The sequence below is a fragment of the Marmota flaviventris genome, chromosome 8, assembly GCF_047511675.1.
Source record: "Marmota flaviventris isolate mMarFla1 chromosome 8, mMarFla1.hap1, whole genome shotgun sequence".
Taxonomy (NCBI): domain Eukaryota; kingdom Metazoa; phylum Chordata; class Mammalia; order Rodentia; family Sciuridae; genus Marmota; species Marmota flaviventris.
Window position 1 is genome coordinate 105,651,947 of NC_092505.1, and position 288,358 is coordinate 105,940,304.

The 288,358-nt window shown below is 35.7% G+C and overlaps 5 protein-coding genes across 9 annotated transcripts; 2 read left to right on the plus strand and 3 right to left on the minus strand.

Moving 5' to 3' along the window:
• The first annotated feature begins 23,634 nt into the window (after positions 1–23,634).
• Trim59 (tripartite motif containing 59) lies at positions 23,635–39,024 on the plus strand. 4 transcript variants are annotated; one of them, XM_027933648.2, is made up of 3 exons: positions 23,635–23,792; positions 24,882–24,955; positions 35,937–39,024. In XM_027933648.2, the coding sequence occupies exon 3, from the start codon at positions 35,940–35,942 to the stop codon at positions 37,149–37,151; it is 1,212 nt and encodes a 403-aa protein (XP_027789449.1). In that variant the 5' UTR covers positions 23,635–23,792; positions 24,882–24,955; positions 35,937–35,939; the 3' UTR covers positions 37,152–39,024. The 4 variants fall into 4 exon arrangements, with proteins under 4 accessions (XP_027789449.1, XP_027789448.1, XP_027789450.1 ...); XM_027933647.2 differs by having other exon boundaries at positions 23,635–23,751; XM_027933649.2 differs by lacking the exon at positions 24,882–24,955.
• Positions 39,025–39,247: 223 nt separating this feature from the next.
• On the minus strand, positions 39,248–72,566 carry Smc4 (structural maintenance of chromosomes 4). Its single transcript, XM_027933651.2, has 24 exons — positions 72,468–72,566; positions 71,316–71,456; positions 70,324–70,502; positions 69,707–69,898; positions 67,871–68,047; positions 61,598–61,762; positions 59,707–59,834; positions 58,774–58,914; positions 57,933–58,083; positions 56,095–56,259; positions 54,415–54,648; positions 52,399–52,584; positions 51,895–52,056; positions 50,615–50,840; positions 50,438–50,517; positions 49,213–49,365; positions 48,207–48,333; positions 44,015–44,204; positions 42,656–42,800; positions 42,259–42,432; positions 41,477–41,659; positions 41,118–41,350; positions 40,495–40,678; positions 39,248–40,063 (listed from the first exon to the last, which is right to left on the minus strand). The coding sequence occupies exons 2-24, from the start codon at positions 71,449–71,451 to the stop codon at positions 39,911–39,913; spliced, it is 3,864 nt and encodes a 1,287-aa protein (XP_027789452.1). The 5' UTR covers positions 71,452–71,456; positions 72,468–72,566; the 3' UTR covers positions 39,248–39,910.
• Positions 72,567–72,979: 413 nt separating this feature from the next.
• Positions 72,980–215,143, plus strand: Ift80 (intraflagellar transport 80). 2 transcript variants are annotated; one of them, XM_071615516.1, is made up of 21 exons: positions 72,980–73,099; positions 76,246–76,291; positions 85,011–85,093; positions 87,214–87,436; positions 96,348–96,458; positions 104,398–104,466; positions 122,937–123,046; positions 127,202–127,291; positions 130,904–131,041; positions 142,772–142,951; positions 154,311–154,429; positions 157,131–157,205; positions 161,053–161,216; positions 168,473–168,537; positions 171,686–171,821; positions 172,212–172,359; positions 173,809–173,980; positions 174,980–175,069; positions 175,170–175,342; positions 195,745–195,868; positions 211,528–215,143. In XM_071615516.1, the coding sequence occupies exons 3-21, from the start codon at positions 85,058–85,060 to the stop codon at positions 211,636–211,638; spliced, it is 2,334 nt and encodes a 777-aa protein (XP_071471617.1). In that variant the 5' UTR covers positions 72,980–73,099; positions 76,246–76,291; positions 85,011–85,057; the 3' UTR covers positions 211,639–215,143. The 2 variants fall into 2 exon arrangements, with proteins under 2 accessions (XP_071471617.1, XP_027789819.2); XM_027934018.2 differs by lacking the exon at positions 76,246–76,291.
• Positions 215,144–238,713: 23,570 nt separating this feature from the next.
• On the minus strand, positions 238,714–239,452 carry C8H3orf80 (chromosome 8 C3orf80 homolog). Its single transcript, XM_027934064.1, has one exon. The coding sequence runs from the start codon at positions 239,450–239,452 to the stop codon at positions 238,718–238,720; it is 735 nt and encodes a 244-aa protein (XP_027789865.1). The 3' UTR covers positions 238,714–238,717.
• Positions 239,453–284,022: 44,570 nt separating this feature from the next.
• On the minus strand, positions 284,023–284,706 carry LOC139706791 (ferritin heavy chain-like). Its single transcript, XM_071615842.1, has one exon. The coding sequence runs from the start codon at positions 284,704–284,706 to the stop codon at positions 284,155–284,157; it is 552 nt and encodes a 183-aa protein (XP_071471943.1). The 3' UTR covers positions 284,023–284,154.
• Between the last annotated feature and the right edge of the window lie 3,652 nt (positions 284,707–288,358).

The following is a 288,358-nucleotide window of genomic DNA, read 5'->3' on the forward strand; positions in this document are numbered from 1 at the left end:
AATATTACATAAACATAGGAGCACTTTACCACTGAGCTATATCCCCAGTGCTTTTTATTTTTTATTTTGGAACTGAGTCTCACTAAGTTGCTGAGGGTCTAAGATGATAAGACTGGCTTCAAACTTAACTATCCTCCTGCCTCAGACTTCTGAGTCTGTGGGATTATAGGTATGCACCACTGTACCTGGCAACTTGAGAGGGCTGACTCCAATTCTCAAATAAATTCTGTTGTGGGCAACATGCTATTGTATAACATCACATGCTACCAAGAAATCTTTCATGGAAGGAAGAGGTCATTAATGTGACAGACTATATTGTTGTCTTATTTTAATTGTCACAGCCAACCCAACCTTCAGCAAGCACCACTCTGATCAGTTTGAAGTCATCAACATCAAGCCAAGACACTCAGCCAGCAAAAAGATTATGACTCATTGAAGGCTCAGATGATCATTAACATTTTTAGCAATGAAGTTTTTAAAATTAGGATCTGTACTTTTGAGATACAATGATATTGTACACTTAAGAGACTACAGTTGAGTGCAAACATAACTTTTATATGCACTGGGATACCAAAATCTTTGTGTGGCTTGAGTTATTGAAATATTTGCTTGTTCCAGGCCATATTGCAATGGTCTGGAACCCAACTCACCATGTCTTCAAGATATACTTACAATGTGCTGGGAATATGACTTTGTGGTAGAGTCCTTGCCTTGCATGTATGAAGCCCTGGGTTCAATCCCCAGCACCATCAGAAGGGGGGGGGGAAGATATGCCTGCACTTTGTAACAAAGGAATTTCTTGAAAGGAAAGCAAGAAGTCCACCAAAAAAACATAAATCATAAACACACAAATATAGATAAGAACTTTTCTTATTAATTGAAAAGATGAATCTAACTACCATTCATCTTCCCAAATAGTATAAGAGATCCCCTTTTACCACTTGCATGGACTCACTTTACAGCATTTCTTCTTCATATTCTTTTCTCCCTCCATACCATTTATTACTCCTCTATTCTTTTTGACCAGGACTGCCCCTAAAATTTGTCAGGCATGGAATTAAAGAACAAATTTGAGTCAGTATTACATATGTCTAAATATTTTAATGTTACCAATTACTCTAAATTTTTAAAAAAGAAGATGTGCTCTATTTTCTTGCCTTAACAAATATATCTTTGTAATAACCTGGAAGGCTGAGTTCTAATTATTCCTTCATGCCAGCATGTAATAGTAGAGGAAGAACCAACCCTTGGCCTTCATTAGTTAGCTGTTTTGTTTTGTTTTTCTTTAACTGGGGTTTTACTATATTGCTGCCCAGGCTGGTCTCAAACTCCTGGGATCAAATGATCCTTCCACCTTGACCTCACAAGTAGCTGAGGCTACAGACATGCACTACAGTACCCATCTCCACTCTGCTGCTTGTCTAACTTCTGCTCAGTCCTTCACCTGGCTCTGGATACCTCAGAAAAAGTCCTGTGCAGGTCCTGGATGTAGACTCAGGGTATTTGGCCAGAATATGGGAGTCCCAGTACACAAAACAGGCATTTTCTCAGAGATTTATTATTCTTGAGCTGGGGTATGAATACAGAAAGGCCAGAGTTGGCCTGTAAGCCTAGTTCCTAGGTGGGGGACTATTTCTGATCCAGATCTGACTCCGTTTTATTTTCCTGAAGTCTTCTTTGTTTTTTAAAGTTCACATTGACCTCACTTTTGCCTTTCATAAAGTTCTCAGAGCATTCACCATTGATGTCACTTATTTAAGCATCTTTTTGTATGTGTGCTGGAGATTGAACCCAGGACCTCAAATATATTAGCCATGCACGCTACCATTAGGCTGCATCTCCAGACACATTTGAGCATTCTAATATTACATTTACTATATTATTACTTAGATATTTTCTGACTCCAAAGGAATAGAAGACTGGGATCATAGCTTATAAATGTCAAATATCTGGGTTATCACAATTAATATTTCATAAATACTGGATAAATTGGATGTCATTGAAATCCTATAATAGCATATTAAATTGACATTAGTAACTTTCTTTGTTCTCAAAAAATGCCTCATTTGATATTTTCAAAATTACCATATATATATTTTGCCATAATTACAGAATTATATCTTTTGATTATGCAAAATAACAAACATGCCTGGGGAGGTAGCTCAGTGGTAGAGAACTTGCCTATTATATACAGGGTCTTGGTTTCAATCCAGTACCCTAAAACGACAAATACAAAACCACACATACATAAACAATTACCTCAAAAAATTCTGTAAAAACCTCTTTTAATGGGTAGAACTAGCATTGTGATAAATGTTATATATCTAAAGTATAGTTCCAAATTTAGTATATGAAAAATCTTAAGTGAATACACTATCGAATATTGCCTTCAACATAGGAGAGAAGGATATATCCAATATAGAATAAAAGCATTTCAACACATCACATAATTTATAAAATAATCATTAATCAAGCCACAAATGCTTCCTAAGCACCTTCTAATTACTGAGTGCTGTGTTCAGTAGTAAATAAAGTTAAGACAAAGTTACTCCTCTCACAGAGTTTATACTAGAGCTAATTATAACAGAGGACTATAGAAACATTTATCTTTAGCCGTTATATTTGTAACTCCAAATACAGGCCAATTATCAGTCCATGCAAGTCTGAGAAAGAACTGGACAGAGTCAGCATAGTCCTTCTTTCTGTAACACATTTTCCATAAATATCAAGGGGATAATTAAGAACAGTAGCATTGCCTCAGAGCTACCTGCTCGTTTCTCTTCAGGTTCCACCTTCTTATATGCCTGTCAACACACCTGCAGCTCTTATTTTTCTAAAAACTATTTAGATTATTCAATCAAGTACTGTGTTGTCTTGAGTTTGATTTTGAAACTCTAATTAGAGTTCTTTAACTTTACTCCCTAGTAGTTTGCCTGAAGGCTGTTTAGGGACTACCAAGGACAAAATCATCTCCCAGCTACTCTAAATTGTCTCATTGTTCTATTTTTCTCCTAAATCTTTTGAGTAGAAACGAAAGGAAATGGGAAGGGGAAAGAGGATGGACATACAACTTTGTTCAAACTCTAGGAAAGCACCACCTCTCAAGCTGCCACATCAATTTAGTGATGTAGCACAGAAAGAGGCCCTCTTGTTTAGCTTGCTTGATCCACCCTCCGTTCCCTCGCAGTTCAGTCTGAATTATAGCATCATATCTGCCCTGAGGCCTAGTGAGGCAGAGCAAGGTAACTTACACTCTCCCCAAGTTCACAGTGGAGACAAAGACAGGAAGACTGGAAGTGATGCCAGAGACTCAGGAGTCTGCAGGCAGCAGGAGCCAGAGGACAATCAGGGAGCACCAAGGGGTAGCATTGCCCAGGGTGAGAGCACCCAATCTTTACTTTTTGTTTATGTATAAACTAGTGACTGAGAGGTTTTTGAGCAAATCACCAGATCTATTAGATCAGCTAGAGATTAAAATACTGTACATTTTTCTCAACATCAAATGCTTTAATTTTTTTAACCCTGCAGAAGTATCTATTTCAAGGTCCCTCAGATTATTGGTTTACTTAAATCCCTTGAAGCTATAGGCCCTCTGCTCCTACAAGTTATCTGCAGCTCCTTGCCATGTGGGTCCCTCCACAGGCAATTCACAGTATGGATGCTTGCTTCTTCAAAGCCAGCAGAGCTAGAACAAGACTGCTGGCAAGATGGAATCTCATAAACATAAATTACAGGAGTGACATCCCATTATCTTTGCTATGCACTCTACCTGTATCTACAAGCCAGATACAGTTCTCACCCACACTCAGGGGAGGAGTTTATACAAGTGCCTCAACATTGGAAGGTGGAGAATATAAGGGTCAATTTTTTAAATTGTTTTCAGAGATAATTTCTTTTATTCCTTGTGGATTTCTCAATAATCAATTTTTAACTGTGGATTAAGAATTGTGGTTGCCTTAAATCCTTTGTGAAATGAGATGGGATGTCAATATAAATAGAAAGAACAAAATAATTTGCTCTTCATGTACGGAAACACCTAAGACCATGCATTCAAAATAATGTGTACTGGGAGTTTTTCTCAGTCATCTTCATGCTTTTTATGACTCACTGCCCTTGACCATAGGCGTATTTCTGAAGAAAAGTTTAGAGGTGCTGTGGCTATGAAAACAAAATCATCTCTGTGTAATAAACATCAAGTAAATATCAAAGACCAGTCTTGGTCTTTTAGCAGCAGCAAAGATTGGGATGGTTTATAAAAAATTAAGCCAGCAACTGTTTGTTAGGAAAATTAAAATCTATGTGTAAATGTTTATCTAACTTACAGTTTCTTCAATATCCTTGAATAGTGTGTAGATAGGAATAATAGGGTTATTCATTTGATTTTCCCAGCAAATAATGCTAAATATAATGACACCCTAATCAACCATGGGTTTGATTTCATAAGCAAGCAAATCATTGCTTCTACATAAGATGTACTTTCATGTAATGGAATATGAAGAATAACCCATAACCTATTAAATAAGTAAATGTGCTACCATAAAATAACTAGTGTGCCTATCAAGTTTTTCTTTTTTTAAATTTTTTTTAGTTGTAGATAAACACAATACCTTTATTATTATGTGGTACTGAGAATTGAACCCAGTGCCTCACATGTGAGAGGCAAGTGCTCCACCACTGAGCTATAACCCCAGCCCCTCTAATTTTTCTTAATGTTATTCTTATAATGTGTCATACTGTTCTACATTCATAGTTGAGCTGTAATATGCAGAGAGAACTGTAAAGGATCATGAAAGTTAGATGGATCTATCTATTTCTTCTACTATGTATTTGTTTAAAGTATTAGATTTTAATCATAACTAATGAATGATAGTCTATGAGACATTAAACAATTTGTAATATCTTTGAAATAAAAGTAATTTTTAGAAAAAAAATTAATTTAAAATCAAACAAAAATGTTCTCATTTTTAAAAATTCCTTCTATAGCCAGGTACGGTGGTATACACCTGTAATCCCAGCAGCTCAGGAGGCTGAGGCAGGAGGAATCATAAGCCCAAAGCCAGCCTCAGCAAAAGTGAGATGCTAAGCAACTCAATAAGACACTTTCTCTAAATAAAATACAAAATAGAGCTGTGGATGTGGCTCAATAGTCAAGTGCCCCTGAGTTCAAATTCCTGGTACCCACTCAACCACATTCTTCTATATTTGGGCATACAGCGACACATACCTGTAATTCCAGCTACTCAGGAGGCCAACGAAGGAGGATGGCAAGTTCTTGGTCAGGTTGGGCAACTGAGCGAGACCCTGTTTCAAAATAAAAATTAAAAATGGAATGGGAATATAGCTCAGTGCTAGAGCAGTTGCTTGACAAACATGAGGCCCTGGGTTCAATCCCTAGTACCACATGCACACACAAAAATTTCTTGTTTATTGAAAGTCAGTCTCATTTAAAATGGATCATTTAGGAGCTGGGTATGTGACTTGGTGGTAGAGTATTTGCATAACATGGGCAAAGTTGCCAGCACCATAATCAAAGGAAAACAAAAACTAAATCACAAAATTTTTTCCCAAGGGCCAAGTAGATTAGAAGAAATTCAAGGTTGCCTGAACGCTATATACAGAAGTAGATGTCACCTCCCTCTAGGTAGTGTCAAAATATGATGATATGTTCCAGTAGTCTGAGTTGGAAAGGTTCTTTCTATAAGAGTGAGTCTTCTGTTGTCCCAAGGGAAAAAATAATGGATAAATGAGGGAGGCTGTTTATAAGTAAAGATTCTGTGTACTCCATGGGAGGAAAGAAGGGATTCTGTATCAAGTTTAACTCATTGGCGATTAAAATGATGATTTTGGATTGTACATGCAGTGACGATCAAGGGACACAAATCTGAGTTATTTTGTAAAAACAGATAACTATACGCTATCTCAAGGAGGCGGTAGCTATGCAGTCCCCATGAAAGGCAGTTACTCAGGAAAGTAATCAGGCTGTTCTGTGCTCTCCCAGCTTTTCATTGTTTCCTTTCTTTTTATCAAATTCTGTAGCAGGAAGTTATTAATCCTAATTTGTGTGTGTGTGTGTGTGTGTATGTGTGTTACTGGAGATTGAACCCTGGTGTTTTCTACTACTGAGCTACATTCCCAGCCCTTTTTTGGATTTTTAAATCTGAGACAGATCTGGGTAAATTATCCAGACTGGCCTCAAACTCGCAGTCCTCCTGCCTCAGCCTTAGAGTAACTGGAATTACAGGCATTCATCACTACACCTGGATCCTAATTGATTCTGAGACTACTTTTTAAAAGTTGTACTTGCCTTCCTAGTTTCTGTAGTTCTTGCCATACCTATGGGAAAACACATTTAGATTTCCAAATAATTTGAAAGCAAATATCTGAAATGTAACCAATTTGGAAAGTGATAGGTTTTTCCCCTAGACTCAAGGAACTCATATTCTTATTTATCTAATCTACCTTTAGTCATTTTTTATACTTGCACTTAGTAGGTGTTGAATACATGAAATAATAAAAACAATTAATATGCTTCCTAATAAATATACATATTCTTATTTTACCATGGGGTAATCACTTAACAGCTTCAATATCAACTATGCAGTTGAAATTCTTTAAAAAATTGTTTAAAGTATCACTAAACAATTATTATTTCAATTATTTTCAAATGAAATTATAATAATTGGGTTCTCATCCAAAAAAGGGAGGAGGAGGAGGAAGCAAAAAAGAAATTCAGGGCAATGTTTTACTGGTTACAATAAGAGTTACAATACTGTTTTATTGGGCCTGTCTTTGTTGCAATGAACAGTTTCATTGGGACTTAATCATAGGCTCCAGGGAGATTTCACCAGTGGGAAGACGATAAAGGAGAGGTAAAGGCTTCTTAGCAATTCCAATTTCCCAACACAGGTTCAGGTGGTCACAGAGGACTCAGACCTCTTCAGAGTTCTTGTCCCCGCCCACCCCCCTTTTCCTTTGAAACAGAAAATTGTATTTGCCTGTGGATGACATGCAAAAACTGAAGCTCACCTTGAGTACAAAGAGCGATTTCAAGACTCATTGGTCTTTACAATGTCACCTGTACCTTAAATCCTACACCAAGGTTTGTCACAGAATTTTGACTATTCAAATAGGTAGTTTGATGTGGAATAAGAAGTACCTGAGACCTAAAAAGACTCTCTAAATCACCTATCTCTACCTTAAGATTGGCTTGCACATAAACCAATGGATTTTTAAACTGCAAAATCTTCCCTTCCCAGCTCTCCAAAATCTCAGAGCCTACCCCCTATTTAAAAGTGGGTAATACAATTACTATTTCAATTACTTACCCTCAAACAAAATTATAATAATAAAAATAATTGGGGCATACTCCCCTCTAAAAAAAACAACGGGGTGGTGGGGAGAGAGAAACAAAAATAAGTTCAGGGCAATGTTTTACTGGGACCCCAAGGTAGGAAAGCACCCTTGTCTAATCATCAGACAGCCATTGCAACCTTTGTGTCTGACTGGAATTTGATGTCATCTTTCAAGGCTGGTCCCCCATTATTATGGACAGTTACTATTATCCACTGAGTGATGATGTACCACAGACCCAGAGGGGTACAAGATTGAAGCAATCCTTTGAGACAGGATACTGCCTTCGTCGGTGCTAGACTTAGTCAAGGAGTACCATCACTTGGGGTTAACTGTTAGGGTACTATCCTAGTGAGTCCTTGACAGGTCATTCCCTAGCTTAGAAGTCAGTATCCTGGCCAGTTTCAGCATTCACTCCTTGTGTACTAAAACCACTATCCCTATTCCCTCTTGGGTTGCTCAACTTTTTCTTTTCAACCCTTAAAACCAAGAGGACTGATGACCCCTCTTCCTGGAAAATAGAGATCTGGTCTCATCCTCCTTCAAGCAGCCACCCTCAAGGAGGCAGTACTCAGCTCTCAAGACAAACCTGGCATCCCTTGCTATCAAGCCAGAAGAAAAGTCCTTTTGTCTCTAGGGGCACATGCAGAAAAAATGATAAGTTGCTGAAATGGAAACTTTGCTCTCTCTTTTATTTTTTCTCTATCACTCTTCATTCTCACCTCCCACCCCTGACAATGGACATGTTTCCAAATTTCTCAGGCCATCAAATTCCTAACACCTAAAAAGGTAAAGATCTATGAAACAAAAATCACCATGAATAGGATATGATGGCACACATCTATAATTCCAGTTACTATGGAGGCTGAGGCAAGAAGATCACAAGTTTAAGAACAACCTAGGCAACTTAGGGAAACCCTGTCTCAAAAATAAAATAGAAACGTCTGGGGATGTAGCTTAGTAGTAAAGCACTTTGCCCACCATGCATGAGGAGGAGGAGGAGAAAAAACAAAAATAATCATGATTCTATAAATTTAGATTACATACAAAAGGAACTATATGTATGTGCACGTGTGTATTAATATATGTATATGGTTACTAAAGTGATTTTTTCCTTCAAACTAAAGAACAAGTACATAGCTGGACACAGAGGCCCACACCTGTGATTCTAGCTACTAAGGATGCCGAGGCAGTAGGACTACAAGTTAAGGGCCAGTCTGGGCAATTTAGTCAGATCCTATTTCAAAACAAAAATAAAAAGGGTTGGTAGAATACAGTGATAGAACACTCCTGAATTTAATCTTCAGCAGGGGCAAAGGGTGGGGATACATACATGGAAAAAAGAATACTGAAATCTTTGCTTTGTCTATAAAAGATACAACAATTAATAGTTCAGTCCTTGATAGCTAACATTATTACGATCAGTTGCTATTAGCAAGGCCTTTGAACTGTAAAATTTTTACCTGGCAAGAACCCTAATGGGAACAATCACTTCATTTTGAGGCTTTGTTTCAATTTTAAACACACCAATAGAACTTCAGGATAAAAGGTTTTTTAACAGTGACTAAGTTTCTTAAGTTCTTTTCCATGGGAAGATTGACATTTCTCTTTATTCTTAGGTTGGATCATTTATTAGCATCGTTTTCATTTAGAGTCACTATGCAATATAAAGTGTAGCATTAATGTACCCCATTTTCCTCATGATGACTAAAGCTTTTTGTTTGGTGACTATGGTCTGGGAAGATCAGTACAATCTTGAAAGGACTGATTGAAGAGCCTGCCTCTCAGTCCTTGGGTTACCTACCTCTCTACTTCTTTCCCTTGGATCTTATTTCATAGTCAGCTTTGAAACAGTGTTATCTATTCTTTTCTGGATTCAAATGAATGATGTGGAGGAGGGAATCAAGGGAAAGAAGGAGGAAGAGGAAAGGCACAGGACAGGAATTCTCCCTCCTCCACAGTTACAAGCTTTACCCCCTCAGACCAAGTGCAGGGGAGGGAAGGAATTCAGGATTTGCTGCTTTCCCCAAATGTAGAACTTTAAAATGTATTATTAAAAAGATAGTATTTACAGTTAGTTACTTTTCTATTTCTGCTGATTTAAATATATATTTGCAAAGGTGAAGAATTGTATAACTTTGCAGAACTTCTGAGAGCCACAGAGCCTGGAAGGGAATTCAGAGATGGATGCTCTCTTTTGGTGAGAAGAGGCAGAGGCCCAGAGAGGGGTATCCAGAGTATTTTAACAGATTAATGGCAGAGCAAAGGATCCAAGTTTATTCCCCTTGGTTTACTGCTCTATTGCAAAAGCTGACTTATTCAAACACTCATTCTTCAAAAAACATTTGAGTCTTCACTATGAGCCAGGCATAATTCTGGACACAATCCCTGTCCCAAGTAAATCATAATTTGTGTTAAGACAGTAGTGAGTACAGCCTCGGAGTAGATACAGATGCTGTGGGAGGGATGAGGATGTCTAGAGGTAAGAGCTCACAGGCCTCTGTATGTAATAATGGCAAGTCATTTTGGTGTGATTGGAACATGGGGAAGGGAATGTGAGGAGAGGGCAAGAGGGAGTGAAGTGGGGTCAGATCTTGAATAGGCATAGAAAGGTTTAAGCAGAACAGAGGGCTGGTAATTCTGTGCTTTAGAAAGATCAGTCTGGGGTTGTAGATGTAGCTCAGGGTACATACAAGGACCTAGGTTCAGTCCCCAACATTAGAAGAAAAAAAAAGATCATTCTGGCTGTGGAATGGTTTGGCTTTGTGCCAAGATAGCCTCTGTGGCAGTAAACAGAACCTAGGGGTAGCTTCCTCTAGCCTTGAGTGTTTATCCCAGTGTGCTATTCAAAATGTCATTTCATGTGTGTGCTATTCTTATCAGCAGCCTTGCCCAGGGACCCTTCCTGGATCCTGACTGGTTGGATTTGGCTGCCTACTCAAATAGAAATAGACAAGAGGTAGAAAATGGAAAAATGAACTTCATGCAGTTTGACCAAACCCAGGAGAAGTAGCTAGATTGCTTCTCTTTGCCTGTCCCAAGCAACATTTATAATTTATACAAACAAAAGCCAGGTAACAAACACGTAGATCTAATTAGCCAGCCTGTGTTAGGCCTAAATGGACAATTTCTGCTCCCATCTTCTTTGGCATTTGTCAGAATAGGGTGGTCATGGCCTTTCAGCTTCTTTTCTCAGCAGTAGGAAGCCATTCCCAATTTCAGATGGAGGAGGGCCTGAATTCAGTCTATTTCACTATAATGAGAAACAGACTAGAAAGCACTGCCTTGGAGGAGAGAAAACCATTGGCTGAGACTCTGGTTAGATAGGAAATCCAGGTGGGAATTATATTGACCTGAATCAAGAGATCAAGACCTGATTCTGGACATTATAATTTACTGATTGTAGGTAGTGAAGGGAAAGTAGAAGAGACCCTTGGTCTTGGGCAACTGGAAGGGTAATGGTGCTGTTTACTAAGATGAGGAACATAAGGGAAGAGCTAGTTTATAGGGAGAAACTACAAGTTAGGACATGCTATTGATAAATTACCTGGAAGACATCTATGAAACCATATTCAGTGTGCAGGTCAGCATGTGACTCTGGAGCAGAGAAGGAGGTCTGAGATACATCAAATGTATATAGTGAAGGGAAAATGGGGCCTGGGAGAGGAGCATCAACATGTAGGTTTGGGCATAGAAAAGGCATTCCAGGCTGGTCCTGGTGTTGTGCATCTGTGATCTCAGCTACTTGGGAGGCTCAGGCAGGAAGCTGTCTTGAGCCAGCCTGGGCAACATAGCAACTTCCCATTTCTCTCTTTGTGTGCGTTTGTGTGTGTGCATGGATGCTGGCAATTGAACCCAAGGCCTCTTGCATGCTGAATACATGCTCTATTACTGAGTTACTCACTCCCCACTTTTTAAAAACAAAATGGAGTTCCAAAGGAGAAAATGAAGCCAGAAAGGAAGGGGGAAGATCAAAAGAGGTGGGGTTCTGGAAGCCAAAATGAGAAGCTTTCTAGAAGATTGAAGTGGTTAAGGGAGTAAAATGCTGTAAGGCCTGTTGGGGGTGGGACTGTAAATGACCACTAATCCCAGAGTTTCTGATTCAATAGATCTGAGGTAGGGCAGAGAGTCTGCATTTCTGACACACGTGGGTGTGCTGATGGTGCAAGTTTAGAGACCACATTTTGAGAACTACTGGCTTATAAAAAGGAAGATATTGCTTGAATAACTGAGGGAAGGAATTGGGAGTTGGGGAAATGGGGATCCAGGAGGAAAGGAGGAAAGAAGAAGGAGGCAAGAGGCTTGTGGGATACTGGACACTGTGTGATGCAATCTTCCAACTTTGGTAAAGAGTTGAAACACAACATGCTTGCAGTGAAGAGATTTCTTGTGTAAGTTGAAAATAGGATTGAACACTGCTTTCTGAGATGACATGAGGGTGAAATATACATTATGCATGGGGCCAGTAGAACTTAAAACTAACTCCATAAAGTTTTCATAAATTGTTGTTTTTTTTTTGGTTTTGTTTTGTTTTGGTACTAGGGATTGAACCTAGGGGTGCTTAACCGCCAAACCATATCCCCAGTCCTTTTTATATTTTATATTGAGACACTGTCTCACCAAGTTGCTTAGGAATTTACTAAATTGCTGAGGCTGACCTCAAATTTGTGATCCTCCTTCCTCAGCCTCCCAAGCCACAGGGATTCTAGGTGTACACCACCATGCCCGGCAAGTTTCATAAATCTTGGAGAAGCACTTGAAAATTTCTGCAGGTGGTAGAAATTGAGGGTGGGGAGTGGTTTAAAGGAATTGTACTCTAAAACTCAAGGAACGAAATTTAAATAAATTATGGAGATATATATATATATATATATATATATATATATATATATATATATATATAAAAAACCTATATCTACATGTACATCTGCTATGGTTTGGATCTAAAATGTCTTCCCAAAAGCTCATGTTGGATGCATGGTCTCTGATGCAGTAAGGTTCAGAAGTTGGGCTTTTACACAATGATTGGATCATCAGTGGATTAATATCAGTTGGAAGAAGTAGGTCACTGGAAAGATGCCTTGGAAAGGTGTATCTTTTCATTCCCCCCATCCTGCATCTCTGCTTCCTGGCTGCTGTGAACTGAGCAGCTTTCTTCCATCACACCCTTCCACCATGATGTTTTGCTTCACCTTGGAGCTGACCAACTACGGACTGAGACCTGTGAAACCTTGAGTGAAAATAAACTTTTCTTCCTCTAAGTTGTTCTTTTAGGTATTTTGGTGACAAAAATGAAAAGCTAATATCACACCTATCTGTAAAATTCATGAGTTCACAATGTTTCTTCTAATTCCAAACCATCACCTACAGAGTTCATCTCCCTCTCCTTATTAATAAATGAATTAAATTTGAGATGAGGTCTCTTATGTTGCTCAGGCTGGTCTTAAACTCCCAGGCTCAAGCAATCCTCTTGCCTCAGCCTCCCAAATGATGGGACTACATTCATGTCCCTGGCTCCCTTCTTTTTCTGACAATGACAAACATGGTTTTCATTATTCATAATATATTTACAAATTTGCTCCATCCTAGAATACACAGAAAATGGTTTCAGGACTGTTAACTCACAGCTATAAAAATAATAAGGAAAATCATTATGATATGTGATAAAACATTTTTGACTAATAATTGTATGATATTTGTTTATAATTATTGAATTATAATTCATAGTATCAATATTATTTACTAAAGTTACTTAGTTTAGTTCTTTTCTTCCTTCCCCCTTTTAGTATGGATATGTTATTCCTTTTTACTTTTGTGTTTCATTTTGGGTTTTACTCACATCTTATTTATTAATTCATTCATTTATTTGTCTTTTGAGTATAGAGAATACTAACCTAGTTCTAAAGGTCAAAACTATATTGAAAGTTATATTTAGAGAAATGTTGCTCTCCCCAATTTTCCCACCCTCCCATGCTTCTCCCACTTTCCCCTTTATTTCCAATAGATAACCAATCAATTATTAGTTTTCAGATTATACTTCCTGTGTTTCATTTTGGACAGATGAGAAAATACATCTACACACTTATATTTTCTTTCTAGAAGATAGTATGTTATAGATATTCTTTTGTATTTTGTTTTTTTTTCACTTAATAGCATTTTAGTCTGCTTTCTATTACTATAACAAATACATGAGAGATCCACTGTATAATTATGTATACCATAATTTAACTATTTTTCTATGTATAGGCATTTAGATTATTTCTAATATTTTGCAAATACAAACAGTGTTGCAGCAAATAATTTTATGCAAATGTATTTTTATATTGTTGAAAGCATGTCTTTGGGGTAAATTCCCAGAAGGATTACTGGATCAAAATGTAAGTGTATAGATAGTTTTATTAAATATTGCCATATTCTGCTCCAAAAGGTTTACATTCCCAACAGCAATGCATGAGACTGCCTATTTATTTCCCTAGAGCCTCATCACAGAAATGTGTTAGTATATAATGTATATATACGAGACAGAAATTTATTTATTATTTATGTATTTATTTATTCATTTAATACCAGGGATTGAATCCAGGGGTGCTCAATCACTGAGCCACATCCCCAGCCTTTTTTTATGTTTTATTTTGAGACAGAGTCCTGCTAAGTTGCTGAGGCTGACTTTGAAACAGGATTTTATTGCCCTAGCTGACCAATTCTTGGACTCAAGTGATCCTTCTGCTTTATCCTTCCTAGTAGCTGGAGAGATGTCATGAGTCTTAATTTATAATTTTCATCAACATTAGAGGTGAGAAATGATAATATTTTAATTTGCATTTCTCTAAGTACAGTGAGTTAGAAGTATCTTTTTGTTTAAGGTCCATTTTATATCATTCTTGGTGAATTTTTATGTTTCCCCCATTTTTATATCCAGTTTATGGTACTTTTTCCCTGAAATTTTGTTGTTGTTGTACTGGATATTTAACCCAGGAAGCTTCACTACTGAGCTACATTTCCAGCCCTTTTTTATTTTATTAATAAGTCTTGCTATATTGGGTAAGTGGTCCTCGAATTTGCGATCCTACTGTTTCAGGCTCCTGAGTAGCTGGGATTACAGGTGTGTGCGACTATAGCAGATTTTGTCCCTCAATTTTAAGAGTTTTTTATATTTTAGGAATATTAACCCTTTGTTTCTGATACATGTTAAAAATATATTCTTCCAATTTTTCAGTTGTTTCTTGTCTATGATTATTAGCAGAATATTAAAAAAATTTTATATATATATATATATATATATATATATATATATATATATTTTAGTTGTTGATGAAACTTTATTTTATTCATTATTTATATGTGGTGCTGGGAATCGAACCCGGTGCCTCCCACATGCTAGGAAAGCGCTCTACCACAGAGCTACAACCCCAGCCCTAGCAGAACATTCTTTAGCTGAATAGTTTTAAATGCTAGAAAGCCTCCTGGTTTTATGACATTCAGACTTTTGTCCTATTGGAAATGTCATCAAATCATTGCCAATAGCCTTGCCACTAATTTGGCGCTAAATACTTTCATCAACCCTACAAGTCAATTAAGTATACTTTATGAGCAAGAATTCAGAAGATGTGAATGAATGTGAAGCTTTCAATTCCTTAATAATAATAAGTAGGGGCCAGAACAACTAAATTACAACCAAGTGAAATCGCCCGATACATGGGACTTTTATGATTTTGACTGTATGTGATTTTTACTGGAAAGGAAAGATTACCTGTAAAATATACAAAATGGGAAGCTCATTTTTGGTTATTATTAAGTATGGTGGAGATAAAAACAGTGTCTCTTCAGTCGACATCAAAATCATTATTAGAGAAGGAATTATCATTTGTTTTAGAAAAAACAGTTTGATCCTGTGAGAATGGGAGTCAGGAGCTAACATAATAAGAAATGGAAGAGAAATCTGGTGAAATGAAGGGAGGCAATGGCAGCCGATGGTGAATAGTGGCAGTCTGCTAAAGTCATCACAAGATGGGGCCCATCTCTGCCAACATTGTCTCACTATAACAAACATCTTTTTGTTTAAGTGTAATAGATCTCCAATTGTTCATCAACAGGTGGTTGAAATTGTGATTTGTTTTCAACACAGTGTAACTGATAATTTGAACAAGAACATATTACTTACATAGGAAGTTTAATTGTTCTTCAATAATCCCTTTAAAATTTACTCAGCGGGGAAAGTTCTTCTCCTGACTCTGGATAGAAGCACCAGGAGACCCATGCTGCTTGATAATCCAAAGTCCTGAGGCCCCTTTAAATTGCAAAGTATAGTCTCATTTCAGAAATTAGTGCCACTGTCAAAGCTTGACTCTTCATTTGAAGCTATAGTTACTCCCACTTCCTCATATAAGGCCAGCTCCAGAGGGGTAGCTGGCTCCTGGGGAATGTATGGAGTTGGCTTCTTCTTTCCAAATTACCTCCTTTCCATCTTCCTCTACCTGCAACTAACTGCTGTTTCTTTTCTGCTCTTTCTCATCCTTCCTGCATTGGAGCAGAGAGAAGGAGAAGGGAGTGGGAGAGTTCTTATTTGATCTACACTGTGGAAGCTCAGTTCATATTCTCTAGAAGACCTGGGTGATGTTTAAAGCTGACTTTTTTTTCTTATTGGTCACTTCTGTGTTTATTTGAGACTCTGGAATTCTTTCATGGGTGCTTTGCAATGTACCACTGGGGATTTCTCACTTGCAGTTTGCTTGACCTAGTGGATATGCTTCCCTCAGGCTCATTGTGTATCTTTCTGCAGCACCTAGGAGTGCTATGATACTTTTTGTATTTTGTTCCTCTAGTTGGCATATTTGGACAGGACTGTAGGCAACACATCTGCTCATCTGATCCTTGGGAACACTCAGGCTTCTTCAGCATCTACCAACTCTGGGAATGCAGCAAGGACTCTCCTTCATAGTGGCCATCAGGGTAGTCAGCTATCTCTAACCTCTTACATTTCCTAAGATTTAGTAAATGCCAGTCTATTCAATCTCTCCAATGCAGGATAGACTTTACTGAGCCCTTCTCACTAGGCTTGAAGTGAGGGGCAGTCACTGGGGGAGAGGTAAGACTGAAAGCATCCCCCTCCAACCCTTTCCAAGAGAATCCTTATAAATCCTCTCTCCAATTCTTGCACAAGAATTCTTGAGGTCAAGAATTTAGGATTTCCCTCATCATTCTCAAATCTCTATGTTCTGTTTCCCAAAGTGGTTTGCTTCACTGTTTACTTTGACATTTGATATCTTATATCTTGAAGTTGCAGCTAATACATAAGCCTTCTGAGAAAAAAATTATTTGGCATGGAAAGAAGAGAATTGGTAAGATGTAAATTCAATTTCTTAGCAACTGGCTTCAAAGAGTTATGATTTTGTGACTTTCATCACTATGTGAAATGTTATGATTAGGATGTGAGGTGTTTCCTAGAGAGTCAAGTGTTGAGGGCTTGGTTCCCAGTGCAGCAAAGTTCAGCGGTGGGGCTTTGAGGAAGTGATTGGATCATAGAGTTGTTACTTTATCAGTGGATTTACCTATTGATAGCTGAAGGGACTACTGAAGGTGGTGGTGGAGTTTGTGGGAGGTAGGACCTGGGTTAGGGATTGGTTCCTTTGTGGGCGTGCCCCTGGGGATTATATTTTTTCCCTGATTCTTTCTCTCTCATTAACTTTGCTTTCCAGCTGGCATGAACTAAACTTTTCTCAACCAAGCCCTTCCACCATGACATTCTGCCTCTCCTCAGGTCCAAAACAATGGTGCCAGCTAACCGTGCACTCTAAAAACTTAAGCCAAAATAAACTTTTTCTCTTTTAAGTTGTTTATGTCAGGCATTTTGCTTACAACAAAGAAAAGCTGATTAACACATGAAACAGCCTATCGGTTAAAAACATGTTTTGTGGGCCTGAGATCTGAGAGAAATTTGTCATAGTCATACTGGTAATTATTTTTACCATGATCCTTCAACAGATGAAAATAGTATGAGATGAAAAATATTCTTAACAACATGATGTATATTATGATAGCTTTGAAGGAGTTAAATATGTACCATTCAAAGACGTGCCAAATTGGTATATTTTTACTGAGGAAAAACTGAATAAACCCTCTAGCTTCACTCATTCTTAATTGACTTGTAAATCTCTAATTTTGGAGATCACACAGCCAGGAAATACAGTATTAGTCTGCCTCTAGCTTTGCTGTAGATAACACCTCTGACATGTGGGTTATGATGATAACGGTTGCCTAGGTTACTTCTCAGAGACTTGAAGACTACTTTTACTAAAAACACTGACTTTACTTGAGCCTGCAGATATCTGATGGTTGACTGCAATGGGGTGAAAAGGCTTGGCTTCTTTGCCTTCATCATAGTGGTTCTGTCTCCTTTGCTGCTTTAACATTTTAGTCAGCTCAGCTCTGCCTATAGACACAGTGATCATTCAGGAAATATTTTGTCTGGAACTCTTAAGACTGAGTTACCTTGACCTAGCCTCTCTTCTATTCCTTCAAGACTAAAGACATACCTACCAGCCATCATGACCAGAAATACTAGGCCATGAAAGGAATGAAAAGAGGTGGCACTTGAATTTCTGGAAGATCTCCACCAATTCCAAGAAAATACATGAATATTCCCCTCTTTATGAGTCTCTCTCCCTCTCCCTCATTATTCCTATCCTATATGTGTGTGACTCCTCAATTCTTTTGGAATTGAGAAGCTGATTTGTGAGCATTGGTCTCCACTTCTCTGTTTTTGACCACCAAAAGAGCCTTTCTCCCCAACAGTCATCTTTTGGGCATTGGTTTTTCCATAAGATGAATTTTTGAATCTGGGTTTGGTAATCTAGGGATTATTTTAAGTTGAAATTGCTTGAGAAATTGTAATGTCAGAAAGGGTCATTTAACCTGTCTTTTCCTACATGCAGCAAGCTATATTCTTTTGGGAGGGATGTCCTTCATATATCAAGACCAGAAAATAGCTTCGATCACCAGAGACTGGTAATGGGGCTGCAGTGAATCTGAATAAACAAACTTTTTGACATAATCTTTGTCTTCCAATAGCTTCTAAATTATTACCCTCAGTAAATCCCTAGAAATTACCACCCTAGTTCAGATACCCATTTATCCTGTCATTCCTTCACAAATGTATTGTTCTTTGTCTAAAAAGTATAAAACATCATGCTTTCAAAAGTTCTTCACTTTACTCACCCATGAAGATCCCCATGTACATCTAAGATTAAAAAAAAATTATGTTTGTCTTTTGTTAATCAGCTCTTGCATTAATTGTGTTCCTATATTCAGTCAAAGAGCCGCACAGAACTGAGAGGAAGTGCGGGGAAACTCTCCCCTACGGTGTGAAATGGCTATTGGTGAGAACAGAAAGTTTTAGTGTGGCTTGAATCTGCTGTAAACTTGCTGTTTACCTTGAACAAAGTACTTTTCCTTGGGGATAAGTTCATTTTGCTAAAAAGGAGGAGATGATTTCTGGGATTCATTCTCCATTAAGTCTACAAGACTAAGCTCTCAACACTGTATAAGTGACAATTCCAACCCACAGGAATCTTATTAGGACAATGTAGTGTGTTAAATATAGTTCTCCAAAAGCTATGTCAACATCTTAACTCTCAGAACCTGTGAATGTGACCTTATTTTGAAAAACAGTCTTTTGCAGATATAATTAAGGATCTTGAATTGAGATCATTCTGGATTGTACAGGTAGTCCCTAATTTCAATGATAAGTGTTCTTATGGGAGACAGAAAAGAAGACAGAGGGAGGAGAAGTCCATGAAGAGGAAGAGGCAGAGAGCAGGAAAAGGCCAGGACAGATTCTCCTGCCTTCAGAGGGAACACAGTTTTCCCCACACTTTTACCTCCATAACTAGAAGAGAAAACCATTTCTACTATTTTAGGACACCATGTTTTGGGGAACTTGTTACAGTAACCCTAGGAAACTCATGTAGAAGGTGAAGAAGAAAATAAAAGCAGTGAAAGGCTCCTGCTTTGGAATGAGAGAAACACATTGAGTAGTGAGAGAAACACATTGAGTAGCCTTGAGACTTTGATAACATTTAGTTCCTTCCTTTGTAAAAATAAGAATAAAATAAAAAAGAGACCACTTTTTTTTTGTATTTCATTTAAAATTTTTAAAAATAGTGACTATATTATAAGGTGTTTGTGAAGAATAAGGAAGATAATGAATGATTTAGAACAGTGCCTGGTTCATAGTAAGTTAGTCATTGTAATTGACACCATTACACATATGAGAAGGCAATCCCTTCCTTCTTTTAATGCTTTTTCTAAAACTTAACATGTTTACGCACACATTGCTAGGATCATCTAAAAATGAGACTGGGTACAAGTCCAACCAAACCATGTGCTCTGTCTCCAAATCTGCGTAATTTTTTATTAAAAAGGCAACTATTTGTATTTCCTTATTTGTATGTTAGTTCATTTAGATTGTTGTAGAAATAGACAATGCAAAGCACCGAAGATAGCAGGAAACAGTTTTATTTGGCTGCAGCCAGGTTCAGAGGGCACAGCTTTTGCTGTAATTAATCAATCCCCTGAACCCCAGATCACGGAGTTTCAGAGTTTTATACCCAGCATGTAAGGGGAGGGGCTCAGAAGTTCACAGTTTGCAGAAGTTCACATAAAAGCAGCTTTTTCTTTCACCGTTCTGGGCAAGTTAACCCTTCAAGGACAGCATATGAGGAGAGAGCTTTTTCTCCCCTTTCTTTCCTCCCCCAGCCAGCTGTTACCACGGAGCCCAATTGGCAACTACTTTTATCTTAGAAATGTAGATATCTCTGTGAAGCTCCAGCTCAAGGCCAGAGGCCTTGTTTACACATTTCTACAAACTACTATACTGGATAAATGTTTGTGAAAAACTAGTATGGGGGTGTCCAGCACCTGGAGTGCTGATTTCTTCCAGGCTAGCAGCCAAGTAAAATAGAGCAACAAGAAAATAGGAAATTTATCTACATTGAACTCTTTTTTTGCAGAGACTATTTTGCTTATAGTCTTAAAAATCAATTATGGTGAAGATTTCTGGAGAAGCTTAGTTAAGATTTTTTTGTGAAGGAGGGGATGCCACTAAAAGATAAGGTAAGTATAAAACCTGTGGTGTTCTTGACCTCTTTAATGCTGTGTATTCACCAGGCAAATAACAAATATTGTTTTGATGAAATGGATTAGAGAAACACATAATACTGTATCAAAATGAAAATTCTATGACTGATTTATAAGAAAAAGTTCTTAAAATTCAAAATGTGTGGATAATTAAATGCTTGCATAACAATTATAAACAGAATGTCCTGGAAAATTGGGTAAGTGCCTATATTATTTCCTTCTTCTTCATCACATCATCAATATTTTGAAGGGCTGGGGATTTAACCCAGGGCCTCAAACATGTTAAGCAAAAGCTCTATCAGTGAGTGAGCTACATCCGCAGCCCCTCAAAATTATTTTTAGTGGTAGACAGAAAATGAAAGGGAAATTAGAAGGTAAACTGTAACTGAACAAAAACATCCTTGTAATCTTCCAATTTTTATTCAAAGATACTGCTGAAAAAGGGCTTTGTGGAAACAAATTTTATGTAATGCTTTAGAGTTTAAAATTATGTAGCTTATATATATTTAAGTACTAATATGAGTACTAATATGGGCTCAAACTCAGTTTAAGGTGACACCAACATTGTTGACAGGGTTTTCTCCTCTGAAAATGACATTTTTTCTAGACAGACTCCAAGATCCTTCCCAAGTCCAAATGTCTCAATTTATGTTCTCCATTGCATCACACAGCTGAGTGTTTTTTCCCAAGGAAAAATGACCTTTTATGAACTGTTAAGATTTATTAAAAGGGCAACTCAAGTGTTTAAGGTTCACTGTCACTACAGTCATGATGCCAGTTGATGCTATGTTTTCTTTGAAGTCATAGAAATGAACCACAGGAGCCTTCTAACTTTGGAAATCACATGTTGTCTTTATTATAATTCTGCTGAGATCACTGCGATGGGAGATTACAGAGGGATATTTAGTCTGTAGCTATTAAAACCCCAAATCATAAAGTGTTTTGGCTCACCTGCAGGGCACTTCTCTGTTACTGAGATCTTCTATTTTAGTGATTAAGACAGAAAATATCTAAGTAGGGAGACAAACCTGAGAACCAAAAAGTTACCATAAAATTTACTTTTTCTTGCTCCCTTGATGTACCTGCTAATAATTGCAAATGTTGTATCTTCTTCCATTATTCTATCAAAAGGAGATTCATATATAGGGAGTATATAGGTAGACCCAAAGCAGCTGAATTTTTTCACCTCCCCCCCCCTTTTTTTGGGGGGGCGCGGGGTGGGGTGCTGAGTATTCAGCATGTGATTTTTATGTTTGTGAATTTTAAGCATTTACTCCTGCATTTGAGTTTTTATTCTTTTGTCCCACCTTTCCAAACCAATAGTACCTCTGTAGGTAGAATGCAAGAATTGCAGTCTACAAATCCGTCATGGTGTCTGTCACTAATGAGGCTGCTGCTGTTTCTGTAGGCTCCTGTAGTTCTCTACCATCTCCTCTCTTCCCCCATGTGGGATTACAGAAATCTTTGGCACAGTTGGGAACCTCCTGGGCCTGTAAACAAGACTCCCTAGAGGAACAGAGTAGTCCCTCCTTTGTGATGTCTTTAACTTCCTCCTATCAGGACCTCAGTAATCTGTTTTGGGACTATCATACTTTTTTTTTCTACTTCTTCCAGCATTAACTGCTTCTTCCCTCGAAAGTTATTTTTCTAATCTGCTCAGGCTTTTTTGTAAAACAAAATCCAGAGAGTAAGGAGAGCTAATTCTGCTTTCTTGTCACATGCATTAAAATTTTTGCAGTAGGGAAGCCTAGGGGACAACAGGTTGAGAAAATTAGATCTAAAAACATTAATGCTCAGCTATATTAATTTAATCCTAGAGGCAACTACCGTTATGGGAGGGAATAATTTCATAAAAGTATAGAGCATTTATTGCCATGCAAAGATACTTTTTTTTTTTTTTTTACCAGAAGCTAAAAAGCTATTAGGAAACTACAAAGTTTAAGTAACAAAAGTACAATAAAATTGAAATACACACACACACACAACCACACACATATAAATGCGCCAGCATGAAACGGTGGGTATCCCTAGAATCCACATTTCATAAACAACCTTTTAGGAAGATATGTCACAGCTGAATTGGTGAAGACACCTGAGATTGACTAAGGTCTCATTAATATTGTCTTGATTTCTGCTTTATATTCTCGTTGATATTTTTCTGTAATCTACTGGTTAAAAGCCTAATACCTGAATGTATTGGCAATACCAAATACACTAAGTCCATAGTTTTATCACAGCAGTAGATAAAAGAATTTTAGGCCAGGGAAGCTGTATTAGGAGGGTCTTGAGTTAACAGTTGAGAAACTATTCAAGAAAAAAAGGGGAAAGGCCTTTTGGCCTTTGCTTTCTAATCCTATGAGGAATTGGGTGCAGATGAACAAACTGTTAACTAAAAGCTGGTAATTCTTTTGCAACCGTCATCTCTAGGAAATTTCACAAAATGATAAAAAAAAAGGGGGGGGGGAAGAAGGGCGGGCGAGAGGACTTCCTAATGAGTCCTAAGGTTCCTACTAAATCTTTCACTTCTCTGAGTACAAGAGAGCTCTAAAGCCCCTTCTATGCTCAGTTACCCCGTGGGTCTAGGTCTCCAAAACGTGGAGGCAAAGGGCAACTCAGCTCAAAGGACGATGCACGTGTGCCCTCGGGGCTGTGGAGACTTCGGGGACCACGGAACTCCTGAGGTAACTATGGCAGTGCTTTAAAATCCTAGCATCACACCGTGGCAGCGTGCCTCCATGTAATAAACATTCCCACAAAGATCCCTCAAGAAACCATCAGCCGTCCTAGCGTAGCTCAGGCCCGCCCGACCCCGCCTCTCCCGCAGCCCTCAGCGCCAAGACGCTTCCTCAGGCGGGACCCCAGCCCGCGAAGCGCACCACACCCACCCAAGCGCCCCACAGCAGAGGAACTGCTCTCTCTCCCAGCACCTCTCCGAGTTTGGCCGCTTGCGCCTTTTGCGCAGGCGTAGAAAGCTGGGCGTCCGCCTCAGGCCGCGCCCTGTTGCTCACGCCCCACCTCTGCTGGCGCCAGCGGCCGTTTACTTTCGAACAGCGGCCCCGCGCTTTTTCCCATTGGCAGATGTTGCGCAGTTGAACGTTGCTTGGAGACTGCGTCTGCGCAGTCAGGCTCTGCAAGGCCCCGCCTCTTTGGGGCACCTGAAGTCCTGTGGGGCGGAGGAGGACTGGGACGCCTGGCACCTCTCATCTGGCGGTGCTGTGGTGTTCTGTGTCCTCGTGGTGGACTTACTTCGTCGCCCACCTCCTCGCGGTGAGTCTGAGGACTTTCTTTTCCGATCTGAGAAGGCGGCTGTAAGTCCCTTTTCTTTTGCTGTAACGCAGGCTGCTGTACTGGTGTATTTGGCGGGGAAGGTGGGGGCTTGATGATGGAGAGGGTGGGTGGGCTTGGGTGCTGCATCCATTCCCTTGTTTGCCACATGTGTTTGGGGAACAACTTCCCTTTCTCCAGTCTGGAACTGCATTGCTCTGAAGGAGAAGGTGCTCTGTTGGGGGTGATGGTGAGCTTAGCGGGACTATGCCGACAGGGTCAACCTTGGCGGAGCCTGGGGCGGGAGATCGCGGATGTGGAGGTGGCATGTTAGCTGGGAGCCTGAGGAGGTTTGTTAGAAACCTTCGAGAAGGGGAAGGAAGAGTGCTGCCATTTTGAGCCCCTTCTTTGTGTGAAGTTTTCACAGAGTTAACAGGGGAAGTTGTTAGTATGCCCATTTTGCAGATTTGAAACTTCACTTTTGAGAGTATTAGTTAAAACAGACCCAGAGTCCCACAACTTTTCTGTACCAGAACTGTGAGATTTGAATAACCTAAATCAATAGAGATTTGAGTGAGTGGTCAAGTCTTTTATGGATGCTACTTGTCTTCCTGTTAATTTTAAGCAATCTAAAATGACTGAATATTTTGTTCGTCGTCACCATGTTAGTTAAAGCGTCGAAAGCTCGTGAGATATTTGATGCCATTAAAAGAGTTCCTTTGTATGCCCGGCGCAGTGACCCACCCCTGTAATCCCAGCGGCTCAGAAAGCTGAGGCAGGAGGAGCACAGTTTCCAAGCCAGCCTCAGCAGTTTAGTGAGAGACCCTGTCTCAAAAAGGTCTGGGGATGGGGCTCAGTGATTTAAGTGCCTGGGCTCAATCCTCAGTACAAAAAAAAAAAAAAAAGTTCCTTTGTGTCAAAATTGGGTTTTCAAGATGCAATCGATAGCTCCACTTGCAGTCCAACAACTGTTGGCATTTGTCACTACTTTTCTAAAAACACAATGAGGTCTAAGTTCTGAAAGGTACACATCGAAGACAGTGAATTAGCAGTCATTCCCGTGACATCGTATTTAATATATTTTTTTGAGAAACTAAATCTGAATACTAAAGATAAAATTATTTTAATTTTAGAACAACAAAGAATCTGGAAAAGTTGGAGAAGATAAAGTATATCCAGTATCCGAAACAGGAGATCAATAAAGGAGGTAAACTCAGAGCTTAAGTGAATATAAAAGAGATTTTTATGATTTCATAGTGTATGATTTAAACTGTAAGGTGAAATTTAAAAGTCTCTTGAAAAAAGGTATACGTTGGTGGTGTATAAAATTATAACATTATAGAAGGAGCATAAAGTGAAAAGTAAATAATGCCATCATCTGACTTTAAAGGTAGTCATTGTTGACGCTTTCATACCATTCCAGAAATTTTACAAGGATGTGTACATCTCAACACACACACACACACACACAAATTGAATTATTTCATCCATGCAGATATGCAAATTAAATTTTTTGTTATTTGGATAAATTTTTATTATGCATTTACATATTGATCTCAATCATTTTTGGTGAGTCATAACTAGCTGTCCTTTGAAGGAAGGTATCATAATTTAATCAAGCAAGATGCAAATTTGACTTTAGGTAATGCTAATATTGACCTTTGAGTAAATATTTTGCTGAGTGTTTTTCACTATTTTCACTTTGAAAAGTATTAAAAAAGCAATTAAAACCTTAACTTTTCATTAATGCTTTCTTATTTTTGGGAAAAAACAGGTTGATATAATAAAAGAAAAAAGTACACAATGGGTAAAGAATTAAAATCATATCTGATCATAGAATTTTTTTCTTTTTAAGTTTGAGAGTTATGGTGATGCTTTATTATTTTTGTGTATATTTATACATGGCAAAGTAATTTCTAAAAATTTTCTCTTATGCTGGTCAGGTATACCTATCATTCCTAGCTATTCTGGAGGTTGAGGCAGGAGGTTGAAAGTTAAAAGTTACTGGGAAATTTAGAGGAGATCCTGACTCAAAATAAAATTTAAAAAGGCTGAAGATGTAGCTAAGTGGTAGAGCTCTTTCATGCATGAGGCTATGGATTCAATCCCCAGTGCCACATATACAAAAATCATGTATGTATGTAGGTGATAACAGTGGTAGCTTTTCTTAAGGAAGTCTTGAATTGCGTGAAATGCAGTTTTTATCAGGGCCACAAAGATGTGAGCCTCAGTCTGGGTGATGGCACCACTTGAATTTTCCTAGACTTACAGGTTTCTTACCAGAAGTCCTGTGATAAGTCATCTAACTCTGTAATATAGTAAATATCATTTCTTTTCAAATATTACAAAATCTAATAAATGTTTTATAACCATTCTCATGTTTGGAGATGAAAGACAGTAAAGGTTTATGAATTTGAAACCTAAAAAGTTGTTTACAGAGGAGAATGAGTATAGTATTTTTGCTGTTGTGTAATTCTCCTTCTATTATCATCATATCTGTTATCTTATATGCTGGTTAGATACTATGGAGGCACAAGTCAGCCCTTTCTGGTCAAAGACTTCATAAAAAGTTTGGAAGTTCAAACATGTTTTTGACATTTAAACACAAGAAATTTGTGAAATAATTTGTAAGTAGATAATTCAGCTTCATTTTTCTGAGATTTAAAAAATATTCATATTTCTTGGTGCTTTCAAAAAAAGTGGGAAACTTGAACTAAGTAGTTAAGCTTTTAGTACTCACTGGAGGAAAATATGTGTCTTTGATTTTACGTTTTTTTTTTTTTTTTTCTTTTTGTATCAGGGATTGAACCCAGAGGCACTTAACCACTGAGTCACATCTCCAGCCCTTTTTTATATTTTATTTAGAGACAAGAGTTTTGCCGAGTTCATCAGGGCCTCACTCAGTTGCTGAGGCTGGCTTGGAACTCAGGATCCTTCTCCCTCAGCCTCCCAGACTGCTGGGCTTATGGGCGCGTACCACTGCACCCAGCAACTTTTTTGTGTGTGTTTTAAAAGCATGAAATAATATAAACTGATTTTGAGATTATTTTGGCAGAGGAAAGACTTGATAATAATCATGACAGTTAAAAACTTTTTTTAGGTTTTTTATTGTATTAAAATACATAACATGGGGCTGGGGTTGTGGCTCAGTGGTAGAGCACTTGCCTAGCTTGTGTGAGGCTCTGGGTTCGAGCCTTAGCACCACATAAAAATAAACAAAAAATAAAGGTATTATGTCCGTCTACAACTAAAAACTAAAAAACTAAAAAAATAAAGGTATTGTGTCCAACTACAACTGAAAAAATATTTAAAAAAAATAAAATACATAACATGATTTTAATATTTTTTTAAAAATTCAGTTTCTTTTTTAAAAATTTTTTTTTTAGTTGTACATAATACCTTTATTTATTTTTTTGTGGTGCTGAGGAGTGAACCCAGGGCTTCACACATGCTAATCAAGCGCTCTACTGCTGCTGAGGCACAACCCCAGCCCTAACATTTAAACTATTCATTTTAAGAAATGTACAGTTCAGTCGCATTATATACATTCTCATTTTTTTTTTTTTTGGTAACTATTTCCAGAATGTTTTCATCTTCCTAGACTGAAGTTCTGCACTCATTAACCAATAACTACAGTCTCCCCTCTCTCAGGTCCTGACAACTGCCATTCTACTTCCTTTCTCTGGATTGCTTACTTTTTTTCAGATCTAATGTGAAAAATGGATTTTTTCTTCCATTGACATAATTGAATGAATTGTATTAGTAGATTTTCTGCTACTGAATTAACTATTTAGTACTGGTAGAGTGGTAGAATATTATGTGTGTACACACAAGTGAGTGCACGCACATGCTGGGGATTGAATCTAGGGCCTCCCTCATGCTAATCATGTTTACCACTGAACTACTCTTTTAGCCGAGTCACGATACAATATTTTTTTATACTCCTGAATTGTTTTTGTTAATATTGTGTGTAGGATTTTACATCAGTTTCCTTTTTTTTTTTTTGGTTCCAGGGGTTGAACCTAGGAGTGCTTAGCCACTGAGCCACATCTCTACCCTTTTTTAAAAATTTTTTATTTTTGAGACAGGGTCTTGCTGAGTTGCTGAGGCTGGCTTTTAACTTGTGATCCTCTCTGATTCCGCCTCCTGAACTTCTGGGATTACAGGTGTAGGGTGTCCTGCTGGCTTAGTTTCCATTTTTGAAATTGGCCTATTTTTAGTTTATATTCTGTTAGATTTTGGAATCCTGTTATACTGTCTTCAAAACAATTTGCAAACTTCTTATATTTACTTTCTGTTACAGTTGAGCAAGAAATTGTTTCTTTAACATTTGACAGAATTCAAGAGACTCTTCCCTCCTTCCACCCCTCAGTAGATACCCTATGAGCCCTGGTCCTGGTCCCAGAGTATTTTGGAATCCAGCAGGTATTTCTTGCACATATTAGGCAAGAGCTTGACCAGTGAGCTACATCCCCATCCCCATTCCTTTTTTTTTTTTTTTAAAGAGAGAGTGATAGAGACAGAGAGAGAGAGAGAATTTTAATATTTATTTTTTATTTTTCGGCAGACACAACATCTTTGTTTTGTATGTGGTGCTGAGGATCGAACCCGGGCCGCACGCATGCCAGGCGAGCGTGCTACCGCTTGAGCCACATCCCCAGCCCCCCCCTTTTTTTTTTAATAAAAATTTGAGAAGGTTGTTGCTCAGGCTGGCCTTGAACTTGGGATCCTCCTACCTTACTCTCTTGTGTGGCTGACATTACAGGATTGTGTTATTACCTAGCTTTAAAACAGCAAGTATTAAAACATAGTTTCTATGGATCAGAAATCTAGGAGTGGCTTAGCTGGTGCCTTATGTCCGCTGCCACTTAATGAGTTTGAAGTGAAGCTGTTGGAGTCATAGACTTTACTGGGCCTGAAGTATTGCTTTCAAGCTCACTTATGTGGAAGCTTGCAGTCTTAGTTCCTTGTGGGGTATTATACTTAAGGGCTTAGTTCCTCATCATACCAAGTGTGCCTTGGTCTGCTTATAACATTGGTAGCTTGTTTCCCTCAGTGAGAGTGCTTCAAGAGAGGTAAAGAGACAGAAGCTGTGGTCTTTTATTACTTACAGGTGATAATAGTACCCTCACTTCTGTGTATTTTTTGTGTTAAAAGGGAGTCACTTGGTTCAGTCCACACTCAAGGGGAGGAGATTAGAAAAGAACCCAGGAAGTAGAGGTTGTTGGAGGCCATTTTAGAGGCTGACTGCCTATCACGGATAGCTAAGGCTTGTTTATTTATTAAAATAAACAAACCAGCTTAAGAGGGTAAGGTTTGCACTCTAACAATTTATTTTTGGTACTGAAGATTGAACCAGGGTGCTCAACCACTGAGCCACATCCCCAGGGCACCCCCCTTTTTAATATTTATATATTAAAAAGTTGTAGGTGGACACCATATTTTTATTTATTTTTATGTGGTGCTGAGGTTTGAACCCAGTGCCTCACCCATGTGAGGAAAGGGCTCTACTACTGAGCCCTAGCCCCAGCCCTTTTAATATTTTGAAACAGGGTCTAGCTAAGTTGCTTGGGGCCTCAGCAGGCTGCCTTTGAACTTGAAATCCTTTTGTCTTGCTGTGATTACAGGCGTTCATTACTGTGCCTGGCTTTACTCTTGTAAGTTTGTGTTTTCTTTCTTTTTTTCTTGTTGATATTGGGAATGAACCCAGGACCTCATTCATGCTAGCACTCTTGCCACTGAGCTACATCCCACTACAATTTTAATTTTTCTAGTACCTTTATTATTTTATTCAGGTTGTTTTTTGAGAAATGGGGTCTGGCTGTGTTGCCCAGGCTGGTATTGAACTTGTGGGCTCAAGTGATTCTCCTGCCTCAGCTTACAAGGTAGCTAGGAGTATAAACATTTACTGTTGTACTTGACTCAAACTGTTTTTTAGCAGAATCTTCATTTTTATATTCCTTCTTTTTTTCTTTGATTAATGAAAGTATATGGCTTCAGTTTTGTCTGTAGAATTTTTTTTTCACTCATTATATATATTCTGGTTATCTACTGTGTAACAAAATTCTGAAGGTTTGGCTAGTTGTATGTCCAAGAAGTTTTTTTCACTAACATATCTGACATCTCATTGCTTTTCACCTGGCCTCTCTTCAGCAGAGTATCCTAGATTTCTATTCTTTTTTTTTTTTTTAATTTATTTTTAAGTTTTAGATGGACACAATATCTTTATTTTACATTTATGTGGTGCTGAGGATTGAACCTAGTCCCTTGTGCATGCTAGGTTGAGCACTCTACCACTGAGCCACAACACCAGCCCTAGCCTAGATTTCTTATATAGCAACTGGTTGCCAGAATTCTTCCTCTTTTTTTTTCTTAATTGACAGTTCTGGGGATTGAGCCCAGGTCCTTGAGCATGCTAAGCAAGCACACTGTACCACCGGGCAACACACCCAGCCCAGTCAGACATCTTAAGGGCTATACCTAGAACTCAAAACATTGCTTCAACCGTATCCTATTGGTCAGAGCCATCCCTTATTTTCCTAGGGGGAGAATAGATTTCATCTCTTGACTGGAGAGTAGCAAAAAGGGCACATCATAGAAAGCATATATGAGAGATAATTGTGGCCATTCTTTTTTTGAAAATTAGGATCATCCAAAAAAATTAGGATCATCCAGAGGAGAATCTTGAGACCATTATAGTTTTGTTTTGCTTTTTTCATCCTGCCTTTCTGCCTGTGTGCTTGTAGGGTTGTCTATGTATCTTTAACATTTTATACATTTTTTAAAAAATTTAGGGGTTTAGCAAAATTGCCCAGTCTGGCCACCAGCTTGCAGTCCCACTTCAGCCTCTAGTAGTTTGGGATTCAGGCTAGAGTCACCACAGCTGGCTAACATATTTTTATTTGCATGTTAATGATTAAAAGTGAAACCACTGTGTAATAATAAAAATAGCAGACCCTTGCCCACACTTTCCCTACTCATGATTTCTACTGTCCAGAAATAAAATCATCTCTTTTAACTGTTTCTTTTGGTATTTACTTCTGTATTTTCAAATAATATGCTTTTACTATTTTTTTCCCCCAAGTATGTAATGGCTTTCTTATAAGGGAAGATTAATAATTAGTTTTTGCTGGGCACAGTGGCCCATTCCTGTAATCCCAGGGATTTAGGAGGCTGAGACAGGAGAGTTTGAGGCCAGCCTGGACAACCTAGTGAGACCTTGTCTCAAAATAAAAAATCAAGGGGGTGGGATTGTGGCTCAGTGATAGCTCACCTGTTATGTGTGAAGCACTGGGTTCGATCTCAGCACCACATAAATATAAAATAAAGATAATGTGTCACCTCAAACTAAATAATAAAAAAATAAATAAAAAAAAAGTCAAAAAAGAGATGGGAATGTAGCTCAGTGGTAGAAAGTCCCTGGGTTTCAATGCCCAGAAACCTGACCCTACCCCCTCCAAAAAAAACCCCACATTTTTTTGTTGCTCTGGTAAAATCAGTTTTATGATATATGTGTGTGTGTGTACACATGTAATGTAATATGACTATGTTAATAAAACAGCTAGGATATATAATATTATTCTCTTTTTATATCTATTCCTTTTTCCTAAATTTAGTTTTTTTTTTTATGACCTCTCAGTATGTTCAAGTACATGAAAAATGTTGTCAGTTCCTTTATTTACCTAAAGACACCCCTGTATGTCTTTTTTAGACACACTGTTCTTTAGGACTGTACTGTTGTTCTGGACTTTGTTTCCTTGTTATCCTGATGAGAATTATTTTCTTTTCTCCTGCAGTAGCTTCATTAAGAATGATTGGCAGGGTCTCATTTGTGAGAGGTTTCATGTCTAGTTACCTTTATATCAAAATGTATTTTAGGTTCCATTAAGGAAGGCTTTTTGTCCCCTGAGAATATCGAAAGCATTGCTTCATTGTTTTCTAGTTTCCAGTGTCATTATTGATGTTTTCACTTTCTAAAACTTAGTAAATTTAAGAGGTTCATATAAAGTTGTCATCCCCTCCACCCCACTGCAGGTTGCATAAAGTTTTATTTTTTTGGTGCATAAAGTTTTATTTTTTTGTTAAAAGCAGCTTTATTGGGTTGTAAGAGGCACAACAAACTGCATCCATCTCAACTGTATAATTTTTTTTTTTAGCTATTAGGTTATTATCTCTTTTTTAAATTTATTTTTTATTCTAATTTGTTATATATGTCAGCAGAATGCCTTACAATTCATATTATACATATAGAGCACAATTTTTCGTATCTCTGATTGTATACAAAGTATCATCACACCATTTGTGTCTTCATACTACTTAGGGTAATGAGGTCTATCTCATTCCACCGGCTTTCCTACCCCCATGCCCTTTCCCTTCCCCTCCCACCCCTTTGCCCTATCCAGTTCATCTAATCCTCCCATGCTCCCCCTCCCAACCCCACTGTGAATCATCCTCTTATATCAGAGAAAACATTTGGCATTTTTTTGGGGGGGATTGGCTAACTTCACTTAGCATTATATTCTCCAACTCCATCCATTTACCTGCCAATGCCATGATTTTAGTCTCTTTTATTGCTGAGTAATATTCCATTGTGTATATATGCCACATTTTCTTTATCTATTCATCTACTGAAGAGCATCTAGGTTGGTTCCATAGTTTAGCTATTGTGAATTGTGCTGCTATAAACATTGATTTGGCTGTGTCCCTGTAGTATGCTGTTTTTAAGTCCTTTGGGTATAGACCAAGGAGTGGGATAGCTGGGTCAAATGGTGATTCTATTCCCAGTTTTCCAAGAAATCTCCATACTGCTTTCCATATTGGCTGCACCAATTTGCAGTCCCACCAGCAATGTATGATTGTGCCTTTTAATCCACATCCTCGCCAACACTATGTTGAGATGTAATGTAGTTTTGATTTGCATTTCTCTAGTTGCTAGAGTTGTTGAACATTTTTTTTCATATATTTGTTGATTGATTTTATATCATCTTCTGAGAAGTATCTGTTCAGTTCCTTGGCCCATTTATTGATTGGGTTATTTGTTTTTTTGGTGTTTAGCTTTTTGAGTTCTTTATATACCTTAGAGATTAGTGCTCTATCTGATGTGTGAGTGGTAAAAATTTGCTCCTAAGATGTGGGCTTTCTATTCACCTCACTGATTGTTTCTTTTGCTGAGAAGCTTTTTTTGTTTGAATCCATCCCATTTATTGATTCTTGATTTTAATTCTTGTGCTATTAGAGTCTTATTAAGAAAGTTGGGGCCTAATCCCACACGATGGAGATTTGGGCCTACTTTTTCTTTTATTGGACACAAGGTCTCTGGTTTAATTCCTAGGTCCTTGATCCACTTTGAGTTGAGTTTTGTGCATGGTGAGAAATAGTGTTTAATTTCATTTTGTTGCATATGGATTTCCTGTTTCCCCAGCACCATTTGTTGAAGAGATTATCTTTTCTCCAGTGTATGTTTTAGACACCTCTGTCTAATATAAGATAACTGTAATTATGTGGGTTAGTCTCTGTGTCCTCTATTCTGTACCATTGGTCTACAGTGTCATACTGATTTCTGGAAAAATAGTGCCCAAGTGTGATAGCAACCTGTAATCCTGTAGTTCTTAGGCAGTAACCAGTCAGAAAGTTCCTGGCCTTATTAAAAAAAAAATTTTTTTGGCATGTCCCTTTTACGTTGTGATTTCTATCTAATTTGATACCCACAGTTTTTAAGAAATCTGCAAGAGGGTAGTCAGAATAAAATTTGATTTCACTGATATTTAAATTTAATCTGTAAGTTTCTGGTTAAATTTTAATAAAAATTCTACATACTGTAGCAGTAACTTTGAGACCATGATTTTTTATTCTATTATGTTCCATTTTATATAAGCACTGGAGATGGCTTATTATTATTATTTGAATATTCTCATTCTAAAGAAAATCAAGCTTTTGGGTCCCTAAATACATTCTCAGAGAAGTTTTCTCTAGCATTTTGACAAGTATACAAAAAGGGCTTTGGAATGAAATGTTAAGATTTTTTAGGGTTAGTTATGCTAGTTGTACATTAAATAACTCTAATAATATTAAATCTAGGTTGAATGTCTATTTAAATTTTATTCTAGCTGCTCTGTGTATTCCTTCATTGTGCATTATGACATCACTGAAATACTCTTGAGAAATATGTTTGTTTTTCTTGGATGGTGTTTGAATGACTTCAGTGTCTCTGTAGGTGTGAGTAGAGTGGTAAAGGTTTTCCAACATGCATTCACTTGAATTTATCTGCAGTGACTATTATCTTCTATGCTATTGTCCAATTAACTTTAGTTTCCTGGAATGCTTCACAATTCAAATTTAGTCTCTGTATGACACAGCTTGGCTCGTTAGGGATCTGAATTTTGTCAGTCTGAATAGAGTATTTCCTGATGGACTCTCCTGCTAAAGCTTTTCCTAAATAGAAATTTTGCTATTAAAAAAACTTTTAAGATTCAACCAATGGGGAATGAATGTTTAATGTGTTAAGTTGTGTGTGTAGACTGTAGAAATATAGCATAGTTTAGACATAATTCCTATCCTTATTCAATTTTTTTTTTAATTGAATCTAGGAATGCTCAACCGCTGAGCTACATACATCTCTAGACCTTTATTTCTCGAGACAGGGTCTCACCAAGTTGTCAAAACTGGCCTCCTTGTGATCCTACCACCTTACTTAGCCTCGAAAGTTGCTGGGATTGTAGGTCTGGGCTACTGTGCCTGGTACAAAATTCTTATAAATCTCTTATGTGCTAGGAAATAAAAGTGCAATAAGATTAACAGAGTCCTAAACTGGTGCAGAGCCAGCTTCATGCTGAAGGATAGGAGTTTGGTATATAGTAAAGGAAGCTAAACAGCTAAAGTCTACAGAGGTTTTTAATCTTTCTTAAAAGTGTATTTAGTTATTTTTAGATGCTGTTTTCACAGACTTTTAATCTAAAAATCTGGTGTAATACAGGAGGATTTGATATTCAATAGTATGTTACATGAATAGCACTTGGATTTTCTTGTTTTGTGTGTTTTAACAGTGATATAACTTTTTTTTTTTCCATCAAAGGGGTAAGTCAGGCTTCTGTTGTTGAAAATATCAATAGCTTGCGAAGAAGTCGTTACTCGTGTCAGTAAATTTCTGAACTATTACTGGATTTATTTTTCTGTCTCATACACATTTTTTAGTGAAGGAAAGATGATTAATGGTGTCCTTTATCTTCTTTAGCATCTTTACTTTAGTTTTTCACTACTCAGTGCTTCAGAGTCATCAGAATCAACTTTTTCATATTTCGAACTGATTTTTATTTCAAGGTCTATTTAAAATCCTTTTCCAAATATTCAAGTTAAAATTATTGCTTTAGAAAATTACACTGTGGACTGGTTTAATTCCTAGCTCATTGGTAAAGGGCTTTCTTAGCATGTACAAGGCTATGTTCTGTTTTCAGCACTGCAAAAACAGCAGCATTCATCTATAATCCCAGCAATTTGGGAGACTGAGACAGGATTGCAAGTTAGAAGTCAGTCTAGGCAATTTAGTGAGATCCTATCTAAAACAAACAAACAAAAAAGGACTAGGTTGATTCAGTTCCCAGTACAAAAAGAACAAAACATGAATGAGCCAACTGGGGACTATGTTTCCTTTTGAATTAAAGAACTGAGCCAACTCGAAGCATGTTTTTTCCTTTTGAATTAAAAAATATTATATTGCTAACTCTGTGTAACATTATGTAGTAGAAATATTTATTTTTGTTTATTCATTATATACATATCTTTTGACAATGCAAACTTTCTTATTGAAAATGTTAAAAATTCATTTAGCTATAAACTTTGATTTTAGCATAATGAAAAAAAAGTTGCATATAGTAGTTGTAATTAGATTTCAGCAGAATATTTTGAATTTTTCTTAAGTCTTCAGTACATGGTAACAAATTTAAACGACTAATTTGAAGCATTGTATTACGAACTAATTGGAATCATTTTGCTTGGGTTGACTTTTCAATAAACTCTTAAAGATTATCAATTCAATATTAGATTAGGATTTGAATTACTAAGAATGTCATTTTTAAAATTTTTAATAATTGTCCTTTTCAGTGACAAGTATAGTGGAGGTTAATGACTGAAACTTTATATAATAGATGTATTTGTTATATGTAAACTTTAAATATACTTCTTTTTCTTGACAGGAAATGCACAATTTTGAGGATGAGTTAACGTGTCCCATTTGTTACAGTATATTTGAAGATCCTCGTGTACTACCATGCTCTCATACATTTTGTAGAAATTGTTTGGAAAATGTTCTTCAGGCATCTGGTAACTTTTATATATGGAGACCTTTACGAATTCCACTCAAGTGCCCTAATTGCAGAAGTATTATTGAAATTGCTCCAACTGGTATTGAATCATTACCTGTTAATTTTGCATTAAGGGCTATTATTGAAAAGTACCAGCAAGAAGACCATCCAGATATTGTCACCTGCCCTGAACATTATCGGCAGCCATTAAATGTTTATTGTCTACTAGATAAAAAATTAGTTTGTGGTCATTGCCTCACTATAGGTCAACATCATGGTCATCCTATAGATGATCTTCAGAGTGCTTATATGAAAGAAAAGGACACACCTCAAAAACTGCTTAAACAGTTAACTGATACACACTGGACAGATCTTACTCGTCTTATTGAAAAGCTAGAGGAACAAAAATCGCATTCTGAGAAAATGGTCCAAGGTGATAAGGAAGTTGTTCTCCAGTATTTTAAGGAGCTTATGGATACATTGGAACAGAAAAAAAAATTTTTCCTAACAGCTCTCTGTGATGTTGGCAATCTGATTAATCAAGAATATACTCCACAAATTGAAAGAATGAAAGAAATAAGAGAGCAGCAGCTTGAATTAATGACAGTGACAACTTCATTACAAGATGAGTCTCCACTTAAATTTCTTGAAAAAATTGATGATGTCCGCCAACGTGTGCAGATCTTGAAACAAAGACCACTTCCTGAGGTTCAGCCTGTTGAAATTTATCCTCGAGTAAGCAAAATATTAAAAGAAGAGTGGAGCAGAACAGAAATTGGACAAATTAAGAAAGCTCTCATTCCTGAAATGAAAATCTCTTCAAAAAGAATGCCATGTTCCTGGCCTGATAAGGATGAAAAAGAAGTAGAATTTTTTAAAATTTTAAACATTGTTATAGTTACACTAATTTCAGTGATATTAATGTTGATACTCTTTTTCAACCAACACATAATAACCTTCTTAAATGAAATCACTTCAATATGTTTTTCTGAAGTCTCTCTGTCTATTTACCAAAGTTTATCTAACAATCTTAATGATTTAAGAAATATACTGTGTCATACCTTATATTTGCTAAAGGAATTCATGTGGAAAATAGTTTCTTATTGAAAACTTAAATCAGAATTGTAAATAGGCTCATTGTATATAGCAGAAGCTAACCACTGCTAAATGGAGAAATAGGGGTAGCATAAATAGCAACCAAACTTGATTTGCAACAAATATAAATATATAGAAATGTTAAAACTTATGCTTTTGTTGAAGAGATGTCAGACATAATAGTTAAGTCATAATTAGAAAACTACAATAAAATCTAGTAATTGATTTGGAAATTAATTTTTATTGGTTTGAATGAAAGAGGTTGATTTAAAGCTGCTGGGACTATTTAAACATTTTATACTATTGGCTTTGCATCTTTCTCTCTGTATAGTTTTTAGATTAAAAGATGGCAAAATTCTCAAAAAAAAAAAAAAAAATCCTTAAAAGTTTGAAGCCTTTGAATGGATGAATAAGGATGTTAAAAAGATTAAAAGGTTAAGCAGCAAAGTCTTGTGACAAAGGACTGCTTTAAGATCTTTTTGGTCAAACAGAACTAGATAAAGAGTGCCAAAATGTTTAATACCTTTCCAAATAAAGCTTTTGGATAGTCAATGTTAGTGAACAATGACAATTTCTAATATTAAGATTTGTCATTCGGGAGCTGGGTGTGGTGGTATGGGCCTGTAGTCCTAGTTATTTGGGAGGCTGAGTTATAAGAATCTCAAGTTCAAGGTCAGCCTGGGCAATATAGCAAGATCCCCTCCCCCAGCTCGTTTCTCAAATTTTTTTTTAATTTTTTTTAAGAACTGGGGTTATGGCTCAGTAGTGGAGCTCTTGCCTATGTGATCTACAGCACTACCAAAAAATATTTTGTAATGTTTTAGTCAAATCAGTTCTTGGATAAAAACTGTAAAACGTGTTACTAGATAGTCATGCTGATGATATACTTCATTTCCAACAGATTTTGATAGCATTATATTCATCTTAAAAAAATAAAATTTTGTCACATGTTCCCATGGGTAATGCAAATTTATATTGAACTTTTCTCAAGGGAGGAGCCTATTAAGCCAGAACTCAAATTCCCTTAATGGGCTGTAGTTGTGGTGCTTGCTGGAGGACTTTTAGCCCATTACCTGTGAAATCCAGAGCATACAAACTCATTTGCTTTCCAAAAATCGCAGACTGGCTGCTCTTGGATGCCCTTTCTGGGCCTTACTTGGTTCAGAGACTTTCCAGGTCAGTAATGTTCTTAGCCCTACAGATTATGTATAGCTAGGTTATAATGAATGAATGAAACTTTGTTCAGGGAACTAGTTCTAAAGAACTCCTAAGGTCTTATTACCAGCTGAGACTAAGTCAACACAGATGATGGCATTACATTAATATAGGATCACAATTGGTCTACATTCAGCACAATCATTGTGTGGTCAGAACATTGGAAGGGTGTTAATGAGAGGTGAGTTATGTCCAGCTATTAAAGACAATTGTAAGAAACAGCGGTATCTGGTACATAGACTTAAGCACTAAATGTTTGCTTAGAAATCTAAAAAAACAATAAAGGACATTGTAGTTTAATGACCATTAAGATCAAATTCAATTATCCTATGTTTCCAGTGTTAGCTTAACCCATTTTTTTGCACATAAGAAAACACACAAGGTCATATAGGTAGTAACACATGGGAGAACCCATGGATTCTTTTCAGTTTATGCTCAAATTGAATTGGCCAAGACTAATTAATAAATTAGGTGTTCTAAGAATTACTTGTAGCTAGAAATCAAAGTGTATGCCCATTAACAGCAATACAGCAATTTAGGCTTGACATTAATGAGACTACTATGCTTCTTTTGTATTTCACAGGATGAGACTGTACCCCTTTAAGTACATAATCTTGAAATTTTCTTATGTGTAAGTAATTCATTTTAATAAACTCCTTTTGGTATTTTATTTGCATTGACTGGCTTAATGAGGTGGTCAAAATTAGGATGGTAGCTTTGGAATTTTCATATGGGCATTAGGTATTTTGGTCTTAGCTGTTCAATAATTTCATTCATTTCTCTCTCCAATTTTAGTACTTGATTATAGCAGTGCTGATACCAAACCATATCCCAGCCCTTATTAAACTTATTTTTCCCTTATGAAACCTTGATTTCAAGCAATGACAATACTAGAAGTTTCAGATTTTGCTTTATTTAGGTTCATGCTGCCAGTGTTTACATTTTCAATGGCTTTAGTATGATGCAAACTATGTTGGATTTTTAATACCTAATGAATGAGGAGTTAACTAATGAGCATATCTAGAGATTGAAGAGCTAAGGCAAAGACTTGATTCAATACAAAAATTCCTTCTGAAAACTGTTTCCCAGACTATTTCTAGTAGCATAACTTCCTAATAAAATCCTGACAATCTGTTAGGTAACACTCTAAGTTTTAAATGGGCACATCAAGTTTTAGAAATGTACATTTAAAACTCTTCCCTGTAAAAATTCAGAATGACTGGTTTGCAAGAAAATGTTCCTATTTAGGTAATAAAAACAGTGATTGTCAGAATTAGTAAATTGAGTGGAATGCCTTAAGAATTTGAACAAGATTAGCTAGCCTTTCCAATGTAGGCCAAGTAGGGCAAGTCACCTACTCTCTGGCATTTTATTTTCCTCCAGTTTGCACTTAACAAACAAAACACATTCTTACAATTTCCCAATATAGAGAAATATATATATATATTTATTTTATACAATAACAGCATAAAATAAAATAGAAGCTTTTTGTCATACAGTTTAGGAATATTTATACAACTCTAATTCAGTTTGAAGACTCTTCAGCATGAAAAAGTTCAACAAAGTCCTTTTGATGCAATTTCTTTTGGGTTTACTGCAACACTTTTTGTAATATTGTATGTCTTATAAATTCCAATAAGTCGATCTGAAATCTCAAACATGTTATTTCGAAGAGAAATTATTATGAACTGAGCATTTTTTGTTTGTTCCTAAAGAGAAAAACAATAAGGAATATTAAGTAGTAGCAGGTAAATCACATAATAAACAGCTAAACTTTACTTTCAAGTATTTTTTTTTTTTTTTGGCAGTGTAAGTTCAACATTACATAGATTGTTAACATTTAATCAGTGTGAGCTTAAGAGGAAAATATGGGAGCATAACTGTAGAAATCTAATAGAAAAGATCTAGGAGGAGACCTGGGATTCTAGTTATGATTCTACTAATTTGCATCATCAATTTATTCTTCAAAATAAATAAGAAATTATTTGGTTTCCTTTGATACCAGAAGACGGGGAGTTAGAGAATAGGGATAAAAGCTCAGTAATAAGAAAGAATTTAAGGAATTCTATCTATATGTAATGTGTATGGAAACCACAAATCTTCCAGAATTAAAAAAACAACAAAATCCACCATTACTTACATATATATAAAATGCAACAATGGACACATTTTTAAAATCAAGGGCTGCATCAATCTCATCCATGAAATAAAGAGGAGTGGGTTTGTAATGGTGAAGAGCAAATACTAAGGCCAATGAGCTAAGTGTCTTCTCTCCTCCTGAAAGGTTGAAGATCTTCTTCCAACTTTTCTTAGGTGGTCGAACACTGCAATAATTATGAAAATCTTTCAGTTACATTACTTGTAAAGCTGAGGTTAACACTTCATGATTTGTTTTCTATAACTGATTTCTACCATCTTTTTACTTAGAAATCTCATTTGTTTTTTCAAAAATATGAATTTTACCAGTTGGAACATATACTAAACAGCAGTGTCATGTACTGCTTGCTATCCTTTCTCCTTATTCTGTATAATTTCTCAGTCTTTATGTAGATTGAAAAGGCTTGAAAATTAAAAATGTAGGAATCAGAGAAAGATTAAATATCTGCTATTTGCATGTAATTTATGCTGTAAATTGCCATTACATTTAAACAGATAAATATTGACCTTCTAACCAAGATGTGTAGATCCAACCTTCACATTTCTCAAGAAATGTCAATTTGGAGAACATGTAAAATAGGCCACAGGATTCTAAACTTTACAAACCTGAACATGATTCCTTCAGAGAAAGGATCCAAGCTGTCTACAAGCTCCAGTTCAGCATCTCCTCCTAAAGTAAGCATTTGGTAATTTTCCTTTAATTTATTTGTTATTATATAAAAACCTGCCATAAATTCATTAAGCCTTTGTTTTCGAAGATCTTCATAAGCCTGTCTAAAGCTATCTCTTTCAGAAGTAATTTTGTCCAATTCTGCTACCCGTTGCAAATACAATTCTTCCTGTGAAAAGATTGTGAGAAAAATCTATTCAGATATAAATTTGAGATCTGAATTAGCATTAAAGGTCCTAATTTATACTAAGAACTAAAAGAATTTGACTATTACATATAAATAGTCCATCCATACCTTCTTTTTATATTCTGCAATGGCACCGAGGTTTGGTTTCATTTCATGACACTGCGCTTCCATAAGTGCAATCTGATTTGTTATAGAATCTGGATTCTCGATTGCTTTGAGATCCTCTTGGCTCAGAACTGAAACCTCTTCAACAGGATCATCTTCTATAGGATGTAATGATATTTTTGAAATCTGAAAGTTCAATTTATATGAGAAAGAAGAAATGGTTCTATGATTCATTATTAGTTTTTTGTAATATTGGGAATTGAACCCAGGGGAGCTCTACCACTAAGCTATATCCACAATGCTTTTTGTGTAAGTTATGGTCTTATCAAGTTGCCAAGGCTGGCCTTGAAATTGCAATCCTTCTGTTATAGCCTTTTCAGTTGCTGGGATTATGGGCATAGGTCACTATTTTTTTTTTTTTTTTAAATGAACATGAAAAAGTAGTCATGAAAACATGGGATGAGAAAGGAACTGCCCTATACTAACTACTAAACAGATTTCTCTTAATATTACTACTGGTCATTATACCCCTTATAAACCTGAAAACTGATTATATCACAGAATTAAGTCAAAATATATTTCAAAATACTCCAAACCTTTTTTCATGAAAAATTGGTATAAAGTTAACTAATGGCAGCAATCTCACCTTTTTCTTAAAATTGTTTTTTAGTTGTTGATGAACCTTTATTTATTTATATGCAGTCCTGAGAATTCAACCCAGTGCCTCACACATGCTAGGCAAGCACTCTACCACTGAGCTACAACCCCAGCCCCTGCAATCTCACCTCTTTTTGCCAATATTTTATTTTAGAATTATGTTCAGCAATGTGACCATCTATTTGTTCAAGTTTCAACTTAATACTAAGTGCATCTTTTTGAAGAGCATGTTCATTTTCTTGAATAACTTTTAATTCTTGAAGTAGATCACGATGTTCTTTCTGGATCTCTGGTAAGGATTTCTAAAAATCAAGAACTGCTATAAGGTTATGGTCTTCCCAAATAGAATAGATATATATTTTCACATTACAAAGATGGGAGTTAGCAATCTCTCCCAATATCCCTTCCACTTTAAATAAAGCACCTTAATTCACAGAAAAGCTGTAGCTTTCATAAGCTTAGTTATAAAAACTTTTAACCTACTAACTTACTATAAGACACTGAGGTTGTATATCCAATTCTTACCTCTGCAGCATTTGTATTGTTTATGACCTCTGTTGCTTTGTCCTCAAGACTTTTTAGCTCTGCTGTTAAGTCACTAACTTCTTTCTCAGTGTCTTTTATTTCTTTCTCTGTGAGAACAATTGAGTCTTGTGCCTTTTTAAGATTTCTAAAGAACCAAAATGACAAAAAAATGTGGTTAATCTGTTGCTTCCATAAATATACCACTGAGCCACATCCTCAGCCCTACCAAAGAACTTTCAGTGACATTTTTTTTCTCCAATCAGATTTTTAAGTTTATGGTTTACTGAATCATTCTTAGTTCTTATGCATTTATAAGTACCTATGGAATCAATTATTTTACCACACTCAATATATTAATAAAACTTCTTTATATTATATAAACTTCTGTTGTCATCCAATCTTTGACTATCATGTCAAGTTATCTATTAGATCATCAAGCATTTTTGTCAATTATCAGATTTAGAGACTGAAGAATCTCTTAAGCATTCTTTTTTTTGGTACAGGGGATTGAACACAAGGATGCTTTATCACTGAGCTACACTACCAGGCCTTTTTATTTATTATCTTGAGACATGGTCTAACAGAGTTGCTGAGTCTGGCCTTGAATTTGCGATCCTCCTGTCTCTGTCTCCCATGTCATTGGGATTACAGGTATACAGCACAGTACCTGTGTTAAGCATTCATTTGCTCCTAACAATAAACAAGTGGTTTTCCTGTTATCTTTGAAGAAAAGACAGTGGATTAACCAGATTATTCTGATAAAATGAAATAGCTGTTATAATCTCAACATTTTATGTATATAGTATTTTAAGTATTTCAATACTTCAAACTAAAATCCATGAATGGATAAAGATCCATTTTTTGTTAGTTAGGATGATGGAATCCTCCAATTAAAAATTTAGGGACTGGGGTTGGAGTTCCTCAGCAAGAGAATACATGCATAGCAGGTGGGAGGCCCTGGGTTCCATTCCCAGCAACACACACATATTATTACCAAGACAATGTTGCAAAAAGACCCCATTCTTACCTCCTATTTTCTTAAGGCTAAATCTATTTAAGTTACATCTAATTGCCTGAAGTAGATAAACAAAACTTTCATGTCTAATGCCCTTCACAACTATTGGAGTTACACAACTCCAGCCCCTCAAAGCATACCTGTTTACTATAATAATTTTTAAATTGGCTATATGATCAATGTTCATTATAAATTTTCACTTACTGAAGTCCTGCTAGGTAAGAACAAGTCAGATTTAGTAAGTAACAACACAAGAAATACTTAGTGGAATGTTATATTTAAATATAATCCCCTTTCCAATGTGGAGGTAGAGAAAAAGAGATGGGGCAGTATGCATACTGTACCTGTCAGCAGTCTTGATTGCAACTTGGGCTTTAGTAATAGTAGAAGCACATTCATCTAATTGCTTATTTATTTTGTCAAGTTTATCTTGTTGGGCCTGGAGTTTATGGTTATTAATTTCTACAATGAGACTGTGTAACCGTTTAACCTCAGCTTCAACTTTGCCAGCTTTCTCAGCCACATCATCATATTCTAAAATTAAAAAATAAAAGAGTTTAATTCATATTTCTGTGCTAAAGAGCACATTTGTTTTAAGTTTCTTTAATGACCTAACCCTGATGCGTGATAACAAATTTTAAGACATTTAGGAAAAAGTATTTAAAAAGCCAGAACACCATGTCATAACAAATGCACAAGCTTAAATTCTCTGCTTAAGCTGGGAACACAAACATTGATTTCTTTTTTGGAGGGTGGGGTAAGAGGGATTGAACTCAGGGGCACTCAGCCACTACGCCACATCCATAGTCCTATTTTGTATTTTATTTAGATACAGGGTCTCACTGAGTTGCTTAGTGCCTTACATTTGCTGAGGCTGGGTTTGAATTTGTGAACCTTCTGCCTCAGCCTTCTGAGCTGGTGGGATTACAGGTATGTGCCACTGTGCCCATCCCATTTCTTTCTTAAAAAAAAAAAAAAAAATTATCTTTTAGTTGTAATTGGACACAATACCTTTTTTTATTTATTTGTTTTCATGTGGTGCCAAGGATTGAACCCAGGGCCTTGCACGCTAGGCGAGCGCTCTACCACTGAGCCACAACCTCAGCCCCCATTAATTTCTTAATGGCTTTACACTCAGGTTGCAGTTTTCAAAGATCTCTTCAACTTTTTCTTAGGGTACTTCATTGACTACTGGTTTCACATTTTTTAGCTTTTAGACTAATGTATAAACTTGTCTGGTGAAAATATTGTGGTTATTTTCCTTTGCTAACCTAACTTTTTCTTCATGTTATAATAAAATGGAAGGATATAAGATGAAGTGGTACTTGCTCTTATGGTTAAGAAGGGTAAACATTTCCCAGATTCTTGTGTACCTAGGGTTTAGACACTATTTAGGTCCATCCAATCAAAGCTAGTTGTGTAACTTGGAAGGCATAAATTGTGAACTGGACATGTTTCTGTTGGCAAGCAGTCACAGAGAAGTCGGGATTTTTTTTGTAAGGGAGTTAAGAGATTCTGGTGGTCAGTCAATAAACTATGAACACTGCCAGGTAGTTAGTGTGGATTCTGTTCTCCACACTTGAATCTTAATCACTATCCAATACAGGAAAGTTAAAAGTGGCAAAAAGGTGGGAAATTGAAGCTACCAAGAATATTCCTGTTTAGGAAGGCAATCAGAAACACTGAGCTAAGCTGGTTGGACAGAGATCCTCACAAAGCTCCTATAGGTATAGAAAAAAGAAAAAATATTTGCTGAGAGAAAAGGAGAGTCTTAACTATTTCTTTCTTTTGTTTATCCTGTTCGGTAGGTGGTAGAATTTCAAAACTTCTTAACTTTTTCATTTCTTTTTTTCAATGGTGCTGGGAGTCAAATCTAGGCCCTTGAGCAAACTAGACAATGATTCTACCACTAGCTAGGATCCATAGCTCTCATTTCTTTACCGTTATATATTACATTACCAGATATGCTTAAAACTATCTTTTAGCCCATCTCCTAAGTTAATTCCAACATCCATAGTTTTTATATTTCTGAGATCACTATTTGGCTCTTAAAAAAAAAAACAAAACAAAACAACTCCTGTTTTTTTCTTCCTAAGGATATTATAAACATCTTATATATTGCTTACACTGGTATTTGCTTTTTACAGATCTGAGTAACTGCATTTGTGTTGATGGAATTATCTTACAGCGATGACCTTTGTGATTACACTACTATTAGGATGCCTCTGTGCTCAGCTCACTTGTGGGTAGAGCATAAGCTGCTTTGGGGGCCATTACCACCATGACATTGACTGAGGGATGGGTCAAGTATGCAGCCTAGAAAGTTTCCACCCCTAATCAGCCTCCATGAGATTTTTTAGAAGGAATCTCGTTTCCAAGTACCCACCATGTATTTGTTTTTAAATATCTATAGTAGTATGTCCATTAGAAGTAGAAAACTCTAGCCTGTAATTTTGAAGATGCTATTCTGCATTTAACAACTTATCTAAAAAATAAGATGCTTGTAAAATTAAAGGTTTATCTAGCCATTTATTATTTCAAAACATTGACATGATCAAGACTTAGACACTAGTTATGAGTCACCACCTACTGCCTGAATTGCTGCAATAACACACCAATTTCTCTGCTTTCACCTTGTCGCCTCACCCAGAGACAATTTTTTTTCCAACTTAAATTTCTACCAAATTACCTATTGAATCTTAATGTTACGCTTGTTGAAATGGGTCTTCCATATCAGATTAGAGTCTACTGATAATACCTAGCATTTCTATGAGAGGAGATATATAGAGTACCTAATAAAGTTAAATAATCTTTTTCAATTTATGATAACAGATTCCTTCAGCTTTCCTAAGAAAGGGCTGTTATCAACGACATGATAAAAACAGCCACAGAAATAGTTATATATGGGGCGAGGAGTCTGTCAAGTCAGTGTCAGCAAAAATGAATTAAAGAGAAAATAAATTCAATAAGGAAAAAACCCACCAAAAACACCAAACCGTCAGATAATGCCACTTGTCGTAATGGCTTTCTATTTCACTTAGAATCTTTATCATGGCCTATAAAGCCCTTATAGATATAGAGTTCTCCATCCTTGAACACTGTACTATACTCCTCAGGGCTTTTGCATTTTACTCCTCTACATTCTTAGAAGGCTTTTCTCCCAAATTATTTACAAGGTTATACTTACACTTCCTTTGGGTCTTCTGCTCAAACTCTGTACCATTTTAACTGTGAGCTCGTTAGAAAGAGGGATATTTTATATACCACTAAGTCTGTAGCACCTAAATGAAAGGTTGCCAGTAGCAGATACCAAATAAGCAAATGCTTGAATATTAAAAATGCACATAGGGCTGGGGATTTGCAGTTCAGTAGTAGAGCACTTGCATAGTGTTGTGGGGCTCTGGCTTTAATACCTATCACCACAAAAACAACCCAACAAATTAAAAAACAAAGCAAAACAAAACAAAAGAAAAAAACTAATAAATACAAAAAGTATGGGTATAGGTGAATATCTGATGTGCACACTAGACATGCCTGCTTAGAATCTTTCTAGACAAAACTCCCTTATTACTTGGAGCATATAGATAATTGCTCTAATTCCCAAGTTTTTTGTTTGAGATGGGGTTTTGCTATGGTGCCTAGGTTGGTCTTAAACTCCTGAGTTCAAGTAATGCTCCAATGAAGCACTGGAGGTGGATATCATTATGTTTGGCTTCCTTATCAGTTTCTTGGGACAGTCAATATTTGTGTTCCTTGGCTCATGAACCAAAATGTAACAGTGATGCCTATTAAGGCAATAATGAAGGCCCACTGTGTTTTTCTGGAGCCAGTACCCAAGATGCTATAAGCCTAGAAGAGGTCTGTGGCATAAACTACCATTTCCTTTGTTTAGAGCCAACATGGAAACAGAAGCAGGGTTGTACTCAAGTACACAAACAGGGGACTCTAATAAAGGCTACAGAGCCAATTCTGCCTATGAATTTACTTTCTTGCTTAAAGATTCTATTTTGGCAGGATGTTTACATATGCATATAGCACAAGAAGAAAGGCTGTAGTCAGCGGCTTGGGAGGCCAAGGCAAAGGACTGCAAGTTCAAGGCCAGCCTCAGCAATTCAGGGAGACCCAAAGTAACTTGGCAAGCGAGACCCTGTCTTTCTCTCTCAAATAAATATTGTTTTGCTTTGTGTGCATATAATTTATTTCCTGTTTGCTTTTCTTTTGAGTGATTTGATTCCTCCAAATCTATAAATTTATTATCTTGAAGCTTTCTTGTGAAGATTAGGACCAAGGTACATGAATATAAAATTTAAAATATGGGCTCTGGAATCAGATCGTATCACGTATACCACCATATGCTGTAGGACCTTAGGCATATTATATATAAAACACTCAGTGCTGTCAAACGAGGCTATGAAGACTAAATAGTAAAAACCATAAAACAGGCAGTATAGTGCCTTATACATAATTATGTAACTGCAATTTATCCTACAATGCAAACTTAAAAATATTTCAAACAATCGGCCTCTTTAAACAAACCTGTTTTGAAAGCATTGACATTTTCTTCTAGCAATTTCTGCTTTTTTTTGTCAGGGGCTGTAGCAAGTACATTAGCTTGAAGTTCCTTAACTTGGACACTTAAATACTCTTCTTGCTCCGATAAACGCTATAAAAATGTTTAATATTTAAGGTCAACATCTTAGCTCAGTAACAATAACACTGTTTTCAACACTTTGAATTTTTAATAAATGCTACTGAAATCTTTAAGACAAACACTAACAGGAAAAGAGCAGAAAACATGAACAATACAGAAAGTAAAAATTGCCAACAAAAGAAAATGTGTAAGCACATTATAAAGAAAAGTTAAAATGCCACTTTTTATACAGAAGGTAGCAAACTTAAAATATACTTAAGACTAGTTTTCAAAGACTTGGAAAAATAATTATTTGTATATGCTACCTGTAGTGCATGAATAAGAACCCATTTTGAGGGCAATTTGGGATTATACAACAAATGCCTTAAACATTGTACATATATTGTGTAATATACTTTTAATTTTAGGAATTTAAAATAATTGCATGAGTGTGCAGAAAAACTTATCAAAATATGATAAATTAGATGCTCTTGAGCAACTGAAAACAAAGGAAATTTATACTGGCTTGAAAAGAAAAATGTATTAAGGGAAGTAAAGTTACTATGAAATTAAAATACCACATGCAAACATTACATGCACACTAAACATTTTGAAGATCCTTTGGCTCTTTTTCTTTTTTTTTAGGCAGTGCATTTTTAAAATGCACTGCTTTTTAAAAATTGACAAAACATTCCACTTTCAAGAGAATGAAATAAATGGTAATATGTTGGCTAAGGGAATTCTTTTTTCTATTGCATACAAATGGAAAACAGGAATGGCTTTGGTGGGTGCTAATACTCAGGGAAATACCCACTAGTATTCAGGGAAACAAAATTATCCCTTATATTTAAAAATGGTTCTGCCAAAGTGCTGCAGAACTCCAACAGTTTTGCTCTCCCTCATATACAATACCTGGATGCTTGCAGTAAACTTTTCTAAGGTATTCCTCATTTCTCGTTCATTATGCCTTAATCTAACTACTGCTTCTTCAAGTTGTACTTTCTGTTCTTGGATTTCCACAGCTTTTCTAGAATCCCTTTGCAATTGCAACTCCATTTTATTTACCTAAAAAGAAAAGTATGAATAAAGTTCAGCTTTCTCTACAGGTCATTTCAAATTGATAGCAAAGTCAACTTATGAACAAAGAAAGCCCCAATTTCTGATTTTAATGACTAGAACATCAAACAATGCCAACACTGTAAGCTTCGCAGATGGCCAATAAATCGTGTTGTAAACTTGCCACTAGTTCAGAATATGGAGGGTGGGGGGCTGGGAGAGAAACCCAACATTTTGAAAAAGGTAACCAGCATATGAACTTACCATTGAACTATCTATCCCCTTCCCAGCCAAGAACATGTTTTGTTTTTTTTTTTAAAAGAAACCAAAAAGAACCAATCATCAACCTTTTAAATTTTATTACAGACATGAGGCCAGTAACATTGGGTAAAGTTAGGGGAAAAATATGTTTTCAAGAAAGAAGTTTATATACTGTCCTGAGGGTGATAATGGAACTGGATATTTTTATATTCTCATCTACCTTTTGTGGAATAATAAGTACAGGAAAAAAATTCATTCCCCCTTTTTTTAGTGCTAGGGATTAAAGCCAGGGCATGAGCATTACAGGCAAGTGCTGAACTATACCTACAGTTGTCCTGAAAGAAAATGTGTGAACAATAATCATACATCTTAAAAGAGTTATTCAGAAACAGAAAATACTGGATATTACACAATGCAGCAATAATTCTGTGAGTGAACATTAAATATCAACTAGTACATGAACATTTAAGTGAACTACGAAATACCTGTATGATTTAAATATAATAATTGAAAAGATGTATATATTTAGCTTGTATTTTTACTTAAAGCTTTTTTTTTTTTTTTTTTTTTTGGTACTGGGGATGATCTACCACTGAGGTACATAAACTTTCTAATTAACATGTTTCATTCTTAGAACTTTACATTAAAAACTCCCAACGCCATATATAATTGTCAACAGAAAATTCAATCTGTTAACTTAAAATTTGAATACAGTTTTTAAAAACAGCCCAATTGTATAGTGTGTAGGTTTTACCTCAGTAAACCTGTTTAAAAAACAAACCACAAAACAAAGCCTGACTACAATTTTACATATCCTGACCTCCTCTTCAGAGATTTCCATGACCAATGATGAACCCATTCTTCCTTTCCTTACTTTGCTTCCACCACCAGTCATTGTACCTGGAGAACATGGGAGAGAGGCCATTCTTAGATGTCTTACCCATCAACAATAAAATTCAATGGCAGGGGGGGGAAAAAAAAACCAAAAAACTCTTACCTGACTGTTCTATGATTTGCCCCTTTAAAGTTACCACTCTCCATCTTTTATCTTTTTGATATGCTAATCTTGTGGCTTGATCCAAGTTGTCAGCTACCAAGGTATCTCGTAAAGCGAAGTAAAAAGCTTGGCGGATTTCCTCATCTTTTACTTTAACTAAATCAAACAATCGAGGAGTATTTTCAGGAGTTTGAATTTTGTTCATTTTTTTTGCCCATACTGTCATCTGAATGTTAAAAAAAAAAGGGTGGTGGGGGAGGTGGTGAGGCACAATGACACACCACTTCACATCTATTAAGATAAACTGTAATCATAAAGACAATAACAAATGTTGGTAAAGAATGTGAAAAAATTTGAACTCATAGACTGGTAGGAAATAGTATACCCGCTGTGGAAAACAGATGGACAGCTCCTTAAAAAGTTAAACATAGAATTACAATGACAGGTAAATACCTATGAGTGGAATTACTATAAGAGAACTGAAAACACATTCACACAAAATCTTGTATATGAATCTTCACAGCAGCATTATTGCCAATGCAAGATATAACCAGGTAAACCCAGAACCAAAAACTGGAAACAATCCTAGTGTCCATCTATCATCAAATGGAGAAACAAATTTATCCACACAATGGATTATCACTCAGCAACAAAAAGGAATGAAGGATGGGCACATACTACAAAATAGGTGTCTAATGTAGCTATGCACAAAAGACCACATATCATTCCATTTATATAAAATGTCCAGAATAGATAAATCTACAGAGACAAAAACACTGGTTGTTGTGTTTGTGTGTGTGTGTGTATGTGTGTGTGTGTGTGTGAGAGAGAGAGAGAGAGAGAGAGAGAAAGAGAAAAAAGAGAGAGAGAGAGAGAGGGATATTGGGTATGACTGCTAATGCCTAGGGGGCAGAGAATTTTCCGGAATTAGATGTTCATGGATAAACAACCCTGCAAATATAAAATATACTAAAACCCACTCAACTGCATATTTAAATGTAGTGAATTTTACTGTGTGAGTTAATATTATAGTTTTGTTGAGGAAAAGTAGTTATTGATGAAAGTCAGAAAAACAAACTGCCAGTCCCTCCAACACTGAAATGTGTATTGCTTTAGTAGAAGCATTCCAAGATTTTTTCCCCACAACCATGTAAAAATCATCCTCAAAACTTATTGGTGTTTATTAAATAGTGGTAAAAGAAAAACTAGAAAGAGAAAAAAAAAAAAAAAAGTTGGCACGAAAAAAATTAAATTATAAGTAGCTTAATATGAATACCTACCTTATCTAAACCTATAAAAGTTGCAACTCCAATATTTTGTCTTTTAAGGAAGTTTACACATTCTTGGGCTGTATCAATAGAATCAACAACAATGTAATCTAATGCTTGACAACAGGATGAAATAGCAACATCATACTTTTCATCAATGGCTCCTAAGTCCCCCTAATAATTAAGAGGGATAAAAAAATTAGCACACAATTACCATAACCAAAACCTTAAGTGTGTTATTAAACCCAGAATATATCAAATTCTTATTTTAAAAAATAGGATATATTACGTTTGCTTATCACTATTAGTTTTTTTCTTGGTATATATAAAATTATAATTACCTAAAACTATTAAATAAAAAACTATAATAGCAAAATATTTAAAAAATGAGTTGTCACTCCAGCAAAAATGTTATTTTATATACAATGACCCTCTATATAGTTAAGTCAAAATAAGAATATAATTTTCAATGTTTTGTCTAGAAAATATAACCTTTCCCAAACAAATCTACTTTACCAATCGTCCATATATTCCTGGAATCCTTCCAGATTTTTTTTCTTGAATTATTGCATCAAGGACTTTCCCCCTACTTCGATTCATTGCTAAGGAACTCTTTGCTTCTTCAACTTTTTGAAAAAGATCATGAACCAAACTTTTGAAGTTTATTTCTTCTTGTGTAAGTTTTTGAAGTTCTTTTTCTTTCTATAAGTGAAAAGTTAAAAAAAAATCAAACTCTGAAACATTAGATCCTAAATATGTCCAATTATACATAGATTTAATTGTAATGCTTCAATAACAATTAAAGAAAAGACCGAAAATACACACATGAGCCCAAACTAAGCTTTCATATAACATTCAATGGTCTGGCTATGAAAAATATGGATGGGTCTCTATAAAAAGATATACATTATTTGGGTTAATAAAAGGGAAAATAGGTACAATATGGTTCCAGGAACAGTCCACCCCGATGAAGCAGAGCTACAGCTATGAAAATCTGAAAATCCCAGTTTGGCACCCACCGTAATGTCATGTTTAAGTATGTCCTACTTAAGTTTTTCGCTAATCAAAAGCAGATCTCAGAACAGGATCCTAGGTATGTGTGACTGGGCTACTACAATTATGATGTGCTTTGTTTTCTGGTTAAATAAAAGAACAAAACGAAAGAAAACAAAAAAAGTATAAAGGGGAAAAAGATAAGCTGCCAGTAAGAGGAACTACAGACAAATGAAATTCTCAATTTCTCAATCTCCAATTTAGTTATCTTTTCTACCTGGTATTCTCCCCCACTTCTTACCTTTAAATTATTTCTACTAACTGGTAAATACTCAAGTTATAGATATAATTTTTCAAAAAATAAAGTGAATCACCAGGGAAAATAGAATAAACGTTGGATATAATTTAATTTATATTAAAATTCTACATGGTCACAAAAGCCCCTCATGATCAGATTACTACAAATATACTAAAATGAAAAAGAGCCATTTTCTTCTTTTTTAAGATACAGTTTTGCTATGCTGCCCAGGATGGCTTCAACTCTTTTCATGACTAAATCTCCCAAGTAGCTGGAAATACAGACACATAACACCTCACCCAAATAGCATTTTCTATTGTCATCTTGCCTACTGAGGCTTTGGAGATTATAAAGTTTATGAAATTTGTTAGTCATCTTATTCACTCAAGGATTGGGGCCTGTGGCATACTGATGAGCTAAGTGAGGTATCTTCATTAATACATAATATTCTGGAGTTCCAGAAAGAGAACAAACTACATCCATAGATTCAAAAACAGAAAAAAATACATTAAGATAGTCTGCAACCAGGAGTGGTGGCACATGCCTGTAATCCCAGCAGCTTAGGAGGCTCAGACAGGAGGATAGCAAGTTCAAAGCCAGCCTCAGCAACTTAAGATTTTGTCTCAAAATAAAACATAAAAAGGTCTGGGGACATGGCTCAGTGGTTAAGCTCCCTGGTACCAAAAAGTTTATACATTCATTGTTTTTCATTTACTCTTAACATAAGTTGTCTACGCTTGAGATTTAGAGAAACACAAATGTTCTTTTGTTTAAATTATTTGCATGGAATTTTGGTGCTGATTACTTGCTATTTGATGCTTCTGAGGATAAGGTTCTTTTTATTTTGTGATGTTGGGGATCAATCCAAGGGCCCTTGCACATATTAGCCAAGGTCTCTTTGACTGATCTACACCCCAGCCCTAGTTTTCTTTAAAAAAAAAATTTTATTGGTGCATTACACATAATAATGGGATTCTTTATGCCATATTTGTACATGCACATAATTTCCTTAATCTCATTCCCCAGTATCTTCCTTTTTCCAGCCCTCCTCCCCCACCACAGCCCCAGTTTCTTCTTTCGAATATGGGATAATGAAATGCTGACCCCATTCTTTTGAGATTAGACTAAATGAAAAGATATCTATAATCACTTAGCTGCTGAGATTAAAAACAACTATACAAATCTACAAAACTAGTTGACACATAATTTTTAGGCAAAATACAAAAGCAAAGATTTATTACCTCCTTTAATTCTTGTTCCGTTTGAGGAAGTTTTGCCTGTATATCTCCAATTGCAGCTTTCCTTTCTTTGAGAGTCTCAGAAGCTACAATTAGAGCTTCTTTTGCTTTACTTAATTGAGACACTGCAGTATTATGACAACTGAGATAGATATCGAGTTCTGACTGGGCTACATCCATCTTTGAACGTGCTTCATTTACTGATTTGTTGAAACCCATAAGTTCGTTCTCTCGACTCTGTTAAAATATGATTCCATTAATTCTGAAATGTATTTATTTTCAAACCTAAACTGAAATGAAAACCATAAATTTTGAAGTCAATTTAAGAAAGGTGATTTAACAAGCATAGTATATAGAAATAAACAATTCTTATGAATGGAACAGACAAATAATTCATTCCTAGTTGCCAGTGTTCACTGTACATAAAGTCTTCCCAAGTGATCACATAAGAGCATCATGAGGTAGATCTTAGTATACTCATTTTAAGATTAAAACAAAAAAGAATAATTCAAAGAGAAAAACATTGGTCTTAAGTTTAGATTTCACAATCTTTCCAGATTACCAAGTGTAAGAACTACTTGGAAAATTCTCAAGTGAATTTATATTTTATATTATGCTGAAGAATAAAGATATTCAAATCCTGGCTCTGACATTGGATGCAAGGTACACAGAAGTACTCAACATACATTAAATAAGCAAACATACAAATCTACCATTCATTAATATTCCATTATAAAACTTAACTACATTTGCCACTTAATGACACAAGTATTCTACTTATAAAATTCAATTATCATTATTTAGTAAAGTGTGCATTTTACATGCTTAGCATTTTCAAAAGACTGTCTTGAATAAAATCAAAGCTAATTTCACCCTTCTGTTGAGTAGATAACACACATCAATGTGACACCACATGCTCTTATTTTCTTAATGAAATTATAAAATAACTTAAGAGGTAACATTTAATAATTCCTTACATTCTAAGCACTTAATATAAATTTACTCATTTTTAATTTATCCTAAGTAGACGTTTTCTTTCTTATTTTGAGGAAGATGATCTAGAGAACTAACAAAGTGCACAAAGTAGAGATAGTAAGTGACTGAGCTAGGATTTGAACCAAGAATAAAAGTGCTACAGTATTTAACTATTATTCAAGAGCCATAAAAGTGGTGGTACATGCCCATAATCCCAGATACTTGAGAGGCTGACGCAGGAGGATCAGGTAGAAGGATCCCAAGTTCAAGGGCAGCCTTTAGCAAAACCCTGTCTCAATATAAAATAAAAAAAGGGTAGGGGTATAGCTCAGTGGTAGGGCACACCTGGGTTCAAACCCCAGTGCTATTAAAAAAAAAAAAAGTTATTCTGTGTTTTGTAAGGACACAAATTTTATAGGTGGCCAACACTCTAGTTATCAAAGAGATAAGAAAAAACGTTATGATTCAATAGGCTTAAGAGTGGCTATATGCCAAAGTATTGGACAGTACATTTTTAAAAATCATTACAAATCTCAATTCTTTAATTGTAAAATGTGAAAGCAGAAAATAAAAGGGGAAAGAGTACCGACTGAGTAGTTTTAGGAATATGAGATTTTATAATTTAGCTTGTAGTATTACTACAGAAACAATCTTCAAGTTTATTGCCCCCTCACCCACCACCAAAATAAACACTGAGACAAATCTCACTTCTTTTTCTTTCTGAAGTCCTTGTGTTTCCTGTTTAAGGCTATCCATAACTTCCTTTAATTTTTTTTCTTCTTTCTCTTTTTCCTTCTCAAGGGAATTACTTCTAGTTGTTGTCTCAGTTATGATATTTTTACTCTTGGTAGGTACACTTTTAAGTTCTTCAACCTGAAATTAGAAAACGAAGTTATAGAACATATTCCTTTAGGCTGTCTAATACTACTAATATTGACTGATTCAAAAAGCAGTTTTTGGGCGAAGGGCAAGGTTTGGTGGTAGAGCATTGGCTTAGCATGCAGAGGCCGTTGGTTTACACACAAGCATACATATACATGCACAAAAAAACCAAAAAACAAAAAAGCCAACCAAGCAAAAAACAACTCCCACCCCCCTCCGCCCCCCAATAAAACCCAAAACTAAGGAAAATACTTCCTGGGATCTCTAGGACTTTTCTACTTTTTTGTAATTAGATTTGAACTAACTGGCTTTGCCCGGTATTTTACCATTTATTCATTGTAATTTCAGTACTCTTAGTCTAATGGTAAAACCAATTCTATAAATTCCCTATTCATTTATGAAAGAAAAATTTTTGTGGCAGGGCTTTAAGTCTGTTTCCTATCTTTGATTTTAGGCTATAAATTATTCTTTAGCCATAAAAATGCCCTGATCACATGTAGTTTCCTAAACTATCCTTCATTGTAAAATAGAAGTATTTCTACTCTATTCCCTCACTTCAGTCCTAAGATCTTTTGTAACTTTACCCTTCCAGAGTCACCATGCTGAACTAATATTTTATCTTATTAACGTCCTCTGGTAATAGTCACATGTCCACATTTTATGCCTAAAAAAGCTAGTGCTTCTATAATACACTTTGTTTATTCTATCCAATTTTGGGGTTACTCCTAACTCCGTTATATTTGTTTATCTTGTCGAGTACTACAGAAATTCAATATTCCCAAATGATGCCCTCAAATAGTTACATAACCTGTTTTAGCTATATTGAGCATCGAGTACTACAGAAATTCAATATTCCCACAAATGATGCCCTCAAATAGTTACATAACCTGTTTTAGCTATATTGAGCATCGAGTACTACAGAAATTCAATATTCCCACAAATGATGCCCTCAAATAGTTACATAACCTGTTTTAGCTATATTGAGCATCAAGTACTTTATTAATAAAATACATTTGATAAATGATTATGAGGTAAAGCAGAGCCTCCACTGTAATTACTCTGTCACTAAATGAAAGAAAGCTTTTTCAGAGGGTTGGAGTTTAGGTGTCAGAACTATTAATATCTGATAAAGTTATGAACATAGCTTGAAAAATCTTAAATATCAGTTGATTAGAATCTGTCTCTGGCCAGAGTAGTTAGGCTTTTACATATTCTGGTCCAAAGTTCATTTTCTTTTTGTTTGATCTAAAAATAGTTGATTGATCCCTGGGAAATTATGAGCTTTCTCATCAAGGATGTTTCCCTGATCCTGTAAGCTTGATTTTGGTGGTGGTAGGAAGGAGGCACAGGGCGAGGTCAAAATTTTAAAGGTCCTTAACACCAAAATAAAAAATTTCTTTTTAAACCACTGTTTTAGAAAAAAATTATCATTAGCACCAAAATAGAACTGTTGATTTGGGAGATGTTCTCCCAACAGCATTTACTATAATGCAAGCTCCATTTTGATTTCCCTTGGCAGGGGCAAAACATTTCAGAGATAAAACACTGAACATCTGTATTTTTAATTTGTTCTCTTAGGAAACAAGGGGTAATAATTTGTGAAAAGTAAAAAACCAGATATAATATTCAGACATAAAATTTTCATGTTTTTTCCTAATACCTACCTTTTCTTTATCTTTTTGAAGTTGTTTCTCCAGTTTTTTGGCTTTACTGGTGGCATGTTTTAGTTTTTCCCTAGCTTGAACATCTTCCAAATCTAGTTGTGTAAATTTTTCTTTATTCTCCTCAATAAATTTTGTAATTTTATTCAGTTTCCTAGCAAAGCAAATAAATCAGTCATTATTTTGGATATTAATTTACTTTAAGGCTATGTTATGTTGCCTTCCTGGGATACTTCCTCTATAAATATGTCCAAATTTTTATTAGAATCCTAAAATTCTCTCTTCTTCAAGCTGATCTTCCCTCTCAGTTGAAATTAGACCTTAGAATTCTTGTTTATTAGGATTTCTTTGTTTTTCTAAGCTGGAAAGGAAATACTGTTTTCCAGTAACTATTATATGTCTATTTATATAAAAACCATAAAAGTTAAACAAAAATGAAACTTGCATCGGTAAGAAACACTGGTGATAATCGATTATTGGCAGAGTAGGGTCATGATGACATTAAGATAATTCAAATTCTACCTCTGATTTAGATTTGTGGACTTAATAGAATAACCTGTCAGCTCTAATGCTCAATTTTGGTTTTGTTATTGTGTTCTGCCACTAGGGGGTAGCACCCCCACTATTTTAAGACAGAGTTGGGCCCTCAACCTGTAACAACAATGAGGTGGAGATGTGTAAACATATCCCTGCATCCAAGTATAGTTTTTCTTTTTTGAAAAAGGGACCATCTTATTTAATATTAGCAAATACATTATAATGTGTCAACAGTAAGTTTACATGTAGACACATAATAAGATTAACTCAATCTCAATACTTTTAGAACTTTTCAAAAGATTATTACTTCTCTGTATCTTTTACTGCTTTATTCTTAGCTTTCATTTCATTCAATAGTATATTGCTCTTCTCATTAATTTCTTTGGTATCTTCATGAATTTTTTCTTTCTGAGTTTCCATTTCGGCAATTCGTTTCCGCAGATCATAACTAGTGAGAAAGGAAAAAAATTGGAGATCCTAAAATGCCACTTCTAAAACTGTACAACAATTTAATTAAAATAAGCTATTTCGGAAGTATTCTTAACTGCAATTTACAATTATCTCGGGCTACTGAGGAGGAAAAAACCCCCAAGGTCAAGGCTAGAATTCCGAAACAAAATAAGTTCATTGTAAATAAATAAAATTAGATCTGCTATTACATGAATTTAAACAAATATGCCTTTACCCCTTATTTAGCGTTCCATGATTTCAGTTACTTGCAGACAACTATCACCTGAAAGTGGTAAATGGCAAATTACAGAGATAAACAATCTGCTAGTTTTAAATTACATGCTGTTCTGTGAATCTTCCCCTTTTGTGCAGTGTATGCACTACCACCTCCCTGATTAGTCACTTAGCTATCTTGGTTATCAGATTCAACTGTTAAACAGTATTACAGTGCTTATGTTCAAGTAACCCTTATAACTTTGTAATAAGGCCCCAAAACACAAGAATAATAATACAAAGGAGGCACCAGTGCACAAAATGCAGAAGAACACAGTTACTTTTATTATGTGGCATTACTGTAGAGGAAAAAAGAAGACACAACAATAATTAATACTTATGAATCCTCAGGTTACTAAAATGTCACTGTCTATGACCTTATATTTTAATTTATTACTTACAACAATTTTTACAACTTTTTTCACTTTAGTCTTCACATTTTTCTATTACACGAAAAAAGGGGTTTGAGGCTAATGGTTAGAACTTACGTAAAAATTGATGAAATCAAGATACTTACATATAATATTGACAAACATGATTCTTTTTTCTAAATATTTCATTTTCCAAGGTAAGAAATTCAATGGCTATGTTTTTCTCTCCTTCTAAGGCATCCTTTTCCTTTTCCACCATCTTAACTCTGTTTAACTACAGAAATTACAAATTTAAAGACTCAATACACATTTCGTATGTATAATTTGAATTTAAAATATGCCAACATTAGATAAAAACAATCAACAAGTAGCATGTTCATCTTACATGTTAGTATAAAAAAGAAATTCCAAACAAAACCAGTATGGTACTGGCACCAAAACAGGCTAGTAGACCAATGGTACAGAATAGAGGACAGAGACTAACCCACAAAATTACAACTACCTTATATTAGACAAAGGTGCCAAAACCATGCACTGGAGAAAGGATAGCATCTTCAACAAATGGTGCTGGGAAAACTGGAAATCCATATGCAACAAAATGAAATTGAATCCCTATCTCTCACCATGCACAAAAGTTAACTCAAAATGCATCAAGTATCTAGGGATTAAACCAGAGGCTCTGCGTCTAATAGAAGAAAAAGTAGGCCCTAATCTCCATCACGTGGGACTAGGCCCCAAATTCCTCAATAGGATGCCTATAGCACAAGAATTAAAACCAAGAATTAACAAATGGAATGGATTCAAACTAAAAAGTTTTTTCTCAGCAAGAGAAATAACATGTGAGGTGAATAGGGAGCCTACATCCTGGGAACAAATTTTTACCCCTCACACATCAGATAGAGCTCTAATCTCTAGGATACAAAGAACTCAAAAAGCTAAACACAAAAAAACCCAAATAACCCAATCAACAAATGGGCCAAGGACCTGAACAGACACTTCTCAGAAGAGGATATACAATCAATCAACAAATATACAAAAAAAAGTTCATCATCTCTAGCAATCAGAGAAATACAAATCAAAACTACTCTAAGATACTATCTCACTCCAGTAAGAGTGGCAGCCATGATGAAGACAAACAATAAGCACTGGCGAGGATGCAGGGGAAAAAGGTACCCACTGCTGGTGGGACTGCAAATTGGTACAGCCAATTTGGAAAGCAGTATGGAGATTCCTTGGAAGGCTGGAAATGGAACTACCATTTGACCCAGGTATTCCTCTTCTGACTATACCCAAAGGACCTAAAAACGGACACAGCCATATCAATGTTTATAGCAGCACAATTCACAATAGCTAGATTGTGGAGCCAACCTAGATGCCCTTCAACGGATGAATGGATAAACAAAAAGTGGCATATATACACAATGGAATATTACTCAGCACTAAAAAATAATAAGATCATGGCATTTGCAGGGAAATGGATGGCATTAGAGCAGATTCTGCTAAGTTAGCCAATCCCCCCAAAACAAATGCCAAATGTATTCTCTGATATAAGGGGGGTGACTCAAAATGGGGTAGGGAGGAAGAGCAGGGGAAGAAGATTACCTCTATATAGGGAAGAGGGGTGGGAAAGAAAAGGAGGGAGAAGAGGAATTGCATGGATGGTGGAAGGAGACCCTCATCGTTATACAAAACACATGTATGAATGTGTGAGAAAAAAAGAATAGCATTACCTTAGATTAGGTAGAGAGAACTGATGGGAGGGAAGGGGAGGGGTTGGGGGGATAGGAAGGATAGTAGAATGAAACAGACATTATTATTACTGTGTGTATATATGTGACTGTATGACCAATATGATTCTGCAACCTGTACACTCAGAAAAATGAGAAATTATATCCCATCTGATTTAAATGTATGATATGTCAAGATCACCATACTGTCATGTGTAACTAATATATAAAAAAAAGAAATTCCAATCTAAAATAAACATTTCTTTAATTATGAATTATAATAAGACTATTTGACTCAGTGAAGATTTACCTTCTCTCCTCTATGTTCATTTAATATTTCAACTCTCCGACACAAGACTTTAATAGGTTCATTTAGCCGTCCACAACCAATTATATCTTCTAAATATTCAAGCATACCCTCGTCATGTTCAGTCTGTCCTTTTGGTTTCATCATAGCAATTTGTTCAACTTCACCCTTTAAAAAAAGTCATATTTCAAATCATTGTATATGTTTAGCTAAATCAGTCTTCAGTGAGATTTTGGGGTACTCAATTAACAATTAATAGTAATGAAGAACTAAATGAGGCTCATCAAGTGGCTTAGAGAATTTACATCAGGGATAAGAAATGTGTATTCATACTCACATAAATTCTTAAAATATTATAGTGTATACTATATATACATACAAAGCCAAAAGATATTTCCTGATTTAGAATGTCCATTAAACATAAATGAAACAATATTTAAATTTGAAATTTAATGAAGCATATAATCAGCAATTTGATGATAGAGGCAACATTACCAGCTATTAATAAAATGGTGCTTCTGTTCTAAAACAAATAATTTTCAAAAAGACACTTCATAGTACAAGGAACCCTGCCCCAAGGTGGTTATTATAGTTTCTCTTTATATATAGTTTCTCCATAAACTTGATGTTAGGAATTCTTCAACAAGGGTGAAAAATAGGATGCCTAAAACTAAATGTTCTATTTTCTAAAAACAAAAAAACTTAAATAGGAGTTACCTATTTTTTTTTAAACTGGTAAAATTATCTATTTTTCATTGCAATAAAAAATTCAACAGATCATCTCGACTACAGAATACTTATGACATTGGTATATACAAAGGGACAACTTTGTTTACAATCACTAATCTAACTTTGAACTGTAATTAAAATCTTAGATTAGCAACACATTCGTATTTATGAAGTTTAATTACAAGGAGAAAAACAAAAGTTTACAATCAGTAACGATCAAAGCTGACTGCTATTTAGTTTGACGGTTGAGAAAACTTTTGTCTAAACATGTTCAGGTAAAATGCTGTTACTCTATTTCATAGAAGTCTCTTACCAGCTTGTACTTTCTACTATTATGTAATAGAAGAAAAGGTACAAGGAGGCAATTGGGGGAAAAAGTAAAAATCACATTTTAATATCTTTGCAATTCCCATTTCTCATTGTATGATTCAAACTTACAAATCGGTTATAAAATTTGTTAATGACAGTGCATATTTAAACAAAAGTTTCAGCATAAGATTTTAAAAAAGGTGAAACAACTCATTTTAAAATCTCATCACTTTTTGACTTTGATAACCCATTAGCATTATATAATCAAGTATAAAGTGAAACTGTTGCCCAAAAGGCCTATTATTTATTCAGAGCATTCAGTATATCATGTGTGAATCAGTATATAAAATGCAACATGTAGCTACTTTTGTTTACCAGCACCATTTTTTTCTACTTTTAATTATGATTCTTCCCAAATGTTTACAGAACAGTAAAGTTTTAAGCGAGACTTAACCATGAAAGAATGCTCAAAGTTTTAGGATGAATTTTGGTCACCACCAGGTGTTATTCAAAGTTTTTATTTAGGTAGGGTTTATCAATTGGCACTACTGACACTCTGCACTGGAGATTCTTTGACATGGTGATTTCTGCTGGACATTATAAAAATGTTTAATAGCACCTCTGCTCTCTACTTACTAGATGTCAGTAATGTTTGCCTTCTACTAGCTGTAACAAACCAAATATCTCCAGTTGTCCTAGGGGAGGTGGATAGTAAAGAACTACTCCCAGACCACTGATCTAGAGATCATAGTTTTAAATCTTTTTGGCTAAGTGCTTAAAATCCAACTGACAAACAATACCGACACCTGATTTCTAATTAACTTCTTAATTCAAATTAAATTTCTGAAAGGCAATTTTTAAGACAAAGAAAAATTATGCCAAGGGAAATTTGTGTCAATTGGCCATAATGTACCATTTAAAAAAAAATTTTTTTTTTTTAGTTGTAGATGGTTCTTTATTTACCCCCATAATGTATCATTTAAGTTTAGATCTTTCAAATATTCCAAAGCTGGAGTCCATTTTAACATTTTATATATAAAAATATTCCTACTAGCTTTACATGTTTCCTGGCCAAATTATTTCTTGAAGAAATACAGCTATCAAGAAACAGGCTAGTTTTAGGTAAAACTTTTAGGTAAACTGCTTGTTTTGATTACCTGTTCCTTCCTCCCCAAATAAGATGAAGGATATATAGTTGATTTCCTCCCATCTGATAAATTTGTCCACTTAAAAAAAAAGACAAATTCACTTTCTGAATCAAAACAATTCCACCGCATGTCTCATGTAACATTTTGTTTTAGATTATATTATATAGCATTAAAAAAAAATAGTTATCCTATTACTAGCTTAGCACTACCAAACCAATAGGATATGAGCAATCAGGCCTTTACTTGTCTTTTTTATTAGGACTTCTGTGGTTTCCCATAACAACTTAGAATTTTTCTTGTGGCTGTGTTCCTTGATGTTCTCTACCTTGCTACCTTTTACTTTTTAATCCTTTTTCCCATTTGTGATATCTACTGCAAAATCTGTGTCTGGAGGACCACTTATTATTTTTTTAAGAAAACTTTACCTCTCCTGTGTGAAATTATAAAAGTTTTCATTTAATGCAATAAGCTCAATGAATTTCAGAAGTAATTAACCTGAATTAAAAGTTACTTTCATATCAAGATTCCAAATTGAATAGCAGTGGCACAATGACATACAAGGACAACGCAAAACAAAAAACATACCACCCCCCCCCAAAACATAAAACAAACCCACTTTAAGTTATTTAGTCTGGGCAAGGGCAAATAGCTCAGGTAGCGTGCTTGCTTGCCTACCAAGTATGAGGCCCTGGGTTTAATTCCAGAACCACTATACACACACACACACACACAAAAGAGTAAATATAATAAGAGGAAATGATTAGGGAGAAGAGCCTTTATTTTTATGAATATGTTATCCAAATTTTAACAAGCATGAACTATAGGAAATAATGAGGTATAATAAAACATTTTTCTAAGTCCCAAAATGATTAAAGTAAATATGGGTGTTTGTATCAAAATTAAATGGTTTTGGATTACTGCACTTTTATGGGGTAGAGATGGAACCCAGGGCCTCATACATGCCAGACAAGTAGTCTACCGAGCTCTATGTACCTTTCTACCTTTGGCTTTTATTTTTTTTGTCTTAAAAATATTATTTTTTTCCATTATTCACTGCACTATAAATGATTAACTATTCTTTATCTTACTCTAGTACAATTTATTCTAAAATTTGCTTTTTGTAAGCTACCAGAGGCCAAGAAACCAAATCACCCAGGTTAGTATCTAAAATGTATACATGACAGATAATCAACAATTCAGATCTAGGGTAACCCAATCTTCAAAGTAGAAAAGCAAAAAACAAAACAATAACAATACCAAGAAACAAACAACCCCCCAAACCAAACAACAAATACAAAAACAACCTAAAACCCCCCAAAACAGCAACAAAAAACCTTGATTCTTGTTTTAAACTGGGCTAACCTATATTTTGTTTGTAATATAAAGACAATAAGACATATGAAGTTTCAAACTGACAAAATTAAACTTTTGCCAATACTTGTAGTTTAAGGAGTTTACAGAAACATTCCAGAGACAGTAATTGTTACTTTAATTCTAGAATATAACAAAAGCATTCAGGTTTTCATTCTTTTACCCTTGAATGAAGCAAATGCACTAACTAATGGAGCAAAATCAATTCAATCCAGTTAATAGGTCATAGTTACCCATGAAATATTATACAGAGCTAATAGAACCTTATTTGTTTGGACCAAGTTATTACAATGCGACCAAAGCACGCTAATATACAAAAAGGGAAAATGTACGTTTCCCTATGGAAAATACAATCGTCAATCATCATCTAATTCTTTTTGTGGACATGTATAAATATCTCTAAAGACAAGAAAAAGAATTTATCTTTATATTACTTATAGAATATTAGCATAGTGCCTCATTTGGGACATTTCTTAAACAGTTAATGAGATTTTAAATGGATCCAAGTACTAAAAATGCTTCCTTGACAAAACCCACTAAACCTAGCTGGGTGTGGTGAAGCATGCCTGTTAATACCAGAGGCTTGGGAGGCTGAGGCAGGAGGAATTCAAGTTCAATGCCAACCACAACAACTCAGCCAGGCCTTAACCACCTTAACCACCGTCTCAAAAAAGTAAAAAGGGCTGGGGATGTGGCTCAGTACTTAAGTTCCCTGAGTTTAATTCCTAGTACCTCCCCCCATCCCCTACAAAATCCAGTAAACCATTATATAAACACCATACATTTTTATTAAAAAACCTTCATGGAATTCTAAAAAATACTACCACTATTTAAAATGGTCTGTATAGTTTATTCAAAGTGATCATTTATATCTTGGATGGTGATATGTTAGCTTCAATCTCTCATCCTTCCCAGTCATGGGTAGTTTTTTCAAGATAAACGTTAATCAGTGGGTGAGAAGATAATAAAAGTCATAATCTTACTTACCTTCAAATATTTTAAATCCCTAATGTAAAAGTCTTAAGATTTTGATAAGGAACAACAAATAAAAAACAAAAGCAAAACATAAAAAAAAAAGAGAAACTATTGCCACTTTCCTTCAAACTTTTTTCTAAAGTCCCTACCTATAAATTGTGTTAACTCAGAAGGTTTGCCTTGATATTATTTGGGAAGTAGTCAAAACAATTTGATAAAAGCACAGAAAAAGGTTAACAAATGGCTTAGGTATCCATCCCACGTACTTTAGAAGAATATATTTAATATAAAGTAGACATTTTATAGATTCTTATGTACTTCTATGGGAAATCATTAACCTTCTTTATTATGAAATTATATGGAAAAAAGCTGCAGAGAAAAAAATATTCTTAGAAAAACTAAAACGCAGTCCACTTTATTTTGATCAGATCAAGATACCTAAATATAAAAGTCCACAGAATAGTTTTGATTTAAAAACCAAACACCCCAATTCCACATTCCATGAAAATATGTAAATTCCACATTTACGTATATTTAAATATTGTTTTACATATATATGTTGTGTATATATGTTTGTGTGTATATATCTGCAACTAATTTCTCAACATTCATTTATAAATGTTTGGAAGTCACAAAAGTGCTACAAATGTACTTTACCTTGGAATAAAAGATACTAAAAAGCTATTCCAAAATGTTATTGATTGGTCTTGTATACTATGTATATCTAAAAGCAGTATTTTTAAAAGTACCTAAGTACACATAGTATTCCTAATATTAAAATGAAAACATTAAATATTATTATTATTAAATATTAAAATGGAAACAGGTGCTAACATTTTGTGTTTGTCATTGGGAACACTCAGTCGTTCTCCAAAACCATTTAGTATGCAATCAAAATCCCCACTTTAAAACACTTAAGTATATTAATCTCTGCATAAAGAAACAGTTTTTTGCTTTTCTTATTATGCTCTTAGTAATCCTGGATAGGACACAGGAATAAGAAGATGCCCTCAAATCAAATAAGAATTCAAAAACATCTGTCAAAGCTGTAGATTTACACTAGATAAATATATAAAAATAAATGTATTTTTTGAAAGGTAAGAAACAAGAAAGAAAAGAGAATTTTTCTTGCCAGGAATGTTGGTAGAACATTCCTTTACTTAAAAAATACAAATTTTCCAATAAAAATCAACTTAATATCAGGTATTAAATTCTGACATGTCTTTAAAAAAAGAAAACCAACTTACAGATAACTATTAAGGAGATTAAAATAAATTAGAAACTTACGGAGAAATTTGTCAAATACCGATTATGCAGATTTTTATTCACTATATTAGAAAATAAAAGGACAGACTATTAAAAGATAATAAATTTCACTGAAAATGTTCTTAAAAGGAAATACAAACAAATGTAGTTGCTATGTCCTTGTCACACTAAAGCAGCACAATAATATTGGTGTTTAATATATATTTTACTACGCCAATATTTACGTGCTGCTAGAGTGGAACAAGTATGTCAGTCCATGCAAATATAAACTAAACATGTGACGATGAAAATATAGTTTTGAATGAATTTCCTTAAATTTCTAGAGCAGCAAATAATGATTCGCATCTTGACTGTAGTGTGTAAACCATGATGTGCTGCTACAGTACTTTAAGGCCTCAAATACACAGGATTTATCCTATAATAGAACTCCCCCAGCTTTACTAGAAAACAAACACTGTTAAGTCTTTAATAAATTTACCTGTAAGATTAAAAACCTATTATGGTCCAAGTCAATTCCATGGCTTCGAAGAAGGTTTCCAACATCTTTAAATGTTTTTTTCTTCCCACTTATGTGGTAGACAGAAGTATTATCTCTGTAGGCCGTTCTGGATACATAGAAGTTACTGTTAGGAATGACTTCATAATCATCCCCTTCCTGTTTTGAGGAAAAACAAAACAAGACAACAGCTATTAGTATTAAGTCACAGGTCAGCTTCAAATTTTACTCCTTTCATACTAAAATTAATTCTATGAATTACTTGCACACAAACTAGCAATAGTTCTCAAAAATAACTTCACTTGGGAGAGAATAGAGACTTTTCTAAGTTGTTTGATTCCTCTCTCAAAGATTCTAAAAAACCCAAAATCAAATCAAGCAAAAAAAAAAACTCCAGCTCAAAAACAAGTGAAAAAACATATTTGGAAAGAGTGGCGCCCCACCATATTCAAACCAAATCATGCTATTGACTGACTGTAATTCTAGTCCACTTTTTTTTTAAACAAACAACAACAAAAAGCTATAAGAAATAATTCAAGGAAAAAGACAGGTAGTAACAGGATGATACTTTATTGGGGGTGGATTAAAGAACGTGACATTAATTGAAAGTAAAAAGAACTGTAAAAAATTTACAATTAAATCTCCCGGATTTAAAAAAATTTAAGTTTCAATTCTCCATTAGTATTAAAACTCATTTATTCTTTTTTTTTTTTTTTAACTGTTTTTCTTTTTTTTATTAGTTGCTCAAGACAATACAATGATCTTGACATATCATACATTTGATTCAAATAGGGTATGAATTCTCATTTTTCCACGTGTACAGATTGCAGGATCACATTGGTTATACAGCCACGTGTATACATACAGCAATCCTAGTGTCAGTTGTATTCTGCTGCCCTCCCTATCCCCCCTCCCCTCCCCTAAAACTCATTTATTCTTAAAAGTTGTCATATTGAAGCTATGATTTTTCAACTTTAGGTGAATCAAATGTAATAAGCAATGAATAAAATATGATGGGCAATCTACTTTTTAATTAAAATTGTACAATAAACTGTATTAAGAAGCAAAATTAAAATATATGCTTGTTTGTAATTAAATCACTTTATATTAAAAAAACAAAAACCAACAACAGCTAAGTCAGCTTCCTGTTTCATTATGTAATTAGAATCCTTTATTTTTAGGTTCCATTTAGTAATTTTTGAACCATGAATTTCCTGAAGTTAATCATTAAATAGATGAGAGGGAAAAAAACCCCACAATACCAAAACAACTATGTGAATAACCTAAATAGACACTTTACCTATGATCATCTGTATTTCTAAAAAGCAAACATGTTAGCTTGACCTTCTTCAATTTCAAAAGGACTTAATCACTGTAGTTCAAATTGAGAAAAAGTTCTCTTAGGACCACAAATTTAATGTGCACTGAAATAATGGAGATAGGATCAATCAACTGTTATTTTCAAGTGTAGATAATTTATTTTAAAGCAATAAAATACAACTTTAAAAAACAGAAAATTTGTAATAACAATGCCTATTTTGCACCCAGGATCCTAAAACTGCTCAATGTTTTATTCCAAAAAGGTAAAGATTATGATGAGCTATTCATAATTCATTTCTGTGGCTAAAAATTTTAGTTTATATTTAATGACACCACCACTTTCCAAAAAGAAAAAATGGTTATGCAGAAAATGACATCAATCTCTACGCTTTAATTACATAAACATTTTTAAAAAAGCTGATTTAAGCCAACAATGTAGAGTCAATAAGTCCTTTGTTTTCCTTGCTTGTACTTAAAATAGAAAAAAAAAACCCTTACCTTATCAATTATCTTCTGAAAATGAACTTCTACAGTACAACTTTGAATATCCTTGTGTTCATCAGAATTATGTATTAGTACCGACAGTTTTTTAGACCTTATTTTTTGTGCTCGATAGCCAAACACAAAAAGCATAGAATCAATAACATTGGATTTGCCACTGCCATTCGGCCCAATAATACAGGAAAAACGCTGCATTAAAAACAAAAAACCAGATTTTTTTTTTCAAAGTTTAAAAGATCACACCAGTACTACTGATTAAATTTAAACTGCCTGCTTTTTAAATCCACACTAAAAACTACAAGGACTTTTCTTTATTAGAAGATATACAACTCGAGTTCTCTATCATAAGCTTCAACATCTTAAATAAAAATGTTATAATTCTATTTCACTTTTCACAAAACTCATTCTAATAAAAGGAAAATACTTCCCTTTAAAAAACATGGATTTCCTTTGAGGAGATCTTTATAGTAAAGAGGCACAAAAGATAATACAGAAAAGCTAATTTCATTTGTTAAAATCAAAGGAAACAACACACCGTGTATGAGAGAGAGAATAGTTAGAAAACTGAAACATCCTATATTCCTTTACAATAGTTACTTGAAGTGGGCAAATACCTTATGGAAAGGTCCCAGAATTTTTTCCCCAGCATAAGACTTGAAGTTCTGGTTTACAATATGAGTTATCATAAGCCTAGGAGCTCCAGCTTCATTGGTCATTGCTGGAGGTGGGGGTGGAGGAATACTGTTCAAAATCTCTTCCAAACTTCTGTTATCAAGTTCCTCACCTGGAGTCTCTGAGTCAATCAAAGGCAAGAAAGGAGGAAAAAACGCCTACGTTAATACTATTAGTTCGGAGGACTACTGCCGGCTAATATTTAAAATCCTTTAGCTTGGTTTAATTAAAAAACAACAAACTCTTGGAAGAAATGCCACCAGTCCTAAAATTCTATAGAACTACAGTATACTTCTTAGAAGTCAAAACACATCATAAAACAAATCTGGGAAAACCACAAAAACTGACTCCCGGTTTCTCTGAACAGAAGCTGAAACTCTAAGGCTCTAGACTTAACTCCCCGTTTCTTTGAACACCTGAAAAACTCACTAGCTTCAGCGCCAGTGTCAAATGGGTTTCATAAATCACCCAAATACCGGACTCAAAAAGTTACAATAGGTTCAAGAAAGTCATCGTCTTCCCTTTAAAGACAATCTAAGACCACGGAGGTGAGGTTAGGGTCATGCAACTTTTAATCATGTTCAGTCATATTGATTCTGCCTGGGGGAAAAAAAAAATAAACCTTACTAACTCTTGGCTGACCATGCCGATTTCAGCGGAAATATAAATTCCAAAATGCCACAAAGAGAAATTCACAACTGAATCTGTTTGCTTACCCCCACCCCCTCCAGCACCGTTACGCGGAAATTGCACGGGAGCCCTGAATCGCGGAAAGGCTTTCTAGAGCTACTCTAAGGGAGTGAACGGGTCTTCAGATCTCAACCCCAGCCTTTTGCCCGTGTGCCACAACCACAGCTTGTTTCGGGTTGGGCAATGACATGCTCTGGCGCCCAGGCGCGCGCTCCTACCGAGTCGCGGCGGGTCACTAGCTCACCTGCGGGTTCAGCTTGGTTCTCGGTCCGGCAGGTCGGAGGCTCAGGTTCCGCGTCGCTGCCGGTGCCGTCCGGGGACGGCGGCGGCCCTTCCTCTTTACGGCGGGCGGTGGAAGGCTGGTTGCCTTTACGGGGCATGATCGCTGGGGTCGGGGAAGAGCCGGAGCAAGTCAGCTCTCAAAACCCATCCTGATTACTACCCACCCCATCCGTTTCCGAGAGAGTCGCACTTTAAAATCCGGCTCAGAGGCGACGAATCCTCAAGAAGAGGGCGACAAGAAAGCCCCGAACGCCAAGAAGGCATGTAGGTGGGAAACCCTAGACGTGCCTGGAAATCAACGATCTAGCAAACTGCTAAGGTTCTTTTTATTTTTTAAGGGCTTCCACCCGTCCACTCCCAATGTAAGAATATACTCAAGCCTATTTCTAAACGAAGCGTCTCCAGTAGCGGACATTTGTTGACATTCCCACGCTATTCGGACTAGGGATGCAAGCGCACCGACTTTTTAGAGGAGTTCCTGTGAGCTTCAGGTTTGAATGGCCATCAACCCTTTCCAGAGTAAAGACCCCGCCCGCTTTCCTCTCCCCGCCATTTAGCTCTTGGCGTCTAGAGCGCCCGGGTGATTCTAGGTCTCTTCCCCAGTACCACCGGGAAGTATGGCCGAAGCTGGCAACGACCAACAGCCACTTCCAAATTGGACGCCGGCAGGGCTTGGTCGGGGACAATAATTTTGCGGTAACTGGGGTTTGTCTCTCTGGGGTCCGGGTTGGAGTCCCGTTAGGCTGTAGTAAGTCCAGTAACCAGTAAAGGGTCAGACCCGGTAACTAGTCCTTTGGGAAACGCGAGGTGGGGGTCAGAGGAGACGCCGGTCTGTGAGACCAGGATTTCTGAGAAGAGATTCGAGAGACTTAGAGCCACCCTAAAAGACGCTGTACGCAGCTCAGAGAAGTGGCGCCAGGGAGAAGCGCGCGAGAGCCCCAGCCACAGGGAGCGGCCGGAGGGGGGGGAGGGGTGACAGTGAGAGAATCTCCCAGTAGCAGCCTCCTCACCCCGTACTTCGCTGCTCTAGTTCAAGGCCTCTAACTTCCAGGCGCTGGTGGACAGGGCAGAAAGTAGGAGTGTGACAACCGTATCAGGAAAAGAAGTACGTTACCTGCGGGACAGTCCACTCAACCAGGGCTGGAAACGGCTATAAAGGCCCACTCCCCTCTGCTCCTACCGCTGCTTCGGCTCCAGGTCCTTCACTCGAAAATGGCGCCTAAAATACAAACTCGAACGGAAATTCGTTACAAATGCGCGCAATGATTTCTGGGATCCACTAATTTAAAAAAAAAGTGCGGCGATTATCACCGCCATCTTTTGCCCCTTCACGCGCATGCGCGAATTCGTGAAGCGACCCAACTCCCGGGAAAGGTTTTTCGGTGGAAAGGAAAAATGAGGAAATGTGTTCCCTGTGGTTTATACCAGGAACACTGTTATTGAAACTATAGCATTTGAAAACACAACCTGGCGAATTTTAAAGAAGAGAAAAAAATATAGAGAAGGCCCCTCCCGCAGTTAGAGGCCACACTCGGTAGTCCAATAAGGCCCCTTAACGAGAGGGCGGGCTCACTTAGGGGTGGGGTCTCGGGCCCGCTCGGATGACGCGCCTCTGGGAAGTATCGCGTGAAGAGGGAGAAAACCTAGAGCTTAGAAGTCGCTATGGTGACGGAAAGGTTGGGAATCTTCTCTATTACTGACCCCACAGCTGTAGGAGCAGTAACCGCTGCTTTCTTGGATTTTGAGGTAAATGTCCTCACCTTCTGACGTTTTTAAGAAAGGGTTTGGAAGTCGTAGTCGTCCCAGGAACCTGCCTTCCCTCGCCTTGAGGGTGTGTGGTTCGTTGTGCATCTGTTATTTTGTCTCCCGGGGGGCAGGGGCTGTGGGGCTCTCTGCTGGGCTTTTTTGGATATCAAAAAGGAATCCTTGAGTTTGAAGAGAGTAGAGGGAAGGCAACTATAAGAGATGACCTGGACTAGTGAATGAATGGTCGTGTAGTCCACATGTGAATAGCAAAATAATGGTTTTCGAGTTATTTAGTAAAGGTGAGTTTCGGACTTTTAAAAATCATTTGTTTGAAGAGCTCATAATGGAAGAAACGGTTTGCGGTGGTCATCTTCATCATATCTTGATGAGGGAATTACCAATCATCAGATATTTCTTAAGTAACTTTTGTATACATTGCATTGTGCAAGGCATAATCAGGATCATTAAACAAGTATGACAATTCCTGTTCCCAGAGGACTTGGTTTTGTTGGTGGCTTCCCCGCGCCCCGCATCCTCGGCGCGCCCCCCCCCCCCCCCCCCCCCCAGCCCAAGCTACTAGGGATGGAGCCTAGGGACGCTTAACTACTGAGCTACAATCCCAGCCCCATGATTTTTTTTTTTTTTTTTTTTTGAGATAGTTCTCATCAAGTTGCTTAGGTCCCCTTTAAGTTGAGAAGGCTGGTCTTCAACTTGGGATCCTTCTGCCTCACTCAGCCTCCCGAGTTGCTGGAATTAACAGGCCTGTGGCACTGCAGTCTGGCTGTTAGTGGCTCTTTAACTCTGTGGATGTGCTAGTGATCGGTTTTTAGAGTTCATAATTTCCCCTCAAATTGTGTACAAAACTCTCTGTACGCATTTTTCTGGAGAGTTAGTTTTTCCTACAATTTTCATCAGATTCTTAAACTTGATCCTAAATCTCCTGCAGTGTTAAAGAACCACTAGTTGATTTGATTCCCGTCAGTAAGCTTTTTATTCAACAACTCTTAGGTTGAGTTGCTAGCATCCTTAAACAAAACAAAACAAAACAAAACTGTTGCATACTTAGAACCTAGCATGTTAAAGCAGCAAAAATCTTTATGAATGAATTTACTTTGTTGATCTTAATATATTATGGTTCTTGCACTGAGAAGCATAAAGTTAGATTCAGTTAATTATCGGAAAAGAGCGGAGAGGAAGGACACTACCCCCAAGTGTAAGAATTTTAGTGGGTTTGGGAGACTGGGGTCTCTGAATAAACATTGACAGTAATTATTATTATTATTGACAGTCATAATAATAATAATTATTATTATTACTGTTACTATTACTACTACTACTACTACTACTACTACTACTACTACTAGGGATTGAAATCAGGGGCACTAGACCACTGAGCCATATCCCTAGCCCTATTTTGTATTTATTTAGAGAAAGAATCTCACTGAATTGCTTAGCGCTTTGCTTTTGCTGAGATTGGCTTTGTACTGGAAATCCTCCTGCCTCAGCCTCCTGAGCCACTGGGATTATAGGCATGCACCACGGTGCCCAGTATTGACTCAGTACTATATCTTTAAGTGCACATTTTTGTTATCATTATAATAATAAATATTTTGTCTACCTTCTAAAAAGGTTGCAGAGATTGTGAAATTAGATTTATGAGTAAATGTTTAAATAGATTGTAACTAAGTATTTCAATAGATTAGATACTAATAAATCAAAATATGAATTTATGTATATAGTATATAAATAGAGAATACTGTTCCAAATTAATAAGTTGGATAGAGACAATGAAGATAGAAATGTATATTCCTCATGATAATATAAGCCCTTTGGCCTGGGGGTGTAGCTTGGTAGAGTGCTTGCCTAGCAAGCTTGAGGCTCTCTGGGTCCAATCCCCAGTTTAAAAGAAAAAGCCTCCTAGTATGTTAATCTTACTGAAACTCTCATCTAATTTATCACAAAAAGCCCCAATTGAAGCAAAATTTAAAAATCATGGGAGCTAGGAAGTAGAATAGTTTTTTGTTTTTTTTTCTGGAAATAGTGTTAAAAAAATTTTTTTTTTTGTTATTTTTGGAAATAGCAGTTTGAAGGATGGGTTTTTGTTTTGTATTGAACCCAGAGGTGTTTTAGCACTGAGCTGCATCCCCAGCCTTTTATTTTTTATCTTGAGTCAGAGTCTCACTGGGCCTCCCTAAATTGCTGAGGCTTACTTGGAATTTGGGATCCTCCTGCCTCAGCCTCCTAAGCTGCTGGTATTACAGGCCTGTCAGGGCCTGGCAAAGGATGGGTATGTTTTTATTTCCAGAGGGTAGAATTTGGAATTACAGTTGGCAGCAGCAGTAGAAAATATACCTCAGGAGGGCTGGGGTTGTGCCTCAGTGGTAGAGTACTTGCCTAGGACAGGTGTGGCCTGGGGTTCTATCCTCAGCACCACATAAAAACAAATAATCAACAACAAATAAAGTTTAAATTCTTAAAAAAAAAAAAAGAAAAGAAAATACACCTCAGGAGAGAAAATGGGGTAGTGTTTTAAGAATAATTGGAATACTAAGAATAAGTCACATTTTTAAGGTTATAAGTAGAAAGAGGCTAGCAAGGATGTTGAGGAAGTATCTATTTTTAGAATATGTGAAGAAGAAATGTTGGGTAATGTCTAAGATAGGACCCTCCCTAGATTATAATTGACAAAAAACCCAATCCAAATTGTTTTGAGAAAAAAAAAATTGTCTCCCATAATTAGAAAGTTAGGTGATAACCTTAGCAGTTGCTAGATGTACCTTAGTGGTAGAGTGCTTGATTGTTCTGGACTCAATCTCTAGGATGAGGGGGAAAAAGTAACCTGACTGTAAGTAACTATCAGATTCAGGGTTCAAACAAAACACCATATATATATGTATGTGTATATATATATGTTTAAATAGATTGTAACTAAGTATTTCAATAGATTAGATACTAATAAATCAAAATATGAATTTATGTATATAGTATATAAATAGAGAATACTGTTCCAAATTAATAAGTTGGATAGAGACAGTGAAGATAGAAATGTATATATATATATATATATGTGTGTATATATATATATATATATATATATATATATTTTTTTTTTTTTTTTTTTTACTTGCTTTACTTGCCATTTTCAGTTTCCACATGCTGCCTTTGGTACCTCCATGATCTCCCCTTGCTGTGGTAAGATATCTACAGTAGTAACTCCAGCCTCAAATTCTCTAAAATGAAAGGGGGTGGGGCTAAAGTGAAATGTAAACAGGACTTCTCTTCCCATCATTTATTTGAATAAAAGTCTTGGGCTAATTGTTGGATAATCTCTGTTGCAGAAGGAATGCTCTAATTGGCTTAACTCTTGGCCTCATGCTAGCATGACTCAAAGGATATAGAATGAGGAAGTGCTGGGCGAATCCCAGTGGCTCAGGAGGCTGAGGCAGGAGGATCCCGAGTTCCAAGCAAGTCTCAGCAATGGCGAGGCACTACCCAACTCAGTGAGACTCTGTCTCTAAATAAAATATAAAAATAGAGCTGGGGATGTGGCTCAGTGGTTGGGTGCCCCTGAGTTCAATGCCCCGTTTAAAAAAATAATAATAATAATGAGGAAGTGGTTGTTCCATAAATAAATTATTATTTTTTAATTGAAAATAGGAAATACATGCTGGGTAACAAAAATAATTTTGCAAATACAGAATAATTAGTAACCACTTATTATGTGTCAGGCACTCTACTAGATAGTTTGCATACTTTATCTCTTTTTAACCATCATAACTACTTGTAGGTATTAGACTCATTTTACATAAGGAAGAAAAGAAAATGTAATATCCAGAAGATAAGTGAGAGTTACAAATAGAATGGTGATCTTATGGAAAAAAGTGGGGTTGGGGTTGTGGCTCAATGGTAGAGTGCTTGCCTGGCAGGTGTGAGGCACTGGTTTGAGCTCAGCACCACATGAAAATAAATAAAACAAGTTATTGTGTCTATCTACAACTAAAAATATTTTTTTAAAAGTTTATTATTAGTTTTTTTTGAATGCAGAAACGCATAAAACACAATTGGGTTATAGTCTTACCACTCACAAAAACCAACATGAATATATAAATGGATAGGTAAATAAAATACTATGAACATGGTTAAAAACTTCAAACACATGGAAACATAAAAGAGTATTAAAAAGCTTCCCTTCTTGGGAATAGGTGGATAGCTAAAGCTTCCCATCTCATTCCAGTGTTCTACCACAAAAGTCTGCTTTTTTTTCTTTTTTTAAAATAGGGTCTTGCTAAGGTGTTCAGGATGTCGTCAGTCTCTGGAGTACCTGAAATTACAGAATGCCCCACAGTGCCCAGTTTAGGTGTCCATTATTAAGTGTCTTACATATCTTTCCAGAACAGTGTTTTAGTATTCAACAGCTTAAGTATTTATCACTTCTTATTTACACAAAAGGGATTGAAATAATGTTGTATACCTTGCTTTTGTCATTTAACATAGACATCTTTCTATATCAACAAATATAACTCATTTAAAAAAATTTTTTTTTGTAGTTGTAAATGGACAGGATACCTTTATTTGTTTATCTTTATGTGGTGCTTAATTGAACTCAGTGTCTCACACATGCTAGGCAAGTGCTCTGCCACTGAGCTACAGCTCCAACCCTATAACTCATTTTAAAAAAAAAAGTGTTATTAGTTATTGATGGACCTTTATTTATTTATTTGTTATTATATGTGGTGCTGAGAATCAAACCCAGTGCCTCATGCGTGCTAGGCAAGCGCTCTTCCATTGATCCACAACCCCAGCCCCCTATAACTCATTTTTAAGATAATTGTGTTGCTTTCTAGTATATTAATTCAATTTGATTATTTTATGCTAATTGTTTCAAAAGACAATTAAAAGTGACAACATGTTTTTATTTTGTGAATCACATGTTTTATTTGTTAGAATTTATTAGTTATCTACAAAAGAATTCTAAAAATAACATTGTAGAATTAATCATAGCTAGAATTGCAAGGAAGCTTATATACTACAACTTACACATACACTTTAGCAAATGTATACAGGAATTGGGGTGGGGTAAAGGTTGGAAGTGTTTACTAGTTGAATTAGTCTGCTATTCATAAGCCTTTTTTCTTTGATTGTAAGGTCTCTGAGCATGTGCCTAGCTGTAGGGAGTCTTCCCCTCTCTCTCTGCCATATAAGAGATCTTAGTCTGCAAGGGGTTCAATAATGAGACCAATCTGAGTAAAAAAAAAAAAAAAATCTGCCTTTCTCATTTTTCTCTTGGAGAAGAGACACAACAGCCTGTCCAGAGCTATTAAGTTAGGGAACCTTTGATAAAAACTGCACTTTTTAAGCCAGCTATCTCTAATAATATCAGTACTCTAGGGTTAGCTAATAGGCAAAAAACCCAATTAGAATTTGCTATAAATATGTTTATAATCAAGCTCTTGCATTTCTTATCTGTCCTTCACATTTGTGTTGAGGTTTTTCAGCCATTTCTTATCTCTAGGTACATTCTTGTTGACAAGTCATGCCTTCCCTGTTTCCTGCCTAAAAACTTTTCTCATTAATGCTTTTATCTCTTAGTTTTATTTTTTAGATTGAATTCTTTTCTTCTTTAACACCATCTTAATCATTTAAAATTGTGTAGTTCATTGGTATTAAGTACTTTGTTTTGCTACCATCACCTTCATCCTGCAGAACTGATGAAACTCTACCCCTTAAACAGTAACTCCCCATTGCCTCCACTCTACTGGCAGTGATATCATTCTACTTTTTATTTTTATGAATTTGACTACTCTAGGTATTTCATACATGAAGTGGAACCATATTAGTATTTGTCCTTTTGGCTTATTTCAATTCACATAATGCTTTGGCCTAATTCTTAACATTAATTCTTAATTCTATTTTATTGGTTCTAACTCTCTTCTACATTAAATACACGTAGGTATACAATCTATGATGAACATTTAAATTTTTAGTTTTTGATAGTACAGGCTGCGTATCCGTTATCCAAAATGCTCGGGACCAAAAGTACTCAAGATTTTGGATTTTTTTTTCACAATTTGGAGTATGTGTATACACATAATGAGTTATTTTGTATGCAGGACTCAAGTCTAAGCATAAAATTAATTAGTTTCAGCACCCTATACACATAGCCTAAAGATAATTTTAGACAATACTTTTAGTTGCATCTGCATTCTGTGACTCATCACATAAATTTTTTACTTTGGTGTTATGTTGATGCTCAAAAAATTTTGGATTTTGGAGCATTTGGGATATGAGATTTTCAGATTAGGGATGCTTAATTTGTACTATTCAGAATTTTGTAATGAATAAATTTGTGTATATTCTGGGTGTTCATTTATATGTATATGGTAAATTCCTATGGCAAAGTGTTATTTACAGAGTAGATTTCTCCTTCAAGTCTTTATTTTCTAATTCAACATATATAGCATAGTTATACTGAAGAGCCCAAGTTATCTTCCTTTGTCCTAACTGTAAGTAAGAAAGGGTAAAGAGGAAATGGCTTTTTTTTTTTTTTTCCAGTCCCAGGGATTAAACCCAGGGGCGTTTAAGCTGTGAGCCATATCCCCAGCCCTTTTTATTTTTTATTTTGAGATGTGTCTTGCTAAGTTGCTGAGGTTGGTCTTGAACTTGCAATCATCCTACTTCAGCCTCTGGAGTCACTGGAATTACAGGCATGCACCACTGTGCACAGCAGGAAATTTCTTTTTATAATGGGAAAAAGGACTCACAAGATAGGGAATTCCCCAAGTATACAAAAGGCAGCAGCTCAATTGGTAGAGTGCTTGCTTTGCATGCACAAGGCCCTGGGTTCAATCCCTAGCACCACACACACACACACACACACACACACACACACACACAAAAGGCAGCACCGATTTACCTGTTCTTTAATAATATATAAAAAATATTTGTTTCTCTGTATGCTAGTTTTGGGTTCTGGGTATTTTTCATGCTGTTTTAATTTTCATTAATTATAATTGAGGCTGGGCATTGTTTCATGTTTTTTATTGCCCCTTACCATCTGTATTTATGTTTCTGTGAACTGTCACCTTGTAAGTTTTTAAAAATAGAAGTACCCCATTATCAGTGCCCTGATCAAATTACTTTGAAGGAGACCATGCTTTCTATTTATTCTGTATTTCTATAGTATTGCCAATCTATACCCGTCTACTAGTTCTTTGTCCTTTGCCTCTAAACATACTGAGGTCTAACCTAATTTAAAAGTCTTTCATAGCTGCTATTCTGTTTCTTTAACTTCTAAACTTATCTACCCTTATAAACACATAAACATATATGTATAAAATGTGTATATGCTCACATACATATTCTATCTACCTGCCTATCCTCCATTTGCCCTAAACTTGTATCTCTTTACCATCTAAATCCTTTTGGAACTCAGAGAGTATCATTAGCCAAATCAGTGTCTTTAGTGTTTACTCTGAACAATTACTTTAGCTTCATGGTTGGTTTCTAGTGTGTTTGTCAGCTTTCCATGAAGGTGACAAAATACTTGAGAGAATTAACTTTTGGAGGTAAAGTTTGTTTTGGCTTATGGTTTTAGTTTGTTGCTTTTAAGCCTAGTTCAAGGTAGAACATTATGGAGGGGAGTACATGGTGTAGCAGGTTTGCTCACCTCTTGGCAGCCAGGAGGCAACGAGAAAGAGGAAAGGGTAGAGTCTCAAGGTCATGCTACTAAAGACTTAACCTCATTCCATAGAGCCCACCTCCTAAATATTCCACGAAAACCCAATAGTGCCACATGTTGGAAACTAAGCTTTCAACACGTGGGCCTTTGGGGGACACTCAGGATCCAAACTGTAACACCTAAGGAAACTGTTTTTTGTGAAGTCATCTCAAGTAGAGGTGTTTTGCCTCATAGACTCCCATGTATCAGAAGATCTTTTTCTCATTATTGTATCTAGTCAGTTGATTTTCTTCCTCTTTTCTAAGATTTGATGGTTCCTTTGAAATAAGTCCTACCAGATTGAAACATTTATCTTGCTTTTTTTTCAGTCATCTGCAAAATCTTTGCTATTTCTACTCCTTCAGTGAATATTTTAGCACCCAAGTAACTGTCTTTACCTTCACCATTATTCTTATTACGTTCAATGCCTTAAATATCCACAAATCAACCCAACCTGTTCCTGCCTTTAGTAATAATCTACCTTGTCATTACCAATGTCTGTACTCTCTTCAAAATATATTTTAAGCATCTTATTATCTGAATCTCTCTACTTTTTTTTTTTGAAACAGGGTCTCTATTGCACAGGTTGGTTTCAAACTGCTGTGCTGAAGTGATTGTACTGCCTCAGCCTCCTGAGTAGCTGGAACTACAGGTCACGCTATCGTGCTTGGCTTTTCCACTTGTCTTTTTATTATTTATTTATTCTTTTAGTTTGTTGCTTTATGTATACACTTCCTCTAGAATCTCAATCCTGACTGACAGTTCTTCACATTTTTAGTAGGATTTCCATGCTATTGACTCTATCACCCTTTTATATTTTTCTGGAAGTTTCATCTTATCCCATGGTTTTTGATGTGATCTTTGTGCTTAGAATCATCAAACTGATAACTAATTTGCTATTTCCAACTCCAACCTTTCTCTTGATTCTAGACTTGTATATCCATTTTCTCTTCGACTTCTCCGTTGGGATACCTAAAAGTAGAATGAACTTAAAATATCCAAAACAAAATTTTAAAATCACCATTCCCAACCTGTTTCTATTATCTTTTTCAAGTAAATGGCAACTCCATTTACCTGTTAAAATGTTAGAGTCATTTTTTACTACTTTTTCCCTTTAACCTAATTTATCAGCAGATCCTGTGGAATTTTGCTTTAAAATATATTCAGAATAGGACCGCTTCATTTTACTTGTAATACTGCTTTCCTTGTCCTGGTCCAAGCCACTTTCAGCTTTCTTCTGGATTATTGAAATCCAGTTATTCTCCCTCCTTTAGTCCTTTTTATCTTCTCTTCTGATAGTCTATTTTTTGCATACTATTCTGGCTTTTGTTTTTTTTGTGTACTAGGGATTGAGCCCAGGGGCCATCTATTACTGAGCTACATTTCCAGCCCCCCACCCCTTTTTTTAAATTTTGAGAAAGAATCTCACCAAGTTGCCCAGATTGGCCTCAAATTTGCAATCCTCTTTTTTTAGCCTCTGAAATAGTGGGTTTTACAGCATGCAACACTGTGCCTGACTTGTGTTATTCTGTAATGACCTTTATATAATCACATAACTCCTTTGTTCATAACCCCTCTACTGGATTCTTAAATTCATTCAGAAGGAAAATTGAAGATTTTATTGTGACCTTCCAAGACCCTATATGATCTGTGTCCCTGTTTCCTTCTTAATTTCCTGCTAGTATCTTTATTTACTGTGTTTTAGCCATTCTGGCCTTTGTGTTCTGAGTTAGCCTTAATAGCATTGCTGGGGTGTTTTTAGAAGAATTTGAAGTGGTTAAATGTAGGAGCAGAAAGATCACTTCTGGGCCTAATGCAGTAATTAAGACAGGGAAAGATTGTGGCTTTGAACTATAGTTGAGGTGCTGAGAAGATTTGGAGTGTATTTTGGTGGTTGGATGGACTATCAGATTTTGGTAGGCATATTTTTCATGTCAAGCCTCATAAATGTTGACCTACATGGGGCTGAAGACAACTTTTAAATGATTTTTAGTATCAAAGGCCTAGTTGCTGTTCCTGATGTAAAGTTATAAAGTTATATATGCCTTGGAATTTTTCTATTATCTGCCCCACCCCACCACTCCAGTACTATTTCTTATTTAGACCCTAGGTGACCAATATCTTTGGGCAGATAGAAATACCTCAATACAGCATTTAGGCTGTTCCTTGAATTGGCTGTGCTATACTATTACTTTTTCCTTATTCTTCTATTCAATCCAGTATCAAAACACACATGTTATTCACACAAATGATCTGCGCTAAATGGAATGTATGGGGAAGATATTTCTAAACAAGGGAGAATCTTCCCAGTCTTAGGAAGTAACCTTCCTTTTTCTCTAATTTCTTGGAACCATGTTTCTGAATGGTTGGTTAGTCCTTTCTTATAAAGACCATACTGCCTTTACTGTGTAAAAGGTATTATGATTTCTTCTGGAGAGAAATTATGACAGAATCAGAAGTTTGAGGTTTCCTGATGTAAAATCATCATGCCTTTGTCAGATCTTCTGATAGTAACATTATATTCATGTTTTACATATCTTTCCTTGTCTAACATTTTATTATTTCCAGAAGCAACAATTTTTTCCTCTGTTTTTTAAAAAAATTTTGTAATCTGAATAAATTTGAATTATTATGAAGAAGCAGGTCTGTAGAAAATATTATCATTCTTTGGAGCTCTGATGGAAGTGGAAAAGGAATTTTGAGGAAGGTGGATACCTCCTGAGGACCAAAAAATGAATCTGGGAAGTATGCCTGGTATTGATTATATTCTAGCTTTAGTTGTGCCACCATACTTTCATACTTTTGAAGTTCAAGAAAATCATCCAGAGAAAATTGTGAGAGAGAGAAGTGAAAAAGAGTGCTTTGGCATATAGCTGTATTTATACCTTGCTGATATAAAAAAGCCTTCCTGGATTAAGGAGAATGAGAAATTATCTAAAGGAGGCCTATGGAATTCAATATTATTTATAGTAAGCACCTTCTTTGATGGAGTTATCAGTTAGTTTTGAAATTGTTAAGGAGATTTTTTTTTCTTCCTTTTAATGGAGCTTTAATTTGATTTTTTTTTTCTATTTAGGTTGTGATGTTACTAAGAAAGAATTCTGCAAATGTAAATTGTGCTCAGATAATTTAGCATTTTTTTTTTCACTTATGATCTTTTGATGATAATGGTTATTTGGGGAGTGTTAATTTTCTTTTTTCCAAGTTTTCCTTTGGCAATTAAGTTATGATTTTTTTACACAACTTTCTTTCTTTCTTTTTCTTTTCTTTTTTTTTAAAATAGGATCTCTCTATGTTGCCCAGTCTAGCCTCAAACTCCTGGGCTGAAGAGATAATCCTGTGTCAGCCTCCTAAGTAGCTGGGACTATAGGTGTGTTCCACCACACTCAGTTCATATAACTTTTTTTTTTTTTTTTTTTCTTTTTTGGTGGTGGCACTGGGCATTGATCCAGGGCACTCTACCACTGAGTTACTCTTTAGCCCTTTTTATTTTTTGAGATGCGGTTTTGCTAAGTTCCCCAGGCTGGCCTCAATCTTGTGATCCTCTTGCTTCAGTTTCCCAAGCCTCTGGGAATACAGGTGTGCATGACTGCATCCAGCCTTACATAGCTTTTACAAGCAATTTATTACCTCTTTCTTAAGCAATTCACTTGATTTTCCACATTGCCACTATGGTAGCTGTAACTCTTGGGCAGTGTATCTTCTCATAACAGATTGAGCTTCAGATTAAGGCACTAGGTTGATAACGTTGTATTATTTCCATGTGTAGGATTAAGGCCCTTAAAAATGTAGGTTAGCCTTCCATCAGACCTTAAAAATTTAATTCATATTCATTAGAGGGATCAAATGATTGATAAGTTCCCAGTTTGAAGAATCTTTTGATTTGGCCTCAGGACAGCCTTTGGAATTTCTTTACCCAACAGATTTATTTAGTGGTATTCTGGATTAGCAGATGTCTCTCTGGCAAGTTACAGAGAACCCTGTGGTTCAGCCCTAGGGTTTATATCATCTCATGGCAGGATTGTCATACCCACTGGTTTTTTTCTTCGTTATCCATGTATTTGATGCCAGAAGAATTATAGGTACTGTGATGCTCCTTGGGATTCAAAGATAGTTGGTTTTTGTTGTTGTTGTTTTTGTGCACATAGGTTTGTTTTTAATGCTGACATTTTTTTTCTCCTTTTATTTTTACAGTGAATACAGTCCAAGTGATATTTTAAAAATTTGCTGGAGCTGGAAACATGAGACTGAAGATATCTCTTTTAAAAGAACCAAAGCATATCCTTTTAATACTTATAAACTTTATTATAATCATCTTATAGAATTATTAGGTTTTCTTCTATTTTGCATTTAGGTAGGGAATGGACTTATTTTTTATTCCTTTAATGCTAGTTTAGGTAAATTGCTTTCAAAATATTTGAGATTATATATTATGGGTACTTCTCCAAAGCAAACTATTTGCTCTAAATCTTACTTTCAAATTCTTATTGACGTTTTTCTTACTCAAGTATTGTACTGGCGTACTTGAAAAGTAGTTTTTGTTTACTCTAGTAGGTTATTAAAGAGAAGCTTTTTAAAAATTTTTAATTTCTTTTGGTACTGGGGATTCAACTCAGGGGCATTTAACCACTGAGCCACCTCCCCAGCCCATTTGATTTTTTTTTTTGAGACAGGGTCTCTATAAGTTGCTTAGGGCCTTGTTGAGTTGCTGAGGCTGGCCTTGAACTTGTGATCTTCCTGCCTCAGCTGCCTGAGTTGCATGCCTTACAAATGTGATGTGTACTACCATGCCCAGTGAATCATTTTTTTAAACCAAATAATTTCTAATGTGTTCATTGGATTTTGCTCAGTTTCTTTGCATTCTTGATAAAGTAGAGGACAAGCTGGAGAAATCTGAGCATTGAGACCTTAATTATTTCAAAAGGAAAGGTGGCAATTATTAATATTTTCTCAAATGAATGACCTTGTATTTTGTCAGCAAGTCCCCAGTTCAAATGTAAAGAAGAAATAACATTGGATATAAATGACAAACTAAAATATACTCTTTTCTAGGTGCACATTTCTACTAGGGTAAGCAGCTTGTCTTGAAGGAGGATGTGAGAGCAACTTTAGCATCTCAACATATGTAGAAATCTTATAATAATCAGAGACTGAAAAAATGGATTAAATAATTTTAGGGAGTCCCTTCAATCCAGGGATCTGGGAGTCTGAGGCAGGAAGATTGCAAGTTTGAGGCTAACCTCAGCAACTTAGCAAGACCCTCCATGTCAAATAAAAAATAAAAAGGGCTGGGAATGTACCTCAGTTTTAAAGTGCACCTGAGTTGAATCCCCAGTACCAAAAAATAAAAATTAAAAAAAAGAATTTTAGGAGTAATATTTTATTCATCTTGTAAATATAGTAAATTGCATTTGAATTAGTTCTTGTCAAATGGAATGTAGCTCAATGGTAGAGCGCTTGCCTACCATGCATGAGGCTCTAAATTTGATCCCTAACAGTGCAAAAAGAAAAAATATTTTCGTATTGTCAATTAAAAATAAATAACTAAAATGAAAATGAAAAAAAAAATGTTTGGGATAGTTTTAGTTTTTGTTGTTAAGCTATGGGCTTTTCCCTAGGTGAATTGTTATACTGTGTGATTTAAGGGAATATTTTACTTATGTTTTAGTCTTATTTTAGTACTTGATTTTTTTGTTTTACTTAACCAAAGTAATATGTACTTTCAAATAATTGGTACACATATGGCTATTCATATATGTCTACACATGTATATGTATAGAGTATATGCACACTTTACACGTATATGGTAGTTTCCTTTCTTCCTATCTAGTCCTAAACAATTTAGTGTAGATCATTTCCTACCTTTTAATCTATTAAATTTCTTTTGGATATCTTTTGGCCTTGTTTAAAGAATTATTTTGTAATACAAGTTATAAATGTTCATGTAGTCAAATCAGTTTATCCTCTCTTTGGCATCTGGCAGTCTTCCTTCTTTTCATTCCTAAGACTATTTTGATAAGATTTTAAATTTCCTTAACATGGAAGAATATCAAAGTCATAAAATAAAAAAAGGCCGAGTGTGGTGGCACATGCCTATAATCCCTAGTGGCTGGGGAGGCTGAGGCAGTAGGATCACAAGTTCAAAGCCAGCCTCAGCAACTTAGCAAGTTCTTGTCTCAAAATAAAAAATAAAAACGGCTGGGATATAGTTCAGTGGCTAAGTACCCCTGAGTTCAGTCCCTGGTACCAAAAACAAACAAAAACCAAAATATTTAGAAGCTTGAAAACTTTAACCATTTTATATTTTACTTCCTTCTCATAATCTGCATCTGTGAATTATTAAGACTTTAAGATTTGTGTGCTTCTGTGTGTTTTATGCCTCCTTAATATGATATCACATCAAGAATTAGTAAGTTGTGTGGGCTGGACTACTGCTGAAGAATTATATTCATGTAGTGATGATCACCAGATAGTGAAATGGAACTTGTTAACCAGTGAAACAAGTCAAATTGTAAAGCTTCCTGATGATATTTACCCTATAGATCTTCACTGGTTTCCAAAAAGTTTAGGCATAAAGAAACAGACACAAGCAGAAAGCTTTGTTCTCACAAGTTCTGATGGTAAGTTTTAAATAAGTATTTTGTGTCTTGTATTATATATGTTTTCAATTGTTTTACATAACTGGCATTTGTGAATCTGCATGCCTTCTTCACACATTTATTTTCTGTATAGTCATTTGGTTTGGGTCACAGAATTATTATTATGGAAGACAGTGAATTAAAGTGCCATATATTGTATTGAATATGGGCCCTTGGCTTTATTTTCACTGTGCTCTGATGAGCTGAATTTAGCTGTTTTCATAATTTTGGTTTGTAATTTCTTCATATTTAAATTAATAACATAACCACACCGAAAAAGATATGGATGTACATACTCAGTTTATTAAATCTATACTTTAATTTCTAGCATGTTCATTTCCATTTGCAGAGTTGGATATTTATTTAACTTGACTATAGTTTTATTATTAGTGAATAGAAAGCATGATTTTTCTGCTTTTATTATTTTATTATTGCTTTTTAATTTAGTTTTTTTTTTTTTCAGAAATGCTTGAACTATTTTTGTATTACATTTACCTACTAAGTCAGTTAGCGGGTACTCCAACAGAACTTATCTGACTAACATGCATAAATGGAGTTTTCTGGTTTACCTAAATCTAGGGGTAGATATTCAAGCATAGCTGTAGCAGACTTCTGTTCTTACCATCTCTTGCATCGTTTCTACTCATGTGGTGAGCAGCCTAAGGTTCATCATCCTGGAAAATAAATGTCTGTAGAAAGAGTGCTTCTTCCATAATACCTTTTGTAGGCAAGTTTTTGAGAGGGTCCTACGTGAGCTTGGTTCATGTGAATCACTTTAATCAAGGGAATAGGACACTAATTGAGAATGTCAAGCCTCAAGCAACTACATGGAAAAGAAAAGAGAAGGAAAGGAGAGGAGGGAAAGGGAAGGAATCTTATGGCTAACACTAGTGTCAGGTTGCACTTCATTAGCAGAAAGTCTTTACTGTTTTAAACTTTTTTTGGAAACTTGATTAAATGAGATACATATGTGAAAGCACTTGGTAACCACAGCTAGAAAGGGAAGTGATGTTATGGCTAACACTAGTGTCAGATTGCATTTCATTAGCAGAAAGTCTTTTCTTTTTTAAATTTATTTTTCTGAAACTTGATTAAATGAGATGCATATGTGAAACCACTTGGTAACCACAGCTAGAATTTAATTTTGCCTCAGATGGATGATAAAGTGAAAGGTTCACTTAAAACAAAATTTTCTATTTTGATATTATTTTGCATTTACAGAAAAGTTGTGAAAATTATACAAATATTTTCTGCATATTCTTTAATACAAATTCACTAGTTTATCATTTTGTCCCATATTCTTTACTTTCGTCTCTTTCTTCTTTCTGTACACATGTGTACTGCACACATTTTTTTTCTCTGAAAGATTTGAGAGTAATTTGCAGACCTGCCTTGTTAGCCATAATGTATTAATGCATTTCCTAAGAATGAAGATTTTCTATTATGTCACTATAATACATTGATCAAAATCAGGAAATTTAACATTGATGCAATACCATTATCGCATCTATAGTTTATATTCAAATTTTAACGTTTGTCCTGACAATACCTTTTGTAGAATTTTGTTTTTTCTATTACAGAATAGCACACTGCTTTTGTTATGTCTCTTTAGGTTCTTTTACTCTGGAATAACTTCTCAGTCTTTCTTGTGTGATCTTGATAATTTTGAAAAATACAAACCTATTATTTTATAGAATGTTCTTCAACTTGTGTTTATTTGATGCTTTCGTATGATTAGATTCAATTCAATTTCCACATTTTTATCAGAAATACTCAGGGTAACAGATTAGGAGATTCATGATGTTGGTTTGACCTATTATTAATGATGTTAGCTTTACTTGATAGGTTGTGTTTACTAAGTTAATCTAAAGTTACTATTTTTCCCATCTAATAAATAATTTGTGAAAGAATATTTTGAGACTTTAAAGTGTTCTCCTTCCTTAGATTTCCTCCTACTCTTTTAGCATCTGTTGATGTTTCTTGGCTAAATCATTTATTAATAAGGTGGTTGCCAAATGGTGGTTTTTCTGTCTTCATAATTTCTTCCATATTGAATAGTTGATAATTTATAATTTGTTCCAAGGAAGAGGTTTCATCCCATGCCCATTTATTTGGTTTTTTTTTTTTTTTTTTTTTATATCAGATTAGGCTTTTAAAGATTCTTATTTTATTTCATGAATATTCTGTTACTATCATTTATTTTTTAGGTGGGCACAATACCTTTATTTTATAAACTTAAATTTTTTTTTAGTTGTAGATGAACACAATGCCTTTATTTTATTTTATTTTTTAAATTTTTATGTGGTGCCAGGGATCGAACCCAGTGCCACACGCATGCTAGGCAAGCACTCTACCACTGAGCCACAACCATGGCCCCCTTTATTTTTATGTGGTGCTAAGGATCAAACCCAGTGCCTCACAAGCGCTCTACCACTGAGCCCTAGCCCCAGCCCCCTATTACTATCATTTTAAATCTTGATGTTAAAATTGTACCAGATTTGGCCACTGGGAGCCCCATCAATGTCCTCATTATTTGAAAATTTCCTTGCTGTCAAAAACTGTTGTAGGCTTACCTAGTCCTCTCCTGGTTCTAGCCCCCCAATCAGCCATTTTCCAAGGAGACCTGTTCTGTTTTTGGTGGTTAAGGATATTTAAAAGCCAGGATATCAGTGCTGTGTTCATTCCAGTGGGGTGTGACCCTTTCAGTGGTCAGAGCTAAGAAATAGGAGTTCATATATATATATTTAAAAATACATAGCTATAATATGAATTGTAATGCAATCTGCTGTCATATGTAACAAATTAGAATAAAAAAAAGAATGCTAAAAAATTCATAGCTATAGCTATTTAGGTCTTTCTTTTTATGTTATCTAAACCATGAATTGATGATGATGTCATCAGTTCTTTTTTTTTTTTTCTTAAAGAGAGAGAGAGAGAGAGAGAGAGAGAGAGAGAGAGAGAGAATTTTAATATTTATTTTTTAGTTTTCGGCGGATACAACATCCTTGTTTTTTTGTATGGGGTGCTGGGGATCGAACCCGGGCGGCACGCATGCCAGGCGAGCGCGCTACCGCTTGAGCCACATCCCAGCCCTGATGTCATCAGTTCTAACTCAATACCACAGTTTTAATTTTGGTCTTTTTTCTATATTTGAGAACAGTGAAGAAATCTGGTTCCATTATTATCAGTATCTTTATACATTTCTTAGTTCTATAATACACATTAGTTCCAAAATTGATAACACATACTACTGCAAAAATTAAGGTTCAGTATCTGTTTACTAGTGTTTTTATCTTTGTTTTTGATTGAGGATATAGAGTCAAAGTTCTGTGTTCTGGAGTTACTTGCCTTGTCCTCCTGCTTAAGTGTGTAATGTTATTCATTTGAAATACAGTTATATTTATTTTTGTTTTCCATTTAAGAGCTCCTCCTCCCCATCCTTATTGATTTGAGTATTTTTTTATATATGTAAATAATTATGAAGCAAACTCAAAACTATTTTATATAAAGAATAGCCAGAATAACCTTAACCCACACAATTCCATTCACCCACGTAATCAATCTCTTTGGTTCTGGTTTGTCCTTCTTGTATTTCTTTTGGCAAAAATAGATGTATATGTTCTCATATCAACTTTTTAAAATACATTATCATATATTTTCTTTACATTTTTCTTTTTAAACTCAGTAGTATATAAGGCTTAACTTTTATCTGGTGAATTTGGACAGTAAAAATAGTCTTGATAATTTCTGTTGTCTGTTTTCCTGAAGTATTCATCTTACTTAATCACTATAAATTAATAATTCCTTAGATATCTACTTCCCATTGGATTTTTTCTGATTGTGGGAAAAAGTCTAATGTAAAAAAATATAATTTAAAAGATAAATTTATAACAATAGTAAAGAAAAATATGTTATGACTCTGAGAAGTCATAGTATTTATTTTTATTTTTAGGTTTCCTATATAAAGTAAGAAAGTATACCATAACTAGTTGTAGAGAGAAGAGAGAACCAAAGTAGGGTATTTTCTTCCCAGAATAGCTGGGATCTTTTGAAAAAAGATGATGGATCAAAGAAAAGAAGTGGAAGAATAAGATAGAAAACAGCATCCAAAAAAAAGGGGAAGTGCTCAGGGAGGAAGGTAAATGCACTGAGAGGTGATGAAGGGGTTTCCTGCCAAATAAACATATGAGGTCATTTTATTTATCAATGTTATGTTCATTTTTAACCCAGGACTTTATTAATACATTGTGGTAAAAAACATAAATATGAAATCTACAGTACAGTATTATTGATTATAAACCCATGGTTGTACTCCCAGCTCTGAAACTTGTTCATCTTATGTGATGTTAACCCCAATGCTTAAAAAAAAAATTCCTTTGAGATTTACTTCATTGCTCAAGAATTTCTTTATTCTGTTTTCCTCCAGCTTTCTCTTCTTGGTTTTTCTCCCCTAAGACTGGCAGAAAAGGAAGTTTCAGTTTTTAAATTTGTTCATCACTCTTTCCAGTGTTCCCATTTTCTGATCCTTTCCTCTTTTGTATTTGTGATACCATTAATTATTAACAGCCACTTCCCTAATATATTTAAATAATTCCTAATATTAGCACTTGTCAGAAAATCATATTAGGTATTTTAGGGTAAGAAATAAAAAATCCTGAGATTTGTGGCAGGTCTTGAATAATTTTTCTCTTCAACATTCCCTCCTTTTAAAATATTTTTAGAAGAGATAAGTGTTAAAATTTTGTTTTGAGGGGCTGGGGTTATAAGAGTTATAAGAGTGCTTGCCTGGCACGTGTGAGGCACTGGGTTTGATCCTCAGCACCACATAAAAATAAATAAATAAAATGAATGTATTAAAGGTATTGTGTCTATTGCCCCCCCACCAAAAAAATCAATTGACCATAAATGTATGTTCATTTTTTAAAAAATTTAGCTGCATGGAGTTGGGTACATCTGTAATCCCAGTGGCTCAGGAGGCTGAGGCAGGAGGATTTTGAGTTCAAAGCCAGCCTCAGCAACATAAAGAAGCCCTAAGCAACTCAGTGAGGCCCTGTTTCTAAATAAAATATAAAAAGGGCTGGGGATATGGCTCAGTGGTTAAGTACCTCTGGGTTCAATCCCTGGTACCAAAAATATATATATATAAATGTTTTGAAAGAATCAAATTATTTAAATTAAATTAAATTATTTAAAACAGGAGCTGCTTTGTGAAGGAATTCTGGTATAAAATCTTTTATTGGGGTGATATAAAAATCTTTTGTAAAGCCATTAAACATTCCTTAAATTATCTTTCATGAATGTTGGTATTTTTTACATTGTATTTTATTAGTTATTATGCCCATTTAAAAATTCCACTTTAAATGTAATTTTTATTTTTATATTTTTTGTATCAGAAATGAGCTATTAGAATTTCTGTGGCTGGGTATGTTGGAACACACCAGTAATTCCAACTACATGGGAGGCTGAAATAAGAGGTTCCCCAAGTTCAAGGATAGCCTGGATAACTTAGCGAGACCTACTCTTAAAGTAAAGAATATAAATAAAGGGTTAGGGATATAGCTCAGTAATAGAGCATCCCTGGATTCAATCCCAAGTACCACAAAGAAAAAAAAAAAGAAAGAAAGATAAAAAAGAAGTAAAACAAACATTAGACAAAAGAAAAAAAAAAAAAAGAAGTAAAACAAACATTAAAGAAAAAAAAAAAAAAAACTCTTTGTGGCTTTTTATTGCCATCTGCCAAAACATTTTTGCTACTAAGCAGTCTGCAAAAGCACTCATCTGTTACTTTTTTCGTAGCCTTTGTGTTACTTTTTTCGTAGCCTTCTTGTTCCGAGTCTTGTTCTCATGGACATTTTTTAAGCATTTGTAGTCTTTAAAAATGTGTTTCATGTATTTTTAATCTACTTCCTGTTCTTTTTATCATTCATAATTAATTTGGGTTACTACAAAAAGTTAGGATTAAATTTATTTTATTTAATGCGATAAGTTTATTCATAAGAGTTTAAATACCTATCTTTTAAATCCCAAACATTCATTGTTTACATAATAAATGAATCAGTGAATCTTCCTGGTTGTATTCACTGACCAACCCCAACACCTAACATGTAGATAGAAATAAATTAATTAATCTCTAGTTTTAGTCCTGCATTTTTTTTTTTTCTTTCTTTTTGTCCTGGGGATCAAACGAGGGCTTCACACAGGTGCTCTACCACTGAGCTACATCCCCAGTTCTGTTTTCCATTTTTTCAGAAAGGTCACAAGAAAGCTGGGAAAGTTGTAGAGAAGAGCCCAAATAGTTAAATGGATAAATATGGATTTTTTACATATTTGATTTATGTAATTCTGCATTTATGCTTTATACTCTGGGTATGGTATTTAAGTAGCTTGTGACAATCAGGTGAAAATTCATTGTGTGCTAAATCTATGCAAAAAAAAAAAAATCCCCAAACCAACAACCTCAGTTGTCCCAGTATGTATTTTCTTTAAGGTTATGGGTAGCATGGTAATGTTAGCACTTGTCAGAAAGTCAGAATTAGATGTTTTAAGGTAAGAAATATCAGTGATGTAAATACATAAAAATTTTAAAAATTAGAATAGGTTGAAAGATAAGTTTTGGACTCTACCTTTCTGGTCAAGAGTTATTTGGTTAATTTCTTTGATGAGTTCATACATTATCTGCAACAGTTATTTATTTTGTGGATATTATGTGCTAGACATTGTGCTAACATTTAATGAAACGCCTGAATAAAGTAATGTAATGTCTGATTAGCTTTCTGCTTACTATATGTCATCTTTTGCCTCTTTTGAGACTTTTTCCCCTTGTATTTTGTTTGTAAAGTAATATATGAAAACACATGTACACAAATTAATTTTAAGTTGATTCAATAAAGAATTAGTACAGTTGAATTCAAAGTAATCTTGTTATGTTAGAAAAATGACACAACAGTAAATATAAAGTTAAAAGGAAGTGGGAGAAGTAGATGTTGCTAGTGGATTGTTAGATGTAAAAGGACAATAGTACTTTTACAAATAAAAATCTAAGATATGGCCCTGGTCCTGAAAGGAATCAAAACTTAATAAAACATACTTTAACAGGGTATTAAGTAAAAATTCTTGAGACCAAGAGATCTCTGGAGTAAAAGGATTTATTGAGCCATGAAAGATGCTTGCCAGAAAGAAAGAACTAGTCCTGGGATAAATTCTGTTAGCCACCACCTAGATGGCAGGTAGAAAAATGTCTGTTGTATCTAAAGACCAGAGTACTTTATAATGAAAGTTTGGAGAGGGAAGATTCAAGTTATTTACACAACCCTACATTGGCTATTTAGTATAGGGGCAGGATTACCCAAATCAGTGAAGACTTTGAGATAGGTAGGTAATCTACCAGGGATGTGGTAGCATATAACAGGTCAGGATATAGCATATAACACATCAGATATTTTAAAAGCTTTCAAAATATATCCAAGATTACAAGATGGTCTTTTGTTCTTTTATTGGCCTGTAGTTTATTGCTGATTAGCCTCCTTCTGTCTCTCTTCCTTCTTTCTCTCTCTTGCCTTTTGTAATTAAATTTAGGACGCTCAGAATTTTTTCATTGTCATTAGCTATAAATAAAGTATCCTTTGTGTAGAAAGGGAGAATAACTTTTTTTTGGTGAAAATGATTAGGTGGGACTAGGTATTGAATGTCTAAAGCTATCTTAAACATCTGCCGTGTGTGTGTGTGTGTGTGTGTGCGCGTGCGTGCGTGCCAGGACTTTGTGCATTCTGGGCAAGCACTCTACTACTGAGATATATTCCCAGTTCTTAAATATATTTTAATGAATTGTTAAGTCAGAATCTTGAAAAGGTGTATGTTAAAAGTGATTTTATACAGAATAAATCCTTAGTCAAAATTTAATTAGGCAGCTACATTATTCTTTTAGGATATATATATATATATACACACACATATGTACATTTATGTATTCTATGGAAAAGTTTGTAGATTCAATGTACTTTTTTGTTTTATTACTATCTCTCTATATATTACTAGGTTTAATGATTATTCAAAAATTATATTGATACTTTTTCTTCCTGTACCACTTATTTTCGCATATTTGATTTTTCTCCTTGACATCTGATATAGTTTTACTTATGTCTCTTGAAGTTTTTTTTAACTTTTTGCCTATAAATGTACAAACTTGGAGGAGAGCATCTAAGTACTTGGCCTATTTTTTGTCCTGGTACCTGATAACAGTAGAAAATCATATAAGGCAAGTATTTTAAAACCTGGGATTATTTATATAACTATTTTTTTCTTTGTACTTTTTCATCTGTTCCATAGCTTAAAAAAATCAAGAATGTAAAATTCTGCTTAAATATAAGGGTTTCTTGACATTTCTCTTGGCACACCTTAACTGTAGCAGAATTTCATTGTTTTTCTGAACCATTATGTACACGTCTGTTATACCGCTTGTTTCTAGGTTTTGTAACTCTATTTTTATGCCTGTTTTTCTTTAATTTTTTTTTTTTAGTTATACATGGACACAATATCCTTATTTTGTTTGTTTGCTTATTTATTTATTTATTAGAGAGAGAGAGGGAGAGAGAGTTGTTTAATATTTATTTTTTAGTTTTCGGTGGACACAACATCTTTATTTTATTTTTATGTGTGCTGAGGATGGAAGCCAGGGTCTCACACATGGGAGGTGAACGCTCTACCCCTGGGCCACAACCCCAGCCCTGTGCCTGTTTTTCAATAGATTTGTTTTCCTTGAGATTAAGAATAATTACATTGTTTCCTTTTGTGCCTAGAAGGCCTAGTACTAAGCTAATTATTCTAGTAGTACATGCTCAACAGATGTTTGTGTACTGAATAATTAATAAAACATTTCTCAAATACAATTTTTTAGGTAAATTTCATTTGATTTCTAAGTTAGGAAGAGTCGAGAAAAGTGTCGAAGCTCACTGTGGAGCAGTACTTGCAGGAAGATGGAATTATGAAGGTACAGCACTAGTTACAGGTACGTTATTTGCAAAAATAATTTTTTAAAAATTGGTCCTGGGAATTGAATCTAGGGCTGCCTTGTGTATGCAGTGCTCTACCACTGAGCAAAATCCCTTAACCCCAAAGTGACATTTTAAATGAAATATTTAAAATTTCCAAAGAGACAGAAAGAGATACTTTCATTTAGCAATAAAATTTTTCACTGTGTGATAGCAAATGCTTGGCACAGAATCTAGATTGCTATATAAATGTTATAATTCAAAACATGTTGTTAGTTTTCTTTTTTTTCCTAATTTACTTTGTTTCTTTTGTTATATGAATTTAAGTTGTATAACAGTATGTTTAGCAATACATACAAAGAAAACAATTAGTGTTGTAGGTAAGTAATTTAACATATGCAACAGAAAGTATGTTATGTATTCACAATGGTGAATACATAAACAAAAATGAGATATTGTAATTTTCAGCAAAATAGATGGAACTGGATGATGCAACACTAAGTGATGAAAGACACAAAAAGAAAAATATCACATGTTGTCTATTATATATGTCAGATAAAATAAAATTTATGTGAAAATAGAATACTGGGTCTGGCTGAGAAGGCTTCTGGGGCATCAAGGGTGAAAGAAGAAACGGGGCACAGTGTCACACACCTGTAATCCCAGTGGCTCGGGAGGCTGAAACAGGAGGATTGCATGTTCAAAGCTAGCCTTGAACATCGAGGTGTTAAGCAACTCATTAAAACCCTGTCTCTAAATAAAATACAAAATAGGGCTGGGGATGTGATTCAGTGTTCTAGTGCCCCTGAGTTCAATCCTCGGTACCAAAAAAGAATGGAAGAAGAGTGGTTGGACATTATTAGTACATGTGTATGCATACATGGAAATATCACACCAAATCTTATTAATATGTATAGGAGATATGTGTTAATAAAATCCATTGTGTTGCATAATTATTCATTCTGCAATAAGAGCACTTAAAATTATACTTTTTGGAATTTCTAGTACATGATGCAGTATTATTAATTGTTGTCTTCTAGTAACCACTGTTCTCTATACATTCACCTTTTTTTTCCCAGATTCTACATATAGAGTATGTAATATATTTCTTTCTGTGTCTGGATCATTTCACTTACCACGAAGTCCTCTAACTTCATCCATGTTATTTTAAATGGCAGAATGTTCTTTTGTTATTAGAGTTTGAACCTAGGGTTGCTTTGCCAGTGAGATGTATCTCCAGTCATTTTTATGTTTTACTTTTAAGATAGCATCTTGCTAAATTGCTGAGGCTGACCTTGAACTTTTGCCATTACTTCCACCTGTAGCATCCTTCTTATAAAAGCTGAATGATGAGCCAGGTATGGTGGCACATGGTGGAGTCAGAAGGATTACAAATTTGAAGCCAGTCTCATATATGTATGCATTTTTATATATTTGACAGGAAAGCCGAGAATAATCATCTATCCCACACTTGGATGTTAAACATCTTTGTACCTCTTCTTCATTTATCCTCCCTAGACACAGTTGCTATATTAGAATGTCATTTTATTACGTTTCTCCTTAGGAAACTTGACAGGGTGATATGTCCCTACTCACTGCAATATCTTTTCCTCATCCTGCATTTAAGTCATGCATGAGACTGATACCAGGTACCCACAGGTGCTTTGTCCTAGTGTACTCTCCTGCTACAGAGCAGTTTGAATTTTGGGGCCGGAGGCTCTTGTAGGAGCAGCTGGATACCCTTGGAACTGATTGCAATTTCTCTAAGGACATTTGGAATGGGCACTCTGGCATTTTCAAAATGAACTTCCTAAGTTCTCATAAAAGTAAGCAGGCCTCCTTCCTCCTCCAGAAGGACTAGATGGAATCCATAGTCAATTGACCTTGAGATGAAGGATAGCCAAGATGTGCTGCTAGGGTCAAGGTGATAGACTCTTCCAAGCTGATCTGCTCCAGCCACTTCTACTTGGCTGGAAAGGCCCAGGCAACAATGGGAGTTGGTGATGACAAAGGCATCTTCAGTGAAGAACATTTCCATGGATCTCACAAATAGATTGATATCATTAAGTTCACCTTTGCTAGGTTGTTCTCGAATCTGCCCAGGAAGAGCTCTTTGGCCCAAGCTTGGCTGTCTGGCCTGCAGCAGGCCTCTCACCTTGGAGTCTATGTGAGCCAAACATCTTTATACAGTCTGTAGTGGATGCAGAACTCCTCATCTTGTTGGTTTTCTTTTCTTTTAGAGACAGTTCTGTCAAAGAATCCTTTATTATTTTTTTTAAAGTTTTTGTTCTTTTTAGTTATATATAAACATAGAGTACTTTTTAGTTATATACAAGCATAGAGTACATTTTATTCTAATTAGGATCCCAGTCTTGTGGTTGTACATGATGTAGAAATTCACTGTGGTGTATTCATATATATACATAGGAAAGTTATGTCAGAATCATTTCCTATTCCTTTCTCCTCTGCCTTCTTTTCATTTCTCTTTGTCTAATCCAGTGAACGTCTATTCTTCCCCTCTCCTCCACTTTGTTGTGTTAGCCTCCACATATTAGAACATTCAACCTTTTTTGGGGGGGGGGGGCGGGGGATTGGCTTATTTCACTTAGCATCATACTCTCCAAATCCATTTATTTTCCAGTAAATGTCATAAAGTCATTCTTTTTTATGGCTGAGTAATAGTCTATTGTGTTTATATATCACATTTTATTCATCCATTCATCTGTTGAAGGGCATCTAGGTTGGTTTTATAGCTTAGCTATTGTGAATTGAGCTGCTATAAACATTGTTGTGGCTGTGTCACTGTAGTATAGCTGATTTTAAGTCTGTTGGGTATAAACTGAGGAGTGGGTCAAATGGTGGTTCTATTCCAAGTTTTCTGAGGATTCTCCATACTGCTTTCCAGAGTGATTGCACCAATTTTATAGTCCCACCAGCAATGTATGAGTGTACCCTTTCCCCCACATCCTTGGCAACATTTACTTGTATTCTTTTTTTTTTTTTTTGGTAGTGCTGGGGATTGAACCCAGGGCCTTGTGCATATGAGGCAAGCACTCTATGAACTGAGCTATACCCTTTGTCTTGTTACTTGTATTCTTGATTGTTGCCATTCTGACTGGAGTGAAGTGGAATCTAAGTGTAGTTTTAATTTGCATTTCTCTAATTGCTAAAGATGTTGAACATTTTTTTGACCATATTTCTTTTGTGAAGTGTCTATTCAGTTCTTTTGTCCATTTATTGAGTTATTTGTTTTTTTTTTTTAGTTCAAAGAAAGCTTTTAGAGTAGTCAAATTTGAGATAAATAAAAGTTGTAATTCTTTAAAATTTCAAAATTCAAAATATTCTGACTGACTTTTATCTTCCTTTTATCTCTTCCTTATCTTCTTTATGAGAGTATTCTCATCTCTCATCTTCACAAAATTATCTACTGCTGCATAATTTATGATTTTTTTTTTTTTTTTTTGATACTAGGGATTGAATCCAGGGTGTTTAAACACTGAGCCACATTCCCAATCCTTTTTTATATTTTATTTTGAGAAAGGGTCTTGCTAAGTTGCTTAGGGCCTCACTGACTTGCTAAGGTTTGGCTTTGAACTCACCATCCTCCTGACAGCCTCCTGAGTCTCTGGGATTACAATTCATGACTTTTAATAATAAATGTGTAGTATTTGACAGTTTCTGTGGGTCAGAGAGCAGTTTAGGTGGATGACTCTATGGCTCAGTGTCTCTCATGAGGTTTCACTCAAGTTGTTGGGTGAGACTACAGTCATACCAAGGCTTGACTAGGGCTGAAATATCCATTTCCAAGGTGACTTACATACCTGCCTCAATAGGTGAGGGAAGAGGCCTTAGTTCCTCTCTGGCTTTGGCAGGAGACTAATTTCCTTGCCAAATAAGCATCTCCATAGGGCTGTTTGAGTATTTTTATAACATGGCAGCTGCTTGTCCTAGTGATCCAAAAAAGGAACAGGATAGAATCCACAATATTTCTTTGTGACTTACTCTTAGAAATCATACTCTATCATTGCCATCATATTCTAGTTCATTAGAAGCAAATTGCTAAGTACAGCCCACACTGAAGGAGAGAGAATTAAGCTCTAACTTTTGAAGGGGATGGGATAACAGAGAATTTGTGGATGTGTTTTAAAACTACCGTAGCTATCACCTGGCTTTTGGTCAGAGGGCTTTCTTGGTGAATTGTCCCTTCTGTAGTCTGTATTTTAAAAAATAATAATTTTATTGATGTATAATAAAAACCATGTTACCAGATCCATTGTGACATATTTATATATGCATATAATTTGGTCAATTTTATTTCCTTCTTCTTTCCCTTACCTTCCTCTTTTTCCTCCCCTGCTTTTGTCTACGCTGCTAGTCTCCCTTGTATTTTCATGAGATCCTTTTTCTTCCTTTTTTCTCTCTAGCTTCCACATGTGAGAGAAAATATAGGACCCTTGACTTTCTGAGTTTGGTTTATTGCACTTAACATGATGATCTCCAGCTCTGTCCATTTTCCTGCAAATGACTTCATTCTTTTTTTAAATTACTGAATAAATCTCCATTGTATATATATGTATACCACATTTTCTTTATCCATTCATCTGTTGATGGATGTTTAATCTTGTTCACACTGGGCTATTATGAATTGCCCAGCAATAAACATAGATATATATGTATCAGTAATAGATGCTGACTTTATTTCTTTTGGATAAATACTGAGGACTGGTATAGCTAGGTCATATGAAAGTTTCATTTCTGACATTTGAGGAAACTCCATGCTGATTTGCATAGTGGTTATATTACGGAAAGCTTGGTCCTTGTCTCTGATGCCAATCCAATAATGAGGACACAGTTTTGAGAAAAAAAAAAAAGGTTTATTGCTTTGCTAATGAAGGAGAAACACAACAGACACCTGTCCCAAAAGCTGTGATTCTGCGGGAAAGGAGTTTGTAAAGAGGTGATTCAAAGGCTACATTCCATGTGTTCTTTGTTGGAATTGTAATCACTTGTTAATTTGGGACATAGTCATTTCTGAGATCTTCTGGTACCAGTCCCAAAGTCTGGATTACTTTGTTCTTATGGTGGATGTGTACTCAAGGGCAGATAACTCTGCTTAGGATGGGGAAGAAAGGTAACCCTGTTTCCCCTGAGATTAGGGAGGGGGAGAGATTAGGGAGGAGCAGGGAGTGAGGAAGAGAAAGAAACATGTCCATTTCAAAAATAAATTGCATTGGCAGAGCAGCCAAGGCTATATTCAAAGCATAAAGTGTACCACTGTTACAGTAATTTACAATTCCATCAACAGTTAAAAGAATTCATATTTCCCATCTCTCCAGCATTTATTGATGTTCATTTTCTTTTTTTGAGGGGGTGGATACTGGAGATTGGTGGGGCACTCAACTACTGAGCCACAACCCCCACCCTATTTTGTATTATTTTTTTAAAAATATATGTATCTTTAGTTGTAAATGGACCCACTGTCTTTATTTTTATGTAGTGCTGAGGATGGAACCCAGGGCCTCACACGTGCTAAGCAAACATTCTACTACTGAGCCAGAACCCCAGCCCCCTATTTTGTATTTTATTTAGAGATGGGGTCTCACTGAGTTGCTTAGCACCTTGCTTTTTGCTGAGGTTGCCTTTAAACTCTTTTAATCCTCTTGCTCAGCCTCATGAGCCCCTGGGAATACAGGTGTGTGCCACCACACTGGCTTTTTGTATTCTTGATGGTTGGATTGCCATTTTAACTGGAAATGAAATCTCAGTGTAGTTTTGATTTGCATTTCCCTGATGACAACATTTTTTCATATATTGAACATTTTTTAATTTATTGGCCATCTGTACCTTTGAAAAATATCTGTTTAGTTCATTTGCCCACTTATTGATTGTGTTGTTTTTGTTGGTATGTTTTTTGAGTTCTTTATATATTTTGGATATTAATCCTTTTGTCAGAGGAGTAGCTGGCAAAGATCTCCCATTATGTCTTTATACACTGTTGTTTCCTTTGTTGTGTAGAAGCTCTTTAATTTAATGCCACCCCATTTATTAATTTTTGTATTGTTTCCTGAACTTTAGTAGTCCTATTGAGGAAGATTGGGACTGTGCCTATATGTTAGAGTGTTTATCCTACATTTTCTTTTAGCAGTTGCACAATTTCTGGTCTAATTCATAGTTCTCTAATCCATTTTGCATTGACTTTTGAGCAGGTTGAGAGATAGGGATCTAGTTTCATTTTTCTACATGTGGATATCCAGTTTTCCCATGATTGTCTGTTAAAAAGATTGTGTTCTCCAACATATGTTTATTGTTTCTTTGTCAGGGATGAGATGACTGTATCTGTTTGGGTTTGTGTCTGTCTTCTATTTTACTGGTCTACTTGTTTTTCATGCTGTTTTAGGTACTGTAGCTCTGTAATATATTTGAAATAGGGTATTATGATTGTTCCTTTTTTTTTTTTTTTTTTGCTATTCTGGGTCTTTTGTTCTTCCATAAGAAGTTTAGAAATTTTTTTCTAGATCTTTGAAGAATGTCATTAGTATTTGATTGCTTTTAGTAATATAGCCATTTTAACAATATTAATTCTACCTATTGATGACCATGGAAAGTCTTTTCATCCTCTAGTGTCTTTTTAATTTCTTTTTTTATATTTTATGTTTTTATATTTTCATTGTAGAGGTCTTTCATATCTTTGGTTAGATTTATTTCCAGGTTTTTTGTTTGTTTTGTTTTTAGGCTATTGTAAATAGAATTGTTTTCCTGATTTCTTTCTCTGTGGATTTGTATACTGATTTAGTATCTTTCTACTTTGCCAAATTTGTTTGTCAGCTCTAGAAGTCTTCTGGTGGAGCGTTTGAAATCTTCTAAAATATAGGATCATGTCATCTACAAAAAGTGATATTTTGATTTCTTTCCTTCCTATTTGTTTTCCTTTTATTTCCTTCTCTTGCTAAATTACTCTAAAATTTCATTAGTGGTCTCACATGTATCTTAAACTACTTTTTCAATGGCTTCTTTTCATGTTATAAATGTGGTTAGATGTCACTTACTTTAAAAATTAAGAAGGACAATAAATTCCAGGCTGGGGCTATAGCTCAGTTGTAGAATGCTTATCTAGCACTGCCTAAAATAAAATAAGTACAAAAATCCCTAACATACCTTGCTACCACGTCTTCTTTCTTTCCTTTTTAGCTAAGCTATTCAACAGAATAGTCCATCATTTCATTTCATTCAGTCTCCAACTCACTGGAATTTGGTTGCAGTAGTTTTTACTACACTAACAGTATTTCTCTTGTTGTTTTTGTTGGTGTGTGTGTGTGTGTGTGTGTGTGTGTGTGTGTTTGGTACTGGGGATTGAACCCAGGGGTACTTCAGCTCTGAGTTACAACCCCCAGCCCTTTTTATTTTATTTTGTGACAGGCTCTCACCAGGTTGCTCAAACCAGTCTTAAATTTGTAATCTTCCTGTTTCAGCCAAACCAAATTGCTAGGATTATAGGCCTGTACCACTGCACCTGGCTTTCTCTTAGAATTCTAAAATGGTGATTACTTTGACAATGGAAGCAGTATATGAATAACAATAAGGCTTCTAAATTGAAGGAAAAAAAATACAATTTTAGTCATGGCAGTTAGGATATTTTGACAAAATTGTTTTAAAGTAACTTTTCCATTAATTTTTACATTTCTAAAGCATTCTAACATTTAGAGTAAGTTATATCCAAATTTTAAATATGCATTATATCAATACTGTTGACTTTATATGCAAATTTAATAGTTTAATTTTAGTCATGGCAGTTAGGATATTTTGACAAAATTGTTTTAAAGTATTTTTTCCATTAATTTTTACATTTCTAAAGCTTTCTTTCTATCATTTAGAGTAAGTTATATCCAAATTTTAAATATGCATTATATCAATACTGTTGACTTTATATGCAAATTTAATAGTTTACTTTATTTTCAGTTGGAGAAGATGGACAAATTAAAATTTGGTCAAAGACTGGGATGCTTAGATCAACTTTAGCTCAGCAAGGTATGTTTTATAATTAATAATTTTATTTTTGAAAGTTATAAAATATAAATGCCTTAATGTTTTCCTTTAGAATCAATTCAGTATAGTGGTTGAGGCTGACTTTGGTTAAATTCAAAACCTAGACTCTCTTCTTTCTATTTATACTTTTTCCCCTTATTTTCTATGATACCTGGTGGACATGGTAACCATATTGTTCAAGCCAAGAAATACATGAAATACTCATGGGATTTTTCCTTATGTTAGTGAATCTATATAAAGGCAATTATAGGCTAAATATTCTTGTAAAGTAATTCTGAAGCTTTTGGTACATTTTCTGTACTGATTAGGGGTGGGTGTCTAGTTGAGTCAATCACAGTCATAGAAGACATTAAAAGTATCACTTGGGATTGGGGTTGTAGCTCAGTGGCAGAATGCTTGTCTAGCATGGGTGAGGCACTGGCTTCAATCCTCAGCACTATATAAAAATAAACCAATAAGATAAAGGCATTCTGTCTGTCTACAACTACAAAAAGCAAAAACAAAAAACAAGAATCACCTTACTTAAAATGTCCCAATAAATTCATATTATTAGCACCCTTTCTAAATTATGTTGTACATATAATTTCTATCCTAGTAGAGGGGAACAGACATTCTGATGACCTGAAACTTGGTAAACCTCACTATTTTTAAAGGAGCATCTCCGTGTTTCTTATTAATGGAAAGGAGAGGCAGTAAGTCGATCCAGTGGTCATTTCTGTTGGAATTTAGAGCACATGTGACTTTCTTTCTGTGTAACAAATTGATGTTTCTAATTAGGTTTTTTAAAAAAATTTTGTTTTCTTTTAATATTTTTATAGTTGTCAATAGACCTTTATTTTATTTATTTGTATGTGGTGCTGAGAATCGAACCCAGGGCCTCACATGTGGTATGCAAGCGCTCTATCATGAGTCACAACCCCAGCCCCTAATTAGATTTTATGTAGGATGGTAAAGCAGTTTTATTGGTAACCTGAGAGCAGATGTGAGCTGATCTTCAAAGACAGATTGCCAAAACACTTGTAGCTTGTTCTTCAGAATTATATGATGAGGTTATAGTATGAAGCATCAATAAATTACTTCCAAAAATTTCCAGATTTCATCTTAAAAATCATGTTTACTCTTAGGATAATGTTAAAATGAGATTTCTTTAGGTATCCATTAACTAAATGTTAATAACAAAGTAACTAGAAGTACTAAATAGTATTTCTCTTCTGAGATTGCATCTTTGCTACAAATAATCTCCAGGTAGAATATTATCCATGGGTAAAAAATGTAGAGTTCTTAGAAGTAGTCATGAGTGAATTTCAGTTTTAAAAAATCAGTTTATTATTACTTTAGTAATGAAGTGATAAAATGTACCTTTAGAGGGCTAGGGTTGTAGCTCAGTGGTAGAGCACTTGCCTAGCATGTGTGAGTCACTGGGTTCGATTCTCAGCACCACAAATGAATGAATAAATAAATAAAGGATCATCAACAACTAAAAAAAAATTTAAAAAATCTACCTTTAGGAAATTAATCTTTCTTTAATCTTCTAGTGGGCATGACAATTTGATTTCTTCTTTACTGAATTTTTTTTTCAGTGCTGGGGATTGGATTCAGGACTTTGTCCATTGCTAGGTACATGCTCTACCCCTGAGCTGCAGCCTCAGCCACTATAGATTTTTCTGCTAAAGCTAATTATATAAATTATGTGGCATTCTTACTTTGTGATGAGTGATTTATGAGCAATGGACAGAATTCTTCTAGAAATCAGCCCCCTTACAAGGACTGCAGGAAATTTCAGTAGTGTCAGCTGTTGCTGTCACTGAGACATCCTTTTTTCCTTCCCACCGGTGCTCCACTTTCTTCTCTCCCACAGTGGTGATTGAAGCCAGGGTGCTTTAGCGCTGAGTTATACCCCCAGCTCATTTTACTTTTTATTTGGAGACATGGTCTGGCCTTGACCTTGTTCTCCTGCCTCAGCCTCTTTAGTTGCTGGGATTATGGGCATGTATCCAGTTTCCTTCCTTCCTTTCTTTCGTCTCATCACTTTTGTTGCCTACAAATGATCTCTGGAGAAATTTTGAAAGATTATCCCAGTTTCCACCATCAAAGATTTGAATTCTTTCCCAAGATTCTTTCCCTTCATAATCAGAAAAAGTCTCTGATTATTTTTATTATTATTACTCTTTTTGTGGTGCTTGGGATTGAACTCAGGGCCTTATATGCATGGTAGGCAGGCACTTTGATCATGAGCTCATTCCCAGCCACAGTCTTTAAAAAAAAATTTTTTTTTAATAAACTTCCTCGGTAAGTTTTGAGGATGATTATAAATCTGAACTACTGAGAGCAAGATGCTAAAAGCTTAAGTCAAAAGGCAAAGCAGGTGGGTATGAGGAACTCCTGCCTCTATTGAGGAGAGAAACTGTAAATTTTGATATAAAAATGAAATAATAGAAACTAAAATTATTGTATATATTGAAATCTATAAATAGTGCTGAAAGCATCCTTGTGGTTTTGTTTCCATGTTTATGGTAATTATGCTTTTTTTCTGATGAATAAAAAGGAGCCCCCCCTAATGCTCCTTTTCTTTCCTTTTGTTTTTGCCTCTTCCTCATTTGATACCTTTGGATCTACCACTTTAGACTTTCCAAAGTCCAAAATAGAATAATTTCTTTAATGTAAAAATTGTTAGTCATAGAAGTCAGGATAATAGTACTATTTGTTCAGTACTATAGTTTACCTGGACACGTAATGGATCTGGAAACCAGCTACTTATTTTACTTATTTACTAAAAACTACTTATTTTACTCTTAGGGGAAAATGTGTTCAGAGTTTTCAAACTTAGTCGGAGACACATGTTCATAAATTAGGGACTTTCTATAATATTGGAGGTTACAAACAGGGACCTGTGGGATGAATCTATTTTACTGGGCATGGTGGAGACCCAATATTAAAGAGAGGACATTTTACATACATATTTAAATTTCCTGTTTTTTTGTTTTTTGTTTTGGTACCAGGATTGAATTCAGGAGCACTCAATCAATTGAGCCACAGTCTTAGTCCTTTTTATTTTTTATTTTAAGACAGGATCTCACTAAGTTGCTTAGGGCCTTGCTAAATTGCTGAGGCTGACTTTGAATTTGTGATCTTCCTGCTTCAGCTTCCTAAGCGGCTGGGATTATAGGTGTGCACTGCTGCACCTGGCTAGATTTCCTGTTTCTTTTGAAAAATGGGCAGTAATATTGGGCTTGCTATCTGACATAAGTACAGTCAGAGTTTAGTAGCAGTTGCTTCAGTTTTATATTTTTAAGGTTTTCTACTTATTTTTCTATACTCCTACCTACTTCATTCATTTGCATTACATGATAGAACACAACATAAATATCTGAATGCTTTGAATTTGCAACTCCGATTTTCAATAACATTGATTTAAAATTTTATTTTTAGTGTATAGCATTGTATTTTTGTCTTAATTTGTTTAATAGATAACACATAAACATTGTTTTGGTTTTTTTTTTGTGTGTGTGTCAGGGTCTTGCTGTGTTGGCTAGGCTGGGCTGAAGTTTCCCATCCTCTCACTTCAGTCTTCTGAGTAGCTGGGATTATGTGCTTAGTTCTTGTAGTGTTATTTTATATCCTTTTTGTCCTTTTAAATATTACCCATGTCTCTCATATTGCCCCTGTCTTCTAGATATCCAGATCATATTTCTATAGGCAACTAGTGTTACCAGTTGGTTTGTTTGTTTTAGGTACTATTTAGAATTGAACCCAATGCCTCATACATGCTAGGCAAACACTCTACCACTGAGCTTTTCCTTGCCCACCAGTTTTTTGTGTAGCAAATATGCATTTATATATTTTTCTTTTATAAACAACTGGTTGCATACTATTATGGTATACTTGTTTTTTGTCTTTTTTTTTTTTTTTTGCCGGAATCATGACCTATCTTGGAGATAGTTTCATTTCATCATACATAAAAATCTCTCTCAAATTATTTTCTAAAGCAGATGTACCATTTTACATATCCAACCACAATAATTGAAGGTTCCAGTTTCTCCATATCCTTGTCAACGCCTGCTATCATGTTTCTTCTTTCTTTTCTCTTTTTTTTTTTTGAGGGGGGAGTACCAGGGATGGAACTCAGGGGCACTTGACCATTGAGCCACATCCCCAGCCCTATTTTGTATTTTTATTTAGAGACAGGGTCTCACTGAGTTGCTTAGCACCTTGTTTTTGCTGAGGCTGGCTTTGAACTCATGATCCTCTTGTCTCAGCCTCCCAAGCTTCTGGGATTATAGGCGTGGTGCTGGGCCTCTGTTTTTTTTTGTGTGTGTGTGTATGTATGATTGATAAAAGGGCCTCATGTATGCTAAGCATGTACTCTACCAATTTATCTTTTCAATTATAATCTAGTGGGTGTGGATTTATGAAAATCAATGTAGTTTTGATTTGCATTTCCCTGATGACTAGTGAGATTGAGCATCTTTTCATTTGCTTATTAGCCTTTTTGTATATTTTTTTTGGGGGGGGGGGGAATACCCAGTCAAACCCTTTCCCATTTGAAAAATTGGGTTTCTTAGCCAAGCACAGTGTTGCATACCTGTAATCCTTGCTGCTAGAAAGATGGAGATGAGTGAATCACTTGAATCCAGGAGTTCATGAACAGTTTGGACAATATACTAAAACACTATGTCTTAAAAAAATCATTATTATTGTATCATGTAATAAATAGTATTTTCCCTCAAATTCCAAAGAGCTATAATTTTTTTAGCATTAAATGACTTTGAAAGAGTTCATCTTTTTTGTCCTATTTTTAATCTTACTGTTCTCACTTAAGGTTTATATTAGTTATGATTTAAATAAAATAAAATTAGATTGACTTTCCTATTTTAGTTAACATGGTATTTCAACAGTAATTTGATTTATATTAATTATGATATTAGTAAGAAAAATTGAATTAGATTATTTTCCTATTTTAGTTAACCTGTTGGTATTTCTCTAGTAATCTGATGTCTTTTTTTGCATTAATATTATAGAGCTGTGCATTTAATTTTTGAGTTTTTAATCATTGCTTGCCACCTGTACTTTTCTTAATAAGGTAGGCTTTTTTCATTTCAACTCTGGAAAAATCATTAGAGAAGTAGTTGTAACATCACTAATCCAGAAGGAAAAATCCCTAATTGATTATTTATTTACTTATTTGCATTGCTGGGATCAAACCCAGGGCCTACCTTGGCTCTCTATCACTGAGCTATATCCCCAGTTCCCTGATTATTTATAAAGTCTTCCATAGAAACTGCAGATTTGGAGTGATTGTGAATCTGAGCTACCGAGAGTTACAGGTAGATGTTAAAGGCTCAAGTAGGAAGGTAAGGCGGGTGAAGTAAGGGACTCTTTTCTAGTGAATAGAGAAGCTGCATTTTTTTGGTTGTTGTTTTTAACATTTTGCACGGCATTTTGTGTGTGTGTGTGTGTGTGTGTGTGTGTGTGTGCGCCATTATAGTCTTTGTGTTGTTTTTTAAAAAGTTGATTTATTGGTGCATTTAATATTCAGAATAGTGGGTTTCATTGGGATATATTTGTACATGCATACAACATAATTTGGTCAAAATTAATCCCTATTTTCACCTTTTACTCTCCCCTCCTCCCTTTTCTTCTTCCTCTTCTTCTGCCCTATTGTTTCTCCTACTTTCATTATATCCCTTTTTTTCTTTCTTTCCTGCTGTCTTCCACATATGAGAAAAAACTTTTGATACAGAAATACAAAATAACAAATTATTGTGAAACTTGGAATTCCATAAACATTGTTGAAAGATACTAATGATTTTTGTCTTCATGTCTATGTTAATTATGCTTCTTTCTTGATGAATAGAAATTAATTCCTGCCTTCATTTTTTGATTATTGGGGCTGGACGTTCACCTAGAAAACAGTCATAGTAATAACCTTGTTCTTTAATACAGAAAGCTTATTAATCCCATTTTTTGGGGGAAAATTTGACTTATAAAAATATTATTACTGGTATGTATGAAACGTTATTGCTTTTTATTAGAGAAAAAATAAATACATAGGTTAAGAATAATTGCAATTAGACCAGTGTGTTACACTCTATATTTTAATTATGAATTAAAATTGGGATAAAGCAGTACTATAAACCAATAAGACATTTCCTCCTATTTTCAAATGAAGGAATGGGATAATGAAACAAGGAACCTATGAATAATAAATCTAATAAAGCGATGAAATATAAATAACTATAACATAAGGTAGAGCATGCTCATTGCTATGTATTGCCATTGGAGAACAGGGAGGCAGATATAATGCTTTGTATGGAGAGAAGGTCCTTGAAAGGTTTTCTAGCAAATATTGCAGCATCTTTTTCTACTGGACTCTGAAGGATGAAGAAATGGGTTTGTTGGTATTGGAATAGAATTATGAAGGAAGGTAGAGTGACTAGAAGCATAGAGACAGAAGAGCAAGAGGCACAGAAGTTAGGTAAATGGGAGTAGATCTTTAGGGCTAGGGTGTAGGCTATCTGAGGATAATACTAGAGTGTAGTACTGTCAGAGGGGCCAGGATTCCAACAGCCGTAGGGTTTTGGAGTTTATTCTGTAAGTATACAAAACCTTAAAAAAAAGTAAGTAGGAGACAGTGACTTAGGAATATTACCTCAGCAGTTATGTGTAGGGTAAATAAGAGGACGTGGAATATTAAATGGAGGTGGCTAGTAAGGATGTTTCTGAAAGGTCCTGTGCTAGTGCTATTTAAAGTTTGAAGGTAATGGCAATAATAATTGAAAAAATGAACAGTTCTGAGGGGCTGAAAGGGATTAATATCTTGTAAGCAGTAAAGAGTTAAGAAAGAGGGAAAAAATTAGGGAATATGTGTGGAGGGATGTAAGTTTTTTTTTTGGTACTGGGTATTGAACTCAGGGACACTTGATCACTGAGCCACATTCCTAGCCCTATTTTGTATTTCATTTAGAGATAGGGTCTCACTGAGTTGCTTCGCGCCTCACTTTTGCTGAGGCTGGCTTTAAACTTGCGATCCTCCTGTCTCAGCCTCCTGAGCCAATGGGACTACAGGCTTGCGCTGCTGTGCCTGGCCAAGGGATAATAGTTTTTGAATATTGTAGGATTTGAAATTCTAGTATGGAGATGCCTTTGGACAAGTGGAAATGTGTTATTAGCTCAAAAGTGAAGGCTAAAATATTAACTTGGAAGTCAGTTATGCAAAGGTGAAGGAAGAAAAATGATGCTATAGAGGAAATTGAGACTCCTAAGGGAGAGATGACTGAGGATAGAAACTAAATAAATAAATGCTTTTATTTAAGCTTTTTCTTATACTGACCCAGTGACATACATAACCAAAAAGTTGCTGTTTTTGAAATAACTCCCATTTGATATGGTTAGTATGTGTTCCGTGATATAGAAGGAAAGCAAAATAATTCTTGGCTTTTAAATTCTTAATGAGTTTGCAAAAAAAACTGAGTACCTGCTAACATGAAGAAGAGCACAATAAACTCTAATGGTTGCTTATTGCATTTTGAAGTCATTTCTAGTAGTAGCAGTAAACAGTACATATTTAGTGCTAGACTTTATTCTAAGTACTATACTCAAATTCACTCATTCTAGACCTACATTACATTCAAGGCAAAGATAGCTAATGCTTCATTATAATAATGAACAGTTTGTTTCAAATACTTTCTTAAAAACATACAAAAACAACTGTTAGGGGATACTTTTATAGTGTGAATGTGAAAAACATGTTTGACCAGGTACTTCCTTAAAACAACTGAAATACATTTTTGTCTCCTCTTCTGTGGTTTAAAATGCCTTCAACAGGTTGAAAGAATTTAGATAATTTGTTTTACAGAGAGATAAGGGCCTGACATTTAACACAACCCCAGGTGCATGTGGTTTCTTAAAAAATGTCAAAAAGGTCACATGGTTTTAGTGTACAAAGTCAGAAAAACAAGATATTTTTGAGTGTCTCAACTGAAATGAAGCATAAATAAAAATTCCCATTATAAAAAGTAAGAAATTATTTAACTATTATAAAATTATTTTCTTGATTTTTGCCCATTTTTGTTAATAATGAAGGCAATAACATCTTGTTAAATAATTTGCTAAACTCTTTGTTTTAAAGTAATTCAATCTGGAGCCTTAATTTATTATTTCCATACTGATTTTGCATTGTGAAATATAGCACTAGGAATAATTCATGCTTTAATAGGTATGGTTGTACCAGTATTTAAAATGTTATGGATTTGTTCCAACTTCTAATGGAATTTCATAATAGAAATTGTTCTTTTCTTTGTGAAGCTAATTAATCACTTTGAATACTGATCTTCATTAGAACTAACCAAATTGAAATTTATATAACTATGTTCATCTCCTTTTTACATATATAGTAGTAGATATAGTAATTTACATATATAGTAATATACTTAATTTCACACTTAATATTTTATTTAAATGTAAGAAATGAATATAATGAAGACATCTCTTAGTTCTTGATATTGTATGCTTTTTGAAGTTTTAGTGGTTAGAGTTGAATTAATTTACTGCTGCTTATACAGAACTTCATATTTGTTTCTATTGCTTTTATTTTGATGGAAGGAATGTGGTTATAACAAATGAATGTGTTATAACATAGGAATTATTTTACTTTTCCTCTATAAGCTATTTTGGTTTTATATCATAAATTATACTTGTTACTTTAAAATTATTGTTTAACAATTATTATTTAAGCAGGAAATAAATTTTCTCCTTGTTCCAACAGGGCAGATAAGTATTCTGAAGAAAGGTTTATAAACAAGGAAATGGTGACCCAGCTGATTTAATGGGGCTACAAATAAATGTTAAGGTTGGGAGGATGAAAGCATCCCTAGCTCCTCATCCTGTACCCCAGCTGTGCCTTTTACCATAACTGTGGGCCTAAAGTTACATCCTGTATAACTTAATGGGAGTTGTATTTACTGAATTATTTCCTTGAGGGTAGATGTTTGTCATAGTTTAGTATACACCCTCAGGAAAGTATAATTTTACTTAATGAATTCAATGAAGATTTGATAGCCTGTAAACTAAAATATATTAATTTATTGTTTTGCACAAAAGCTATATCTATAATAATGGAAGTAAAGAAGGAACCTAGAATTCTACCATCTTGATAAGTATCTTCCCATCCTAATCCCTTCTAGTCTTTACCAAGAATCACATTTGAAACATCTGAAATTTTGCCTTACATTTTCTGGATTTTTTTTTTTTTTTAAAATAAGTTGAATTCCTTATTTGGAGATTTACTTTGAAGCTCAGGTCAGCTCCTGGCTACTCCTGAAGAATATTCGCAGAGAATGTACTTACCAAGTATAGGTCAGGCCTCAAATAGCTATAGTTAGGCTTTCTTACCAAGAATTCCAGCAGACTATGTTTTTAGTACATAGCCAAGGTCATAAACACCCTGATTCAGGATATATTCCCAAGGTCATAAACATTTGCTAGTGAGCATGAGCTCACTTATGTAACATGTTGGCAGTGTGCTTTCTTTGTTTGGCCTGCATATAAAAAAGGCCTATGGAAGGATTAGGGGGTGGGGCTAGAAGTTGAGAGCTGCTGCTACTTCTGAATAAAGCCTTTTCTACTATCCCAACCTTGCCTCACATCTTCTTTTATCTGTTGGGGTCCTGAATTTGTTTCCCAGGGTCTTAGCCTCAGCCAGAGTATGGAAGTTGGAGGAGTACCTTCTGAGGCTGGGAAGAGTTTCTATGGGTTCCTTTGAAATACAACAATCTTATAGGTAGGAAGGGTAGGTTGCATCAGGGGGGCACAATTTCTATTCATTAGACTACTGCTGAATGTAGTCTAGAGAATTCTATTGCCTATTATACTATAAGGCAATATATATCATTGACTAACATAAACCCTTTGTAACTTTAAGTTCAAATTGTGGAAGCCATGCTTCAGGGTTTGTTTTGTTTTGTTTTATAGTGGGTCTAAACTTGACCGCTGGTACTTGCTCACAAATGAATTATATCCTGATCAAAAAGAAAATGGCACAAAAGAAATAAGATAACACTTTGACAAAAGAAGAATATGTGTCTTATTGAAATTTATTCCACGTTGATTATAGCTGGGTGAGGCAAGTGAAATACAGAATATTTATTATCATATAACAAATGCTTTCAATAGGTATGTATTCATATCTGTTATATAGATATGTGTACAGGTATGTATTCATATCTGTTTAAAGAAAAACTAGACTCACATGAAGCATAATCTTTTGGAAGGTAATTAAGAATGTAATCAAGTTAAGAAATACTATTCTTAAATGTAATTGAGTTAAAAAATATAATCTTTAAATTACTACCAAAAATTAAAACAATATCAAATTTAATATATGGTAGGTAAATCAAACTTACGCTTTTCCCCTGGAAATGAGTCAACTTTATCTTGATTATAGCATATATGACCCTTTCTTAGCCTCGCTTTCAGACTAAAGCCATACATGAGAGATAACAAAACTTTTTCTAGTCTGATATTTAATTTGCCATTTAAGATCTTATAGGTAGGAAGGGTAGGTTGCATCAGGGGGGGACAATTTCTATTCATTAGACTACTGCTGAATCAGTAGTCTAGAGAATTCTTTTTTTTTTAAAAAATTTTTTATTGTTGGCTGTTCAAAACATTACATAGTTCTTGATATATCATATTTCACACTTTGATTCAAGTGGGTTATGAGCTCCCATTTTTACCCCATATACAGATTGCAGAATCACATCAGTTACACATCCATTGATTTACATATTGCCATACTAGTGTCTGTTGTGTTCTGCTGCCTTTCCTATCCTCTACTATCCCCCCTCCCCTCCCCTCTTCTCTCTCTGCCCCCTCTACTGTCATTCATTTGTCCCCCTTGTATTATTTTTCCCTTTCCCCTCACTTCCTCTTGTATGTACTTTTGTATAACCCTGAGGGTCTCCTTCCATTTCCATGCAATTTCCCTTCTCTCTCTCTTTCCCTCCCACCTCTCATCGCTGTTTAATGTTAATCTTCTTCTCATGCTCTTCGACCCTACTCTGTTCTTAGTTACTCTCCTTATATCAAAGAAGACATTTGGCATTTGTTTTTTAGGGATTGGCTGGCTTCACTTAGCATAATCTGCTCTAATGCCATCCATTTCCCTGTAAATTCTATGATTTTGTCATTTTTTAATGCAGAGTAATACTCCATTGTGTATAAATGCCACATTTTTTTTATCCATTCATCTATTGAAGGGCATCTAGGTTGGTTCCACAGTCTTGCTATTGTGAATTGTGCTGCTATGAACATCGATGTAGCAGTGTCCCTGTAGCATGCTCTTTTTAGGTCTTTAGGGAATAGACCGAGAAAGGGAATAGCTGGGTCAAATGGTGGCTCCATTCCCAGGTTTCCAAGAAATCTCCATACTGCTTTCCAAATTGGCTGCACCAATTTGCAGTCCCACCAGCAATGTACAAGTGTACCCTTTTCCCCACATCCTCGCCAGCACTTGTTGTTGTTTGACTTCATAATGGCTGCCAATCTAACTGGAGTGAGATGGTATCTTAGGGTGGTTTTGATTTGTATTTCTCTGACTGCTAGAGATGGTGAGCATTTTTTCATGTACTTGTTGATTGATTGTATGTCCTCCTCTGAGAAGTGTCTGTTCAGGTCCTTGGCCCATTTGTTGATTGGGTTGTTTGTTCTCTTATTGTCTAATTTTTTGAGTTCTTTGTATACTCTGGATATTAGGGCTCTATCTGAAGTGTGAGGAGTAAAGATTTGTTCCCAGGATGTAGGCTCTCTATTTACCTCTCTTATTGTTTCTTTTGCTGAGAAAAAACTTTTTAGTTTGAGTAAGTCCCATTTGTTGATTCTAGTTATTAACTTTTGTGCTATGGGTGTCCTATTGACGAATTTGGAGCCCGACCCCACAGTATGTAGATCGTAGCCAACTTTTTCTTCTATCAGACGGCGTGTCTCTGATTTGATATCAAGCTCCTTGATCCATTTTGAATTCACTTTTGTGCATGGCGAGAGAAAGGGATTCAGTTTCATTTTGTTGCATATGGATTTCCAGTTTTCCCAGCACCATTTGTTGAAGATGCTATCCTTCCTCCATTGCATGCTTTTAGCCCCTTTATCAAATATAAGGTAGTTGTAGTTTTGTGGATTGGTTTCTGTGTCCTCTATTCTGTACCATTGGTCCACCCGCCTGTTTTGGTACCAGTACCATGCTGTTTTTGTTACTATTGCTCTGTAGTATAGTTTGAAGTCTGGTATCGCTATACCGCCTGATTCACACTTCCTGCTTAGAGTTGTTTTTGCTATTCTGGGTCTTTTATTTTTCCATATGAATTTCATGATTGCTTTCTCTATTTCTACAAGAAATGCCGTTGGGATTTTGATTGGCATTGCATTAAACCTATAGAGAACTTTTGGTAATATCGCCATTTTGATGATGTTAGTTCTGCCTATCCATGAACAGGGTATATTTTTCCATCTTCTAAGATCTTCTTCTATTTCTCTCTTTAGGGTTCTGTAGTTTTCATTGTATAAGTCTTTCACCTCTTTTGTTAGGTTGATTCCCAAGTATTTTATTTTTTTTGAAGATATTGTGAATGGAGTGGTTGTCCTCATTTCCATTTCAGAGGATTTGTTGCTGATATACAGGAATGCCTTTGATTTATGCGTGTTGATTTTATATCCTGCCACTTTGCTGAATTCATTTATTAGCTCTAATAGTTTCTTTGTAGAGCCTTTTGGGTCTGCTAGGTATAGAATCATGTCATCTGCAAATAGTGATAATTTAAGTTCTTCTTTTCCTATTTTGATGCCTTTAATTTCTTTCGTCTGTCTAATTGCTCTGGCCAGTGTTTCGAGAACTATGTTGAACAGAAGTGGTGAGAGAGGGCATTCCTGTCTTGTTCCAGATTTTAGAGGGAATGCCTTCAATTTTTCTCCATTCAGAATGATGCTAGCCTGAGGCTTAGCATAGATTGCTTTTACAATATTGAGGTATGTTCCTGTTATCCCTAGTTTTTCTAGAGTTTTGAACATAAAGGGATGCTGTACTTTGTCGAATGCTTTTTCCGCATCTATCGAGATGATCATGTGGTTCTTATTTTTAAGTCTATTGATGTGGTGAATAACATTTATTGATTTCCGTATATTGAACCAGCCTTGCATCCCAGGGATGAATCCTACTTGATCATGGTGCACAATTTTTTTGAGATGTTTTTGTATCTGATTCGCCAGAATTTTATTGAGGATTTTTGCATCTAGGTTCATTAGAGATATTGGTCTGTAGTTTTCTTTCTTTGAAGTGTCTTTGTCTGGTTTAGGTATCAGGGTGATGTTGGCCTCGTAGAATGAATTTGGAAGTTCTCCCTCTTTTTCTATTTCCTGAAGTAGCTTGAAAAGTATTGGTATTAGTTCGTCTTTAAAGGTTTTGTAAAACTCTGCTTTATACCCATCCGGTCCTGGGCTTTTCTTAGTTGGTAGTCTTTTGATGGTTTCTTCTATTTCCTCAATTGATATTGGTCTGTTTAGGTTGTCTATATCCTCCTGACTCAATCTGGGCAGATCATATGACTTAAGAAATTTATCGATGCCTTCACTATCTTCCAATTTATTGGAGTATAAGGATTCAAAATAATTTTTGATTATCTTCTGTATATCTGAAGTGTCTGTTGTGATATTGCCTTTTTCATCCCGTATGCTAGTAATTTGAGTTCTCTCTCCTTCTGTTCGCTAGCATGGCTAAGGGTCTGTCGATTTTGTTTATTTTTTCAAAGAACCAACTTTTAGTTTTGTCAATTTTTTCAATTGTTTCTTTTGTTTCGATTTCATTAATTTCAGCTCTGATTTTAATTATTTCTTGCCTTCTACTTCTTTTGCTGTTGTTTTGCTCTTCTTTTTCTAGGATTTTGAGATAAAGTATGAGATCATTTATTTGTTGGTTTTTTCTTTTTTTAAGGAATGAACTCCAAGCAGTGAATTTTCCTCTTAGAACTGCTTTCAATGTGTCCCATAGATTCCGATATGTTGTGTCAGTGTTTTCATTAATCTCTAAGAATTTTTTAATTTCCTCCTTGATGTCTTCTATAACCCATTGATCATTCAGTAACCTATTGTTCATTCTCCAAGTGATGTATTCTTTTTCCTTCCTTCTTTTATCGTTGATTTTCAGTTCCATTCCATTATGATCAGATAGGATGCATGGTATTATCTCTACTCCTTTGTGTTGTCTTAAGAGTTTCCCTGTGACATAATATATGATCTGTTTTTGAGAAGGATCCATGTGCTGCTGAGAAAAAAGTGTAACTGCTTGATGTTGGGTGGTATATTCTATATATGTCCATTAAGTCTAGGTTATTAATTGTGTTATTGAGTTCTATAGTTTCCTTATTCAACTTTTGTTTGGAAGATCTGTCCAGTGGCGAGAGAGGTGTGTTGAAGTCTCCCATGATTATTGTATGGTGGTCTATTAGACTCTTGAACTTGAGAAGAGTTTGTTTGATGAACATAGCTGTACCATTGTTTGGGGCATATATATTTATGATTGTTATGTCTTGTTGGTGTATGGTTCCCTTAAGCAGTATGTAGTGTCCCTCTTTATCCCTTTTGATTAACTTGGGCTTGAAATCTATTTTATTTGATATGAGTATGGACACTCCTGCTTGTTTCCGAAGTCCATATGAGTGATATGATTTTTCCCAACCTTTCACCTTCAGCCTATGTATGTCTTTTCCTATCAAATGCGTCTCCTGTAGGCAGCATATTCTTGGGTCTTGTTTTGTGATCCATTCTACTAGCCTGTGTCTCTTGATTGGTGAGTTTAAGCCATTAACATTTAGGGTTATTATTGAGATATGGGTTGTTCTTCCAGCCATATTTGTTTATTTCTGTTACTAAACATGGTTTGTTTTCCTCTTTGATTATTTTTCCCTCCTTTACTGTCCTACCTCCCACTGTTGGTTTTCATTGTTATTTTCCATTTCCTCTTCCTGTAATGTTTTGCCAAGGATGTTTAGAAGAGATGGTTTTCTAGCTGCAAATTCTTTTAACTTTTGTTTATCGTGGAAGGTTTTAATTTCATCTTCCATCCTGAAGCTTAATTTCGCTGGAAACACAATTCTTGGTTGGAACCCATTTTCTTTCAGTGTTTGAAATATGTTATTCCAGGATCTTCTAGCTTTCAGAGTCTGTGTTGAAAGATCAGCTGTTATCCTGATTGGCTTACCCCTAAATGTGATCTGCTTCCTTTCTCTTGTAGCTTTTAAAATTCTCTCCTTATTCTGTATGTTGGGCATCTTCATTATAATGTGTCTAGGTGTGGGTCTCTTATGATTTTGCACATTCGGCGTCCTGTAGGCTTCTAGGATTTGGGATTCTGTCTCATTCTTCAAGTCTGGGAAGTTTTCTCGTATTATTTCATTGAATAGATTGCTCATTCCTTTGGTTTGAAACTCTGTCCCTTCCTGTATCCCAATGACTCTTAAATTTGGTCTCTTGATGTTATCCCATATTTCTTGGATGTTCTGCTCATGGTTTCTTAACAGTCTTGCTGAGCTGTCTATGTTCTTTTCAAGTTGAAATACTTTATCTTCATTGTCTGATGTTCTATCTTCTAAGTGTTCTACTCCACTGGTAGTATTCTCAATTGAGTTTTTAAGTTGGTTTATTGCTTCATGCATTTCTAGGATTTCTGTTTGTTTGTTTTTTATAACCTCTATCTCCCTGTATAGTTATCTTTTGCTTCTTGGATTTGTTTATGTAATTCATTGTTGAAGTGATCTTTCATTGTCTGATTTTGCTGTCTGATGTCTTCCTTGAGACTCCAGATCATCTGAAGCATGCATATCCTGAATTCTTTATCTGACATTCCATCTGCTGCAGCTATTACCTCTTCTAACGTTGAGTTGACCTGCATTGCTTGTGGTCCTTTCTTTCCTTGTCTCTTCATACTGTTCGCGTTCCTTTCTACTTGGTGAAACTGTTGTGCTATTAAATTTTCCCCCTATATATTTATATTGGTCTTGTATAGTTGCAAAGTCTCCCTCGCAGGCGCGGGTGGCAGCTCTGCCCCTCCTCCAATTGGGGCAATGTGCCTACCACGCCGGCAGGCCACTGGGCCTGCTCTGCCGGTCGGTAGCATGTCCGCCTACCTTGCAGGCGCGGGCGGCGGCTCTGTCCCTCTGCGGGCCGCTAGGCTTGTTCTGTCGGTGGTCACAGTTCTGCCTACTTTGCAGGCGCAGGCAGCGGCACTGCCCCTCTGCAGGCCTCTGGGGCTGTTCTGCCAGTGGGTCGCAGGTCCGCCTACCTTGCAGGCGCGGGGGGCGCGGCGGCTCTACCCTTCCTCAGGCCACTGGGCCTGTTCTGTCTGTCGGTTGCAGGTCTGGCCTGTTCTGATGGTGGTCACAGTTACGTCTACCTTGCAGGCGCGGGGGGAGGGGGCGGCTCTGCCTCTCAGCAGGCCGCTGCTCCTCTTCTGCCGGTGGGTTGCAGGCCCGCCTACCTTGCAGGAGTGATTGGAAGCTCTGTCCCGCCGCGGGCCACTGGGCCTTTTCTGTCGGTGGTCACAGTTCCGCCTACCTGGCAGGCGCGGGGGGTGGGGGGCGGCTCTGCCTCTCAGCAGGCCGGTGCTCCTCTTCTTCCGGTGGGTTGCAGACCCACCTACCTTGCAGGAGTGATTGGAAGCTCTGTCCCGCCGCGGGCCACTGGGCCTTTTCTGTCAGTGGTCACAGTTCCGCCTACCTGGCAGGCGCGGGGGGCGGGGGGCGGCTCTGCCCCTCAGCAGGCCGCTGGGCCTGCTCTGTGGGTGGTCACAGTTCCCTCTACCTTGCCGGTGCAGGGGGAGGGGGCGGCTCTGCCTCTCAGCAGGCCGCTGCTCCTCTTCTGCCGGTGGGTCACAGTCCCGCCTACCTTGCAGGAGTGATTGGAAGCTCTGTCCCGCCGCGGGTCACTGGGCCTTTTCTGTTGGTGGTCAAGTAGTCTAGAGAATTCTATTGCCTATTATAGTATAAGGAATGGGAATTGACTCAGGTTTGAGAATTTTTAGTCTATAAGGTAAGTAAACCAATACATTTTTACATGGACAATTTATTCACCTATGCTTAAATAAGTTTAAACATTAGTGGCTGTTGATGGGAAATGATAAATCATGACTTTTCTAATATGTGTTGATACCTTTAAAAATGAAGTATATTTTATATATTTTGATAGTGTACTATCTGAAATTTCTGAGAACTCCATATTTTCTCAGCAAGATCCAAATTAGTTAAAATATAGTATGTTGGATGAATGAATAAAGAAAATGTCATGGAGTTTTATTCAGCCATAGGAAAAATGTCATTTGCAGGAAAATGGATGAACTAGAGACCATTATGTTGAACTAAATAAATCAAACTCAGAAGGTTAATGGTTGTATGTTTTCTCTCATATGTGGAAGCTAGAGAGGAAAAAGGAAAAGAAAGGAAGAGGGGGAGGATTTCATGAAAATCAAAAGGTGATCAATAGAGAAAAGAGAAGTGGGAAGTGAGGAGGTAGGAGAAAGTGCTAAGGAATGATATTGGCCAAATTATAATGTTATATTATGTATCATGTGCATGTATGAATATGTAACAACATATTCCATCAGTATGTACAACTATAATGTACTAATAAAAAGGTTGGAAAAGAAAAATTTCTAGTATGTCATTTATAAACAATAGAGTTTTATTCAGCCATAAGGAAGAATGAAAATTTTCTGATTGGATGGAAATGGAGAACTTCATGCTAAGTGAAATAGGCCAAACTCAGAAAGTCAAGTGTTGAATATTTTCTCCTATGTAGAAGATAGAAAGAAAAAAATAAAATAAAAAAAAAAAGTGGATCTTACAAAATTAGAAGATCAAAAGAGTAGAGGAAGGGCTCCAGAGGGGAGGAAAGAGGGGAGAAAATGGGGAAGTGCTGAAGAAAGAAATCTTCCAAATTATCCTATATCCTTGCATGAATATACCTTAACAAATACTGCTTATACAAATAATTATAATGTACTAATTAAAGTAGTGATAAGAATAATGGAAGAGACTTTGAATAGAATATTATAAGTGGATGGAGGGGAGGGAAAAAGGAAGTAAAAGGAGCTGGGGGATGAAATTGATCAAATTATATGCATATGAATATGGCATAATGAATCTCACTATTATTTAAAATTATAGTATACCAATAAAAATGGATTTAAAAAAACAAAAAACAACATGTCAGTGGCTTACAGTAGATTTTTAATGGTCAGTATTAACTCAGTCTGTATTTTAATATCAGGCTATTTTCTAGTTTGAAAGGACCATTAAGTAGGAAAAGATGAAATAACATACCAGATTGCTTTATTGATTCTCTTAATAGTCTCCCTTTTTATAAGGCATAATAGTGAAAGTTTTTCAGTCATTTTTGTTTCTTCTTTTTTATAGGAACACCAGTGTATTCAGTAGCATGGGGCCCTGATTCAGAAAAGGTTCTTTATACAGCAGGCAAACAGCTGGTCATTAAACCTCTTCAACCAAATGCTAAAATTTTACAGGTAACTTCTTAGGCATTTTAAAATGAATATCAGGATCTGCCTATCTGCTAAGGTAGAGGGTGCTTTCTTCTGGGTGGTCTTTTTAGTCTAAAGGATTTAAATGTGTGGTCTTATCAGTCTTAATAATAGAACAGGAATATCTGTTTATGTTTCTTGCAAAGTTCATTTCCCCCTTATTCCAACTTACATTATAATACCAGTATATCATAAAAATGTTTTGAGCTATTGAATTGTTGTAAGATTTGGCACTACTGGGTTATGTTTAAGTTTAACAGTCAACCTCAAATGTATAGATTTGACTCAAAATAAAACAAAATCATGAAACTTTAAGAGCTTGCTTAGACTTTGTGTTTTATCTTCATCATCTGTTAAAATACTTGAACTGTTTCCTAGAGCCTAGCATTCTTAGTATTTTCAGAGTGGAGGAGTTGTCAGTATAATACTTAGAACAAATAATGTATATATAACTTTTCAAATAACATAGAAAACAATTATCTTAAGGATAAGTGTTTAGCTCACATTTTCTTTTGTACTGTTCAGAAAGAAGAGTTTAGTTAGGAGCTGAATCTTCAAGGAGAAGAGGGAAGGTTGTTCTAAGCCCAGGAAGCAGAAAATATTCAGAAATATGAGATAAAGGGGCAAGTACAGAACCACACAAAAGCAAGCAAAAAAAAAAGGGGGGGGGCACTGAGACAGGTCAAGTTCAGACAAATGAATGGAAAACTTACAAGCCTTTATCAAGATTTTGTTATTTGATTCCAGTGTTAAAAGGCAGAATGAAGCTGGGCATGGTGGCACATACCTGTAATCCCAGTGCTTGGGGAGGTTGATGAAGGAGGATTGCAAGTTCAAACTCTTTGTCTCAAAAATAAAAAGTAAAAAGGGCTGGGGATGTGACTCTGATTCAGTGGTTAAGTGCCTCAGAATTCAATCCCTCAAAAAAGAAAAGAGAATGATTTTCTTCATATGTTGATAATGACACATCATAATTTAGTAATAAGAACATAAGCTTTCTATTCAGTCACCTGAGTTCACATCTTCCCTTACCCTAGGTAAGTTATGAAATATCCTTGGGCATCAGCTTTTTGTTATCTTAGTTGGTGATGCCAATACCTATTTATTTGGATTATTGTGAGGATTAAATGAGTTAAATTATAAAGTGCATAGGACAGTGCCTGGCATGTAGTAAGTATTCAATATAGAGTAATTATAGCTAGACAAAATGGCATATGCCTGTAATCCCAGCTGCTCAGGAATCTGATGCAGGAGAATAGCAACTTCAAGGCCAGCCAGGGCAATGTAGCAAGACCCTCAAAATAAAGTTCAAAAAAAGGGCCCAGCATGTAACTAAGTTGTAAGGGCGTGTCTAGAATGTGTAAGGGCCTGTGTTCAATTTCAGTACTGCCAAAAAAAGAGAGTAGTTTTAATATATGTTATTATGTTATTTATGAGTTAATATACCTTCTCTACCTTTTAATCAACTAGGGAGGTCAGAAAAAAATGATGTAGAATGACTAGTTCCTGGGCAAGGAATTTGGTGATGGAGATTGACAGATTATAGTGGGTATAAAAGTGTTTTAAGAAGCATTAGATTCAATAGTTAAGATAGATTTCAGGGAGTAAGGAGAGAAAATAAATTTTTCTTATAGTCAACAGCATTTACATTTTTACTGCATGTAGAGCACTCTAAGAACTGTGGGAAAAAACACGCAATAGAAGATATAAGTCCTTATGCAACTAAGGTAAGGAATTTGAGCAAAGAGAAGAAGCTGAGAGAAAAGAGGACTAGTCAAAGTCCTTTCATACCAATTACTTACACTCTGAAAATCTGCTATGAAATTATACAGTAAAAACAAACAAGTTGAATCTTTCAGTTTATACCTTAAACTTTTAGTTTCTGGTTATGTGAATTTAGATAATTGCAGTTAGGCTATATAAATGAAACTGCTTATGTCTAGAATTGCTTCTTTCACAATTGATCGGTTTGAATGTAGTTTAGGGATTTGGTAGAACCTTTGAGCTAGAAGGTGGTGGAGAGAAGGAAAAGTATTCATTATCAAAATTCAGCTATAGTAAAAAAGGAGTTAAAATATAAGTAGCAAGTTAATGCAAATTCCTTTTGGGAAACTAAACCTGCAGCAATTTCCTTGAGGATAAACACATTTGAATTTAGATTGTACATAAAAGGAAATGCTTTATTAATTCTTGTTTGTGGAATGCTGTTTAAAAGACCTTCTAGACACATCTAGAACTTGTTTACTTTTAAATATTTATTTTCTAGTTGTAGGTGAACACAATAAATACCTTTATTTTACTTTTATGTGGTGATTATGATGTAACACAGTGCCTCGCACATGCATGATGCTCCGGGTTCAATCCCTAATATTACACACACAGATAAAAAATATTTGTCCTAAATTTATTTAGAAAGAAAGGAAAAAAGAGAGAGAAAGAAATGGAGTATAGTTCCTAGCTTTAAGGTGTTTGTTGTTCAAAGGGATTTAATAAAATGCCTAATAAGCTGAGAAATCATTGAAAGTTTTCTATGAATTATATGTAATATATAAATGTCTATGTAACATATAAGCTAGTACCTGAAATTTTATAAAGAAAATTTAATTCATATTTTGTTCATAGTTTTTTTACCTTTTTTAAAGAGATATTCACTTACCCTCAAATTTATCCATTCAAGTATTCAGTAAAGTAGTTGTTCATGAATTCTGAATGTGTAAAAATTTATTTTGTAACTTTGAAAAGAATCTCTTGAGATCATCTATGTGTGTGTATATCTGTATGTCTCTGTAATGTTTTCATTTATTTCAGGATATTGGATTGATTCTCACAGTTAATTGTGAGAACTATTGCATTAAAACATGCATTACCAAAACATTTGTTTTTAAAAATGTGTAATTTTGCAATTCTGAATAAAGCAAGCTATAAATTATTGCTTATCTTTGAGATTGTTTGATCGTAATTTAATATTTTCTTCTGTTTTTATTAATGACAAAAATTGTAAAGGATATAAAGAGAAACCCCTTAAAATCTAATATGAAGTTAAATGGCTCAGACATTTGAAATATACCCTGAAATCTTCAAGGAAAGTTAATTGTTTTTACTTATATTATTCTGCCTACGTTAGCACTTAATGACACGTGTAATAATAACTAAATCGGGACATGAATTACATTTAAGACCAAGGTTTCCATGTTTACTTTCTAGTTTGCCAATTTCTGGGTGACTTATACATATCCATGTATATGTATTCTATGTATATTCTCTCTCTCTCTCTCTCTATATATATATATATGTATGTATGTATGTATATATATATATATATTTATATATGTGTACACACAATATTTTTATGTGTGAAAGACTTTTTTAATTATATGGTAAATGCAACAGAAGATTCTAAGTAGTCTAATTGTGAACCAAAGTCGAAGGTAAAGAGAAAGAAACTTATGGGAATATACAGAAGAGAATGAAGAGGGTACTAAAGAAGATGTTTATGAAAAAGAAAAACAACAAGAAGAACAAAAAAAAATGGAGAGAGAGAGAGAAAGAAACTAGTCTGTGATTATTGCTCAGTAGTAGAAGATGCTTTGAGAGAACTTGGGTTCCCAAAACAGGAATAAAAAAAAAAAAAGAAAAAGGGAATTAGTAAACAATCATAAAGGCAGTTTCAATAGTGGGATCAAATATACAAAGAAGATAGCAAGATTTAGATACTCCTGATATTTTGGAGTATATATTTTTATTCCAGTGTTAACACACAAATATAAAAAGTTCAGCAGCAAGTGATTTTCCATCTTGAGTCTAGGCAACTGAGCAAATTCATGGGATGAAAGCCATAAAGTCGATGTCATGGTGCTAGGTGCTTTCACTGATATAAGTTAGAAATCAAACAGTAAGATAAGAATTCTGGAAGAGATGGTAAAAGAATCATGAGAAAGAGGAAAAGAGCTGGGTATGACAGTGTGTCCCTATAGTTCCAGCTACATAGGGGACTCAGGCAGGAGGATCACTTGAGCCCAGGAGTTCAAAGCTAGCATAGGTAATATAGTGAGAAAAAGAAAAAAGGTAAAGTTTCTTTTCTCATAAAAATAGACATCACTTTTAAAGTTATAATTAATATCTTATTTTTTGCCCCCATAGTGGAAAGCTCATGATGGCATTATTTTAAAAGTTGATTGGAACTCAGTCAATGATCTTATTTTATCTGCTGGTGAAGATTGTAAATATAAGGTATGTAATGTTTAGGCTTGTCATCTGCCTGAGAATCAAATTTAGGCAAAAAGTATTTAGCGTTTAAGAATATTATTTTATTCTTTTACATAAGGTATTACTTGTTTTAAAAAATATTTTGGGGCTGGGGTTGTAGCTCAGTGGTAGAGCGGTGGTCTAGCACTTGCGAGGCCCTGGGTTCGATCCTCAGCACCACATAAAAAAAATAAATAAAATAAAGATGTTGTGTCCAGTTATGAATAAAAATTAAATATTAAAAAAATTAAAATATATATTTTTTGGTTGTTCATAGACCTTTATTTTATTTACTTATTTATATTTGGTGCTGAGAATTGAACCCAGTGCCTCACACATGCTATGCAAGCACTCTACCACTGAGCTTCAACTCCAGCCCCACATTAGGTATTACTTTTAACTCTAACAATTTAGCAAATTATTTTCTAATTTTAAAAGGTATTTTAAAGTTCTACTGTAATAACTGTCTCATTGGCTTATAGAATTTGATTTAATAAGTGGCAACATCAATATAACCCCTATTTTTATTTTAGTTTAAATCAGCTCATTTAAATTTTTGGAAACAAACCCTGTTGGTTTACTGAACATTAATCAGTTTCAGAACAAAATTATTTATGGGGAAGAATAAGACTTATTTTCCCCTTATTTGTGGTACTGAGGATTAAATCCAGGTCAAGGAAGCACTCTACTACTGATGTGTATCCCCAAAATAAGATTAAAGTAACTTACAGGAACTTTAATTGAAATAAATTCTTTTAGAGAAATTTTATAAACTCAAACAAAATACTAGACATCTCAAAATGTTACTATTAAATTTAAAGAACTTAAAATGTGGAGGTTTTTTTTTTTTAACATATTGAAAACATTTTTTTATTTTGACATACAGACATGGAGTGGAACTTATTCTAATTAGGATTCCATTCTTGCAGTTGTACATGTTCTGGAGTTTTATTGGTCATGTATTCATATATGAACATAGGATAGCTATGTCTAATTCATTCTACTGTCTTTACTGTTTTTATCCTTCCTCCCTTCCTATCATTTCCTTTGTGTAATCCAGTGAACTTCTATTCTTCTCTCCCCATCCTTATTATATGTTAGCATCCACATATCAGAGAGAACATTCAGGCTTTGGTTTGTAGGGATTGGCTTATTTCACTTAGCATGATAGTCTCCAGTTCCATCCATTTGTCAGCAAATGCCATAATTTCATTCTTTATGGCTGAATAATATTCCATTGTGTATATATACCACATTTTTAAATCCATTCATTTGTTGAAGGGCACCTTGGTTGGTTCCATAGCTTAGCTATTGTGATTTGAGTTGCTACAAACATTGATGTGGCTGCATCACTGTAGTATGCTCATTTTAAGTCCTTGGGTATAAACCAAGGAGAGGAATAACTGGGTCAAATGGTGGTTCCATTCCAAGTTTTCTAAGGAATCTCCATACTGCTTTCCAGAGTAGTTGCACCAATTTGCAGTCCCACCAGCAATGTATGAGTGTACCTTTCCCACATATCCTTGTCAGCACTTATTGTTGCTTGTATTCTTGATAATTGCCATTCTAAGTGGAGTGAAATGGAATCTCAGTGTATTTTTTTCTTTTTTTTGGTACCGTGTATTGAACTCAGGGGTACTTGACCACTAAGCCATATTCCCAGTCCTATTTTGTATTTTATTTAGAGACAGGGTCTTATTGAGTTGCTTAGCGCCTCTTTTTTGCTGAGGCTGGCTTTGAATTCATGATCCTCCTTCTCAGCCTCCCTAGCCTCTGGGATTATAGGGGTGCGCCACCGTGCCTGGCTAAGTGTAGTTTTAATTTGTGTTTCTCTAATTGCTAGAGATGGTGAACATTTTTTCATATTTTTTTTGACCATTTGTATTTCTTCTTCTGTGAAGTGTCTGGGCAGTTCCTTAGCCCATCTGTTGATTGGGTTATTTGGTTTTTTTTTGGTGTTAAGTTTTTGGAGTTCTTTATATATCCTGGAAATTAATGCAAAAATGGTCTCCCATTCTGTAGGTTCTCTCTTTATGTTCTTGATTGTTTCCTTTGCTGTGAAGAAGCTTTTTAGTTTGATACCATCCCATTTATTGATTTTTAAAAAATTTGTTCTAATTAGCTATACATGTCAGTAGAATGCATTTTGACACATCATACATAAATGGAATATAACTTTTCTTTCTACTAGTTGTGCATGATGGGGAATCACACCATTTGTGTAATCATATATGCACTAGGGTAATAATATCTGATTCATTCTACTATCTTTTCTACCCCCGTATCGCCTTCCCTCCCTTCACCCCCCTGTCTAACCTAAAATAATTCTATTCTTCCCTAGCTCCTACTCCCTTATTATGAATTAGCATCTGCATATCAGAGAAAACATTAGGCCTTTGGGTTTTGTGGGATTGGCTTATTTGGCTTAGCATGATATTCTCTAGCTTCATCCATTTACCTGCAAATGCCATAATTTCATTTTTTTTATGACTAATATTCCATTGTGTATGTATACCACATTTTATTTATCCATTCATCTGTTGAAGGGCATCTTGGTTTGTTCCATAGTTTGGCTATTGTGAATTGAGCTGCCATAAACATTTATGTGGCTGTCTCACTGTAGCATGCTGATTTTAAGTTCTTTGGGTATAAACCAAGGAGTGGGGTAACAGGGTTAAATGTCTAAGGAATCTAAATACTGCTTCCCATCATGGTTGCACCAATTTGCAGTCCTACCAGCAATATGTGTGAATGTACTTTTCCCCTACATCCTCACCAACATTTATTATTGCTTATATTCTTGATAATTGCCATTCTGACTGGAGTGAGATGGAATCTCAATGTAGTTTTGATTTTTACATTTCTCTAATTGCTAGAGATGTTGAACATTTTTCCTATATTTGTTGATTGATTGTAATACTATTTCTGTGAAGTGTCTATTCAGTTCCTTAGCCCATTTATTGATTGTATTATTATTATTTTTTTCTGTGTGTTGTTTCTTGAGTTCTTTATATATCCTGGAGATTAATGCTCTATGTGAGGTGTAGGTGGCAAAGATGTTCTCCCATTCTGTAGGCTGTCTGCTCACATTATTGTTTCCTTTGTGAAGAAGCTTTCTAGTTGGATTCCATCCCATTTATTGACTCTTGATTTTACTTCTTTTGCTTTAGGAGTCTTACTGAGGAAGTCAGTTCCTAAGCCGACATGATGGAGAGTTGGGCCTGCTTTTTCTTCTAGTAGGCACAGGATCTCTGGTCTAATGCCTAAGTCCTTGAATTGAGTTTTATGCAGGGTGAGAGATAGGGGTTCAATTTTATTTTAGTATATATATGGATTAGAATGGGTAGGTTTAATGTTTAATCCAAAGTTTAGTAAAATCTGAAAATTATAATAATGTTTTAAAATATTTTCAATGTATTTTGGTTTCAAGGAATACAGCTTTTTCCCCTCTCTATTGTATAGTAGTAAAGACATTTAATTACTAATATTATAAGGTGGTCATTTCTTAAACTTTATGTGCTACCTTATTAGAAGACAAACTTGTTTATAGCAATGTTGTGATTATTATAAGACTTTAAAAATTTTTTGCTTTTATAGGTGTGGGATAGTTATGGCCGCCTCCTATACAGTTCACAACCCCATGAGCATCCTATTACCTCAGTTGCCTGGGCTCCAGATGGAGAATTATTTGCTGTTGGATCGTTTCATACTTTACGCTTGTGTGATAAAACTGGGGTAAGTTATAGTTGTGAGGAATTACACATGTGCTGTCATAAATGTGGTCATGCACACACACCTGGTTCTCAGTCCTTAAAAAAAAAAAAAAAAAAAAAAAAAATTCAGTGAATGCCCTTTCTTCCTTCCTTCTTTCTGCAGTGCTGGAGATTGAATCCAGACCCTCCCTCACATCAGGCAAACACTCTTTAACATTAACATCCCTTAATGAATGCATTTGACTGTAAATTTCTGATTTGTCTTAATATACTGATTCAATCAATTCTAGATTTATGAAACCAAACTGTAAGTTTAAAGAATGGATATGTTCTCTATACTCATTGACTTTCTGGAAATGTTTGTTTTGAGCATGATTGTGAAAGATGGTGAAATATTAAAATTTTTGCCCATTCAATATGGAAAATAGTTTTAAATGTTTTTGTTATTGGTATGTTTCATATAAAATGTTAGTCATATTTTTGCATAAAATTAATAGTAAATTTAAAAACTGGTCATTTTGAAACCAAAGGACATATTTCTTTTTGTTAAGAATTTATATTTGAGTCAGGTATAGTGGCACATGCCTGTAATCCCAGTGATTTAGGAGGTCAGCCTAGGCAGTGAGACTCTGTCTCAAAATAAAAAATAAAAAGGACTGTGGATATAACTCAATGGTAGAAAGCCCTGGGTTTAATCCCTAATATCTCAAAAAAATAAAAAAAAGTTAACTTTTGAAAGTATGGGAGAATTTTTCCTCTTGATACTATACATTTCTTCTCATTGAAATCTAGGCAAACAACCAGCTTAACAATATTTATCTATTGTTCTTGAAGAATGCCCCCAAACAGTGGCAGTTTGTGGTAAAAATAGTTTGGACTTGTTGATCAACTTTTCATCAGTATAAAAAATACTTGAGATAATCATGAAGAGAAAAGATTTATCTTGGCTTGTAGTTGTGGAGGTTCCAGTCCAGGATTAATTGGCTCCATGTCTAAAAGAGCCTATGATATAGCAGCAGGAGTGTGTGGTAGAGTAATCCACTCACCTCATCATCCAAGAAGCAAAAGAGAAAGGACTGGCTGGAGTCTCACAGTCCCCTGCTGGGGATATGGTCCCAGTGACCAGAAGACCTCCCTAAGGACCTACCACAAGGCCCTACCTTCTAAAGGTTCCACTATCTCCCTATTAAAGGAACATCTAAGATCCAAACTATAGCAATAGGGCTTTTCCATACTATTTCTAAATATAAGCAAATCACATTATTGTTCCATGGCTCATTTTCTTCAAATGCAAAACAAGGTAGTTAGAACTTTTAGAGCTTTTTAAACGATGTATCAGTTTTCTGGTTACTTGTTTTTCATCACATAAAATTTTAGCCCTCTGCCTGGCTTTGGAAGCTCTCTGAAACCTGGTACCATTAAATCCATTCAGTCTTTTCCTCTCCAACTCTCTAATTTGTACGTGTGCTCAAATCAGGTTGAATACTGGCTCATGAATCTTGCCTGTCCCTAACATCCTCACTCTTTTTATGGCATATTCTCTCCTCTGTTTTATACTAAGTGGAATTCTTTCTGTTCTTTAAGACTTATCTCATGTTTGACTTTCTCATGCCTTCTATAGTCAATCTAAAGTTTATTTTCCTAACTTTCTCTCACCTTAGGTCTCTTTATTTTTCCCTTAGCTATAATATCCGGATGTTAAATAATCTTATTACTTAAGGATATTTTTTGTTTTGTTTTTGGACTTAAGGACCTGTACCTCAGGTTTTTTATTAATGATGCTGTTATAGAATTATGTGGTCTCATTTTCACAATGTATTTTGCACTTACGTTGTCCAATTTAGTTTTACATATATTATTTTTGACTCCCTAGTTTATAAGATTTTATAGTTTAAAGATTCCTTATTATCTATACAATATAGTCAATATTAAATTATTTGTTAATAACTGAATTTAAATATGATAATTTTAATTTGCCTGTTGATTAAAAATATTTTTAAATTTTTTTTAAGTTGCTGATAGACCTTTATTTTATTTATTTATATGTGGGGCTGAGAATCGAACTTAGTGCCTCATACATGCCTGGCAAGTGCGCTACTGCTGAGGCCCAGCCCCAGCCCTGATTAAAAATATTTAAGGTTTTAGAAACTTGAGGGATTAAGTTAATCTGAATAACAATTAAAAATTAACCTCATTAAGCACAATACCTTTTCTTATAATGTTAATAATTCTAGAAAAATAAACTGAATGAACTGTGTTATAATAATTTTTAATACTTGAGACTTAACATTTTAAATATATGTTTTTTTATTCAATAAGCATTAAATTCATACTATGAATCAGCCAGTGTCCTAGAAAATTGGGTTTAAAATATTAAATAAAATGTAAAGATTTGTCCTCAAGTTGTTTCTCACCCTGCACAAAAAAAGCCAACCCAGATTGGATTAAAGACCTATGATTTACACTAGAACCTTTGTAACCATTAAAATGTAGGATCAACACTTCACCATATAAATGCTGATAACAGTTTCCTCAATAGGACTCCTGAACCTCAGGAAACAATACCAAGAATTAGTAAATGGGATGGCATCAAATAAGAAAGATTCTGCACAGTAACAGAAACAGTTAATAGTATAAAGAGAGAACCTACAGAATGGGAGAAAATCTTTGCTAGCTATTTGTTTTAGTTAGCATTTTCACTGCTATGACAAAAAGACCTGGCAAGAATAATTAGAAGAGGAAACGTTTATTTGGGGACTCACGGTTTCAGAGGTCTCTGTCCATAGATGACTGACTCCATTACACTGGACCCGAGGTGAGGCAGAACATTGGGGCAGAAGGATGTGGTCAAGGAAAACAGTTCGTTACATGGCACCAGGAAACAGAGAAAGAGAGCTTTTCTCACCAAGAACAAAATATAAACCCCAAAGGCATGCCCATGAGCCATCTCTTCAGTTATACTGTATCTGTCTACAGTTACCACCAAATTAATCCCTATCAGCGGATTAACACATTGACTCTCATAACCCAGTCATTTCACTCAGAACTTTCTTGCATTGCCTCACATATGAGCTTTTGGGGACACCTCATATCTAAACCATAACATTATTCGGACAGAGGATATCCAGAGTATATAAAGAAATCAAAAAACTTAGCACTGAAAAAACAAATAACCCAATTGATAAATGGGCAAATGAAATAAACAGATACTTCACAAGCAAAGAAATACAAATGCCTTCTTTTTATTTCAGTAGATAAAAGTGTATAAACAAAAATAAATAAAAGGAACATCATGAATGCTATAAAAATTAAACTGGGAAAGTAAGACAACATAATTTTTAGGTATAATCAAGGATTATAAAAACAACTGTACAAAATAAATATACACTTCTGGGTGGTTAGCATAATAAATTATAGTACAGTGAATTATTTGTAGAATAAAAATTAGAGCCATAGTACCATACTTTTTTCTTAGGTTCCATAATAAATTTTGTTTTTATCTTTGATTTTTAAGAAATGCATTATTCAAATATGTAAGACACAGAAGTTCAAATTAACATAGTTATATATAAGTAAATATCCAGAACATATTAATGAGTTTTATTATGTTAATAGAATTCAAGAGAAAAGATCTGAATATATAATTACCTTTGGTGTCTTCTTTTTTTTTTTCTTTCTTTTTTTATTTATTCCTTACATAGATGACAATAGTATAGTGCATTACATTCATAATTATCCATTAACAGCACAATTTTTTATAACTCTCTATATAAAGTATGTTCACGCCGAATTATGCCATTTTACATGAGCTCTCTTTTTTTGCATACAATTCTTTTTTTTTTTTAATTTATTTTTTTTATTGGTTGTTCAAAACATTATAAAGCTCTTGATATCATATTTCATACATTAGATTCAAGTTGGTTATGAACTCCCAATTTTACCCCAAATACAGATTGCAGAATCACATCGGTTACACATCCACATTTTTACATAATCCCCTATTAGTAACTGTTGTATTCTGCTACCTTTCCTATCCTCTACTATCCCCCCTCCCTCCCCTCCCATCTTCTCTCTCTACCCCATCCACTGTAATTCTTAATAAATTGACATTGTTGCTTTTATTTATCAGCAGGTGGTGCTATTGCTTGTGTAATGGAAAACTTCTTGATTCTCATTTTCTCTTTGAATATCCATTCATTATAAAAAAAAAGACTTACCTCTGTTTATTCATTTATCCATTCAATTAAAATAATTACAATAATTCATCATCTACAGTAACTGGTCTTACTGCCATATGTAATTTTTCATTGTCAAGTAACATAATTTAAGGCACTCTGTAATTTGCTAATTACATATGAGATAGAATATTCTTCTTAAAAATCAGTTAGTGGGGCTAGGGTTTTGGCTTAGTGGTAGAGCACTTGCCTAGCACATGTGAGGCACTGGGTTTGATCCTTAGTACCACATAAATCTAACTAAAGTAAAGTTATTGTGTCTATCACTAAAAAAAAAAATAAATAAATAAATAAATCAATTAGTATCCTTCAAAGAAAGGCATCTGTTTTCTCTTTGACTTAAACTTAACTTTTAAACATGTAATTTTATGAATTATTGAACTTGGCCAAAGATTGTGCCTTTGAGAATCCTTTCAATGTAAGGAATATAATTACACAGGGTAGTAAAGAGAAGAATATGGGGCTGGGATGTGGCTTAAGTGGTAGTGCGCTTGCCTAGCATGCATGAGGCACTGGGTTTGATTCTCAGCACCACATAGAAACAAAATAAAGATCTTGTGTTCACCTAAAAAAAATAAGTAAAAAATTAAAAAAAGAGAATAATGTGGTTGACATGGAGGAGTCAGTTATTATGGTCATTGTTTTTCATTTAAATATTTATTTCCCTTTTGGGAAATACTTGCATGCATAAATAATTTAAGAAAATACAGAAGAAAAAAAACCTGATCTCTTTCCTTAAAGGGATGTATCATTTGTTGATACTTTATAGAAATCGTCTCAATTTTTGTTCTTTATATTGTGCATATTCAGTATGGTTGCTTTTTTATTTTTAAATTAAATTAAACTTTATTATTTTGTTTTAATTTTTAATTTTATTTTAATGTAGGAATAGCATTGGCATGTTTGTAGAACTCTGGAGTCAACTCCAGTGGTGAATTTACAAAGTGGAAGTCTTCTTCTGGACCTTTAATTCCTCATTGTGTTAGTCAGCTCTTCATTGCTGTGGCCAAAATATCTGATGCAAACAACTTGGAGGAGCATAGATTTAATTTTGGCTCACAGTTTCAGAGGTTTCAGTTCATCCTTAGCTGGCTCCATTGCTTTGGGCCTGAGGTGAGACAATATTATATTGAAAGGGCATGGCAGAGAAAAGCTGCTCTGAGAGCTCATGGCAGTTGGAAAGCTGAGGGAGAGAGGGAGAGAGGGAGGGAAGGAGGGAGAGACAGAGAGGAAGGGGCCAGGCACATGATATAGTCCTCAGGGGCATGCCCCTAGTGACCTAGTATGCTCCATCTGCTTACAGTTTCCACTTCCTCCCAGTTGTACATTCAAATTATTAATCCATCAAATGGTTTAATCCATCAGTGAGGTTAGAGCCAGTCGCTTCTCAAAAGCGCCACTTCTGGACATTGCTGTCTTAGGGACATTCCAGAAGGGACATACATAAGCTTTTGGGGGACATTCTAGATCCAAACCATAATATTTACCTACAATAAATTGTTAGGGCTCAATGATCTCTTCTTTCAACTCTGCAATTCTGATGCCTTTTTCAGAGACACTGAGAATACTTTTTCTTTTATAAGTATTAGTTTTTTGTTTGTATCTTTGCTTTTTAATATAAGAGGCAACACTGTATATGGTCTGCCAGAAATGGGAAAAACTCAAGTAGTGTTGGAGAAATGTGGCTGATCTTATGACTTCAGACTTTACATTTTATTGTAGTTTGATACAAATAGAAGCAAAAATGGGAACTGGTTATAAGGCACAGGAAAAGATTCTAGATGTCATGGAAAGAATATAACTAATAGGCCCTAGGAACCAAAAAGTAGAGTGCTTATCTTTTGCCTTTTTGTGTATCTACATATCCAGGTCCTTTTTTTTTCTTTCCTTTGGGCTGACCTTTTTTCTCCTTTCAGTTTACTTGCTGAAAACTGACATCATAAGTACCTCTCCTCTATTGGAGAGAGCATACTGAGTCAAAAATCTTGGTTCCAATTTTAAATATCTCCAGGGAAGGGATCACTGGCACATCAGATTTGTTTAGGCATGTTATAGTAGGTTCTATAAACATGATTATGAAGACTTAAATAGGACTCATTGGTGAGGGCCAGGTCTTACTAAATGAAGGAAGAGACAGGAAGGAGCCAAACCAATAGGTTGCTATTGTTCAATCATTTTAGTCTAATTTACCCAAAATTTTTAGTTTAATCCTCAGAGATTTTCTTTTACATGAATACATTTCTGACTTTATAATGAAGATATGAGAAAGTTAAAATTACATTTTCATATTTCTATAAAACCAACTTTGCTAAAAACATAAAATATAAACCATAAAGTAAAGGAACTGTTGCCTTTATGGTATGAGTCCATCTTGCCCAGAATTGAGAAACGTAATTAATAATATAAAGTTAGATTTCTGTTACAAAATTCATTTTTATTCTGTTTAAAATCAACACCTAACATGTAATGGGTATTCTGGAAATGTTACAGAATTTTTGTACAGAGAAAATATATTGTTCTAGTTTTTAAAGAGTTATAATAGCCTAACATTTAGACTATTTATTAATGGAATTAATATACTTAGTAAATTTCGTGGTTGTTTTTGAGAAGATTAGTTTAAATATTTCTAAATTTCTTGACTTTTAATTCATTCTTATGTATTTTTTTATTTTAAAGGTCAGGTTTTGTTTAAATGGTGGTTGAGCTTTTGGAAAGAAGGCTTGCTTTAGGAACACAGGCTTGCGTGTTCATTTATTCAGCACATATGTGATTCATTGGCTATTTAGAGAATAACTTCTATATCTGTTTTCAATAGTACCTCACCCTCTACTTAGAGTACTAAAATGTAAACAGGTGATTAAATAACAGTTGTTTAATAGTAAGGGTTATAATTGTTATGAAAAAACAGAGAAGAAATAGAATAATGATAAATGTTCAGATGTCTTTGTGCTTAGTTTTTATGGAATAAGTTGGTTAAGTAAACTTCTATATGGTTAGTTAAGTTAAAAATAAACAACCTTTTTTTTTTTTTAAATGACCAGAAATTCTTTCTTTTTTTTTTAAACCAGCATACACAAATTTGAATTTGCTTTTTTATGATACTGGTACCTAAAAATCTGAGTCTGTCTGTTTAAAAGCCGAGAATTTTACTTTTTATAAATGTTTTCTTTCTTTCTTCCTTTTTTTGCTGGTACTAGGGATTGAACCCAGGAGTGCTTAACCACTGAGCTATAGCTCCAAAACCCCTTTTTATTTTTTTATTTTGAGGCAGAGTCTCATTAAGTTGTCTAGTCTATTGTTGAACTTGTGATTCTCCTGTCTTATGTTCTATATAGTGTGCATGCGGAAATCATGCAAAAGCTCCTGCAGCGTGTACACATGGGAAAATCCACTTATGATTTCTTATACATAGTGTGTTGTTTTTCCTCTGTCCACCATTTGGGGGACAAATGGTACAGCTTTTTCTTCTAATATTTTGCTTATATTTTTTTCCTACTCATAGATAACTCATAAACCCAACTCCAATATTCACATTCTGATAAGTTGTTGCCAGGAATACCAATAATGTAAAAAGTTTTAAATCCCTTATTGTGTTTTAGTAAAATACATAATTTCCTTTAATTTTCCTTTCTTTAGTTAAGTTAGCATTCCCTTCTTCACCCTTCACCCCTTTAGAGTTCTGTAGACTTTTTTGTAGATCATGAGGCAATTTCTAATTATTTGCTTTATCATCTGTTAGGGACTATTGATCTGACAATTTAAAATTGTTCCTTGAGGACTCTTTACCAGTATTCTGAGATGTTCATATATTGCTCTCAGAAGGTGTCTGTAATCTAATTTTTCTTATTGTTAGGAAATATTCATAAAAAAACAATGACTTTCTTTTTCTTTATATAATCTCAATGCTTTTATATAATTCACAGGGTAGAATATTAAATGTGTATTTTATTTGATGTCATAACTCATATTGGTTCTTTTTTTCCTTTTTGAAAGAAACTTGTTTAATAACTTCAAAATGTTTTATTTTGGATATCCTTGTTTATCTAGTACCACATTACCAAGACCCAGCTCTTATAGGGTGACAGCATGGTTAAATTATTATTTAGTTTCTTTTTCATAGTGATAGAAAACTTTGAAAACCCAAACCATAAACCTCAAACTACTCTTAAAAAGTGGTAAAATTATTGTTTCATGTGTTTATGCCCTCATCTGAATTTGAGTCTTTAGGTAAAAATGAATAAACTTTAAAAATCTCAAGTTGATTGCTTTATTTTTCCTAATATAATTTTATGGTATGCCAAATAATGGGCTCCCAAAGATACCTATATTCTAATCCCTAGAAATTGTAAATATGTATCTTAAATAGCAAAAGGAATTTTGCAGATGTGATTAAGGGCATGGACCTTTAGGTGGTAAAACTTATCTGGATTACATGAGTCCTTAAAAGCACACCTTTATTAGCTAGGTTAGAGGATGGAGAAGGAGGAGAGATCAAAGTAAGAGCAGCTCAATTTGCTGTTACTGGTCTAAAGATGGAGGAAGGGAACCACAAACCAGGGAATGCAGGTGGCCTTTAGAAGGTACAAATGGTCAGTAAGGGAATAGGGACCTCAGGTTCTACATACAGCTGCAACAAAGTGAATTCTGCCAACAATCCACATGATCAAGGAAATGGACCCTGTCCAGAGCCTCCAGAAAGGAAGCCAGCCCTACCAACACCTTAATTTTAGCTCTTGTAGAACTATAAGACAATAAATATGTGCTCTTTTATGCCTCTAGGTCTGTGGTAATTTCTTACAGCAAATAATAGTACACTAATACTTTGTAACTGCAGTTCATGACCAACCTAAACAATGAGTTATGTGAGTAGAAGGATTTCACCACTTTCTCACTGTGAACAAATTTCTCTCATTAGCTATTCTTTTGATTTAAGAAATTATAATTTCCTAAAATATAATAGTATCTTGGGAGTAATTTATTATATTGTTCTTTCAGAATAAGTAAGTTGGTAAATTGGTAAGTAATTTGGTTATCTGAGAGTAGATTTTAGATGAAAGAGTAAAAAAGGAAACATAGTTTATGGTTAATCTGGGGAGGTGTCCCTTTCTGGGGAGAATTTTGACTAGCTATAGACTACTAAGGTAGTGGCTATTTGGGGAGATGCCATTGATATTTGCCTACATTCAAAATCCAACTGGTCTGCCTCACAGTTTTTCAAGACTAACCTTCCTTTGTACAAAAATATATTTCTGAGTCTTTCAAAACAGCAATTGATTTATCAGGTGTTGCTTAGTGTCTCAATTTTGCTGAGGCTGGCTTTGATTCTCCTGTCTCAGCCTCTTTTGATCATCTTACTTTTGCTGTAAGCCTTGTGAACCTGATAATGTAACTCCCAAGTTCCCACACTAAGCTCTCTTCAGATTAACTAATCTCACTCTGTCTCAGAAAATCAGCTAGGTAATATCCTGGACCCCATTAAAAGCTTCTTCCTCTTTCTCTCTCTTCTTACCTGCTGGTTGAGCACCTGAGTCCTAAATGGTACCCTACCTTTGGTACTGGGAGGTGAGTTTCTTTCTTCTCTCATGGATCTATGAATAATTAACCTTATCTTCCCACATTCCCTCCAAGTGTTCCTCCCTGTGCCAAACCTGACTATGCCAAACTTTATTTACATCCTTACTTAAATCACAACAGCATACAACATCACTTCTGAAGTTTTCTTGTCAAAAAATTGAACCTGAATTTGGTCAAAACTCTTAAATCTAAGTATCAATTTATATGAAATAAAACTGACAGAAGAACATGTTAAATAACACCACGAGAATACAAATGGTAAAATCCAGATGTGAAAAACTTTTTAGAACAAATGATCAAGTTCCTGCAACAGCAAAAATCTGCAAGGCAAGAAATAATGTGGAAAATAGGACTTAGATGAAAACATATCTAAGAGATTTTTTTAAGCCAATCGCAGTGATTGTACCTTATTTACATTTTGATTTAAACAAACTGAAAAAACATAATTTAAAGTAAATACTTTAAAAATATGAATCTATGGTTTTAAAATACAAGTTAAGATCTCTTCCATCTACGCTGTAGGAATTGACTAAATTGAAAATGAAAGATTTGTGTAAGCCGGCTTCAAAACCTTAAGTGGTATCAATACATCAAGTCTTATTTATCTCTGTCAACCACTTTTAATATTCATATAAAATAGTTGTGTGGTAGTATTTCACAATTCTTGTTTGTCAGAAATATTATGGGTTAATTTATTTTTATTGCCAGAAGCAGATTATTTTTGTCTTTGAAATTCTCAGTCTTTACTTATTTTCTAAAAAGATATGTTGAAATGTATATGTTCTTTTAAAAATATATATATTTGTAATTCCAGAAAAGGAAATTTCTAATATTTCGTACTGCTGATGAATCAAAGCTTATAATTTATTCATTACCCCCTTAAGGTAATGTTTAAGCAGTTAGGGGTTCAAAAAGAGTGAAAAAGATGAAAAAAAAATGTAGTGAGTGGTAAAAGTCATTCACTATTTTATTTTATGTATGAATTTTTTATTAGAAATTTAAAGTTTTGTATTACAGTAGTATAAAATAGTGACTTTTTTCTGTTTTTTTTTCATTTCTCTCATATTTGTTTTTGGAGGGAGCCTATAGCTAATAATGAATGTTTCCTCCCTGCTTTCCTTTGGTACGGGGATAGAAGCACACTACCACCGAGCCACACCCCCAACTCCTAATAATGCATATTTCTGCAAAAATAATAATGTAAAACAAAACAAAAAACCCCAAAGCATCAATAATAGAATTCAAGACTTAAATTTGACTCTACGTTATAAGGAAAGAAAACATGCATATAAGTTTAGTCAAACAAATTTATCATCCTTTTTGCAAATATGTATGTTGCATCTGAAAAAAGCCTCTAGTACCATCTACCAAATAGTTTTTTTTCCTTGCTGTCTTCTTGTATACATATGCAAAAATCTCTTTTGTCTTAGTTGATGCTTATTGATCTCTAGATTAGTTCTGAGAGGATAGATGTACTTCAACTTTCATGATTTAGAATGTGTATCAAAGATATTTTAGTGACATTTTGTGTTTAGTTTCAGTTTTTGCTGACATTCTTGAAATACTGTAATCAGAAATTTTTAGATGTAGAGACTATAGAGAACGTTAAGATATCTTACTTTGTTTTGTCCTACAGAATCTTTGCGTTTACCCTTTCAGTATTATTACTTGAAAGTAATCATGTGAATGGAAATGGTATGTTTTTACAGTTCTTGAGAGATTTCATGTAATGTTTTATCATGTTTTTCTACTGAATACTTTAAAAATATATGTGTATCTTCTGTTCAGTATACTAGAATTTTATTAAGAAAACATTTCTAATAATTCCAGATAAAGATACATTCTTTTAAAAAATTATCTTAATATGTTACCGTGATCAGTTTTAAATTTTTACAAACATTTTTGTTTTGTTCAGTCAATTTTTCTTTCTTTTTTCCCTTCAGTGGTCTTATGCTTTAGAAAAACCCAATACTGGCAGCATATTTAATATTGCATGGTCAATTGATGGCACTCAGATTGCTGGAGCCTGCGGAAATGGACATGTTGTTTTTGCACATGTAGTGGAGCAACGTTGGGAGTGGAAAAATTTTCAAATAACATTAACTAAAAGACGGACTATGCAGGTATGATTATGATCATAGGATGATTGAGCCTGCTTCTTTTCACATTAGTTCACTATATATAATATAGAATTATCTTTGTTATATTTACTCAAAATTTATGAAAATTCAGGCACATTTGAACCATTTTAACTATGCCATTAGTTAGTCACCTTTTCATGATGATAAGAACCTTTCATTGAAAGAGAATCGAAACGGCTGTAGTTACTGTGGTTATAGATTTAGGACAGGTTTGTGGATTTGAACCGTTTATGGAATATGTGAATTTAATTAAGGAAGAAAGTTGGAAGAAGCTCTGACACATAGGAATAAGTTAAATTTAACTACTAGAACTGACTCTAAGGCAGGCCTAACTTGCTAGTTACCAACAGGAATAAATTATTTTATGTATTTATAATAGGTACTAGGGATTGAACTGAGAGGAACTTTACCACTGGGCTATATCCCTAGTCTTTTTTTTTTTTTTTTTTTAGCTTTTGAGATGGTATCTTTCTAAGTTGCTGAGGCTGATCTCAAACCTGGGGTCCTCTTGCCTTAGTTTCCTGAGTTGCTGGGATTACTGGCTATTCTTATTCATAATTGAATGAATTTAATTAACCTGATTTTAAAAAATTGCCTTTTAAGAATTACCTAAGGCAACTCAAAATTGGAAAATGGTGGGAAGTTCTTATTGGGAATTAGGAAGTGTGGGGCAGAAAAAAAAATCTTTCCTCATCATTCTTGGTTTCTGGCTGAGGCCCCTATGACAAAGAACATGTTAACAAGAAAAAAGAATTCAAATTTATGTAATATACATTTTACATGATATGGGATCCTTCATAAGGAAAATAAGTCCAGAAAAAAAACAGTTAAATTGATATGCTTTCATTATTAGGTTTGATGAAGAATAGATAGGTGTAAAGGAATAATATGATAGAGCAAAAGTAGTATACCTAATTGGGAATAAATGGGAAAGCTTAGCAAGGCCTGTTTGTTCAGATTCTTCTCTGAGTCTCTCTGTTTTTAGAGACAAGGGTATTCCTTTCCTCTGGAACATGAAGGTCTTATAACCTGCTTTAGAGAAGTGTCAGAGTGACCTTCTCCTCTTTCTGTTTTCTCAGATTCCTTCAGCTTGAGATATTCAATGTGCTATGGTGCCTTGTTTTGGGATTAGTATTTAATTTTAATTGAAATTCTTTATAAGATTGATACTGAGAGTTTGGAATGTGTCAATGGGTGATAGGGTGAAATGTTTATAGGTCAGAGAACATTAGTAGATTATCTACTCTGTTGTGAGCTTCTTACAGTAAGACATATGTACTATATTTCTCTCAGTTTTGTCTTTGTCTAGGGGCTCCACTAGCCCAGGCTTGCATATAAAAAGTGTTCAACAAATATATTATAATTAGTTGAAAAAAGGTGTTGGGAAGAGGCCAAAGACAATTTGCCAGTGCAAATCTTCTGCCAAAGAAAGGGAGATTCTTCTTCCTATTATCTATATCATATACGTTTATCTTCAGTATTTATAATTCATATTGTAATTGCTATAAAAATTTGAAAGCATGTAGTTTGTAATTTCATGATCAGTTCTGTTCAAATATTTTATTTTCCCCAATCTCTAGATTTTTAAAATTTGGATATGTTCACAAGATTAATAATAATTAGGTTAATTATAATTTTTCTATGGTCTGTTTACTTATTTTAAATTTAAAAATTTTTTATTTGAAGAATTTAAACCACACACAGAGTAGTGGTACAAATCTCTATATATTCATTACCCAGCTTCAGTAGTCAATCACATCCATATCAACACTCATTTCTTCATTTATTTTCAAGTAAATTCAGACATCATATTTCATCTGAAAAGTTCAATTATACAGCTAATATATAAGGACTTTTTAACATAACCAAAATAGCATTTTCATACTTTAAAAATAATTCCTGGAACTAAGGATGTACCTCAGTTGGTAGAGTGCTTGCCTCACATGCACAAGGCCCTAGGTTTGATCCCCAGCACCACACACACGCACATACACACACTCACACAAAATTCCTAATATTATCAAATATCCATGAAATATTCATATTTTCAGTTGTCTCTTACCTGTTGCAGTTTTGTTCTTATTATTGTTTTGTTCCAGTACCAGGTTCAAAATCCAGGGTTTTGCACATTTTACATCAGCCCCTGCAAGATATATGGTTTAATATGCTCCTCAGTCTTTCACTTTTTCTACAAATAATTGGATCTAGATGATGATGTAAATTTATATTTCAGTTATTTAACTTGAGAATCAAAACATTATATGTTGTAGTGGATCTGTGACAAAGAATACATTGTGAATTCTAATTAACTGATTTAGAATGTAATTATTCTATTTATACAGTACATGGGAACTATCTAATATAGTATTACTCAAAATAAGGACTAGTCTTAATTACAAAAATGCCCTAAGATGAATATATCTATAAAGAGGAGTTTTCTTTCAAAACAAAAAGGAATCATCCTAGTAATAGAGGATTTTTATCTGAGGTAAGATGAATCATGAAGTTTTTAAATGGCTTATTTAATTCAAATTATCTTTGCACCTAATATTTGTAAATAATTTTTCAAAGTTTTATAATCAGAAACTTTATTTTAAAAGGGAAATTTATGCTTTCAGTGGTTTTTAAACATTTGGTTGCATTTTAACTAAATTGGATCTACACAGTGTTTTTACACAGAACATTTTCCTTTACTCATTCAATAGAGGTTTATTGAGTGATACCTACTTGCCAGGCATTAAGCTAACCAATAGGGAATATAGTCATGAATAGAACAAATTTTGTCCCTATTCTCATGGACCTCCTAGGTTGATATTTTGAAAATCTTTTTTTCCCCCCATAAATTCAACTCAAATTAACCTAATGTGAGAAGGGAAGGAAAAATATTACTGGCTTATGCAAAGTCAAGTCACAGGCTGACTTGAGGCATTGGTTCAGGTTTAAATTAGGTGTAAATAACTTTATCACTTCGTCTCTCCTTTTCTCTGTAATTGGCTTCATTTTCAGAAAGGCTTTCTCCATTTTGTGACTTTGGTAGCTCTAGGTGTACATTCTATTAACTGCCAGTCCAGCAGAAAGTACTTCTCTTCTTAGTAATTCCATCTGAAGTCTCAGCGTTTTAGTCTCATGTGCTAAGTCTGGGTTTAATGTATTTGATTAAGGGAGACGGGGAAGATGAGTCAACTCATCTGAGCTACTTATTTATTCACTGAAATTAGTGGAATTGTTCCTCAAAGGACAATCAAGGCATATTTATCAGAAAAGATATGATTTGATTTAGGGCAGACAAAATAGATATCCACTTATTTCTTTCCTTTGATTGTTTAGCAGCCATACTGTATTATTTATTTATTGTTACCTGTGGCTTGAAACAGCAACATTTATTATCTCTCTGTTTTTGTTAGTCAAGAATCCAGGCTTGCTTTAGCTAGCTTCTCTGGCTCAAAAGTCTCTTAAGGCTGCAATAACGGTGGTAGGCAGGGCTAAAGGCTCAAAGAGGGAAAATTTGCTTTCAAGCTCATTGACACTATTGGCAGGATTCAGTTCAGCAGTGTCTTTTGGACCAAGGGTTTCAGATTTCTCTTAGTTCCTTATATGTGTTCTTCCCATAGAGTATTTTGCAACTTCGTAGTTTACTTTATCAGAGCAAGTAAGTGTGAAGAGCCAGACAGCAAACATTAAGACGTTAAGTCATAATTTTTATAAGGTCATATTTGCCATATTCTTTTCAATACAAGCAAACTCTTAGGTCCACCTCATACCCAAGTGAAGAGATTTACACAGGATACAATTATCACAAGGTGAAGATTGTTGGGAGCCATGTTACCACATACACATACCTTCATCCATATAATTCAGAAATATATTACTTACCTAATGCAACTATTACACATATGATTTTAAAACAAACTCATATCACCTCCTAAAACGAAGATAATATAGACTCATCCAGTTATTGCATCCAGCATCAACTCTTTGGTCTGGAAAACTGTAAGTATATTTTAACTTTTCTCCTCCCTCCTCCTTCTCCTCATATTCTCATTTTACAATGATTAAACAGTTCAGAAAAGAAAAAGGAAAACAACACACAGTGATGACCAAGCCCCTAACTCAAAACCAGCTTGATGGGAATATCCTGAAAACTTTTTATTAGCAATAGAGTTAGTTGCTTGGTCAATTTGGTCAGTGTGCCTTCCTGGGAAGATCTCCTTGGACATTTTGGAGTACACTCTTTTTTAGGGGCTGTACTTTTTAGTAGCCTACTTTCTTTTGTTGTGAGGTGGGGGTCCCTGGATTTCCATAGGGACTGAACAATCACAGCTTTTCACTTGTAGGGTGTAAAGTTTTACAGTATTCTCAGAAGCTTAGTAGGATTTTGGTTGACCTGTGTTTTATTAATTCAGAAACCAGAGATCTTGTTGAGTCTTTTTTGTTATTGTTCTTTTTAGATATACATTACAGTAGAGTGTATTTTGACATATTATACATACATGGAGTATAACTTCTCATTCTTGTGGTTGTACATGATATAGAGTTACACTAGTTGTGTATTCACATATGAACATAGGAAAGTTATATCCAATTTATTCTACTTTCTGTACTATTCCCATTCCCACTTCCCTTCATTACCCTTTGTCTAATTCATTGAACTTCTATTCTTTCCTCACCCAATTGTATGTTAACATCTGAATATCACAGAGAACATTCAGCCTTTGGTTTTTTGGGGATTGGCTTATTTCACTTAACATGATAGTCTCCAGATCCTTTACCAGCAAATGACATAATTCATTCTTCTTTATGACTGAGTAACATCCATTGTGTATATATACCACATTTTCTTTATCCACTTATTTATTGAAGGACACCTAGGTTAGTTCCGTTAGCTTAGCTATTGTGAATTGAGCTGTTATAAAATTGATGTGGCTGTGTCACTATAGTATGCTGATTTTAAGATCTTTGGGTATATATGGAGGAGTGGATAACTGGATCAAATGATGGTTCCATTCCAAGTTTTCTGAATAATCTCCATACTATTTTCCAGAGTGGTTGCACCAATTTGCAGCCACACAAGCAATGTATGAGTGTATCTTTCTCCCCACATCCTCGCCATCATGTTGAGTTTTGATTGTTAAATGTAGACCTCAACCTGGGAGTTGCTGTTTCCCAATAATAGGATTCATTGCCCTTCCTCTCTCCCTGGAGCTCAGCTTTTGTGGATACCATATTCTGGAATAAGAAGGTTTCTTAATCTGCTCCTTAGCTCCAGGATGCATTCTAGTAGATAATTCTTTCCAAAAGACTTAGTTGATGACTTTGTTAGGATGAAGTGACTAAAGGGGAAACGGTGCTGAGAGAGAGAATGAGGTGTTTCTAGTATCTCAGGCCTACCTTTGTTTCTTTGTTGTCATTCTGACTTTAGCATGGGGTATAGATTTGGCTTTGTAAAACAAAAAAATTTTGTAGTTGTAGATGGACAGTATGCCTTTATTTTATTTGTGTATTTTTATGTGGTGCTGGGGATCTAACCCAGTACCTTACACATGCAAGGCAAGAGCTTTGCCACTGAGCTACAGCCCCAGCCCTAGATTTGGCTTTTAATAGTTGCCAAAGTTCAAGATTATCTGACTCTTAATCACTTTATGTCTTGTAAAGGTAAGTACTAATAATAGTGATTTTAGGATTAAATGAGATAATGTATATAAAACAAAAATAAGTGATAGCTATTGCTCTCATTATAGCTAGGTATAGAATTAAGTGAGTGTTTAGGAAATGTAAAACAAAATTTTTGGAACTGGTCAATCTGAGGGTTCTATGAATAAGTATCAGGTAATATATGAGTATGAGGATATTAATCCTAGGGCTGACCAGAATTAAAAAGAATAATGGGTACATTTTAAAATTTAGCACAGACATATTTAATGTGAGAGTCATCAGAGTTTTACAACTATAACAGCATTTACCAGCATGTCTTTAGTTGTAAGACTCTGGTGAATCTCACATCTCACTAGAATGTTTTATTAAAGTTTGGTTCTGTTGTACCAAATACACACAAAAAAGTCATTCTCCCTAGAAAAACTTCAGGCAAATATGAATTCTATGGAATCTGTAATTTGAGGTCTGTACAATTGGAATTTAAATATCATATTTTCTTAAAGGTGTATTAAGTCAGCTTGCAGAATCAGAATGTGTAATAGTAAGCAGAACAAATGACCTGGTTTTCTTAATAAATAAATTGTAAATTTAAATAAGAGGCATGTATTTGAAGGAGGAATTGTTTCAGAATTAAACAGACTTAAGAAACAAATTAACTAAATGCAGTGTGGTACTTTGTTTTCTTTCTTTTTTTAATTAATTAATTATTTTTTATTTATATATAACAGCGGAATGCATTGCAATTCTTATTATATAGAGATAGCTCAATTTTTCATATCTCTGGTTGTATACATAGTATACTCACACCAATTTGTGTCTTTATACCTGTACTTCGGATAATAATGATCATCACATTCAACCATCATTAATTACCCCTTGTCCCTCCCTTTCCCTCCCACCCCACTGCCCTATGTAGCGTTCATCTATTCCTCCCATGCTCTCTCTTCCTGTTGGCACTTTGTTTTCTATACAAATAGACCGACTATATATTTGGAAAAGAACTGGAGAAATGTGATCTCCTACTATAGAAAGACATCAGGAGACAACTGAATATATTGTATTGGATTAGAGAAACTAGCATATAATTTAGCTTTAAAACTTTTACATCATGTTTCTAGGAGAAGATGCTATTTTGGAAATTTAAAAATGTCTTAGGGAGCTCAGTCAGACTTCTGGTGAAGATAGTGTCATAAGTTCACTGAAATCATGTTCATGTTATTGTTCTAATTAAAAGTCACCTTAGTACTGGGACCAGTGCTTCTCCTACAGCCTTCTCAAGAATGCTTTGTTTTATATGCCACATAACTGGGTCTAGAAGTAGGATAGGTATCTTATTCCACAGCACTGATTCTAAACCATTAAAATCTCCTATTCTTTAAAACATTTCATCTCCTTAGAAACATTTCTTATCAGAGTAGTTTTCTCTTTGCAGTCATTTCCCCCTACTTGTAGAAGAAGTAAACAAAGATATTAGTCTTTTTCTTCTTGACTGGCATCTTTTTTAAAGACTTTAAAAAATATCTGAAAGATAAGAACTATTCTCATTTAAATATAACTGTAGTGACCCTGCACATTTTCCCAATGGTTTCCTAATATCTTTCCATAATAGCAGATCACATTTCTTCAGTTATTTTTGAAATATATTTTTATAGTTGTTCTATTTACATCAGAAACAGTCCCACATTGCATTTAGTTAATATGTCTCTGAGGTCATTTTTATATATAAATATTAATATATGAAATTTATAATTTATTAAACCAGGTCATTTGTTCTTTTGAACGTATTGTATTCTACATTTACTTGATTGTATCTTAATGATATATTTATATATAACATGTTCATTTAGTCCTCTATATTTCCTATGGACTGGTTGTTAGATTTAGTGCCTTGTTAAGATTTTAGAGTCTTAAGAAATTTAAAGAATAGTTTGTACATGATACTGTTCATTTCCTATTACATCACATCGGCAGGCACATATGTTTGCTTGTCTTTATTCTAGTAATGTTTTGATCAGTGTGTTCAGGTATTATAAGTCTGATTCATCTGTCGTATAGTTTCCTATTAGGCATCTTACCTAATGTTTTTAGCAGCCATTGATGACTGTTGCCTAGATTAATCTAATAATTTCTTTTGCGTTTATCATCTAGAATTCTTATACCTCATCAACCATTTGATTTCTATGAAGTGAGAAAAGCTGAATTATTTTCCTTTATTTACCAGCTTTCCAATCATGGGTTGTTTTCCTAGCACGCCAAATTAGTTTCTTTTCCTTTTTTCTTTCTTCCCTTTCTTGTTCCTCCTCCTCCTCCTCCTCCTCCTCTTCTTCTTCTTCTTTTTTTTTTTTTAGTACTGGAACCCAGAGGCACTCTACCACTGAGTTACACCTCTAGCCCATTTTATTTTATTTTTTTTAGTTGTGTAACAATAATTTATTTCCCCCTTTTTACTGGTGCATTATAATTATGCATAACAGTAGGATTTGTTATAATATATTCATACATGATCAAAATAAAAAGTATAATTTGATCAGTTTCATTCCCTAGTACGTCCCCTTTTCTTTGCCTCCCTCCTACTGATCCCCTCTTCTATTCTACTGTTCTTCTGTTTTTCTTTTTTCTTTAATTTGTTCTAATTAGTTCTACATGACAGTAGAATGTATTTTGACACATTGTACACATAATGGGGTACAACTTCTCATTCCTCTGGCTGTACATGGTGCAGAGTCATACCAGCAATGTAATCATACATGTAATGTATATAGGGTAATAATGTCTGTCTCATTCTACCATTCTTCCCATCCCCATAGTCCCACCCCTCCTCTCACTCCCCTCTGCACAATCCAGATACTCCATGCCTAATAGAGAAAAAAGTAGGCCCAAATCTTCATCATGTCGGATTAGGCTCGACTTCCTTAGCAAGACTCCTAAAACACAAGAAATAAAATCAAGAATTAATAAATGAGATGGACTGAAACTTAAAAACTTCTTCTCAGCAAAAGAAATAATCAATGAGGTGAAGTGAGAGCCTACATTTTGGGACCAAATTTTTGCCACATATACATCATATAGAGCACTAATCTCCAGGATATATAAAGAACTCCAAAAACTTAACACCAAAAAAACAAACAACCCAATCAATAAACTGACACTTCTCAGGGGCAACAGTATTTCCTCTGCTTGAATCCCGAGTTAGGGAGTGAGAAGGAATGCAGCCTCTCTCCAGTCTGTTATCTTGGATCTGACCCCCTTTTTATTTTTTATTTTGAGACAAAATCTCACTAAATTGCCCAAACAGGCTTGGAACTTTTGATGTTCTTGCCTGAGCCACCTGAGTTTCTGAGATTGCCGGCATGCACTGTGACTGGTTCCAGTGAATTTATTTTGCGTTTTTATCATTGTAACTTGGAGATGTCAACAGTTTTGGTATATTTCAGCCATTGCAGTTGTAATTGTTTTTAATGATGAAATTGTTCTATCTTTGGCCAGTTGGCTCCTATGTTCTTTTGACATTATTTCAGTAGTGTCCTTGCTTTCTGGTGTGACAGTATATTCTAGGCTTATTTTGTGCATTTCCTATCAGACTTAAAATCAGCCATTTTTCCAGGAAGCACTATCTTCTGTTAGAGGGAAATGTTACCTTTTTAAAAAAATATTTATATTTTAGATTTAGTTGGACACAATATCTTTATTTTATTTTTATGTGGTGCTGAGGATCCAACACAGTGCCTCATGCACGCCAGTTGAGCGCGCTACTACTTGAGCCATATCTCCAGCCCCATTGTTACCTTTTTTTAAAAAAAAAGTACAATTTATTGAAGAATGGAAGAGGGAACCCCATAGCAGGTTTTTCCCCAGGGAAATGTTTTTATAGAATGTAGTTGGGTGCTGTATGGGCTCATTTGTACTGATTTGATCAATACTTTTAGACAAAATGTTTTTGTTTCTGATAGATAAAAATATATCATGAATATGTACTAAGGTTCGTAATTTGTGTTTAAAGTTAAGAAGTTTTACTCTTCGTTTGTTCTTGGCAATTGTTTTCTCTTACAAGAAAATTTTTGTTCCTAAACACATTAATGGTGCTGTGTATGTTCTAAAATATAGTTTTGAAATAAAAAATGTAGATTATTCTAATAATTTGTTATTGAATACTATTTAGTGTTTCTTGTTTTTTTTTTTTCAAATATAGGCAAATCCATGTAACTTCATGTCCTTCCCTGTCTTAGATAAAACATATCATACTATATATATTGTTCTGCATCTTACATTTTTACTTTATGTCCTATAGATCACTCCATATAACTGCCTCATTGCATTGTACTGCTATATATTATTTGTGAATGTGCTATAGTTTATTCAACCTGTTGATAAACATTTGGGCATTTGCAGCCATTTGATATTGCAAATAGAGCTATAGTAAATAGCCTATATGTATGTTATTTCATAGTTTTGTTTATCTTTGTGATAGGATTCTAGAGTATAAGCTTTATTTTGCTTTCTCTTGTCATGGTGATGGCATGTTGATGGGGATGGGAGTTGGGGAACAGATCATTAAAAAATGAAATATACTTGTCTTAGTCTGCTCAGGCTGCTATAATAAAACCACATTAGGGGTAGCTTATAAACAACAAAAACATTTTTCACAGTTCTAGAGGCTGGAAAGTCCAAGATCAAGGTGCATGCAAATTTGATGTCTAAAGAGGGCCCACTTTCTGACTTATAAATAGTGCCTTCTTGTCCTCACTTGGGAGTGGCAAGGTAGTTCTGTGGACCTCTTTTATAAGGGCATGAAGTAATTTGAAGAAGTACTTATAGGAAGTTTTACTTTATCTTCCTATCTATCTTTTCATATCATTTCATTGCTTATTAATACCTGATACATTATTTTTAGAAAAAAATAACATTTTGAGGAGAATTGTAGGTACAATTACATTATTTTTCTCTTTCTTTTTTTAAACCTCTTATTATACTGTCTTACCCATTCTGATATTGACCAGATAACTTGGTAAGTTTAAATCACTCAACATTTTTATTGATTTGTTGCGGTTGGTCCATTACCTTCAAGATTTTAGGCAATATTACCAAATGTTAAAATCCTTACAAACTAGCATGTTATAACAGTCTTAATTATAATAAGCAAATCTTCTTGTTAATTGGTCCTTAGCCTTCTTATATATTATCTCTGTGTTTTTGCATCCTCCACTCTGTGCATCTTGGTTTCTTTACTAATAACTCCTACTCCACTTTTGATTTTTAAAGCAATTTTATCTCCTGTTGTAAAACCTAATTTAAAAGTAAAATCTAAACTAAAAAGAGATATTCTTATTGTTTTTGGCAGAAATCATGTAGTCTTTTTTCAACTTATCTGTGCCATCTTCATTTAACTATATCTCAGTGTTGGAACATTTTTCACTTTTATTACTCCATTGCTATAGCAATCAGTGAGGCTTGCAGGTTAAAATTTTTTGTCTTTTCTATTTACTTTTAAGAGAGTATCTATATTTGTACTTTGTTGATTTTTATACTCACGTGTTTAATATCTTATTCCTAGTTGAAATCTTCTTTTTATGAGATTAGGTAATCAAGAGTGCATTGAATTTTTTGTGTGTTTCAAAATCTTGCTAACATTCAATTGAAATTTTGATGTGTTGTAATGTTGCTTGTTGGTATTTCATTTTTTCTTGTTTAGGTTCGCAATGTTCTTAACGATGCAGTGGATTTGCTGGAATTCCGTGATAGAGTCATTAAAGCATCTTTGAACTATGCACACTTAGTTGTTTCAACGTCTCTTCAATGTTATGTGTTCTCGTAAGCATCTTGCATTTCTTAAAAATTCAGTTATGTCTGTGATGATAAATTTTTTTTTAGTTTTTTTTGTAGGTGGACACAATATCTTTATTTATTTATTTATTTTAATTTTTATGTGGTGCTGAGAATTGAACCCAGTGCCTCAAGCATGCTAGGCGAGCGCATTACCACTTGAGCCACATCCCCAGCCCCTATGATGATAAATTTATTTTCAAATCATTATTGTTTGGCTTAAACTTAATTTTTCTCAAAACCTCACCTGTCCTGAGCTTATCTCAAACCAGGAAGTGAGAAAAAGTGAGCAATGAATGAACAGTGAAAATATATCTAATAAAGTATGTACATCAAATGTTAATGATCACTTTTATAATAGGAAATACCTTCTCTGAGATAGTGTTCACTCTTAGTTTCAAGGAATTTATTGTATATATGTTTTTCAAAACTTAGAGCTTAGAAGCACCTGATAAATGATGGGAAAAGGAACCATCCATTTACTATAAGAGGGGACAGCTAGCATCCTGATAACAGATTTATTTAGTAAGGATACAATATCATAGCCCAGGGTAATCATGGATGTTTGTATTGATGGCCCAGAATTGTCCAAAAATGATGGATTAAAGGAAATCTATTCAGTATATTCTGTATTGGAAGGCAGGGAATGATTCAATAAACATTTCCAGGAAACTTGCATGAAAAACTTAAAAGGACATACTGTTAAACATACAACTGGTTTTCTGGAAATAAACAAACCTGATTTGCAGTTTTGATGATTTCCATGATGTAAAAATATTTCCACCAGGACCAATTTTAAGCTACAATGTGATTTCATGGAGAGCAAAGTTGAAAGGAGATGAAGAATAGCAAACCATTATATTTGTAGTATTGCTGCCATACAGATAAAACATAAATAATTTCAGGTGCAAAGATAATAGTAAAAGATAATAAAATAACCTAGAAGTGATATTTTGAATATTTATTACCTTTGTTTTTAATATAATTTACTTGATAGTAAGTCTATAAAATTTCATTTTACATCCCAGTTTTATTTAATTTTTTTTCTGATTTAAAAAATTCTTGAAAATTTAGCAACTGGTCCAATCTGACTATACTTTACCTCCAATTGAGTCCTCAACTATCCAGAAAACTTGTGTAACCACTATGATACTTTCAAGGGTTGTGAATACTTAAGGATTTAAGAAAACATTTTAAAAAACATTGTGCTTGTATTTATAATAGAGATCTTTTTGAGTTTCTTTGTTGTTTGAAGAAAACATGGTGTGATTATAGTTTAATTATTGACTATAAAATTGAGGATAGAGAATATATGTCTTTCTCATCAGAACCCAGCATGTGGTATAGGTACTTATAAATATTTTGAATGAATGAATGAATTGAAACATGTATAGTATTTTCTTGGAATCCTAAAGCCCAGTAATACACAAAACAAAGGTATTAATTTAATTGACAACTGCTGTATTTTTTAGAAATCCTTACTTTCTCTGTGTAAATCTGCTGCTAATCAGAATCTGCAACTCAGGAAAACAGCCAAGTCTGGAATAATGAAATAGGAGAAACAGGAGAGTGAATAAAGAAATAATCAGTTCACTTTTATATGAATTTTTCTTCTTAAATGATAGGAAGAACAATAATAATTCGGGAAAAGTAAAAAAAATACAAAATTAAAACTTGAAATATGGGAAAAGGATTATAGAACATGGGAAAAATCTTATAATCACTTAATACAGTTATTTAAATGATTTTTATTGGGTTGAGAAAAATAGAGATCTTTTTAGTTTGAGTTTCTTTGTTGTTTGAAGACAACTAGGGCTCTCCATTGCCCTAAAAAAGGTATTTATTCTACTAGTTACAACAGACAGAGCATAACATTTGAATCTGTAGGATTCCTTTCATTAGGTCTTACTCACATTAGAGAGTTTGCTTTTAAAAATACCAAAATTTGGGCTGGAGATATGATAGAGTAATAGAGCACTTGCATAGTCAGTGCAAGGGCCTGGGTTGGATACCTAGCATCATTTTCTTACCTTCCCCAAAGCAAAGTAAAATACAGCTCCTATTTATTTATTCTTTGTCATTTCAATTTTCTTATATTACCTAATATGTGGCAAAACATATAGGTAATATGTTTAACCTTGTCTCCTGTCTGGTTGTCAACATATTATTGTTATAAAATATTTATTAAAATGAAATACCAGGGAGCAATAGTAGAAATGAGGAGGTCTCGGGACCTATCATCACCAAAAAGTTTCATTAAATTAAAAAAACCTACTCATATTTTAGGTAATAATAGGTATAATTTATTGAGAAATTTTTATCTTTTATGTTTAATGTTAGTATTATTCCCATTTCATGAAAGCTAAAGGACACAGTGATTAAGTAGCTTATTCTTAGTATTCTTTAATTCATGTATTGTAGTACCTGCAGTAGGTATTTGTTGAGTGTCTGCTGTGTGTTAGTTGCAGGGGAGAGAGAGTCTCCTTTCTAGTTGGGGATACAGTCTAGTTGCAGGTACAGAACGAATAATTTCAGAGCAATATTCTACATACCTTAATAGAAGTACAAATAAAGTTACTGTGAAACTAAAATCACTATTTAAAATGAGTACCTGTATACTTAAAAGAGTATTTTAAATGTTAATTTAGTATTTTAAATGTTAATAATGTTCCTTTTATCTGTCTTTTAGTACAAAGAACTGGAATACACCACTTATATTTGATCTTAAAGAAGGAACTGTTAGTTTAATTCTACAGGCAGAAAGGTAATTTGTTTATTATGTTTACCTATTGGATTTAGGGTTAAAATATTTCACGTAGGGGCAAAGCAGTCTTTAAAGCATCCTACTTATATAACAATATACTACTTATTTGGAATAGATTTGTTTATATTATAGGTTTAAAAATTAGAAGCAATAAATATGCTTTTTAGATAAGAAGTCCTGAAACTTTTTAGTCTCAACATTTTTTTTTTACATTTTTAAAAAAATAATTGAGGGTTATATGTAGGTTATATTTCAGCATTTTCTGTATTAAAAATTAAAACTGAACAAGAAGGAGAGAGGAAGGATGGGAAAGGGGAAAACATGGAATGAATTTAACAAAATCATGTTACATGAACATATAAATATACCAAAGGGAATTTCACCTTTGTGTATATATAGAAAGTACCAATCAAAAGTAAATAAATAAAGGAACAAAAGAAAGATTAGTAGAATAGAGGAAGTGGGAACAAGGGGAGGGTGAAGGGGAGGAAAAGTGGAAGGAATGGGGATTAAAATCAAATTCCTTGGATATATGAGTGTTGTCAAAATGAACCTGACTACTGTGTGTAACTATAATGCTTTAATAAAAAAAGGAAAAATAATTAAAACTGACAAGTTTTAAAAGTATTGATTTATTTTAAATGTTGAGTTCATTATAACTGAACATTGGAGTAATGATATGAGAGAATGGGAGTGAATCAGGCAAATAATTATGAAATAGTTTGAACCTCATGGTTTCTCTATTTTCTATTCTCCCTCTCTCTCTCTTCTCTCTCTCTCTCTCTCTCTCTCTCTCTCTCTCTCTCTCTCTCTCTCTCTCTCTCTCGTACTGGTGATTGAACCCAGGGGCACTTGACAACTGAGCTACATCCCCAGCCCTATTTTGTATTTTATTTAGAGACAGGGTCTCACTGAGTTGCTTAGTGCCTTGCCATTGCTGAGGCTGGCTTTGAACTCAACAATCCTCTGGTCTTAGCCTCCTGAGCTGCTGGGATTACAGGCATGTGCCACTATGCCTGCTTCCTTTCTCTTTTCTTTCTTTGTTTTTCTTTTCCTTTCTTTCTTCTCCATTTCTTTCCTTCTTCTTCTCTTTTGTTCTTTTCTCTTTTTTAAAAAAGATGGACACAATATCTTTATCTTATTTGTTTTTATGTGGTACTGAGGATCAATCCCAGTACCTCATGTGTGTGAGGCAAGGGCTCTACCACTAAGCTATAACCCCAGCCCCTATTCTTTTCTCTTTTACTCTTTCTTTTCCTTCTTCCTTTCCTTTCCTTTCTTTTCTCTCTCTGTCTTTCCCTCCCTTCCCCTCTTGCTGAAGATTGAACCCAGGGATTTGCTCATGCTAAGCACACACTCTGCCTCTGAAGTACACCCCAGGCATAACTTTGTTTTAAAATATTGGTTGAAATTCATTGATTTCATAACCCACTGCTGGGCTGTGACCTGAAGTTTGAAAAATAATATTCTCTACAAAGACACTGAACTGTGTAAAAGACTAAGGAACTTGAGACCAGTTAACTAGAGTAAATTAGGAATAGATATTACTCCAGGAACCTGCAGTTTTCTGTGAAAACTATCAGTCTGTCGTGTACAGTGATATCCTACTAAAACAAAAAATAGACTTAGGAAAGCTACTCAATAAAACCTGGAATAAAATATGGAAATATAATTGACATTTACCTAAAATACTTTTACAGTGAAACAATGCACTTTATTCCTTATCCTTTTATTCATCACCTAGGCAGCTCTTAATAGTGTTTCTTATCAGGTTTTCTAGCCCACAGCTTTTTATAAATAGAAAACTAGAAGAAAGTGCTGATGAGCTGTTAAAGGCTGGCACAATGACAGGAAGAAAAGTGACTGCCTGGCAAGGGAATATAGAGAAAACTAAAATTACAGAACTGTGCAGCTGAGAGTATAATTATTCTGAGCAACAACAGATTCTCATGAGTATCAAAGCTATCATTTTGTTACTGAAGAATATAGTCATCATACTGATGATATTGAGTGATGAAGAAAATGTTATGTTAAATTTTACATCTGTTTAATGAAATTGAAATGTATGATTCATTTATTAATTATAAATTTTTAAAACAAGTCATTTTTGCCATTTAAAAGTTAAGATGTCAGCATCTAAAAACAATATTTCTGAAATGATTTTTACTTCAAGAGTTTCAAATAAATTTATTTATTACACATTGTTTATAAGTATATTTATTAGATGTTTTCTTTATAAAAGCATATATTAATGGTATAAATAATTAAGTAAAGAATATTTTAGTTACCCCCTACCATTGGTCTTATTTATGCCGTTAGAGATGTTAGCCCATAGAAACAGGGTATTTACTTAAAAGTTAAAAGCTAGTGTTCTATTTAGAAAAGAAAAAATTTTAAATATATATTCTAAAAATTTTAGAATATATACACAAAGAATATATACTAATATAATGTGTCACTTTGTCAAGATCAACAAACATTGTTTTCATACACTAATGGGTATGGACATATACTGATATGTAAAGAAAAATGCTTCAATTAAATGTTACCTGTCATTCCTTAGGTATTAATTTAGTTGAAGTGTGTACATAATAATTAGTAATTCCTGAATAATTAGAATAATTAGTAATTCCTGAATCAATAAATAGTTCTGAATCAAGGATATTGAGACCCTGAACATTTTTTTTTACAATAATGTTGTCAACACAAAGTAAAAGCCTCACCAATTTAGTTGTATGTGTACAAATCAATATTACCTTTCAAAAGGAAGTTTAACAGTTACATTTTAATTTTGAAACAATTTATGTATATTTTTAGTTGTTGGTAGACCTATATTTTATTCATTTATTTATCTGTGGTGCCGAGAGTCAAACCCAGTGCCTCATATATGCGGGGCAAGCACTCTGCCACAGAGCCACAATCCTGGCCCACATATTAAATTTTTAAAAGTATATATCCTTTGATCCAGTAATTATGCTTCTAGAAGCTATATACGAATTAAGTAGAATAGATATACAGAGATGTATACACACTATAGACACTCGCTAAAACAGTTAATTTAATTTGAAATTAATATCCATCACAAAAAGTGAGTTAAGAAGTAATTATGAAAATGTATCCATATTTTTTTTGCCATAGTTATCTCTGTAAAGGTAAGTCACAAGAAGTCTTTTGTTTTCTCTTTATTGTTTTAATTATTTCTTACAATGTTTATCCTTTTTCAAAGGAAAAATGTAGCAGCCATAAAATAGTTATATAAGCCAATAAAATATTGCACAGAGCCCTATGCCTTAATATTAACTGTCAACATAGCAAATGAATCTGAAACCCTATTGTAAAAAATGTGTAAGGTTTATATGTGAATATATATTAATGATTGGCATATGATTTTAAAGTCAGAGAAGCATCTTTACTTTGTATTGTTGTTATTATTATTTAGATTTTATTATTTGGATTTTATTATTTAGATTTAGATTTTTGCAAAGGAGATATATATATATATATATATATATATATATATATATATATATATACACACACACACATATACACACATATATATATATATATATATTTTTTTTTTTGATACTGGGAATTTAACTCAGGACTCTTAACCACTGAACTGTATCCCCAGCCCCCAGTGTTTTCACTTTTGAGATAGGTTCTCACTAAGTTGCTTAGGGCCTTGCTAAGTTGCTAAGACTGACTTTAAATTTGTAATCCTCCTGCCTCAGCTTCCTGAGCTGCTGGGATTACATGTCTGGGCTAGGATAAATTATTCTTTAATATAAAATGAAAATATAGTATCTTCCTCTCTGAGAACATATTTTTATTCTTTATTTTTTAGACATTTTCTTCTTGTAGATGGTGGTGGTATCTATGTATATTCCTATGAAGGGCGCTTCATTTCTTCTCCAAAATTTCCTGGAATGAGAACAGATATTCTTAATGCACAGACTGTGTCTCTGAGTAATGATACTATAGCAATAAAAGACAAAGCTGATGAAAAAAGTAAGTACATCTTATAATTTTCCACAGCCAGTTTCCATGAAATTTGTTAATGCTATAAAATTTTCATAAATTAACTTGCATTTTCTTATCTATTAATATGTTAACTTTATGTGACAGTCATAAACTTCGTGATTTGTTCTAAATTTGAATTACATAAGAACTAAAGTTGTTATATCATACCCAATTGATAGAACACATACATATTGTTATAACAACCAAGATTGGTGGTAAGAAATAAATCTTTATTCAATGGCTATTGGTAGAGTTTTAATTAAAGATTGTGATCTTAAAATGTGTATTAATTTTTTAATATTACTGTTTTCTTCATTTGGTAACAGAGTGAATATTGTACTTCATTATACCATTTGTTGTTTTTACATGTTTTAAAATTAAGTTAATGAAGTCAGGCACAGTGGCCCACAACTGTGATCACAATTGGGAGGCTGAGACAGGAGGATAGCAAGTTCAAGGGCAGCCTCACCATTTAGCAAGACCCTGTCTCAAAAAAAAAAAAAAAAAAAAAAAGTATGGAGAAGGGGACTTTTACTATATCACTCAATGGTTAATCACCCCTGGGTTTAATCCCTGGCATCAAAAAATAAAAAATCTAAGTTAATAAAGTGGAAGAAAGATATGAATAAAATTTCTATTAAAACCTAGGCCAGTTTAAGTGATTTGGAATTTCATAGTACAATGAAACCATTTTATTTAATTTTTTAAATTGATTTTATTATTTTTTTTATTATTAGTTGTTCAAAACATTACAAAGCTCTTGACATATCATATTTCATACATTTGATTCAAGCAGATTATGAACTCCCATTTTTACCCCGTATACATATTGCAGATTCACATCATTTCCACATCCACTTTTTTACATACTGCCATACTAGTGTCTGTTGTATTCTGCTGCCCTTCCTATCCTCTACTATCCCCCCCTCCCATCTTCTCTCTCTACCCCATCTACTGTAATTCATTTCTCTCTCTTGTTTTTTTCCCCTTTCCCCTCACTTCCTCTTATATGTAATTTTGTATAACAATGAGGGTCTCCTTCCTTTACCATGCAATTTCCCTTCTCTCTCTCTTTCCCTCCCCCCTCTCAACCCTGTTTAATGGTGATCTTCTTCTCATGTTCTTCCTCCCTATTCTATTCTTAGTTGCTCTCCTTATATCAAAGATGACATTTGGCATTTGTGAAACCATTTTATTAAGGTATCACTGTATTAAAGATTCAATTATCTGGCAGATGTTATAGAATTCTTACTGTGGGCCAAATACTTTTTTTTTGAAGATATAAAAAGGAACAGATAGTTTATTATATGTTTGTTTATTTTCTACACTATCTATCTACACATGCTGTGAAGCAAACTAATGTAAAGTGAGGGATTGGGACATTCTGGAAATGAGGAAGGGGAATGACTATAGGAAAGATTCTGAGATGAGAATGCTTGGCATGTTAAAAGGAATTACCAGAAGGCCATGTAATTGGGTGACCATGAAAGAGTAGCAAGAGATGAGGACAGAGAGAGAGAGGCAAGAACCAGATCACATAGAGACTGGACTATGGTAAGGATATAAGCATACAGGAAACTGGGGAAGTAAGCCTTTTTATCTTATAGGCTTTTGCCCTAGTTAAGTGAGATGGAAGACAAAAAACAGGGAGGAAGTTTTGGAGGGGTTTGTAAATCAGTAGTTCTGTTTTTGTCATGATATGTTTAAATGCTTCATAGACATCAAGCAGAGATGGAAGTAAACCAATAAATGCAGAAAAAGCATTTGACAAAAATAGAGAAACCTTTAATGTTCAAAATACTAGAAAAACTAGGGGTAGTAGGAACATACTTCAACATTGTAAAAGCTATCTATGCTAAACCCAAGGCCAACATCATTCTAATGGAAAAAAATTGAAAACATTCCCTCTAAAAACTGGAACAAGACAAGAATGCCTTCTTTTACCACTTTTATTCAACACAGTCCTGGAAACTCTAGCCAGAGCAATCAGACAGATAAAAGAAATTAAAGAGATACAAAAAGGAAAAGAAGAACTCAAACTATCCCTATTTGCCAATGACATGATTCTATATCTAGAAGACCCAAAAAATTCTACCAGAAAACTTCTGGAACTCACAAATGAATTTAGCAAAGTAGCAGAAAATAAAGCTAACATTCCTATACATCATTTGCATTCCTGTACATCAGTGATGAATCTACTAAAAGAGAAATTAGGAAAATTACCCCATTCATAATAGCCTAAAAAAGAAAATAAAATATTTGGGAATCTAATAAAAGAGGTGAGAGACCTCTACAATAAAAACTATAAAACACTAAAGAAAGAAATTGAAGAAGATCTTAGAAGCTAGAAAGTTCTCTCATGCTCTTAGATAGGCAGAATTAACATTCTTGAAATGGCCTTACTGCCAAAAGCGCTATACAGATTTAATGTATTAAAATTCCAATGACGTTCTTCATAGAAATAGAAAAAGCAATCATAAAATTCATTTGGAAAAGTAAGAGGCCCAAAATAGCCAAAGCAAGAAAGGTTAAACAGGAGACATCACAATACCAGACCTTAAATTATACTACACAGCTATAATAAGAAAAACAGCATGATATTGGCACCAAAACTGACACATAGACCAATGGTGCAGAATAGATGACACAGAGACAAACCGACATAAATATAGTCAGGTCTTTCTAGACAAATGCACCATAAGCATACATTGGAGAAAAGATAGCTTCTTCAACTAATATTGCTAGGAACACAGGAAATCCATATGTAGCAAAATGAAATTAAACCCCTATCTCTAACCCTGCACAAAAATTAACTCAAGTGGATCAAAGACTTAGGAACTAGAACACAGACCCTGGGCCTAATAGAAGAAAAAGTAGGCCCAATTCTCCAACATGTTGACTTAGGAACTGACTTCCTTAACAAGACTCCTAAAGTGCAAGAAGTAAAATTAAGATTTAACAAATGGGATGGAATCAAAACTAAAAAGCCTTTTTACAGCAAAGGCAACAATCAACAACCTGAACAGAGAACCTACAGAATGGGAGCAAATCTTTACCACATGTACCTCAGATGGAGCATTAATCTCCAAGTTATGTAAAGAACAAAAAACTCAACACCAATAAAACAAATAATACAATCAATAAATGGACTAAGGAACTGAACAGACACTTCACAGAAGAAGAAATACAATTGATCAACAAACATATGGAAAAATGTTCATTATCTCTAGCAATTAGAATACAAATACAATCTCACCCTGGTCAGAATGGCAATTATCAAGAACACAAGCAACAATAAATGTTGATGAGGATGTGGAGAAGAAGGCATACTTATACATTGCTGGTGGGACTGCAAATTGGTGCCACCATCATTGAAAGTGGTATGGAGATTCTTTAGAAAACTTGGAATGGAACCACCATTTGACCCAGGTGTGTCACTCCTTGGTTTATACGCAAAGGTCTTAAAATCAGCATATGATCAGCAGTGATGCAAACACTAAGGTATGGAACCAAACTAGGTGCCCTTCAACAGATGAAAGGATGAAGAAAATGTAGTATATATACACAATGGAATGTTACTAAGCCATAGAAAAGAATGAAATTATGTCATTTTCCAGTAAATGGATGGATCTAGTACTATCATGCTATGTGAAATAAACCAATCCCAAAAGACCAAAGGCAGGATATCTTCTCTGATACGTGAATGCTAACTCATAATAAGGGGTTAGTTGTAGGGAAGAATAGAAGTACTTTGCATTAGACAAAGGGGAATGAAGGGAAGGGAGGGAGAATGGGAATAGGAAAAATAGTAGAATGAGTTGGACATTACTATCCTATTTGCACATATGATTACACTACCAATGTAATTCCACATCATGTACAAACATAAGAATGAGAAGTTATATTTCATATATGTATAAAATGTCAAAATACATTCTACTATCATGTATAACTAATACGAACAAATAAAAAAAAGAAAGAAATGAAAAGTAAACAACAGGGTAAATAAGTACAGGGCTCAGGAGAGAAGTTGGGTGTAGTGATTTAAATGTAGAAGTTACTGGTATACTCCTAGTGCTTAAAGCCTTGGCACAGAATGAAATCACCTGGGAAAAAGTGTATATAGAGAAAGAAACCAAGTACTGACTGAGCACATTGATATTAAAGACAAGTAAGAGAAAGAGGAGCTAGTGAGATAAGAGGAAAACCAGGAGGGTGAATAATCTCTAAATCCTAGTATACAGCTATTAAATAGCCGTTTCTCTTTTTTAATGCATGTTGTAAAACATTGTCTGTTACTGTTAACACTTTACTAAAAAAATCTAACTTGAGTGTTTAGTTCCGGCCATGGAAGATGAAACTAAGGAGCTAGGAAACTATCCCACTTTTTAATTTTCAGTATTTTCAGGTAGTATCACCTCTCATACTCTAAAATAGAGTAATTCTAGCTATTTAGGCTTTCTTTGAAAGAGGACATTTGGTAGTTGATTTGTTTTTAAACAACTTCATTTCTGGCTAAAAACTTTTAATAAAGTATGTGTATTTCCAACTGAATATAAGCTTGTTTTTTTCTATAATCAATTTACATACAAAACATGTTTTACTACTACTATTTTTTTTTTCAATACTGGTGATCAAACCCAGGGCCTTATACATGCTCGTCAAGCACACTACTGCTTATCTATATCCCAAGTCCTTTGTAATTTAAATTTTATTTTGATGCAGAGTCTAACTAAATTGTTGAAATTGGCCTCCAACTTGCTGTCCTCCTGCATCAGTCACCTGAGTTTCTGGAATTACAGGTGTGCACTATTGCACTTAGCTTGTATTTCATTAGTCTTTATTCTTCTGATAATTCATAAAATTTTAGAGCTAGAGGAATTATGAACATTTCCAGAAATATATATATATTTATATGCCAATAATTATTTATATAAAGTTTGATTGTTAAGCTATTGACTATTAAGCTATAACTATTTTAGTTATGCAGTTAGTTCTATTTTGCTGTAAACAGAAAATCACAAAGACTAAAATAAAATTATTGTAGAACATGAATAAAATGAGAGGGAAGGGCTGGGGTTGTGGCTCAGCAGTAATGTGCTTGCTTAGCACGTGTGAGGCCCTGGGTTCGATTCTCAGCACCACATAAAAATAGGTAAACGAAATAAAAGTATTGTGTCCAACTACAGCTAAAAAATAAATTTAAAAAAAAAGTTGAAAAATTGAGAGGGAAAATATTTTCCTATTTTGGCTAAGTAATATTATGTTTACTATTCTAATAATAGTAAACATAATTGAAGTACCTGGCATCTTTAACGTGTGGAGGGAGCCATCTACATGTGATATCAATGGTTTCTTCTTAATTTGAGAGCTCCTTTATAGTTAGGTTTCTTGGGTCAAGTATAGTACTCTACATTGTAATAAGTGCTCAATAAGTAGATGTTGGTAACTTTGAATGTCTCTTTGAGTGATTAAGTACTAGAATTACTGCTTTTACCTTCCTTCTTTCCCCCATCTACCTTGCAGAGATATGCTTTGATATTAGTGTGGGTAATTATTAGAAAGATGTCTGGGTGTGTGGGAGTGGAAATTAGGGAGCAGTTGTTTATGTCTAGAAGCAACTCTTAGCTCCCAGCTCCTTAGTTGTTCCCTCTGCCAGTTTCTGTTATATGTGAACATTGAAACACAGGTCTAACCTCCCATAGATCAGATCTACTTACAGTTGAGGGAAAAAGTAGATGAGTTCATCTACATATACCTAGCTCTATATAATATGTACAGTTAGAAAAAGGATAGAAGGCTTTTTTAAAACATTATTCATTTGTATAGCTATGAAAATAATTGGCTTTAGCCAAGCCCAAAGTACTTTTTAAAATGGAAGACAATTTTTTTCTAATTTTTCTTTATGTGTTTAATTAAGATCTCTGCTATAGTATTTTTTTCATTTTTCTCAACATAATTGACAATCTTAGAATATAACTAAATATTGTAATGGGATTTTCTCTGTGAATATAGCCAGTAACCAACCTCAAACTTAACATCCTGTGGCGTTCTAGAAGCTAATAATTTATTAAAAATATGGTCTTCTTGAATTAAATATGCTTTATATATATTATTATATGTATCTCAAAACCACTGTCATGTTTGAGAGTAGGAGAAACTTTGGTGAAACAGAAAAGGGAATAGAGGCAGCATTTGTTTCAGGCTTCTTCAGAACATCATAGAAAGGTTGGAATTGGAAATAGAGAACTTGGAAATCAGGAACGGGTCCTTATCCCCAGGTGTTGAAGATTAAACACCCGAGAAACACCCAAGCAAACATAGAAAGCAAGTCTTATTTAAGAAAGAGGCAGGTACAGAGACAGCAGAGAAGGGGGCCCATAGCTGAGAATTTGGGGGAGGGGATGGTCTTGTCTCATTTATAAATCCCAGAATCCCTGTTTTAATCCCAGCTTAAGGAGCAGGAGCACAGGGGTAATCACTTGTGCATTCCCAGAGGTGTTAGCAACCCATGGGGCAGAGAAGGGGAAAGTTAGCTGTTAGCAACCCATTTCCTTTTCTTTGATAGCCAACCCTCATTTTTCTAAGATCATTTATTATCTAGCTGACTACTTGTCTTTTGCCCCTATCTCAGAATGCTATAATCTTCAGTCTTATTCCTATCTCCAGAGGTCAGAAACATAAAAGTTCCATCCTTCAAATCACATGCTTGGTGCTTTTGATTATCAGCCCTGTCCTGAGGTTTTCCAGGTACCCACCAAGATTCTGATTGATATAACAAAGAAAGTCCTGTCACTCAGGAAATTTTAAGGGTTTTTAAAGCTTCCAGCCAGGAACCCACAATGACAGAAAATTAGCAGCACATGTTGCCTGGCATCATAGCACCTGACATATTTTTTCTTTGTGGGATGTGATATTCTATGATGTATGGGTCTAAACCAGAGATAGCAGAATTACAAATTTGAATTTCCATTGTTGAGCCTATAGAGAGGCATTGATGCCTTAGATAAATAACAGTTTTAAATTAATGTATGTTTTAGGAATATTCAGTTCCACTGTTTTCATAAGGAATGTAACCCCATTAATAAAAAGGAATTTGATGCTGTTGTTCTTCTTTGCCAATAGATACTCAGAGTTTCAGAGAGTTAAATAATTTCTCATGAGGATTATGATAATTCTCCCAAAATTTACCAATAAAAATGCTAATATAAAACACCATGTAATGTTATACCTTTTTTTTCAAGTAATCTTCCTTTTTGAGGCATCAACTGGAAAACCACTAGGTGATGGGAAGCTTCTTTCTCATAAGGTAATGGACATTAGCTATTTCTAATGTAAATAACTACTTTTTGTTTACTTTTAAAAATAGTTTCAAGGAGGAGAACAGAAATTAGTCTTATATTTAAAATCAGTGTGCATTCTACATATTTTGCCTAAAAATGTCACAAAGACTAGGCTCAGATAAAATCTGCAATAGGAAGCTATTATGAAAATTAATTGAATAAAAGGATCTGACTTATATGTCTATTTTCCAGGCTTTTTAGTGCTTTTCAACAGCATATTTTATACTGATTAAGCTTTCAGGACCTAGCAATAAATAAAAACTAATTTTTATTTTAAACCTCTTGCAGTTTTTTCATTGATTTATCCTTAAACAGCATTTTCTTTAAGACTATAATTACTCCATAAAGAAGTATAAAAATTTTTTATTGGCTTTTCATTTTTTTAATCTTAAAAAAAAGGAGCTCATTATATTACTGTGTCAAACAAGTGATGTGTTGGGTCTTAAGATGCTTTTAACTCAGTTGTTTTATACTGCTAAAAAACTGTTACTCTAAATTGTATTCTTCTTTCTATAAGTGCTGTTTTTAAATCTGAATAATGGATACATTCATTGATGTGGTTCAGAAATCAAAAAACATGAAAAAGTTTTACTATTATACCTGTTACTCATGAATACAGTTACTCCCTATCAAATAAGTAACCACTGTTATTAATCTCATATATACTTTCATAAATTTTTAGTGTATGTACAAACAAAACTGATATTTGATCTTTTTCCTCCTCTTAACCAAAAATGTAGTGTATAGCTTGGCACCTTGCTATTTTCACACAACACACTATTTCTGGAGATTTTTCTGTATCTATACATACTGTGCTTTCCCAATCCTTTTTCCTTCTACCATATAATGTACATTTTATGGATATATCAGAATTTATTTAACCTGGGCCCAGAGGGTGGACACTTAAGTTCTCTCTAGTCTTTTGCTTTTATAGTACTGCCAAGGTGAGTTACTTTGCTTATACATCATCTTGCTACAGTACTAGTTCTTCTTGCTACAGTTCTAGTATAACTGGCATTAATTCATGAAATGTTTCTGGCCCGAAAGATATGAGCATTTGTAATTTTAATGAGAGTTGTCAAGTTATCTTCCAAAGAGAGTGAATCAGTCTCACTTAGGAATATATGCATTGCCTGTTTCCCTACAACCTCTCCTTTATAAGTCATTTTAAATCAAGATGAAAATTTTTCCTTTTCAGTAGAAATAAGTATCTAAAAAATAAATTTCCCAAATAATAACAACCCAATCTAGAACTCAAATCTTTGTGTTATTAAATGAATATTAATTAGTACAGGGCAAAGTAGAAGGTTCTAATGAACAAAAAATTACTGTCATCTCCCACTACGAAGAATGACTCAGGATGAATAGAATAGAAATAGAGAGAGTAGAACTAGAAGATGGGGAAGTCCTGCTAAATGAAAAGGTAGACTCCTCCCCTTTGTGCATAGGTATTATTATTATTATTGTCCATGTTTAATTTTGATGGGGATTAATGCTTGGGGATTAAACCTAGGGCCTTGCACTTGCTAAATGGTAGGTGCTTTATAACTGAGCTACATCCCCAGTCCTTTTTATTTTTTATTTTGAGAACAGGGTTTCACTAAATTGGGGAGGGTCTTGCTAAGTTGCTGTGGCTGGCCTTTAACTTGCAATTCTCTTATGTCAGTTGCTAGGATTAGAGGTATGTGCCACTACACCTGGCAAAAATCAATTTCTTTAAAAGGTTTCCATTTTGAAAATTTCTAGCTGTATATTTCATGCATGTCTTAATATACATAGAACAAAATTCTTTACTTCCTTAAAATATAAATTGTGGTATTCCAGAAAAGAGCTGCATTTAACAAAAAATGTATTTGAATATGACCTATCAATTTGGATAGACGTATATTTTGTTTTGTTTTAAAAGGTGTTAATTACAGTACACGTAGATACAATGACTTGATGGTATGATCATGATTCTTGTTGAATTCACAGTTCCTAACTTCAGACACAGTAGGCAATAAATAAATAAATAATAAATAAATAAATCCCTGACACTGTGGCATGCACCTGTAGTTCCAGCTACTTGAGAAGCTAACACAGGAAGATTGCTTGAGGCCAGGAATTTAAGACCAGCCTGGGCAACCTAGTCAGACCATGTTCTATGATCCCCCAGAAATCCCTTTTGGATTGAATTGAAATGAATCCATTCTAAACCATTTCTAAGTTATAAGAAAGTTTATCTTACTAGCCAATATGGTAGCTTAATGTAGGATGCCAGAAATACTCTTATTTCTGGAAAAGCAATGGTCTTGGAATCAGGAGGCTGAGTTGTTAAGTTTCAGATCTGTTTGGTACCAAATTTTTCTGAGCAAAATTGCTTAACAAATATGGGTCTGATTTGCAAAATAAGTATTATAATAATACCTATATAAGATTTCCTATTTCACAGGAAATGAATATGAAAAATCTATAAAATCTAAGGCTCTGGAAGAATGAAATATTTCTACATATGTCCAAATTTTATTTTTAACTAATTCTTAAGATATAGGTATTAGCTAGTATACTTAGAATACATTCTTTTTGTGATAGGGGGGACCAGGGATTGAATTCAGGGGCACTTGACCACTGAGCCACATCCTCAGCCCTATTTTGTATTTTATTTAGAGGCAGGGTCTCATTGAGTTGCTCAGTGCCTCGTTTTTGCCGAGGCTGGCTTTGAACTTGTGATCTCCTGTCTCAGCCTCCTGAGCTGCATGCCACCACCGTGCCCAACTTAGAATACATTTTGGTAAGAGGGGCTTGTTCATTGAACTAAACCTCTCATTTGCCCCACCTTTTTCACCTGATCCTTTATGGATAATTCAGCAGGTTTCTCAGTGTACAGCATATCTATATACACTTTATTATGTTTTAAAGTCTATCTTTCCCTTGGATTGTAGGAAAAGAAGCTAAATTTTAGTGTAGCTTTTGAATTATTAATATATTGGCAACTTAAAATTATTTAAAAGGGACATTTTATCATTATAAATACGTGACATTTAATTGATCTTTAAATAAATATTATGATTAAATGATCAAAATGGTCTTGCAACTAAAACTAGTCCAACATTTATATATTTTTTAAAATTTTAGAATGAAATCTTGGAAATTGCTCTGGATCAAAAAGGACTTACCAATGATAGAAAAATTGCATTCATTGATAAAAATAGAGATCTCTATATCACTTCAGTGAAACGATTTGGGAAGGAAGAACAAATTATCAAACTTGGTAAGATTTTAATATGTTTTATATATTTAATTATTTTCTTAGCTCTACTCTATCTGTCATGTACCATTTTCCTTGCTTGAATGAATCTTAAAATGTTTTGGTCTCACATTTCTTAGCTGTTTCACTCCATTTTAATATCAAGTCTTTACTGCACCTAAATTGGCATTGAAAAAAAGACCTACAAATTAAAAATGTAATGGCTTAAAGTAGAAGATTCAAATATGTTCATTAATTTTTATGTGAATTTTGAATGTTTTATCATCATACATTCAGAAAGTAGAGACATCATTACCAAAAGTTAAATGGGATCTTGTTAGCTGATTTTAAAGATGTATTTTTGATACTTATATATCAAAACTAATAGAACATTAATATTCTTGTTAAATTAAGGAACAATGGTGCATACTTTGGCATGGTGTGATACATGCAATATCCTTTGTGGACTTCAAGATACTCGATTCACAGTGTGGTATTACCCCAATACGGTTTATGTGGACAGAGACATTTTGCCTAAAACTTTGTATGAAAGAGATGCAAGGTAACATTTTACTACATAGAAATCTGTGTTGTGGTAAATGAAACTATAATAGACTGTCATATATTCACTCTGATTTCAATTCTACACGGTATCTTATTTTCATCAAATAAATTGATCAGCTAAAACTAGCTTAATGAGGTCTAAGTGATGGAATTGAATTGAATATATAATATGAACTATTTATTTGCCTCTTAATATAATTTTCAAGCTTAGTAGTATTTAATGGTAGCTTCGATAATTTTCTTCAATGTGATTTAGTGATTTTAATACAGGCACTGTTAAGATTTTTCAGTGAAGCACAACTTTGTGATAACTACCCAAAACACAGATTATCATAGACTTCAAGACATTCAGGAATGTATATGTCTTTTAAATTGAATTTTTTGTTTTAGACTAAAAGTAAAAAAAAAAAAAAAGATTATAGGAAAACTCTTGGAGAAAATATAAGTTTGAGAAAAGGCTTCTATGAAAACCATAACTTGGTTTTCAAATCTGTTCTGAGTCTGTTTGTTTTTGCAGTGCTGGGGATCAAACCCAGGGCCTTAGACAGGCTAAGCAAGTGCTCTACCACTGACTACATGCCTAGAATTTGAGTTCATTTTTAATATTTGAGTTGACGGCCATAGGAAAATCAGAGGGATAGCAAAATAAAACCACTTAATTTTTAAATTAATGAAGTTAGTTACTTATTTAAAGTTTACCTTTTTATTATTAGAAAATAACATATAATCTTGGAATTCAGCTTAATTTTTATTAGTTTACCTCTTTTACTTCTAAAAACAAAAGTTTAGTTATTTAATCATTTACATGATTTATCTTAAGATGGAAAAAATATGTGTTAACTTTCTATCACTGTAACAAATATCTGATATAATCAACTTATAAAGAGAAAAGGCTTATTTTGGTTTAGTTTCAGACCATGATTGGTTGGCCCTGTTGCTTTTAGACCTGTGGTGAGGTAACACATCATGGTAGGAGCATATGGTGGAGCAGAACCACCCACTTATGTCTCAAAAGTGAAATAGACATAGAGAAAGGGGCTAGGGTCCCACTGTCCCTTGAGGGGCATTCTCCCAAATGACCTAAAGACCTCCTACTAGGCCCCATCACTTCCTCAGAGCATCACCCTTGGGAGCAAGCCTTTAACCACATGGACCTTGAGGGAACACAAGGTCCAAACTAGCAAAAGGTCACTTTAGATGCTTTTAAGAATAGCTTCAAATACATAAGAACTTTTGTCACTTTAGATTGAAAGTATATATTTCTTCAAATATGTGCATATAGCAAGTTAGATTCAAATATTTATTTGAATACATATATAACTTTGGAGGGAACATTTTAGAGTTTGAAAACTCCCTATGAGTGTCAGGGGTCTACTTCTCAAATTTATTACTATGAAAATTTTGCTCAGAATGTGACCTTAAATTGCCTTTTGTTATTTTTTAACAGTGAATTTAATAAAAATCCTCATATTGTGAGTTTTGTTGGAAATCAGGTAACTATAAGAAGAGCTGATGGCTCCCTGGTACACATCAGCATATCACCATATCCTGCTATTCTCCATGAATATGTAAGCAGTTCAAAATGGGAGGATGCTGTAAGACTTTGTCGCTTTGTTAAGGTACTTTACATTTCAGATACATAGTTATGTATATATTGTAAATGGGTTTACCTTTTTGCATGATGAGTAATGATAAAACTAAGGAGTAAAAATTTTATAAATAGGATCATGTCTTTTGCTTTATAAATGAACATGAGCAATTCAGAGGAATTGCTGTGTGATGTATTCTTTGAAGAAGCTATAATTAGATTAGTAGTTTGTAAATACTAGCATATATAAAAATCTTCTGTGGAACTTTTTATAAAAGTTTCCTAAATTCTACCCCACAGAGATTTTAATTCATTAAGTCTGGGTTGAGGATTAGGCATGTTTTTTAAGTTCTTCTGATGGTTCTTTTGTATAACTAAGATTAAGAATCTCTTCTTTAGATCAGCATTTCTCAAATTATTTGAATTCAGTATTTTCCAAAAATGTTTGATCATAGATCTCTTTTATTGAATATCAGTTAACATCCCTCAGAATACACTTTGTAAAATAACAGATGCTTTTCCTTATAATGAATTGGTAGTAGCTGTTTGTCACTATAGTATTGTTTGAGAACATCACACAATTATGTTCCTCTGCTTCCCTGTAATATATAATTTCTGGTCCCTCATTAAAGAGACGGGAGGGCTTATACCCTTAAATTATTTCAAATTAAAAACAAAACAAAACAAAATAACAACCTTGGGCTGAGTGTAACTCAGTGGTAGAACAGTTGCCTACCATGTGCCAGACCTTGGATCTAGTTCCCAGTATCACAAAAATAAATAAGCAAATAAATAAATCCTTGATAACTAGAAAAGTATTTAGAAAATTTTATTTGAAAATTCTCTGTTATTAATGTATTTTTAACAAAGTAACCACGATGAAATCCTCACATTATTTTTTTAGTTTTTTTCATTGCCATGTTCCATAATTTAATTTTTTAAATTAACTGCTTTAATTATTATTTTACTAGGAGTTTGTTTTAAGACAGTTCAGCCATGTAGTTGAGGTAATTCTTATGTTTTACTTTAGGAGCAAACCATGTGGGCTTGCCTAGCTGCTATGGCACTTGCTAATCGAGACATGACTACTGCAGAAATAGCCTATGCAGCAATTGGTGAGGTAAGTAAATAATGTTTACATATATAATGTGTAATTTTTCTCACCATAATTTGTCATATTTCTATTGTTTTTCACTTCAAATGTTTTTCTTTTGTTTTAGATTGATAAGGTTCAATACATCAATTCAATAAAAGATCTTCCCTCTAAAGAATCAAAAATGGCTCACATACTAATGTTTAGTGGAAACATACAGGAGGCTGAAATAATACTTCTTCAAGCTGGCCTTATTTATCAAGCAATTCAGATCAATATTAATCTCTATAACTGGGAAAGGTAATAAAAATGCTTTTCATTAATTCTAAAATCTGACTGACCTTAATGTATTTTTCCATTTAGCACTTAGTAAATTATATTTTTCTATTGTATTAATAGTTTCCTATCACCACACAGTTTATTCATATTTATATTTGTGAATAGTTTACAATTAAAGATTTATGTATTCTCTGAATTTGTGATTAGTTAAAAGTTGGGGGTGTGAAGAAGAGAGTCTATGATGTCTCCCAAATTTCTGATATTAATACTAAGAAGATGGTGGCACTGCTAGCAGATTTTGTAGCGAAGATAGTGAGTTCACTTTTAGCTAAGTAGAATTTGAAATACTTATGAAGAAACATCTGATAATAGTTTATTGAATGGACCTGAAACTCATGAGAAACTTTTGAACAGGATTTTTAGATTATAAGTCACCAGGAAATGGACAATAGTTGAAGCAAGAAGAAAGGAGTGGTCAGGAGCAACGTTCCATTAGACTTTGGGACAAATTGCTTTCTGAGACAGAGTGGCATGCTAATCTTCTCTGATGTATTAAATCCTTCCACTCATTCTCAGAACGTGTATCCCAGTGAACAAAGATAACTCATATATCTCCCAATCGTAAGGCCTTATATTTATAACTCTTAGGCTGTCTACAAAAATTCTAATCTCTATCTCTGTTTTTCTCTTGAATAGAAGTAATAAAAATGGCAGATGGTTAATTTTGTGATATACTGTAATTGCTTTATTTATGTCCTAATGACCTATACTATTCATTTAATTCAGACATTCTATTTCTGTCCCTTTTTTGTTGGGGGTGGGGGTTAACTAGGGATTGAGCTCAGGGGAACATGGTCACTAAGCCATATTCCCAGCCCTACTTTGTATTTTATTTGGAGACAGGAACTGACTGAGTTAACTTGATTTTGCTGAATCTGGCTTTGAACTTGTGATCCTCCTGCCTCAGCCTCCGGAGCTGCTGGAATTATAGACCTCCGCCACCACACTCAGCTATGTTCTTTATTCACACAAATTGGTTGTCATTGTTTTTAACTGAATAAAGAATCATGAAATATGTTGTTGGTACTGTAAAAATGCAAAGGCCATTGTCCTTGTCTGCAATTTATTCACAATTCATCTATTTAGATGCAGGATCTCTGGTCTAATTCCTAGGTCCTTGATCCACTTTGAGTTGAGTTTTGTACAGGGTGGAGGGAATTAATTAATTAATTAATTAATTTCATTTTGCTGCATATGGATTTCCAGTTTTCCCAGCACCATTTGTTGAAGAGGCTATTTTTTCTCCAATATATGTTTTTGACACCTTTGTCTAGTCTGAGATAACTGTATTTATGTGGGTTAGTCTCTGTGTCCTATATTCTGTACCATTGGTCTACATGTCTATTTTGGTGCCAATACCATGCTGATTTGTTACTATTGCTCTGTAGTATATAGTTCAAGGTCTGGTGTTGTGATGCTGCCTGCTTCACTTTTCTTGCTAAGGATTGCTTTGGCCATTCTGGGTCTCTTATTTTTCCAGATGGATTTTATGATTGCTTTTTCTATTTCTATAAAGAATGTCATTGGGAATTTGATTGGATTTGCATCAAATCTGTATAGTGCTTTTGGTAGTATGATCATTTTGTCAATATTAATTCTGCCTATCCAAGAGATCTTTCTATCTTCTAAGGTCTTGTTTAATTTCTTAAAATAACTGGTTTGAGGAAAGAATATAGCTAAGATTAACCAAAAGAACTTGAAGAATGAAAAAAGAAAGAGATCAGCAGGTACATATCTGTTGAATATGAACATTCAAGTGTCTAGTTTAAGAAGAGGAATCAGCAAAAGAGATCAGGAAGAAACAAAAAGATGAAATTTTTTAAAAAAATTTATGGAAAAATTACAAACACAAAAATAGAATAGTATAGTTAATAGTATAGTAGTATACTAGTATAATAATATTATAGCAATATAATAATATAAGAGTAAAAATAGAGAATAGTATACTAATCTCCATGTACCCATCAGTTCTCTTCAATAATCAACCAATTTGTAGATAATCTCCCTTTTTTTCTCTATTTAATGTGACCTAATCATAATCATCATATAATTTTACCTATAAATATTTTAGTTTATATCTCTAAAAGTTTTTTAATATAGTCCCAGTACCATGATTGTATCTTTTTTTTTAAATTACTTTGTAGTTGTAGATGGATAACATGCCTTTATTTTATTTGTTTATTTTTATGGTGGGCTAAGGATGGAACTCAGTGCCTCATGCATGCTAGGCAAGTACTCTGCCACTGGGCTACAGCCCCAGCTCTCATGATCATATCTTAAAAGGTTCACATTTTTGTATTCAGTGCTCTTATTTCTCTGTTGATCTATAAATATTTTGTTTTATGGTTTGAATCAGGATCCAAAAAAAGATCCACATATTGTGATTAGTTGATGCATTCTTAAGGGTTTTTTTTTGTTTGTTTGTTTTGTTTTTAGCATCGGTTCTTCTATTTCTGTTTATGTTTTCTTGCAATTTCTCCATTGAATGAACTGGCCCTATACAAACCCCATAGTCTGGACATTGTTGATTGCATCTTTATAGTATCATTATATTATTAGCATATTCCTCTATATCCTGAATTAGTTTCTGATTGGTTGTTGAATATAGAAACTTGGTAGGTTTAAATTTTATTTTTCTGGGGGAAGGGCTGGCTAAGGATCTATAATAGGTGGTGGTGTATATGTTTCCATGGTAACTATTTTTCTGATGTTAGTAAGCCATTGATGATCACTGTCTAGATCCATTAATTAGGGGTTATAAAGTTGTGCTATTTCTAATTCTGATATTCTAGAAGTATAGAATTTAAGTATTAGATGATGAATATATTAGATTACTTTTAAGATCCTTGAATTTCTATTATTTGTTTAAATTCTCTAGAAGAGAACAGATTTTATTTATTTATATGTGTTACTCTATATGAGAGGCATAGATGTTTTAAGTTATGCTTTTGTCTTTCCTATTTGGACTTGAAAATTGCTTGCAACCTAACAAGAAGCAGTTCTTTTTTGTTTTTTTAACATGACAGTGATTTTGAAATATTATACATACATAGAATAAGTATAACATGGTCTAATTAGGATCCCACCATTATTGTGGTTGTACTTAATGTGCAGTTGTATGGGTCGTGTATATACGAAGATAGGAAAGATATGTCCAGTTCATCCTTTTGTCTTTCCTGTTGCCATCTTTCTTCCCTTCCCACTTTGTCCAGTCCAATGAACTGCTAATCTTTCTTCCCTTGTTAGCATCTACATATCAAAGAGAACATTCTGCTTTTGATTTTTTGGGATTGGGTTATTTTACATAGCATGATAGCCATTTATTTACCAGCAAATGTTATAATTTCATTCTCTTTTATGGCTGAGTAATATTACATTGAGTATATATACCATGTTTTCTTTATTCATTCTTCTGTTGTAGGGCACTTAAGTTGGTTCCATAATTTAGGTATTGTGAATTGAACTGCTGTAAACATTGATGAGGTTGTATCTCTGTAGTATGCTGATTTAGAATGTATTTTGGGTATAAACCAAGGAGTGGGATAGCTGAGTCAAATGATGGTTCCATTCCAAGTTTTCTGAGGAATCTCCATACTGCTTTCTAGATTCCTTACACCAATTTGCAGTCCCACCATCGATGTATGAGTGATCCTTTTCCCCACATTCTCACCAATATTTATTGTTGCTTGTATTCTTGATAATTGCCATTCTGGCTGGGATGAGATGAAATCTTAGAATAGTTTTGATTTGCATTTTTCTAATTGCTAGAGATGTTGAACATTTTAAAATGTTTGACCATTCATATTTCTTCTTCTGTGAAGTCTTTTTAGGAAGGAAGCCCATTATTGGTGTTGAGTTTTTTGAGTTCTTTACATATCCTGAAGATTAATGCTGTATCTGAGGTACATGTGGTAAAGATTTGCTCCCATTCTGAGGGTTCTCTGTTCTCCTTATTGATTATTTTCTTTGCTGAGAAGAAGCTTTTTAGTTGGGTTCCATCCCATTTATTGATTCTTGATTTTATTTCTTGCGTTTTAAGAGTTGTTAAGAAAGTCAGTTCCTAAGCCAATATGGTGAAGATTTGGTCCTACTTTTCCCTCTATTTTAAAAAAATATTTATTTTTTAGTTGTAGTTGAACACAATACCTTTATTTTACTTATTTTTATGTGATGCTGAGGATTGAACCCAGGTCCTCACACATGCTAAGTGAGCGCGCTACTGCTGAGCCACAACCCCAGCCCCACTTACTTTTTCTTCTATTAGGCACAGGGTCTCTGTTCTCTTAGTTCTCTGCCTAAGTTTTTGATCCACTTTGTGTTTAATTTTGTGGAGGGTGAGAGATGGGGGTTTAATTTCATTTTGCTACTTATGGATTTCAAGTTTTCCTAGCAATGTTTGTTGAAGAGACTATCTTCTCCAATGTATGCTTATGGTACCTTTGTCTAGATTGAGATACTGTGTTTATGTGGTTTTGTCTCTGTGTCATCTATTCTGTTCCATTGGTCTATGTGTCTGTTTTGGTGCCAATACCATGCCATTTTTGTTACTCTGGCTCTGTAGTACAGTTCAAGATCTGGTATTATGATGCCTTCTGCTTCACTCGTCTTGCTAAGGATTGCTTTGTCTGTTCTGGGCCTCTTACTTTTCCAAATGAATTTTATGATTGCTTTTTCTATTTCTATGAAGAATGTCATTGGGATTTTAATAGGAATCACATTAAATCTGTTTGGCGCTTTTGGTAGTATGGCCATTTTAAAATGTCTATTTTGCCTATCTAAAAGCATGAGAGATTTTTCTAGCTTCCAGGATCTTCTTCAATTTCTTTCCTGTAGTTTTCAATGTAGAGGTCTTGCACCTCTTTTATTAGACTGATTCCCAAATATTTTACTTTTTTTTCAGGCTACTGTGAATGAGGTAGTTTTCTTAATTTCTTTTACAGTGGATTCATCACTTATGTATAGAAATGCATTTGATTTATGAGAGTTGATTTTATATCTTGCTACTTTCCTGAATTCATTCACGAATTCTAGAAGTTTTCTGGTAGAATTCTTTGGATCTTCTAAATATAGAATCATGTCATTGGCAAATAGTGATAGTTTGAGTTCTCCTTTTCCTATTTGTATCCAGTTTTTTGAACATGAAGGGGTGCTATATTTTGTCATGCTTTTTCTGCATCTATTGGTTTACTTCCATCTCTGGATGTCTATGAAGCATTTAAATGTATCATGACAAAAACAGAACTCTTGAAAAACTAGAGGTGGTAGAAACATACCTCAACATTGTAAAAGCTATCCATGCTAAACACAAGGCCAAATCATTCTAAATTGAAAACATTCCCTCTAGAAACTGAAATAGACAAGAATGCACTCTTTCACCACTTCTATTCAACGTAGTCCTGGAAACTCTAGCCAGAGCAATTAGATGAAAGAAATTAAAGGCATACAAATAGGAAAAGAAGAATTCAAACTACCACTATTCTCATTTACCTCTAAGTATTTTTTTATTTCATTCCTGATTTCTTCTGCTATCCATTCATTATTCAATAATGTATTATTTAGTCTCCACACGTTGGAGTAGCTTTTGTTTTTTATTTTATCATCGATTTCTTTTTTTTATTATTTTTATTGTTGGTTGTTGAAAACATTACATAGTTCTTGACATATCATATTTCACACTTTGATTCAAGTGGGTTATGAACTCCCATTTTTACCCCGTATACAGATTGCAGAATCACATCGGTTACACATCCACTGATTTACATATTGCCATACTAGTGTCTGTTGTATTCTGTTGCCTTTCCTATCCTCTACTATCCCCCCTTCCCTCCCCTCCCCTCCCCTCTTCTCTCTCTACTCCCTCTACTGTAATTCATTTCTCCCCCTTGTTTTTTTTTTTCCCTTTCCCCTCACTTCCTCTTGTATGTAATTTTGTATAACCCTGAGGGTCTCCTTCTATTTCCATGCAATTTCCCTTTTCTCTCCCTTTCCCTCCCACCTCTCATCCCTGTTTAATGTTAATCTTCTTCTCATGCTCTTCCTCCCTACTCTGTTCTTAGTTACTCTCCTTATATCAAAGAAGACATTTGGCATTTGTTTTTTAGGGATTGGCTAGCTTCACTTAGCATAATCTGCTCTAATGCCATCCATTTCCCTGCAAATTCTAAGATTTTGTCATTTTTTAATGCAGAGTAATACTCCATTGTGTATAAATGCCACATTTTTTTTTTTTTTTATCCATTCGTCTATTGAAGGGCATCTAGGTTGGTTCCACAGTCTTGCTATTGTGAATTGTGCTGCTATGAACATCGATGTAGCAGTGTCCCTGTAGTATGCTCTTTTTAGGTCTTTAGGGAATAGACCGAGAAGGGGAATAGCTGGGTCAAATGGTGGTTCCAGTCCCAGCTTTCTAAGAAATCTCCGTACTGCTTTCCAATTGGCCGCACCAATTTGCAGTCCCACCAGCAATGTACAAGTGTACCCTTTTCCCCACATCCTCGCCAGCATTTGTTGTTGTTTGACTTCATAATGGCTGCCAATCTTACTGGAGTGAGATGGTATCTTAGGGTGGTTTTGATTTGCATTTCTCTGACTGCTAGAGATGGTGAGCATTTTTTCATGTACTTGTTGATTGATTGTATGTCCTCCTCTGAGAAGTGTCTGTTCAGGTCCTTGGCCCATTTGTTGATTGGGTTATTCTCTTACTGTCTAATTTTTTGAGTTCTTTGTATACTCTGGATATTAGGGCTCTATCTGAAGTGTGAGGAGTAAAGATTTGTTCCCAGGATGTAGGCTCCCTATTTACCTCTCTTATTGTTTCTTTTGCTGAGAAAAAACTTTTTAGTTTGAGTAAGTCCCATTTGTTGATTATAGTTATTAACTCTTGTGCTATGGGTGTCCTATTGAGGAATTTGGAGCCCGACCCCACAGTATGTAGATCGGAGCCAACTTTTTCTTCTATCAGATGCTGTGTCTCTGATTTGATATCAAGCTCCTTGATCCATTTTGAGTTAACTTTGGTGCATGGCGAGAGAAAGGGATTCAGTTTCATTTTGTTGCATATGGATTTCCAGTTTTCCCAGCACCATTTGTTGAAGATGCTATCCTTCCTCCATTGCATGCTTTTAGCCCCTTTATCAAATATAAGAATAGTTGTAATTTTGTGGATTGGTTTCTGTGTCCTCTATTCTGTACCATTGTTCCACCCACCTGTTTTGGTACCAGTACCATGCTGTTTTAGTTACTATTGCTCTGTAGTATAGTTTGAAGTCTGATATCGCTATACCGCCTGATTCACACTTCCTGCTTAGAGTTGTTTTTGCTATTCTGGGTCTTTTATTTTTCCATATGAATTTCATGATTGCTTTCTCTATTTCTACAAGAAATGCTGTTGGGATTTTGATTGGCATTGCATTAAACCTATAGAGAACTTTTGGTAATATCGCCATTTTGATGATGTTGGTTCTGCCTATTCATGAACAGGGTATATTTTTCCATCTTCTAAGAAATTCTTCTATTTCTCTCTTTAGGGTTCTGTAGTTTTCATTGTATAAGTCTTTCACCTCTTTTGTTAGGTTGATTCCCAAGTATTTTATTTTATTTTATTTTTTGAGGATATTGTGAATGGAGTGGTTGTCCTCATTTCCCTTTCAGAGGATTTGTCGCTGATATACAGGAATGCCTTTGATTTATGCGTGTTGATTTTATATCCTGCCACTTTGCTGAATTCATTTATTAGCTCTAATAGTTTCTTTGTAGACCCTTTTGGGTCTGCTAGGTATAGAATCATGTCTTCTGCAAATAGTGATAATTTAAGTTCTTCTTTTCCTATTTTGATGCCTTTAATTTCTTTCGTCTGTCTCATTGCTCTGGCCAGTGTTTCGAGAACTATGTTGAACAGAAGTGGTGATAGAGGGCATCCCTGTCTTGTTCCAGATTTTAGAGGGAATGCCTTCAATTTTTCTCCATTCAGAATGATGCTAGCCTGAGGCTTAGCATAGATAGCTTTTACAATATTGAGGTATGTTCCTGTTATCCCTAGTTTTTCTAGAGTTTTGAACATGAAGGGATGCTGTACTTTGTCGAATGCTTTTTCTGCATCTATCGATATGATCATATGGTTCTTATCTTTAAGTCTATTGATGTGGTGAATAACATTTATTGATTTCCGTATATTGAACCATCCTTGCATCCCAGGGATGAATCCTACTTGATCATGGTGCACAATTTTTTTGATATGTTTTTGTATCCGATTTGCCAGAATTTTATTGAGGATTTTTGCATCTAGATTCATTAGAGATATTGGTCTGTAGTTTTCTTTCTTTGAAGTGTCTTTGTCTGGTTTAGGAATCAGGGTGATGTTGGCCTCGTAGAATGAATTTGGAAGTTCTCCCTCTTTCTCTATTTCCTGGAATAGCTTGAAAAGTATTGGTATGAGTTCTTCTTTAAAGGTTTTGTAAAACTCTGCTGTATACCCATCCGGTCCTGGGCTTTTCTTAGTTGGTAGTCTTTTGATGTTTTCTTCTATTTCCTCGATTGATATTGGTCTGTTTAGGTTGTCTATATCCTCCTGACTCAATCTGGGCAGATCATATGACTTAAGAAATTTGATGCCTTCACTATCTTCTATTTTATTGGAGTATAAGGATTCAAAATAATTTCTAATTATCTTCTGTATTTCTCGCGTGTCTCTTTTGATATTGCCTTTTTCATCCCGATTGCTAGTAATTTGAGTTCTCTCTCTTCTTCTCTTCGTTAGCATGGCTAAGGGTCTGTCGATCTTATTTATTTTTTCAAAGAACCAACTTTTAGTTTTGTCAATTTTTTCAGTTGTTTCTTTTGTTTCGATTTCATTAATTTCATCTCTGATTTTAATTATTTCTTGCCTTCTACTTCTTTTGCTGTTGATTTGCTCTTCTTTTTCTAGGATTTTGAGATGAAGTGTGAGATCATTTATTTGTTGGTTTTTTCTTTTTTTAAGGAATGAACTCCAGGCAATGAATTTTCCTCTTAGAACTGCTTTCATTGTGTCTGATAGATTCCTATGTGTTGTGTCTGTGTTTTCATTTATCTCTAAGAATTTGTTAATTTCCTCCTTAATGTCTTCTATAACCCATTGATCATTCAGTAACCTATTGTTCATTCTCCAAGTGATGCATGATTTTTCCTTCCTTCTTTTATCATTGATTTTCAGTTTCATTCCATTATGATCAGATAAGATGCACGGTATTATCTCTACTCCTTTATAATGTCTAAGGGTTACCCTGTGACATAATATATGATCTATTTTTGAGAAGGATCCATGTGCTGCTGAGAAAAAAGTGTAACTGCTTGATGTTGGGTGGTATATTCTATATATGTCAATTAAGTCTAGGTTATTAATTATATTATTGAGTTCTATAGTTTCTTTATTCAACTTTTGTTTGGAAGATCTGTCCAGTGGTGAGAGAGGTGTGTTAAAGTCTCCCATAATTATTGTATGGTGGTCTATTAGACTCTTGAACTTGAGAAGAGTTTGATTGATGAACATAGCTGCACCATTGTTTGGAGCATATATATTTATGATTGTTATGTCTTGTTGGTGTATGGATCCCTTGAGCAGTATGTAGTGTCCCTCTTTATCCCTTTTGATTAACTTTGGCTTGAAATCTATTTTATTTGATATGAGTATAGACACTCCTGCTTGTTTCCAAAGTCCATATGAGTGATATGATTTTTCCCAACCTTTCACCTTCAGTCTGTGTATGTCTTTTCCTATCAAATGTGTCTCCTGTAGGCAGCATATTGTTGGATCTTTTTTTTTTTTTTTGATCCATTCTACTAGCCTGTGTCTCTTAATTGGTGAGTTTAAGCCATTAACATTTAGGGTTTTTATTGAGATATGGATTGTTCTTCCAGCCATATTTGTTTATTTATGTTATTTAACATGGTTTTTTTTTTCCTCTTTGATTATTTTTCCCTTTCCTGTACTACCTTCCACTGTTGGTTTTCATTGTTATTTTCCATTTCCTCTTCCTGTAATGTTTTGCTGAGGATGTTTTGAAGAGATGGTTTTCTAGCTGCAAATTCTTTTAACTTTTGTTTATCGTGAAAGGTTTTAATTTCCTCTTCCATCCTAAAGCTTAATTTCGCTGGATACACAATTCTTGGTTGGAACCCATTTTTTTTCAGCGTTTGAAATATGTTGTTCCAGGATCTTCTAGCTTTCAGAGTCTGTGTTGAAAGATCAGCTGTTATCCTCATTGGTTTACCCCTAAATATAATCTGCTTCCTTTCTCTTGAAGTTTTTAAAATTCTGTCCTTATTCTGTATGTTGGGCATCTTCATTATAATGTGTCTAGGTGTGGATCTCTTATGATTTTGCACATTCGGCGTCCTGTAGTCTTCTAGGATTTGGGATTCTGTCTCGTTCTTCAACTCTGGGAAGTTTTCTCGTATTATTTCGTTGAACAGATTGCTCATTCCTTTGGTTTGGACCTCTATACTTTCCTGTATCCCAATGACTCTTAAGTTTGGTCTCTTTATGTTATCCCAAATTTCTTGGATGTTCTGCTCATGGTTTCTTAACAGTCTCGCTGAGCTGTCTATGTTCTTTTCAAGTTGAAATACTTTATCTTCATTGTCTGATATTCTATCTTCTAAGTGTTCTACTCTGCTGGTAGTATTCTCATTTGAGTTTTTAAGTTGGTTTATTGGTTCCTGCATTTCTAGGATTTCTGTTTGTTTGTTTTTTATAACCTCTATCTCCCTGTATAGTTGATCTTTTGCTTCTTGGATTTGTTTATGTAATTCATTGTCGAAGTGATCTTTCATTGTCTGATTTTGCCATCTAGTGTCTTCCTTCAGACTCCAGATCATCTGAAGCATGTAAATCCTGAATTCTTTATCTGACATTCCATCTGCTGCAGCTATTACCTCTTCTAAGGTTGAGTCGACCTGCATTGCTTGTGGTCCTTTCTTTCCTTGTCTTTTCATACTGCTCACGTTTCTTTCTGCTTGGTGAAACTGTTGTGTTATTGAATTTTCCCCCTATATATTTATATTGCTCTTGTATAGTTGCAAAGTCTCCCTTGCAGGGGCGGCGGCGGGTGTGCTCCTCCTCCAATTGTGGTGATCTGTCTATCTCGCTGGCGGGCCACTGGGCCCCTTCTCCAGGTCGCGTGGTCAGCCTACCTTGCGGGCAACGGCTGGGCCCCTCCTCCAATAGGGATGATCTGTCTACCACACTGGCAGGCCACTGGACCTGTTCTCCAGGTTGCAGGTCTGCCTACCTTGCAGGCGCAGGTGGCGGCTGTGCCCCTCCTCCAATTGGGGTGATCTTTCAACTAGGCCGGCGTGCTGCCGGGCCCCTTCTCTGGGACGCGCGGTCTGCCTACCTTGTGGGTGGCAGCTGGGACCTTCCTCCAATTGGGGTGATGTGTCTACCACGCCAGCGGGCCGCTGGGCCTGTTCTCCTGGTAGGTCGAAGGTCTGCCTACCTTGCAGGTGCGGGCGGCAGCTCTGCCCCTTCTCTAATTGGGGTGATGTGTCTACCACGCTGGCGGGCCCCTGGGCCTGTTCTGCTGGTCGGTGGCAGATCTGCCTACCTTGCAGGCGCGGGCGGCGGCTCTGCTCTGCCCCTCCTCCAATCGGGGTGATGTGTCTACCATGCCGGCAGGCCGCTGGACCTGCTCTACCAGTGAGTCACAGGTCTGCCCACCTTGCAGGCGCGGGAGGCGAGTCTGCTCCGCCCCTCCTCCAATTGGGGCTATGTGTCTACCACGCCGGCGGGCCGCTGGGCCTGCCCCGCCGGTCGGTCGCAGGACTGCCCACCTTGCAGGCGTGGGAGTTGGCTCTGTTCCGCCCCTCCTCCAATTGTGGCGATGTGTCTACCATGCCAGCAGGACGCTGGGCCTGCTCCACCGGTCGGTCTCAGATCTGCCCATCTTGCAGGCGCGTGCAGCGGCTCTGCTCCACACCTCCTCCAATTGTGGCGATGTGTCTACCATGCCAGCAGGCCGCTGGGCCTGCTCCACCGGTCGGTCTCAGGTCTGCCCATCTTGCAGGCGCGTGCGGCGGCTCTGCTCCACACCTCCTCCAATTGGGGCGATGTGTCTACCACACCGGCTGGCCGTTGGGCCTGCTCCGCTGGTCGGTCGCAGGTCTGCCTACCTTGCAGGCGAGGGCGGCGGCTCTGCTCTGCCACTCCTCCAATTGGGGCGATGTGTCTACTACGCCGGCAGGCCGCTGGGCCTGCTCCGCTGGTCGGTCGCAGGTCTGCCTACCTTGCAGGCGCGGGTGGCGGCTCTGCTCCGCCACTCCTCCAATTGGGGTGATGTGTCTACCACGCTGGCGGGCCGCTGGGCCTGCTCTGCCGGTCGGTCTGCCCACCTTGCAGGCGCGTGCGGCGGCTCTGCTTCGCACCTCCTCCAATTGGGGCGATGTGTCTACCATGCCGGCAGGCCGCTGGGCCTGCTCCGCTGGTTGGTCGCAGGTCTGCCTACCTTGCAGGCGCGGGCGGCAGCTCTGCTCCGCACCTCCTCCAATTGGGGCGATGTGTCTACCATCCCGGCGGGCCGCTGGGCCTGCCCCGCTGGTCGGTTGCAGGTCTGCCCACCTGCAGGCGCGGTAGGCGGCTCTGCTCCGCCCGTCCTCCAATTGGGGCGATGTGTCTACCACGCCGGCGGGCCGCTGGGCTGTCATCGATTTCTAATTTCATTCCGTGATGATCTGTTAGAATGCAGGTACTATCTGTATTTCTTTATATTTTTGAGAGTTACTATGTGGTATAAGATGTGGTCTATCTTAGAGAAAGATCTGTGTGCTGCTGAGAAGAGAATGTATTCATTCATGATGGATGAAATATTCTGTATATCTCTGTTAAGTCCAAATTATTAGTTGTAAATAATACAACCGATAGTTGTATAGTTTCTTTGTCTAGTTTTTGTTTGGAAGATCTATTCATTAGTGAGAGAGGTGTGTTAAAGTCATCCAGTATAATTGTGTTATAGTCTATTTGACTCTTGAAGTTTAGAAGGGTTTGTTTGGTATATGTAAATGTTCCTTTCAACTTTAGTCTGTGGATGTCTTTGCCAATGATGTTAGTCTCCTAGAGACAACATATTGTTTGGCCTTGTTTTTAAATCCAATCTGCCAATCTGTGTCTTTTGATAGATGAGTTTAGGCCATTAACATTCAGGGTTATTGTTGAGATACGATTTGTTTTCCCATTCATTTTGGTTTATTTCTGGTTTTAAATTTGACTTAGTTTTTCCTTTGATTGTCTTTTCCTTTAATGTAGTGCCTCATTTTGCTGGGTTTTGGTAATTTTTGTGGTTTATTTTCTTCTTTTTTCATTTCTTCCTTATGGAATATTTTGCTGAGAATATTCTGTAGTGCTGGCTTTCTAGTTGTGAATTCTTTTAGCTTTTGTTTGTCATGGAAGGTTTTTATTTCATCATCAAATCTGAAGCTTAATTTTGCTGGATATAAGATTTTTTTGTTGGCATCCATTTTCTTTCAGAACTTGGTATATGTTATAGGACCTCCTACCTTTGAGGGTCTGGGTTGAGAAATCTCCCGAGATCTGAATTGGTTTCCCCTTATATGTAATCTGATACTTTTCTCTTGTGGCCTTTAAAGTTCTATCCTTATTCTATATGGTAAGGCATTTTCATTATAACATGCCTTGGTCTGGATCTGTTGTAATTTTGTACATTTGGGGTCCTGTAAGCCTCTTGTATTTTATTTTCCATTTCATTCTTCAGGTTTGGGAAATTTTCTGACTTATTTCATTGAAAAGATTGTGCATTCCTTTGGTTTATATCTTTGTGCCTTCCTCTATACAGATAAATCTTAAATTTGGTCTTTTTGTGTTATTGCATAATTCTTGGTAGTTCTGTCATGTTTTCTTACCATCTTCTCTGTGTGGTTAACGTTATTTTCAAGATTATATATTGTGTCTTCATTGCCTGAGGTTCTGTCTTCCAAGTGGTTTAGTCTGTTGGTGATATCTTTCATTGAATTTTTAGTTTGATTTCTTGATTCCTTCAGTTTGAGAATTTCTGCTTGATTTCTTTTTATAATCTCTGTCTCTTTAGTGAAGTGATCTTTCACCTCCTGAAATTTATCTCTGATTTCACTCCTCACATCATCCTTTATGTTGTGGATCAGTGCATTCTGAACTCCTTTTACGTGTTATGAATGGATTCTATTATTGGAGCATCTTGGTTTGTTTGAGGCGCCTTGTTCCCCCTTGTTTTTTTATGTTGTTTGTGTGTCCTCCCATCTAGCAGTGTGGATGTGAGGTAGTACAGTTTTTGCCCTATCAACTTATAGTGTCCCTGAAGGTTTTCAGTACCTCACCTTTAAGGGAAAGATCAATATTAACAGCACCCAATGCAAACAATACATACCTTTAAACCAAATAGCTCCTATTAAGATGTCAGGTACTTCTCCCCCAGGTTGTCCTGAGGGTTGAACACTGGGACCTGTGTGCCTGACTTGGAGAGCTGTTCTGTATCGGATGGATCAAGTCCAGGCACTGAAAGATGCAGGCCAGCCATGTAGCTGTGAGCACTGGGCCTGGTTGGTGGCTAGTGAGGGGTTGGGAGACTGGGGACTGATGAGCCGGAGGGCCCTGCTGGGTGCCTCACTGATGCCGGACCTAGCAGGATCATGGGATTGATGGATGCCAGACTGGAGAGGGAGTTGGGGACTGTGCTAGTGCCATGGCCCAGCAAGTGCCAGCCTAAGCGAGGGCCCCAGGATCCCAGTGGGTGTTGGACCGGTTGGCTGGGTGAACAGACAGCAAGATGCCTTTACACCTTCTTCCAACCTTCTGACCCGCTGTAGCCAGCCCCATATGTCACCATGCGCTTCAGGACTCCAGGATCTGGGAGACCCTGGTTCTCTCCGACTTCTGCACCATCAGGTTACTTGTACACCCAGCAGGAAGACCCCAGGTACAACCAGACCTGCAGGCACCTCAACAGTGAACCTCTAGGCCCTGGCCACTAACCCTAGATGGAGGTGGCTGCGCCTGGAGATGGCAGTGGTGGTGGTGGCAACAAGCCAGACTCTGGCAAGTGTCCTAAATTGGAGGCTGCTGCGTATTGATGGCGGTGGCAGTGGTGTCTCAAGATGGAGTCCTCTCCGTTGGGAGATGGGGCAGCAGGAATGGGCATCCACATTCCAGGTTTTCTAAAGAATCTCCATACTGCTTTCTAGAGTGGTTGCACCAATTTGCAGTCCCACCAGCAATAAGTGAACCTCTTAGCCTGCATCTTTGCCAACATTTATTGTTGCTTATATTCTTGATAATTGTCATTCTGACTGGGGTGAGATGAAATCTCAGTGTAGGTTTGACTTGCATTTCTCTAATTGCTAAAGATGTTGAGCATCTTTTTCTTATTTTTTTGACCATTCACATTTCTTCTTCTGTGAAGTATCTTAGCCCATTCATTGATTGGATTATTTTGGATCTGGGTAGTACATTTTTTACCCTTTTGACTTATAGTGTCCCTGAAGGCTTTCCTTAGCCCATTTATTGATTGGATTATTTGAATTTGTTTTGTTAAGGTTTTTGTATATCCTGGAGATTAATGTTCTGAGTGCAGATGGAAAAGATTTTTACCCATTTTGTAGGCTCTCTGTTCATGTTCTCAATTGTTTCCTTTCCCGTGAAGAGGCTTTTTTATTTTGATACCATTCCATTAATTGATTCTTGATTTTACTTTTTGTGCTTTAGGAGTCTTATTGAGGAAGTTGATTCCTAAGCCTACATGGTGGAAAATTGGGTCTACATTTTCTCCTAGTAGGCATAGGGTATCTGGTCTAATTGCTAAGGTCCTGATCCACTTTGAGTTGGGTTTTGTGCAAGGTGACAGACAGGGGTTTAATTTCATTTTGCTACATATGGATTTCCAGTTTTCCCAGCAATGTTTGTGGAAGAGGCTTTTTTCCAATGTGTGCTTATGGTGCCTTTGTCTAGTGTAAGACAACAGTATTTATGTGGCTTTGTCTCTGTGACTTTTCTATTCTGTACCATTGATCTATGTGTCTGTGTTGGTGTCAATACCATGCCATTTGTTACTCTGGCTCTGTATTATAATTTAAGTTATGATATTGTGATGCCTTCTGCTTCATTCTTCTTGCTAACGATTGCTTTAGCTGTTCTGGGCCTTTTATTTTCAAAATGAATTTCATGACTGCTTTTTCTGTTTCTATGAAGAATGTCATTGGGATTTTAATAGGAATTGCATTAAATCTGTTTAGCATATTTGGTAGTATGGCCATTTTGACAATATTAATTCTGCCTATCCAAGAACATGGAAGATCTTTCCATCCTCTTAGGTCCTCTTCAGTTTCTTTCTTTAGCGAAGAAGCAGTTCTTAAAAGAGTTGTACGTAAGCAATTTGCCTGTTTGAGATCCATTTTAGGTATTTAATGGTAATCTCCTTTCAAAAATTGAAGTTAAGAGAGGTAGAAACTAGAAGCTCCCGGTAACCATATTGATACTTTTTTAAAAACATATTTTTAAGTTGCAGATGGAACAATATCTTTTTTAAAAACAATTATTTATTTTTATGTGGTGCTGAGGATCAAACCGAGGGCCTCATGCATGGGAAGCAAGTGCTCTACCGCTGAGCCACAATTCCAACCCCCATTTTGATACTTTAATAAAAAATAATTTCTGTTCTATCAGTTATGCAAAGTGATTCAATCACGTTATTGAAAAGATCATATTTTGTTGTTGTTGTTGTTGTTTTGTGATGGTGTCTTTTTATGCTTCATAGGCTATTCTTGAATTTATGAGCTCAAGCTATTGATCCTCCCCCTCAGCTTTCCTAGTAGTTGGGACTAGATAGTGCCACCTCACCCAGCATAAAGATCATATTTTAAAGTTCTAACATCTTTTTATATAACTTCCTTCTATTTAAAATACATGGATTTATTCCAATCTAATGCCATATTTGTTTGGTTGCCAAATAACCATTTTTAAAACTAGAGACATACTGTTCCCAAAACCCTTATATAATTTGGAGTAAGTTCTCTCCTAAATGTGGTAAAGAAACATTTTTACTCAGTGTGTACTGTTAGAGGACATTTTAAATAGCACTTATTATTTCAATGTTTACCTTAGCCATTTCTTAGTCAGATAATTAATAGTAATGACAATAAGGATAGATAATACAGATTGGTTTCTTATGTATCCTTACTTAGAACACTTTCAGTTTTGCACAGTCAAGATCTCTTTCCCCACCATGGACAGTAATGTGCCAAAAGGGTGATTCACCAGAGTCTCCACTTACGCTACACCACTGAAATCAGAGCCTTAGGGATAAATAAGGGAATTATGTATGAGAGAGAAAAATTGAGGCATTTATCTTCTACTGTGAATTGCTTTTTGCCTTTCTGTCATTTCTCTGTTCTTGTGCCTTTACATTCCTTTCTGCCTACTCTCTTTTTCTGTGAAAATCAGAGATTAGGAAACTTTATTGATAGCAAATACTGATCTTTGGATTTAGTAATATGTCAATATGTTTCTATAAGAAATGCTATTTGGCATTACCATTTTATTTTACATGACTTATATTCTTATTTTTCATATTAAGTCTTTAACATCCATCAGTTATCAATTTTCAATATATACAGCATTTTTGAAATGCTTCTTAAAATGATTAGCTTGGTTAGTAGTAGGGCAAATAAAAGCATACTAAGAATGAACTAAATTTTCCTACCAAAGAGTCACAAGTTGCAAAAAATTTCACACTGTAATTTCTAAAAGAATTACTTGTTACCTCATGATGTTGTGGTCTTATTTTGTGACTATATTCTTATAGCACTTAGTTTTTTTCTGGTTTCTTATAGCCATGATTTGATTAACTTGTATGTTTTCATAATATTCAGTGTGTTTTAAGGCTAGTAGTTATTTGATACTTTTAGATAAATAATAGAGATGGTTAGGATAAAAGCTAACTTCTGAATTCTATCTCCACAAAATATCTTAGTTACAAAAGTATCTTTGTCTAAAATAACAGATTTAGTGCTGAAGTTGTAGTTCAGTGGTAGAATGCTTGCCTAGCACATGTGAGGCACTGGGTTCAAACCTCAGCACCACATAAAAATAATTAAATAAAATAAAGGTATTGTGTCCATCTATAACTAAAAAAAAAATCTTAAAAAAGATCCATTAAAATAACAGATTTAGCTTTATCTGATTCCAAATCACTCAAATTCCTCATTACTAAGCATTTTTTCCACATTTGGAAAAATAACATTTTTTTTTAGTCAGCTTCAGAGCAGTTGTTGTGTCTGTCCGTGTACATTCCAATATATAGTGAACCAAAGTCATTTCCCAGAATTTTTCAGTAGCACAATGGCTATATACTTGGGTAAGAATTGATTATAGCTCTGTGAATACAGCCTTAAGGAGAGAGTCAAACAAATAGTGAGTGATCTCATAAAATTTGGAGGTCATGAGAATCAGATTCACTCCCAACTGATGGTGCTAAAGTAGCATATTTTGGGTAGTAATAAAGAATATATGGCAAAAAAACCCACTAATATTCTCCTTGATTTCAACTAATGCTGATGAATCTATGAAATTCCATGTTTTTCTTATTTATTCAAAGACCCATGAGAAGAAATTATCTCAATAGAGTAATGACAAACACAGAAAAAGAGTATCTGAAGACTATCTGATAATTTGAATACGTACATAAAGATGCAGATTAAAAAGCTAAAGAATATATAAGTGATTGTTATATCTTATGAATGAGCCTCATTTAAGGGTAATATTTTTTCACATGAAATTTTAATTCAGACTGATCAATTATTTGTGCAGAAATTGCACAAGAAGTATGTGAAGAATGATCATTGCCATGAACTGAAACATTCCAACTCAATGAAGAAAAAAGTAGTGAATTTACTTAAGAAACTTGCGGGGGGGGGGGGGGCGGGAGCTTGGAGAGATAGGAAGAGTAGACTTATATGTCAGGAAACCTGACATACAAAGTAAGTTATTCTTAATGTAGAAACTGATGAATTATCATCTATATACTTCTCCACCCAACTTATAATATATAAAATAATTTCTTTATGGGATAGGTAAATCCCAGCAGATATGTATTATTTATAGAATTTGAGAATTTTGAGGTGTTATTTCTTATCCAGAGCCATCTACTTTTCTGACTTGTAACTGTAATCTATTTTTTTTATTATACATATCTTTGCTGCTTATATACTTGATATTTTTCAGCAGTAATCTTTAAAAAATTCTTGATTAATCAGTGGGCACTACGTCATAGATAGGAGGAAAAAGTTTTGATGTGCTATTGCACAGTAGGATGGTTATAGATTTAACAATGTACCTGAATAGTTTAAAAAGCTAGAGGAAAGGATTTCGAATGCTTTGCCATAAGAAAACGATAAGTGTTTTCTCTGATATGCAGATGTTAATTCACAATAAGGGTGGGCTATGGAAGAACAAAGATACTTTGGATTAGGTAGAGGGGAGTAAAGGGAGAGGAGGGGTATGGGAGTAGGAAGGATAGTAGAATGAATCTGACATTATTATCCTATGCACATATATGACTACCCGACCAGTGTGAGTCTACATCATGTACAACCAGAAGAATGAGAAATTATACTCCATTTATGTATGATGTGTCCAAATGTATTCTACTGTCATGTATAACTAATTAGAACAACTAAAAAAAGAAATGATAAATGTTTGAAGACATAGATAAATCTTAAATCTGATTTAAATATTACATAATGTACACATGTATTGAAACATCATATATCTCATAAGTATATACAATTTTTGTCTGTATTTATCAATTAAATTTTAATTAAATAAGTAAAAAATAACATTTATAATATTTGGCTCTGCTTAATCATTACTGCATATTTAGGAATCATATTAGAAGATAAGAGAACTTAAAAAATAATGTATTTTTTACTGATTGTTATTCATACTTTAAAACAAGTTAAAAATAAGTAGTGTAGGAGATCTTTATTCTGCTGGGTTGTTCCTGACTCAACTAATGTGTATTATGCACAGGGTTGCTGTGGTAGAGACATTGGCCAAAAGCTACATGTGAAAATAAGCCTGGAAGTGAGGATTAATCTGGTTTTATATTTGCAAATTATCATCTATGTATAGATTTTGGGTCTTTGGTATTGTACCATTGTTTTCAGTGGTTCATTTTAGTCTCTTCAGCTATTTGAATAAAATATTACTTTAAAAATAAGTTAATCTCATGAATCAATATTGAGTTACAGAATTTAAATGGCTATTTAATTTTTTCTAAGACTGAATCAACAAAAAACTTTAGGTTGATATAAGCAATTCTGATAATATGTTTTATTTCTCATTATAGAGCCCTGGAGTTGGCTGTAAAATACAAAACACATGTTGATACAGTTCTTGCTTACCGTCAAAAGTTTTTGGAGACCTTTGGTAAACAGGAAACTAATAAACGATACTTGCAATATGGAGAAGGTGTAAGTATTGTACAGTATTAATGATAATGTTATGCCTTGTAAAATTATTTATAAATTTATAAATTATAAAATATTCATTTTAACAAAAATTGAATAATTTTCACTGTCATTTTTAAAAGCATTACTTTTGCCTCATGATGTTGCAGTCTTATTTTGTGACCATATTCTTATATCACTCAATTTTTTTCTGGATTTCTATAGCCATGTTTTGATTAATTCATGTCAATTTGTCTTAAGGTTAGGTGCTATTTGATATTTTTAGATAATAGAAATAGGATAAAAACTAACTTCTGAATTTTATCTTTCACACAGCAGAAGGCACTGGCCAGAAAATGAATGCATACTTTCTCTCTTTGTAGAATCCTAGGAGTTAGGTTCATCTTACAGAAGTGCCTTGCTAGGTAGACTTCATTTGCCTAGGACCAAGGTAGGCTCAATTTTTGCCTCCAAGACTCCTACCAGAATCTCAGATTTTACTACTCCAATTAAGAAAAAAAATTCAATATTTATCAGCCCATAAGAAGAGTCAGAACAAGACAGTTTGCCCTAGTGCTTAGAGCATAACTGACTTTGGCCACTTTCCCAGATGCTACAAGGCTAATACAACAGATCTCATCTCACTAGCCATGTAGATTTATTTTTCCCAAGAGCTGTGATTCTCAGGCAGTCTTGACCTTGTTTCCAGTTCTTTGAACCAGTTTCCTTAGCCTTTTCTTCATTCATTGTTCAAAAAATAAATTTAAGAGTCTCACTCTGGGCTAGGCGTTGTATTAGGGGGTGAATAAGATACAGCCTCTATCTTGCTGTAGCTTGAGGAATATGTGGGAATACCTTGGAGTAGAATATCAGGGGCAGAATTGGAGCCTTTAGAAGAGGAGACAAAATAGATGACACCTATGATTTCTACTAAAGCTAACATTATTTATTGATCATGTAGAGTACTGAATGTTGTGATCTACATTTATGCACTTCAGAGCAATTTTCAGGGTGGTGAAGGCCTTTGGGGCTATTTTTATTGTTTAATAATGAGAAACTTCAATATCTGGATCTAGGAGAGCTATAAGTTGTAGGTTTTGTGATAGAAAAGGGGACATATTTTATGGAAGCTCTCGTTTGTTTTTGTTGTTGTTTTAACTTGGAATCTGCTAAATACTGAAGTGATTCATGGGAATGTGGGCTGTAAGGGTCTTCTCTACTACTAAGACAAATTCAGTGTCCCTGAGACTGTAATTATAAAATATGACAGCAGCTACCAATAATACTTTGCTAAGGAAATCACCAAATCACCTGATCATTTTGTCAATTTAAAAAATATGTCTATGTTGGGACTGGGGTTGTGGCTCAGTTGTAGAGCCTAGCATGTGTGAGGCACTGGGTTCAATTCTCAGCAATACATATAAATAAATAAATAAATAAATAAAGGTCCATTGACAATTAAATATATAAAAAAATATGTCCATCTTAAAACTGAGCACCTAGCCTAGGGATATAGCTTGGTGATAGAATGCTTACGTAACGTGCATGAGATTATGGGTTCAATCCCCAGCAACACATATGTACATGCAAAAATAAAATATAAATAAAAACAACAAAACTGAGCACCCACCTTAAGTTTATTTTATTGTGTAATTTTTAATCAGATTAATGCCTACTCTGCTTTTTCTAATCATCATCATCATCAGTATTTTTGTAATATTTTCACATTAGGTACTTTCAAGAACATAGAAAATATAGTCATTTCTCTCAATAAAATCTTTTACATAGCAGAAAACTTAACATCCTTATCATCTTTTTTGTTATGTATATCTTCAACTGTTGCCAAAATATAATATTTTAATCAATTTAGCAGACATTTCCCAAGTGGGATAACCAGAACAACATGGTTTTCTTAGGTATTTTGTTTTCTTCTCATTCTAAAACTATATAGGTTACTTTGAATCCCTGTGGTATTATGTTCCAGTTTCCTACTTTTCTTCTTCATAAAATGCCATTTGGAAGTTAACTAAAAATTATAAAATATTATTTTCAAATGAAAATTATTTGAGGTTAAAAATTTCTCACTACTAAGCAGGGCACCTGTCTATAGTCCCAGATATCTGGGAGGCTGAGGCAGGATCCCAAGTTCAAAGTTAGCCTCAGCACCTTAGTGAGGCAAACTAGCAATACAGTCTCAAAATAAAACGTACAATGAGCTATTGCTGTGGCTCTGTGCCCCTGGACTCAATTGCTAGTTTAAAAAAAAAAGAAGAAGAAGAAGAAGAGGGCTTGGGGTATAGCTTAGTTTGTAGAGTACTTGCCTCTCATGCACAAGACCCTGGGTTCAATCCCCAACACCGAAAAAAGAAAAAAAGAAATCCCAGTACTGAGATAAAATTTAACTGTAGGAAAATAGCTTTGGGGGATATCTGTACTACTTGCTGATCGTACACTAATCTAGTTATACTCTATCATCTATGTATTTCCCCTTATTTCAAAACTAAGAGTTGAATAGACAAGTTTTATTTAAAAATAATATTGAGAGGGCTAAGATATAGCTCAGTGGCAAAGTATTTGCCTTGCATTTGCAAAGCCTTGGGTTCAATCCCCATTTCCAAAAAAACCAACAAAATAATAATAATAATATCGAGAAGCCAGACATGGTGGTGCACACCTATAATCTCAGCAACTCAGAAGGCTAACACAGGAGGATCATAAGTTAGAGGCTAGTTTCAGCAACTTAATAAGACCCTGTCTCAAAAAAAATAAAAAGGACTGGGGATGTAGCTCAGTTGTAAACTGCCCTTGGGTTCAATCCCCAGTACCACAATTAATAACAACAATAATAATAATTTCTCTTAATTATATTTTATTTTTAAATTATATTTTATTATCATTAACAATAAAATGGAAATATTAATCATATATTACATATAATAGAGCTTAATATATTTATGTTGTATAATATAATATCTATATTATCTGATGTATTATATTTATGTATTTATATTATGATTGTATGATAATGTTAATATTATTTATAATAAAACTATTGTTAACATTATTATTATTGGGAAATTTATTCTAAATATCTGGTGAATTCTGTTGGGCTGACAATGCATGACACATGAATGTTCATGAATAAACGGAATCTACCAGTTATTAGAGAAGAAAATAGATGTTTGATATACATTCATGTTTATGAGCCCTGAAATGTTATTTAGACATTTCTAATTTAAAATATGGAAGTCTGTGATTATACAAGGTGTACTATTTTCCAATAAATCTATTGTTTAGATTCATTGTACTTGGTCTAGAATGAAGTTCAGTAAATATTTACAAAATATGTTGTAAGTCTAGCAAATAAAACCCACTCAAGTAATACATTCACTGTATTTAATACATAACTCCTTGCAAGAAGAAAAGCAGAAGATCCAAGAAATGCTTAAAACATTATATTAGGAAAAAGAAAGTGAAAAATATCAAACTCATGAGCGGAAATTGAGAAAGTATAGAATTTTGAGGACTATCCAAAAGAGTCAACACTGCAGTTTGGAAAAATCACTTTATTTAATTACTACCAATGCTGCCTTCCAGGTTTTAAAGCTTTACAGCAGGAATTGTTAGGGGATTATTCATTTGCTGGCTAATTATTATCTTTTATTCATTTAGTATTTATCAAGTGCTTCCTCCAGATAATTTTTGTTCTCTTTTTGGTGCCTAGGATAATAATAAGTAAACATGATAGAAACTGGCCCTGGTTTCATGAAGTTTATGTAGGTGACAAGTTATATAGTTGTTAATTTCAATTCTTATAATTGTTTTGAAGGAGGCTAATACGGCAAAGGAAAAGCTCTGAAGTGAGAAAGATTAAAAACAACAGAGAGACTGACTTTAGACAGATTGCAAGTTCAGGTCCAATTTGGACCTGTCTCACAATTAAAAGGGCTGGAGATGTAAAAAAAAAAAAAAAAAAAATCCTGATTCCTAAAAATAAATGGAAACTTAAAATTTTCCACAAAATTGTCTTAAGATTTTTGTCATTCATCTAAAGAATGTGGGAATAAGAAGGATCAAATATATGGGGTCTTGAAATAATAGGGAGGAATTCTGAGTGACTGCCCTAGGTTCAGAGTAATTAAAAACTGATTATGACCAGACATTGAAGGGTCTTCATACCATATTAAGGAAATGGACTTTGTGGGCTGGAGATGTGGTGTAATGGTACAGTTTTTCCTAGCATTTGCAAGGACCTGAGTTCTATCCCTAGCACCAAAAACCAACCTAACCACAAAAAAAAAAGGACTTCTTAAAAAGGGCAATGAGAAAAGTTGGAGATTTGTTAATCGAGAAACTGACTTGAAAGATAATTTCAGACATGAAAGATTAGAGATGAGGGTAGTAACTAGGAGACCAATTGGGAACTTACTATAATAGTCCCACCAGGAGATGGAAGGGCAATATTAATGTAAAAAACAATTCAACAGTAAAATTAAGAGAACAGTTGTACTTGGGGGTAGGAAAAGAGATGATGAGGTAAGACAAAGCATTTGAGAATGACTTCAAATTAGTCATTTGATAAAGAATATGTGAGAATATAAAAGTTGTGAAGCTTTGAGTATAAGTAACATGAAAATATATGTTTTTTCTTTTTAAGTTTGAAATGTCTAGAGTATTCAGGTAAGCATCTCTGGTAGCCAATTGGAAATATAAATGTGAACATCAAAAGACATTGTCAAAGGAGAAATCAGAGCCAGACAACCAAATTTCTCATGACCATCTAGGTATACTTGAAGCTGTATGAATTGCTGGGATCTCCTAGGGGAAGTATGAGAAAGCTTTTGTTAGAACCGTGGTGACTATTGACAGTGAAGAGATTGTTAAAGGAAACCAAAATTTGATAACCCCAAATGGACCTCTTTGACCTAATATTTTTTTTGTTGTTGTTGTTAAAGGCCATTAAGAAGCAGCAAATTGAGGAATAGCTCTTATCCTCCCTCCTTTTCATATAAAAATAGGACATGAATTTTCTCTCCTTTTACTAGAGACAACTATCGGCTCAAAGATGGCACCAGAGATCTTGCTCTTTTAGCTTATTCTCATTTTGTTTACCTTCATAATTTCCTGCCTCAGGAAACCTAAAACAGCTTTCCTTTGTCTTGTCACTTCTCTGAAATCTGTTGTTCTTTTTTGGAGATGCTGTATAAGCTACAGTTCTAAGTCACTGTTTTGAGTTGCCTTTCATTGAGGTTTCTCCTGAATGATGTACCCTGCCCACTGTAATAAACTTGCTTGTTTTTCTCTTGTTTGTCTTTTGTTTTAGGGCATTTATAAAGAATAGAAACCAGAATCATCTATAAGAGATTTTTCAAAGATAGTGCTCAACAAGTCCAGAGAATGCTCCTGTGTCAGGGTCTTGTTCTTTCCTATGATAGCTAGCCCTTCCCCAGGTGTGCACATGGGTTCACTCTTCTCCTTTGGGTCTTTTTATTTTTTACTTTTTTGGTACTAGACAGGGTCTCACTAAGTCTTAGATCCTTGTGAAGTTGCTGAGGCTGGTCTCAAACTTTTCATCCTTCTGCCTCAGCCTTCTGAATGGCTGGGATTACTGATGGGTACCACTGTGCCCAGCTTCTTCAGATCTTAAGTTTGACTTTTAAGAGATAGCAGTTTTTAAGATCACTATTTAAATAAAACCAGAAATCCACCAAGTAAATTGATAACAATGCAACCTACCCTACTCCTGGCACTCACTGTATCCCTTCCCTATTTTCAAAACCCTCAGCACTTCTGACCTACTATCGATGTTATTATCTTGTTGTCTGTATCTTCCATTAGTATCTGTCTTTATTACCTCTCTATGAAGATAGTGGTTTTTATCTTTTTGTTCACTGCTGAGGTCTTGTACCTAGGACAATCCTTGGTATACACTCAGTGTTAAATATTTGTTGAATAAGTAACTGAATCATACAGAGAAGGTATTTGGATAAGGACTGAAAATAGCTGATGGTGGCTTTAGTGAAAAGTTTCTGGGGCTGGGGAAGTAGCTCAGTGATAGAGTGCTTGCCTAGCATTCATTAGGCCCTGGATTCCATCCCCAGCAAAACACACACACACACACAAATACGCATGCACTATTTCTGAAATATAGCAGGAACATAGTCATATTTCATTAGTCTTGGGAGAGAATGAGAGTGAAGAATAAGAAGAATGAAGTGGTAACTTGCAGGGGGATGGAATTAGAGACAGGAAGATGAGAAGAAGCCAGTGAAGAGAAGGAAAATGAAAGCATAGTAATACTAGAAGGCAGTGTTCTAGAAAAGTTGAAAAACATATGTGAAGAGGTTAGTCCTGGACAGAAGGGAAAGAGATAAGGATGATACAGGTATAGGTAAGTTTGTGAATATAAAAGAGAAAATTAAGTGAATCCATGCCTGATTCCCATTATATTTTCTCTAAAGAAAGAAGCTGAATTTTTAGCTCAGAGTTAAAAGAGATGCGAGATGGATGGAGAGCCATTAGATATAATTTTGAAATTGCTTCTCTGTAAATAAGAATTGACCAGAGACCAAAATAAGAATATTGGTACTCCCTATAATAAACAGGATGAATTTTAATGTAGAAATTACTTGACAACTGCCAGAGAACATCCTTATCTAAAACCTACTATGAAAAATGTTCTTTTCTAAGGAATAAATTAACTGTAGAATATTTTTTAAAAACTGGATAAATGGCAAAGTGGAAGTAAAACATTTATTTTCAGTAGAATCCTATCAATTGGCACCCTCATATGTATTATAACAGGTAGGTAATATAGATGTACTTCTGGTACAACAGAACAACAGTTGTTCAGAATATCAGCAATATATCATTTTATTGTGATTGATTTGAGAAATATATGTAAGTCAATTTAAGGCTGGAAGGTGGCCAAAACATTCATCAAGTTTCATCTTCCTCTTTATGAATGTTTTGTTCAACGTGGAAATGAGTGTTTTGCCATTTAAAAAAAAAAACAAGTTTTGGCTTGATTGAGAAACAAGTCTTTCAAATAATCTAACATTTGCTCTGTTTTTCTTTTCATTTTTTTAAAATTTCTCCCTTTCATTTGTACTACTCATTTATTTTCTCTTTCCACCTTTTTTATCATTGTATTATAGTTACACATAGTGATGGGATTTGTTGTTAGTTTTTAGCGGTTCACACAATTTGGCCAATATTGCTCCCAGCACTATCCCCCACCTCTCTGCCTTCTATCTGCTGTGCCCCCTCTTTTATCTTATCTCCTTTTGATTTGCATGAGATCCCCAACGCCCCCCACACTTTGCTTTTCCTTGTTTCTCTATAGTTTCCACATATGAGAGAAAACATATAACCCTTGACCTTCTGAGTTTGGCTTATCTAACTTAACATTAATGATCTCTAGTTCCATACATTTTCCTGAAAAGGCCATAATTTTATTTTTCTTTATGGCCAAATAAAACTCCATTATGTAAATATACCACATTTTCTTTACCCATTCATCCATTGATGGACATCTAGGCTGCTCCCATAGTTTGGCTATTGTGACTTGGGCTGCTATAAACATGGGTTTGATAACTTTCATTCTTTAGAATAAATACTAAGGAGTGGTATAGCTGGGTGATATGGGGGTTCCATGCTAATTTTCTTTTCCTTTTTCTTTTGGTACCTAGGATTGAATCCAGGGGTGCTTAATCACCAAGCCACAGCCCCAGTCCTTTTTATATTTTATTAAAGAAAGGGTTTTGCTGGGTTGCTTAGGGCCTTACTAAGTTGCTGAGGCTGGGTTTGAATTCCTGATCTTCCTGCCTCAGCCTCCCAAGTCACTGGGATTACAGGCATATGCCACCACACCTAGCTGCCATGCTAGTGTTTTGTGTAAGAAAGTAGGACCATAGAGGTTGTACTAATTTACAATCCCACCAACAGTGTAAAAGCATTCCTTATTCTCCACATCCTTTCCAGCATTATTATTTGTAATCTTGATGACTGCCATTCTGATTGATATAAGGTGAATCTCAGTGTAGTTTTGATTTGCATTTCCCTAGTTGCTAATGATGTTGAACATTTTTTTTATATATTGACTTGCCATTCCTGTTTTTTCTTTGAGAAGTGTATGTTTAATTCATTTGCCCATTTATTAATAGGGTTATTTTGTTTTGGGGTGTTAAGTTTTTTGAGTTTTTTATATATTCTAGATATTAATCCTCTGTCAGAAGAGTAGCTAATAGAGATTTTTCCTATTCTGCAGGTTCTCTTTTCACATTCTTAGTTGTTTCCTTTACCATTCAAAAGCTTTTTAATTTGATGCTATCCCATTTTATTAACTCTTGGCATTATTTCTTGAGCTTTAAGGGGTCCTATCAAGAAAATTGTTGTGTATTCCTTTAGGCTGGTGTGTTGACCCTACATTTTTTTCTAGGAGTTGCATAGTTTCTGGTCTAATTCCTAGGTCTTTGATCCATTTTGAGTTGACTTTTGTGTGGGGTGAGAGATAATGACCTAGTTTCATTCTTCTACATATGTATAACCAGTTTTCCCAGCACCATTTATTTACAGCTGTCTTTTCTCCAGTGTGTATTGTTGGCCCTTTTTTCAAGGATCAAATGATGGTATCTGTGTGGATTTGTCTCTGTGTTCTATTCTATACTATCAGGCTATGTGTTTGTTTTTATGCCAGTACCATGCAGTTTTTGTTAACATAGCTCTGTAATATAATTTGAAGTCAGGTATTGTGATGCCTCCAGGATTGCTTTTTTTGGCTTATAATCGTTTTGGCTACTCAAAGCCATTTATTCTTCTAAATGAATTTTAGAACTGTTATTCTAATTCTGTAAAGAATGTCTGTCATTGGTATTTTTTTAAAATATTTATTTTTTAGTTGTAGTTGGACACAATATCTTTATTTTATTTATTTATTTTTATGTAGTGCTGAGGATCAAACCCAGGGCCTCACACGTGGTAGGCAAGTGCTCTACCGCTGAGCCACAACCCCAGCCCCAGTCATTGGTATTTTAATGAGATTGCATTGCATCTGTATATTGCTTTTGGCAATATGGTTATTTTAACAATATTAGTTTTGTATATTCATGAATCTGGGAGGTCTTTCCATCTTCTGAGGTCTTCATTAATTTCTTTCTTCAAATTAATTGTAGAGGTCTTTCATCATCTTGGTTAGATTTATTTCTAAGTTGTTTTTTTGTTTTTAAGGCTATTGTAAATGGAATTATTTTTCTGATTTCTTCCTCAGCAGATTCATTGTTGGTAAATAAGAAGGCCATTGATTTTTGTGTTGATTTTATAGCCTGCTCCTTTGCTGAATTTGTTTATTAGCTTTAGCAGTCTTTTGGGGAGTTTTTTTAGATCTTCTAGGTATATGACCATATCATCTGCAAACATTGATAATTTGACTTCTTCCTTTCCTATTTTCATCCTTTTTATTTCCTTTTCTTGCCTAACTGCTCTGGCTAGAATTCCTAACACTATATTAAAATAGGAGTGGTGAGAGCTTTTGATATGAATGTGATACTAGTTTCATAGAATGAATTTGGAAGTGTTCCATCCCTTTCTATTTCATAGAATAATTTGAGGAGATTGGCATTAGTTCTTCATTAAAAGATCTGGTAGAACTCTGCTGAGAATCCATCTGGTCCTGGGATTTTCTTTTTTAGAAGACTTTTTATTACTGGTTTTATTTCATTACAAGTTATTGGTCTGTTTTGGTTTTCTATGCCCTCTTGATTTAATTTTGGCAGAACATATGTGTCTAAAACTGTATCCCTTTCTTCTGGGTTTTCCAATTTTTTGGAGTGTAAGTTTTCAGAATAGTCTCTAGTGATCCATTGGATTTCTGCAATGTCTGTGGTAGTTTCTCCTTTTCCATCTCTATTTTTATTAATTTGGGTATTCTCGATTTCTTTTGGTTGGTTTGGTTGAAGGCTTATCAATCTTCAATTCTTCTTTTCAAAGAACCAACTCTTTGTTTCATCGATTCTTTGTATTTTTTTTTAATTCTCAAATTCATTGATTTTAGTTCTTCATCATTTTCTTCTTTCTACTGGTTTTGGAATTGGTTGGTTCTTCATATATTATTAGGTTGTTTATTTGGAATCTTTCTGATTTGCTTATATAGGCACTCATAGCTCTAAAGTTTCTTTTTAGAACTACCTTCATAGTGTCCCAGAGGTTCTGGTATTTTGTATCATGATTCTCATTTGAGTCTTAAGAATTTTTTAAGCTCTATCTTGATTTTTTCTATCACCCATTTATCATTTAAGGATGTATTGTTCAATCTTCATGTGTTTATATAGTTTCTATATGGTTTTGTTGTGTTGATTTCTAATTTAATTCCAGTATGATTTGATAAGATACAATGAATTGGGATAGGATGATGGCATTGTGGCTGAGTGGTAGAGTGCTTGCCTAGAATGTGTGAGATACTGGGTTCAGTTCTCAGTACTGCATCTAAATTAACAAAATAAAGTCCATTGACAACTTAAAAAATTTATTAAAAAAGATACAATGACTTTATCAGGATTTTTTGTATTTTGACTTACTTCCATCTTAAAATAGTTTTTGTTTTGTTCACAGACATTCATCTTCTAGTAGAATAGGAAATCTGTTAATTTACCTATTTTTCCCATATTATAGATAATTGTGTGGAATTATTTTTTAAGATGGTGATCAAAAATGTCCATAGTGTACTTCTTAGAAATTTATATATAGGGTATTGAAATAAAAAAGAACAAAATACTTAATTGTGTCAACTTCCAGCACACAGAGAAAAGAGGTGTGAAGTTTTGTTAAGGATAAATTAATATTTCAATTACTTAAGGTAGATCTGTTCAGGCAGCAAGTAGTACCTCATCTGGTTTAACACCAATTCAGCTTCTCTAATATGGAAGTGAAAACCTATTCACCGCTGACTTAGTCTCAGGGGCTGAGGTTTATTTTATAATAAATTTGTTAGTTTAGTCTTTAAAGAAGTTGGGGCCTAATCCCACATGATGGAGATTAGGGCCTACTTTTTCTTCTGTTAGACGCAGAGTCTCTGGTTTTATTCCTAAGTCCTTGATTCATTTTGAGTTGAGTTTTGTGCATTGTGAGAGGGCTTTAATTTCATTTCTTCGCATATGGAATCCTAGTTTTCCCAGCACCATTTGTTGAAGAGGCTATCTTTTCTCCAATGCATGTTTTTGGCACCTTTGTCTAATATAAGATAATTATAATTTTGTGGGTTAGTCTCTGTGTCCTCTATTCTGTACCATTGGTTTACCCATCTGTTTTGGTGCTAATACCATGCTGTTTTTGTTACTATTGCTCTGTAGTATAGTTTAAGTTCTGGTATAGTGATGCCACCTGCTTCACTCTTCCTGCTAAGCATTGCTTTAGCTATTTCTGGGTCTCTTATTTTTCCAGATGAATTTTATGATTGCTTTTTCTATTTCTATAAGGAATGTCATTGGGATTTTGATCAGAATTGCATTAAATCGATATAGTGCTTTTGGTAGTATGATCATTTTGATAATATTAATTCTGCCTATCCAAGAGCAAGGTAGATCTGTCTTCTGAGGTCTTCTTTGATTTCTTTCTTTAGGGCTCTGTAATTTTCATTATATAGATCTTTCACCTCTTTCATTAAGTTGATTCCCAAGTATTTTTTTTGAGGCTATTGAGAATGGGGTAGTTTTCCTCATTATCCCTCTCAGAGGATTTTTCACTGATATACAGAAATACCTTTGATTTATGGGTATTGATTTTATATACTGCTACTTTGCTGAATTCATTTACTAGTTATAGGAGTTTTCTGGTGGAACTTTTAGGGTCTTCTAGGTATAGAATCATATCATCAGCAAGAAGTGCCAATTTGAGTTTTTCTTTTCCTATGCGTATCCCTTTAATTTTTTTTTCCTTCTAATTGCACTGCCAGTGTTTCAAGAGCTATGTTAAATAGAAGTGATGAAAGATATCATCCCAGTCTTGTTCCAGTTTTTAGAGGGAATGCCTTCGATTTCTCCATTTAGAATGATGTTGGCCTGGGGCTTAGCATAGATAGCCTTTATAATGTTGAGATATGTTCCTGTTGTCCCAAGTTTTTTCTATTGTTTTGAACATAAAAGGTGCTATATTTTGGAAATGCTTTTTCTGAGTCTATTGTGATGATCATGTGATTCTTATCTTTAAGTCTGTTGATGTGGTGAATTATATTTATTGATTTCCGTATGTTGAACCAAACTTGCATCCTTGGGATGAATCCCACTTAATCGTGGTGCATGATCTTTTTGATATGTTTTTGTATTCAATTTGCCAGAATTTTATTGAGAATTTTTGCATCTATGTTCATTAGAGATATTGGTCTGAAGTTTTCTTTTTTGGATGTGTCTTTGCCTGGTTTTGGAATCAGGGTGATATTGTCCTCATAGAATGAGTTTGGAAGTGCTCCCTCTTTTTCTATTTTCTGAAATAAATTGAAGGGTATTAGTATTAGTTCTTCTTTAAAGTTTTGTAGAACTCTGCTGTGTATCCATCCGGTCCTGGGCTTTTCTTGCTTGGTAGACTTTTGATGGTGTCTTCTATTTTGTCACTTGAAATTGATCTGTTTAAATTGTGTATATCGTCCTGATTCAATTTGGGCAAATTATATGACTCTAGAAATTTGTCGATGCCTTCGATATTTTCTATTTTATTGGAGTACAAGTTTTCAAAATAATTTCTAATTATCTTCTGTATTTCTGTAGTGTTGATATTTCTTTTTTTTATCACCTATGTTAAAAATTTGAGTTTTCTCTCTCCTTCTCTTTATTAGCATGGCTAAGAGTCTGTCAATTTTATTTATTTTTCAAAGAATCAACTTTTTGTTCTGTCAACTTTTTCAATTGTTTCTTTTGTTTCAATTTCATTGATTTTAGTTCTTATTTTAATTATTTCCTGTCTTCTACTGCTTTTGGTGTTGATTTGTTCTTTTTCTAGGGCTTTGAGATGTAATGTTAAGTCATTTATGTGTTGACTTTTTCTTCTTTTAAGGAATGAAGTCCATGCAATGAACTTTTCTCTTAAAACTGCCTTCATAGTGTCCCAGAAATTTCAATATTGTATCTGTGTTCTCATTCACCTCTAAATTTTTTTAATCTCCTCCTTGATGTCTTCTGCAATCTATTGTTCATTCAGTAACATATTATTTAGTCTCCAGGTGTTGGAGTGGCTTTTATTTCCTATTTTATTATTGATTTCTAATTTTATTCCATCATGATCTGATGGAATGCAGGGTAGTATCTCAGCTTTTTTATATTTGCTAAGAGTTGCTTTGTGGCATAGTATATGGTCTATTTTAGGGAAAGATCATGTGCTGCTGAGAACAAAGTGTATTCTCTTATTGAAGGATGAAATATTCTATGTATGTCAGTTAAGTCTAAGTTATTGATTGTATTATTGAGTTCTATAGTTTCTTTGTTCAGCTTTTGTTTGGAAGATCTATCTAGTGATGAAAGAGGTGTGTTAAAGTCACCCAAAATTATTTTGTTGTGGTCTATTTGACTCTTGAACTTGAGAAGAGTTTGTTTGATGAACGTAGACATGAGGATGGAAACCGCTGCTTGCTTCTGCAGTCCATGTGAGTGGTATGATTTTTCCCAACCCTTCACCTTCAGTCTGTTGATGTCTTTGTCTATAAGATGAGTCTCTTGGGCATATTGTTGGGTCTTTTTTTTTTTTTTTTTAATCCAATTTGTTAGTCTATGTCTTTTGTTTGGTGAATTTAGGCCAGTAATAACATTCAGGGTTATTATTGAGACATGATTTGTATTCACAGACATTTTTGTTTATTTTTGGTATATAACATGACTTGGTTTCTCTTCTGATTAGATTTTCCTTTTGTGTAATACCTCCCTTTGTTTATTTTCATCATTTTGTTTTTCCATTTTCTCTTCTTGGAATATTTTGCTGAGGATGTAACTTTTGTTTATCATGGAAGGTTTTTATTTCATCATCAAATCTAAGCTTAGTTTTGCTGGATATGATTCTTGGTTGGCATCCATTTTCTTTCAGAGTTTGGTATATGTTGTTCCACAATCTCCTGGCTTTGAGGGTCTGGGTTGAAAAATCTGCTGAGATACGAATTGGTCTTCCCTTATATGTGATCTGATTCCTCTCTCTTGTGGCTTTTAAGATTCTATCCTTATTCTGTATGCTAGGCATTTTCATTATAATGTGTCTTGGTGTAGATCTTTGTAATTTTGTACATTTGGTGTCCTGTAAGCCTCTTGTATTGGATTTTCCAATTCATTATTTATGCTTGGGAAATTTTCTGATATTATCTCACTGAAGAGATAGTGCATTCCTTTGCTTTGAAACTTTGTGCCTTCTTCTATCCCAATAACTCAGATTTGGTCTTTTGATGCTGTTGCATAATTCTTGGATGTTCTGTTCATGGTTTCTTACAGTCTTTACTCTGTGATCAACTTTATTTTCCAGATTGTACACTTTGTCTTCATTTTCTGATGTTCTTTCTTCCAAGTGATCTAGTCTGTTGGTTATGCTGTCTATTGCGTTTTTTATTTGATTTATTGTATACTTCATTTCAAGGATTTCTGTGTTTTTTTTTTTCAGAGTCTCTCTTTCTCTCAATAATCTTTTGCTACCTGTATTTGCTCTCTTATCTCTTTGTTGGACTGATCAATTTTTTCCTGTATTTCCTCATTTAGATTATTCTTTAATTCACAGATCATTTTAATTATGAACCTTCTGAACTCTTTCTCTGACATTTTAATAACTTCGCTGTCCATGGGTTCTATTACTATAGTATCCTGGTTTGTTTGGGGCACTTTCCTCCCTTGTTTTTTCATGTTGTCTATGGGTCTTCCTTTCTTGCAGTGTGGATCTGAGATATTACAGTTTCTTCCCTATATTCTTATAGTACTCATGCAGATTGTCTGTACCTCACCTTGATGTTGGGCTTCTAGACCCTGCTAGTATCCCTCAATGTGTGCTACTGCATCTAAAGGTGGTGGTGGCAATAGCCGAGGTAACTCGAGATAATAGTTAAGGTGCCCCAAGTTGGAAGCAATGTCTTACAGAGATGGGCCTGAAAGGTTGGGCCTCACACTCCCTTTGGCATGCCTACTCTGAGATGCAGCTGCTTCTAGTCCCTGTCTACTGTCAGGGGCTAGTGCATGGGGAAGGCTATGGCGATGAATACAGTGTCCCAAGATGGAAATGGGTTAGGCTTAGGCTTCCAGGTGGCAGGGCGGTGGGCCGAGTGCGAACTCAGACTTACCCTGGACCTGGGTCCTACACAAGTCAGTGTGGATGGATCTGGGCCGGGCCTGGGCTCCCACTGTAGTCTGCTGGTTGGAAGAGGCCGTCCAGTGCCAGAAGCTGGGCTCCTGTGGGCGTCTGCCCCATGGGTGGAGGGGTGAACCAGGGGCCTTCTGTGAGCCTGGGTCCCACACAGGCTGGAGTGGGCGGTCTCTGGGACTTTTTCAATATAGAAAGGTATAATTAGATTTTGGCCTTTTAGATCATAGTGAGTCTGCTTTTTGTTATATAATTGTTCTGTTTGGTCTTATTCTTCAAGAATCTTCATGTTTTTTGAGCATATTTATTCTTGGTTCCTTTGGATTTTAAAAAATATACTAAATAAGCATGTGTTTTCTTTCCTTTTATTGTAGCTTCAAATAGATTGGGAGAAAATCAAAGCCAAAATTGAGATGGAAATTACTAAGGAACGAGAGCGATCATCAAGCAGCTTGTCCAGCAAGAACATGGGGCTAAAGCACTAAGTGACATGCTAACCTTTAAAAATGTTATCTTTTGAAATTAATTTTGACTAGACAAAGATAAGCATGTTTTGGTTGCTAAAGAAAAATGCATCATCTTTAAATAATAATGAGCACTTTCTGCATATTAGTAAAATACATTCAGTAAGGTTAAGCGCAGAATAATTGATGTAATGCCATCTTTTATATTTTTCTAATTAGCCATTTCTTTATACGTCTCTATACCTGTTGATTACATTCCAGTTTTTTCTTTATTACTTTATCCCTAAATCTTCAGTATCAACAATATTAATGCTGATAATAGAACATTGAATTCTTTAAAATGTATGCTATCATTAATTTATTTGACCTCCACATTGTAAAACACCTCCAAAAATTTATTAAAAAAAAATGATAATGATGGATTTTTGAAAATGTGTAACAATGTAGACACTTGAATACTGAAGTTCATAGCAACATTATTTGAATAGTAATGGGTGAAAACAACTCAAATATCCATCAACAGATGAGTGATAAACCAATGTGGTATGCACATACAATAAAATATTATTTACTGTTACCATGAAATTAAATTCTGTTACATGCTACAAGATGGAAAAATTATGCAAAATGAAATAAACCAGACACAAAGGTCTAATAGTCTGTGATACTACTTATATGAGAATAAGCAAATTCATAGAGACAGAAAGGAGAATAGTGATTATCAGTGATCAGAGGGAGGGGGAGGAGTTTATCATTTAAAGGACATAGAGTTTATGTTTAGGATAAACAAATTCTGGAAATACAGAGAGTGGTTGTGGCCTCACAACATCATAAATATTAATGCCTCTGAATTATAGTCTTAAAATGATTAAAATGCTAAATCTTATTATGTAAATTTAACATAATTTAAAAAACATATAGAATAAGCAAGAGGTATTTTCCTTATTCCTCTCCTGACTTGAGAATGTTCTGGCTATAGGCCCTGGGAATCTGAAAGATTTGTGAAAATCTCCTTAGATAATAAACCTATTTGACTAGCTTTAACTCAGTATGTCCCAAAATTATTATTACCACAAAAGCTTTTTAACAATAACACAAAGATCCCTTAGAAAGCCTCCCATGAATTTGTATTTTGGCAATAGTACATTATAGAGTGGGTATGTGCATATACATTGGAAAGGGATTAACTCTTTTACCTCCATTTTAATTACTCTTTAGTTTTTTCTTTTATAAAAATGTTCTTTACTTTTCAACACATTTTTTTTTTCTGAAATGTTGGAATATGCTATTCTTGATGCAGATGCTAGATATAAGGATGTATTCAGTTTGTGAAATCTGACTAATCAGTTTATTTGTAAGTTGTCCTGAAAAGTTTATATATGCTTTCTATATATTGTTATATTTCAATGAAAAGCTTAAAAAGAAAATAGTTTAAAGGATAAATTTTATGTTATGTATATTTTACCGCAATTAAAAGAAGTAAAAAATACTAATGACAGGTTTGTGTTTAACAAAAATTTTCTGATATTCTATAATTCAATTCCATTCTGACACTGACTACTTAGAGTTGGCATCAGATCCCACAAGTTAAATGTCAAGGTCCCCAACAAGATTGCCCTTTCTTCAGACACCATCTGTAAGTAGAGTCCCTGGCCTTCCCTGAAGTCCCTAGGTTACCTGGACTTGTATCTGAGTTGGCTGCACATTTAGGGGTTCCTATAACCCCTCTTCACATTTGATAATTTTTTAGAATGATTCACAGAACTCACTCAAAGTCTTAACAGTTTTATTTGAAAGGATACAACTCATGAACAGCTACATAGAAGAAATGCAAGGTCTGAGGGGGCTTTTGAGGTAGGGTGGAAGGGAAGAGGAAGGGACACAGAACTTCCTTATCCTCTCCCTGTTGAATCTAGGTGCAGCATATTTCCAGCTCATAAATGTGTTTACCAACCAGGAAGCCCTTTAACCCAGCCTTCCTGTCCTGAGAGCTTTTTTTTTTTTTTTTTTAATTAGGGTTTCATTACATATGCATTGGCTATGCAACTGAATTCAATATCCAGGCTCCCTCCTCTGATTGGAGATATAGTAACTAAAATTCCAACCTTTTGATTTATTTATTTTTGGCAACCAGCCTCCTATGGCTACTATCTAGGTCCCCTCCCCAAAAGTCATTTCATTAGCATAACAAATACTCTTATCACTCAAGGAATTTCATGGATTATTTTGGATTATCTGTGTTAGGAACCCTCTTTTCTCACCCCATAAAAGACCAGATATATATTTTTTATTTTTTGGTGGTGCTGGGTATTGAACCCAGAGCCTTGTACATGCGAGGCAAGCACTCTATCAACTGAGCTATAGCTATCTCCAGCCCCAGATACATTCTTTGTATACCACAGGCCTCCCCTGGTCTTTGACTATAGGAGTTTTTTTTTGTTGTTGTTGTTGTTTTCAGAAAATGTACTGGGATTTAGTTTTTTTCCCTTTTTACTGGCATATTATAATTATACTATGTTTTATAGCGAAAGGATCATTCCTGACTGAGCCTAACAGATATAGCAACATTTGTAGTTTTCCAACATTCTTAACAGTATCAGCATTATAATCTTACCCACAAGGCCAGCGATAATAGACATTATGGTAGGTGTAACCTGAGAAATAAGTTTTAAAATACTGGTACATTACTAGAGTTCCATCTAGTCCCTAATAATTAGTCCAGTCCATCATTTTGAATGATCAACATATCTCCCAGTATAAAATCACTATGATGTGCAGGCTTCCATTTGATCATGTCAGATTCTAAAATGAAAAAATGGTCTCAGCAACACAAGATATCACCATTCAGGCATCTGGTATAATTGAGCTAAGAGTTAATGTCATCTCTTCCTCTGATCCTCTTTTGAAGCATTAATGTAATACTGGAATTCTCTCATTAATTCATTTACTCATTCCTTCACCTTTAGCTACTATTTTTACTTTTCTGCATTTATACACAAACTTTCAACCTTTGGAAGGGACAGTATATTTGGCCATTGTGCCGCTCCAGATTCTAGGCAATAATAGTAATCTAGCAAGTACTTCTCCTTCAATCTATTCCATGTAGAGTGTAATTACATAAGTACAAAATTAATGGGCTGTTTCTACCAGTTATCAATATAACTATATTCATGGTTAGCTTCAGTTTTGCCAAATAGGGTGCTCTGGTTTGAATGTCCCCTCCAAAACTTAGGTTGAAATTTAATTGCAACTGTGAAAGCATCAGGTGGGACATTTAAAAAGTATTTAGGTCATGAGGACTATGCCCTCATGAATAAATAAATTTTTTTATCAAAGGAGTGGGTTAATTATAAAGCAAGCTCTCTTAAGTGTGTGTTCTCTTGTTTCTTACCTTCTCACATGCTTTCTTGCCATGTAATGCCCTCCATCATGTTATGACACAGTAAGAAGTCCTTCCCCAGATGCTGGCACCTTCATGCTTCCCAGCTTCCAGGACTATGTGAAATAAATTTCTTTTCTTTATAAATTGTACAATCTGTAGCATTTCATTATAGCAGCAGAAAATGACTAAGACATGGATGAAGGCACAACCCATCTCCATCAGGCACTTAGGAATTCTGACATAGAGATTTAAAGTAGTATTTCAGTTTTTTGCTTAGGAATCATCCCTACTTCCATTACTTGTAGCTGCCACCCTGGTCCTAGGTCACTGCATCAAATAGGAAAAAGAAAATGGAAGAAATGTGAGCAAGAAAGGAAAAAGTATAATCATAGCAACATCCTCCCGATATGAGAATTGTATAATTATGCTAGTATCCTTCCCCAGTCTCTCTTCCCCAGATCCACCAGAAAAGCACAAGGATCTAATGCAGACAGTCTCTAAGCACATACTCCTGAAGACATGTAAGCCAGCCCTTCATGCCCGTATTTCCCCCTATTTAAAGATTCAGTTGCATGTTCTTTTTTAAAAAATCTTTTTAGTTGTTGATGGACACAATTCATTTATTTGTTTATTATATGTAGTGCTATGGATCCAACCCAGTTCCTCACACATGCTAGGCAAGCACTCTACCCCTGAGCTACACCCTACCCCAATTGCATGTTCTGATTCTCCTTTGTACTATTACTCTGAGAAGGACATCTCTCTGTCATTGTTAGATATCGGTTTTCCTTGGTTTGAAGAAATATGCCTTGGTGGTTGAATTGGTGCAATATCTTCTCTTCTGGTTTTTAATAATACTCTGAACATTAGCATCTATCCCCAAATAAGCAAAACCACTCCAGAGTACCTGTTTCTGCCAGGATTCATATGTAGCTTCTCCCAGGTCTACTGGCATCAGTCCAGCTTATCAGTTAAGGATAGGGTTTTCCTCCTGGAGAATATGTGCCAGAGCCATCTATCTGTAGTTTCTGTCTTTCTGACAAAAAGAATAGTTCTAGTGCACATTTTGTTCCTCAGCAGATACAAGAAGAACATATCTATATTCAGTCTATTTCTGCATTACCTCAGAGCCCTGCATCAATTCATTTTATTAACCTAGGTGGCTATGTCAAGTGAACACACTGGGTCATCTGCTTTTTGATTCCAGTCACCTTCCTACACTGGAAGCACTTCTGATGGGCTTTGACATGTTCCACTTTAATGCACCCTGAAATTCCCATTGCGATTTCCACAGAGCTGTGCCCAATAAAGACATCCCTTTAATAGGCACAGTCTCCTTTTGTCTGACCATGTGGTAAAAACACAAACAGGAATAAATGGCATGCAATGCATACCACAAAGGTGATTGGCTTTTCACTTCTTTGATCAGAGCCTGACCATCCCCCCAACCCCCCCCCAAAAAAGTGATGCATTCACATTGGAACCACCGTTAATTAACCATGAAGCTATTTATTAGTTCAGTTAAAAACTATTTATAGGGCACTGTCCAAAAGTTCATAGAAACAGGCAGCAGCTTGGGTGGTTTCAAAGTCAGTACTAAGGGATAAGTTACCTGCTCATGAATATGTTGCATTCCCCCAGTCCATATTTCATACAAACCATTCTGTTTTATTATGGACTGTTCTTATCATTGCTCTCCTCATTAATGTTTCTCTAATACTAATCCAGACAACATAGATATTTCAGGTTTTAAGATTGTTTTATGTCCTGCAGTCATAGAGGTGGTTTAAAACTTTAATTTTAATATTTTCCTCTCAAATGGAAATTCTGTACTACTCTCAGTAGTTGTTGCTGGGAGAGACTCACATGCTTTTGCATAAGCCCCAGTCTCTGAAGCATACAGGACTATTGTACTGAGAATTTGTCCAATGAATTTGTGGATTCCAGCTTTTAATCTACACTGCGTGGGTTTAGGGACCTTCTTTATTTCCTTTGGCTTAAAGAGCAGGTTTACATGTCATATTTTTACTATTATAGGTAAGGGAAATGTTCCCCAGTCAGACATGATTCTTCCCCATTCTCAGGTAAGAGCCATAAATACTTCACATAAACCTTGTTAAAATGTATCAATTTTTATTCAAACTTCTACCTTCATCTCATCAAATCTTGCATTTCTGTTTCCTCTGAATCTAATGTGGCTCCCATTAGGTCTTCACCAGCAGATTTTGGCACCACAGTAAATAGGGCTACATGTCAAGGTGTCCCAGAAGTTTCTCTTCAACTTCTGACAGTTTAACTGGAGCTTTCGGCCCTCAGCAAAAGGTTGAGTCAAGGGAAATGAGGCATTTTGTCAACATACGCTTTGCTTAATCTGACTAGTGCCTCAGACAGTTTTATGATGGTTTTCTTATTGCAATCTGTGCTGGATATTAAAAATTCCTCTAAATAGGGATTTTAAAAAACTACCCAGATTTTTGAAAGTTTTTTAATGATGGGGGACCAGCCAAGGGTCTCATTGGTCCACCTAACCTTCTGTAATGCTGTATTAAGACCTTCCTTTTGATCCCATCAATGTCTTGTGTCTTTTAAAAAATTTTTTTTAATTGTAGTTGGACACAATACCTTTATTTTTATTTATTTATTTTTATATGGTGCTGACCATCAAACCCAGCGCCTTGCACATACATGCCAGGTGAGTGCTCCACCGCTGAGCTACAACCCCAGCCCCTCAATGTCTGTCGTTATCCATTCCATTTCTTAATAACCATCTAAAGGTTTCTACCCTGTAAGATGAGTCCCTTGATTCTTCTGTTTGTCTCTCCTCATGTTTTTGCTAATTACTTCCATGTTCTTGGTCTCTGTAAGTTCCACACAAGAAAACCAAAATAGCAGATCCAATAAAGCTTTCAAATTGTTGTTGAATTCTGTAGGAGTAAGGTTACATGGGATGCCCATGCCAGAGAGGCCTGATAATCACAAAATTTATCATGACCTGGGTAACAGGCCTATTTAGTATTCTGATCATCATAAAACGAGTCCCACATGGTTTACATACAAAGTGTATTAGCTGCTTCTTCTGGAGTATTCCACTTGGCATTTGGGGTGGGAATTGGAAAGTACCACTTCTCAGGGGAAACAATTTTTACAGTGTTTTTTTTTTTAATCCAGTCCATTAGGCTGACTGCTTCTTCTGGAATAACCTGCCATGTGGCTGGATCATGTATAACCACCTGTGTTTGTTCCACAGTGAACTATGTGTTTATGTGAACATGTTACATGGGATGCCCTTCATGTTCCTTCATACTACAGCATTTGAAACCAAAGACACTGCCCCTAAATTAGACACTCACATGGTCATTTTAAAAGTAAGATTCTTCTGGAAGCTGATAATGACCCACAGTGTAAGATGACTCCCTTACACAATCCCTACTGATATCAGTAGTTTTTTGGTTTTGCCCTCTTCCTATGTGGAGTACCTTCTTGGTGACCAGAAGCCTTAGAGGTACTTTCTGCTGTTTCTATACAAGTTCCCTTTAGGGATATTTTGAGGCTAGTGACTATGGCCCAGGCTTCCAAAATCTGAGCTTGGTTCAGAATCAAGATCTATCCTATTATTCTCTTTTACTTTTATTTTAGCTATTATGTATAACAACAGACAAGATATTATGTGTTTAGTATATTTCTTATTATTTTGTATTCCTTTAGGAATCCAAATGTGCTACTTCCTCCACTAGTTTTTAATTCCACTGATTTTCGCCTTTATTAACTGGTTATAACACGGTTACAATTTCATATCCTGGTGACTAGTTAACTGCTACAGTTTGGACATGCCTTGAGGGTCCCCCAGACTTCATATGTTGAAATTTAATTCCCATTATAAGGTATTTAGAGGGTGGAAATTTAACCTGACTATGGTGTTCAGAGGTGAGACCTTTAGTAAATGATCAGGATTATATAAAGTTATAAGACTGGAGTCTCTATGATAGAATCCTAGTGGCTTTTTGAGAGGGAGAGAAACCAGAAATCACATACAAGCACAAATGTGCTCCCCCTTTCTTGCCATGTGATGCTGTATGCCCTTGAGCCTCCAGAACTATGAACTAAACCTCTTTTTTTTTCTTTTTTTTATTATTAGTTGTTTAAAACATTACAAAGTTCTTGACATATCGTGTTTCATACATTTGATTCAAGTGGATTATGAACTCCCATTTTTACCCCATATACAGATTGCAGAATCACATTGGTTGCACATCCACTTTTTTACATACTGCCATACTAGTGTAAACCTCTTTTTTTCTAAAACTTACCTGTGATATGATGTTCTTAGCAACAGAAAATGAAGTAATACAGTAACCAGCCATTCAACCTTTTCCTTTGTAACCCATTTTCTGAGTCAGTCATTCTAGAAAGTTCCACATTTTCTGACACCAAATGTGTACTAACCACAATTCTCAGGTGCCAGTTGGGTGTTCTACAATTCAATTCAATTCTGACACTAACTACCTGGGGTTTAAGGAAACTTAAGTTGGGGACAGGTTCCCCAACAAGACTGTCCTTACTTCAAATGGGGTCTTCAGGCTACCAGCACGTCTGTCCAATTTGGCTACAAATTTTGAGGTTCCCACAACCCTTCAGGTTTGATAATTTGTTAGAATGACACACATAATTCATTAAAACATTATGTTACAATTTCAGCTGTATTATAGAGGATGCAATTTGGGAATACCAAATGTGAGAAATGCATAGGGAAAAGGCCAGGAGTGGGGGCAGGGGAGCAGGGTGAGAGATGATTTAAAGCTTCTGTGCCTTTCCTCATGGAAGCTCTCCTCATCATCTTCCCTGCATATCAATGTGTTCACCAACTAGGAGGCCCTGCTCAGCCTCAATCCCAAAGTGTTTTTTTGTTTTGGGATTTTGTGTGTATGTGCTAGGGATTAAGCCCAGAGCTTCAGTGCTACTAAGCTACCACTGAGCTAGACCCCTGGATCTCCAAGGTGTTTTTCTTTTCATGTGTTTGTTTTTAATGTCTTCATTACATAGGTATGATTAACTAACTCACTGACCATAAGACTGAACTCAATCTCCAATCAGGGAGCTGAAAGTTCTAGTCCACCAATTGCATGGTGACCAGCCCTGATCCTGAAGCTTCCTAGAGACCTCGTTATTGTATTTCAAAGTCATTTTCCCAAATATATTGAACACTGTATTTACATGTATTTTGTGTAGCACTTTAAAAAATATTATATAAGCTTCTCAGTTGGTTTAACACAAATACACTTACTCACTTTGGAATGATTTGATATAACTTTATGCTTTTTAAATGTGTGTATAAACATTTTATTTATTTTAAAAATATATCAATTAAAAAAGATTTGTTTATCCAGAATGTGTGACACATGGCTTTGTTACAGATCAATGATGTATCTGCACTGTGATGATCCAAAACAATGTTTTGGTACAGAAGGTATGGCATATAATACAGAACATCATTTATGATGAGTCTTAAACAAGTTTTAAAGCAAACACATTTTAGAAAATGGTTAATATATTAAAAAATTACAATGAATATTCATTGAGAGTATTGTCAAATATATGTCATTTTCTTCTATAGAAAATAAGTGCCTTTCAGAAAACAAAATATGCTATATAAATAGTATTGTACCTCAAATCCATTTTCCTTATTAATTCCTACATAAAAAAAAGAATTTACAGTGCAAAAAGGTGATAAGCAATAACAAAAATATCTGGATTTATGTTATTATTTTCTGAGACATCTTTATTGTGAAGATAAGGTTGTGAGAAAATCATTGTGAAGGTTTCATACCACCCACAGAAACCAAAGAGAAGGTGATTTAGCTGCTCTTTTAAAAAGACTCATCATCTTCTACCTGTCCTCAGTCTGTATATCTTCAGTGTCTTCTGCTCAGTGGTAAATGACTTTTGGGCCAGAAAATTTATGGGATTCTCATAACTTTTTCATTCTTCCTCCTATTTCACTCTAAATTTACTTTGTCCCTTTGTCTTGGCTTAAACTGTTAGAATATCACCACCTGGTATTTTGCAGCCCTACAGATCATATACTCACCACACCCTGTGAATGATTTTTTAACAGTGATTTTTTAAGATAAACTATTTCAAAACATTTTAGAGCAAATCAATTTTTCAGATATTCTCAAATGTTCTAAATTATCTAAAATTCTTTTCTAGCCTAATAATCAACAATGAAGCAACTTCTATATTAATTTTAAAAAATATTTTTAACTGGTATCATAATTTGGATCTGGAACATCCCCAAAGGTTCCCACATTGAAGGCTTTGTCCCTAGTGCAGTAATGTTCAGAGATGGGGTTTGGGGGAAGTGATTGGATCATGAGGGTTCTGACATCATCAATGGGTTATCCATTGATGGATTCATAGCTGAATGGACTACTGGGAGGTGGTGGAAACTGTAGATGATGGGACCTAGTAAAGGGAGTGGATCCTTGGAGATATACCCTTAAGGACTATATTTAATCCCCAGCTCCTCCTCTGCTTTGGCTGCCATGAAGTGAACAGCTTTCCTCAGCTATGCTCTATGCTGTGATGTTCTGCCTCACCCCAGACCCATGGCAGTGGAGTCAACTGACCATGGACTAAAATCTCTGAAACTGTACCAAAATAAATATTTCCTCTTTTAAGTTGATTTTCTTAGATATTTTTTCACAATGACAGGAAAAAAGAGCTTTATAATTTGATGGAAATGATTGTAACATTCTTTTTCTAGTAGGGTGAACATAAAATGGCTCTAAGTTTGTCTCCATTTTGGGAGTATTATCACCAAGATAGAAAGTTTAAAACAAATCACTCCAGAAACAATAAAACATCTGTTCAAAGTTTATTTTCTTGTTCTCAAGTCAATGAGGGCTATACCACAGTTATTTATCTAGTAAATAAGTAAACAAATAAGGTTTACTTCTATAAAACTTTCATAGACAAGAATTTATAAGCCAAGAATATCCAGATTTAAATGCTAGAAAGTAATCTCATAGAGGTGGGATTAAGTAATATTTGTAATAAGCTGGAGCATTAAATGAGAATAACCCATAACAGTATAGCCTATAGGCAACCTTCCAGTTTTTTTGTTCTTTTTCAACCTTTGTCATCAACATAATATTAGTGTTTTCATTTTCTGTCTTTTAAAGCTAGGTACAAATATGCATGGCACAATGCACAAAATGAAAAATTTTAAAGGACTAAATATTAACAGGTTTTGAAGTATAATGAATTTTGCTTAAAAGAAAATATGACATGGCATTTACAATGAATTTTTTTCAACACTTGGGATTGAAACCTCAGCCTTCTATATGCTAAGCACATGCTCTATTACTGAGCTACACCACTAGCTGGTACTGGGAATTGAACTCAGGGGTGCTTTACCACTGAGCTACATCCCTACTCTTTTTATTTTTCATTTTGAGGCAGGATCTCACTAAGTTACTAGGCTAGCCTACAACTAGCAATCCTCCTGTCTCAGTCTCCTACGTTCCTGGGACTATAGGTGTGCACCACCATGCCTGGCCTGAAAGGAAAATTCTTATCTAGTCTAGTTAATTTATTCAGTCAAAATTTTTAGAAAAGCAGTTATATAACTAAAAGTCAATAAAATCCCTTTTTTGTGGTCCTTGTCATCCTTGATTGAAATCTTTTCTCTTGTTCATGATGATTTCCTATGGAAAAATCCACATACTAACCAAATCACTAATGAATACCCATTATAGCCTGGGAACTGTTCTAGATTTTATAATAGTGGGAAGAACAAAGAAATATTCCTGCCCTCTTATGAAGCTTATGCAATAATGGAGGAGTATATATGGAAAGATATACCATAAACAAATATTTTACATTATAGTATTTCAGGGGTAGGGATGTATATATATATAAATTCTATTAGCCAAGTTTATGCTATCCCCTTGCACATGCTGGCCACATGCTCTACCATTAAGCTACATGCACAGACCTTAACCTTGTTTTTATAAAAAATTAATTTTTAAAATATATATATGACAGCAGAATGCATTACAATTCATACTACACATGTACAGCACAAATTTTTCATATCTCTGGTGTATACAAAGTATATTCACACCAATTTGTGTCTTCATACATGAACATTGGATAATGATGTACATGACATTCAACCATCATTTCTAACCCCATGCCCCCTCTCTTCCCTTCCCACCCCTCTACCCTAGCTAGAGTTCATCTATTCCTCCCAGGCTCCCCCTCCCAACCCCACTATGAATCAGCCTCCTTATATCAGAGAAAACATTTGGCATTTGGTTTTGGGGAATTGGCTAACTTCACTTAGCACTATATTCTCCAACTCCATCCATTTAAATGCAAATACTATGATTTTATTTTATTCCATTGTGTATATATGCCATACTTTTTTTTTTATCCATTCATCTACTGAAGAGCATCTAGGTTGGTTCCACAGTTTAGCTATTGTGAATTGTACTGCTATAAACATTGATGTGGCTGTGTCCCTGTAGTATGCTGTTTTTAAGTCCTTTGAGTATAGATCAAGGAGAGGGACAGCTGGGTCAAATGGTGGTTCCATTCCTAATTTTCCAAGGAATCTCCATACTGCTTTCCATATTGGCTGCACCAATTTGTAGTCCCACCAGCAGTGTATGAGTGTACCTTTTCCCCCTCATCCTCGCCAACACTTATTGTTGTTTGTCTTCATATTAGCTACCATTCTGACTGGAGTGAGCTGAAATCTTAAAAGAGTAGTTTTGATTTGCATTTCTCTAATTGCTAGTGATGATGAACATTTTTTCATATATTTGTTGACTGATTGTACATCATCTTCTGAGAATTGTCTGTTCAGTTCTTTGGCCCATTTATTTATTGGGTTATAATTATTATTATTTGGTGTTTAGCTTTTTCAGTTCTTTATATACCCTAGATATTAGTGCTCTATCTGATGTGTGAAGGGTAAAAATTTGCTCCCAATATGTAGGTACTCTGTTCACCTCATAGATTGTTTCTTTTGCTGACAAGAAACTTTTTAGTTTGAATCCATCCCATTTGTTGATTCTTGATTTTATTTCTTGCACCAAAGAAGACTTCTTAAGGAAGCTGGGGCCTAATCACACACGATGGAGATTAGGGCCTATTTTTTCTTCTATTAGACACAGGGTATTTGGTTTTTTTCCTCAGTCCTTGATTCACTTTGAGTTGAGTTTTGTGCATGGTGAGAGATAGGGATTTAATCTCATTTTGTTGCATATGGGTTTCCAGTTTTCCCAGCACCATTTGTTGAAAAGGCTCTCTTTTCTCCAATGCATGTTTTTGGCACCTTTGTCTAATATAAGATAATTGCAGTTTTATGGGTTAGTTGCTGTGTCCTCTATTCTGTACCATTGGTCTACTAGTCTGTTTTGGTGCCAATACCATGCTGTTTTGTTACTGTTGCTCTGTAGAATAGTTAAGTTCTGGTATAGTGATGCCACCTGCTTCAAGGATTGTTTTAGTTATTCTGGGTCTCTTATTTTTCCAGATGAATTTCATGGTTGCTTTTTTTTTTATTTCTATGAGGAATGCCATTGGGATTTTGATCAGAATTGCATTAAATATGTATAGTGCTTTTGGTAGTATGGTAATTTTGATAATATTAATTCTGTCTATCCAAGAGCAAGTTAGATCTTTCCATCTTCCAAGGTCTTCTTTGATTTCTTTCTTTAGAGTTCTGTAGTTCTCATTATATAGATCTTTCAACTCTTTCATTGATTCCCAAGTTTTTTTTTTTTTGTTTTGTTTTTTTTGAGGCTATTGTAAATAGTGTAGTTTTCCTTTCTGAGGCTTTGTCACTGATATTCCGAAATGCCTTTGATTTATGGGTGTTGATTTTATATCCTGCTACATTGCTGAATTCATTTACTAATTCTAGAAGTTTTCTGGTGGAACTTTTTGGGTCTTCTAGGTATAGAATCTATCATCAGCAAATTAGATGAAAGAAATTAAAGGGATACACATAGGAAAAGAAGAACTTAACCTAGTTTTGAGTGTGCTGATCTGTAAAATAATTCTGCATAGTTTTGACAGTAATACTGATCACCATAAATAACATAACTTACCTGTGATTAGAATTTATTTACACAGACACTGAATATTTATGAAATCAAAATCAGGCCAGCCCACTGGGCTGGGGTTGTAGCTCAGCGGTAGAGCACTCGCCTGGCATGTGTGAGGCCCTGGGTTCAATCCTCAGCACCACATAATAATAAATAAAGGTATTGTTTCCAACTACAACTAAAAAGAATAAATATTTTTTAAAAAATCAGGCCCACTATCTCACACACATATAAACCCCCTGAGCTAAATCTGTTTTTGAATTCAAATCTGTTTAAGAAATAGTGTGTATTCCAATGTTTTTGGTATTACCATGCATATTTCATATTTAACAGAACATCCCCAGCAGGGTTACAGATAGCATTCCTTAGTCAAACACATTAAGATTTCTGCATGGGTTTGGAGGGATAGCTCAGTAGTAGAGTGTTTGCCTAGCATGTTTGAAGCCCTGGATCTGAACCCCAGCACTGCAAAAAAACAAAAATATTTTTGTAATGTACCACAAGAATATTTAAGTAGTGTGAATAAAGATTATAATTGCTTCTCTTCAGAGTTTGCTCTGAAAAGAGTTCAGGCTGGGTCAGTTATGAAAAAACATTTGGATTATAAATTATGGATATGAGATTATGGATTTGTTGTTGAAGAATTATGGTTAAAAATAGGAGTGTATATATGGAGCTGGGGATAAAAAGAAGGGTAAAAAACAGAAAAGTCTTCATTATAGTGGAAGGAAAATAGATAATGGCCCCCCAATCAGGAAATAATAAACATATTACATAGAGACGTGGACGTCATATCAAAAAAAACAGCTAAAAAATACAAAAGTAACTGCTTCTGGGGAGGAGGGCATTGAGGAGAAGGGATCAAAATACCACTGTTTTTCACAACAAATAATATAGAACACTTTATTCAAATGTGTACATGTACAACTTTGATAAAAACAAAACCAGACCCTTTAAAATTAGGTGTCATGGTTCATGCCTATAATCTCAGAGACTTGGGAGTCTGAGGCAGGAGGATTGCAAGTTCAAAGCCAACCTGGGAAATTTAATGAGAAACATCTCAAAATTAAATTTTAAAAAAGGGTTGGGAATGTAGCTCATTGGTAGAGAACTTACTTTTGGTACATCTATATGGAAAAATATGTATAGAGAAAATTCTGGAAGGATACTCACCATGTCATGGTTAGATCTTGAGTTGAAAGAGTGGTTAGGATAAAGGTATTAGAGGGGTCTTTGTTGCAATGATTCCTTCCTCTTTTTTTAAGGAGTATGCATTTTTTATTACTTAAGTAATTGAAAATTTAAAGAAAAAGGAAAGGAAGTTTATATACATTTGCTGGAGTAAGTCAGTGTAGTAAGACAAAAAGATTTATTTTAAAACTGAATTTTCTATAATTTCTATTGAAATATAATTTTCTAAATTAAAAAAGCAACAAAATGACTTTTTAAAAGCTTATTTTAGAGAAATAATATTTATTGGGAATAATTTGCAAGTTAGTCATCTACATAGAAACTAGAATAAAACCTCCAGATTAAAACCTGTTTGGGTATTGGGCAAAGCACCCGTGTTGGAGGTTCTATACTATATTATTTTGACATTTTGAAAAATTGCTTCCCTTGTAGAAAGCACCAATGGATTTTATCTATTAACATGTCTCCATCCTATAAATAATTGGGAAATCATTATAGATTGCCAGCCAAAATTCTATTTAATTTTCATATTAGTTCCTTTAAATAGTGAATAATAAGTAATAGCTACCTTATTTTGTTCATAAAAAAATTAAAGGGATACTAGTGGGATACAACTGCAACCTCAGGTCTGATAAGGTAGTCTGAAAGGTTAAATTAATTGCATGTTGAAACATTTGGTGGTTAAGACAGGCTGGATCAGTTTCCTTGGTCTTCTACTTATCTTGTGAGCTTGGGCACACTGTTCAAGTTCTTTGAGCCTCTCTTATCTATAAAATGTGGATAATAATCCTCAACTACTACTGCTTTGAAGTTTGAGTAAGTCCCATTTGTTGATTCTAGTTATTAACTTTTGTGCTATGGGTGTCCTATTGAGGAATTTGGAGCCCGACCCCACCGAATGTAGATCGTAGCCAACTTTTTCTTCTATCAGACGGCGTGTCTCTGATTTGATATCAAGCTCCTTGATCCATTTTGAATTCACTTTTGTGCATGGCGAGAGAAAGGGATTCAGTTTCATTTTGTTGCATATGGATTTCCAGTTTTCCCAGCACCATTTGTTGAAGATGCTATCCTTCCTCCATTGCATGCTTTTAGCCCCTTTATCAAATATAAGATAGTTGTAGTTTTGTGGATTGGTTTCTGTGGAACCAACCTAGATGCCCTTCAATAGACGAATGGATAAAAAAAATGTGGCATTTATACACAATGGAGTATTACTCTGCATTAAAAAATGACAAAATCATAGAATTTGCAGGGAAATGGATGGCATTAGAGCAGATTATGCTAAGTGAAGCTAGCCAATCCCTAAAAAACAAATGCCAAATGTCTTCTTTGATATAAGGAGAGTAACTAAGATGTAACTAAGATCAGAGTAGGGACGAAGAGCAGGAGAAGAAGATTAACATTTAACAGGGATGAGAGGTGGGAGGGAAAGGGAGAGAGAAGGGAAATTGCATGGAAATGGAAGGAGACCCTCAGGGTTATACAGTGGAGGGGGTAGAGAGAGAGGAGGGGAGGGGAGGGGAGAGGTGGGGAGGGGGGAGGGTGGAGGATGGGAAAGGCAGCGGAGCACAACAGACACTAGTATGGCAATATGTAAATCAATGGATGTGTAACTGATGTGATTCTGCAATCTGTGTATGGGGTGAAGGTGGGAGTTCATAACCCACTTGAATCAAAGTGTGGAATATGATATGTCAAGAAATTTGTAATGTTTTGAACAATCAACAATAAAAAATTAAAAAAATAAATAAATAAATAAAATAAAATGTGGATAATAATCCTCAACTACTACTGCTTTGAAGTTTTAATGAAATAATATATGGAAAATGCCTAGTACAGTGCTTTGCATATAGAAACTTTTTGCAAATTATAGTTATTGTTATAGTCATCATGATAGAAATGAAAAGTATCACCCCTATAGCATGTACCAAGCTTATATCTAAAGTCATGTATATGCCTATATTTTAATTTTTTGGAAGAAAGTTTTAAAAATGTAAATTTCTACAAAATGTTAAATTGAAGCAAGCTAGAAATAATGATATTTAGTTTATAAAAGTCAATTGCCAGAATTCAAACACTGTGAATCTTAGAAATTCACTAATGAAACAATTCATTACAAGTAAAATAGGTCACAGATATTTACTGGAATAAAATTAGGTGTGTACAAAATTAATCGCACTCCAAAGCATAATCTGGAACCTATAGAAATTCTAACATTCCCTGAAAACACTGAGGGAAAAGTAGAAGCCATAGAAAATCTGACAGTATCACAGAGCTCCTGCAGTCACCAAAAAACCCAGAGGAACAATTAAATGGCGACAATGCCCACAAAATTCTTAGGATCACTCAAAACACAATTTGGAGTCTTATACTTTGCCAGACAAAATTCTATTGTATTTTTAATACAAGTTCCTTTAAATAGCAAATATATAATTGCTACCTTATTTTGTTCATGAAAAAAATTAAAAAATGTAACTAATGGGGTATTCTATAACCACAACTCTATTGATAAGATACTCTTCAAGGTTAAATTTGCATGTTGAGACAGCAAAACTCTAAGCATCCTCATGAAAAAACTAAGTATACCAAAAATAAAACCAGAAACCATAAGAAGACCTGGCAGGTATCAGAAAGCTCCCACAAATACAAAAAGAAACAAAGGAACAATTTTATGGTGAGAATGTCCACAGGAAAAAATAGTAACCTTCAGAGCAGAATCCAGAACCAATAGAAAGTCTAATAAGCATCAGGAGGCTTCTGAGAACACCTCAAGTAAAATAAGAACCCATGGAAGACCTGGAGCTATCAGAGAGTTCTCACAAACATCAGAAGAGTAAGGGGAACAAATACATGGTAATAATGTCTACACAAGGACTAGGAACATTCCAAAGAATAAATCAGAACTGGTAGAAAAATCAAATAATTCTCAGGAGACTACAGGATCACTGAGGACAATACAGTCAGGAAGATCCAGTGGGCATCAGAGAGCTTATAAAAAATACCAAAACAAGCAATACAACCATTTAAAATAGTTTAAAAGTAACATCTTATCTCTCAAATGGAAATGTGGAAAAGACAGAAACCTCACAGGTATCAAGAGACTGCTCAGGATGCCTAAATAAAAGGCAGAATCCATGAAAGACCCAATAAGAACCAAAAGCCTAATGAAAACTCCACAGCAAATTGTGCAGCCAAAAAATAAGACAACAAGAAACTCAGGACAGCTCTCAGAAAGAAATGAGTCAACTGAATGTTTGACAATAATCAAGAAACTTCTTTGAAAAAGATTGAACCAGCCTGACAACCACCAACAGAAAAAACTAAAGGAAAGGATAACTATGGAGAAGGCTTGACAGGCGTCAAGAACCCTCATGACAACTCCAAAGTGAGATATGAATCAGCACAACTCCAAATTTGGAATTTCTCCAGCAGGCAAGAGACCTATGAAAATGCCTAAAGTATATCCAGTAGAAGACGTAGAGAGCATATTCAATGCTTATTAGAAACTCCAAATTCTACAACCTTTCTCATGGGAAACCCTTAATACAGATCCAGATACAGTAGAGTAATTACAAGAAAACTAATTGCCCAAAACAAGAAACATGAAAACCAGTACTCAAGAAAGCCAACACTAGAAAAAAAATTACAACATAGTGATCTTATATTCTATCTCAGTACAAGTTTAAGATTCAGAACCCCCCAAAATGTGGAAAACCCTATACAATTTTTAAAAATTATCAAAAGAAAACTTTGAGCCAAGCAAGAATTATCAGAAATTTACTGAAACCATCAAGAAAAAAGAAACATACAGTTGAAAGAGTTCTTGGAAGGCAAACACTTATGGCAGAATCCAAATAAAAACAATGTTTGGAAATAGACTATAGTGGATTTGAAGAAATTTTTGATTTAACAAACAAAACTAAAGATGGACCAGGAGATCTCATTCAAGAAAACCCCTCCTACATTTCTTGTGACTATGAATCCAAAACTAATGTCTCTTGACTAGAGACATATGGTCAAAGAACATACAAGATAATGTGAAAGACCAAGATCTTCCCTAAAAAAACAAAAACCCAAATAAACAAAAACAACAAAAAAAATGATTTTCAAGAATCATTTGGGGCTTGGGATGTGGCTCAAGTGGTAGCGCACTCGCCTGGCATGCACAGGGTGCTGGGTTCCATTCTAAGCACCACATAAAAATAAAGATGTTGTGTCCACCGAAAACTAAAATAAATATTAAAAAATTATCTCTCTCTCTCTCTCTCTAAATTAAAAAAATATTAAGAATCATTTGTCTAGTTGAACAGACAATGTACAGACAGGAATATATAAAAAATATGAGCTTAATTTTCATGAAATCAGAATCAGAAAATGTCCCTATGGCTCAGACACAAATACAAAACTGATTTTAAAAAAACTAAAAGAGTCTCAGTTGCTTCTATCAGCAAAACAGACCAAAATAAAGATGAAAAGAATATTGTGAAGAGCTTTATTTCTTATTTTTTATTCTAATTTGTTATGTATGACAGCAGAATGCATTACAATTCATATTACACAATTTTTCATATCTATGGTGGTACATAAAGTAGAGTCACACCATTTGTGTCTTCATACATGTATTTAGGGTAGTAATATCCATCTCACATGAAGAGGTTTTATGAGAGAAATTTGGAAGATGAAGGTATAAAATAAGACAAGGAGTGTAACATGAGAGGGAGATGTAAAATTGGCAGAAATCTGATAGTTTGGCTAGTTCAACCAGGACTGTGCACATTGAGAAGGATGACAAACCAATGAAAAGTTTGTATCAAAAACTTAAATAAATGAAAGATACTTTTAAGACCTAGAAAAATAATCAAAATTAAAAATTCCACCAGAAAACTTCTAGAACTCATATATGAATTCAGCAAAGTAGCAGGATATAAAATCAACACCCCTAAGTCAAATGCATTTCTGTATATCAATGATGAATCCGCTTAAAGAGAAATTAGGAAAACACTCCCATTTATAATAGCCTCAAAAAAATTGGGAATCAACCTAACAAGAGGTAAAAGACCTCTACAATGAAAACTACAGAAAACTAAAGAAGACCTTAGAAGATGTTTTTGGATAGGCAGAATTAATATTGTCAAAATGGCCATACTACCAAAGTGTTATACAGATTTAATGCAATTCCTATTAACATTATAATGACATCTTTCATAGAAATAGAAAAAGCAATCATTAAATTCATTTGGAAAAATAAAAGAACCACAATAGCCCAAGCAATCCTTAGCAGGAAGAGTGAAGCAGGAGGCATCACAATACCAGACCTTAAGCTACACTACAAAGCTATAGTAACAAAAATGGCATAGGATTGGCACCAAAACAGACACATAGACCAATAGTACAAAATAGAAGTCACAAACTCACATAAATACAGTTATCTCATTCTAGACAAAGGCACCATAAGCATACATTGGAGAAAAGATAACCTCTTCAACAAACGTTGCTGGGAAAACTGTAAATCCATATGTAGTAGTATGTAGTAGAATTTAATCTCTGTCTCTCACCCTACACAAAACTCAACATGGACCAAGGACCTAGGCATTAGACCAGAGAATCTGCACTTACTAGAAGAAAATGCAGGACTAAAATCTTCACCACCATGTCAGCTTAGGAACTGACTTCCTCAAGAAGATTCCAAAGCACAAGAAGTAAAACCAAGAATCAATAAATGGGATGGTATCAAAATTAAAAGATGCTTCACAGCAAAAGAAACAATAATGTGAACAGAGAGCCTACAGAATGGGAGAACATCTTTGCCATCTGCATCTCAAGTGGAGCATTAATCTCAAGGATATACAAAGAACTAAAAAAAATTAACACCAAAAAAAAAAAAAAAGAAGGAAAGAAAGAAAAACAAAACAAAACAACAAACAAACAAACAAACAAAACCCCATATAACCCAATCAAGAAACGGGCAAAGGAACTAAATAGGCACTTCACAGAAGAAATATGAATGGTCAACAAATATGTGAAAAAATGTTCAACATCTCTAGCAATTAGAGAACTGCAAATTAAAACTACACTGAGATTCCATCTCCAGTCAGAATGGCAATTATCAAGAATACAAGCAACATTAAATGTTAGTGAAGATGTGGGGAAAAAGGCTCACTCATACATTTCTGGTGGGACTGCAAATTGGTGCATCCACTATGGATAGCAGTATGGAAATTCCTCAAAAAACTTGGAATGGAGCCGGATGAACACTTGTAATCCCAGCAGCTCAGGAGGCTGAGACAGGAGAATTGGGAGTTCAAAGCCAGCCTTAGCAATTGTGAGACATAAGCAACTCAGTGAGACTCTGTCTCTATTTAAAATACAAAGTAGGGCTGGGGATGTGGCTCAGTGGTTGAGTGCTCCTGAGTTCAATCCCCAATACCCACTCCTCAAAAAACAACAACAACAAAAAAGTTTTGAAATGGAACCACCATTTGACTCAGTTATCCCACTCCTTAGTATATGCTCAAAGGAGTTAAAATCAGCATACTATAGTGACACAGCCACATCAATGTTTATAGCAGCTCAATTCACAATAGTCAAGCTATGGAACCAACCTAAGTGCCCTTCAACAGATGAATGGATAAAGAAAATGGTATATATACACAATGAAATATTAGTCATAAAAAAGAATGGCTTTATGGCTTTTACCAGTAAATGGATAGATCTAGAGACTAACATGCTAAGAGAAATAAGCCAGTCCCATAAAAGCCAAAAGCCGAATGTTCTCTCTGATATATGAATATTAACATACAATAAGTGGGGTGGGGAGAATAGAAGTTCAATTGATTAGACAGAGGAGAATGATGGGAAGGGAGGAGGGATAGGAATAGTAAAGACAGTAGAATGAATCTTTCCTAATTCATGTGAAACTCCACATCATGTACAACCATAAGAATGGGATCCTAGAATAAGTAATACTCCGTGTATGTATGTCAAAATACACTCTACTGTCTAAAAAGAACACATTTTAAAAAAATAATCAAAATTAAGTTTGATCTGGTAACATCTTTGGCCAATAAAGAAGATAAAATTCACACCAAATGAAATAAAACAGGAGTAAATCTGGAAGGTTCTGGAAACAAATGTAGCCAACAGAGGCTACTTTTTTTTTTTTTTTTGGTGTTAAGAAAATAAAAATTGACAATTCTCCAAATAAAACTCTTATATAATGGGACTTAAGGCATTATTATAACTTCAAGATTATCTGAAAGCAGAAACAAAAGTAATGTAAAGTTCTAGCTTTCTAGTCCACCCAGTAAAACAGAGATAAAGTATGCAGAGGACAGTGATGAGGAGGCCTTGCAGAACATTCATAGGCAGTTAAAAAACACAGCAATCCATCGGAAATCAGTTACCTTTGAAGTCTAGAGTCTTAAAGTCTCCTCTGTAAAGTTAGAATGATATGGTCATTTATCTAGTAGAACAAATAGGGTATTTGTGAACAAGGATGGGGAGACAGCAGATGACCATTACTCAGATAAAATGACACAAAGATGACTGTGAGAAAAATTGACCAGAAAGATATAGCAGTCCATAAAGAAATAATGTGCCTAAGGTTTGGAAGCCAAAATAAGGTCCCTGTTATTATTAGAATGCAAGGATTTAATTCTTTGTCCTAACATATTGGAAAAACATCTTTTAGGGAAGCTTAGGGAAAAGTGTTGACAATATCTTCATGAAAATCTAGGTGAGGAAGCAGAACAATGAAGATGTAGTAATCAATAAATGTAGATTTTATTATGTTTCAGATATGGAAAAAAATCTTCATTAGAGGGATGTAAATATTCTATCCTTTTCCCAGAGCTACAGGGAAAATTCTATAGATTAAAAACAAAGAAAAAGTGTTTACAGTCCTTTAGTGAATGCAGGAGAAACCTACCTGCCTCAAAATGAAAAATCTCCAGAAGTCAGATGCAAATGGAAAACAAAGGAAACACTCTGGAAAATACTGATTTACCAAAAGAAGAAATTCTATTCAAAGAGTGAAGCATAACCAAAATGATATTGAATCACAGCAGGGAGATGTGTTTCTGAGGAAAAACTACTGAAATCCAAAGCAGGATAAGAACAACACATAAAGAATATAAGAATTGCAAGAAATCAAAATAATGTAGATACTTAGCAAAGAAGTTGAAGAAGAAAAATGATATAGTTTGGTGAAAAGCATAAATATCCCTACAATTTTTCCATTAAGTTAAAAATGAATTACGTAAATAAAATAAATAAAATTAGATTCAATATTTATTTAAGTTTAAAGAAAGTATTGATTTTATCTGACATTTGATTAGTTAATTAATTAATTAATTAATTTGGTACCATAGATTGAACCCAAGGGTGCTTAACCCCTGAGCCATATCCCCAGTCCTTATTATTTTTTATTTAGAGACAGGGTCTTGCTAAATTGCTTAGGGCCTTCCTAATTTTCTGAGGCTGGCTTTGAACTTGCCATACTCCTGCTTCACTCTTGTGAGCTGCTGAGATTACAGGCATGGGCCTGTAATTTGATATTTTTAATATTTTTTATAGGCAAATATTTAAAAAAGGAATAGTAACTTTTCTGGTGTCAACCATATGGAAGAAAGGATGTTTTGCTTTTTTGTAATTAGCTGATTGCTGGCTCATTCTTCAGTTAATAAAAATACCTTCCCTTACTCTATTGGTTGTTAGTTTTTTCATTAATGGATAAAAGGAGAATGAAAAAATAAATTGTATCATTGTGAAATCAGATATAAACTTGCCAAATATTCTGCTACTGAATGGTTTCTGACAACTTTTGGGAGAGATGGTCAAGCTTGTTGCTCAAAAGAAAACTCAATATGATATCATTGTTACTCTCAACCTTAAAAATACAAATTATTTATAATTCATGAATTTTTATAAAAGTCAATGCAGAATACTGTATAAATCTGAATCTCCTATTTGTGTTTATAACATATCAGTTTCAGCTTTAAATCATTTCCTTTATGAATTCCACTTGAGAGAAACTATATACATAAAAGTACAACATTAAGATACTTAGCATATTGCCTCTTAAATGGTTAAGTAAGACCATTTCCTTAATATTCCCTTTGGCCTTTACAATTGAATCTTGTTTTACTTATATAGTACACATCATATCCTTTGGAATAATTGCCAGTGCCATTTTCTGTGGTTGAAACACACTCACATTTGCAGAATGTGACAATTAGAGGCCTCTTAAAACTTATTCCATTTCAAGATGATATTTTCTCCTTGGTTATGAGATTGAACACCCATAGCAAATAGCTTTTAAGCAACTGATGATTACACTCACAGACACAAAGACACACACACACACTCACACACACATTTATAGTACATAAATTTATAAAACCAATCATGTTTTCTTCCATTCAAGATTATTTTCCTACTTATGAAAAGTCAGTGAAAATTAAATGTACTCAAAAATTACTTTGATAAGTGAAAATCAAGAGGAAAGTACTGGAGAACATGTCATTTCCATGTAGGTTTGGTTAAGATATATATGCCCTTAAAATTAAACTTATTTTCCATATTAATTCCATTTATTTGAGACAATAAATTAATGTTTTTCTATATATAGTTGCAAAACATATTCTTAACTATATATAGAATATTAAATATAGGTAGAATCAGCATCTCAACATGAATTTTTATCAAGTAACAGAATAATCACTTTCTATATTAACAAGCACATGCAATTATATATAATAGATTCTGACCATATAATAAATAACTTCCAGGTAAAATTTGTAAAACCAAACACCCAGATGCTGCCTTTAATACTTTAAAATATTTCTATTCAGGTATTTCAGCATAACAAACACAGAGGTTTGATGTGTGTTAATATGGCCTGTTATATGTGTATGTATATTACTCTGAGACATGCTCACTTAGCACTAATAAAAATATTGTTAAGATTTTTTTTCACAAAATTATTTAACAAGTTTATACTTGGTAAATCAATGAATTGCAAGAAAAAACCACAGTAGACTCAAATTCCTTTCTACTGAATGGATGTGAATAAGTTTGTGGGGTTGAATAAGTAAAAATCTATTCCATAGAACCTCATTGTCTGATTGATATAAAGTGGAATTACCACTTTATAGACATTCTGGATTTAAGGAAGAGAAAGGAAAACATACTTGACTCATATTGAAGTACATTTTACCTAGAATTGTAAATTTCTTTAAATATTGGTAGTAACATATAGGCTATGCTTTATATATTTGCACTTGGATATTTAGGTTAATGTTTTAGATACAAGTGAATTTTAGGAAATGTCTGAAACAGTGTACCCTCAAAGAATAAATCATTTGAAAGAATATGGGAACTTTCCAGGTTGTTTGGGGTAGTGGTATTGATAGCCACATGTAACAAAATTTACCATATTTGAGTAACATTAATGTATGTGATTATTTAATATAACCATATGGTGTGATTATACTAAGTCTTATACTATTCTCAACTGATATAGTACCAACTCCTGATGTTTTTGCCAACTTACAGCTTAAAATTGCTTTTAAATGACATAGGGACATACTTTATATTTTAATACATTACATATAGTCACACATCTGATGAACTTTGCACAAATATTTTAATGTTTTTCTGTTTTAATACACTTCAAATGATTTTTTTATTTAATGATAGGGTCGTTCATTTTTAGAAGTTTAAAGTAAACCATTCTATTACAATTCAGACATTTAAAAATTTCCCAGAAATTTCAGATTATTTAAACCAGCTTTTAAACTTTACAGTAGTCAAATCATTTTTATTCTAATGTAAGTCGGATATTTTAAGATTTCTCAGAATTGTCCAACTTCTTCAATCATGAGAACAATATTCTAGATCCATATGGATAATCACCCTTCTCCAAAGAAACCTTTGTATTTGTTTTCCTTTCATGCTAATTACAAACTGTTATATAGTATTTGATGTATATACTGTACATAATATGTATATGTACATTATACACAACACATTAAACTGTTACCTTTTCTTAAAAGACATGTCACAGAATGGTAGAATAAATATGACACTCTTTTCCCCTTAAGATAGTTGGCTAAATCCATCTGAAGCACATTACCATACAATTATGGCTTTAAACAAAAATTACAAGTCTCAGGATCTTTTGTTTTTGTATCACGTTGTGGAGGTTCCCCAAATTTAAAAAAAAATGAAGAAAAAGTGTGTGACATCATGCTTTATGGTATGGCATTTATGCATCAATTATTTTTACACGTAACTATGTAATGAATGATCTACGTTAGTAAAGACCTAGACTACATGATGTACACACAGTTATTATAAAAAGTTATATATTATGCCACGGTACTAAAAATAAAATATATTCTCAAATAGTGAAAATAAGATATCCTTCATATTTTTATGTTACATGTTTCCTCATTTGACCATCTCTCTCTCTTTTTCACCCTTAATGAAATAATGTCCAAACATTTGTTAAACAATAAAGACAGAATGTGGGCAATTTCTTGACTATTAATAGCCTAAAAAAAGTGATTAAGACAATTATTGTCTTTGTTGAAATGCCCTCCTGTTAAATACATGGCAAAAATATAAAAATAAAAGGAAAATATACCTTCTCAGTTATTGAAAAATCAAAAGTCCAACTGTACCATATTACGAACACAGTCTTAATAAAAGTAGTTGTATCTTGAGTACGTACAGCAACTAACGAAACAACCATATATCATAGGTACCTCCCCACCTAATTGTGAGCCATCAGCTGCAACTATTTGCTTGTCCAGGAAGACACTGAAGGGTTTTCTGGGTCCTTCAAAAGAAAGGGATTTCATCATACTCAAGTGTAACTCTCCCAGGCCAGCGCGAAGCAGTCACTGGTCGTGCCTGTCGCCAACGACTTCTAGCCCTCTGCCCATCCTGGGAGATAGTGAAATGTCCAGGCAGGAGCGAAAGGAGTGAAAATGTGCCCCTTTCTCTTCGACCTTAAAGAAAACCGCCCTTCTTCCAAAGGGCAAAAGGCTCACGTGTTCTCTTTGATTAGGGAAGCAGGCACTTAAGAGTGAACACAAGAGGAGGCAAGGCAGAGGGCGGGGACGTCCTTTGAAGTTGCGTTGGGTGGTCCTTCGCTGCTTCCGCCCCGCCAATGTCTCCTTGAACCGAATGAAACACAGGGAAATTTAAGATCGGGGGTGTGGGGGGGAGCATAAGAGAGAGGGATGACCCCAACCCAGTCTCTGGGCGACAGAAAGTTAGGCTGGAGTTCTTAGGCAGGGTGAGAGGCAGCTAGTGACGGCCGCGAGCACACCAGCCCTCATGGCTACTCGCAGCCCCCAGTCTCACAAAGTCCGCAGGGTCCTGGAGAGAACCTGGGCGCTCAGATGAGCGGGAAGCGGCCGGCGCCGCAGTCTGGGTCCCCGGCTCCGCCGCCTCGGGGGCGGCCGAGCACAGACACCGGCAGCACCACTTCTCCTGGGCTGAGCTGCTGCAGGCGCATGGACTCTTCATATGTGGGCAGGTATTTGACCTCTTCGTAACTGGGCAGCTGCAGGAAGACCGGAGAAACAACACGCAGCTCGTGCTCCGAGGTGCAGGAGGGGGCCAAACGGCCGCCGCCTCCCCGGCCACGGCCGCTGCAGCCACTGTCTAGCAGCGAGTCCTGTGAGCCGGTGGCTGCCTCGTCACGCAGTAGAGTGGGCGAGTCGTCGTTGTCGTCATCTGGTGGTCCTGTGTTCCCTGGGGGCCCGACACTCCCTGGGGGCCCCGGTCTTGCCTGGCCACGCGGATACCTGCGTGGGCTGGGGCAAATGATGCGCTGCAGGAAGTAGCCGATGGCGAAGAGCACAAGCAGGATGAGCAACCCTGAGAGCTTGCGGACAAACCAGCCTACATTGTCCAGGAAGGCGTGAAGCGGCAGCTTGCAGCAGCGCACCGCCGTGGCGTTGGCCGAGTCGCAGCAGCGCTCCCGCTCACCACACGCCAGCTCCGCGCAGCCCCCGCCGCCCCGCGAGGGCGCCACCAGCGCCAGCGCCAGTAGCAGCAGCAGGGGCAGCAGAGACGGCGGCGCTGGCGCCACCGACAGGCCTTCAGCGGTGACCCCGGGTACCCACATGGCCCACTCAGGCCTCTGCTAATGTCCGAGACCGGAGGCTAAGGGATCCGCTTGTCCGCGAGTCCGTGAGCCCCTCCCTGGAGCTCCGTTCGGGTTCCGCGCGCGCTGCCTCCAGCTCCTCAGCTTCCTGAGGCCAGAGCAGTCCTCACTTGGCCACGTTTGGGCGGGAGGAGGAGCCCGAGGCGCGCCAAGGCTGCGGGAGGAGGCTGTTTCTTGCCGCCTGAGCAGCCTCCGGAGCTTCTGATCTTAGCCCAGCCACCCAGGCCAAGCGCGAGGAGTCCGGAGTGGCTCCAAATGGCAGAGGCGCCCTGCACAGGGCAGTCCTGGGCATCTTGGTCTTGTCCGCCTGTGCTTTTACTCCTCTGCCTTGTCTCTCTCCAGAATTGAAAGGGTTAACACTCCGCTCTCAACCGGGGAGCCCCTTGATCTTGATTAATTCAGCCGTCGCGCTCTTCCTTGCCAGACTGGGCGGGGGCTCTGACAAGCGTAGGTGTCTCAGTTTTAAGTGATTGAATTTCCCCAGGAATGATATTTAAATTGACTTGCGACTGGGATTCACTTACCATCTTTCTTGTGATCTTTCTGATTAAAAATGGATGATGCCCTTTAACGGCTAGTGCATTCCCACTGCCATTTTAGATTTTGGGTTTGGGGCCCTCCGGAGAGTCTGCTTTCAGGCAGGTCAAGGGTGTTGGGGAGCCGGGACCCCCAGGAAACCTCCAGAGCAGGTAGAGAATACCTTGGAGTGGTGCAGGTCACCACACCTCAGAAGTAACCCCAGAGGGACACTCTGTCAAGGTGACCCGAATTGATCAAGGAGAGAAGAGAGAAGTTATTTTTTTTTTCCCCCAGCGGCTTATCCAACAAATCCCCACTGCACTTGAAGCGTAAAGCAGGGACTTGACTTGTGGGGTGCAAGGAGGTACCTCCGGAGCATGAATATCTGTGAATTGTCAAAGTGGAGCTGAAAGTGGTTGGCAACATTCCTGAGCATTGATCTGCGTCTAAAGGGGCTTTTTCAAGGTTATTCTTGTTTGCAAAGTTGGATTTTAAAGGAAGACTGTGCTTCCACTTAGCACATGGGCAGAATTTACTTTTCCTTATCACTCACCACTCCCTGGGGAAGCACATAGGAAGAATAGCAGTTACTGTGATCACGGAACCAAGGCGCACCTACCCCATAGAGAGCCACACCATAGAGAAGCCAGGAGCTTGCCACACTTAGGCAATCTGAAGTAGACATTATTCCCTCATCTTTTAAACATGAGGACCCTTTGAAGAGCCACCAAAGGGATTGTGCCAAAGTCATTGTGAGAAAAAAGCAAAAGCAAAGAAAAAATAAAGAGACAAGATTCAACTATGGGTCAGAAAAAAGTAAAGATTTCTCTCCAAGTCAAGCTATATCTCTTTAACAAAGTAATGGACCCAGAAAGTCGGGCTGGGAGGGGGTGTTGATAGACACAGCCGAAATGAAAACATTTCAAATATTTCTGTTTATGGGAACACCTTATTTTTCCTCACACTCCAAAATGATGTTTTCTCCTCATGGGGAATAGGCTGACTCAGGACACTTCATAACCTATGCTTACTTGAGCATAGCAAATCCCCCCTCCCCTTTAAAGCTCTTCTGAAGCTGAAAGGTTTCTCTGCACCATCATCAACTTCCTTGTACTATGGCCTTAACCCTATTTTGTAGAGCTTGATTGACAGCACTTTTAAATTATAGTAAGATAAGGAGATGAAAGTGACTCATTTTAATACAGTGAAAATTGTAGCATTATTCCATTCACCCACTGTTCTGCTTCATTTACACCTAACATTTTCTATATTAGGGAAACTGCTAAATGCTTACCATAATAGAGGAAGAAATTTTTTTTTTTCTTTTTTTTTTTATTGTTGGCTGTTCAAAACATTACATAGTTCTTGATATATCATATTTCACAATTTGATTCAAGTGGGTTATGAGCTCCCATTTTTACCCCATATACAGATTGCAGAATCACATCAGTTACACATCCATTGATTTACATATTGCCATACTAGTGTCTGTTGTATTCTGCTGTCTTTCCTATCCTCTACTATCCCCCCTCCGCTCCCCTCCCCTCCCCTCCCCTCCCCTCCCCTCTTCTCTCTCTGCCCCCTTTACTGACATTCGTTTGTCCCCCTTGTATTATTTTTCCCCTTCCCCTCACTTCCTCTTGTATGTACTTTTGTATACCTCTGAGGGTCTCCTTCCATTTCCATGCAATTTCCCTTCTCTCTCCCTTTCCCTCCCACCTCTCATCCCTGTTTAATGTTAATCTTCTTCTCATGCTCTTCGACCCTACTCTGTTCTTAGCTACTCTCCTTATATCAAAGAAGACATTTGACATTTGTTTTTTAGGGATTGGCTAGCTTCACTTAGCATAATCTGCTCTAATGCCATCCATTTCCCTGTAAATTCTATGATTTTGTCATTTTTTAATGCAGAGTAATACTCCATTGTGTATAAATGCCACATTTTTTTTATCCATTCATCCATTGAAGGGCATCTAGGTTGGTTCCACAGTCTAGCTATTGTGAATTGTGCTGCTATGAACATCGATGTAGCAGTGTCCCTGTAGCATGCTCTTTTTAGGTCTTTAGGGAATAGACCGAGAAGGGGAATAGCTGGGTCAAATGGTGGCTCCATTCCCAGCTTTCCAAGAAATCTCCATACTGCTTTCCAAATTGGCTGCACCAATTTGCAGTCCCACCAGCAATGTACAAGTGTACCCTTTTCCCCACATCCTCGCCAGCACTTGTTGTTGTTTGACTTCATAATGGCTGCCAATCTAACTGGAGTGAGATGGTATCTTAGGGTGGTTTTGATTTGCATTTCTCTGACTGCTAGAGATGGTGAGCATTTTTTCATGTACTTGTTGATTGACTGTATGTCCTCCTCTGAGAAGTGTCTGTTCAGGTCCTTGGCCCATTTGTTGATTGGGTTGTTTGTTCTCTTATTGTCTAATTTTTTGAGCTCTTTGTATACTCTGGATATTAGGGCTCTATCTGAAGTGTGAGGAGTAAAGATTTGTTCCCAGGTTGTAGGCTCTCTATTTACCTCTCTTATTGTATCTTTTGCTGAGAAAAAACTTTTTAGTTTGAGTAAGTCCCATTTGTTGATTCTAGTTATTAACTTTTGTGCTATGGGTGTCCTATTGAGGAATTTGGAGCCCGACCCCACCGACTGTAGATCGTAGCCAACTTTTTCTTCTATCAGACGGCGCGTCTCTGATTTGATATCAAGCTCCTTGATCCATTTTGAATTAACTTTTGTGCATGGCGAGAGAAAGGGATTCAGTTTCATTTTGTTGCATATGGATTTCCAGTTTTCCCAGCACCATTTGTTGAAGATGCTATCCTTCCTCCATTGCATGCTTTTAGACCCTTTATCAAATATAAGATAGTTGTAGTTTTGTGGATTGGTTTCTGTGTCCTCTATTCTGTACCATTGGTCCACCCGCCTGTTTTGGTACCAGTACCATGCTGTTTTTGTTACTATTGCTCTGTAATATAGTTTGAAGTCTGGTATCGCTATACCGCCTGATTCACACTTCCTGCTTAGCATTGTTTTTGCTATTCTGGGTCTTTTATTTTTCCATATGAATTTCATGATTGCTTTCTCTATTTCTACAAGAAATGCCGTTGGGATTTTGATTGGCATTGCATTAAACCTATAGAGAACTTTTGGTAATATCGCCATTTTGATGATGTTAGTTCTGCCTATCCATGAACAGGGTATATTTTTCCATCTTCTAAGAAATTCTTCTATTTCTCTCTTTAGGGTTCTGTAGTTTTCATTGTATAAGTCTTTCACCTCTTTTGTTAGGTTGATTCCTAAGTATTTTATTTTTTTTGAAGATATTGTGAATGGAGTGGTTGTCCTCATTTCCATTTCAGAGGATTTGTCGCTGATATACAGGAATGCCTTTGATTTATGCGTGTTGATTTTATATCCTGCCACTTTGCTGAATTCATTTATTAGCTCTAATAGTTTCTTTGTAGACCCTTTTGGGTCTGCTAGGTATAGAATCATGTCATCTGCAAATAGTGATAATTTAAGTTCTTCTTTTCCTATTTTGATGCCTTTAATTTCTTTCGTCTGTCTAATTGCTCTGGCCAGTGTTTCGAGAACTATGTTGAACAGAAGTGGTGAGAGAGGGCATCCCTGTCTTGTTCCAGATTTTAGAGGGAATGCCTTCAATTTTTCTCCATTCAGAATGATGCTAGCCTGAGGCTTAGCATAGATTGCTTTTACAATATTGAGGTATGTTCCTGTTATCCCTAGTTTTTCTAGAGTTTTGAACATAAAGGGATGCTGTACTTTGTCGAATGCTTTTTCCGCATCTATCGAGATGATCATATGGTTCTTATTTTTAAGTCTATTGATGTGGTGAATAACATTTATTGATTTCCTTATATTGAACCAGCCTTGCATCCCAGGGATGAATCCTACTTGATCATGGTGCACAATTTTTTTGATGTGCCTTTGTATCCGAGTGGCCAGAATTTTATTGAGGATTTTTGCATCTAGGTTCATTAGAGATATTGGTCTGTAGTTTTCTTTCTTTGAAGTGTCTTTGTCTGGTTTAGGTATCAGGGTGATGTTGGCCTCGTAGAATGAATTTGGAAGTTCTCCCTCTTTTTCTATTTCCCGAAGTAGCTTGAAAAGTATTGGTATTAGTTCCTCTTTAAAGGTTTTGTAAAACTCTGCTGTATACCCATCCGGTCCTGGGCTTTTCTTAGTTGGTAGTCTTTTGATGGTTTCTTCTATTTCCTCAATTGATATTGGTCTGTTTAGGTTGTCTATATCCTCCTGACTCAATCTGGGCAGATCATATGACTTAAGAAATTTATCTATGCCTTCACTATCTTCTAATTTATTGGAGTATAAGGATTCAAAATAATTTTTGATTATCTTCTGTATTTCTGAAGTGTCTGTTGTGATATTGCCTCTTTCATCCCGTATGTTAGTGATTTGAGTTCTCTCTCTTCTTCTCTTCGCTAGCATGGCTAAGGGTCTGTCGATTTTGTTTATTTTTTCAAAGAACCAACTTTTAGTTTTGTCAATTTTTTCAATTGTTTCTTTTGTTTCGATTTCATTGATTTCAGCTCTGATTTTAATTATTTCTTGCCTTCTACTTCTTTTGCTGTTGTTTTGCTCTTCTTTTTCTAGGATTTTGAGATGAAGTATGAGATCATTTATTTGTTGGTTTTTTCTTTTTTTAAGGAATGAACTCCAAGCAATGAATTTTCCTCTTAGAACTGCTTTCAATGTGTCCCATAGATTCCGATATGTTGTGTCTGTGTTTTCATTAATCTCTAAGAATTTTTTAATTTCCTCCTTGATGTCTTCTATAACCCATTGATCATTCAGTAACCTATTGTTCATTCTCCAAGTGATATATTCTTTTTCCTTCCTTCTTTTATCGTTGATTTTCAGTTCCATTCCATTATGATCAGATAGGATGCATGGTATTATCTCTACTCCTTTGTATTGTCTAAGAGTTTCCCTGTGACATAATATATGATCTATTTTTGAGAAGGATCCATGTGCTGCTGAGAAAAAAGTGTAACTGTTTGATGTTGGGTGGTATATTCTATATATGTCAATTAAGTCTAGGTTATTAATTGTGTTATTGAGTTCTATAGTTTCCTTATTCAACTTTTGTTTGGAAGATCTGTCCAGTGGTGAGAGAGGTGTGTTGAAGTCTCCCATGATTATTGTATGGTGGTCTATTAGACTCTTGAACTTGAGAAGAGTTTGTTTGATGAACATAGCTGCACCATTGTTTGGGGCATATATATTTATGATTGTTATGTCTTGTTGGTGTATGGTTCCCTTGAGCAGTATGTAGTGTCCCTCTTTATCCCTTTTGATTAACTTTGGCTTAAAATCTATTTTATTTGATATGAGTATGGATACTCCTGCTTGTTTCCGAAGTCCATATGAGTGATATGATTTTTCCCAACCTTTCACCTTCAGCCTATGTATGTCTTTTCCTATCAAATGCGTCTCCTGTAGGCAGCATATTATTGGGTCTTGTTTTGTGATCCATTCTACTAGCCTGTGTCTCTTGATTGGTGAGTTTAGGCCATTAACATTTAGGGTTATTATTGAGATATGGGTTGTTCTTCCAGCCATATTTGTTTATTTATGTTACTAAACATGGTTTGTTTTCCACTTTGATTATTTTCCCCCCTTTAGTGTCCTACCTCCCACTGTTGGTTTTCATTGTTATTTTCCATTTCCTCTTCCTGTAATGTTTTGCCAAGGATGTTTTGAAGAGATGGTTTTCTAGCTGCAAATTCTTTTAACTTTTGTTTATCGTGGAAGGTTTTAATTTCATCTTCCATCCTGAAGCTTAATTTCGCTGGAAACACAATTCTTGGTTGGAACCCATTTTCTTTCAGTGTTTGAAATATGTTATTCCAGGATCTTCTAGCTTTCAGAGTCTGTGTTGAAAGATCAGCTGTTATCCTGATTGGCTTACCCCTAAATGTGATCTGCTTCCTTTCTCTTGTAGCTTTTAAAATTCTCTCCTTGTTCTGTATGTTGGGCATCTTCATTATAATGTGTCTAGGTGTGGGTCTCTTATGATTTTGCACATTCGGCGTCCTGTAGGCTTCTAGGATTTGGGGTTCTGTCTCATTCTTCAAGTCTGGGAAGTTTTCTCGAATTATTTCATTGAATAGATTGCTCATTCCTTTGGTTTGAAACTCTGTTCCTTCCTGTATCCCAATGACTCTTAAATTTGGTCTCTTGATGTTATCCCATATTTCTTGGATGTTCTGCTCATGGTTTCTTAACAGTCTTGCTGAGCTGTCTATGTTCTTTTCAAGTTGAAATACTTTATCTTCATTGTCTGATGTTCTGTCTTCTAAGTGTTCTACTCTGCTGGTAGTATTCTCAATTGAGTTTTTAAGTTGGCTTATTGCTTCCTGCATTTCTAGGATTTCTGTTTGTTTGTTTTTTATAACCTCTATTTCCCTGTATAGTTGATCTTTTGCTTCTTGGATTTGTTTATGTAATTCATTGTTGAAGTGATCTTTCATTGTCTGATTTTGCTGTCTGATGTCTTCCTTGAGACTCCAGATCATCTGAAGCATGTATATCCTGAATTCTTTATCTGACATTCCATCAGCTGCAGCTATTACCTCTTCTAAAGTTGAGTTGACCTGCAATGCTTGTGGTCCTTTCTTTCCTTGTCTCTTCATACTGTTCGCGTTCCTTTCTTCTTGGTGAAACTGTTGTGCTATTGAATTTTCCCCCTATATATTTATATTGGTCTTGTATAGTTGCAAAGTCTCCCTCGCAGGCACGGGCGGCGGCTCTGCCCCTCCGCCAATTGGGGCAATGTGCCTACCACGCCGGCAGGCCGCTGGGCCTGCTCTGCCAGTCGGTAGCAGGTCCGCCGTCCTTGCAGGCGCGGGCGGCGGCTCTGTCCCTCTGCGGGCCGCTAGGCTTGTTCTGTCGGTGGTCGCCGTTCTGCCTACTTTGCAGGCGCAGGCAGCGGCACTGCCCCTCTGCAGGCCTCTGGGGCTGTACTGCCAGTGGGTCGCAGGTCCGCCTACTTTGCAGGCGTGGGGGGGGGGCGGCTCTACCCTTCCTCAGGCCACTGGGCCTGTTCTGTCTCTCGGTTGCAGGTCTGACCTGTTCTGATGGTGGTCTCAGTTCCGATTACCTTGCAGGCGCTGGGGGGAGGGGGCGGCTCTGCCTCTCAGCAGGCCGCTGCTCCTCTTCTGCCGGTGGGTCGCAGGCCCGCCTACCTTGCAGGAGTGATTGGAAGCTCTGTCCCGCCGTGGGCCACTGGGCCTTTTCTGTCGGTGGTCACCCTTCCCCTACCTGGCAGGCGAGGGGGGTGGGGGGCGGCTCTGCCCCTCAGCAGGCCGCTGGGCCTGCTCTGTGTTTGGTCCCAGTTCCCTCTACTATGCCGGCGCAGGGGGAGGGGGCGGCTCAGCCTCTCAGCAGGCGGCTGCTCCTCTTTTGCCGGTGGGTCGCAGGCCCGCCTACCTTGCAGGAGTGATTGGAAGCTCTGTCCCGCCGCGGGCCACTGGACCTTTTCTGTCTGTGGTCACCCTTCCCCTACCTGGCAGGCGAGGGGGGTGGGGGGCGGCTCTGCCCCTCAGCAGGCCGCTGGGCCCGCTCTGTCTTTGGTCCCAGTTCCCTCTACTATGCTGGCGCAGGGGGAGGGGGCGGCTCAGCCTCTCAGCAGGCGGCTGCTCCTCTTCTGCCGGTGGGTCGCAGGCCCGCCTACCTTGCAGGAGTGATTGGAAGCTCTGTCCCGCCCTGGGCCACTGGGCCTTTTCTGTCGGTGGTCACCCTTCCCCTACCTGGCAGGCGAGGGGGGTGGGGGGCGGCTCTGCCCCTCAGCAGGCTGCTGGGCCTGCTCTGTGTTTGGTCCCAGTTCTCTCTACTATGCCGGCGCAGGGGGAGGGGGCGGCTCTGCCCCTCAGCAGGCCGCTGGGCCTGCTCTGTCTTTGGTCCCAGTTCAGAGGAAGAAATTGACTGGTCCCTAGCATGGAATAATCCCAGGTCAGCACCACCAGCTTCAATTAAATGGAATTAGGGCGAGAATCCACAGAGAGAAACAAATGACGGTTTCCTCTTTCATCATGACTTGTTCTTTGCAAAGTTGGATTTTACTTTCCCAAAGCAAAAATAAAATTAATGAATGCCAAACAATCTCAGTGATAAGGGCAGTTAGTAGATTGAGATGGACTTTGTGCGGTTGAAAAAAATATAAAAATCTCTGGGTTTTTATTATCTGGTTTTCTTTTTTTTAAGGATTTCTGCCAGGACTAGCAGAAGCAATGTTAAGGGAGTTGTATGGCTGATGATACACCAAAGAAAGTGCCTTGCTTATTGTTATCTTGGAAGTACAAAATGACAGCATTTAAATTATTTTATTTCTGTTTGCCTTTAAGGAGTTAGAATTTGTTTGCAGAATATTAGGATACAGAAGAACATAGATCTGATATAAAATAAAATATTGAGCAGAGTTATATGAAAACAAAGAAAAGGATGAGATCTACAAAATGAGTAAGGAATGGATTTTTAATTTTTTTCTACCAAATTGATAGTCCCAAAGCATCATCCATTAAAGCTCCTGCACAGAAACTGGCGTCTCTTTATTCTCTGATCTCTGTTTCACTTAATTCAGTTTTACTTGCAATGTAATTTATTGTGTTCAACCTTTTGAAGGAAAGAAAAGAAATCCTATAGCATAAAAGCCCCAGAAAAACCATGGTCTTTATTACTCAGCATCCTTATTCTTTTCTTTATATCTAACATAGAAATGAATAGGGTATATTTAGCTCCCAGAAAGTCACAAATTCAAACCACTTAGGAAGATGGAATTTAATTATATGTTTCATAGGGGAAAAAAACCACAGTGTATTATGTTACAAATTGCACAAAATTATGCTAATAAGTGACTGCAAGGGGAAAAAAAAACAGATAGTGGGAGAGGACTGACCTTTATCCAAAAAAGCACAGTCTCTTAGAGTATGGTTTTATAAAAATTAGAAACATTAATTGCTTTACCTTGCTATAGCACTCGAATGATATTTTTTGAAAATTTTTCCTCCTGATTTATTCATGTGAATGAATGGCAAATTAGCTAAATTTTCAACTTTTTAGAACAAACAAATGTAAACCGAGCATAGCAAAATTGGAGACTATTTTACCAGTGTCATTGGGAGCTGTTCTGATAGTTTAAGAAAGACTGAGTGGCTCCATTGTGCAACCTTCTGTTCTATCACAAGACACTGGGGCAGAAGTAAAATCTTTCTGATGTCTATTGACATCAAGCCTGGGTAGCAATAGTCCTGCCCTTTTCATGTCACCTCTAGGCATGGATGGTTTGGGCTCTGTAAGTTATCTAGTCCACAAGAACCTCTTATTTAGGATGTGCAACATAGTTCCTTACTAATAAATTATTATAATTGGGCTGGGGTTGTGGCTCAGTGGTACAGCGCTCGCCTAGCATGTGCGAGACCCTGGGTTCTATCTCAGCACCACATAAAAATAAATAAGTGAAATAAAAGTATTGTGTTCAACTACATTTAAAAAATAAATATTCAAAAAATAAATTATTATAATTGCTTTATTAATCCTCTTTACTTTATGGTTTCCCTTCATTTGCAATATGTCCTCCCTGAGCAACAATAAATTAAGGGTTTTGTGTGTGTTTGTGTAAATGTGTCTACCTAGAAATGATCTGTGATCTGAGAAAATCTGCTGTGGAGTTCTTTTCAGATCATATTTCTTTCATCACTCATCCAATAAATATTTAATGAGGGCCTATTCTGAGTTATAGTCTCTCCACTCTGGGGATATTATGAAATCAAGCCTTTCCCTGTCCTCAGGGAGCTTACTGTGAGAGGGGCCAGAAAAACAGACATTAATCAAACAGTCGAAATAATGAATTGATAACCCAGTGATCAATGCTTATGATGGAGAAGTGCAGGGTGCTTTGAGTTGTTACACTAGGTCTGAACTGGGTTGGGGTTGGTGGTTCATCGGAAAGACCTTAAGACAGACCTAAAACATAACAAAGCCAAGAGGAAAGGATTCTTCCAGGCAAAGGAAACTTCATGGAGACAAGTCTTATCCTTGAAGCAAAATTTGTGTAATTTCTATCTCAATTATAGTAACTTTGCTTCTAGATCAGCTTTAGGTAGCATTGAATGATCCACTCTGTCATCCAATTTCAAACTGACCCTGGTTCCCTGTAGGGGTCTGATGGGTTGTACAGTGGCAGTTACCATCTTATTTGGTCCTTTTCAGTATCCCCTTGGAGATCAGGGGAGTTTCAGTAACATTTTCTGTTCTTCTCATCTTTATGCCCCTGACTTGGAATGTAAATTAGATTTGCTCTTTCAACCTTATGAATTTGCAGCTGTGGACAAAAAGCTTCTTCAAGCCATGTGCCTGAAGTATAGGAGAAAATTCAAAGTGAGGTACATTTTCTCTTTTGTGCCAATTAGGCTTAAAAAGGAAATGAGAAGCTTTCTCCTAAGCTTGAAGTCAGATATTGAGTAATTTGGGGTCTTTTTGAAAATGATATCTATATGTATATTTGGCTTTTCAGCTTTTCAAAGAATTTCCACATAAATTGTTTTCTCCTTACTCCATTTCTGTGAGGTGAGTTGAAGTTATTATTATCCATAGATGAAGATTGCTTAAAACACAGGAATCACAATGCAGATTAGTGGCAGGGCTGAAACTGGAATTTAAGACTTGTGAATACAAGTCTAGTTGGAAAGGGTAAGTGAATATCTCTGTCCCCACTTGGGCCAGGTCAAAGGGACCACTGTGGGAGGGGGCACTTGTCTTCCCTTTGACAGCTTGTGATGCATTAACAGGTCAATTATAAGAAAAATGAGAGTCAAGCTGGATTTATTCTAGACCATGAGTATGAGATATTCTTCTGAGGAAATAAAACTTAATTTCTGTCATTTTGTAACCCATTAATAGTGATTTAGGTAATAGACCTGCTGTTTTTATACTCACTTCTGCAAACAAAAAATAATTTCCCCTCCTTTATTACATTTGACCTTTACCTATGAACTAAGTTGCCTAACACCAATCAATATAAAATGATATTGCTTGTTAAAATAAGGTTATATTGTGTTCTGAAACTAATAAATATACAATATTATTTATCAATGACTTAAACATCTATATTTAAATTTTTGTTTTATAGCAATCTACCAGTTAATTTCTTCATGACAAACTTATAGACAAGATTGATAACTTTTACTTCATTGATGATGATATAAAAACCAAAACATAAATACTATGAAAAATATTAAGTAAGACCATGAGGATATGAAATTAGAATCCTAGTAATGTCATCTGAATGAATTTATTTCTCAATCATGCTTTTCTTAAGTGGTCAGATTGTTGAAGTTCAAATATATTTGTCAGTAGACTGATGTCCTAGCCAAATCACCACAATGGCAGAAATATAATAATGAAGAGTAAAAATGTTTCACCTTACTAATTTCATAATATATTCTTTGCCTCACTTTCATTACAAGGAAAAATTGCTTGTTAACACCCGCTTCTGCATATTTTCTGTAAACCTGGATGGAATGTGAAGTGATTACTCCTGTTCAGCACCCTGCCTGGGTTGAATAGTTACAGAGCACAGGACTCATGGTATTGACTCCGAGCTTGTCACCTGTCCATGGGAAGCAAAGCTGTGGTCCATCTGCTCAGCATCCTTCTTTTAAAGTTAAGTATAATGGAGTAATTGTCTTCCAATACACCTGTCTTAAGAGATTTTGAATACACCCCAGATATCTAAAATTGCCCTTAATAATTTTCATTGAAGATTCATCTTACCTAAATTTTTTTTGTGGTGTTGGGGATTAAACCCAGGGGCTTGTGCATGCAAGGCAAGCACTGTACCAATTGAGCTACGTTCCCAGACCCTTACCTGGATTTTAAAAGGGCCTTTAGAATATAATTTTACCTTCTTTCCCCCCTATTCTTTTCCTTCCTGCACCTTTTGCTTCAAAAGTTACTATCTGATAACAGCTGTTTAGACCAAGTTTTGGAGATGTCATACCTTTATTTTCTCTGTGTCCTGCACCAGAAAATTCTCTTTTCCCATCTTTTTAAGTCAAAACCATACAAGGAGCAGTTCTGATGACACCTTCTCTCCAAAAATTGTATATACCCATCCATCCTCCCCAGCTTTAGGTCATGTTTATCTCTTTCTGGAATACCTTAAACACCATCACCTGTTTGTGAAAATTATTATTTCTACTTCATATTTCAGGCAGTTATGTGTATATCTTAACCTTAGGAATTTTAGAAAGAAGTTTCTGTCAGTTCATTTTGAGTGTGCCTCTGGTGCACAGCAGTTTTCCTTTCTGTGTACTGACACCCTTTTGTTGTTGTTGGTGGTGGTGCTGGGGATGGGACCCACACACTCTACCACTGAGCTACAGTTCTATCCCCTGGTACCTTTTTGAATGCTAGACTTTGGGAGGCTCACTTGAAAGGTTCATCTGGACCCATATTGCCACCCACTCATTGCTATGTTGTTTGAATGTAGTTCTTCACTTACAGCCCGCATTCTAAATGTTCCTGTACATGCACCATCTTTCTTTAGCCCCTCCTTACTGTTAGAACATTCTTCTTACTTCCTATAGCAAGACTTCAGATGAACACAAGTTAAAAGATCCATAATGTCCATCATTCCTTCTGACAGATATCACCATATATGCAAGGAGCTCACATGGAACAAAATGAACCAAACACATGAAGAATTTAGAGGACTCCAGAATGCCATAGCCATATCATCCAGGAACTTCTGCCAGCTTACACATCAGAGTGCTGAACAATTTTATGGAATTAAACAATTTTAAGGATATAGACAAGCTCTGTCTTGTCTGTATCACAGGAAAGTGACCCCTGGAGGGTGCATTTTCCTGTTAGCAGAATTCTGGCCAGAGTTTAGCCAGTTGGAGATTTAGAAAGTGAATGAAGAAGAAGCCAGGTTGGGGGCTCCCATAGCTCCTCCAGGGCTCTCATTGAGACCTGCTATGGTTTCAGATTTTGCCAGGTGAACTACCCTAAGGCTCCCATAAGATCACCCCACCTGTTTCTTTCTACTATTGCATGCTGCTTCATTTCTTGGAGATTCTCAGTTTTTCCTTAGAAAATTTTCCATGTTTTAAAAACTCAGAACGGTTTATTTTTTTCTGTTTAAACCTAATTGACAGTTCTAGGATGCAAAGGTAACTATCCTCTGATTCTATGAATTGCACAGGGCAATGTTTATCCACTTCATTTGATTAAGACTAGTTCCATTTCTCCCACTTATCAACATGGAAAGTAGACCTCAAATAAAAATGGCAGTAAACTTTCTAATTTTTGAATGATTTCTTTTAGAATTCAACCATTTCTTGGATTTTTTTTTAAACACATGGAAAAACTATCTTCTTTATCATCATGGTAATTGTGTAAATGACTATGCATTCCTTTTTGCTTTGGTTGCTAGGAAGCTCAGAACTAAATTTAAAGTTAGTTATGGCTGATTCATCCTTTTCTCATATTTATGTTTCTACTTTAATATGACCTTGTTTTTGATAACTTAATTTATTTATTTTTGCCACTTATATTCATGTTGTAATTCATGGTATAACTTTTATGGAATTAGATGTGATATAAACAAATAATACTAAATTTGTAGGAATTTTAGAGTGTGTTGTGAATTTTGCATCAGGACGTTATTCCATGTCATCAGATTCATTTCAGAACATAAACTCCAGGTAAAAAAATCACATTCTTAAATAATCATATTTTCTCAGCATGGCATATCTTGGAAGTCCAAATAGTTTTGTGATATGTTAGTCATTTTTTTAAAAAAGAATTCAGAATCAATTATAATAGCTTTTATGAAACTCTCACAGAGTGTGGATTCTGTGGGATGTTATTGCTATTTGGAAAAATGGTTTTGTGGTCAAGTAAGTTTGGGAAATGCTTAGTGAATTCATTACTGTAGGAATTTCCAGAAACTTCAGTTTGTTAAGATAGATTGTGCTTTTAGAGAAGAACAATATAAGGTAGAATTTTCCCCACCTATATGACCAAGGAACTACCCACCCCCATTCCTCAATATTTTTTTTTTCTTAACTGAAATTCCAGTTAATAGTTTGAGGGAAAAGGGTTCTCCATTATGGTCCAATTTTCCATTCAGCAGGTTATACTTTTGTAGGCAAATGCCACTTTTTCAATAAGATCATAAGAAACTCTGAACAGGTTGTTTATCAATTCAATATTCCTTAGAATCAGAAATTTTGAAGATGTCTTAATTTTTAAAAATCACCTTATTTTATTAATAAAATAGATTGGAAGTAAATGTACCTATTTAGTGCTGAAACTTCTGTGTTTTGCTTAAAGTCTACTAGTTTAGGCAGAAATATGAAATTAATAGTCATGTCATTAACGTGACATTTAAGCTATCAATATCATGGAGCCACAAACTTTAGAGTCAGATTAGGAATAGGTGTAAGGATAGAGTTAAAGGAATTAAGTTGTGACTAGGAGAATCTTTTAAATTACATGCTTGGGACTTTTTATAAAAAATTTTTCAGTTGTAAATGGCTGCAATATCTTTTTATGTATTTATTTTTATGTTGAACCCAGTGCCTCAAACATATGAGGCAAGCTCTCTACCACTGAGCTACAGTCCCAGCCCCCATGCTTGGGACTTTTGAGCACTTTTCTGGGTACATAAATCTCAAAGAAACTGGGTGTTATGGCAAACACTTGTAGTCCCAGCTACTTGGGAGGTTGAGGTGAGAGGATCATTTAAGTCTCAGAATTGGAGGCCAACTTGGGCAGCACAGCAAGACTCCTGTCTCAAAACACAAAACAATTTGTGTAAGATGTGTCAAAATGCATTCTACTGTCATGTATAACTAATTAGAACAAATAAAAAAATACCCCCCCAAACAAAATAAACAACTCAACACATGACATAATCTTATGATTAACAAGTTTAATCTATAATTAAAGCAGTTTAGAAAGACATTTCCACAGTGTTAAAGCATAGATTAAACAGATGCTGCTAAGTAGAACTATCTAATATTAAAGCAAACAGAATGCCCATCTTTCTTTGGTTCCAGAGAGTTCAGTGGTACCAACTCCAGAATTCTCAATTTGTCCGTGAATGTGGACAGTTATTCCCATACTCTATACTCTCTTGTAGCACAGTTTTTCTATTGAAATTAGAATCATCACAGATAATAATTGTCTTATGCTTAACATTAATAAAATGTTTGCACATGTTCATTTCATTTGTTATTGCCGCAGTCCGGCTGCAGCAAAATAACCGGGGGGTGACGAGCAACTTGTGTACATTGATACAGCAGGAGTGGGAGCTGTTTATTGTAGGACAACAGAGGTATTTATACATTCCACACAGCTTATCTTAATTAACATAAACTCCATACAGCAGTCAACCAATAAGGAGTCTCCACACTTAATGGCTCGCTGGCGTTACTTCACAAACCACTCCCTCTGGCATTTTGCCAGGCACCATCTTGACTTGTTTACAGACCCTAACATTTCTCTGGCAAAATGCCAGGCGCCATCCTGACTTGTTTACAGACTCTAACATGTTACAATAACAAGACAAATTGGGAGAGCATTAGTAGGGACAAATAGGCACAGTCATTAGGAGTTTAAACCGTGGAGTCATACACACCTGGGTTTAAATTTAGTTCTACCACTAGCTCTAAAATTTTGAGAAGGTCACCTAATTGCTCCAAGGCTCAGTTTCATTCTCTGTAAAATGGGAATAATTATAGAATCTAATGCCCAAAGTTTTGATAAGGGTTAAATGAGATAATCTGAAGTTCTTGATGCATACCAAATCTCAATAAAGACATTATTCTAGAAAATTCAGAAGAAAACCATATTCAAGAAGAGTGACTTATTAAAAAATTTTTAGAAATAGGAAAAGCTAGGTTTAAACTCTTGTCTTCTGTTTCCAGTAGGGAAAACTATGGGATCCCTCTGCTCAGGGACTGCTTGGTGAGCTGCTGACCCAGTGCAACATCGCCCTAGCATCCATTCTACCATGGCATCAAGATAGAGGTTCAAAATGCATGTGATATAGAATTGGGCAGTTACAAATTCAAATCCAAATGTTACCACTTATGAGATTATGATAAGTATTCAGGATCACTGTGAGAATTCAATGAGATGATGTTCATAAGTGACCAGTGGATGCTGGTTCTTGTTGAGAAGTCATGAGGGGTCAGGAGGTACTTTCTCTGTATCAATTTGGCAGAACAATGTTTGGAATGGCCCCAGTCCACAGTCAAGAGGGTGGACACTTAGACTCATTGTGTTTTATTCCCTCTACTCAGATATAAAGAAAAAATAGAAAGGCTTTCTTATCCCCATTACTTTTTAACAACCTTGTTTATAAACTTTATCTGCATAATCCAAAATAAAATATTTAAGATCCTTAATAGGCTCTTAGAAGTAACATTTTGGCAAGCTTTTCTGAGCATGTTTATTGCATCTTGGGTTTGTAGTTACAGTAAGTCAATATGTTCTTTCAGATATAATTTGAAGTTTACACTTAAATATTAGATGTATGAAAGAACATCAGAGAATGCAATATTCAAATAGTGCCCCAATGTTTGAGATTAACTACTATTTATTGGGAGTAATACAAGTATTTAGGTATTAAAAATGATGTCTTTGTTACCAGGGACTTGGGAAACATGAGGGCAAGAAACAGAGCAGGAGGTGTCTCCTCAGCCCCATGGAGGAGGGCCTGGCTCTCCCAAGGAGTTGTGAGCTAAGGCTGGAGGTGGAGTTGGGGCAGGAAAGACACTGAAAACTCTAGGTTGTTGTAAAGTGAGTACAACAGATCTTATGGTCTAAAGATTAGAATAGGTGCAAGGGTCTGAGGCTACATATAACTATACAGTTGAGCAGGTCATTCATTTTTTCCCTAGGTCTATGTCAATAACAATATTTCCATGCCTCTTGCCTCTTCTCTCTGCCCCCTCATTTAAAGTACAGCTATCTCACATATACTGCAACTGACATGCTCTTACAGTGTAACATTAACATGTTTTCATCAAAAGATAGAGTTCATGGTTCCTTTCCTTGAACTAAAAGAAATTTAGGTCATAATGTAATATGGCTTCCACCTCACTCTCTTGTTTCTTTCAGGGCACTTGCCTTTGAAACCATGTTGTGATTTCTCAGGATACAGAGAGGCCTCTTGTGAAAGTCCCAGTTGACAGCCCCAGCTTAGTCCCAGCCAAGCATCAACCACCAGATAGGTGAATGAATGAGCCTTCTAGGATAACTAAGCCCTGCCTTAGCTGATGCTCTTTTGACACTGAGGAACAAAGCAAAGCTGGCCTTTCTGTGCCTCATTTGAATTCCTGATCCAAGGGAACTGTGGTAGATAATAAATGATTATTGTTGTTTTAAACTTCTACATTTTAGGGTCACTTACTGCACAGCTACAGTAATCAGAGTAAGTTCTCTCCTAGGTTATTTTTGGGGCTCCTTGAAGGCATCACAAATGTGTCTCATGAACAGTCTTCTCAGGATGTTTACCTTTGTTTTCTGTTCAATGCTCACTGCTCAAGAAGCCATACAAAACATAATGCCTCCTACCACCACTATAGCAAGGGGGATTGGCTTGATTAGAACTAAGTTAGGTTTATTTGGGAAACTTCATATGTAGCTGCAGAATTTTTATTAGAACTTAAAAGATTATTAACTGAAACTGGAATAATGTGTCATGATTGAGTGGCTTAAATATGCATTCAAAAGTGTCATTCTGTCTTTCTATACATAGTTGGGTGCATACTGCCTTATGGTTACAATGTATCTACTCCACCTCTAGGAGTCATATCTGAGATCCAGGCAGGAGGAAGAAAGAAGAATAAAATATAAAAAGTATTTGCCAATTAGAAATATTCTGGCTGTGTCTGCCACTGCCTTAAGGAGCTTTCTAGAAGCTCTACCTAAATAATTCTACTTATACCACACTTGTTAGATGAGTCTTGTTCCTAGTCCAAGTTGCAAGGGATCTGGGCTATGTAGTAGGTGACATATCCTGCCCAAACATATCTAAATGTCCACTGGTTGAAAAAAATGGTGTATATCTCATGGATTTTGAAGTTTCCGGTGTGTGATTCTTGGCACTAATTTTATTTTTTATTTATTTTTTACACGAGCTCTTATTATTATTATTATTATTATTTACATTACAATTCTTAATACCCCTTTATACCACAATTTATTATATCTCTGTATACAAGATATGTTGACACCAAATTCACATCTTCATACATGTATTTTGTACAACAATGAGGATCTCCTTTCACCACCTATGCAATTCCCTTTCTCCTTCCCTTTCCCTCCCACTACTCCTACCTATCTATAGGTAATCTTCTTCCCATGCTCTTCCGCCCTACCCCATTTTGAGTCAGCCCCCTTATATCAGAGAAGACATTCGGCATTTGTTTTTTTGGCATTGGCTAACTTTACTTAGCATAATCTGCTCTAATGCCGTCCATTTCCCTGCAAATGCCATGATCTTATTATTTTTTTTAGTGCTGAGTAATATTCCATTGTGTATAAATGCCACATTTTTTTTATCCATTCATCCATTGAAGGGCATCTAGGTTGGCTCCACAGTTTAGCTATTGTGAATTGCGCTGCTATAAACATTGACGTGGCTTGTTCCTGTAGTATGCTGTTTTTAGGTCCTTTGGGTATAGTCCGAGAAGTTATTTTCCTATAGTTAGCTGGGTCAAATGGTGGTTTCATTCCCAGCTATCCAAAGAATCTCCATACTGCTTTCCATATTGGCTGCACCAATTTGCAGTCCCACCAACAGTGTATGAGTGTACCTTCTTCCCCACATCCTCACCAGCACTTGTTGTTGTTAGTCTTCATAGTGGCTGCCATTCTTACTGGAGTGAGATGGTATCTAAGAGTAGTTTTAATTTGCATTTCTCTGATTGCTAGAGATGATGAGCATTTTTTCGTATATTTGTTGATTGATTGTATGTCCTCTTCTGAGAAGTGTCTGTTCAGGTCCTTGGCCCATTTATTGACTGGGTTATTTGTTTGTTTGTTTGTTTATTTGTTTGTTTTTGGTGCTCATCTTGATGTCTTCTGTAACCCATTGTTCATCTTTGTTGAGCTCTTTATATACCCTAGAGATAAGAGCTTTATCTGATGTGTGAGGGGTAAAAATTTGTTCCCAGGATGTAGGCTCCCTGTTCACCTCACAGATTATTTCTCTTGCTGAGAAAAACCTTTTTAGTTTGAATCCATCCCATTTGTTGATTATTGGTTTTAATTTTTGTGCTATAGGCATCTTATTAAGGAAGTTGGGGCCTAGCCCCATGTGATGGAGATTAGGGCCTATTTTTTCTTCTATTAGATGCGGAGTCTCTGGTTTAATCCCTAGGTCCTTGATCTATTTTGAGTTAACTTTTGTGCATGGTGAGAGATAGGGATTCAATTTCATTTTGTTGCATGTGGATTTCCAGTTTTCCCAGCACCATTTGTTGAAGATGCTATCCTTTCTCCAGTGCGTGCTTTTGGCACCTTTGTCTAATATAAGGTAGTTGTAATTTTTTGGGTTACTCTCTGTGTCCTCTATTCTGTACCATTGGTATCCCAGCCTGTTTTCGTGCCAGTACCATGCTGTTTTTGTTACTATTGCTCTGTAATATAGTTTAAGGTCTGGTATAGCGATACCACCTGTTTCACTCTTCTTGCTTAGAATTGCTTTAGCTATTCTGGGTCTCTTAGTTTTCCAGATGAATTTCATGATTGCTTTTTCTATTTCTATGAGGAATGCCATTGGGATTTTGATCGGAATTGCATTGAACCTGTATAGCTTTTGGTAATATGGTCATTTTAATAATATTCTGACTATCCATGAGCAAGGTAGATCTTTCCATCTTCTAAGGTCTTCTTCTATTTCTCTCTTTAGGGTTCTATAGTTTTCATTGTATAGATCTTTCACCTCTTTTGTTAATTTGATTCCCAAATATTTTGTTTTTTTTTTTTTTTTGAGGATATTGTGAATGGGATAGTTTTCCTCATTTCCTTTTCAGAGGATTTGTCACTGATATACAGAAATGCCTCTGATTTATGGGTGTTGATTTTATATCCTGCCACTTTTCTGAGTTCATTTACTAGTTCTAGGAGTTTCTTGGTAGAGTTTTTTGTTGTTGTTGTTGTTGTTTTTTCGGGGTCTTCTAGGTATGGAATCATATCATCAGCAAATAGTGCTAGTTTAAGTTCTTATTTTCCTATAGTTATTCCTTTAATTTCTTTCATCTGTCTAATTGCTCTGGTCAGTGTTTCAAGAACTATGTTGAATAGAAGTGGTGAGAGAGGGCATCCCTGTCTTGTTCCAGATTTTAGAGGGAATGCCTTCAGTTTTTCTCCATTTAGAATGATGCTGGCCTGAGGCTTAGCGTAGATAGCTTTTACAATGTTGAGATAAGTTCCTGTTAACGCTAGTTTTTCTAGTGTTTTGAACATAAAGGAGTGCTGTATTTTGTCAAATGCTTTTTCTGCATCTATTGAGATGATCATATCGTTCTTATCTTTAAGTCTATGGAAGTGATGAATTACATTTATTAATTTCTGTATGTTGAACCAACCTTGCATCCTAGGGATGAATCCCACCTGATCATGGTGCAAGATCTTTTTGATATGTTTTTGTATCCGATTTTCCAGAATTTTATTGAGGATTTTTGCATCTATATTTATTGGAGATATTAGTCTGAAGTTTTTTTCTTTGAGGTCTGTCTGGTTTTGGAATCAGGGTGATATTGGCCTCGTAGAATGAATTTGGAAATACTCCCTCTTTTTCTATTTCCTGAAATAGATTAAGAGTATTGGTATTAGTTCTTCTTTAAAGGTCTTGTAAAACTCTGCTGTATATCCATCTGGTCCTGGGATTTTCTTGGTTGGTAATCTTTTGATATCTTCTTCCATTTCCTCACTTGATATTGGTCTGTTTAAGTTGTGTATATCTTCCTGACTCAATCTGGGCAGATCATATGACTTAAGGAATTTATCAATGGCTTCACTATCTTCTATTTTATTAGAGTATAAGGTTTCAAAATAATTTCTAATTATCTTCTGCATTTCTGTAGTGTCTGTTATAATATTGCCTTTTTCATCCCGTATGCTAGTAATTTGGGTTCTCTCTCTTCTCTTCATTAGCGTATCTAAGGCTCTGTCAATCTTATTTATTTTTTCAAAGAACTAACTTTTAGTTTTGTCAATTTTTTCAATTGTTTCAATTTCATTGATTTCAGCTCTGATTTTAATTATTTCTTGCCTTCTACTGCATTAGCTGTTGATTTGTTCTTCTTTTTCTAGGGCTTTGAGATGTAGTGTGAGCTCATTTATTTGTTGGCTTTTTATTCTTTTAAGGAATGAACTCCATGCAATGAATTTTCCTCTTAATAATGCTTTTATAGTGTCCGAGAGATTTCAATATGTTGTGTCTGTGTTTTCATTTACCTCTAAGAATTTTTAAATTTCCTCCTTGATGTCTTCTGTAACCCATTGTTCATTCAGTAGCATATTGTTCATTCTCTATGTGATGTACGAGTTTTTCTTCCTTATTTTATCATTGATTTCCAATTTCATCCCATTATGATCAGATACAATGCATGGTAATATCTCTACTCCTTTGTATTTGCTAAGAGTTGCCCTGTGGCATAATATATGGTCTATATTTGAGAAGGATCCATGTGCTGCTGAGAAAAAAGTGTATCCGCTTGATGTTGGTTGATATATTCTATATATGTCAATTAAGTCTAAGTTATTAATTGTGTTATTGAGTTCTATAGTTTCTTTATTCAACTTTCGTTTGGAAGATTGGTCCAATGGCGAGAGAGGTGTGTTAAATTCACCCATGATTATTGTGTTGTGGTCTATTTGACTCTTGAATTTGAGAAGAGTTTGTTTGATGAACATAGCTGCATCATTGTTTGGGGCATATATATTAATGATTGTTATGTCTGTTGGTGAATGGTTCCCTTGAGCAGTATGTAGTGTCCTTCTTTATCCTTTTGATTAACTTTGGCTTGAAGTCTATTTTATTTGATATGTGTATGGACACCCCTGCTTGCTTCCGAGGTCTATGTGAGTGGTATGATTTTTCCCAACCTTTCACCTTCAGTCTGTGTATGTCTTTTTCTATCAGATGAGTCTCCTGTAGGTAGCATATTGTTGGATCTTTTTTTTTTAAAATCCAGTCTGCTAGCCTATGTCCTTTGATTGGTGAGTTTAAGCCATTAACATTTAGGGTTACTCTTTTTTTTAATTTATAGTGGAAGGTTTTTATTTTATCTTCAAACCTGAAGCTTAATTTTGCTGGATATAAGATTCTTGGTTGGAACCTATTATTTTTCAGCATTAGAAATATGTTGTTCCAGGATCTTCTAGCTTTCAGAGTCTGTATTGAAAGATCAGCCATTAATCTAATTGGTTTACCCAAATGTAATCTGTTTCCTTTCTCTTGTGGCTTTTAATGTTCTCTCCTTGTCCTGTATATTGAGCATTTTCATTATAATGTGTCTTGGTGTGGATCTCTTGTGGTTTTGTACATTTGGCATCCTGTAAGCTTCTAGGATTTGGATTTCCATTTCATTCTTCATGTCTGGAAAGTTTTCTAAAATTATTTCATTGAACAGATTGCTCATTGCTTTGGTTTGGACCTCTATACTTTTCTCTATCCCAATAACTCTTAAATTTGGTCTCTTTATTCTATCCCGGATTTCTTGGATGTTCTGCTCGTGGTTTCTTATCAGTCTCTCTGCTCTCTCTACACTCTTTTCGAGACGATATACTTTGTCTTCGTTGTCTGATGTTCTGTCTTCTAAGTGTTCTACTCTGCTTGTGATACTCTCATTTGAGTTTTTAATTTGGTTTATTATTTCCTTCCTTTCCAGGTTTTCTTTTTCTTTCTTTCTTTTTTTTTTTTTTATAACGTCTATCTCCCTGTAGAGTTGATCTTTTACTTCTTGGATTTGTTTATGTAATTCATTGTCAAAGTGATCTTTCATTGTCTGCATTTGCTGTATGAAGTCTTCCTTGAAACTCCAGATCATCTGAACCATGTATATCCTGAAATCTTTATCTGACATTGTTTCTGTTGTAGCTTTTATCTCCTCTAATGTTGGATTGTCCTGCATTGTTTGTGGTCCTTTCTTTCCTTGTTTTTTTATGTTGCTCATGTTTCTTTCCAGCTCTGTGTGACTGTTATGTGATTGTTTTTCCCCTATAGATTTGTATTTCTCTTTTATAGTTCTGATATCTCTCCTTTTTGATGGGAGACAATGTAAACAGTTCCCAATGTCAACTATACATCATTTATGAGATAGTTTTTGTTATTAATGTATTTATTGTTAGTCTCTATGTCTAGAGATGTTGGATTCAATTATAATTTAAAATATATTCATTAGCTTCATAAAAGGCATACAGTTTCTGGTGGTGTATAGAGAACTGAGGGTCGCACGTAGGACTTTATGTTAAGGGGGAAAGATGTGAGGGTATGGGGTTAATATATCTTAATTACTTCTGAGAAAAACTCTAATGAAGGGGGTTACTAGCAGGAGAATAGACAGGAGGTATTTTAGGGTAGTTAAGTACATGGGAGGACAATAAGAAGCATAGAAACAAATACCTATTTGCATTTAGTAAATTACATGTAGTAGAAATAGTAACACTTGGGAGGTTGAGAGAGGAAGAGAAGGAGGAAGAAAAGTTAAAAGAAAAGCAGAAGAAAAAAAGGAGGGAAGAGATAGAATGAAATGAATGAAAAAAGAGAGAGGAAAAGAGAGAAGTAAAAGATAAAAAAGGAAAGAAGGAAAATGAAAAAAGATGCACTCTTAGAATTCTGTTTTATTCTCTTCCTGTAGGTGGCGTTGTGCATTCCAGGTTGAGTCTGCCCTCAGGGTTGTGGAAGCAATCCAAGTGAGGCGGCTGTCCCTCACCTGCTGGGTGCCTCTCCAATCCCAGTGTCTTTGGATTGCTCCCGGTCTCTATCCCCTTCACCTCTCCTGCCCACCAGGCCCCAATTGATGGATCTCTTGTCCACAGCCCTCTGTTCACTCCAGGTGGGCAGTGCCCTGGCCACCCCATTCTCCTGATCAACTGAGTGTTATCTCTGTGTTGGGTAGTCACCAAGTCATCACAGCTGTGGAGAGGGGGAGTTGGAAACCGGCAACCTGTTCTGTCTTATTCCCTCTGACAGCCACACACACCAAGAGCTGGGGAGAAAGGTTTTGAGTTATCACAGCTGGGTAGAGGGGGGCTGGGAATCGCACACCTGTTCAGAAGCCAATCGCGCTGTCTGCTACACCCGCCAAAAGTTGATGAGGTAGGTTTTCCAAGATGGTGACCGCCCCTTTCTGCACTGGGGTTTCCAGTGAGGTGGAGGGAGCTGGCTGTTCTGTTCCTATGCTATGTCCAGAATTTGGTCCTTGGTCTGGTGCCCTGTGGTGACACAGGTCGCAGTCTGACCCGCTCTAGCCCTGAAGGATCAGTAACCCTGTGTCTCTGCGCCTCCAGAACTCTTCGGGGCTCAAACTCTGCATGTCTGTGACAGGTCCCAGCTCCATGCTGTTGGCTGGCTTCCGTGGCAAAAAGTGACTCTGGTTTCCCGGCGTCCTGGGCTGGACTTGCAACAAACCGCTGTTTAAAATCCTGTCACTTGCTCCATGAAGCTTATATTCGTGAACGAGAGCCCCTGTGAGGGAAAACATCTGACCACTCACTCAGAGTCATGCCAGTAATGGGTTCTCCTCTACTCCGCCATCTTATAGTCCCCCTTGGCAATAATTTTAGAGAGGCTACATTGTAACCATGCAATCAACCTCAGCCAAAATGAGGGCCCCAAGGAATGTGAACACTTAATGCCAGGAGAGACAGGAATTCATGCAGTGGCAGGTTTTTGATTTGGGGGACCCTGATGCCTCTGAAAGTCTTCTCCTGATGAAGTCCAGGTGCTATGTAGGTGCTTTGGGGGTGCCTGAGGAACAGTGCTCTATCCAAAGAGGCTGAGAATCTCTCCTCAGTCACAAGATGTGGGCTTCATGAAATATAGGCAAAAGATACAAGTTGGTGCCAGGCTTAAAGGCCTTGATGGGTTACTTAGTATAACAATGAAAGACACTGACATTATATTAGATGGGTGTTTACCTCTGAGGAGGGAGAAGGAGAAAAGAGACCATCACAGTCCAGGCATTTGTGGCTCAGCTCATATGTGGGATCATGGAGTTAAAGTAACCATAGGTCTCTCCCAAATCTCAGTGGATTTGTACAGCAGGTCTTCTTGGGGTAGTTCTTCTACAAGCAGTGATTTGGAAACCCAGACTCCTTTTTTAATGGGTCCTTCAACTTCAGTTTTCCCACTAATCTGCTTAAAGCCAGTAGTGGGGAAAGAGCATGGAGGATCCTGCATGGATGGTTTTGTTGGCCAGTACCAGAAGTCACGATCATTGCCTTGACTAGAAACTATTATCATGGCTACCTCATAACTGCAAGAAAGGCTGGGAAATGCAATGCAGATGAGTACCCAGGAAGAAAGGGTATTGTCTGTCTCCACCTGTGCTCCTGTCTTGAGCAATGACAATATTAGATGGGAAGAGCTGGGAGGAAGCACAGGTATGTGTGCATGAAGGAATATAAGGCAGGATTTATGATTGCTGAACAACAGGGGAAGTTTCAGAAGTGTTCATGAGTGTGAAGAGGGTACCATAAAGCTAGTAGTAATTGATAAACATTATCTTTGGCAAGTGGTTTTAAAAGTTTGATCCCTGAAACAGCATCATCAGACTCCTCTGGCAACTTTTGAGAACTGAAAAATTTTTAGATACCACTCATGTCTACTGCATGAGAAACTCCAGGATAGTGTCTGGCAATCTGTGTTTTAGCGAGTCCTCATAGAAACTGAGCTTCAGAGCATATCAGTTCTGCAGTTTTTATAAAAATTTTTTGTTCTGATTTTGGATGTTTGGGCCTGTAGGACACCCTAGATGATAAAGATTTCATCTGTTTGTTTATTCCAATGTTGTAAGATTATTTCACCATTGAATGTCAAAATAGATTCAGTGCAGCCATTTACAAGTCTGAGTTATTTAATTAACTAGATTAATTAAATTAAACTAGATTTAAAGTGCTCTTTATAGCATTTGACTTCTGCATCCACAGGTCACAAAGGATGACAGCATTTCTAATCTTCTCTGCAAAATTTAGGTAATGGACTTTTCTTTTCCACAGTGTTTCATAGAAGCATCAAAACTTTTTAAAAAATTTTTTATTGGTGCAAAATAATTATGCATAATAGTGGAATTGTTGTGACACATTCATACATGCAGGTAACAACTTGATCTATTTTAATCCCCAGTACTCACTTTGTTCTCCCCTCCTTCCTCCCTCTCATTCCTTTTCTCTACCCTACTGGTCTCCTATTTTCATGAAATGTCCTTTCCACTTTCTTCTCTTTAGTTTATACATATGCTATAAAACATATAAATCTTGACTTTCTGAGTCTGGCTTATTTTACATAACATGATGCTCTCCCATTCCATCTTGCAAATGACATAATTTCCTTATTCTTTATGGATAAATACAACACCTTTCTTTTTTAAAAATAAATGTCAGCAGAATACTGCATCTCAAAGCCCTAAAAAAAGAAGAAAAAATAAATACCAAAAGCAACAGAAGACAGGAAATAATTAAAATCAGAGCTGAAACCAGTGAAATTGAAACAAAAGAAACAATTGAAAAAAATGACAGAACAAAAAGTTGGTTCTTTGAAAAAATAAATAAAATTGACAGACCCTTAGCCATGCTAACAAAGAGGAGAGAGAAAACTCAAAATACTAACATAGATGATAAAAATGGAAATATCAACAGACACTACAGAAATACAGAAGATAATTAGAATTATTTTGAAAACTTGTACTCCAATAAAATAGAAAATATCAAAGGCATCGAAAAATTTCTAGAGACATATAATTTGTCCAAATTGAATCAGGATGATATACAGAATTTAAACAGATCAATTTCAAGTGACAAAATGGAAGATGCCATCAAAAGTCTACCAACCAAGAAAAGCCCAGGACCAGATGAATATACAGCAGAGTTCTTCAGGACTTTAAAGAAGAACTAATACCAATACCCTTCAATTTATTTCAGAAAATAGAAAAAGAGGGAGCACTTCCAAACTCATTCTATGAGGCCAATATCACCCTGATTCCAAAACCAGGCAAAGGCACATCCAAAAAAGAAAACTTCAGACCAATATCTCTAATGAACATAGATGCAAAAATTCTCAATAAAATTCTGGCATATTGAATACAAAAACATATCAAAAAGATCATGCACCATGATTAAGTGGGATTCATCCCAGGAATGCAAGTTTGGTTCAACATATGGAAATCAATAAATGTAATTCATCACATCAATAGATTTAAAGATAAGAATCATATAATCATCTCAATAGATGCAGAAAAAGCACTTAACAAAATACAGCACCCCTTTATGTTCAAAACACTAGAAAAATGTGGGACAATAGGAACGTATCTCAACATTATAAAAGCTATCTATGCTAAGCCCCAGGCCAACATCATTCTAAATGGAGAAAAATCAAAGGCATTCCCTCTAAAAACTGGAACAAGACTGGGATGATCTCTTTCACCACTTCTATTTAACATAGCTCTTCAAACACTGACCAGTGCAATTAGACCAAAAAAACAAAAAACAAAACAAAAAAAAAACCCAAAACTTAAAGGGATACACATAGGAAAAGAAAAACTCAAATTGGCACTATTTGCTGCAGATATGATTCTATACCTAGAAGACCCTAAAAGTTCCACTAGAAAATTCCTAGAACTAGTAAATTAATTCAGTAAAGTAGCAGGATATAAAATCAACACCCATAAATCAAAGGCATTTCTGTATATCAGTGACAAATCCTCTGAGAGGGAAATGAGGAAAACTATGCCATTCTCAATAGCCTAAAAAAAAAAAAAAACCCAAAAATACTTGGGAATCAACTTAATGAAAGAGGTGAAAAATGTATATAATGAAAATTACAGAACCCTAAAGAAAGAAATCAAAGAAGACCTCAGAAGATGGAAAGTTCTACCTTGTTCTTGGATAGGCAGTATTAATATTATCAAAATGTCCATACTACCAAAAACAATTTTGATCATCAAAATCCCAATGGCATTCCTCATAGAAATAGAAAAATCAACCATGAAATTAATCTGGAAAAATAAGAGACCCAGAATAGTTAAAGCAATGCTTAGCAGGAAGAGTGAAGCAGGTGGCATCACTATAGCAGAACTTAAACTATATTACAGAACAACAGTAACAAAACAGCTTGGTATTGGCACCAAAACAGACTGGTAGACCAATGGTACAGAATAGAGGACACAGAGACTAACCCACAAAACTACAATTATCTTATATTAGACAAAGGTGCCAAAAACATGCATTGGAGAAAAGAGAGCCTCTTCAGTAAATGGTGCTGGGCAAACTGAAAATCCATATGCAAAAATATGAGATTAAATCCCTCTCACCATGCACAAAACTTAACTCAAAAATGAATCAAGGACTTAGGAATAAAATCAGAGACCCTGTGTCTAATAAAAGAAAAAGTAGGCCCTAATCTCCATCATGTGTGATTAGGCCCCAGCTTCCTTAATAAGACTCCTGTGTTGCAAGAATTAAAATAAAAAATCAATAAATGGGATGGATTCAAACTAAAAAGTTTCTTGTCAGCAAAAGAAACAATCTATGAGGTGAATAGAGAGCCTACATCTTGGGAGCAAATCCTTACCCCTCACACATCAGATAGAGCACTAATCACTAGGGTATATAAAGAAATAAAAAAGCAACACACACACACACCCCAAAAAATAACCCAATCAATAAATGGGCCAAAGACCTGAAGAAACACTTCTCAGAAGATGATGTACAATCAATCAACAAATACATGAAAAAATGCTCATCATCACTAGCAATTAGAGAAATGCAAATCAAAACCACTCTAAGATATCATCTCACTCCAGTCAGAATGGCAGCTATTATGAAGACAAACAACATTAAGTGTTGGCGAGGATGTGAGGAAAAGGCACACTCATACACTGTTGGTGGGACTGCAAATTGGTGAAGCCAATATAAAAAGCAGTATGGAGATTCCTTGGAAAATTGGGAATGGAACCACCATTTGACCCAGCTGTCCCTCTCTTCGGTCTATACCCAAAGGACTTAAAAACAGCTTACTATAGGGCCATAGCCAGATCATAGCAGCTCAATTCACAATAGCTAAACTGTGGAACCAACCTAGATGCTCTTCAACAGATAAATGGATTAAAAATGTGGCATATATACACAATGGAATATTACTCAGCAATAAAAGAGAATAAAATCATGGCGCTTAACAGGTAAATGGATATTGTTGCAGAAGATAATGCTAAGTGAAGTTATCCAATCCCAAAAAACCAAATGCTGAATGTTTTCTTTGATATAAGGAAGCTGATTCATAGTGGGATAGGGAGCGGGAGCATGGGAGGAACAGACGAACTCTAGGTAGGGCAGAGGGGTTGGAGGGGAAGGAAGGGGGCATAGGGTAATTAATGATGGTGGAATGTGATGATCATTACTATCCAAAGTACATGTATGAAGACACAAATTGGTGTGAATATACTATGTATACAACCAGAGATATGAAAAATTGTGGTCTATACCTGTAATAAGAATTGTAATGCATTCTGCTGTCATATATAAATAAAAATTTACATTAAAATGACAGTGGAATGCATTGCAATTCTTATTACACATATATAGCACAATTTTCATATCTCTGGTTGTATATAAAGTATGTTGACACCAACTCGTGTCTTCATACGTGTACTTTGGATAATGATATGTCACATTCCACCATCCTTGCTAATCCCCTGCCCCCTCCCTTTCCCTCCCACCCCTCTGCCCTATCTAGAGTTCCTCTATTCCTCCCATGCTCCCCCTCCCTACCCCACTATGAATCAGCCTCCTTATATCAGAGAAAACATTGGCATTTGCTTTTTTGGGATTGACTAACTTCACTTAGCATTATCTTCTCTAACTCCATCCATTTACCTGCAAATGCCATAATGAATACAACTCCATTCTGTATATATACCACAATTTCTAGGTTGGTTCCATAACTTGTATATTGTGAATTGTGCTACTGTATACATGGATATTCATGTAACCCTACATTATGCAGAGTTTTGGATGAATACTGCAGAGTGGCATAGGTGGATCGTATGCTGGTTCCATTCCTTGTCTTTTTGAGGAGTCTCCATACTGATTTCCAATTTATAAGCCCATTAACAGTATATAAGAATTCCTTTTTCTTTGCATCCTCTCCAGCATTTATTATATCTTGATGGTTGCCTTCTTAACTGGAGTGAGAAGAAATCTCAAATTAGTTTTGATTTGCATTTCACTAATTGCTAGACATGTTGAACATTTTTGACATATTTGTTGGCTATGTGTAAGAGGCATCAGAACTTTCAATAAAGGCTAGGACTGGAATGGCTGATAGAGACCCCTTAATCCACTGAATCTGTAGATTGGGGGTGCAAGTGCACATATACATATTTCAGGGGAGAAGAGCCCTAGCTTCTAGAAAGTCCAAAGGGATATGGCTCCAAAGAAGTTTAAAACCACTGACCAAAACCAAGCCTCTCATTTCAATGGAAATAGAAAACAGCAGGGTTTCACAGAGTCAGTGGTGGCAGAACTGAGATTTAGAAGTAAGGTTGTTTGAATTCCTAATATCCACAGGCCTCTCAGAAAAGCTTCCAATTCCCTTACAACAGTCCTCCATTACTGTTAACATTCCCTCCTGAAGTACCAGAACTGCTCAAGGCACTGTCTTCTGACACTTGCTATGACACAAAATTTGGGAGAGGGTGTGATGTGCAGTAAAATCCAAAAAGAAACACTTCTGACTTCATACAGTGACTGAAAGGTTATGAATGGTTGTTGTTTCCCTTGTATTACTGATATTGAATATACTGAGGAATCTCTGAGTCTTCACATAAAGTCTTCTACAGTGAAATAGTAAGTGTACAATGCCATTAAGGACCAACTATGCAAGTAAGTACTGGTCTTTATATCTCAGTGATTTTATGATCCCCCAAAATATCATACTGATAACAAATAACAGTTTAACAATGGTTAAAAATTTAGTCCATATAAATTTATATAGGTTTCACATATTACTGGATAGAGGAATGGGCAACTCATTCCTAGTTTTCAGATAGAAAATTTTTTTAAAAAGACCCCAAGTTTACACTGTTTAAAAAGAAGAAATAAAAGTGTTACATTTTAAGTTTTTGTTTTTGACAGGAAGAAGCCTATCATAAATCAAGTAATTTGGTAGTAATTATCCTTTTCATTTGCTAATTTCTAGGCAGGAAAAACATGATTAAAATGAGTTTCCGCACAGCTGTTAATTAGCCGTAATGACAAAGTAATCATCATAAAACTAATAATCAGAGTAGAGCTAATATTTGTAAAGTTGTTGTTTGAGTAACCAGAAGGCTCTAAAAGCCAAAATCTACATTCAACTAACTAGAAAATTACCTCAATACTATTTTTTTTTGGTCTGTACCTTAACACCAATTAAATAGAGCAAACTAAAACCAGTTAATTACATCAAATTTGAGGTCAACTTCAACAATGCAAACCTCTATGATAAGCAAACCACAATATTGAAAGCTTTTTTTAAAAAAATCAATAAATCAACCATCGTACTAGGAAAAGCTGCAACACATTTAACAACACATAAATAAATTCTAAACAAGCCTTGTACTTTGATTAGTCAACCCCTCCCTTCTACCATCTACTTTCCCATTCCACTCAGGCCAGTATGCCTCTGGCCCAATGATGCCATTGATGGACAGCTATTAGAGACCTCCAACAAGTAGCTCTTTGTCATTGTACAGCTCTCACTGGAAAACAGAGATTAATGAGTTTACAAATGGGACAGCACATAATTCAGATCCTGGTGATAAGAAAGAGTTCTTCAATATGCTCAATAACAGGCACTTACATCTTATGCTTATTATCCAGGAATTTAAAGTCAATGGCATTAATGGAAAGCTGGTGGATGTAACTCCAGAGTAAGAACAAACGGGATTCTTAGCTTGTCTTTCATTGTGATATTGATTGAAGACCACTGAACAAGTCTCTTAGGACTAAACCCAAAAGTCATTGGAAATCACTGGGGAGCCAAAGGCCAACAAAGATGAATGTTGGCCTTTGATGATAGAAATTCTACTAGGGTGGTGTGGTCAGAAGCCCAATGATGGAAGTAATTGTAACCCAAGAGCATATATGTTTATAGTCTCAACATCTTTTGCTATTTTCTCTCTACTTTTGACTTCTCTTACTTCACTTTTCTTTTTATGTATTTAATTAAATTCCTTAGAATTGTCTCCCACCACCCTAATGGGAGAAGCACTGTACGATATCTACCAAAATGAACTAGGATATTTCTTACAATGTTGGGTCAATCTAGGCAAAATTTCTCAACCATCTCTATACTCCAATATCCTTTTTATTTTGCCTTTTTAAAAAAGTGAGCTTTTTCTCAATACACACTGAGTACCATACTCTGGACAGCTATTGCTTTGAGACCATCCACCATGCTCTAACATGATTATATATTTTTAATAGAAAAAAGTTGAATATGGTTTGCAAAATCATCTATCCCCTTTCTCATTATAAGAACATGATTAGTCATTAATCTCAATTCCTCAACAAATAGCAGCCTTTTCATGTGGGCAAAATTCCATAATGTTAAAGTCACTGCTTTGCAAAGACACTCCTCTTAGATTGCTTCCAGGGAAACACCAAATTTTTAATGATATAAGTGTTGGTTACTTTTACAGAAGACAATGTATGGTCTAATATTTGAAACTTTCATTGAAAGTTAAGATGTTATATGGATTTTCCCTCCTGAAATCACTTTGAGAAAAAGAAAGATGATAAGAAATTCTGACTATGAGGAGTTAGACAATGAAGACTCCATTGGAAGAAGCCTAAACTAATGGAAAAATATGATGGGAATTGGAGTGGGGGAATTAACAGGGACTAGTAAATAATATTGCTTAATAATATTGCTCAATATTTTTCTTCATCTTTTACACAACGTCACTGGCCTCATTGCTGCTTTCTCCATTGAAGGACCAGATGGGTGGTTGGGCTTCTCCCCATTCTTGGTTCCAGGAAGATGGTGCACAATTCCTATATATTCCCTCTTTGGAGATGGCGCTGTTTTCTTGCCTTGTGTGGGATTCTGGCTACATGACAGGAGGTGTTCCTGAAGAATTTTATGGTGCTCAAACTAAGGAAAAGTTTTACTTCCCATCTTTCTATAGTTTCTTCCCAACCACCTATACTCCCATACCCATCTTTTAGGACATCTCAATGTTATTATGTAGAATGGATTGAGGTTAAGTAAGATAAGGTTACAATAATCTTAGGATGTTAAGATATCATTCCTATTGTAAGTCTTGTAGAATCCCTGGAAGCTTTGAAGTGCCAAAAGGATGTCCAGAGACCTCAGAAATATTTACAAAATCTTTGCTTCTCAAGCACAATATTTTAGGATCTGGATAACTTGTTTCATTTTTATTTCACTGAATTTCTCAAATTTTACCTGATTTATAGTCTAAAATTGACTCTGCCTATCCTTCTATTGCCGTCACCAGGAAAAGGGTAGAATGGCTGATGCTGAGGTGTCAGGGAGCAATTATATGAATTTAGTTTGATCTAGTGTGAGAAAAACATTTCATGCCCGTTCTTTGCACGAGTTGGTCTCATATAAGTAAGACATTTTGAAAGATTGTTTGGATCTCAGGCCAAGAAAGGCAAGTTCAGTCACTATACTAGTTGTCATAAGCCTGCTAGCAGGCCATGGTAGAGGTCCCTAAAGAAGAAAAGGAAAAGAGGAAGGCACATGGTAGGTCAATACCTGCTTCTTTTTCTCCACTTTCTATAAATTTACCTCTACTGTTATTCTCAGTTAAGGATCTCATTTTTTCCATAGTATTAGGAAAATAGAAACTGAACTCATAGAGCCTGTCTTCTGTCCTGTTTGAGTAGAGGAATTGTCCCTCCTCTTCCCAAAGACCAACCCTCCACTTGTAACCAGGCTACTGCCATCAGACTGACATTTCCTCAGAAACAAAAACCATCTCCTCTGACCCACATGTCTCTCCTACTGTTTTCCTGTCTTTTCTTTCTTAACACTAACATCCTGATGTGGGTGGGAATGGCATTATGGTGACTTTAAGACTAAAACACAATTTAGTAACTGCAACAGATTAGATTTATCACTGTATAGGGAGAAAAAAGTGGTGGTAGGTACAAGTAGACGAGTGTGAACAGAGTGTGAGGATTAATGTTCATTTCAACAAATGAGCACCTACTATCTGCCAGATACCCTGCTAAGTGCAGGGGACATAAGAATGGCCAACACTTGTTTGTTCTCTGTGAGCATGGGAATGTGGGTATAGAAAGGAGACTTAGGGGAGAAGGAGGGAAGTCAAGGTAACAAGAGAGGCTAACTACCCTCATTCCCATTCCGCCTCCATCCCAGTAACACAGATTCTCTGTGCTATATTTAAATGCCTGGTAGGATCATGCTTTTGAGATATCATCTTGTTTAGATATACTCTGAGACTAATCAAACCCATTTTCTGCACAAATCTGCTGTCAGTTCCATACTCTTGCACCCTTGAGTGCATTATGACTTTTATCCAGTAAAGTAGCAGAAATAAGACTGGCATCAGGACTGAAGTTGAGTATTACAGTTCCTCAAGAACCATAAGCTTAACCAAGTAATTTGGCTCCAGATGTTTCTGTCAATGTATGGGCCCTTTAGGGAACCCCTTGCAACAATCAAAACAAAAACAAAAACAAAAAACGCCCTCTTAGTTTAAGTACAAATATATTTTAGGTGTGATGGCTATTTTTCACCTAGGGAAGTTGTCCCTCACTCTGGGTCCATGTCATGAGGCTGATGTGATCTTAAGAAGGTGAGGTCATATTTATTACATTTCTGTTTCATTTAAGGATGGTGTTGGGCAGCATGCAACAGGAAAGGTGGCTGAAGGAGATTATTTACCTCATAGTTCAAGGTAGGCAACAGGACAGATACTGCAGGTCATGGTTCTCCAAGGATTCAGGCCTTTCTCTCTTTTCCTTTTCTACCATTTTTAGTGTTTGATACTTGTTCACATGATTGTAATATGACTGCTGCAGGTTCAGGAATGACATCTATAATTCAGGTGTAAATAAAGCAAAGGGCAAGAAACTGAAGGACATGCTGGCCAAGCTGGTCTCCTATAAAAATCTTTCTAGGGAAATCACTGTCCAATGAATTCCACATATATCTTACTGGTCAGAAGTAGTGGAAATCTTAGCTACAAGGGAGGTAAGTATTTCTAGTTTCCTGGCCTTTTAGGAGAAAATAAGAAAAAATCAGGCTATAGATGACTTTTGGGTAGCTTGTGTGCTAGCACATCATATACCCTTCCCTTAGAAGCAACCTGAATGTCCATTTGTACCCTGGAGAGAATCTGAAATTAAATCTCAGGTGACCCTTTGATAAATTAAATTAGAATCTCTTGGTAGGATACAACATTAGTCATTTTTAAAGATTCTGAGGAGATTCCATTATGCAGTCTAAGCTGCCCTGGGTGTTAATTTTGACCTTATTCTTGTTAGGTACAAGTGATGCATTATAAAATATTAGAGGTGGGCAGGACCTTAGTGATCATAAGAAAAGAATTGCTTCAGGTTGAGTTTGTAGTCAGTGAAGGTTTTGGGGTGGGAGAGCAAGATCCCTCCCCTAGTTCCCTGCAAATACTACTGGTCCCTGCTAAGATTGCTGTTACATTCAGGCAAATGCAATGTGAAATACATTGATCTTTAGATCAATTTAACCTTTATCCAATTAGTACTAAAGGTTGAGGAGAGCAGGTACCCTTGGACTGTAGCTGTCTCTCCTCTACTCCAGTAATGATGCTCAACCTGAAATCTAATTTGGGATGTGTAATTTAAATGTCTACTTAATTCAGAGCTACTTCTTAGTTAAGTAGGATGCTCAAGGGCTTGGATTACCATGACTCTGTCTACCTGAGGCTCCCTAACTAATCAACTCCTGACATTAGTTACTGATTGTACAGCTGACAATAAGCTGGACACTTAATGGAAAGGTTTGTCTTCTGAGGTCAAACAGCTGGTCTGCCTGAGTCCCTGGTGGTGTCAATTAACATGGGATTTTCCAGACTGTTAGCACTGGAAAATGCCTTATGGATCATCTGTTCAAACTGAAACTTGGGAAGGTGAAGTGACTTATCCAAGGTCACCCAGACTATGAATTGCAGCTTTGGGTAATAGTGTCAGCCTTTAGGTTAAATCACTTGGGTGATATTACAAAACTGAAATGTAATAAATATGACCAAAGAGACAGTAATGCTTAATTATTGCCCTCTAACTTTTCAGAATAAATATTTAATTCAGGACACCAAACAAACCCATCTTGCAGGAATAACTCAGTAGCAGAGGAAAAGTAAATAATTCTATGCATTTTTCTGAATTGCTGCTGGCATTGCTGAATTACACTGGAATCCCCTGGAAGCACCTAGCATCTGCCTGACCCGTGTGGGTTCTCTCTAGATAGTTGCTAGTCTGATTTAATCCCTGTAAGCCCTTTGCTTTGCTACCCATTATTTAGAATGCCTATAGAGGACTACATTATTATCAGCTATTACATTTCAAGCAAAGCAACAAAAAATCAACTATCTTTGGAATTTATGTGAAAAAGACTTGTGGTAGCTGGAAGTCATACATAGACTGATGAGTGTTTTACGGTAATGTGCTCTCAAAGTTCAATTTCTTAAGTTCTCTAGGTGACGCAAAATGATTGATTCTGAAAATGAATGCTGAAGAAATAAATTGATTCTTTTGAAGTAAGTGGACCATTAATTCTTGACCTTAAAATCTCTAGAATGTTTTAAAAGGAGTTGACTTAGCAGTTACTGCATTTTATGGAATTAACTCTTTTTTTCCTTCTTTTGTTGTATTATCTTGCTGGGGCCTATCCATAAGCTTCATAGTTTCTAGAAAAATAGGATGAAGCCAGCTATTCACCATGGCATTCCTTAATGCCATAAGCACTCATGCAGTCAATGGTTGAAGAGTAGTGGGAGAAAGGGGATTAAATCCATGGAAAAGCTCCAAAATGCCTTCTTGACCACCTTCAAAAATGGTGGTTATTTTAGCCACAGATCTAACTTAACCTTGTGACAGAGGCTAACTGCTCTACAGAAATCCCTGGTGCAGCCTGCTTCAACTCATCATGAAATAAGCTTGTCACTTAGGTTTGTGCAAATCCAGACTGAGTGAGAGATTCTACTTTACTATCTGTGGAAACTACCCCAGAGCTGCCATGATAGGAGGTCTGATGTGTGGGCTTAAACTTTATTCATTCTTCTGTGCATTTTTCATTCATTTATACCTTTATTTAGCCAGTAGTTAGTGGTTGACCAGATGTCTACCCCTAACATTTGTCAGGTTCTGAGCTACCGAATGATTGGAGGCTCACATACCAAATGTCTGTATTTTCAGTTACATATCAAACAAACTGTTTAAAATATTGGAAAGTCAGGTTCAAATATAAACTTCCAGGCTGTTCTGCATTAACAGTGGTGTGTAGACAGCTCTCTATTCCCTGGCTCCTAGACTTCACACAGAAACCCTCTTTCCTCTCATCCCCTCTAACCTGTCTGTCCAGCATTCTGAGGAACCTCTTACTTGCATGTTCTGTCCCTTGGTAACCCACTGGGTCTCAAATCTCACAGTGGCATGTGATTTGCCTTTGGGAAAATAAGAGACCCACATGGGCCCTAGAAGTGGATTTGGGGCCATTTGGTCATGGAATTTCTGACCCCTAGATATCTACAGTGACATGTAGAAGTGGACAGTGGGCATTGAGGAGGAATATCCCCTTGGCCTTGTGGACTCCTAATCCCACTGGGAGGCCACAACTCAGGGGACCCTCAGACCCTCTAACCCTCTAAGCAAAATGTCAGGGTTCAGAACAGGGGCTCCAGCTGTCCCAGTATTTGGAGGATGCTCTGTGCCAAATGTGGGGAGGAAACAATGAATAAAACTCCTGTGACTCTCTTCTTAAATGAGAAAAAAATAAGCTAGTATAAATGACTGGGAAAAGGAGTATGAGGGTATTAAACTGGGTGATGTGATACAGAGTATCTGTGAATACTACTTCAGAGTGATCAGGGAAGACCTTTTGGAGGTGGTGACATCTACAAGGAGATCCAAAGATATGGAAGCACTTTCTAAGCAAAGGGAGCACAGGGGCACAATGGCCCAGAGGTAGGAGACAGCTGGTTTATCTGAGGAAGGAGGATAGTTCAATGCCCTGGTGAAGTGGGTAGGGGCATTGTGAAGTGGGCTATATCTGTAGTGGTCAGCATAAGCCAATGACCATGGGACCATGATGCAGGTCCCAGAGGAAAGAGAAATGACTTTAGACTTAGAGAAAGAGGACTTGAGACTCAGATTCTCTGCTTACTAGATGGCTGTCCCTACGCAAAAGACACTTCCTGTTTTAGTTACCTTACCTGTAATTTTTCTTTATTTGTTCTTTTTAATTATACATGACAGTAGAATGTATTTTGACATATCATACATACATGGAGTATAAATTTTACCTGTAAAATTGATAAGCTTTAGGGCTGGGGATATAGCTCAGTTGGTTTAGTGCTTGCCTTGCATGCACAAGGGCCTGGGTTCAATCTCCAGCACCATACACACACAAAAATCTGAAAAGCTTTATAATTATTCTGTGTTACTCACACAGCTGCAATAGGACCAGATAGGATGCTCTACCCCAGATTTTGGACACAAACTAACTACACAGTGATGAGCAGAAACTTGCTTCCTTGAGCTATTACAGGGTCTGCTTCTGGGAAGAGCTTTCTAGTTACAGGGAGCATCTTGTTGTGGCTTAAATGGAGGATTATTTTCTGGGGAAAACTCAAAACAACATCCTCTCCTGTTCCCACTCCCAGAAGAGCTCTGAAACCCCCATGTTCCACTTGTCCTGGGAGAGAGCTCTGTTGACAGAGCAGAGGCAGCTCAACAGGCCATGCACGGGGCACATACTGGGCAAAGTGGTTCCTCTCTAGCCTCTTTTCCTCCACTATGTAAAGCCCAACCTTCCCCAGAATGTTCCCTGGCCAGAATTTTGAGTGATGTAAAAAACTCAGCTTCAGGGGCTCTAAACCAAGATATTAACAGCCTGCTTGGTATCAGGGCAGTGTGAGCCCACCCTGTGCTAATTTGCCAGGATGAGAAATGGGACTATTCACCCAAACACTCCTGGCTAGGGATGCTGCTTAACGAGAGGAACCAGAGACCAATGTTAGATTTGTGACACTTCTTTGTTTACATTATACCTTGTGATTTGTCTATTAACTTCAATATAGAGTGTGAGTTCAAACATTTCCAAAAGATTATTTTGATATTTTTGCTAAAGAATCCCTTCATGGGCTAGAGATATAGCTCAGTGGTAGAGGGCTTGTTTACCATGATCAAGACCCTAGGTGTATGTATAAAATGTCAAAATACACTCTACTATCATGAATATCTAAAAAGAACAAATAAAAAAAATAAAAAAAAAAAACTTCTGGGTTTGCTCCCCAGCATGGCAAACAAAGTAAAAAAAGATGACCTCTTCAGGTACTATGTAACCATTATGATGTTAACAAAAACAACAGCTGCCAGTTATTAACCTCTTACGTACCAGGACCCAAGAAGAGAAATTTAATCTCACAGAGTACTTTAATCTCATATTTTAAGGAGAGGAAAGAAAATCTTAATCATAGTGCTGTAAAATCATCATCATCATGCATCTCAATACTTTTCTTTAAATATTTCTTTGGGAGCAAGGACACCATGCTTTCAATTAAGATAAACATTTTTATGGTTCAGATATTTTTTGTTTGATTTGCTTTCACCAACTATAGCTCAGGCTCCTTTTCATTGGTTCTCATCAAGTGCACTTCTCTTGATGGTGCAGGCCGGCACTTCTGTTGAACCCAGGAACTTTTCTTTCAGTTAATTATTCATGCTTGGAAAGTTTTCTGATATTATCATTGAATAGGTTGTTCCTTTGGTTTGGACCTCTATGCCTTCCTCTATCCCAATAACTCTTAAATTTGGTCTTTTTATGCTATCCCATATTTCTTGAATGCTCTCCTTGTAGTTTCTTACCATTACCACTGTGTAGTCTATGTTCTTTTCAAGATTATATATTTTATCTTCACTGTCTGATGTCCTATCTTCCAAGTGGCCTACTCTGTTGGTGATGCTTTCTTTTGAACTTTTAATTTGGTTTATTGTTTCTTTCATTTCAAGGATTTGTTTTTCTTTTTAGAACCTCTGTCTCCCTGTTGAGTTGATCTTTTGCTTCCTGTATTTGTTTATGTAGCTCCTTGTCAAAGTGATCTTTGACTGCCTGTATTTGCTCTCTTATATCTTCCCTGAGTTCAAAGAATATTTTAACCATGTACATCTAAAACTCTTTCTTTGTAATTTTTTTCTGTTGTAGCTGCCAATGATTCTAATGATATGGCGTCTTGATTTGTTTGGGGCATTTTCTTCCCTTGTCTTTTCATGTTGCTCATGTGTCTTCTTTTCCAGCTCTGTGGTCTGGGGTGTTATTGTTTTTACCCTATAGGTTTTTACCCTATAGGTTGGTAGTGCTCTTGTAGAGTTCCAAGACCTCTTCTTTGTGGGGAAGGAGAATGTTACCAGATCCCAATATCAACAATATACCACCTATGAACAATTTTTTATTGTTAAGATGTTTACAGTTTACTATCAATGAACAGAAGTGTTGGATTCAATTATTATCTAAAATATAATCAGTAGTTTTGCAAAAATGTTTTCAGTTTCTGATGGTGGACAATAAACTGGGGATGGGCGTAGGACGATATGCTGAGGAGGTAGGATGTGAGGATATAGAGTTAATGTATCTTAGGAAGTGTGAAAGAGAAATCTAATGAAGAGGGTTAGTAGCAAGAGAATAGACAGGAAGTAATTTAGGGTAAACAAGTACGTGAGATGACAGTAGAGTACATAAAACAAACACACATATGTATTTAGAAAAATACATATGTTAAAATAGCAAAATTTGGAGGGGGAAAGAAAAGTGAAAGAAGAAAAAAGAGAGAAAAGGGCATATCAACACCTTTATATTATATTATTCAGATGACTCAATCCTCAAAATCCTGTTTCATGCAAAGTTCTTGGTTTCACATATTTGGGGATATGAGGGCCGGAGGATAGAGGGGTAGAAGAGAAAAAAAACTGAAAAAAAATACTCGAAGGAAGAAACCAGGGTTGTTGCTAGTTTTAGAGATCCATCTCTTTTCTGCTTCTCTTCTCATCCAATAAGTGGGGTTGTCTGTTGTAAGCTGGTGCCTCTGCCCTCAGGATGGTGGAGGTTACCATTGTGGGAAGGCTGGTCCTGGTGTAGGGCACCTGGAAGCGGGAAGTGCCACCTGCCAGTCCCTGCAGGAAGATTGCACTTCATGGGTCTCTTTTTGGGACTGCTCCTATGATTTGAGTGTCTGGTACTATCTCCCTCTCTTGCTTGGAGATTTCCCAGTTCCTGGTCTCTCTGTTAGGCTCCAAAGTTTAGCCCCATCTCCCTCTCCCTTAGCAGTTCCCAACTGTGGAACCTTTCCCACCAAGGCTCACACCAGGTGGGCAGTGCCCTGGTCACACTGCACACCCACCCAACTGAGAGCTGTTTTTGTGTCAGGTGGTTACTGTGTTGAGTTATCACCACTGGGGGATGGGGGGAGTTGGATACCTGGTACCTGGCCAGATGGGATCTGACCTGGGAGCTGCCCCTACCAAATATGGTGAGAAAGATTATCCAAGATAGAGGTGGTCTGCTTCCAGCGCCAGGGTGTCTGGTAAGGTGGGGGGAGCCAGATGATGGCAATGTATTGTGGGTAGGTAGTAGCCGAGTGACCTGCATGGGAGTGGAGCGCAGTCTGGAGTTCTGCAGAGGTGCTGATAGGTGATTTTGCTAAGGCACTTATGAGTCATGAGTGGGCTAGAACTGCAAGCTTTGGGTTTTGGGAGCCAGGAGTCTGGAGTCCTATTCGATGCTGAGACTCGGAGCCCTGCGAGGGGTTACAGTGCTGGTGATTTCTGTGGAAATCAGCTGCATAAGGGTCCTCTCACACTCTCAGAGATGCAGTATTCTGACTAGGTGAGATCTGGATCACAGAGTGACACAGAATGTTGCCTTCCTCTGGCCCGCAAGCTTCCTTCCACTTAACAGTTTTTTTAAAGTAAACATGTGTTGCTCATAGAGGTCAGCTGAGGCTGAAGCATCTTAACAAGATCACACGACCAGTCAGTGGCAAAGCAGGGACTATACCCAAGGATTGTTTACCTCTATTCCCAAGCCACTTATAAACCTTTCTAAATGAGGACCTACATATTCCAGGGCCTAGAGTAGGAAAACCCAGGAGGGGTGCAAGAGTCATTTTCTACAGTGCTCCTTCCTGCCTGCATGTTGTGCTGTGTGTGGGTTGAACACTTTGGAGGAATGAGAGGTTCCGTGACCTTCCTTGTCATGGAAGCTTCAGTGATAACAAATATCACTGAAGGCAGGTATTGAGACAAAAAAGGAAAGCTAAGGAGCTGAATGATCCACAAACTGGATTATTAGACTTAACCGACTCAGAATTTCTGGTTTCAATATCAGAAATCAGAGCTGGACCCAAAGGTTAAGGAGCTAGTTTCAGTGCTTGGGCAAAATCACTTTTTCTGTTTCATTTTTTTTTTTAAAAAATATGTTTTTCCAAAGAGAAGAGACAGTCCTAGCATCATTTTACTCCCAAAATTTTAATCCCCCAAATTCAAGCAGTTTAAAGGTGTAAGAAATTTCAAGTGCAATCCAGCAACTTGGGAAGCTGAAGCAGGAGACTCAAGTTTGAGCTCAGCTTTGGCAAACTAGTGAGACCCTGTCATGAAATAAAACATAAAAGGGGTTTGGGACCAAGCTGGGGCTGTAGCTCAGTGGCAGAGCACCTGCCCAGCACGTGTGAAGCACTGGGTTTGATCCTTAACACCACATAAAAAAATAATAATAAACATATAAAATAAAGGCATTCTGACCATCTACAACTGCATTTTTTTAAAGGGTTGGGGATGTAGTTCAGTGGTAGAGTACCCCTGGGTTTAATCCTCAGTACCATTAAAAAAAAGTTGGAAAAATAGACTGTATACCAAGTGAAAGCCAGTATTGTAATTCTAATACTGAAATATTAGACTTTAAGGCAATTATTAGAGAAAAAGGAAGAATTTTTATGATTGTTATAATTTTGTATTTTGAAAATTTCCAAATGCATAGAAAAGCAGAGACTAATATAATAAACCAGATGTACCCATTACTCAACAATAAATATTAATGTATGTCCAATTTTGTTTCATATATATCACTAATCACTCTATACTGCCAGACTATTTTGAAGTAAATCCTAGATATCATACAATAAAAAAAAATGGTGCAACTGAAGAATTCAGCCCATTATTAATAGGAACAGTAATGATGATAATGATGTTCCACTATAAAGTGACAGGCATAATGAAAGGTATAGGGTTGAATAAATACCATTTGTTCATTGCCTTGATACCGCAGGTTGGGATAAAGCATATATTATGTGTCAACCCCTGAGCTAGGCAGTGAAAACCCAGAAATTACCTGAATGTGGTTTATATTCCAGTGGGGAAGCAGACATCAGTCAAGTCTCATTAAAGTAATTTTTTTTTTGGGGGGGGGGGTTACCAAATGTCTTTATTTGAAGGAATGGTACAAATTAAAGGACATAAGTGGATGTTTTGGTACAACTTATAGAAAAGGTAAAGGTAACCCCAACATGCATGCACTGCCTTGGTGACCAGGGAAGTCACTTCCATGGCCGTGGGAAAGTCAGCCTAAGGTTTAGCTCTTGTTATCACTGTCTCCCAGGGTGTGCTTGTCAAAGAGATACTCTGCCATGCCCGATTCTGGGGCTCCCATCTTGCGCAAGGTGGTTACGTGGTCACCCAATTCTTTGATGGATTTCACCTGCTCATCCAGGTAATGAGTCTCAATGAAGTCACACAAGTGGGGATCATTTTTGTCAGTGGCCAGTTCGTGCAGTTCCAGAAGTGACTGGTTCACACTTTTCTCCAAATGCAAAGCACACTCCATGGCATTGAGCCCACTCTCCCAGTCATCGCGGTCTGGTCTCTTGAGATCCTGGAGGAGGATTCGGCCACCTCCTTGGTTCTGCAGCTTCATCAGTTTCTCGGCATGTTCCCTCTCCTCCTGAGACTGGTGCAGAAAATATCTGGCAAAGTTCTTCAAAGCCACATCATCGCGGTCAAAGTAGTAAGACATGGACAGGTAGACGTAGGAGGCGTAGAGCTCCAGGTTGATCTGGCGGTTGATGGCGGCCTCCGAGTCCTGGTGGTAGTTCTGGCACACCTGCGAGGGGGACGTGGTCGTCATGACGGGAGGCTGCGGAGAGGCCCGGCGCTGGAGCCCCTGCCGAGGCCTGGGGCGGTCTGAGGGCGCTGTGAAGTGGCGGCGAAGGGCTGCTGCCTCTGAGCAGCCGGCCGGGCTGGGGGTGGAGCGCTGGGTTCCGTCCAAGCACTGTTGAAGCAGGAAACCACCGCGAGGTCTCTCGCGAAGAACGTCTCTCAGGTAACTTTCAAAACAGCAAGTGGAAACATATGTAGTCTTTTCAACAAATGATCTGGTACAACTGGATATCTATGTGCAAAAAATGCATCTAGACACAGACTTTACATGCTTCATAAAAATAGATTCAAAATGGGTCATAAACCTACGTGTAAAATGTCCTAGAAGATAGCATAGGTGAAAACCTAGATGAGCTTGGATTTGATGATGACTTATTAGATATGACACTAAAGGCATGATCCATGCAAGAAAGAATTAATAAGCTGTACACTTCATTAAATCAAAGATTTCTGCTCTGCAAAATACAGTGTGTCAAGAGAATGAGAAGACAAGACACAGACCAGGGAGAATATATTTTTAAAAGACTAATCTGACAAAGAACTGTTATTCAAAATATACAAAATATACACACAAAAAAAAACACTCTTAAAACTCAACAATAAGAAAATAAACAACCTGATTTAAAAATGGGGTGAAATGCCATAATAGACACCTCACCAAAATAGTATACAGATAGCCAATAATCATGTAAAAATATGCTTAAAATATTATGTCATCAAGGAAATATAAATTAAAATAATAAGGTGCTATTTTACATCTATGAGAATGGCCAAATTCTGGAACACTGACAATACCAAATGCTGATGAGGATGTGAAGCAACAGCAACTCTCCTCATTCTCTACTGGTGAGAATGCAAATGGTTTAGACATGTTGAAAGACAATTTGGCTCTTTCTTACAAAACTAAACATACTCTTAGCATAAGCTCTGGCAATTGTACTCCTTGGTATTTACCCTACAGGAATTGAAAATTTATGTCTACACAAAAACCTAACCATGGATGCTTATAACATCTTTATCCATAATTGCCTATACTAAGAAGTAACCGAGATGTCCTCCTATAGGTGAATGGAAAAATAAACTTTTGTACATCCAGACAAAGGAGGCATTATTCAGTGCTTAAAGGAAGTGATGAAATAATAAAAAGACATGGAGAAAATTTAAATGCATATTATTGAGAGAAGTTAATCTGAAAAGGCTACACAATGTATAATTCCAACTATATGACATTCTGGAAAAGGCAAAACTGTGGAAACAGTTTAAAAGATAAATGATTTTTAGGGGTTGGATAGTGGGAGAGATGAATAGGACCAAGCACCAGAGCACCAAGGACTTTTAGGGAAGTGAAACTACTTTGTATGATACTAAAATGGTGGATATGTGCTATTATAAATTTGTCTAAGACCATAGAATGTACAACACCAAGAATGAATCCTAATGTAAATTATAGACTTTGGGCTATTATGACATGTCAGTATAGATCCATCAAATAATAAAACATGTATCATTCTGGTGGGGGATATTGAAAATGGGTACGAGACTATGCATATGCATCTATGCTTTCTTCTTCATTGTGCTATGAACCTAAAACGTCTCTAAAAAATATAAAGTCTTTTTAAAAAACCAAGTACCCTGGGATTTAGGAAGGACACATATCTCTGAGGTGAACTTCACACAGAATGGTGGGTCAGGAATGATACTGGTGAGAAGGAATAAAAAGAATCAGCAAGAGAAGGAGTGAGTGTGTGTGTGTGTGTGTGTGTGTGTGTATGTGTAAGCAGGCTAGAGCCATGTTTGCAGAGGCCTGAGACAAGGAACTTGGAGAAGAGCAGAGAGAAAGGTGGTGTGGCTGGAATGAGGTGAAGAGAGGGTAGACAAAGGCAAGGAGGTAAATAAGGTCTGTTTAGGGCAGAATAAGAGCTTTGAATTTGAGCCTAATAGTAATGCCAGAGGGACACAGCTGTATTATCAGCATTTCCATCACATGGGAAGGCAAAGCAGGTGAGATTTTGGAGATTGTGATGTCTCCATGACTCTTTCCTCACTTCCCCCTGCCTCTGATATCTAAAATTCCACCACAAGGTATAATCCTTTTACTCTTCCTACATTTCCCTGTTGATAGGTTGAAAATTCTCCAGAACTCCTGGGGAGGGCTTCCAACACTGCAGCACTCTAGCAATAACTAAGGGATTTGAGAGCAGGCCCTAGGGCATGGAGAAAGTAGAAAGCCTATGGGTATAACAACCTGGGTCTAGAGGGGAAGCTAGAACAGCAAGGGAGGGGGGGCAGGGCTTTGGGTCTATTGTGTTCCCCAGGGTGATTCTTCACTGACAACTGCACTAATTGTGGATTACATTGCTGATACATTATCCATACTGCTCAATTGACAATGTTTTGGCAGCTAAATATTTTATGACTGAAGACTCCCAAGGCGAAGGCAACCAATTAGGAAATAGGATGGAGAATCCCCTGGAAGCTCACACCGTGTCCTTCTTTGTGGGCACTACCCTTATGTGTGTCATGTGTCTCTGCTTGGCCTCTGCTCCCAGCATAGAGTGAAACCTCAAGATCAGTCCCCCATCTCATTCTAGCTGTAACTTACCTCTTCCCAGTGGTCTGTTGTTCAAGTCTCTCTTTCTTCTTGCGCCTCAAAGCCAAAGGTCTGCCCTAAAACATTGGCCACAAAGTCTTAAGTAATTTATTTGAAATAAACTTTTTTTTTGTAACCCCCCCCAATTCATATGAATGTATTAGTGTTTAAAAGCTAATAATGGCACAAGTTATTTATTTATTCTAACATAGTATTGATTTAAATGCCCACTGTTTCTCCTAAAACCTAAATAGGCACCTATCCTATGATCCACCTATTTAACTCTTGGGTGTTTACCCAAGATAACTCAGTACAAATGTTCATAAAAGCACATGTATGTGAATATTGATTGCATCTTTATTGCCCCAAACTGGAAACAAAGTGACTTTGAACACATAAATTGTAGTATATCCATACAACAGAGTACACTCAGCAATTGAAAGGAACAAACTGATACATGCAATATCATGGATGAATCTCAAAGACATTATGTTGAGCAAAATAAACCCAATATTTAATATTCCTATGATGTGACTGTATGTATATAAAGTTCAAAAGCAAGTGAGACAAATCTGCACTGTTAAAAGTCAGAGTGTTGATTACCTATAAGAGAAGAGGTTATTGACTGGGAAAGAAATAAACAAAATAGGTATTTGAATATAAGAAAGGCTTTGGGGTGATGAAATTTTTCTAAATCTTGATCTGGGTAATTTACAGGAGTATATATGTAGGTAAAATTCAAGCTTTACATTAAAAACTGTACTCTTTATTACAGATTTATGCCTCATTAAAAAAAAAAAATCTGCCACCAGGGCACTGTGCAGCTGACTGAGTCCTGCTGTTCCAGTTTACCATTGCTGAAAAGAGTTGAGGGAAGATGAAGTTCTGGAGCAGACTTGTTTTGAGATTCTTAAGGGAAATGGGCAGTCCCTAGGCGAGAGGGTTAAAAGAAAAAGTTGTTCAGGTAGAAAGAAGATGCCTCTGGTGATCACTGATGAGGGGTTGCAAGGAACGTGGATGCAGTGTGGAA

What these genes read in the sequence shown, in the direction of transcription:
- Trim59 (XM_027933648.2), top strand. Translation starts at nt 35,940, where the DNA reads ATGCACAATTTTGAGGATGAGTTAACGTGTCCCATTTGTTACAGTATA.
- Ift80 (XM_071615516.1), top strand. Translation starts at nt 85,058, where the DNA reads ATGAGACTGAAGATATCTCTTTTAAAAGAACCAAAG. An exon ending in TTAATTCTACAGGCAGAAAG is followed by an intron (nt 157,206 to 161,052) that starts GTAATTTGTTTA and finishes TTTATTTTTTAG; the next exon opens with ACATTTTCTTCTTGTAGATG. An exon ending in GACTTTGTCGCTTTGTTAAG is followed by an intron (nt 173,981 to 174,979) that starts GTACTTTACATT and finishes GTTTTACTTTAG; the next exon opens with GAGCAAACCATGTGGGCTTG.
- LOC139706791 (XM_071615842.1), bottom strand. Translation starts at nt 284,706, where the DNA reads ATGACGACCACGTCCCCCTCGCAGGTGTGCCAGAACTACCACCAGGAC.
- C8H3orf80 (XM_027934064.1), bottom strand. Translation starts at nt 239,452, where the DNA reads ATGTGGGTACCCGGGGTCACCGCTGAAGGCCTGTCGGTGGCGCCAGCG.
- Smc4 (XM_027933651.2), bottom strand. Translation starts at nt 71,451, where the DNA reads ATGCCCCGTAAAGGCAACCAGCCTTCCACCGCCCGCCGTAAAGAGGAA. An exon ending in GACTTCAGAAAGAAAAAGAA is followed by an intron (nt 54,649 to 56,094) that starts GTGAGATTTGTC and finishes ATATTTTAACAG; the next exon opens with AGTCGAGAGAACGAACTTAT. An exon ending in AGTTTACTGCAAGCATCCAG is followed by an intron (nt 48,334 to 49,212) that starts GTATTGTATATG and finishes ACATTTTTATAG; the next exon opens with CGTTTATCGGAGCAAGAAGA.